Source organism: Pleurodeles waltl, chromosome 1_2 (assembly GCF_031143425.1).
Source record: "Pleurodeles waltl isolate 20211129_DDA chromosome 1_2, aPleWal1.hap1.20221129, whole genome shotgun sequence".
In the NCBI taxonomy this organism is placed as follows: domain Eukaryota; kingdom Metazoa; phylum Chordata; class Amphibia; order Caudata; family Salamandridae; genus Pleurodeles; species Pleurodeles waltl.
The window spans coordinates 1,281,461,408-1,281,749,765 of NC_090437.1; the positions used below are offsets into that span (position 1 = coordinate 1,281,461,408).

Below are 288,358 nucleotides of genomic sequence, written 5' to 3' on the forward strand. Positions count from 1 at the left end.
GATCCCATCTTTTGAGCATGTTGCTAGCTGTCATTTTGGAAGACCAACATCTAGCTATGCAGTTTACCAACTCCAGCTTTGTACTGTGAGCCTATCAGAGCCCTTTGGTCCACATCAATGTGTATGGGCTTTAAGATGGACACCGTACATTTATTTTCTAATGTTACCATTCTGAGAATGCACAGGAGGCCAAAAATTAGAAAAACTAAATGATCAATGTTTTTTAATTTAGCAAGGGAGCTAACAGAGTCCAAATCAAATTTACACTTCAAAACTGCACACACAGACACTGCAGTGGCAGGTCTGAGACATGATCACAGGGCTACTTATGTGGTTGGCACAACCAGTGCTGCAGGGCCACTAGTAGCATTTGATTTACAGGCCCTGGGCACCTCTAGTGCACTGTACTAGGGACTTACTAGTAAATCAAATATGCCAATCATGGATGAACCAATTACATACACATTTTGTATAGGAGCACTTGCACATTAGCACTGGTTAGCAGTGGTAAAGTGCCCAGAGTAACAAAAATAGCAAAAACAGAGTCCAGCACACATCTTCAACCTGGGAAACAGAGGCACAAAGTTAAGGCAGACCTCGGCAAGTATAAAAAGTCTAACAGCCTTCAACTCGATCACCCCCTTGCAGAACCTCTGCAACAAACTGACTTGAATCTCCACCATATACAGCAATGTCAACCCACAACCAGACCCGACAGACCTCACTAAACACCTCCCGATCTTATCCAACGAACCAATGCTACCCACATGCCCATCAACACCCTAGAAGAATCTGCACTCGCCATGAACTCCATCAAGACAGGGTTCGAATCGGGCCCCTGTCCCCCACCACTTCTACTCCAGACTGCAACTCTTCATTGTCATGCTCACATACATTCTGATTCTGAACACCTCCATCTCTTCCCACACCTTCCCTTGTGGTTAGAAACATGCGACAAACTGGCCTCTCATTAGTGAAGAAACCCTCTTCAAGGCTTACCAACTACAGACCAATCACCCTTCTATCATTCTCGGTCAAAGTCTTAGAGAAAATCAACAACAGACACCTCACCAAATACCTCAACAACCACCAACTCTTGGATGAAGACCAACTGTCTGAAGCTGAACACCGACAAGATTGAAATTGTGATCTTCAGGAAGAGCACATCACTATGGGGCTTCACCTGGTAGCCAACAGAATAGGACTGACACCCACCCACACCATAAACCTCAGGATCATTATCAACAGTACACTCGACATGACTACCCAAGTCAGTGTCATTACCACCTCATGCTTCCATGTCAAATCAAATAATATTTTTTTAAATACTTAAAATTCTATACAAATCTAAATTAATGTTAAACAATATAGCCATTAGTACATATTTACTATTTAATGTATTATAATTATATAGTAAATATGCACTACTTTTACAGTATTTTTTAATAAACCAAGATTTTTGCCTTTACAGCAATGGTCAAATTAATACAGTGCAAGGTATCACCATGGTGAATTCAGTGTCATGATATCAGACATTAGAAGAAACCAAAGCCTGCGTAGCAGTTGCTCACAAGGGCATATTATCTCCGCCACTTCCCCCAGACCCTCCTATGCTCACAAGGGCAGCCCCTGACTGCATAAGTGGGTTCCTTCACTCTGCAAACCTATCCATAGTCGAACACCATTCTGCAACTGTTGGTGGCAAGGGGGACATACAGGGGCAGGCAATATCATGCTTGGTCATAATGGTGGCAATCCCACTAGCGTATGCTCTACCCTCTATCCGCCCAATGTCCTCCATGATACCCAGCAGGGCCATGCGAGGAGAACACTCATTGGGCCTCTCCATAATCTCAGATAGTTTTGTGAAGATAGTGGAACAATTTTTGGCAGTGATGAGGCATGCCGATACTATGTGGAAAAAGTTACCCTCAATGGCTGTGCAGCTTGGGCAGGCTGAGGTAGGGAGGTCCTCTAATCTCCACAGCCAGCACTGGGTGTAATATGAGGTGTGGAAAAATTTAAGCTGCATCAGGCGCAAATGGGAAGAGATAACTAACTCACTAGGAGCCATCATGGCATCCCTTCAGTCTCTGTCATCCAATCCTTCCAATGTCAATTCTGTCACTTTGGAATTGGGAAACCAAGGAGTGGTAGATTCATGTGATACCATCCATCCCTAATGGCAGCGAGGGAATTTGGACTTCAGATGGACTGTGTTCTGCCAAATCCTGTAGCACTGAATGGTATTCAGCTAGTGTATGACGGAGCTGCAGATATGTATAAAATTGGGTCTTCTTGAGGTAAAATTGCTCCTGAGGATCCCAAAAGGACTTCATATTAGAGTCCTTCCAGACATTCCCAAAGTGGGAGATGCCAGAGACTCTACCCAGACCGCTCCGACAGTCTGCACGCACCTCATGTGTTGCTCAAGGTACCTGGGAGAGTTGAGCACAGTGGTGGAGGCTCCTGCCAGAGGGCCTTATGGTGACAGTGGGGGCCAAGAGAGTATTGGCAGCGGCAGCCGAGACTGCCTGACACAAAAGAGTTCCGGCCAGCGGCATCCTTGATTCACTGTGGGTGAGGCAGCCAACTGCAGCTGCTCCCTGCGATCCCTGGACAGGAAGGGCAGAGCGCAGGACTGCACGCACCCTGCTTGTTGCCCGGGCCCCATTCACCCCACCTTACTGAGGTGCTGTAAAAGGGGCTGGAGTGAGAGTGAAATTGAGCCAACAGGGCCATTCCTTCGGCAACGAAGAGGAGTTGTGGGCCCCACTGGGTGAATCGGAGTGAGCTAGTACTTGTTCTGGGGACACATTAACATTGGCTGATGCCCATCTGCCCCTCAGTCTCTCTGGCCAGCTCAAAGGTGTGTGGAAACTGTTGTATTGTGTGAATTGCATCCAGTAAAATTGAAGGAGTCGAGTGCGACTATCCCTGGCCTTGTGGTGCCCTGACACTGTTGACACTCAAGGGCTACAACCGGGGGGGGGCCCTATGTCCTTGCCCCATAGGCTGGGCGTCGAGGTGGACTGGTGGGGACCAAACATCATTTTGGATGATATTGGTCATCTGGCAGCCTGGAACTATACCTCCATGTAGGGGTCCTTATGGATGCCCCCTGCACTGCTGAATCATCTATATTAATGTGGCCCTTCACTCTCCACACGTGCATTGCTGGACAGAGCCCCTGATAATATTGAAGAGAGTCTGCAAAGACTGGGAAATATTGACCCTGACTTCAATAGAGTAAAAAGGTATTAAGTGGACATGATGACTGCACTAGAGGGGTGAGTGCCTTGGCAATACTATACCTCGCTGACTGGCTGAGAGGGTCATGACTACGGAGCTTTCATTGAGCGATATCACCCCTGAAGTATCTTCCATGCAGGAACAGCTATCATGTAGAGAGCAGAGTTAAAACTCTTGAACTGAGGGTAGAGGATGCAGAAAATAGAGCACAAATTGAATATAAATGCACCACAGGGTTGCAGAGCGTATAGAAGGTCCCAATGCGAAGATCACTGTATGTCTGGAGTCATGGCTTAGAGATGAAGTGGCCCTGGAGGGACTTCTCACTTCCACACCCTTGAGAGGGCCCACAAAGTGCCAGCACAACCCTCTCCTCCCCCGCTGGGGGCACCACCAATGTCGGTGTTGGCTACACTGTTGCACTTCAAGGATCGCGACCATCTCCTGTCCCAGGCTTAAATAAAGGAAATTAAAAATGTTGAGAACCAGAAAGTGATGATATTCACGGACTTTACTAGAAATGTTTGAAAACAGAGGGCTTTCTTCATAGATGGTAAAAAGCGCCTCCGTGAACTGGGGATTCCTTATGCCATGCTGTTTCTGGCTAGGCTCTGAGTCACTCATGGCGAAGAGAACCTGTTCTCTACTCCCCCCACCACAGCTTTGGGATTGGATTGACCATCTCCCCCAGAGCATGGGAGGCCCCTCCAGCAACAATACAACAGCTTTCCAACAGCCCCCTTGAAGGAGAACAATAAGTGGAGTGGGATTGCCCCCTTCTTGATCACAGGCTCAACAAGAACAGCAAAGAGTGGTGAAGGAGATGGTGACACTCTGCGGGATGGGTTCGCTCCCCCCTTTCATCTTTGCAGAGGACGATGAAAGGAACACGGAATCGGACGAGGCCTCTATTTCTACTCATGACTTAGAAGACCCCCTCCTGCATATTACGCCTGGCACATCCAATGACATTGATTGATGCAAAGCCGATCTGCTGCGAACTATGCTACCGGGATGAGAGTATGTCAGTGGTAACGTACAGGGCAAAAGTCTAGTTTACGTTGCTGCCTTAATGTAAGTGGGCCCTTGCATTCTGATCTCTGCCAGGGTGATGTGAAGTGCTGTGGGGAGGTGACCCGGCTGGCGCAAACCCCAAATGTTAGGTGTGTGTGTGATGATTGCACATATGTTGATTGAGCTGTGTATGGTTTGTATGGAGAGTTGTTCTCTTCTTGTTTTGGGGAAGGGGAATTGCGGGTTTTCTTTTTCAATGTTATGTTATGGGGTTGATGTTCAGAATTGCTTCTACTGGCCCTCCTATGCTTTCTGCTATGAAATATGGCCTATATGGAATTAATGGGTTTCTATTCAATTATGATTAGTGTTGCTATACTTCACTTCCATGACATCCACACTGACATATAATGTTATAAGCTGGAATGTCAGTGGCCTCAATAGCATGGCTAAAAGTATAATGTCCGTGTTTACTTGAAACGAAGGGACGCACATTTAGCGTTATTGCATGAAACACACCTTACCCTCACTGAAAGAGATGCCCTGAAAAAGAGATGGAGGAGTCAAATGTATGCCACAATATATTCTGCATTTGCCAGGGGGGTATTGCTGTGGATCCGTGTGGGGGTGCCCTTTCAGAAAACAATTGAGATTATAGATCCCAAAAGGAGGTTTGTGGCAGTGGAGGGCCGCCTGGTGTGCCGAGACTTAGCACTGGTAGGTGTCTATGCCATGAATACCGACAAGGGCAATTTCTTCACAAAATTGTCCAGGGTGTATACACCACACTTAACACAAACCATAATACTTGGGGGTGACTACAATAGTGTTGCGGACCCTGATATGGACTGCTGTTATCCCCCACTGGGTGACTGGCTGATCTGGCGCAAGTGTTTTTTTCCGGCTGGCAGCGGCGTTGGGGGCTGATGGGCTCCTGGCGGCAAAAGCACCCTAGAGAATGTATTTATTCCTTACTCTCGAATTGCATGAGCTGCATGTGTGCCTAGATACCTTCCTTATGTCCCTGAGGCCCATGCCACGCAGCCGTCCTTAATGTTGAATATTTATGCAGGACGGTCCTGGGACACAGTCCAGTATGACTTATATTGGATTGTATACCAAACTGGCGGCTACAAGTTGAAGCCCTGGAAGATCCTGTATTTCGGCACACTATAGGTGAGGCCAACCGGGAATACTTTTCAGATAATGCAAATACTGCTACTTCACCATTACTCAATGGTACACCTTTAAGGTGGTCATAAGAAGGTGTTGTATAGCTGAAGTAGTGGGGGTGCAGTTCACTCTAGTGCAGGAAATTGAATCTCAGGAAAGCGTCGTAAGGTAGACAAGCTCTGGCCACCCACAATCGCACCCATAATTGCACTCTTTGAGCACTGCCACCCACGCCTCCTGCCCGAACTATGCATACAGGAGTTGGCTTATGAGGCCTGAGTTCCTTGGGCTTAGCTGCCCATGCCAGGCCATTTCAAAGAAATAGGAGTGAGATTCATGAAGGACCATCATATTGGTCAGGAAGAGAAGGGTGTAGGATAAGTTCATTGCCTGGAGTTTTTGCTTGATGGAGTCAAAGCCTCTGCATTGTTTCTGGGACACATGGGTGTAGTCCAGGAAGATGAGGATACGGCCGGCTTGGGAGGGGATGGTTCTGTGTGTTTTCAGATTTTTCTGTGCATTTCTCTAGAAGTTTGGTTGAGGTAGATAAATAATGGATTGTGGAGCTGAGTTGCTGAACAGTGTGTTTGAGCTTGAAGCTGCGGACCTCCACAACACACACCCTGCCCACCACATTGCGTAGGTCTTGGCAGAGTAAGGCCAAATTCACCCCCACCTCACCAGCCCTAGTCTCAAGTGCCACATAGGTAGTCTGTATGGCTGAAGGATTGACACAACACCTACGACATCCAACGGGGTGAGGTCAGCAGGGAATCTGTAGTAGGACCAAGGTCCCCAGATGCAGGGGTGGTACATCTGTCTATTTTCATCTGTGCCTGAGTCGTGGACGGGCAACCCTTAGCTATAGTGAGGAGGCAGGCGCTGAGACTAAATCTGTTACTGTGTCCCTCAGCCCACTTAGACCACAGGATATAGTAGGCTGCATTAGCAGCCATTCGCCTTGCCACGCCCAGGGTTGAGGCCTTAGGGAAGAAGGAGAAAGCAGTGCTCGCAGAGAGTCTGGCAGCCCACCGCATCCAGGCTCCAGGAGACGTGCCGAGGATCAGGACATTCCACCTATACAGGTCATTGGGGAATCCAGGGCCAGTGTAGCTGCTGTTTGGGCCTCCCCAATCAGCAAGAGTGGTGGAGGTTCCTTCGGCACCAGCCCAGTGAGGCAAACAAGGTTGACTGCCGTGGCACAGGTCAGGGAGGCCAAAGGAGGTCCAGAACTCCAGGCACTGGGAGCATGGCAGATAGGGCAGTCTGTACGTGCCCAGGGAGCACCAGCAAGAACACAGGGGAGGGCCACTCTAACATGTCCCTGGCAGTTGCACACCAACTTTGTCTGCAACCCGAACACATGTCCTCTCCTCTCTTCTCCCCCCCAGGGTTAGGGGACCCTGGCAACAGTCAACCCCAATCAGGCACCACAACAGGATACAGGAGCGCCGCTGGATGCACTGTACCCCGACAGCCAGTAGTGCAGGCCTCAGGACCGTCCATTCACTTCCTTTGGGGCCGCAGCTGCCATTTTGTATTCCATGGCCGACAGAAAAAGTCTGGAGGGTTCACTGTACGGCAGTCCAGGGCAGATAGCAGTCAGGATCAACACCAATACAGGAGGTGGCACAGGAGTACTTAAAGGAGTGTCCACCGCCATTGGTGTTCAAGCCATGCCCCTATTTTTTCAATGTTTTAAACATTCATTTTTATTGATTTTATATTTAATTTATTTTAATTAAGTAATTAAATTAATTAATTACATAAATGTTAGACCTGGCAGCTTTTTGGCGTGTCTCCCCTGTCTTTTTGTCTTCTGATTTCCTGTTTTTATGGTTTACTGGACTCTGTTTTTGCTGGTTTCATGACTCTGCGCACTTTACCACTGATGATCAGTGCTTAAGTGCAAGTGCTCCCTAGGTAAATTGTACTGTTGATTGGTTTATCCATAAGTGGCATATTTGATTTATTGATAGGTCCCTGATAAAGTGCACCAGAGGTGCCAAGGGCCTGTAAATCAAATGCTACTAGCGGGCCTGCATCACTGATTGTGTCAGCAACATAAGTAGCCCAGTAAACGTGACTCAGACCTGCTACCTCAGTGTCTGTGTGTGCAGTTTTAAACTGCCAATTCGACCTGGCAAGTGTACCCACCTGCCAGGCCCAAACCCTCCCTTTTGGTACATGTAAGGCACCCCTAAGGTAGGCCCCAGGTAGCCCCATGGGCAGGGTGCAGTGTGTTCAAAAGGTAAGACATGTACTGGTGTGTTGTACATATCCTAACAGTGAAATACTGCCAAATTCGGGTTTCACTGTTGCAAGGCTTATTCCCCTCATAGGTTAACATGGGCGCTGCCTTTAAATAACTTTAAAGCGCAGATTCCCTTTGAGGGCAGTTAGAAATATGGAGTTCTCTGGAATCACAATTGAAAAATACATCTTTTAGTGAAGTTGGTTTTTAGATTGTGAGTTTGAAAATGCCACTTTTAGAAAGTAGGCATTTTCTTGCTTAAACCATTCTGTGACTCTGCCTGTTTGTGGATTCCCCGTCTGGGTTAGTTTGACAGTTGGGCTGTTGTGAATTCCCTCTAGACAGTGACACAAAGTGGTCTGAGGTGTAGCCTGCATATCCTGATGGGCCATCTGAGCTAGAGTGGAGGGAGGAGTGGTAGTTACACCTGAAAGGACTGTGCCTGCCCTCACAAAATGCAGTCTCCAACCCCCTGGAGTGCGTATGGGGCATGGCCTGGACAAGGAAGGATCTTGCAAACACTTTGCTTTGAAGTTTGCCAACTTTAAAGGCAGAAAGGGGTGTAAGAAAAAGACCCAAAACCCCAGACTTTTAGAAGCTTTCAGGAATCAAGAGGAACCTCTGCCAAGGAGAAGAGCTGAAGAGCGGGAGGAGGAGTGCTGTCCCTTTGCTGTGTTGCTTTGCTGGACTGGCCTTCAGTTAATGCTTCTGCCTGAAAAGAGTGCAAAAGGAGAACTTTGCCATGTGTCCTGCCTGAGAAAGTTCTCCAAGGGCTTGAAGTAGAGCTTGTCTCCTGTTGGAAGTCTCAGGGACGCCAAAGACTTCAGTTTCCTTGACCTGCAGCATTGGGAACTGCATGTTTTCTGCTGTTCAAGAGGAGAAACCACTGTAACGCCGCCAAAGAAGCCGCTGGCCTGCACCATGACCTGCCGACGCCGCATAGAGCTGTACTGCCCTGCTTCGCACCGTGACCCTGGTCTCACCGATGGCATCATTGGATGACTTGTCCGAGCCGTTGCTCGCACCACGACCTGTGGGCCTCGCACTCCGGCATTGCCTGCTCACACAGCAGCTTGGGCATCCCCAACGGCGCCGCTCCTGCTGACACCGGCTGCCTGCACATTGGCCTGTGGACAACGCTCGTGAGGGACACAAAGCACCGTCCCGTCCCGCACCACAGCCCTGGTCCACCGACGCCAGCATCATCAACTCTAGGGTCATCACCAGGCCTCCTGCCTGCACCCTGGCCAGCACTGTCCTGTCCCGCACCGCTGGCTTGGGCCTAGTGATGACAGCACTTCAGCAACGCCACTGCCTGCATCATGACCTGTGGGCACTGCACGTCGCATCGTCCTGCTTCACACCGCAGCCCCGACGCCATCCATGCCAGCGCTCCTGACTTCATCAGCCCGGAGTTCAATCTGCAAGGCATGTGACTTCAAGAGCCCAGCGACTCCCACACCAACCCCGGAACCGACACCACGACACCAGCGACACTATTCTCCAGAGCTCACCGCGAGGATCACAATGCCCTGCAATTCCAAAGGTACTGTTTATGGGTCTTCCCAAAACCGTGGCTGGCCTGAACTGTTGGTTTTGTTGATCACGACGCCATGATAGCCCCAGTTGGAGCTATTGACTTCAAAGAACTGTAATTTTCAGTAAATCTTGCAGAATTCATATATCTATAACTGTATGGTGGATTTTTATTGTATTTGGTCTTGTTATATGTAGATAAATAGTGGCTATTTTCCTAAAACTGGTGTGGTGTCCTTTTGTGGTGTTGTCATTTGTTACTGTGTGTTATATGCAAATGCTTTATACATTGCTTCTGAGATAAGCCTGACTGCTCGTGCCAAGCTACCAAGGGGGTGAGAAGTGGTTATCTGAGCAGGTATCTCCCTTATCCTGAGTAGAGTGAAGGTCCCTACATGGACAGGGTACACACCGACTGCCAACAAGAGACCCCATTTCTAACAATAAATAATACATTTTTTAAGGTGTTTTGATGGCCAAGCATGAACACAGTTGAGGAATTGTTTATACAGGGTTGTTCTGTTTGTTTCAATCCCAATGAATCCCTTATCACACCAGAAGCCCCGGTTACCCCAGTTGAGGTTCCAAATAAACTGTGGCATATTGACGCATTGATTTCCTGGGACCATGTAATATATTTCAACCTGAAATGAGGTATCTCTTGTGGGTCACAGATAACTTTTCTAGGTGGGGTGATTGAAAATGTGTTGGAGAAGGTCTACTACCAGAGTGATTGAGTTCTTGCAAGACACTTTTATTACAGAAGGGAATCCTTTGGTCATTATCACCAACAATTGTGCCTAGTTTACTCCTCAAATTATGAAGAGTTTTTCATGGAATTGGGTGTTCTTCATAAGCAAACAACTTTATACCATACCCAAGCTAATGGTATTGCAGAATGTACCAATCACATTTTGAAACATTGTATTGAGTGGGCTATTGCCAATAATATTAATATTGCTAAAGCACTTAAATCCATGATGTGGACATAGGAGTATTCCCATTCCATCACTAATGGCTCTCCTTTTTTGCTAATTACAGATAGACAGCGTATCTTCTTTATGCCCAGCATGAATGCAAGAGTTATTTAAGTGTAGCTTTGCTGATCCCAGATTACATTCTGATGTTATCCAAAGAATTAACAGTAAGCAAGCCAAGTATAAAAGGCGACCTAACGGTCAACCAGGTATAAGCATATTCAAGCCTGGTGATGTTAGTAGGATTAAACTATCAAAATGGTACACTACAGGAGCCTTTCAAATATCCTACCAAGCTCAGCATCCGCTGACCGTTAAAAATGCTGTTTGTTTGGAGGAAAGTACCAGAAACATAAATAAATATGTTTTGAAAATGCGATGCTTCACATCTACCACCATAATGCCGAAATAATCACCACAAATTATGTCATAACCATTGTTACCATAAGTACTTCTCAAAGAGGGAAAAGGCAGTGGCCTGCCACAATGTGTTGCTGTGTTGCTGTACTATTCCACAGATAATCAATTATAAAAATTTGAATCAGAGCTCTATTTTAATCACTATGCTATCCTTTCACCATTGTTTGAATGGTATTACAAGATGACTTTAATTCATTTTGTTAAAATGCTAAATTTCTCTCATAGTCATAACATTAATTCTGCTGCTGCTGTGGCTTTGTATTTTGTTCCCTTGGAGACACAACTCGTGCCTTGGGCAACACATTTCCATCAGAGTAATTTTTCAAAGCAGTACTGCTACATCCCCCTCAGGGGTCCAGTAAGAAGCCCAGATGTCCTTAGGGCCTTCTTAATTTTAGACATGGGTGTCATTGAATAAACATACGTGCTTACTATTTGAAAATTTTAGCACTCAAGGTACTAGTGAATACAAAAAAATGTAGAATTTACAGATATAGGAGCTCAATAACAATATTTGGTAGAAAAGACTTAGGGCCATATTTATACTTTTTGACGCAAAACTGCGCTATCGCAGTTTTGCGTCAAAAAAATTTGCGCCGTCTAACGACATTTGGATGCGCCATTCGGGCGTCAAATTTATACTTTGACGTACGGCGGCGCAACCAACAGGTGGGAGTCATTATTTCGTGACGCACACAGCGTCGGTCTGTCGTAAGGGAAACCCACGTAAAAGTGACGCAAATCACTGTGGGTCGATTTACGACAGCGCAATCGTGAAAACGCTGGTTTTTTTCACGCTATTGCGTGACATTTTTGCGCGAAAACTGCACTTACAGGAGAGGAGACCCAAAATGGATCCTAGATGCCCCAACAGACCCCAGGAGGATGAGAGCAGACCAGGAACCAGCCAGGAGGAAGCATACAGGAACCAGGACATGTTCAAGAAAAAAAGAAAGTGTCGCTTCAGTGCAGAGGAGCAGGAAATCCTGGTGAAAGAGGTGACGGAACACCAGCACCAACTTTTCATATCCTCAAAATTGCCACTCAGTAGGAGAGAGGCCATCTGGAAAGAAATTGTGGACAAGATAAACAGTGTGGCTGAAGAACGCCGGACAGTCACCGAGTGTAAGAAACGCTGGCATGACTGTAAACGTAGGACCAAAGAGAAAATGGCCAGGAACAGGAAGGCAGCAATGCAGACTGGAGGGGGGAGTCCAGCACAACAGGAGGCCCTGGACCACATGGAGGAGATGGTCGCAGCCGTCATCCCGGAGGAGATCGTCACAGGGATACAAGGACTGGACAGCGCAGACTACCACGACACTACGCACATGCAGGGTAAGTCGCATGGGGAATTACAATGCAATAATGGGGACTGTAAGCAGGGGGGGGGATACCTACTACACAATGCATGTAACTTAGCACATATATGAAGTGGCATGGGGAAAGGGGCACGGCAGGGGGGAATGGCCAGTACTGACCATAGCCGGGGCACGACAAAATACTGCCACCACTACAGTCCCACGGGGACATCCTGTAATTACAACAAGAGAGCCAAGGGAAACCAGTGACAGGTGGGAAGGACACTACCCTGAATCCACATCCAGGCACTTATTTTGCACAAACTATTCCCCATCAACTAGGTCCCTACCTGTAATGCAGTAGCAAATACAACAACTGCAACTTAACTGCCACCACAGTTGACAATAACACCTCTCATCTCTGGGCAGCTATAGTACCAAATGGCAGGAACCCCACCCTGGAACATACATACCTAAATTAGGGGGTGAGGATGACATCTGCAACTACTCCTAGAAATAAGACAAAGGTACCAGTACACTTAAATGCTGAATGTCCATAACTGACACATACATAAGCCTAAGTAAACAGCAATAGGAGCCACACAGCACTAACGACACACACATGCTGCATACGTCAGGGTCCCTCACGTGCCTGCCTAACAATGCTACATCACAAATGTCATACTGCTCAGACAACAACATTGACGAGGGGACACAGGCAACTGGTCAATGAAACACATCTGCACAGTCTAACCAAAAAATAGGACATTCATACGATAAACAGGCCAATCCAGTAAGACACACATGAGACCCCATCAGATAAAAACATCAACAATGTTTACATCCATACCACATCCTAACATTGACATACATAGGTCATGCCACCTAACATGTACAGATCATGCAATGTGAATAAAAAGTGTATGGTGCAGGGCCTGTGAGGCAAGTGTGCTGGCAGGGCAGTCACAACACCCACAGTCAGTCAAAGTGTAGCGTGGCAAGTGAAACGTATACTTTGCGCAATAGCCTCAGGCTGGAGGCCTTTGTGCATCTTACCCTGAATGTACTTATACTCATTTGCTCACATCTAAGTGCCTCAGAGCACTTTGCACTAAATGAATCTCATTGCCCTTCCTATCAGTTAATGTAGCAAATAGTCAGTCCTAAGGTGTTGGCAATTAGTCAAATCACCCTGTTTTGCCTACTTCTGCACTGGAGTTTGCCAGAACATATTCACTCTGTGCCCCAGTCAAGGATACCGTCTGGTTCGTTGATGATAGATGTGGTAGGGGTTAAGGTTTGCCATTCCTGCGTAGGGAAACCTTGTCATCACAATGACATATGTCTTTTAAATTCACTTCCTCGTCCCAAGACACGCATGGGGGAGTTTACAAACAGAAAATCACATCTAGATGCTGCCTGCCTTGCTGCTGATGCACAACCAGATCCCAGCCCATTCCTCTGATATGAGGGATGATGTCTCCCCTGTGATTCAGACAGCCAAGCTCCAAACTTAACATGCTGTGCTATATATAGAACAAGCAGAGGGAGAGTAGAAACTGTTAGGCACCATGATAGCTGTGTACCAATGTATTACTCTCCTGCGGACTATTTCAGTTCTAACTGTGTGTATTGTTTTGGTTATTGGTGCTCACACCTAAATTCCTACAAGTCAGTTGTACAATGAAACTTCATATCAAACAAATACTGTCTGTGTCATTTGTGTATGGGAACATACCGGAAAAGATAGAAATGTGTAGGACCTGAGTGACCACCACTTCCCTGAGAAGTCCCAAAGATGTCATGGGCTTGGACTTCTAAACATTCCTCTGTTGTGGGAGACCAGAGGCACTGCTAGTCTGTCTGAGCTAAATAGAATATCTGGGTGACAGAGTTATTTACAAGTGGGTCAAACTTAGTCCTCCACACCATTAGCTATCCTGCTGCCTAGAAAGCCAAGAATCACATGTAGGATAATGAGAGCCCACCCAAACAAATGTCCCTCCATAACAATAGTGAAACACCGAGGGAGGAGTAGGACAAAAAAATGCATATTCCGAAATAATTACAAATCAACACCTAGAGATGACCTGGCAGGCATGTCTGATAGCTCCATATCATACATGTGACACACAGGTGGGCCATAGGCCTACAACAATGCCCTATGACGGACAGCAGATACCAAGACAAAATCAGAGTACAAAGTTAAGGCATCCAAAGGCTTGTATCTTAGTGCAAAATGATCTCAACACAGACACACTAATTGTACCCTGTTTCTTTGCAGAGGAACACGGATCTCCTGCCGATATGCCTGTCCATGAGTTCCCTGATGACATGGATGACGAGACCATCAACCTCACACAAGAGACCATTGACATGGTCCTCGAAAGCCTCCAAACCCCCCCTTCAGTAACAAGGAGGAGCCAAGAAGAAGCAGCCACCACAGTAGAACCACCCGCCACCCCAATTGTAAGACCTGCCAGCTCCAACACAGCTGAGGACTCTGTCGACACTGGCACCAGCTTCGAAAGAACAGTCGTTGGGGTCCAGCGGGAGCTGGCCAAGGAGGTGCGGGTGGGGATGCAAACTATGGCAGCCAGCCTTGAGGGGGTGCGTTCGTGCATGCTGTCAACTGCTGATCAGGCAGCTGCAATGCAAGCCAGAACATCGCTGTTGGAGGAACTTTTAGTAACACAGAAGGCAATCTGCACAGCTGTCATCCAGTTGACCAAACAACTCCAACAGCAAGCCAGTCAGCGTGTGCACGAATGCAACATCGAACCCCTCAGGGCCGACCTGGCTGCCTACCATCGGGATGTGGCTGCCATTCTGAAAAACCAGCACGCCCTCCTTGCTGCAGTACTGCCCTTCATAACTGGACAGGGATCAGCCCCCGGGATGTCTGCCTCCATGTCTTCTGACACTGAGGTGTGTGTTGCCCCTTCACAACCAACAACAACAAGGACACACCAGGCAACACACACATCAGAAGAAGAAGACATGGAACAGATAACATTCACTCGCAAGAGTACCCGGAAGCCCTAGTCCCTGCACCATGCCCTACTCTGACCAAGGTCCTACGTTTTGACACATGCCAGCCTCACTCCAACTACCCTCAATGACTGTTCAGCAATCCACTGTTTAACTTGTCCACATTGGCTGTAAATGTTTCTCTCCTACCATTTGGCAATTCCTGTTCCTCTGCACCGTCTGTGACATCACCCCAGCATGTCAGGAGCATCATCCACACCCTGTAAATAGGATCACCATTTAAGAATGCACCAGAACGGACTCACCTAACATTGTTAATGGACTTTTTGCACTACTCCACCTAAAAATAAATATCACTTGCACACCTATTGTGTCTCTGTGTCATTTCACACTTCAACTGTGCAGTACATAACTCCAAAGTGGCTGTGTGGCAACCATGTCGAATCTCTATACTACTGTCCTGATTTCATGTATACTGAAACATCTGTGCAGTGGCCAGGATTGCATCATAGCTTTACTAGACTGAGGAAAATAACTGATGTAGGGACTAAGCACACACAATCATGCTGTGTTGGACAGAATGAGGCCCCATCCATAGCTATTCTAGACAACTAATGGTGGCTGAGAAATGTAGGCACCTTGCAATACTAAAACAAGAAATTATGCTGTAAAATGAAAGGAATGATAACCAAATTACACTGCATCAATCACCCTTACAGCGTATACTACCATGAAGGAAAGTCATGCTCAAGCAGTACACACATGATGTAGGTCAGCAATGACAGCAACAAGACAAGAGTGTGAACAAATACTCATCTACAAAGCTCTCCCTGAACTTCACAATGCTGTCCGACCTATCTATTTACCTACAAAATCAACTCTGGAAGCACTCTGTGAAGTAGGATAGGATAGGATACATACCAACCCCAAATCTTGATGATCTATGCACACTACCAATGGTGGCTCTCCCACATGGTGGATACTTACCAAGTTAGCACACGGGTAGCTGGCATGTTAAACCTCAATAGCCTGGGGATAGCGAGCATAGAACACAAACGTCATACTAAAACTTTCTGCTACACTGATGTCAAGGCCATGAAAAGGTAGCACCTAACGCATCAGGTAAAGGGTTAACAACATTTTTATTTCCAATAAGTAATAAAAGAGGCAACTAAGGGAAAGATAAACCTACACTAATCTAACCTGACTACTACTAACCCACAACTGTCCCTAACTAACCTAAGCTAAACTTACTCTACACATGTAACGAAACGATCTAAACATCAACCCCCCACCCACCATTATGAGACAAGACACATGCAGGACAACACTTACTAACCTACACACATACTACACTATCCTAAACAAACATATATTTTTTTTATTTTATTTTTTTATAGATTTTTTTTTTTTTTTTTTAAACAGGAATCCCAACATTGCCCCCCACCCACCCACCCACACAAAAAGATAAGATATAAAGAAGAAGGACCCCCCACCCTCTTACCTAACACTAACTAAGCTAATTTCCTACACTTATCCTATAACTAACCCCCCAAACCCAACTAACAGTATGAAATAGGAAAGAGGTGAGAGGTGAGGGGTAAAAGTTCTGGAGGGCAAAATGTCTACTGATTTGGCCTCCGTAGTGTTCGCCGGATGGAGCGCACCTTCTTCTTCACCTCAGCCATGTCCTCCGTCAGGGTGTCAACTTTTCCAATCAACCTGTCCAATTTCCTTGACAATGCGTGGAAGTCCGCTGGGTTGATCGGAGGGTCAGTGCAGGTCTGGGTGCCGGTGGAGGTGGATTGTGTTGGTGGAGTGGTGTGGGCACAGGACTGCCCTGCTCCCACCACACGGCTGGGTCCAGGTCTGGATGAGGATGCCTGGTCCCTTGCTGGGTCCACTTGGCCAGACCTGGTGGATGTAGTGGCGGGGGTTGTTGGGGGCACCGTTGGGGGAGCCTGTGGTGTGGCATACCACGCCCCGGAGGCCCGTTCCGAATTGTATCTGCGGGCCATCCTCCGATACCCACACTGCACCTGCAGGATGTGGCTGTACCTCATTGCCCGGCGCTCAAACTGGTTGCGAGCTGCGGCACTCAGGTTTGCAGCTGTGAAGAGAAAAGGCAAATATTGAGCATAGAATTTACAGTGAGTTGAATACCACAATGGGTAATTTGTCCATTACTAGCAATGTATTGGTTGAAGCAATTGTTACAACATAGTTCACGGGAAGGCTCAGAGGAAGTACATGTGAATCATGCATACTGAAGGGCATATCACATATAGCATATCCATGTCTCTACATGATGGATGACATCACCCTAAACTACTCATACAATTCATACCTAAGGCATTATACATTATGGCACCAGCTCGTCCGCATACTGACTTCACTACATATGTCATTCTATGTGATAAGAATCACACTCCTCACTCAATGGCATTTCGAAATAGTTGTGTGCTAAGATTGAACCCCTGGCCATGAATCATATGTCGACACTATGGGCCAGATGTAGGAATTGATGGGAAATCAACTAGCAAATTGCAAAGCTGAACGGTGTCTCTGACACCGTCTGCGAGTCACTATGGGGTCCCTAAATCCCACCTCATGAACATCAATGATGTGGGTTCCAACTTGCACCACCTTAGCAACTATGGGCACTCACGGGGATGGAGGCCTGCTGGGAACAGCAGAACTCCATAGACGTGACTGCTTTTAAATGAAGCAAGTTATTTTTCACCAAGTGTAGGCCCTTTATCTGAAAGGAAAATGAGCTGCGATTTGTTTAAATTCACAACAATTGATTTTTCGTAATTTACACAATAATTATTGCTCCCCTAGACCACTGGCTGTCTTGTGCAGGAGTATTCTGGTCCACTCACAAAGGTGAAGGTTCACAATGAGGACCCCTTCCAGTCAGCAAGTTGGTTAGCATCCACTTCAAGTGGATGATAACAGCTACTCACTTTGCAACCACGTACTCATTAGCAAATGGGATTGCCTACCACTGTGATTTGCAAGTAGGGCTGGTAAACTCCTTTATTTTTTTCATTTAGAAAAGCATTTTGCGAATATGTACATGACCACCAAAAACATTTCGGATTAGGAAACAGACGTTTGCAACTCACTAACATCAAATTATGCTATTTGCAATGTGTAGACATTTTGCTACATCTGGACCTAGGTACAAACTCAAGTCACAAAAGGTGTTAAGTACGTGTAACATACTGGTTGCTACAGTCCTAGGTACCCTGTTTCACAGTAACATCCCAGTCTTTGTGGGTGGTGTGGGAAGAACAAACAACAATCCCATGATCAATGCACAACCAGGAGTGTACAGAAAGTTCAACAAGCATGTGCCTTCACACACAACACCTATGAAGGGCTAGCAACACGTTGGAGTCAGCCCAACCTTGTCACATCCCAGGTCCACACATGTCAAAATGATATGACTTAGACCAACATAACATACTATTAGTGAGGCATGTTTTACAACACACACAGAGGAGGTAGAACACCCATTCACATGATTCAACAGAACACCTAGGCCATTGCACTCAAGTCACACACACTTCGAGGTCACCTTGTGGAAGTACATGCCCCCGGAAGATCCGACCTACAGTGTACACAGTCCATCCTCAACTAGGAAGAAGCACTTGTCATCGAAGCCATGTGCCTAAGCTATCTGGGAGACTGTCAGTCTGATATGCTGACTCAGTTAATGGCAAGTTCCTGACCAAGTCTAACATTGACCAGTGTATTCAAAATGAGTCATGCCATTCCCAATTGTCGCACTAATTGAATGACCTACTGCCCCTCAATCTGAGAGATGACTAGGTATTGCTTTACAGAAACATTATTCCAATTTGATATCACACCAAAACAACAAAGCCAATGAACGGCCAGCACATCAAATCATGAATTATCCTGAACACACAGTAATCCATCATGCTTCATTTCCAAACAATGTAAATAGCACTTAGGCAACACTCACTGTAGGTATCGGGGTCGTCAAAATGGGCCACCTCACCAACGGTGTACGGGGCTGGTCCACCTGTAAAGCATGAAAGGAAGATTATACTCAGACTGGGTGAACAGACAAATAATTTCTGTTACAATGACAGTGTGTGAATATTACATGGTAATGATACACTTTCACACATGCTCATCCTGCCTGGCTGACTTTGTATTCTAGATTATCATTGGATGAGTCTCCTGCTCCAGTGACACACCCTACTACACTCATGCAGTGGCCAGGAGAGTCATGTGTCGTCCAAGTTAATCCTCCATTAGTAGGCCCCAACAATCATGTGATCCATACATCTCAGCATGTGCATCCCAGAGAGAAACATTCCACAACTGGTTCCATGAGGACTGCATGACCACTCACAATCAAACAGGCTATGTGGACAGGTTCAACACACAGCAACCAGACACACATGTGACATATGTGTGGACAACATGACTAACTTCATGTGACGTGAAGGCAACACACATGTGTAGCATCATCATGTGTTTGCAATTTTCGGTCTAGCTATGGCGTCTACATATGTAGGTATGTTGTTTCTACATGACGTACTCACTGGCCATTATGACCAGTAGAGTACAAATAGAGCAGTTCACATGTTGCTTTTCAGACACAAATGCAACAGTACATTCCATGCAGCTACAGCCATCTGGTATGTGTTGCAAAAATGAGGCATCGGCCTGGTAGCATAGGTCTTCATACACATCCTGCAACAAATACACATTTGGACACATATGTATACCTTTGTAGCGCAGCATTTGCATCATTTTGTGACGCAGAGAGGGGGCTACTTAGCAAAATACAAATAGATGTTGCATTTTACTGCTGTTATTGGGTGTACATGTGTAGCAAAAATGGGGATTTATGTGTATACCCATGGGCCTAGGTTTCCCTAGCATAACACGCAGTCAGCTACTTATTTTGCAGATTGGCTACCAATCATCACATGTTCACGCACACATTCCTATTATTCCCATGTAATTGATTAGTACTCACCAACATAGCCACCAATCCGGAGTCCCAGGTGGTCCAGCAGGTCCTGTTCCCTGCTGATCAGATCTGCCCAGCGGTGCTTGAGTTGATGTATATTCCTCAGACTCCTGTAGACCCGGACCAGGTGATGGCGCACCTTCTCCCAACGGATTTTCCTCGCCTCCGTGTGATACCCCTGTATCACACGGCCCCCAGCCTCCAGCATCAGTGGGAGGAAATGGCTTACGAGCCATATGAAGCCCCCCAATTCGTCCTCACCCATCCTGGACAGGCGAGGCCTACCTGACATGATGAGAGGTGTAAAAAAGTACAAAAGAAAAATTAAAGAAAAAGTGGGAAATGGGGAAAGGTAGAGGTGTGAAAGAAAAAGAAGAAGGAGAAAAATAGCCCAACTAACCCCCCAAACTATGCTACCCACAACAGACTCCCACAGACAATACAAACTATCACAGGTATAGACAAAATAACACTAAACAGACTGAGACAATGTTAGACAACAATAAAAGATTGACACAAAGACAAAATACAAGGCACACAGGGCACTAAAGCAGTAAAACACAGGACAACACCTTTCACACAACCACACAGTCTAGATAACTCTGAGACTGCAAAGTGAAAGTGAAAGTCAACTCCCAGTACAGATTTGGTAAACAGGATATCCTATTACATCACTTCCTGCATAAAATGGCCGCCGTTTTTATTTTCGCGTAATGCGTCATATTTTCACGCATACACAGATGTGCGTCATATTTTTTTGACGCATTACAGTGCACATGATGCGGAGTGTAAAAATATGATATGAATATTAATATTTCAAATTGTACATGAGATGACCAACATATTGTCCATGTAGCGTCATTTTTACCACGCATACATCATGGGCGTCATTTTTTTTACACGTACAGTAGTGCACATGATGCGGAGTGAAAAAAAATGATATGAATATTAATATTTCAAATTGTACATGAGATGACCAATATATTGTGCATGTAGCATCAATTTCACCACGCATACATCATGGGCGTCGTTTTTTTTACACGTACAGTGGTGCACATGATGTGGAGTGAAAAAATATGATATGAATATTAATAATTAATACTGTACATGAAATGACCAACATATTGTGCATGTAGCGTCAATTTCACCACGCATACATCATGGGCGTCGTTTTTTTTACACGTACAGTGGTGCACATGATGCGGAGTGAAAAAATATGATATGAATATTAATAATTAATACTGTACATGAAATGACCAACATATTGTCCATGTAGCGTCATTTTTACCACGCATACATCATGGGCGTCATTTTTTTTACACGTACAGTGGTGCACATGATGCGGAGTGAAAAAATATGATATGAATATTAATAATTAATACTGTACATGAAATGACCAATATATTGTGCATGTAGCGTCAATTTCACGACGCATACATCATGGGCGTGGTTTTTTTTACACGTACAGTAGTGCACATGATGCAGAGTCAAAAATATTGTGGATGTAAATAACAATTTGAAGGTGAAATATCAAGACACTTTTGGATACATTTGTATCTGACTCTGCATTGTGTGCACTCATGTACGTGAACAAATTATGACGGCCATGCTGTATGCGTAGAATATGGAGCAAATTTATCCAAATGTCTTCATGTGTTTAGCTTTGGAAAGGTGATTTGTCATGGTAAAACGGTGCGATGTGAGACACATTTGTGTTTGTATATGACAAATGTCCGTACTTTTATGTATAGACGGCCTTCACACTGTGATGTTTGGGATACGTTAACTAATGTATTGACCATATTTGACAACATATTTGGTGTAATTGCTGATGGCTATTTTGAAATGATGTTTTTGATACCATTATGTATTCCGTCTCCAAAATGTCCCCACCTTTATGATGGGGATGCTTTTATCTGTAGTCCTAACAGGGAGTGGGAGAGTCACTTTCAGTTTTTATGGGGCTGACCATGTCCCATTATGATTTTGTGTTTCATATTTGTGTAGGACTTGTGACATGGAGGCCACACATGTGCCTTATGCATGTGTTTAGTTCACAAGTACATGATTCTTGTATGTTTTGGGGGTGGTAGAGGTGGAGTTAGGCCCCCAGCACCCTAGGATTTGACCATCCAGAATAGCTACTGTATCCATGGAGTATTTTTATCATATCCTGGCAAACCTGCAGCAGCGGGCGAATGTAAGGCCATATGGTATGAATGACTGTTGACCATTCATTCATCTCATTAGCCCATTTGACGTTTGCAGTAATGATGATTTGGAGCTAAGTTGCATACCATTTTCATATGACTAAGGGGGTCATTCTGACCGCAGCGGTCGGCGGTCGCCGCCCGCCAAGCGGTTCCCGCCGAAAGACCGCGGCGGTCATTCTGGCTTTCCCACTGGGCTGGCGGGCGACCGCCAAAAGTCCGCCCGCCAGCCCAGCGGGAAACACCCTTCCCACGAGGACGCCGGCTCAGAATGGAGCCGGCGGAGTGGGATGGTGCGACGGGTGCAGTTGCACCCGTCGCGAATTTCAGTGTCTGCAAAGCAGACACTGAAATTCTTTGTGGGGCCCTCTTACGGGGGCCCCTGCAGTGCCCATGCCATTGGCATGGGCACTGCAGGGGCCCCCAGGGGCCCCGCGGCACCCCCTACCGCCATCCTGTTCCTGGCGGGAGACCCGCCAGGAACAGGATGGCGGTAGGGGGTGTCAGAATCCCCATGGCGGCGGAGCGCGCTCCGCCGCCATGGCGGATTCTCAAGGGCAGCGGGAAGTCGTCGGTACACCGCCGACTTCACGTTTCTGGCCGCGGCTGAACCGCCGCGGTCAGAATGCCCATCGGTGCACCGCCAGCCTGTTGGCGGTACTACCGCCGACCTCCGCCATGGCGGTAATTACCGCCAGGGTCAGAATGACCCCCTAAGTTTGCAAGACTCTCAGCGTTCACGATGTGATAATGCGAAGATTGTTTTGCTTGTCTGTGTCCCTTTCTGCATAAACTGGTTTAGTGTCATGTTACAATCTTCCTGCTAGGTTCAAACTGGGACACAACTGTGATGGTCTACTTTCAAATATTAGGTTGGTTGTATGACATATGTGTACATGTGTGTGGGAATGTGGATCCAGTATGACCTGTCTGTGTGTATGTTGTCACTGTAACTTCAAGGTCTCCTCCTGAGTTAGTGGCAGCTGATGTTGTTGCAGTTGTGTATTGCTCACATCATACACTTGAGAGAAGCCATTGATGACATGTTCACGTACACATGGATGGTCCCACCCTGTCTCTGAACACGTGTGATGTGACTTTCAAATGATCTCCAATTTTGGGCTGGATGAGAGACTGTTTCAGTTGTTTGGATCCGGCATGTGTAATTGTCACATTTGTACTCTTGTTGGGCTCTGTGTATGGTAATGTAACATGTCACATCCTACCCTCTGTGCATACAGTTGTGATGTTTATTTTTGGTGTGATGAATTTTAATGGCATTCTTGATCAATGAGACGACATTCATCTTCAGCTATTGCAAACTAAAGGTGGTCAGAAATGAATAGGCCAAAGCATGATGTGGTGTTTGTGATCTGTGTTTATTTACAAGTGTGGAATACAAGTGATTATAATAACTTAAGTAAAAAAATTGTTCACAAGCTGTTGGCGCCTACGCACTCCTGCTGCGGTGTTAGGTTGTTCCCCCTCCTGTTGCAGGCCAGCATCCTCCTCATCATCATCCTCAGGCATGTCTGGGTCCGGTTCAAGGAGGGGAATGTTCCTTTGTACACAAATATTGTGTAATATGGCACAAGTGAGTATGATTTTGCATACCATCTCTGGGGAGTATAGTAGGCTTCCGCCAGTGATGTCAAGGCAGCGGAACCTTGACTTTAAGATCCCAAAGGTCCTCTCCACAATGCTGCGGGTCCTCTTGTGGGCGTCATTGTATGCCCGCTCAGCAGCAGTATTTGGGTTCCCATATGGTGTCATTAGCCAAGGCTGGATGCCATACCCCTGATCAGCTGAAAGAGAAACACAGAATGGTATCAATTAGATGTAGGAGGCACTGTTGTACGTATCTTTGATGGCAGTAGTTGTGTTGTGTTGTCTGTGACTATTTTGTGTACTAATGTGACAACCTATGGTTGTTGGTGGAAACTTTGGCATTGTTTTTTTTCCTTGGCTGAGCAAGTGTTTGTTGTCTAACTGTTTGTCAGCAGGATGTATTGGTTTCTCAAGTACAGTGTGCCCTCCCTTGCATTGTGACTTGTGACACAGGTGTCCGTGTGTCCTCACTGGGGGTGTGATGATAGTTCCATGCAGAGTTGAAACATGAAAGGGTATTAGAAACGTTCATATGAACATAGCCAGGCCATCCCATCCCTTAAAAGTTATGCATTGTATTAGTGTACAGGTTATTGTGAGACTTCCAATTTGCAAGGTGACATTTAGGCAACCACAGTCATGAATGTCTTCACACTAAGCTGTGGAGTAAATTCAAATGTGTGAGAGGTTCAATGGTGACTTGTGACACATGGCTAGTGATGTGAGTACCTCAGTGTGTTCCTGTCTAGGTGTTGCTATTGTGGTGTATGGGTTGTTTATCCTAGAGGGTTTCTGTGCAGTGAGTATATAAGTAGATTTTTGTCCTTACCAACAAGTAGTCCATTGCCATACCGTCCATCCTGGAAGTGTTGGTTGATGGTGCAGTGACGGAAGATGAATGCGTCATGTACACTCCCAGGATATTTAGCCACAATGTTGCTGATCAGTCCTTGGTGATCGACTATGGCCTGCACGTTGATGGAATGTGTGTGCTTCCTGTTGCGGTAGAGGTGTTCACTCGCAGCAGGTGGCACAAGGCGTACGTGTGTGCAGTCGATTGCACCAAGGACGTGCGGAAAGCCACTGATGGCGTAGAACCCCTGTTTTGTTTCCAGCTGCTTCTGCACTGTGTTAGGGAAGCAGATGTGGCGGGGTGTCAGTCCAATGATGGCATCCAGTACTTTAGGCAGGAATGCGGAGAAAGATGGTTGTGAGATTCCACCAACCAGGGCACCAGTTGTCTGAAACGAGCCACTTGCCAGCAGGTGAAGTACGGCAAGCAGCTTTGTTTCGGTTGGGATAGTGCGTGGAGTCACTAAAGTGGGGGCCAATTGCTGTTCAATATTTGTCAGCAGCTGCTGAATGGCCTGCCAGTTCAACCGGTACCTCTGGATGATGTCTCGTTCCCTGAGGCCATGCAGGGTTGTTCGTGGGCGGAATATCCTCTCCTGCCTTCTGCGCTGTCTTTGGGGTCCCTGCTGTTGTTGTTGTGGCTGCTGTTGTTGCTGCAGGGCTCTGCGTCTACGTGCACGTTGAAGAAAAAGCACCTCCATGTCTCCCTGTTGCTGCTCTGCTGCTCTGCTGCTCTGTTGTTTGTTCTGTGTGTTCTGATTAAGTACAGGTGTGTTTGCCCCATTTTAACGCCTGCCCTGACCCAGGCGTTAAAATTTCACGCTATTCGGGCTTTGCGCCTTTTTTTTGCGCCGCCTGCCGCGCGGGAGTGATTTTTGCCCTGGAGCATAAATACCACGCACCGCTATGTGCGTCTGTTTTTAGACGGGAACGCCTTCCTTGCATCTCATTAACGCAAGGAAGGCGTTCACGCAAAAAAATTACGCTATTTGCCCATACTTTGGCGCTAGACGCATCTAACGCCAAAGTATAAATATAGCGTTAGTTTTGCGCCGAATTTGCGTCGAAAAAAACGACGCTAATTCGGCGCAAACGGAGTATAAATATGCCCCTTAAAGTACACTTGTTAGACCATCCCACCTGTGCACAATTGATTAATTGTACGAGCTTCTATTTTGGCAAAGAAGTGTGCTTTCGCTAGCTGAGAAAGAATAACTGGGACCCGAAGCAAATCTAACAATCCTCAAGGTTTTACATGTTAGTAAATAAAACGGTCTTATGTTGTCGCCTAAATAAATGGTCACATTAGTTTGGGCATGAAGGAAGAGTATTCTAGCTTTAGTTGTAATCACTGCTACGGAATGGTCCCCCACTGTAGATGTTTACATTTGTGTACCTTTACCAGACTCAAATGCTGGGATCTAGGAGGATGAGGAGGCTGACACCAGGAGAACAGCGAGGTCACATAAGAAGTCTGCCAATATTTGTAAATAGTTAAGTGAAACAAAGCATTGAAAAGACATCTTTTGTTGACAGGGAGTCAATGTAGCTTCCTAAGCTCGTTAGAGATGGACAAATACATTTTTAAACCCAAATCAGTCGGGGTGGTGCATTCTGAAGCATCTGCACTCTATTCAGGAGATATTTCGGCAATCCTACAAGCAAAGAGTTTCAGTAACCCATCCTTGTTAGAATGAGTGCTTGTATCAGATCTTTCCAGGCTGACAAAGACAGAAAGGGAAGAATTTTTCTTACAATGCTCATTAGGAAAATATTTGTGGAACACGTGGTCTTGATATGCTCTACAAAGGACGGGTCAGAATGCACAATCACTCCCAAATTTTGAGCCTGCTACACATGAAAAAAAAACACTGTTTCCGTTTTGCTACTGTTGACAAGGAATGAATTGACGCTCATCTAGTTCGATAACTCCTGAAAACGTATCTGTCGGTTCAGGACAGCCTTCCTGGGATTATCATCTAGTCTGACAATCAGTATGCTCATACTCATGAAATTAAGGGCCTTATTATGAACTCGGTGGGATTTTTCGTCGAGTTCAGGCTGGTGGTCTAAACACAGACCGCCAGCCCGTTGAGGACCCCGCCGGCCCAATAAATAACATTATGCAGTGTTTCCGCCCGCCAGCCCAGCGGAATGCTGGGCCTGGACATTGCCTGGAGCCGTCGTCAATGTAGCAGTGCAGCGGGTGTAAATCGGGCAGTGACATGCGCGACGGGGCTGTGCACGGGGACCCCAGGTCACCCCTTCTGCCAGCCTTTCCCTGGCGGGGGAACACAGGTTCTTTATCTGCCCTGTCGGATAAGGAACTCTGCCATCGTCGGGCTGCCTAGTGGAGTTCCACCTGTGGCGGTCTCCATGTGAACATAATATGGCGGCCGGACCGCCATGCCGCTGGCGGTCATTTACGCCACCGCCGGCATGGCGGTCCAGACTGCCATGTTCATAATGACTGCCTAAATGATGAAGCATTCAATCAGACACACCAGGGGAGCCATGTAAAGATTAAAAAAGGTGCAACTCAGTACCGAGGAACTCCAGTCCGAATAAGCTTAAAGGCGCATCTGAAATTAGCTAGGACAAATGTTTGTGTATGGTGCTGTAGAAAGGATGAGAAACATGCAAGGGCTGTGTCAAATACCCCAGCTCTGTAGGAAGGCGGGATGGGGGTGGTATTGAAGGCTGTCAACAGATCTAACAGTATCAGGGCTACTAATCCACCACCAGCCACAATACCTCTTATATCTTCCTTGGCTTTAGCTAGTACAGCCTCCATAAAGAGGCATGCAGAAGCCTTACTGAGCATCATTTAATAACTCAAGACCTTATTCACAAAGGTAAATATACACTTTTGGTGTAGGTTTACTATTTGTTTGTTTTTCACAAACTACAATTGTAGTCTTATGTGTAGTATCTTTACGACTGCAGAGAACTCTGCATATAAAAAGATAAGACAGTTTTTGCAGTTGTAAACATATTACACGTAAAACTATAACCAAAAGTGTAAGTTTACCTTTGTGAATAAGGCCCACAGTTTTTCTTAAACTGTGGGTCATCACCTTGGCTGATATTTGGTGGGTCTTGAAAGCCAGAGAAATTTAAATGCCTTTAAATTATGTGCTTAACTTGTCATCTTTGCCAGTGATTCAAGACAAAAGTCAAATGCCAGGATCCTTTATTCTGTTTAATTTTCTTTCAATGACTACAAGGTGAAAAGAATTTATAAAGTAAATTATGTGACAATGTAGAATGCTGTTGTTAGAAATGGGGTCTCTAGTTGGCAGAGGTATACACCCATGTCCAAGTAGGGACCACAATCCTAGTAAGGGTAAGTCACACATATTCCAAATTATCTTGTGCCCACCCTCTGGTAGCTTGGCACTGAGCAGTCAGGCTTAACCTAGAAGGCTATGTGTAAAGTATTTGTGCAATAAATCATACAGTAATACAGGGAAAACACCACAAAAATACACCGCACAGGTTTAGAAAAATATATGATATGTATCTGGTTAAATTAAGGTCAAAACAATAAAGATTCAATAAGCACAAGGTGAGATATCACTTTTGAAAGTTTAAAAAGAGTCTTAAATCTTAGAAATCAACAGAAGTCTCTTGTTTGCACTAAGTACCTGGTTTACGTCAAAAATAACACGCACAGAGACTGCATAGGAGGAGAAGTGTGTAAAAATAGGGTGTGCGTAGGAATTTCCGGCAAGGCACAGATGATGTGTCATTTCTTTCCATGCTGCAAGGGGCTTTGCGTCGATTTCCGGCACGCATCTTGGTTCCTCACTGCGAAGCGGGGATCTTTTTGACACCCAGGGACGATGCGTGGAAATCCTGGACATGTGGGACGAAGTCACAGGCGTTGCGTCAACCCAGTATGGCGATGAGTCAAACTTTCCGTCACACGGCAGGCACTGCGTTGATTCTTCACTTGCGAAGTCGGGCTGCATTGTTCCGGTTCGGCTGTGCGGCGTTCCCGGCAATTGGTGCATCGGTTTTCGACGCACAAGGTGTTTCCTGAAGGGATGAAGTCCTTTTGGCCCTGAGACTTCAGAAAACAAGAGGCAAGCTCAATCCAAGCCCTTGGAGAGCACTTTTGGAGAAGCCAGAGTCCTTCTCAGCAAAGTCAGAGGCCCACAGAGCAGCAGGACAACAGCAGGGCAACAGTTCTTCTCAGCAAAGCAGTCCAGATGAGTCCTTTGGGCAGCCAGGTAGCTCCTCTGACATGGTGCAGGTGTAGGTCCAGAAGTGTCTCGTCTGGTGGGGTCAGAGACCCAGTTTATATACCCAAAAATGCCTTCGAAGTGGGGGAGACCTCAAAGGGTGGTTTTGAAGTGCACATGTTCCCCTTTCAGTTCAGTCTGTCTGCCAGGGTCCCAGTGGGGGTTTTACCAGGCTACTGTGTGAGGGCAGGCCACTGTCCTTTGAAATGTAAGTGTCAGGCCCTCCACCCTTCCAGCCCAGGAATACCCATCCAATATGCAGATGAATGCAGGTGTGACTGAGTGTCCTGTGTTTGTGGTTGTCTGGGTGAAATGCACACGGGAGCTGTCAACCAGCACAGACCGGATGGTGATTGGAGACAGGCTGTAAGGCACAGATGGTTTTAAGTGCAGAGAAATGCCCACTTTCTAAAAGTGGCAGTTCTAAAATAGTAATATAAAATTCAACCTCACCAATAAGAAGGGTTTTCTATTACCATTCTGGCCAAACTAAATATGACCTGTTTACCCCTTTCAGATCAGAATCTACCACTCAAAAAGTATAGGAGGGCGGTCCTAATGCTAGCCTATGAAAGGAGCAGGCCTCACATTAGTGGAAAACAAATTTAGGAGCTTTTCACTACCAGGACATATGTACATGTCCTGCCTTATACCTACATAGCACCCTGCCCTATGGTTTACCTAGGGTCTAACTTAGGGGTGACTTATATGTAGAAAAAGGGGAGTTTAAGGCTTGGCAAGTACTCTTAAATGCCAAGTCGAAGTGACAGTAAAACTGCACACACAGACCCTGCAATGGCAGTCCTGCCATTAAGGTTAAGGTTAAGGGGCTACATTGGCACAATCAGTGCTGCAGGCCCACTAATAGCATTTAATTTACAGGCCCTGGGGACATGTATTGCACTTTACTAGGGACTTATAAATCAATTAAATATGCCAATTGGGGGTGAACCAATGTTACCATGTTTAAGGGAGAAAGCATATGCACTTTAGCACTGGTTAGCAGTGGTGAAGTGTGCAGAGTCCTAAAACCAGCAAAAACAGTGTCAGAAAAGTGGAGGGGGGGGCAGGCAAAAAGTTGGGGGACGACCACCCTAAGGCTGTCAGGTTTAACAATCTTTAATAGCATGCATACAATCTGGAAGCTGGAGGAGCTCACTGTATTGACTTGTGCTGTCCTGGTAATTTTGTCATCTAGTATGATCCCCATGTTCCTTGCAAGGTCAATTGGTGTTTGGTCCTAGCTCTGATGGCCTCCTAAAGGAGTCCCATTGGGAGGTCTTGTTTCTGAAGACCAGCACTCCCACCTTGGACTTGCTGAGCTCCAGGCAGTTGGTTTGCATACGGTCTGTTACCACGGTCATGCAGTTGGTGAGTTGGTTCTGGCAGTGGTTCTCTTGTCCATCAGGGAGAGGATGAGTTGTTGATCATCAGCATAGGAGGTGATGGGGATGCCTTGGGATAGAATGATGTTGGCGAGTGGTGTTATTTAGACAGTGAACAGGGTGGGCCTAAGGGACGATCCTTGGGGGACTCTGCAGATCACATTCTTGGTCTCTGTTGTGAAGGGTGGCAATCTGACTCTTTGGGTTCTTCCTGTGAGGAAAGAGCAGATCTAGTTGAGTGTGGCTCTTTGGATGTCAATCTTGTGGAGTCTTCTGATGAGACTGCTGTAAAAGTCAGTGTCAAAGGCCTGGGACAGGTTGAGTAGGATAAAGGCCACTGTTTCTCCTCAGTCCAGGATGGGATGGATGTCCTCAGTGTCCACAATGAGAGCTGTTTCAGTTTTGTGGTTCTTTCCGAATCCGGATTGGGTGTTGCATTTCAGGTGTGAAAGTTCGAGATGGGTTGAGAGTTGTTTGCTGATGGCCTTCTCAATCAGTTTGGCTGGGTAGGGGAGCAGGGAGATGGGTTAAAAGTTGCTGAGTTGGTTCAGGATGGCTGATGATCCTGGAGGAAGGCATTGACTTCTGCCATGTTTCCAGTCATCTAGGAATGTGGTGGAGGTGATGGAAGGGCCTGGTGAAGAAAGCCACAGCACTGGCGCCTGATTTGATGTTTGCAGAGCCTGTTGCCATGTTTAAAGCTCATATTCAGCAAACAATTTTTATACCAAGATGGTAATCTCCAAAAGTTGGAGTTGCTTTTCTCAGTACAAAAAAAATAATTGGCCCTGACATGCTTCTCCCTGTCCTATGGGGCCTTTCTACAGTCACCCAGCCTGTGTCTTCCTTTTGGCATGACGGACAAAGGAATGGAAAAAGAGTACAGTCACCTTGTCCTTAATGGGGCGGGATGGTTATCACTGTGATCTGGTGGCCCTGAAAGTTTGCTAGACCATGGCTAGATAAGAGGATTAAACACGTGGAGGCAATGAACGCTTTGTCAGTGTAAATACAGTGCTTCTAAACAGAGAAGGTAAACTGCAAGTTTGGTGGGGCAGGAGCACCACTGATTTCAGGTGGCGTCCCTGCTCCATCAAACTTTAAATGAGGACCTAAAATGATTAGTTTATCACATTGCTATCAAGGAGGGATTATATGCACATGTATACACTATCACACTATTGTGAGGCAGTGTGGAATCCATCAGTAGGCAGAAGGGAAACCTCCTCATTATGTGACTTCAGTTGTGCACTGTATCCCTGCAGTCTATCTGTATATGTACCATAGTTGTAACCAGTATTCTATCCCAGGGTGCATCAAGAGACGTTTGTATATGAACTGGCACCCATAGTATATATCAACTGTGTCTCCCAATTATCAGTCTTCTGGCTTACTTATTAATGTAGCCTTGGAACTTTGTTTTTTAGCTACTTATCCAATTCCGGGAGCCCTCCATACCTTCCTAGAGACTCAACATTTGTACACAGGTTTAACCAAAAGTTTTGAAAGGGTAGCCACACTGCAATGAGAATATGGGGTTGCACTGTATATAGTTTCAATCTATGCATATGTTTCTTACTTAATATTCTTTTCTTCATGCTCTAGAAGACATCAAATTTACTCCTCATTTTTATTAGTTGAGCAAATAATAGCTGTGACAGCATCTTGACTGTTACATCTTCCTACAGTGAGATGAGTTCATATGATATAAGCGCAAATTCTGAACAAATTTGTAGTGGTCCGCTGGGATTATTGCAATACAATCTATACGGAGTCTCTTTCTTTGGTGCAAAAGGCAGTGTACACTCCAGAGCGATCACCTATGCACAACAGGTTTAAATGGTACATCCCCACTTGTCTCTTAAGAGCTGCGAGTTAGTTCCGCCTAGACATCTTTTTCGGCAGCAGCTGATCTAGGTGCGACAGCATTTATGTGCGAAAGCGGGTTTGTTAAAATGTATTAGTTAACTCAAACTTTTCTCTTTTGTATCTGATTCAACCATCAGCCTTGATTTGGTGTCCCCCTCCTCCTCGTCTCCCTCCTCCCTCCCTGTCTCGTCTACACTCACACCTGCATGCACTACCTCTACAGCCACTACGTCCCTCTCCAGCACACCCACCACCACACCCCGCTCACTGCAGTCACCACCCCCACTACCATTCACACGTCCCATGTCCTCTCCCAGTGTGTCTGTGACTCCCCCTCCGAAGATACACAAACGCAGGCACACACCCACCCAACAGCCATCCACCTCACGACAGCCTCCAGTGCATGCACCTTCACCCAAAGTCAGCAAACGAACACCTCCTACAACCACAACCTCTTCCTCCACTCCCAAACCCCCTCCAGCTACCTGTCCCAGTGTGTCAAAAAAACGTTTCCTGTCCAACCTTGACCTCTTTCCCACACCTCCCCCACCCCGTCCGTCTCATAGGTCCCGAACTAGCACCTCAGCCACAACATCTCCGGGACCAGTGGTGCCTGTAGTCACCGGAATCTGGAGTGCACCGGCCACCAGGGCAGCCAGTGTGGCACGGAGCCACAGCACAGACAGTCCCCCACCTGTGAAGCATCAGAAGTTGGCCAGTGCCCGGCGGGAGAGGGGGAAGACTCCAACCACCAAAGCCGCTCCCAGGGGTCCCGGTGGGAGTGTGGAGTCAGCTGTGACACCTTCCAAGGTGGGGAAGGGCCACAAGAAACCTGCCAAGTCTGGGAACAGCAGCACGGCGGAGAAGACCACCATCATCCCCGCTGCCCAGGAGGCCACCGCCAACACAAGCCCAGCTGCCCAGGAGGCCACCGCCAGCACCAGCCCAGCTGCCCAGGAGGCCACCGCCAGCACCAGCCCAGCTGCCCAGGAGGCCACCGCCAGCACAAGCCCCGCTGAGCCATTAAGGACCGCCAGCAAAAGCCCCACTGGGCCATGAAGGACCGCCAGCAAAAGCCCCGCTGGGCCATGAAGGACCGCCAGCAAAAGCCGCGCCGGGCCATGAAGTCCCGCCAGCAGCTGAGTCCCTGCAATGGAGACCGCCATCTCAAGCACCGCTGATTAGGGCACTGCCGTCTCAAGCACCGCTGAACAGGGCACCGCCGTCTCAAGCACCGCTGAACAGGGCACCGCTGCCTCAAGCACCGCTGGCCCATGAGAGCCAAGGGCACTGACACTACTGAGTCCGTCACGGGCAGAATGAAGCACTCTGGGCACCATGCCCCCTCCAGAACCAGTGGAGAGATCCATGCACTACCTCTGTCCTTAGCAGAATGAAGCACTCTGGGCACCAAGCCCCCTCCAGAACCAGTGGAGAGATCCATCCACTACCTCTGTCCTTAGCAGGATGAAGCACTCTGGGCACCATGCCCCCTCCGGAACCAGTGGAGAGATACATCCACTACCTCTGTCCTTAGCAGGATGAAGCACTCTGGGCACCAAGCCCCCTCCGGAACCAGTGGAGAGATACATCCACTACCTCTGTCCTTAGCAGGATGAAGCACTCTGGGCACCATGCCCCCTCCAGAACCAGTGGAGACTATTATACACTTGAGAGACTGTGGCTTTGCACTCCCCAGGATGGAACAGTGGGCAACCCACCCACTGTAGAGACTTGAGAGACTGTGGCTTTGCACTCCCCAGGATGGAACAGTGGGCAACCCACCCACTGTAGAGACTTGAGAGACTGTGGCTTTGCACTCCCCAGGATGGAACAGTGGGCATGTGGCCCCCTCATGGATTTGGCGTTGTGCACTCAAGCGGCTGAGGTGCCCCCCCCTTTCACTCCCCCTGAGGTGCCTGTTTAGTTGCTCTCTGATGCCCCTGCAGTGTTCTCTCCGTCATGGTCGGGGATCTTGTGTGGGCCTCGCCCATACCGTGTGGGCCCAGTGTTCCACGGACTTAATTGGAGCACTATCTGGACTACTATGCTTGGTATATATTTTGTAGATGGTGTATATATATATTTTTGCCTACTTGATTTTAATATATTACAATGGTTACACTCATTTTCTATTGTCTTTGCATTCTTCCGGGGGGGTTGGGGGTGTAACTGTGATGTATTAATATGCATTAGTGTGTGTGTTGTAGTGGGTGAGGGTGGGGGTGTTGCGTGTGAGTGTCCCTGTTTTTTCCCTCCCCCCTCGCCTGTGTCGTAGGTGCAGTACTCACCGTGGTCTTCGCCGCCGGCGTTCGTGCTCCTGGTAGAGGAGCAGGAAGACTATCGCAGGTAGAATTTGGAGTTCCGGGTCCATGGTGTCCTCGTTCCTCGTGGGGTGTGTAGAGGTGAGTGTTTTCCCTTCGGAATTCCTGTTTCCGCCATGTTTTTATCCGCGGTGAATCCGCCCCGGAAAAGGTGGCGGATTGTTGGGTTGTAATAGTGTGGGCGGTACATTGTCTCCCACCTGTCTGTTGGCGGTGACCGCCGCGCTGTTTGTTTGTACCGCCGTGGCGGTCGGAGTGTTAAAGTGGCTGTCTTTGTTGGCGGTTTCCGCCACTGTCGTAATTGCAAATCTTTTACCGCCGGCCTTTTGGCGGTCTTACCGCCGCTTTAACACCGTCCGCCAGGGTTGTAATGACCACCTCTGTGTTCTATGATATTGCTATTCAGTGCCAGAGTGTGTGTGTTCTGGCCCTAGATGGTTTTAGTAAAATTGGTTTTACCCAATTTGGCGATTTACCTTCAGTTTAAGGCCATGGTTAGGAGTCCAGAAAATGCACCAATAGCATGGGAGTTAAATGTCATATGTGGGCTGCAGAGTGTGTTTACACTGCCCACAAATACGACAAAGGTATATGGCTGCCACAAGCACCAAAGAGGTCTGGCTGTGTTGCAGTTTAAAGGCTTTGTGGTAGCACATGTTAAGGATAATTGCCATGTAAGAAAACGTATGTTTGTGTATTATTAAATCATCCCTATATTGTGCAGTGTAAGCTCATAATGCAGGATGCATAATATATAAAAAAGTGACAAAATATATATTTCAATAGTCATGTCCACTGTGCAGGTTCAGTTACAATTTCGAAAAAGCAAGCATAGTTGTGGTTTAGACATTTAGGCCCCTATTTATACTTTGTGGCGCAAACCTGGAGGCGTGGGGGGAACCGGAGCTTATGCGCCAAATTATGGCGCTACACTGTTTAAAGGCAAAAATATTGCCTCTTGCCAGTGTATAAACCATTTTCTGGCACACAAGCCCCATGGACATGGCTCCTGTCTTAGTAAAGACAGGAGCCATGGCCATTGGGGGCCAGCGCCGTTCAAGGGGCCCCAAGTCAGGGCCCCCGAGCGGCATTGGACCCAAAAAAATAAATACTCACCTGGACTTACCTTCGGATGGGTCCCCCTTCCGTGGGTGACCTCCTGGTGTGGGTAGGGGTAGGTGGGGGTGTCCCTGGGGACCGGGAAGGGCACCTGTGGGCTATTCCCATGTTCTCCGACCATGGAAATCTGCCTACAGGTCCCCTAATGCCTGCTCATACACAGGCGTTAAATAAATAGCGCCATTATTTAAGGCCCTCCTCCTCCCGTGCGTGATTTTTGCACAGGAGGATAATTAAGGCGCTAGGGCCTTTGAGGTATTTTTTGCCCCAGAACGCCTACCTTGCATCTCATTGACGCAAGGTAGTTTTCCGCAGGCAAAAAATGACGTTAACTCCAATATTTTGGCGCTAGACATGTCTAGCGCCAAAATATAAATATGGAGTTAGGTTTGCACCGGATTTGCGTAAAAACAAATGATGCAAATCCGGTGCAAACAGAGTATAAATATGCCCCTTATTGTGCATCTTCAAGTGGGAAAATGCTAGATAAATAATTGAATGTCATTCTCAACTTACTTTTCTAAATCTGATGTAAATGGGAAAATCATATTTCCCATAACTATAGCGCAAACGTAACTTTATATAAATATACTTGAGCTGCCTGGGCCAGAACTGACTTAAAACCAGTTCTACTACTAAGGTTTGGAATTCACACCTTGGAGAATCAACAAATATGGCTCCGATGTCAACAGCCTACCTCTGAGCCCAGGAATTACAAAGTGATGTTAACTACTGGCCACCTAAAGGGATTAGCCATCTGGGAGAGGTTAAGTATAGCTGGCAGAACAAAGAACAGCTGTATCATATCCCCTTTTGGCTTGTTCATCCAAAATGAGGATGACAAGTTCTACTCTAATTCTTTCCCAGAGCCCTTCAGAACTAGCAGGAAGCAGAAACAGTTGTGGCCCTATTAGGTGGGAGGATAGCTCAACTAAATAGGAGAGTAGGTAGGGAGCTGAATAGACGCCTGCATGGTGGCATTGGGATTGTGCCGTCATTAAACAAGAGCTCCTGGGACTTTTTGCAAAAGGATGTGGGCAAAAGAGCGAGAAAGTATCTGGGATTTGGTAAGGAAAATTTAGCAACCGCTAGCTTTTGCACTCAATCAGATTGGCACCTCACCACAGCCTCCTGGGAACATTCCTGGACCTGGGAAGATGTCACCTAAAGAAGAAGACCCTACTGGAAAAGAGAAGAATCCTGAGTCTTGAAAGAAAAGGATGCAAGGACTGCTGACTCCTGCTGAAATGCAGGGACTGGAACAGCTCGAACAAGGGTCAAGTGTTTGGCTTCCTGCTTGCATTCTTCAGAGGCATAAAAAGCTGAAGCACTCCTGTCTCCAAGAGGACCCAGCTGACTACAGTGTACTAGATCATGCAGGAGCCCTGGCTGGAAAGAGACCTATTGCCTCAAAGCCTACCATGGGGACCTGGGGGCTAAAGAACTGACCATTAGAATCTTCTCCTGTAGTTGGAGATAGGTGGATCTTAGTCATTTTGTTTGGAGGACTGAGACAAGATGCTGAGGCTTACCCAAGGAGGTTGCACCCAAAGTGGCAAATCAGGGTCAGTTGGACCTTGCAGCAATGGTGTCCAGCCTTCTAGATCACTGCAAAGCTAGATTTTCCTGCATTTTTCTGCTGGAGGATTTTGAGAAACAAAAACAAAAACCACAAAGTATACAGGGAAACATTGAACCAGGGGAGGCAACAAATCCATCCAACCTGTGAAATTACATTGTGGCAACGAAATCCAGCTCTGAGCATTTGGTGTCAAAATAAATAAATTCAGCTGGAGCTTGATGACGACTTATCTAGTTTGGAGGAACCATTGCTGGCCACAGCTTTGGACCATGCCCTGCCAAAGAATTTAGACTTCCATTTCCAAGATTAACTTAGAAGGTAGAAACTTTGACCAGGATAACCCGCTTGATATATTCAGCCACTCCTCCATCACGGTTGTATTGAAATTACGTCTAGGTCCCCGTCAATTGGGTACTGTTATTTTTCAATATTGCTTTACTTTTTCTAACCACTTTAAAACTTTACATATTCCTATTCCTATTCCTATTTCTGGTTCCTCTTATCATCCAGTTTTAACGGTTGTGATATCTTTTTCCTCTATTTTTCCTAAATGGCATTGAAAAATTTAGTGTTGGTTTCTTGATTTTAAAATTAAACTTACACATTTCTCTGGGGATTGCCTGGTGCTTGTGCCATCGTGACAAAGGGTTCAGCAGAGATTCCCTGACAAATGGGTTTATTAATTTAGTAGGACCTGCCCAATCCCAAAATAATAACCACATTTCTGATAACACTGGATAAAGTAGGGAGTTCAAGTGAGAAGAGGAAGGTAGAGTCAGGAAATTGTCTGAATAAAGTATACTCAACAGCGATTTCACGGGGTCTACTAGAGGTGGGGGTGGAGGTGCAGACTGATCCAGATGAGAAGAGTCCAAACAATGACAGGAGAGGAAATGAGAGGAGGAAGGGTTGCAGGCTGTGGGAAGAGCAGGTGGCAAAGAAAGAGAGATTTGGGGCTGCTTGGAAACATGGGACCAAAGAAGATGATTGGTCAGAATCAGAACATCTATTGAGAATGTTAGGATTTCTAAACAGATCAGTCAGCTGTATAAATTTCTTCTTTATGGTTTATCACTAACCTCCTAGACATACCTGAAGGGCAACAACAGTGTTTGTATGTTTTCTTGGTCTATGACTGTCAGCCTAGTCCTTTATCAAAGGCTTTTCTCCAGCCTAGAAAATCAACAAGTATAGAATTAAGATGAATGCAATTGCACATTTATTTGTTTTCAGTTCACATGGAATACTTTAATTTGCTCATTTCTGCAATGCCAATTCCAGACCGCTCGGGGTCTTCGGCCCGTATTGCAAAAGTGAGTGAGGCCTCCCATTTATTTGCAGTGCTGCATATTGCCCCCCTGCATCCTCACACAGCACACCACAGCGGCAATGGCAGCGAGCAAAACAATCTCTATTCGCGAAGGCAGGCAAAGTTTTCCACCTCTGCAGACACAGACTTAAGCTTTTTTTGTCCTGCCCGACCCCTAAGACATGAGGCTGCTTGGGCTTGGCTCACAGCAAACCAGCAAGGAATAAAACTGAACGGTGGTAGGACTGTGGTGAGACAGCTGGCAGCCCTAACCCTCAGTGGGACCACACAGGGCTCTGTTTAAACACCCACTTTCAGAAAAAAAAACTCAGAAGAAATCTGTGTGAAATATGAAGCTAGTAGCTTTGCAGCTTCTAGTCCATCTATGCAAACTGAGATTACAAAGTTCTATGAATCAGAATCTTGTTTTTGGCTCCTGTAACTTTTACCTGCATTGCCAAAATGTTTTGGGTATCGCCTCTTCGGTGTTCTTGTGCAAGGATACCTAGGTCCTGCCCCAATCACACCACACGTAAGAATTCAAGGTTGAACATACCGCCTTTGTTACATGCATCCTTTTCAGCATTTTATTCCTTTGACAATACAAGGTAAAAATATTAACGACCTGATATGAGTTTGTGACTTCACACCACCTCCTTTTTTACACCTTTATTGTAATGTCTCAAATCACAGTTTAAAATATGTTGAAGCCCATATTCAGGCTAGGCATGGAAAAAGGCAACACCACTCTCCAAGATGATGCGTTGCTAATCTTATTCTGTTTTAAGCTTACATCATAAAAAAACTGCACTGCAGCAATGCCTACTGAACAAAAGCTATTTGTGAATTCAAACATTTGCTTCTCGGTGTCCGAGGTGTGCTTTAGTGTCTATCAATAACATTGTCACAAAGTATGAAAACACATCACTTGACTGTGAACGAGCTAAAATATAATCTAGAAAAGTTATCACTTCTGGAGTATTTGTTTTTTTTCACTTTTGTTATTAGACCATTACATTTTTACCCTCTATCGACCTACCATGAATTGCTGTTCTAGCATGCCAATTTCAAGCGCCATCTGCAAGCAGAGCAGAAGGCAGAACAGAAGAAGCACATTCATTTCAACGAGCTGCTGAAGTCATAAAATGGTCGTGAAAGTGCATTACGGAAACATAGTCAGCAGCAGTCCTCCATCACCCATGAGGTTTCTCTAGTAACAGTTGATTGTTTTTGCAGAGGGGAGCAATGTCCTATAGAGTATGATTTAAATGTTCTGGTGGAGAACCTTGATCTGAAAAGTAAACATTAAGTTAACAAGTAAGACAGTACTGTCGGTAACAGGCACTGATTTTATGAGTCAAAAGAAAGAAAATGGCTGGTGCAACAGGGTATGCGGTTTCCTGACGGGTGAAAGCACATACCAGGGCATTACTACACATGTAGGGCTCTACAACCAGTCAGGAATTTCTGCACTCTCAAACCCAGACTCCATACCTGGCTGGAACATTTAACCAACTAACAAAACAGTACCACATCTGGCAAATGATGGCTTTCAGGGTCTAGCTGACACTATCCAGTGTCTAGCCAACACCATTACCTGTTTCTTAATGTGGCATCCACCTATGTTTCAATGCTGCCCTGGGGGCTGTCTGATCTCCCACTCAATAGCATAGGGGACACATGGCTCAGGAGTCTTTTCAGAAAGCATGCATGCATTCTGACATGCACACTTTATTAAGTGATGTTGTGATGTTGGATAGTGAGTTATGGAACTACGGAAACGCTGTGCACCTTGCCATCCAACAATCATAGTATGTTCATTTATTGATATGGAATCGTTTGTCAGGTTGATATCATGTGGTTCAAAAATGTCCAGGATGTTTCCCTATTAAATGTAGGTCGGTGTAAATTTGAGATTTTATTTTATAAAAGCTGCCCTACATCTGCATGTTTTGTTACACATATCACTGGTTGTGGCGGTAATTAAACTCCGGTTTCCAAAATTCACTAATATAATTTCTGCCCACTGACCCTTACATTTTACCTATGAAGTTGATCCTGTTCCACATTTTTTGTAACACCACCTAGTTCATCGCCATGAAAACATATATAATTGATGTCACACTTTGATTGCCTGTTGCCTTTGACTATTGGGCAAGTGTAATTTTTCATCGCTAGATATCTTTCACAACATACTTCTTAGCTAATTTTATTCTTGCTATAGAACCTTCATCCAACTGTCTTCAAGTTTCTTCTTTTGGTGTAAATTGGACCTCAAATGTTTTCGACTTGTGTAGTCACCCCATGCTCTTGTACAGTTAAAAGATTCCCTAATAATCCTAGCAGGGTGAGTTGCCGTCACATACACATTATTTAGTTCCTCTCTGGAGTCCTCAATAATCGTGCATGTTAGACTATAGATAATGTTGTGATGAAGAAAAAAAGTTGTGTAGAATCAAACTACAGAAACTCTCCATTTCAAATCTTGACATACAAAGTCCTACCATTGCAAACTCTGAGGGGCAGGGCACTCCCTCCCACTCCTTCCTCTCTCTTCCCCTCTCTTGCTTTTTCTTTCTAAATCTCTTGTCCATTTTCTCTGCCATGCTCTCTCAGCACAGCTTCTCTTTATAACCTCTTATAGCCCTGTCATGGCCTACCTATATACAGTATTCCATAGAACAATTCTGATTATCAGCCCTATATAAAAATAAAATCGCTATAATAGCTATTACATTCACCAATAATCAGTGTCCCTGGTAGTAGGCACTCAGCACATATGCCATTTCAGGCTTTTGACATTTAATATCGTTCCAAAACTTCACAATGAAGTCTTGACCCATTTTGGGGTTTACAAAATCCCTTCATGTCTCTCGGTGACCTTCAGTGCCTCATGCATGCTTGCAGCCGACAATCTTCTATTGATATTCCTGTATTTACACCTCAGCAAGTTCCAAAAAGTAGTCCGCAAATCTCGGTTGAAGAATGCATATATGAGTGGGTTGATCAGCGAGTTGGTGTAGCCTAGCCAGAGTAAAGTCCTCTCCAGGCTCAGTGGGAGACAGCTCTGCTCAGTACCACAGATAAAAGGCCGGGCAGTGGACAACACGAAGAAGGGCAGCCAGCAAAAGGTGAAGGCGCCAACTATAATGCCGAGAGTTCTTGCCGCCTTCTGTTCTCGCTTAAAGATGGATATGTTCTTCCGATCCTGGCGCAGCAGCTTGGACAAGGTGGCACATTCTTCTACAGCTTTGCTTTTCTTGGAGTTCCTGTGAGCTCGGATCTTCTCTTCCAAGCAGTATATCCCTTCCTGTTCGACTAGCCGAGGTATGTTGATGAACTTGTGCTTGGCAGCGCTTATTTTCGCTGCTTTGAAGATCCTCTGATACATGATGAGCATCACTGTCATGGGGATGTAAAAGGCAACAGCAGTGGAGTAGACTGTGTAGCCAAAGTCCTGGCTGATCAGACACACTCTTTCAACTGTGACGTTTTGGGCCCAGCCGAAAAGTGGAGGAAGCGTAATGGAAGCGGAGAGAAGCCAAACAATGAACACCATCTTTGCCATCAGTTTTCCATTTTGTCTTGCAGGATAAGTCAACGGGCGTGTTATCCCAAGGTATCTGTAAAGACAAGTTATTAGGGAGTTAAAACTTACAGAAATAAAACAAAATAGACATATAACAGATGTCATGGTTAATTATTGAATTAGGTAGCTCTATTTGATTTATTATTCTGCAATTTGTTTGCTGGCATATAATCTTCAGGCATGCCACAATGGTTGAAATATTGCAAGAACAAGACTTATAAAATATCAGAAGGTTTTCGTTGTCTTTCCTGGGAAACATTCAGATTGAATTGTATACATCTTACTAAATCTTTTAATTTATATTAAATCATTGATCTTGTCACATTAGTATATGTTTTGCATGACATTTGTAGTACTGACCATGGTTGGCAAGTCTCCATGTACAGTAAAATTTGATTTTCCCATGAGGATCACTCTTTTTTTCAGGATCAGATTTTCCTATAAATCAGGTATCACCACCCTTTTCATTATTAAGATCTACTTTTTTAATTTTTATTTTTTAACACAGACTTTATTGCATTTTCCATTTTTTAGTTACATAAGGATGCGCTGCTTGTGATTGAATACAGGTGGTAATAGCGTCACAGAACATGGCCTGATCCAAGCAGTAACATAATTTAAAATATACAGTATTGTCCTGAATAGATACAAAATACATACAAAAACACAGCAGTAAACCTGCTAACCCAACCTCCCTCCTAACAACAGCCTAACAGATATGTATATTCTTTATAGGGACATGGGGAGTTCTACCGCATGAGGAATAAAATAGCTGCAGGGAACCCAACTAGTACTTTAAGTGATCTATTCATGTAGGATGTACCAATTACAAAGTAGTCAGAAAATGCTACATGGGGCATTAGCACAGGTAAAGGCACATCACCCACAAGGTGTAAGGTTACAGGTTCTCTGGTGGGGCATTGGTCCAGGTCTAATGTCAGTGGATAAGTCTTGTGATGTCCTAGTGAGTGCTATCTTCCTCACTGTCCTGTATGTTAAGTTTTTCTCCTATAGTGGCCCATTCTAGAGCTATCGGCCGTTTGCGGTGTCCCCTGTACTCCTCTCAGCGGATTGCCGCACTCTCCGCCAATTCCCACTTTGCCACCTCCTCTCTCCATTGGTGTATCGAGGGGAGACTCGAAGATTTCCAGTGGTGTGTCAATAAACATTTGGCCAGTTTTAGTGACATGTCCGTGAAGCGGGAGGATACCTTGTCTGATTTGAGAGTGGGTTACAAGCCCAATATACAATGTGCGCCAGTGATACCTCCCCAATAGACTTAATAATGTTGATCCAACCTCGGCCCAGTAAGTCACTAAGAGAGGGCATGACCACAACATGTGAACCAGGTCTGCACTCAGTACATGACACCGTGGGTAGGACGCTGAGGCCAATGGGAAGGTCAAAATCAATCTATGTGGTGTGAGGTAGGCTCTGAGGAATATACAGAATTGAATGATTTGTTTTGGGTATTGTAAGAGGAAGGACCATTCTACATCTGTGAATGCCCTATTAATGTCCATCTCCCATATATGCTCAAGAGAGTCTAAAGGGATGCCAGAGTGTGCTCTAAGTCCTTTACATAACCATTTGATCAGGTGTCTTCCATGTCCCATAGTGTAGAGTGTCTGTAGTAGTTCATGCATTATAGACGTGTTTCCGTCAGGGGCCCAACAGAAGTATAAATAACAGGTTATAATAGCATGTGTTAAAAAGGGAGTGCGCGGCAGACCATGTGCCTGTGTAAACTCGAGGTAGAACATTAATACTTAGTCTGTGAATAGAGAGCCCACAGTCAATTCTATCCCTTGATTCCAAGAACGCAGCATCCTAGTTATGAGGGTACCTAAAGAAATAGGGAGACCACACAGCGGTATGCTTGGAGCATTTGGGGTGGGTGAGTGCGTGTATTTCATGGCACGCTTCCAATACGAGGGGGCTATTTTCAACAATAATGGACCACCTGGAGGTGAAGTGGGATCCGGACAGAGTAATCTATGCAGCCTTTCACTTTGGAACACGCAGGGAGTGTATCCAAACTCTTCCAAATTATAGCCTGCTATCCAATATGCCAGCCATAGTAATTGACCCGCTATACAATAGGATAATTTCCAACTGGGCATGTATCGGACCATGGGTCGATGTATTTATGTGGAGAATCGGGGTAGGTGACAGTGCTGGCCTAATTAGGCAGGCCAAGAGGTTGCCTGATCGAGCCGCCTCGATATGTATCTTATTAAGATATGCTCTATAGTAAATGACTCTTAAGATGTTCTAGCAATTCGGCATATGTTATACGCACTTCTCAAAGCCAAGAAGCATCTTCTGGGTGAGGGACAGCTGCTCTTTCCAAGGGGCCCAAGCTATTCTCTACTTGTGTGAGGTTGCGCAGGACCCCCTGACTCCGACTAGGGCCTTTATAGAGACACCTAGTATTACTGCCTTGAAGGCCTCTCATTCGATGAATGTAGAAGAGGCGGTGTTAGCATTATCCATGAAGTATGTGGTAATGGCTGTTGTTAATGTATCACAGTAGCACTGGCTGAAGTTGCCATGTGGGGATTGGTGCCGGGACCTTGCCCCACGTCAGTGTTATTTCCAATGGGTTATTGTCGGACAATGTCTTGCCCAAATACGTAGCATGGGATATCTAGGATTGGAGGATGGAGGTACAAAGGAATCGGTCAAGATGGGAATGTAATGCATGTGGGCAAGAGTTGAATGAGTATTCTCTTATTCCCACATTGCGACCAAGCCAAACGTCAACAAGGTCCCAGCCCTCTGCCCACTGTAGTAGAGCCTCAGCTTGTCGGGTCAGGTTCGCACTTTGCAATGTGGGGTGGGAACAGTCAAATAGCATGTCCATCACTGCGTTGCAATCTCCCCCCCCAGCACCCACGGAAGATGTGCCCAGTCCGCCTATGCCTTAGACAGATGAGAGAGAAACACACCTTGGTCCGAATTGGGCCCGTAAATACAACCTAGCACTATCAATGTTCCATCTAAGCAGCCTCGCAAGAGGACATTACTGCCCTGCATGTCTATTTTGGTTTCTTGGTATAGGTAGGGAACACACGCGCACTCAAATTGCCGCTCCTCTAGCATAAGCAGAATAGGAAGTATGGAACAATTGTACACTCCATTTGCTACGTAGTTTTTGTGCTCCTAATAATGTGAGATGTGTTTCCTGAAGGTAAGTGATATGTATTTTTCTCCTATTCAATTGCGCTAATACTCAATGGCACTTGTGTAATGAGCCTAGCCCATGAACATTACAGGTGAGTATATTGTAAGCATAAGGAACAGTAGTCATAGCTATAAACGGATTAGTACATTCCTTTCCTAGCCAATACCAGCATCTCCCATTAGTAATAAAATCACTGTCAGGCATAAACTTTAACTGTAACTCCCCTAGTACACGGTCCAGCGAGCAAAGACCGTTCAACCAAACTATTAGAGCAAACGTAACAGAATGTACAAAACAAAACGTATGCATTTGCTTAGGGAGGTGCAACCCGTAAACGGTGTTGCTTAGGACACTTTTTATGTAGTTAAAAAGGTGCCTTGACCCAGACTATTGCCAATGCAGCATTGGAAGCACATAACATCTATATTTAGGCATTTCACAGTATAATCTTATCTGGTACCCATTAAATGTGACTATCATTATAAAACAAGAGTGTATTAGTAACATCTATTTGAGAATTTCTCTTTACGGACATCTTTCTGGTGGTATCAGCAAGGCATTCATAACAGTACGGGTAGGTAGCTCCCAAGCGATCAGCTATGGCCTTGTGACAAGACAAGGACTGCGACAGGCATTCCTACAGGTATGTAGTGCTACAAGTCGTTCGCTGTTTGTGGTGTTATTGATTGGAAAAGAGCCACATTGCCATCAGTATCTGAGTCTAAAGTGCGACCTCCAGAAGTGCTAGTACTGTGGCGGCGGGGCGCGGATCGTAAGGCCGCCGCCAAAAGCAGGGCTTCCTTGTGACTTGCCTTGGCCTGTCGAGGGGACGGTGTAGATCACACCAGAGATCCAGTAGTTTCCTTTCCCCCAGACACCCACCCTTTGTGGATCCGGTATGTTGTGGTCTGTCCATTCATGTGCAGCCTCCGGAGTATCAAAAAAGTCAGAGCATTCTTTATGGATTATTTTAAGTTTCGCTGGGAAGATCAGTGCATAGGTGAGACTGGCCCTACGGAGATGATTCTTCACTTCTGTGAACAAAGCACGACGACATTGTACAGCCACAGTGTAATCCGGGAAGAGGGAGATCCTTGTGTTGTCAACAATAGGCTGTGTTTGCTTTCTGGCCACCTGGAGCAACTGATCCCGGTCTCTATAGTTTAGGATTTTTGCCACAATGGGTCTCGGTGGTGCTCCTGGTACAGGTTTCCTTGTTGGCACCCGATGCGTCCTCTCCTTAGTAAAAAAGGCCGAAAGCCCAGTTGGGAGCCAATCTTCTATGAACAGTATTGGACGGGTGCCCCCAGTGCCCTCTGACATGCCAACAATGCAGACATTATTAGGGCAAGCCCTTCCTTCTGCATCCTCAGCACGCTCCTGCAGCTACTCCACTTGTTAACGGAGCTGTGACACTATTGCAGATTGTTCTGCTGGGCCCGGCACAAGGGTCATTAGCGCTCTTTCAGTTGGCTGGACTCTGTCTGTCAACTTACGGTGGTCGTCTTTTATGATGCCTATATCTGTGGTAAGGGTACCAAGTTGTAGTTCCACTGCGGTTCTATATTCACGAATCACCTGTAAAATTAGATCCAATTTATCCACAGGAGATATCTGGTCTGTGGGTGGTATCATGTCTGTGGGCATCCAGGTGGAGGAACAATCTGAGGGAGGAGTGTGAGGGTGAGACATTTTATCCCGGCCTGGCATTTTAGTTTTTATACATCCCATTGTGAACGTTTTATGGCGTGATTTCTGGAAAGCGGTGCTGCCTCTGTAGATTGGCAACTGTACTGGTGGGTTTAATGACAACACAGGGCACAGCGAGTGAAGACAGAGACCTGATTTGTGTATCTAGGTGCCAGGGTCCACAGCTGATGTCCAGATTGTCAAGCAATCAGGGTCCAAGGCATATGTCTAGGTTATCAAGTGAGCATGGGCCAAGTGAATACACAATAGGGTGAGGCCACTAACGCGTTTGAATAGCTGACATGGGTGTCCAAGCTGAGCCACAGTTCATGTCGGAGGTATTCTGGAGCTTGCATTCCCAGGGCCCTACATGCTCACTGGGTCCCAGGGCCCCTGGGGATGGGCCAAGGGCACCTCATCTTTATTTGTGCCAGGACTGGGATTCACCGGGCTTTCGCGAGGGCGCAGTTGTCGCCAAAGCTGATCACAACTGCCTAACGTCCTGCCCCAGTTTGCCCAGTCACCTTCAGCGCCAGACGGTCTCAGTCTCAATGGGTGCTGCAGGGGAGACACGCACACAGGAGACCAAGGGTCGGCAGGCTCAACTCTGTAGTATGCGCCCCCTCGATCCTCTTGGTTTCAATTCCCACCAAGTCTCTTTCTACAGCATCAACAGTCTCCAGGCTCTACCAGCTCCCTTGGCTCAGATACCGGCTGATCCATCTCGGCAGTCGCTCCACGCCCCACGTGGTTGAGCGCTCATTTCTCCTGTTCCGAGTGGGGCAGCGTGTTATGGCATTCGGTGCCTTGTAGCCACTAGTCACTTTGAGTGTGCCTGGGGAGGCAGAGTGCAGGAGATTCTGCCAGATTTTTTAAAATTTAGAGGTACGGGCCCAGAGCTGCCGATTCAAGCGTCCGCCATCTTGGGATGGTAGTCACGCCCCCCCTTATTAAGATCTAATTATATTCCATGTAAATCTTCCTGAGCAGAGATCACCTCAGTGCACGAGGCAGGCTTGCAACCAGGAATGTAAAAAAGCTTTATCAATCTGTAACATTTCTGCACAGGTAATCCATAGCAGCCATAACTACAATCCCCTGGCATCAAAGTAATAATATTAGTACTAAGGGCCTGATTTCGATATTGGCAGACCTTTGTGACAGAGTAACCCGTCAGCCAATATCTAAATCAGGCCCTAAGTCTTTCAAGTCAGGATAACTCAGATACCAGCTTTAAATATTTCTTGAACGCTCGGCAATTTTTATCAAAATATGAGGTTGAGGTCGACAATTACACAGATTTTAGTCTTGAATACGTGCTTTGTAATTTTGTTACACAAGCTTTGAATTTTGTAGGCTGAGTTGCACATAGCAGAGCTATTTATAGGTAGGGGAGAGCTACCAGTATAACACAAGCTACGCGTCTGAAAAGCCTGCAATAGATGCACTTGCCATAAAGGAGGCACTCACATTAAATCAAGCAATGCACATCATATTTTTAGTACAGAATAGTAAGAAGCTTGCACCTTCTGCAAAGGATCTGTCGACACTGACAGTATTAATAATTTTTACTTAGACTACAAATGGTGTGCTAATACTAAGTAACATGTCTGAAATTATATATGGTAGGTCAATGCCATGGAGGTTATTGGGTTGTATTCCATTGCATTAAGCACTTACACCTGAATAGGGACACAGAGCACAAAACTAACTTTCAGAAAAACCTCACTTCATGTTTGTCATTGTTTGACAGTGCAATCCTAAAACTAACAGCATGTTGATGACTTAGCAGCGATCATAGTGTTACTTTCTTCCATACACAGTTCTCAGCAATTGAGATACACCACTATAAATTAATAATAGAACAGAGAAAAAAACTCATGCAAAAATTAACACAGATGGAACTGTCAACATTTTTATTATATAAGAGAACCACCTGATAATGGATTTAATAATTGATGAAAGCTTGACAGCCGGGACTGGAGGCATCTGTGATGTTGTCATTGTGCCAGGATCCAATTTAGTTATGAAGCATTTTCAGAATAAAGCAGAAGGGTCTTTATGGCCTTCCTGAAGGCAAAGTGACTGGACATCACATTATTGAGTGACAAAGTGTCGCCCTGCAACGATATTGAGTGCAGAATAATGACTACCGCTATATTGTTAAGGTAATTATACATAGGTAAATATAGATGTGTTACTTGTAGGCTAGCACATTTGTATCTTCAATAAATACATACTGTCACAGTCTAGGGTTGTGGAGTTAAGGATAGTGAACCAATACTAACTCACATGCACTGTCAATGGCATATAACGTTAGTCAATATTCTGCACTTGAGGTGGTTGCAGGCTGAAAATAAAAACTGAATATTGTGGTAAAACACTGAGATGGGATAAGGCAAAAACCTGCATTGGTAAGGCGTTCCATGAGGCAGAGGCTGTAGGTAGAGGCAATAACTTAAACATCCAGACCTCCTTATTGTTTCTTAAAATGATACACTCAGATGAAGATCTTCAGTCTTGAGTAGGGAGGCAGGGTCCCATTTCCTATCATACCACTAAATAACCAGAATTCAAAAACATCTTTTGAACAAAACCTGAAGCCAGTGGCTGGTTATTTTATATTATATGAGAAGAATTTAGGGGCTTTGAAATGAAAAATACCTAAAGCTGGAGATCGTAGATCGATTGTAGATGGGCTGTGGCAAGGACAAAGGATGCACATATTATCAATAAAGAGAAATGGCTATAGGGTGTTTATGCAGTCTGATTTCCTTATTATATGTGCAGGATAAGAAACCTGCTACTGTAGAAACCCTGGATAATATGATGATGCTCAAGAGGTACTGGACACAACGGAGAGCCAGAGCACAAGTCATAACTTCGAGGTAGCTTGGTTAGGTAGGAGAATTGTATATAATAAAAAAGTTAAATGGTAGACACACAAGCCAGAATATGTGCACCATTTTATTGTGGTGAATGCTGAGTTTAAAAAGACCACCCAGTGTACAGAAAAATCAAGTTTCTTTGCCAGGTTTTGTATTGCTGATAATCATCACCAATAGATATTCTATAATATTTTTTTGATGATGTCAAATTGGGTTGTGAGATCCATTGTGACATGATTCATTGGATGAATAACTTTAATCAAACTGTTAGGAAAAGAGTTGAATTATGTTTGAACTAAAACCAAGAAAAAGCACCTTGCGGATGTGGGAGGAACCACAACTCCTAGTAGTAAGCTTGCCTACCCCAGGGTCATTGTGGACTGCTTACTACACAGCGTACAGCTGTAAGTGTTGTCATTTGGAAAATCTTGGCAACAGAAATGTCTCCCTCTCAGTGCTGGTGATCGGGTGTGAACAGGCCAGATTGCCTTAATTTTTACTCTCTTCCACATACCTGCAAAGGAGAACAGCATTTTACTCATCTACTTAGAATAATGCAAACTAGGGGCACAGGCCTGTCTCCACTACTCAGAAAACTCTATCCCTCCGAGGTACCCTGACTGCAAAACACATTCACATCCAGCCCTGTTCCCGTGGCCCTTTGATGCATGGAGGGAGAGGGCATGTCTAACCATCTGTCGCGTGGGCTCTCATTATCCTAAATGAGACTACTGGATTTCTAGGCAGCAGGATCGATAACGGTGTGGGGGACTGAGTCTGACCCACGTGTAAGGAACTCTGTCACCCTAAATCCGGTTGTTGCTCCGGCTAACTAGCAGTGCCTCATTTCTCCCACGGGGAAGAAATGATTGGGCAGCCGAGCGCATGACATCTTTGGAACTTCTCAGGGAAGTCGTGATCACTCAGATCCAAACCAACTCTCTCATTCACAATATGGTCTCATATACAAATGACAAAGACAGTATAAGTTTTATATAATGTTTTAATAAAACGACTGTATTTTAGATATTAAGGCATGAGCCGCAATAACCAGAACAATACAACATAGTAGGATTGATATAGTAACCAGGAGAGTAAAACATAGAAATAAAGCTATCATAATTCCTAACCGTTTCTACTCTCCCTCTGCTTGTTCTATTTAGAGCACAGCATGTTAAGCTTTCAGCTTGCCTTTCTGTATTACTAGGGAGACGGATACACTCATACCTGAGCAAAGGCCTGTGATCTTGGTTCAGCATCTGCAACGAGGCAGTCAGCGTCAAGTTGTGGTTCCCTGGTCGGAATCTCCCTCTTGCATGTATTGGGACAAGGAAGTGATTTTATAACTAACATGTCATCGTGATCACAAAATGTTCCTACGCAGGAATGGCAAGTCTAGACTCCTACCACGTCTATCGGCAATGTACCAAACTGTATCTTTGACTAAAGCACAGAGTGAATATGTTATGAAGAACTCCAGTGCTGAAGTAGGCAAAACAGTGTGATATGAATAAAAAACAACACCGTAGAACTGGCTATTCTGTAAAATAACAGTACGAAGCCTAATAGAAAGCATTTAGAGCAAAGTGCACAGAGGCTCTAAGCTGTTAGCAAATGAATAAAATATATTTAGGGCAAAGTGCACAGAGGCCTAAAGCCTGAAGCTAATGCGCAAAATATACGTAAAACTGACCACACTACACCCTCCCCTTGTCGGTAGCAAGTGGTTCCAACAACATAAAAAAAAAACATGACCTAAATTTAAACCCAAAATTTCGACAAGATGAGAAGACAACAAAGTCATAAATTTAGGAAACATGTGACGATAGAGCGAATTGCAATATAGTGTCAATTTAGTCGGGAGAGAGAGAAAAAAAAATCCAATTGTCAAACAGAAGCAATAGAACGTAGAAGCTCCTCTACTTCGAGATATGTGAATATCGGAAGATCCACGCCACAAAGTACCATGGAGCAGGTGTGTTCCAAAGCCCCAAAACCATTCAGGGCGGCACCCCGTGTAGTGCCACGGAAAGAGACAAAACCATCTTCCTCCAGGAAGGGAATCTCATAATCCGCTTCACGAAGCAAACGCAACCGCAGTGCACAAGTCTGGGAATGAGCCCTAATCGGGAACATCAACAGATCAAGATCAACCACTGGAGAGCGCTGCAGTGAGAGACAGAAAGCCAGTGCATGTTCAAACGAGCACCAAAGGCATCGAAACACGGGTTGCACACAATCCAAAACCGGTCGGAACGACAAAGACCAGTCACACTCCAAATGAGCCAGGAGTGTTGCTCCAAAACGCTGCATCATGCGTTCACGACACAGCTGCGCTGACGGGAGCAGCAATACAGGATCTCGTTGCGGCGGGACAGCCATTGCGAAAAAATAGCAACAATAGCAAAACTCCAGCCAATAAAGCCAAAGTAATTGGGAAACCCCCAAAAATGCTTCCGAAAATAGAGTGTATAGCCGAAGGTATCAAACCGAATACGGAAGAGAAGGTGTGAACGAAACCAACACCAACGGCTTTGAAAAAATGAGCAATACCAGCAGTGCTAGATGCATTAAATATACGTCCCACAAGTTCACCGAAGTGACTCGGAAAGTTAGTATTCAAAAGGGACTGTATCTCCGCCGATGACCTTGCCACTTGAAGTGCGTAGGTCTCGCTAGCAGATGTAAGGGCCACATGCTTTTGAAACAATAAAGCTTTTAGCCGACTCAACTTGTCGAAATCAACCTTGGAAGTAGCAATATGAGGCCAGATGTCCGCTACCTCCCTAATTTGAGTGGGGGGAAACAACACATTCCCGCAGCACGTAACGGCCTTGTTGACAACGACGATGTAAACTATTCCGGCACGCATGCCACATCAGCGTTCGCTGTTAAGAACAATGTAACTGCAGTTAGAAAGCACCTGGAAAGTGTTTTTAATAACCGGGACTGGAACTCCCTTCAGATAACAAGCTAAGTTAGCAATCGAAGCGTTACACGCCCCGTGCAAGGACAGCTGTTTACAAACCATTGAATGGCTGACAGAAGCTTCGCATTCGCTGCCGCTAAGAAAAACCTCCTTCAAACCATTAACACATCTGTACTGAAAGGGAAGGTCCCACACCTCGTGTATGTAACTGTCTCCCAATAGTTCATATCTACCCACCGGAATGTGCTTCAAACACGAAGTAAATTGCAAAGTAGAGATAGGCAAATTAATAACCCCATGGATCAACCATTCAGCAGACGGAATCTCAGCTACCGTGAAAGGCAGTTTCTCTAATTTTTCAATATTTAACATAACATATGTCGCTTCCTTTTTAGCCATCAGTTGTTGTTGACGAGTCAAATTAAAAGAGATAAAGATCTCTCTGGCACGAACATGCTGCCATGGAACGCAACCCGCCTTCAAGGTCTGAAGAGTCCAACCCAGCTGCATGATGGACCGCGTCTGACTCTGCCCATGATATAAAGAAGACATGTCCGATTTAATAATGTCAATGGCAGAGGAAACAATGCTGTCAATCGTGTAAACACGTTCAGAAAGGGTATGCATGCCATTATCAACAACAGACAAGGTCTGCATCAGATTTTCTTGATCAATCTGCCTCAACCGGGCTGCAGCCTCTTGTTGTGAAAGCTTCCAAATCTCATTATAAACCTCATATAAGAACCTTTTCTTCCGTGGTACTCTGGGACCTGACAAAAAATCTTGTAAATCAGTATTATTAGACAGTAACATGAGATGTGACTTAACTGCATCCAGCGTGGAGGACTTCAACCATTGCTGACAAAGCTTCCCCACACTGTATGTAGTTATAATATCAGCATGTTCTGGTGAAACGTAACGAGGGTCTGCCCTACTAGTCCTGAACCCCCCTGAAGAGGTGACAAAACGTTGATGACACATATTAGTGTCTACAGGCCATAATAACCACCCGCCTGGATGTAACGATGAAGTGTTAAGTGTACCATTCTGGACCCAATGTGTAAAGTCACTGAAAGTAGCATTCACATAGTGCTGCCACATAATACGTTTTTGAACTCCCTTGTGGAGGAGTCGAGCAATGTTCCCATTGCACATAATTAAACATGGACTTAGGGCTACTAGCTTTATGAATAAAGTGGTGTCCATAATAGTTGTAACAAAACATGTCACCATGATTATCTCTAAACTGGTAAGCATCTTCATCGTCATAGACAGTATAATATTGCAAATCCGATAGCATAGAATCTACTGTCTTCACATCCCAATCATCAGAAACAATGCCAGGTATAACAATATCATTCATTGATAATTTGAGGACATACGGTATTTGAATCAATTCAGTGGGACCATATATATCAAACATTACTTTATCCCACACAATTCCATCCGGAACTGGTATAGCAGAAATGTTCACTGTGGACAAGTCTCTTCGAACCATATGAGACAAAAAATGTGGTTTCAACACAGTCTCCACGTGCTCAATGTCAGATCGATCAGGAAGAAAATGACCATGTATTATCAGAAAAAAAGTAACCACAAATCCCAACCATAATAATATAGTCATCACGGCCAAAAATAGCCAAAAATAGTTCCAAGGAAAAACAAAATATGTTCGTTTAAGCCATCCCAGCAGCCGTTGTGGACCGTGGACAGAAGACATCGAAGACGAGGAGCCGGACCCATCATTATCAGCGTCGTTGAAGCAGCCAGAAGTAGTTCTAGCAAAAGGTGCAACTCTGAACGAAGAAGCAGACGGAGGCTCTCGCCGTGGCACGCTATAAACCACATGTTCAGAAACGTCAGTAGAACGTACAGCAATTTGATCACAAGATTCCATATTAATCGCCGTCGGTGGAACGATCGCAAGATCATCATCCACCCTCCCCAAGCTCGGAGAGGAAACAGTGTCGGTGAAAATCACCTGCATCGGGACCTCATCCCCAGTAGTGAGAGGGATTCCGGAACTACTGGGTGTCCCTCTTGGTCTGCTGTGCAGAATCGGCCACATGTTGTAACTTGACATTATCAATGGAAACAAAGCGATTTCCTTTGGCCCCTCGCAGCGGCGGTAAAATCACAGTTCTCGTGCCGCTTACCCCTAACACAGGGACAGGTTCTCGATAAGAAGGACCAAATTCTTTTTTAACTGCGACCTTTTCACGCACCAGATCCCCAATCCTGGGTATCCAACCAGTAGGTGTCACTGGCTCATCCTTAATTCCAGAGGAGGCAGCACTCGCAGAAGAGTTATCTTCACGAAATTGTTGTAAATCCTGCAAAACAGTGACACGATCATTTATGTCAAAGGGCGTATCTGCCGCCTCCACACCAGGACCATCTAGATCAGGAACATACATTCGTGTTCCGAACAGGCACTCATATGAAGTACGACCCCCCAGTGACCTTCTAGGCAAGTTATTAAGTGCTCTCTGTACTCCATACAGGTGGGCTAGCCAACTACGACCCGTACCTATAACCCTGGCTGTTAAGGATTGCTTTAAATCACGATTTAAACGCTCCAAGACAGAATTTCCCTCGGGATGAAATGGAGACGAGAATTGGAGTTGGACCCCCAACGAAGCCATGGTGTCCCAGAATGCCTTAGAGGTAAAAGCAGGGCCCTGGTCCGAATGAAAAGCCGCAACTGCAAATGTATCGACAAAGATACGCAAATCTTTAATAACAGTCCGAGCGTCAGCCGAGCGCTGTGGCCATACCCATACAAATCTGGAGCACGAATCTACCGCAACCAATATATATTTGTATGCACTATCTGGTGTCAGCGGACCACAATGATCCAAGTACACACACTGTAATGGTTTGTTTGAAATCAGAAGGGGCGTCTGCTGCGGGCGTCTAGCCGACGATGTCTTAATTTGTTGACAAATGTCACAACAAAGGACATACTGTTTCGTCTCTTTATAGAGACCAGGCCACCAGTAACGAGCCTGTAAAACTGAAATTGTGGCAGCCACCCCTGCATGTGCAGAAGCCACCCTCTCATGTGCTGCAGAAATCAATCGAGGTCTCTCAATTTTATTGGGAATTTCACGTACACCAATGCCTGGAATTGTAACAGTAGCATGTAGCGCACCATTCAAGCAGTAACTATATTTAGAAGGAAATCCTTTAGGAAAAGGCGTGCCATCAGCCGTAGCCTTTATGGCAGCTGAAATTTCTGTGTCTGGTTTTGAACTCGAACGAGTCACTGCGGCTACTGTGGCGACAGCCACTGCCGATTTCGCGGCTTCATCAGCCAAAGTATTCCCAGCAACGTGTATTCCAACGCGCTGGTGTCCAAGTGTATGCACAACATGGACAGTAGGAAGCGTTTCCTTTAGATCCGCAACCTTACCCCACAACATTTTATGCTTAATGGTGTTGCCTTTAGAATCTCTGAACCCATTCATCTTCCAATAGTGTAAATATTCATTGAAAGACTGCACACAGTAGTAGGAGTCACAGACCAGCAAGGTTAAAAGTGCCGGATCCGCGTGCTCCAACGCTAACAATAGAGCTTTGAGCTCAGCCAGCTGTGCCGTGCAATCTCCCAAGGTTTTAGTATAAGTATGTCGGGGGCAGAACACTTCCCCCTCCATAGTGCCGCTCACCACCGCACATGCAGCAGAATATTGTTGTTTAGTCCCAACCGCCGGTTGCGCAGAGCCATCAGTATACATGACCACTTCATATTGGTCAATAGGCAATGTACCAGCAGGAACAGGGTATTCTATTTCGTATTGAAGAAATTCTTGAGTCTGCAGTTTAGGGTCAAATACATAATCTACATCAGTGGCTGTCAAAGACGTAGCCCATTGTATCCATCGCGGGTGTAGAGCCTTCGAATTAGGAACACTCGCTTTTGTAACAGCCTCTAAGGCCGGAACCGGGGAAACGACAACAATGCGTTGACCCTGGGCCAGCGGTCTTTCTTTAATAACAGCCATTTGTACTGCAGTGAGAATTTTCTCAGTTTGTGCAAAACGTTGCTCTGCAGCAGAATACAAGTGAGATTTGTATGCAATCGGGACAGTCTCCCCTTCATTAAAGGTGACATAAGTAAACCCAACAGCCCCAGGTATTACCCTGATCACTAAATGTGTCTTATTGTCCCGAGTGTGTAAGTGTTTAACTGCTAAAAGATCACTCTGTAATTCTCGCAGTCTGTGTGTATGTTCAATCGTCCAAAGTTTACTCGAAAAACTCGGGCGAATCAACTCGTATAATGGTTTTATACGCGTTGCATACTCAGGAATGTAAGTTCTGCCAAAATTCAGAAACCCCAACAATGACTGGAGCTTCCGAACCGTATTAGGAGGCTGCAATAAAGCACATTTCTCCAAAAAATGTGGCGCTAAGCTCTTGCCCTCACTCTACAACTCATATCCCAGGAAAATGACGCTGAGGAAAGCAATCTTTGATTTCTTAAAATTGAACTTATAGCCAATATCAGCAAATCCCACAACAATGCGCGATACAACCCTTAGATGTTGCAGAATCTCATCATCTGTCAGATATATGTCATCAACATAGGATAATGCTTCAGGGTCGAACTCATGCAGCATTTCAGTTACACGAGCCGAAAACAGTCCTGAGCTATTCTTATACCCCTGAGGCAAACGACAAAAATTTTTCTGAGAGCCAAACGCAGTGAAACAGGTATAGTCCCGACTCTCGGGCGCTATATTCTGGCAGAAAAATCAATTCGAGATATCCAATGTTGTCTTGTATTTTTTACGCACTATATTATTCATAAGCGCTGCGCTATGTGAATTCTGTAGTGCATATGTGCGTGTATGACTATTCAAATGTCGGTAATTCACCACTATCCTATATGAATGGTCCGGTTTAGCAACCGGAAACAAGGGATTATTCATCGGCGAGACACAGGGCTCAATAACACCCTGATACTCCAATTCAGTAAGAATTTTCCTAACCGATGCCCTAGCCTCAAATTTGATAGGATATTGCGGTTGTGGCTGAGGTTCGCCCTTTATCGGTATTACATGATAAGGTGATTGTCTGTCCCACCCCACGTTATTTCTATACAAGGCGGGAGCCTGTGCTAGAGCCCATGATTTACTATAGGACTCCGCGAGTTCTCTCGGAACAAGTGGTGAGAAGGAAGGTGTAATAGCCTCCTCCCCAACTGGACAGTCGCGAACAAAGTCAGGTGGCCAATCTTGTTCGGCCAACAGAACATCATATGATTTTACCACATGGTCCCAAAAAATGGCGTTTATAACACGGTCAATGTCCCCTTCCAATCGCAGAGTTACTTCATATACTCTATCAGGATCAGAGACTCGCATATCCGCCGTCTCGACTTGTATGAAGTCATCAGTTGCTTTCACCTCCAGATGCTCTAGAAGACTCCGGCGAACTATTGTGACCTCTGCCGCGCTGTCTAACAGTGCTAACGCCCATGTCTTGTTCGTCAAGAGAACTCACTTCTTGAGCGGCATGTCTAACTGAGACAGCTGCCACTTTCTTCTTTTTGAATTGCTGTTTCTGTTGCAGCGGTTCCTCTTCTTGTTTAATAGAAACCTCCGCTGAGCGTTGTGAATCCTGTCTCGGTTTCACGTACTCCGTCCTCCGCTCTGACCGCCCACCTCTCTCACTTCTCTTTTCCGAGGAGTCCTGAAAGGAACGAGATTGGCGTGTATCAGTATATTGATATCTATCAGGCGTCTTCAAAGTATCCCTATTCCTGAGATTATACTTATTCTGTGGGGTCTCCGGTTCCGGGGACTGCCCATCATCCTTCTTAGGTGTTTGCTGTTTCTTTTCCCAGCGCTTTTTCGAACCCTCAGGTTGTTGCTGTTTAGCATGATCTTTATTATTTTTACCCTGTAACTGGGGTTTTTGTGGTCTAGCCCCTAGGCTATCACGACCAATACTAGAATATGTTTCAGCTATTATTCTCGGAAGTTCCCGCTCCTGTTGAAGCAGCGGAACATCCCGAAGACGCATACGCACGGCTAGTGCTACTGCCTCTCCTTTGAGATTACTCAAAATAATAGAAGAAACTGTGGCAAAATTGCCCAGCAACTGCATGCCCAAATCCAAGGCAGGGGCAGCCCCATATTCTTCCTGTATCTGCTTAAGTACGTCTGGTAAATTAGCTAATGTCGGTGTACCGTGTGCCGTAGTATAGAGCGCGGCAAACACCGTGCCCCAGGTATTACAAAGGTCCACCGGAGGAACCATCCCGTACGGCAAACACATCGTCAAAATTCTATGTTTATCCTGAGGTCCCGTATGGGGAAATACTGCTTCCAGCGTATTAATTTTTTGCGCCAGCCAAAACGGAGTATCCTCTCGTTTAGCCGGTGCTTTACCCATAACTGAGTGTACAGTGGCCGGATTAAGACCCGGAACCACCGCCTGTGGGTGCGCTGGAGCAGCACGCGCTGCATTCGTATTTAATGTCTGCATCACAAACTGAACTAATCGTCTATATGTAGCCGTTAATTCTGTATATAAACGACGAACTTCAACCACTGCCAATTGAGCAAAAACAGGATGTGGTGTATATGCAGCCAATAAAGGCCAGGTAGGACCATCATTACTCAGTGGACCTAACCTTACTTGTGCTATTGTGTGTGGGAGGGCGCCATCAAGCCAATTATGGTGTTCTTGATAAGATAGAGGTATTTCTAAATAAGCGTAAGCCCTGTATTGTCCAGGGGCATTCGCAACTGTGTATTCGTGAAAAGTATTTGTTCCCCCATCCACTGCTGGAAAAGCGACCCAAGAATAAAAAAGTTACGCTCTATAGGCTGCATGGGCGTCCACCACAAAAGTGACTGGAGCCCCCTGGACTGTCAGTCCATGTGTCAATAGATGTCCCGTGAGCGGATGTCGCATATTAATTGCTATGTTCACTACATTAGGATTCGCCATTTCATAAAAAACGGCTGCAGGTCAGAGAAGGCACACCAATATCGGGATTTTTTCCTTTCAAAGTTCAAGCTTGAACAACCGACCACTAAGCAATAGGATGTACCCAACCTGTGGTGGCGGAAACCCTCAGCCCCACGGACGTCTCCGCATACGGAACCGAGGAGTCAAAATATATACGAGACCGAGAGTCAGTCGGACCCAAACATTAGAGCCAGACCAAACGTTGGCGGCGCCATGTCGCGTGGGCTCTCATTATCCTAAATGAGACTACTGGATTTCTAGGCAGCAGGATCGATAACGGTGTGGGGGACTGAGTCTGACCCACGTGTAAGGAACTCTGTCACCCTAAATCCGGTTGTTGCTCCGGCTAACTAGCAGTGCCTCATTTCTCCCACGGGGAAGAAATGATTGGGCAGCCGAGCGCATGACATCTTTGGAACTTCTCAGGGAAGTCGTGGTCACTCAGATCCAAACCAACTCTCTCATTCACAATATGGTCTCATATACAAATGACAAAGACAGTATAAGTTTTATATAATGTTTTAATAAAACGACTGTATTTTAGATATTAAGGCGTGAGCCGCAATAACCAGAACAATACAACATAGTAGGATTGATATAGTAACCAGGAGAGTAAAACATAGAAATAAAGCTATCATAATTCCTAACCGTTTCTACTCTCCCTCTTCTTGTTCTATTTAGAGCACAGCATGTTAAGCTTTCAGCTTGCCTTTCTGTATCACTAGGGAGACGGATACACTCATACCTGAGCAAAGGCCTGTGATCTTGGTTCAGCATCTGCAACGAGGCAGTCAGCGTCAAGTTGTGGTTCCCTGGTCGGAATCTCCCTCTTGCATGTATTGGGACAAGGAAGTGATTTTATAACTAACATGTCATCGTGATCACAAAATGTTCCTACGCAGGAATGGCAAGTCTAGACTCCTACCACGTCTATCGGCAATGTACCAGACTGTATCCTTGACTAAAGCACAGAGTGAATATGTTATGAAGAACTCCAGTGCTGAAGTAGGCAAAACAGTGTGATATGAATAAAAAACAACACCGTAGAACTGGCTATTCTGTAAAATAACAGTACGAAGCCTAATAGAAAGCATTTAGAGCAAAGTGCACAGAGGCTCTAAGCTGTTAGCAAATGAATAAAATATATTTAGGGCAAAGTGCACAGAGGCCTAAAGCCTGAAGCTAATGCGCAAAATATACGTAAAACTGACCACACTACAATCTCAGACTTGTTTCATGGCTACGTTGTCCTTACGTTTGAGAACTGCCGCCAGAACTTCAACCTACCTGCAACTGAGATATACTACTATAACCAACTTAAACAATGGGAATCTCATCCCATGATTGGACAAGCAGCCACAAGTGACCTGCTTCCGCTAGAGAAATTTGTATATAAACAGGAGGGATCAAAGCGGACAATTTCCTTCTTATACTCTCTCTTAGCCTCCTCGAGAGCACTCCCTACACCGAGGCACAGGAAGCTTTGGAACCAAATTCTGGGGACACCTATTATCACAGAGCCATGGTGGAACCAAACAAGAGACACCACGGAATTCAATCGATCATTGGGTCTACGAGAAGCCCACTATAAAGTACTCTATGACTAGTACTTGCACCCAGCCAAGCTCCACAAGAGGTTTCCTGACATTTCTGACAGATGCTGGAGAGGATATGGATTATTGACCAATTTCCGCCACATGTGGTGGAACTGTACCATGATCTGGCTTTACTGGTCTGAAATACTTGCCCAGATGAGAGACATCTTGGGGTATCTCCTACCGCAAACGCCTGAATTTACACTACTGGGCCTGCGGGTTGAATCCCTCAAACACCAAATAGCTGGGGACAGATCTACTGTGTGGCTCTGTTTGGGAGCCGCCATAATGGCTCTAGCTGCAGCCTGGAAAAAAAATACCAACCCCCTCATTATCACAATGGCATGCTCGCCTTTGGATGGGTATCACCATGGAACGCCTGACAGATAAAATCACGGATACATGTAAAGGCTTTGAATTCATATGGGGCCCGCTAGTACGATACCTCTCCATAGGACTTTCTTTATTCTCTTGCCCCACACATACGAGAGTCCTCCATCTATTCTAGACCTGAGACCTCCCTCCTACTGCTTTTCTCCACAGCCCATACCTGTCAACACACTGTATAAAGCAAAACACAACCACAACCCTACCCATTGTAAACGACTAGTACATGCTCATACTAGACACGCATCCCCTTTTGCTTACTCATTAATTCCTTTTTTGTTGTTTCTCTTCTCTTTTTTCAGATAATTTGACTGTTGGAATTGTTATAGACTTGTTTTAATTGTACCCCTCCCCTCTTTTTCTCTTTTTATCTGGTTAATTGTCTGGGGAGTCAGGTGGGGTGGCTTATAGTACAGGTCATGCTTCGTTTATAGAAGGATATGGCATTACAAATGATTTGCTAAATGTTTAAGGCCACCTTCTACATATGCAATCTCCATGCAATACTGAGTTGTACAATAGCTCAACTTAGACCAAAGTCTTCCTGGAAGATCACACTGCAGTGCTCTTTGTTAATGTCAAAAGATCAATAAAAACTGTTTGAGGAAAAAAAAAACATTCACATCTGTTGGAGGGATAACACTCGAAAGGCTGGTCTCTAGTCATGGAAGTTGCAGAGTGGGAAAAAACAAGAAATTTCTGGTCAATCCAATTACAATCAAAGAAATAAAAGAATGCTACATTGGATACGGCCATTGGTGATGAATGCCCATTTTTAAATAATTCAAACACAAAAGTAACTAAAAACAAAAGTAACTATGTAATTTAGAGGTGTGTGATAATGACATCCATCACAAAATGGCAGTGGTCCCTTCCGTCCATGCACGTCTGCGCTCACCTGTCCAATGTAGAGATCAGAGATGTCAGCCTTATCGATTGCAGTGCATTTGCCAGCCCGACCTTGGGAACATTGCATGTGCCTGCAGAATTCACCAGAGATTGGGGTGGACAGTTTAGGGTTGATGGTACACTATCAATTTCTGTGGTGTGTCCTTCCTGACAAACATTGTAATCTGGCAAAGAACTGCACCAGTGCCTCTGACATACTTGGAAAAAACCTGACAAATCATAAGGGATGCTTTTTTATGTGGGACTTAGAAATGAGACCCTAAATTGAAAGGTACATATTCTGGGCCTACATGGTCTCGAGGGGCCAGTGACAGAAAGCACAAAGAACAGTCTCATAGGATGTTGGTAGATATAGGCAGGGTCACTTTGTGGAGACCTAGGGGTTGAGGTCATGGAGAGTTTCAAGTCAAAGGAGAGGAATGAAGGGAAAGAGGTATGTAGACATTAACATCAGTCAAGAGTGGCAAATTAAGGCGGGCAGAACCATGGTCTGTCATGGGGCTCAGAACACCAACTACCACAGAGGTTTTCACCACCAACAACTCTCCCATAGAGGCAAGACAAATTGGCCACCCACAGTGTAGCTAATGTATTTCTTGAAAGTGCTGGTCTGCAGGGCATCCAAGAAAATTTAAAGGAGGCTCTTGGAATGTAACTAACAAAAACATGCACATCCCGAACGCTACATGTTTGAAACAAATTATCCAACAGTTAATGCTACAGTCCAAACACACTACACTCAGGTGATTATTAATGCAATTACCCACCTGCTTAGTTTATAGCACAAACCCACCTATAATTAGTTTTGTACTTGCATTGCCTACTAGGGAAAGTACTAATGCTTTGCCTTGTGGGTGGTGATTCAGCAAAAGCTACAACTGAAATAGAGTAGATTCTGTCCAAATGTACTATGCCAGACATAGTACACTGATGCTCAAGATGCTGCACACTCAGACATACATGTCAAAACCTGTAATCATAAGAGGTGAGCTCCTGAGAAGAACAAAGGGCTGGTTTGCAGTATGGGAACATAACAGCTGTAAGAGGCATTTTTATTATTGTAGAAAACAGTTAATGGAAGAGTTTCAGAAGTAAGTTTCCACAAACCATCAGGACACAGTAAAAAGGTTGGTTTGCTATAGACATAATCATGTTTGCAGTGTGAAAAACGCCTGGCAACATCACCAAGTTCTGATTTCTTCTGATGCACATTCAAAGCTGAGATGAAGATTATCAGCAATACACAGGTGGCGCACAGAGTTTGATGGATCTAGAAGGCTGAGTCATCAACACAATATATTGTGGTTGAATTGCTAGAATATAGTCGAAAAAAGTTTGTGATGCACAACCATTGTGTCACAAATATAGTTGACTCAAATACAGAAGGTAAGAATGTTGGTTTTTAGGGTACATAATATATATATTTTTAAATAATGATACATGTTAGTAAATATAGAATTGTAAGGAAGTAGTCTTATAATAATACTAGGTGTGTTAGAAATGGGGTCTTTGGTTGTCAGTCAGGTTACCCCCTGCCCAAGCAAGAACCCTCACTCTAGTCAGGGTAAAAGAGAATCACCATCAGTTAACCCCCGCTCACCTCCTTGGTAGCTTGGCACGAGCATGCAGGCTTAACTTCAGAAGCAAGGTGTAAAGTATTTGTACCAACACACACAGTAACTCAGTAAACCCACCACTACAAAATGACACAACACAGGTTTAGAAAAATAGGTAATATTTATCTGAACAAAACAAGACCAAAACGACAAAAATCCAACATACACAAGTCAAGTTATGAATTTAAAAAGAAAAAAAGTCTTAAATTCTTTAGAAAACAGTGAGAACGTTATCCTACAAAAGTACCTGGGTGCCATCAAAAGAAAGCCGCACGGGCGAGTGTGCATCGGAAAAGGTCAGCGATGCGTCGATTTCTCACTTGCAAGCGAGAATGTGCGTCGTTCCTCCTCCGGTCGGGTCGGCGTGCGTCATGTCTTCTCTTCCCCAAGAGAGCGATGCGTCGATCCGGATGGGCACCTTGGGTCCGAGCAGGCTTTGCGTTGATTTTCCGCGCCCAGCACTGTTGTGTCAAAATCCGGTTGCATGGTGTCAAGAAACTGCGCTGTGTGGGAGCTTGCATCGTTAACAGCAGCTGCTGCAGGTGGAGTGTCGATGATATCCGCGAGGCCGGCGGTGCGTCATTTTTCAGCCGCAAGGCAGGTGGTGCGTCGAAAGTTTCCCCGCACAGCGGTTTTTGCATGGATTTCTGTCCTTTTCCACCAGCTGCACCTTTCAAGGGCCCAAAGACAGGTTAGGCCTTGCAACAGTGAAAAACGAATTTAGCAGTATTTCACTGTTAGGACATGTGAAACACTTAGGTACATGTCCTACCTTTAACATACATTACACCCTGCCCATGGGGCTATCTATGGTCTATCTTAGGGCCTGTAAATCAAAACTACTAGTAGGCCTGAAGCACTGGTTGTGCCACCCACATTAGTAGCCCTGTAAATATGGCTCAGACCTGCCACTGCAGTGTCTGTGAGTGCAGTTTTAAACTTCCAATTCGACTTGGCAAGTGTACCCACTTGCCAGGCCCAAACCTTCTCTTTTTCTACATGTAAGGCACCCCTAAAGTAGGCCCTAGGTAGCCACATGGGCAGGGTGCAGGGTATGTCAAAGGTAGGACATGTACTGATGTGTTTTACATGTCTTGACAGTGAAATACTGCCAAATTTGGTTTTCACTGTTGCAAGGCCTATCTCTCTCTTGTAGGTTAGCATGGGGACTGCCTATAAATATCTTTTAAGTGCAGTTTCCCATTGGGAGCAGTTAGAAGTATGGAGTTTGGGGTCTATGAACTCACAATTTAAAAATACACCTTTTGGTAAAGTTGATTTTTAGATTGTCAGTTTGAAAATGCTACTTTTAGGAAGTGGGCATTTTCTTACTTAACCATTCTGTGCCTCTGCCTGCTTGTGTATTCCATGTCTGGGTCAGACTCACAGTTGGGCTGTTGTGAATTACTTCTTGGCAGTGGCACAAAGGGAGCTGGGGGTAGCTTGCATATCCTGACACTTACACCTGAAAGGGCTGTGCCTGTCCTCACACAATGCAGTCTCAAACCCCCGGGTGTGGGTCTAAGGCCAGGCCTGAGCATGGCAGGATCTTGTTGACAACAGAGACTTTTCTTTGAAGTTTGCCCACTTCAAAGGCAGAATGGGGTATATGTAGTGGACCCAAAACCCCAGACTTTTAGAACACTTCTGGATCTAGAGGAACCTGAGCTGGAGGAGGAGTACTGCCACTTTGCTATGCGGGCTTTGCTGGGTTGGCCTGCAGTTGCTGCTTCTGCCTTCGAGAGGGCTAAGACTTGACTTCGCTGTGTATCCTGCTTGTGAAGTTTCTCCAAGGGCTTGGACTGAGCTTGCCCCTGTTCTGAAGTCTCAGGGCCATCAAAAGTCTTCCTCTGCCAGCACCTGGACTCTCTTGCTGAGACTTATACCCTGCCAAGTGGTGCCTAATCCAGTCCCTGGGCCTTTGAAAGGGGAAGCTGGTAAAAAACCAAGAAAAACCAAATGCATTGACTTTTGGATGACCCCCGGACTGATGCCGCTGCCGGATCCCAGAACGGCATCTACAACTGAAGCCGGGGTCTCCGCTGGAGTGCAACGACTGCGACCAACCACGCAGGCCTGACGCCGCTGCATTCTTGCTGAAGTCCACGACTCTGTTAGTAAAAAACATTTTTTTTGTAGCTTCAATGTTTCCATTTCTGCTATAGCTTTGATCCCTTGATCTTATTCTTACTATTTGTGGACCGTGGGGCAATGCACAACACACCAGTGTGCAACAACCATAAGACCTTCTAACATGCAGATCCCAAAAAATCCAGATCAGGAGATGTGTTATATTATGTTGGATGTATAGCTCTTCATGCTGCTCTCAAGCCGTATAAAAGTACGAGAGGTGGAAAGGACGGAACAATAGAGAGTGAAATGAGGTGGAAGTCTTGTGAATGAAATTTTGTTCTCCAAGGTATCCGGTCAGTAAGGAGGAAGGAGAACTGAAAAATAGCCTGCAGGAGAAGAACGCAGGGAGCAGCAGCAGGTTGAAGGTATACATCATTGGGGTCAGGCAGAGAATTTGGCATGGTAGAATGTTACAACAATGCCACGGAGAGCCAGGTACCCATGTCCAGAGTCACGTTCGCTCACAGACTACAAACATTGAATTGTGTATACACTACCACTCAACGCAGATGCAGTTAGACAGCACATAAGCTGTCCCACTCCCATTTATTTCACTGTTTTCTTCCTTCCACTTTTTTGTTCTTTTCCTTGATTTTTGCACCAGAATATAAGAATTCTGTTTTCCAGCTTCACACTGAAAGACAATCACAAAGGCCACTAGCAGATAGTCACGTCATCAACTACCTTACTCCCATTTTTCCAAAAGATGATAAGTAGCATAGCTATTAAAATAGTAGTACAGGGTTTCTATACTATCTATAGTGAGACTAGGCCTATACGGCAATTGGTCAAGATAGCAAGGCTATGAGGATTAAGACCTCATTTAGAATTTAGAGCAGTGGTTAGTTTGTGCTGGTGGTGGGCACCAGAACTTATTTTTGGGGGACCAGGACTTATTTTCCATAATCAGACTTAGACCTAGAGGGAAATATACTAATGCAGTAAATAAACAAAAATGTACATTACAGGTAAACAATGACAACAGGATAATGCATGGATGATTAACCAATAAGAGTGAGATAAAGAGGCAGGAATTGGATGATGATGGAAGAAAGAGGCATGTGGTTGAATCAAAACCATGCAGCCTTGGTGTTCAGAAGTCCCAGTGCTAGCGACAGGCTCCTAAAACATATTGGCTCCCTGCAACTTATTTAATGTATGTTTTTATTTATGCAAATTGTGGACTGGTTTGTAGGAAACTGAAAGTCCTCCAATTTGTGGAGTAAACACTAAATATGGACTATAATCCACTCACAGACTTTACTCCACCATAGAGATATTCCTGTGGGCTAAACTTAGTCAGTAGATTCTACTCTGTGTTTAGAGGTTTCATCACATACTGGAAGATTTTCAGTTCCCTCAAAATCCAAAGGATGCCATAAGTCTCAGTGCAGAAGCATGCCTCATATGGTATAAGGATTCCCAATGACACTATGGAAGATATCAGCCAATTAGCAACTATCTAGAAACTCAAGCATCGTGCAGAATTTTGGACCTTTTGTCAGTACTAAATACCATTTGTGTTGTTAGACCTCTGAAGTTTACCTGTTTAGAGCTTTCTCTACACTCTACAGAGCATTTAGGGCCATATGAACCAAAGCATTTTTCCTTTGACACAGAATGGTAAAACCCTTTGATACATCTGGCCCCTAGAGTTGTGTGACTCATGTACACTGCACATTTGACCAAAAGGGGAGGATGCAAAACTTTAATTCAGCCTATTAGCCATGTCACCTCTGTAGTGTGGCATTTTATGCATGTGTTATGCAATGTGAACCCAGCTTGCTTCAATCGTTTATAAGTGCATAGTAGGAGATGTTTTAGTAGGGCTTGGGAAGGCTCTCATAGTTTTTAATCATTGTTATAAATCAATTTATGAAGAGAAAAAATGTAATTTAACGTCCTTTCAGGAATATAGAAATATAGGAGTTAATTCAAAGATCTGCACACAAGCATCTGAGACAGATTCATTTGAAGAACAAAGGCAGCTAGGAGAAGCCCTAGAATGGGTCACCTTCTAAATTTATGAACTTCAAGTAAAATACAGATCCACAATTTACAATCAACCAGTGATGTAGCTTTACAAATTGTCTGCATTTTGTATTGTTTTGCTCACTAGTACTGGAATTGGATTCTTTGAAATTATGGAACTTTTATTATTCAAAAATATCTCTGGGATAACTTTAGATTCCCAGGAGTTCTCACAAGTGGTGTGCATGCATAATACATATTTGTTTATCGTATACCATTCTTCTGATGTTAATCCCTTACCTAAAGTTGATTTGCAATTGCTAATCTTTTTTCTCTCTTTACTTTAGGTTTCTCCCAATCTCATCTTAAACTCTACCTCACATTTATCTCTACATCTATTTCACCTCTTTAGTAATGTTCTTCTCATTACCTGTCTGTTCTTCTCCTGCCCGCACACATTTTTCTTGGTCTGCAGAGTCAAAAGTCACCTTGTAGCTAGACAAGGACAGACACAGAAAGAGGAGATGAGGGACAAGGCAGGAGAGGAAAATTAGGGACACAATTATGAGGTTTCTCCCTACAGAAAGCTGAAAATCCTACAGGCCGAAACTTGTTTTGAACTATTACAGCGAGAATGCAAGTTGTTAAGGGAGATTTTATTTGTGATTGAGTATAGCTGGCAATTGAGTAACAAGGAGAGGCCCTATGAATATGTATTTTATTTTAATATTATGCACTAGTCCACAGACCATCCACGAGTCTCTTTTACAGTGTCTTTCCTATAATGGAGGAACCAGTTAACCAGACACTGAATCCGACATAGAAAAATGTTGTCACAAAACAAAGAAATCTAGACCCAAGCGCAAGAACGAAATGGTGCTATCAATAGTTATTCAAGCTTTCTTTTTATACTCTTTGAGTGGCGCTTGCCTCCATTTTAGAAATTTTAATGTATAATTCAATATGTTTGCATGAGGGCTTGAATTAGCTGAAAATGGGTAGTAAATTTAAAGCTGTTCTCAACAGGTCGCCCCAAAATATGTCTTGCCCCCGAGCCCCAAAATATTGAAGATGGCAGTGGCTTCCCTTCCTCTTATACTCCCATGCCAGCTGCTCACTTTTCTGATGCCTTCTGTCTTTAGGTGTTTGGGGTTATCCTAGGAGAGCAGTGAAACTGGAAAGGTCCACACTCAGTTAAACATATGTATCTGTTTGTCATGCCAGCTCCGGTAACCCTCTGTGAGCCCAGGGACTGCATTGTACCAGTGACAATTCCAATGACTGCCGTGGTGTCAGATATATCAAATAACAAACACACACGTACAGCTTTGCCAGGATATTGAATAATCCGTCCTGAAGTTTTCATTGTTTAAATAATAATACTTTCATTTGTTTGTGAAGTGGACTGGAAATCACTACCAGAAGGTTCATTGTTTGCAGTCGCGTGCCAGCTGTGCTTTTGTGCTAAACTGGTAGCAATTTCCTTTGCTGTGCAGCTGCAATCCATGGACACCATCTACAAACATTGAAACGTTGTTAAAGTTTTGTTAAGTTTACAAACTTAGGGCCAGAAAGTTGCTGTGCTGTGTTGAGTCATCTGTAGAGAGCAGAACCGCATCATGTCTTCAGAGAAACTGTGCAGTTCTACTCCCTTAATCAGATGGCACACTTTGTGCTGCCTGGCACCAACGCAGGCACCAGTGTGCCATGGTGCAATGGTGTCTGTCTTGTTGTCAGGATAGTTGAAAGGGTAGCCTGCACAAAAAGGATCCTTGAGGCTATTTCATTTGTATGCAGAATGCAGCACACATGTTAAGAGGAAGTAGCGAGGAGAAATAAAGATAATTCTCCTTGTCACACCAGCCTCAGAGAGGTGCACCATTTTTGTGCATATCCTTGTATACAAGTCTTTGTAGATATGGGTTTGCATCAAAATCCATGGGCGGATACATGGAAACACCAATGCACCACCCACTGAATGCCTCCCTGAAGCAAAATACGCCTTCAGTCTGCTTCTCCCCGCTCACTTCAGTGCCCCAGTTTCTTGCCACAATCTTTCTTTCGCCTCTCCCTCACCAGTGTTTATATCAGCTCTCAATCTCTACTTTTTGGCCCCTTAACTCTTTCCCGGTACCCCCTCAATCTCTCTCCCTCTGCCCTATCATTAATTTTCTTTGCCTCACTCAATCTTTCTCTTTACCTCTTCCCCAGTCTCTCCCTCTCTGCTGTCCCTCAGTCACCTTTTCACTGTCCTGCCCTCTCAACCAGCTTGACCCTCTCTCATCCAGGCCTACTCAACCCTGGTAAGGGTGCCTGCTTGCTTTTACTGTGGAGCACCTTTGGTTCACAAATCGTCTGTTTCCAGAACTAGGGTCCCGATCAATTCTCCATCTAAGAACTGCTAGTTGGCAAGTTAGTAAGGCGACTGTCTAGCCAGCAATGGATCTGCCTATTTGTGAAGCCAACACAATCTTAGTTCTCTTGTCACTCAGGTGAACTTCAGACAAGGAGTGAAAAGACAATAAGTGTGTACCCGCAACTGATAGATGGATGTGTGTGGATGTGTTCCTTGAGAAAGGGCAGCATGCCGTAACTCACAGTGAAATCAGCTAATGGCTGAAGTGGGCTGACGCATTGTGGGTTGGATAAAAATGTGAATGACACAATGACAGACAAATGGCTGAAGTGTGCCTGAAAACCCCTATAAGTAACCTACATATAATTTTAGTAAAATCAAAAGCTCCTAAAGAAAGATAGAAAGAGAATGAAAATGAAGAGGGAAAGGCAAGAAAAGAGAAAGAAAGAAAGAAAGAAAGAAAGAAAGAAAGAAAGAAAGAAAGAGAGAAAGAAAGAAAGAAAGGAAGAAAAAGTAGAAAACAATGCTACAAGTGCTGTCATTTAAATACAATAAAGGCAAATTTACTGGGCAAAGTTTTCAAAAAAACATTGGTGAAATTGAGTCCAGAATAAATGTGTTCTTAAGAATTTTCCACCTATGATTTTACATGTATAATATTAAGGCTTTTGGTTTGTGTTCTGCATGCATAGTAAAAAGAGGCTAACTTAATATAGAACAGTTTCAAATAGATGCAGTTTGTTATGCTGTGAAATACCACCAGTCAGATAAACAAAGGTTCACTTCAAATGAAACTCGCAACAGAACTAGCAGGATACAGCAACTGGTAAAGCGCGGAATGTGGCTTGTGCTCACATCTGGTATAAAGCGTCCTGCTTTCACCTCAGGCTCATAACACAAAGGCAACACTAAAGTAATTATGAAGTAACAACAAACACACTGGCACTAAATACGCCTTACGTGCAGATGTGGTCATTATGAGAGTGCAAATTGTAGTCACTCGAAGTGAAGCTAAGCAGGCTGACCCGTTGCCTCATGCTGTATGATGCAGTGGGTGAATGACACAACAACACACCCATGGATGAAGAGAGGTGGCTGAAAGCCCCTTTAAATATATTTTACATTTAATTGTAGTAAAACCACCAGGTCTTGGCTAACGCCAGACCAACACAAAAAAGAGACATGCACTACTTTTGCTGCTATCTGTGCTATGGGTATTTTGGGTTCAGATCATTACATTCCGGTGGTAGAATCCAGATGCACATGTGTTATGAAGATGAAATGCATTTTTTCATTGGTTTTCCTTTAGTTCCAGCATCTTCTGTTGGCCTCTGTTGACCCAGCCCCTTTATTTGGCAAGCCCAATGGACAGACAGAGTTGTTTTAATGGAAATCAGTATCCAACAGCTGTGCCTGTGCTAAATAGTATCAATCCCTAGCATCTAAGGCCTGCATATCTGGCTGCTCCTGGCAATGGCCTGCTGTCCCTGGTGATCACCAGTCTCACTTGAGGCCTCTAATGAATACTTAAAACTTAGGAGAGGGGATTCCTTTCACAAGCTTTTCCTCTTTTGTCTTTTGGGTGGTTTAATACAGTGGTTCTTCCCAATTGATCTATTTGTAATGCTTTTGATTTGGAAATTGTTAATGTTCATCAGATCTGTTCCCATTTTCAGACATTTAGGCCCTCATTCCAACCCTGGCGGTCATAGACCGCCAGGGTGGATGATGACGGAAGCACCGCCAACAGGCTGGCGGTGCTTCAATCATCATTTCGACCGCGGCTGTACAGCCGCGGTCGCCCCGCCGGGTCCGGCGGTTTCCCGCAGGATTAACCTCGGCTGGGAGAATCCTCCATGCCGGCTTCTGACCCCCTTCCCGCCAGCCTGTTTCTGGCGGTTTTTACCGCCAGGAACAGGATGGCGGGAAGGGTTTCCTGGGGCCCCTGGGGGCCCCTGCACTGCCCATGCCAATGGCATGGGCAGTGCAGGGGCCCCCTAACAGGGCTCCATGAAGCTTTTCACTGTCTGCTTAGCAGACAGTGAAAAGCGCGACGGGTGCAACTGCACCCGTCGCACACCTGCAACACCGCCGGCTCCATTCGTAGCCGGCTTCAGTGTTGCAGGCCTCTTTCCCGCTGGGCCGGCGGGCTCTATATTGGCTAGCGCCCGCCGGCCCGGCGGGAAAGTCAGAATGGCCCCAGCGGTCTTTCGACCGCGGAGCGGCCATATGGCGGTTCCCGCCAGGCGGGCGGCGACCACCGTCCGCCGGGGTCGGAATGACCCCCTTAGTGATATCTTACTTAACAAGTGCTGGCATAGCCAATATATCTGAATTTTAACCATGTGCAAAGCAAAGCAACATTAGCAGATTAGAGCAAAATGCAGGGGGGGCAGCAGAAGAGGAATAGAGGAAAATGATTTTTAACGATGTCCCTCTTGCAATTCAATGCAAGCATTCACGTGGAGGCGGAAGACTACAGTCAAACACCCAAAAGCATTAAGTGAGAAAAAGAATACACCACTGGGCTGAACCAAGTGTCATTAACAAAGTCTCAAGTCAGTGGTTGAAAATGCTGACCAAAGAAAGTCAATGGTTACCAGCAGCAGTCTCTATGTATATTGGTAGAAATAACTCTGGTCTGATAGTTGCACTCTCCAAACCCAGACCTACAGATGCTATTTTTATATCTAGAGGTGGGCATTAAGTTGGTTATTATTTGAGTAAGATGAATGGTGCTTCTTATTCCATGCATCTCACAACATTTCTGCTAAATTCACATTTTGAGTTCAGCTCATGCTACAGAAAGGGTAATGTAGAAGCTCAGCTGAAGCACGTTACACAACTAGCTTCTTTTATACCTTGACTATGCCAGTGTCTTTCTCAAAGGAACATCGTTTAAACAAGTGGGACTAGCTTCCACCTCACCTCCACACAAGACACACTGGTTATATATATACTAGCAACTGTTTGTTTTGCGCTTGTAAACAGACAATGGGGTCGGCGGGAGCACCGCCAACAGGCTGGCGGTGCCCCGCAGGGCATTCTGACCGCGGCGGTTTGGCCGCGGTCAGAACAGGAAAACCGGCGGTGTCCCGCCGGTTTTGCGCTGCCCTGGGAATCCCCCAAGCTGCGCCGCCATGGGGGATTCCGACCCCCATACCGCCATCCTGTTCCTGGCGGTTCCGCCTGCCAGGAACAGGGTGGCGGTGAGGGGTGTCATGGGGCCCCTGGGGGCCCCTGCGGTGCCCATGCCAATGGCATGGGCACTGCAGGGGCCCCCGTAAGAGGGCCCCACTTTGTATTTCAGTGTCTGCTTTGCAGACACTGAAATACGCGACGGGTGCCACTGCATTTTGCCCGCCGGGGTCAGAATGACCCCCAATGTCTTTTACATATTATTTTGATCACAATATGTGTGCATGCATCCCAACACACAAGCAACCTTCTTGGAATGGGTTTTCTTTATTACACAGACAACTTCACATTTGCTGGACATGTTTCTACATTTGTACACATGCAGCATGATGCATGTGTTCATATGAGAATGTGAATGCCGAAAGCATTGGCAATGCTAATAGTTTGACCTTTTAGAGCCTTGACCTAGAGCGGATTGGAGGTGTCTTCTTGGTTGGTGGTAGGAAATGAGACTGTTCAGGTGGAACCTGAGTTGTGTAGTGCATTGAATGTGTGTGTGTGAGGATTTGAAATTGAGCACATTTGTGTATAAGGTTTCAGTGGAGTTCCCTGAGGTATGGTGTGATGTGAGTTCTGTGTGGGAGGTTGAGGATGAGTCAGCTGCTGAGTTCTGGATGGTTTGTAGTCTTTCTAGTAAACTGCTTGGTCATCCCAGGGTAGAGTGTGTTCTGATCTTACAACTTGCTCGTGACTAGGGTTTGACTGTTTTTTTAGTGTTGCTTGGGAGCTATTTGAAGATCTTACTCTTCAGAGTGTCGATGCAGGATGCACTTACAGAGATTACAAGATTCCTGGCATGGTTTATGGGTGTGAGTCCGAGTTCGGCCAGCCACCAGCTGGAGTCCCATGGGGAAGTATTCTTGCAGAAGAGCATTACTTCTATCTTGCCGGTGTTGAATTTGAGACAGTGGCTTTCATCCAGTTAGCAACTGCAGTCATGCAGTTGGTGAACTTGTTTCATTGGGTTGAGGTTCTTTACCGAGAGCGAGAGTATGAGTTGCCTGTCCTTGGCATAAGAGAGGATGTTGATGTGTGTAAAGTAATGATGTTGACCCGAGAGATCATGTATGCTCTAAAGAGAGTGGAGCTGAGCGATGAACCTTGAGGCACTCCGCAGATGAGTTTACAGGTTTCAGAGAAGTAAAGTGCCAAACCGACAGCTTGTGTTCAATCCGTTAAGAAGGGGCAGATCCACTGGAAAGCAGGTCCTTGGATGCCAAACTCGTGCAGGCACCTGATGAGCATGGGGTGTGAGACTGTATAAAATGCTGCAAAGAAGTCCAGGAGAATGAGGGCTGCCGCGTCCCCTCTGTCAAGGATCGTGCAGATGTTGTCTGTAGCAGTGATGCGTGCTGCTTCTGTACTGTGGATGGGCCTGAACCCGGAAAGCATGGAGTCAAAGAGCTGGTGGTTGTTGAGGTGGTCAATAAGGCACTAGTTGATAAGATTCACTAAACTGTGATAGAAAATACCTGCACCTAATTAGGAATTAATGTGTACAAATACCTTTGCAATGAGGTAGAGCAAATAAAAACCAGTCTGTGACTCAAACGATCGATACGCTGCCAACTTTCAATAGGATGTAATAAAGCTTCAGGGAGTAGACAAGAGTAATTGGAGCAGAACAAATCATGCACAGGAAATGTAGAGGTCTGGGAACGTGATCAAAACCTTAATGACAAAGACGTTACTGAAGGAATTCATTAAAGTGCAATGGGTAGCAAACGGCGAACGACCTAACTGCATTAAAGGAAGTGACGTAGCGTAACCTCTGACCAACAAGGCAGTGACATCATACTACTTTTGACCCCGATAATATTACAAGAAATTATAAAATCATATAATGGATACAAGAAATAACTTAAAAATCTTTCACTAGCAGGAGCGAAGGAGAGGTAGAAAGCCAGAGGGGCATGGATGTCCCATTTCAAGTGACGCCTAAATGACACATTGCTGACTGTGAGTGATGGACGGACTGCTTGGCCATGAGCTCCTTACTGGCACCAAGAGACACACCGAGTAGGGTGACCAGACGTCCCGGATTTCCCGGGACAGTCCCGGTTTTTAGAGGACTGTCCCGGTGTCCGACCCTTCTCTTAATTTCAAACAAATGTCCTGGTTTTTGGGACAAAGGTCAGATTATCTAGGGAAGCATAAATTCAAGGTATGCTCTCCTTTAACAGACGCCTACAAAGTATGCAATAATGAAAGTAATTTATATGTTACTATCAGGCAACACAGTCCCCTGTCTGCTCCCAGCAGAGAGAGGGAGTGGGGAGCAGAGAGAGGTGGGTGGGGGCGGGTTGCGGGGGTAGGGTGGGAGGTCAAGCCACAGCTAATTTTATATGTGTTGTCTTGTATATATTTATATATATATATATATATATATATATATATATATATATATATATATATATATATATATATGTGTGTGTGTAAACACATATGTATAGACACAAATTCTGAAAGCTATACAAAAACACGGGACAGGCCAGTTATAAAAGTGAGTGTAAAGTTGTTAGTCCTTCTTTTATGTCTAACCTGTCCCGGTTTTTGCTCCTCAAAATCTGGCCACCCTAACACAGAGCCCAAATAAATCTCTACTGCCCTGGAGCTACAGCATCAGGAGTGCATGCGGTGCTGGGTAAATCGTAGGGGGGAAAACAGTAACCCACGAAGTCCCTAACGGTTGCACGAGACTTGTGTGTTACAAAATGTCATTTAATTTGTAGCTTGCACTTCATAAACGACACTTTGAGAACAGACTTCCAGCTGGTGTTGCTTTCTCCAACCTGTTGCTAAGGAACAGACTCGCTTTGCCTCTAGAAGTGCGCAGTTTCCATCGCTTTGCCAGCGAGCAGCAGAGATGAGCTGAATTGCAAACTCAGAGTGGATGTCGAAATGTGGCTAGAAGCAATTAGCGTTGCAGGATCATGCTATGTACATTAACAAAACAATAAGCGACAATGCAGGACAACACACCATAATAAAGAACTCTCCAGTGTGTAAGAATATCCCCTGTACTGAAGCAGACGACGAGTGTTCATCCAAGCACGAGATGTAATGTGCGCAGTTTGTTTACTGATATAAACATATAGCGAAACAGATGCGGTTATTTCTTAAGTGTGGCTCTCAAAATAGTTGAAGAAATTAAAAGTCATATACAAGCTATGTAAAGGTTATGACACTGTGGTGTGTTTGTGTGTGGGTGTGTGTGTGTGTGTGTGTGCATCTAGTGTGAAGGGGTAGGTCCAAAGCACCACCGCCTCTTCTTAAACAAATTAAAAAAACAAAATACTTTCTTTCAAAACACAGCCCTGTATCCTTTAGGTAAAACGGAGCTGCATTATAAAAAAAGTTTGCTTTATTAAAAAGCAGTCACGGATGTGGCAGTCTGCTGACCCCAGTAGTCCACCATCCCGGTGATAGCCTCCAGTCCCACTCAGTCGGAATTTGCAAACTACCTCATTAATATGCATGACGTATATTGGATTTCTACCATCTACAATTTGAAGTTCTAAGAACAGACCTATTAGTACACAGGCCAGCTCTTACAATTCTTTAAAGGTCGCAATAACACTAGCCGCAATGTCTGACCAGTAAGTAGTACACATGGCATTAAATGAACCACTGAAAGAAGTTTTACATTTACAAAAATTGTAATTTGATATCTTCGTGAGTCCTTGTGCGCATCTTAAGTGGCAATGTGGATGGGATAATAAAGAAACTAATTGTGTATGAGAGGGAAGTATCCAGTACCTTGGTATTTTTGAATGATACTTTTGAAGAGAAGAGTTTACTTCTATGATCTTGAGTAGTAATGGAGTGCAAATGAAGGGACTACGGAATACGTTCATTAGGCCTAGGAGGTCTTCACTACGTAATCAGGAGATCGATGGGTTTCTGGGGGTGTAGCGGGGCCATTTCCCATCATTTATTTATTAGCAGTTTGATGGAGAGTGAATCCCACCCACCAGAAGAACACAGCGCTTTACAAAGACACTGATATGTAATATGAAGTAATAAGATGAGGATTAAAATGTTCAGTACAGGTAACAGATTATTAAAGGGGGGTTGACCGTCAGGTATTTTAGGGTTAAGAGAAAATGGGAAAGCCCAAGTATGAGATGACTAAAGCGATCTGAGCCACTGTCACAAATATCTTAGAAACTGTTCACAAATAACTAAGAAACTGTATGCTCGCTGAAATGTAAGTACTTAAATAGTACCACCAATATTAGTAGATTACCCACAATAACACTTTCCTGTGTTTTTTCTGATTAGTATAATACCATATTTGGAAATGGTGTTGGACAAGAAGGGCTTTCTTGAGAATGACGTGGGAAGGGGTCGTTCTTAAACCTCAAGGATTTAGGGGAAATATTTAATAGATGAAATTCAAGTAAGGGTGGCAGCATACATGAAAGAAATTTGGTTGTTTTTTGACTGGGGTGCAAACCTTAGTCAAACAGTAATGCAACCACAATCCTAGTCAGGGTAAGTGCCATGCAAACCCTAAATTGACCTCTACTCAGCCTCTGGTAGCTTGGCACAGGGGAGCCAGGCTTAACTTAGAGGCAGTGTGTAAAGTATTTGTGCAACACGTTAAACAGTAAAACAGTGACAATACAACACAAAAAGATTCCACACCGGTTTCGAACGATAATCAGAATTTAACAAACAAATCAAGACCAAAACGACAAAAATCAAATAAATAGAACTTGAGTTATGAATTTTTAGAGAATAAATTGTAAAATAGTGCTCAGAAGCATGAAGCGCAAACCGGGGATATCTGATCCTGCTGGACCTGGACAAAGTCAGAAGTTCAGGCTGATTGCTGGTACCCGGGGACCCAGATGGGCCTGCTGAACCAAAGTACCCTAAATCCTGGTTGCGGAGCACTGCGTCATTTCCGAACCACGCAGTAGAGTCAATGCGTCAGTTCTTTTCCATGCAGCAGCGACAATGCATCAGTTCCAAGATGTGGCAGGGCTGAGGTTCCAGTTCCAGATGCGTCGATGTCAAGGAACCAGGCGCCAGGGCTTGCAATGCAAAGACCGGTGTTGAGGATGTGTTGTGCAGTTGAGGCAATGCATAGGTTACAAAGAATGCACAGACTTCGATGCGGAGTTTCAGCATGGTTGTCCAGGCGGCTATCAACAGAGATGCGAGGACCTTGCACCGGGAAAAACGCTGCAGTGTCAGGTCTGAAGACGATGTGCTGATTCCAAGATGCAAGGAGCAGCAGCATTGCGAGTCTGGGTGTGTCGGTTCCGACCCATGCAGTGGCGTGATGTGTCATTTCTGTTTTGTATGTAGCCCTTTTTGTGTGGACAGTACACAGCCTATTCAGGTGTAAGTGAGGCTGTCATGCTCCTCCCTAACATTCTGCCCAGGATGGCCCATCAGCACACGGATGACCCATGAGTCACACCTAAGCTCTCTTTGTGTGTTGTTGTCTAGGGGGAATACACAAAGCCCAGCTGTCCCCCACCCCCAGACATGTGATCGGAGACAGGCAGAAGGTACCAAATGGCTAAGGCAAGAAAATGGCAACTTTCTCAAAGTGGCATTTTCACAATCACAATTTAAAATCCGACTTCACTGTAAGTTAAGATTTTAAATTGTGATTCCAGAGACACCAAACTCCATCTCTTCCAGATTGTAAATTACACATAAAATGAAATAAGGTAATCCCGATGTTAACCTATGAGAGAGATAGGCCTTGTAGTGGTGGAAAAGAACTGCAGACATTTTTATCACCGGGACACGTAAAACTTAAAAGTGCGTACCCAACATTTTAAATACACTGCATCCTGTCATGGGGGGGTGTCTAGGGCCTCCTTTAGGGGCGACATACGCATCATTAAGGAAGGTTTGGGCCTGCCAAAATCTTTTCTTTGCCAGGTCGACATTGCAGTTTAGAACTGCACACCCAGGCTCTGCAGTGGCAGGCCTGAGACATGTTTAAAGTGCTACTTAAGTGTTTGGCACAATCAGTGCTGGAAGGCGCGATAGTTGCATTTAATTTACAGGGCCTGGGCAAATGTATTGCACTCTACTAGGGACTTGTAAGTAAATTAAATATGCCAATTGGGGATGTGTCAATGTTACCACGTTTTAGGGAAGAGCGCAAGCACTTTAGCACTGGTCAGCAGTGGTAAAGTTCACAGAATCCTAAGGCCAGAAAAAACCAAAGTCAGTAGAAACAGGAGGTCTGAAGGCAAAAAGTCAGGGAGAAACCACATTAAGGTCTAACAATCAGCCTTCTGATGTTGTGACCCTTCAAATAGCCAATCAGAACCAGATGCTTCTAGTGCAGTAGTTCCCAAACTTTTGACACCTGAGGACCTCAACTAAATCACTACTGGAACCCTAGGACCCCGAGCAATTTGTAAAATTTATATTTCAAACATTAAAACAGTAATGCGCAAAAATACAAACAAGTACACACCAAACAAATACTCAAATTACTAAATATATGATTATTTCATATTGAAAAATTATGCAAAAATCGAAACAAAGTAATGAGCAGGTTGGCTCTGCATCTCGACGACTAACTTATCAATGTTTGTTTTTATTTAGGAAAGCTGCATCCTCAGGTCAGATTCTACATTTCCCAAGCAATTTCTGTTTTTATTTTTTACGTACATAAGATCTGAGAAAGCTTTTTCACATAAAATGTGGTGGGGAAAGGAAGTAAATACTTAAGAGCCTGTAATCTCTCCATAGCCTCTCTGTCACATGTAAATAATATGTTTTAAAGCACATCCCATACCAGTGTAGGATGGTGGAGCAATTTACAGGGGACTACAAGGTGTAGGATTCACATGTCATCCACACTGGTTGGTATTTTCTAAGAGAGCTTGGTCTGAAGAAGCACAAAGTCAGGATTCAAAACATAAGACAGTGGTTAGCTTTGACCTTAATAATAGAATTCATTTCTATGCGAGCAAACCTTTTTAGCAACATAAGGAAAATGAAAGACTGGGTAAAAACATAACTTTCTAATGTGTGCCATGTATTTAGCATAGAGCTCTTTGATGGCAGTTCATAGCCCACTGTGCTAGATTAAGATTTTAATTTATGAACTGCACAGTAACAAAATAATCTCTGTGAGAAAAGCAGTTACCCACTGTGCTATGCACATAAGATACTGTTCTTTGCATGATACACGTTCTTTGCAGCAGGCGTATTAACCATCTGCGCTAGCTTAAATTAGTCAAAATTGCCACTAGACAAAACTCTCATCTCTGTCCATAAGGTACATTAATCACCAGAGTTATCTTGACACTTTTATTTTTGTCAGAAAGCTGCTGGATGTGCAAGGAACTTTGCAGTGCTTTTAAAACTGCTGCACAAAGGAAGTAATACATATAAAAACATGCACTTGTTTCTGTCAGAGGCTCCAGATGGAGAAGTGTCTTCCTGCTGGCCTAGGCCTGCATCCTGGGAATGTGCCATGGACCTCTAGAGGGGGCCGCGGACCACAGGTTGGGATCCGTTGTTCTAGCGCACTTGGCTAAGAGGGCACACATTAACTAACAAGAGGAGGAGAAACATTAGAACCTTATTGCCATGGATGCAGTGGACAGAAATTGATGGAACTAAGGGGTCTAATGTCTTGAAGACATGCCCAGGTGAGGTACAAGATCTAGTTAAAAATCAGCCACGTAAGTCTCCTGTGGTACCAATGAGATACTCATTCCCAGAAATTCTCCATAAAATGAGAGCCTATATGGCAAGAATGAGACACCTACCATGGCTTCTTCAGGGCCTGGTAAGATAACTCAGCAGCCAAAGAAGCATAATTATGGGGTCCATAAATGTTCATGTATTGACTTGCTTATTACCAGTTTCTAAGCAAAGGACATGCAGAGCTTACATGTCTCTAAAAATGTGAGTTCTCACAGAAAAAACCTCATCGAACCAAGGTGGGAAAGTTCTGTCCTTAAAGCAGTGACTGCTTCAAACACTTTTTTGCACTCACCTAAAAACTACCTTTGTGCAGCCATTATAAATCACCATAGTGGTCTTGCTTCGAAGGCTGGTCCCTCAACAGACTTTCAACTATTGTGCTTCAAAATTAAGTGACAGTATAAAATAGTTCAGGTCCACACATGAACCAATTGTGGTATTAATTATTTATTGTAAGTATTACAAGTGCAATAACATGCCCCAGCGAACTCTGAGTCCAGCTTCCAACTGCCTAGTATTTCATAACCAACATTCTTAGATTCTTTAGATCATAAGCGTCTATGGAGTAGAAGATTCTAAGGCTTAAAGCAATACCACATATCTATCACTTTTTCCAAATTAAAGCAATACCACACATATCCCCCCGTATACAGATCTACTATATAAAAAAAAAAGAAAAAATATATATATATATAGATAGGTAGATAGGTACATAGATAGATAAACAACCTACAAAATCAGGAAATAAAATAAATACAAACTACAATACAAATATACTACATATTTTCTTGTTACCCTATATTACACATAAGCCTTCAAGAAACCTGGCTTCTATATCAACCTTTCACTTTTTCTAAGGCTCCCAGGTCCATGAGTTTGCACATTGACAGTTTTTCTCAGAGTTTACCACAACATCACACTAGAGAAACATTATTCTGTTCAGTTCCAAATCCCGTTATCCTACAACTTCACTGCATTTCAAAATAATTCAACAACCTTTAGAGGAGCTGAAAATCTAAAGATTTTGCCACCCAGATGGGGTTTCTTTACTCATACTAAATCATCCACACTAACTTTGGTCTGACACGTAGAGTGTTTATGATCAAATAACCTTTTACTCCTCAAACCCTTTTCATACTGTTTTACTACTCACTTTTCTCAGATGAGCCACCCACACATTTATTATTCATCCCGAATAGACACATAAGGGAATTGGGTTTCTGCCTTTAAATAATTTGAAAGGTACCTTCCCCGTGACAAAATGTGGCTTCAACCAACACATTTCTGCCCTTCCCTCCAGTCAATTTTTGGCAATTTGGCCATTTAAATGAATGTTTCTAGAACCATGATAAACCTTACGACCACACCGTTTGATTCAGGGTGGTAAAGTGAACACCTTCCAGGTAGAAATTCCTCCATTTCACCTAGTTTTACCCTGTTGTCATTGAGGATGTACTCTGGTATTCCTTCCCTTGAAGATACCTCTTTTAAGAAAGCTACCACGCTATGTGTCTCTATACGTGAGATATGTGAGTTTCTGACCACTGTGAAAACATATCTATCAAAACTGACCACTTCTGCTGGACGCTGGTCCCAAAATGCCTAGAACGATTTCTTGCCAAGCTTTTTTCAGAAACTCTCTCATCACCATAGGCTGCACTATAGTTTTGCAGGTCTTATCACTTGACACTCCCTGATCAACTTTTCAAGTTGGATATCGAGACCAGGCCACCAGAAGTGTAGTCTAATTCTCTCTTTGGTTTTGCATTTTCCTTGATGGTCTTGATGTGCTAACTGAATTAAGTTGTCTCTAATACATTTAGGGGGTAACAGTCTTATCCCTCTCCACAACAATCCATGTTGTACTGACAATGCATTCTTTACATTCCAATGCTTTAGAACTTCAACACTCACTCCTTGTTTAGAAAACCACTAATTCTCAATCAAATCAATGATTTCCTGTGGACCTGTATCACATTTGACTAAGTCCTTCCACTCCTATTCATTTAAAATGCCTTCAGTCACCTCACAACCATTGTACTCTTTAAGATCCCATGCATCCTGCTCCTCTCCATCATCTTCTGAATCTGTGACCAAGTGTGAAAGTCTGCCAATCTATATTCAGTACATGGGATACATTCAACTTTGAAATTATACTCTTGTAATGAAATTATCCACCTGCATATTCGACTTGATATGGCATTCAACTCCTTTTTCTCAAACACATCTTTGAGTAGTTTATGATCAGGTTTTACTACAAAATTCATGCCCCATAAACATTTTTAAGTTTCTTGATGGGCCAGAATATACACAGAGCTTCTCTGTCAATAACTGAGTATGTACGATCAGGGCCTATCAGGCTTCAGGAGATAAACATGATAGTTCTTTCTTTATCACCATGACCCTGTCATAATACTGCACCCAACCCTTTTGAGCTGGCATTCATTACTAAAACAGAGCCTTGTGATGTATTAAAACTCTGCAATGAAGGGGCATTCTTTTTGCCTTCGAATTCAAGTGTGCACTCAGGTGTCCACACATACATCACCCGCTTTTTGAACAACATTCTCAAACTATTGGTGTGGCTGCCAAAACACGGAATACATTTATTATAATATTCCACCATTCTAAAAAGTTTACTAAGTCATCCTTGTTTTCAGGATTGGGGAGTTTCTGAGAGGTCTTCACAAGATTTTCATTGGGCCTTTCTACTGCAGTCGTTAACTTTTGTCCTAAGAGGAGAATTTATTCACAATTACCTTTACATTTGGTCTCCTTCAAAGTGAGTCTCATCTCTCAAAATGTCTCCAGGACTGATCTCAAGTTAAGATCATGATTGGCTTTAGTCACAACAAAAGTCAATTCATCATCTTAGTAGATGTTTATTCCATAGATTTCCCTCAATACATCTTTGATTGCTCTTTGAAATACTGAGGCTGCCAATAGTACACCCTTGTAAATGTAAACACACTAAAGGGAGTAATGAACAAAGATAAGTTTGTGGAGTACTCCTCAAATCTGATCTGATGATAGGCAGACCTTAGTTCTAAAGTTGAAAAAAACACAGCGCCCTCCAGTTGGGTCAACATCTCTGTAATAATAGAAAGGGGAAACCACTCCACTACCACACACTTGTTTAATCTCCTTAAGTCCACACACAACCTCACATCACCTGACGCTTTGCAAGCTTGTACTACTTGATTAACCCATTCAGTGGCTTCCAACTTCTCAATGATACCTGCTTCAGTCAACATGTCAATCTCATCTTCCATGGTTTGTCTTAAAGCAAGCGGGGATCCCCTCACTTTGCTTACATTGGGAGTGGCAACCAAGTTATTTTCTGTATAAACATCTGAAAATTAATTCGGCAAAAGACATTATGAACTTGTCATTGCATGTATCTTTTTCTAAATCTGATTCTGGAAACTCGTCACTTTTGTTTACTAAAGTGTTATGGTGCTGGACAGAGTCGAAGGAACACAGTACACTATCTTTCAACACAATAGGTGGCTTACTATTGGGATCTAACATTACATTTAGATCACATTGGTGAACTCAGCTAATAATGCTATCTCCTTTGGTGGAGATGTGAATCTTTCCAGCAGTAAATCAACCATTGTATTTAACTTCCCCCATGAAGTATCCATTACAGTTTAATGGGTTGACCCCCCCTATAAGCTAGAGGCCGTATGTCTGGTTTAAACACCTTGACCTTGTTCAGGAGTTTTCCTAAATACAATTTCCTAGATACTATTGACTGTTTTGCACCAGAATCAAACAGCATTTCTACTTTTCTTGCTCTGTTGTCCCACTTGTAAATTAATCTCACCACAGTGTAGCTCATCATGCTTGCATTCATCTTCTTCTTTTACCTCTTTCACCTTCTTTATTTTATCCTGAGACCTACAACACTTCCCAAAATACTCAAGTTTTCCACAGATATGGCACTTAACTGACCAGGTAGGACAAGTTTAATAATTGGCTAAACAGCCTGGTGCACCACAGCGTAAACAGTTACTGTTGATTTTTTTTGTAATTCTTACATTTCTCCTTTTGGCTATACTTTGTACTTTTTCCCTGGAGAATTCACCAATGTCTTTCTTTATAACATCTACACAAGCTAGTGAGAGTTCTAGTCTTTTAGCTATTAACAAGCCTTCCTCCAATATGGTGGCGTGTTTCTGACACAATTCGTCTCTGACTTTTTCAATACTGCAACCCAACATGAATTGGTCACGAATGCACTCATCGAGAGAACCTTCAAATTTGCACAAAGCCCTCAACATGCGTAACTCATTAATGTAATTCTCAACATATTGATGGTGTTGTTGTACTCTCCTACCAAAATAATACCGCTTTATTATTGTGCTAATTTTTGGTAAGTGATTGGTGTCTATTCAATACACACTTCAGACTCATTCAAACACTCTGCTTCGCTTTCTCCAATTTCAGCCAGGTGTTCAAAAACCATCTGTCCTTCTGGATCTACAAAATGAAGTAATAAGGAGGCACTAAGAGTTGTGCAACACACTCTGGTGTAATTTGAAAATACTTTCTTCCATTTTCACCATTTGATTACAGGCTCTCCTGGAGAACATAGGAAAAAGGGTTGAGGAGTCTTATTTTGCATTAAGATACTGTTACTTTACTGCTTGCAATTTGTGATTCTCACTCAGTAACTTAGTATCAAATTTCCCCACTTAAATAGGAAGCATACACCAATGCACAGCCATTCTGATAAGTAAAGTTACTCCTTAATACTATTAATACTATTAATTTGACTTCAAACTTGTCAGTCTAAATGAGAAGCTGCAAAAGTGTTAAGTAAATACATTAATGAAACAGTCAGTACTTGTTTTTCTTTTCCTTGTCCATAAATAAGAACCTGCAAAAAGTTAATTAAATACGTAATTAAAACAATAAAACAAAATCAGTACTTTTGTTTCTTGCCCTTGTATCCGATGTGATATCTCAGATTACCAGCTTCTTCCTCATTACAAAAATGAAATGGTTCCAAAGTCAGTCCCACCTACTGGTCCTTCGGGGCAGCCTGAAACCGATGCAAAGGCAGCATGCGTGCCACGGAATCAGCCAGATCCTCGCTGCAGCTTTCCTGACAGTATAGCACGTGCTGCAACACAATGAGGGAGACAAAGACACGCGCTGCCCAATGACTATATGGCTAATAGTAAGGGTGAAGCATGGACAGTTAACTTGCCAAAGTTGACTGAAGTAGTCAAAAATATGAGCTAGTCCTCAGCTGGCCTTCCTCCAAAGCCAGTGTTCACCTCAAAAGTAATTTTTTGTTGTGTTTGTTTTTTGCCAGATCTCCCCTCTTCTCTTGGTATAGGTTTTGATACGTTCTGTTTATCCACACTGAGCCGTAAACTTCCTGGTTGTCGCCAATATGAAATAGTTCAGGTAGGCACATGAATGATGTGTTGCATGAATTATTAATTATACATATTACAAGCACAATAAAATGTCAAGCCACCTCTGAGTCCAGATTCCAAATGCCTAGTATTTCATAATCTTAGATTCTTAACGTCATAAATTCCTATGGAGTGGAAGATAAGATATAAAGCAATACACAGACAGCCTTTAAAATACAGTCTGTCCACAGCATTTCTAATATTCCACAAATGATGTATGCCACATCACAAATCATACGTTTACTTAGTTCGTTACTGAGCCTGCTTGACTTCCTTTGTGCATATTTCAAACTACTACATTCCTTCTGAAGCCCCACTTGATTAAATTCATAAATGATGTGTCCTCTGTAAACACTAATTTGGGCAGGCGGAAGCAGACACATTAAGAGGAAATGAATCATAAAAACATCTCGAGTTAAACAAGATAAATGCAACTGTCCAGCCATGCTGCAATATTTTAGAGAACTGCCCCAGAAATGTAACATCACAAACCCAACCATGTTTTCTCGTGAAAATCTATAATCACAGCAATAAGGTTCAAATGTATTTTAGGGACCAAAATATCTTCTCTTCTATCCACCCAAAACGAAAATCATTACTGGCGTCTTTGAAACAGTCAGATATTTTAACATTGAGTTATAGACCTAATCTTGGCCAGGGGTTTCATAAGGGGAGTATTATGCCTTAAGCCCCACACTCTCGAGGGCCTGCCCTCCCTCAGCTATATTTACTTATAGTTGTTTGATTGCAAGCATGCGTGCTATCTTTAGAAATGATGAGGCTGATTGTGTGGTCAGGAGACTAGATGGCGTGGATGCCATGTTTTCTCTTTCTCTGTAGTACATTTTCTTAATACTGAGAAATATGTATGGCTTATCACACCTGGCCAAAGCTTCCAGAGGGCCCAGCATTAAGTTTTGGCTCCAGATCTCATACCAACTTCTCACAAACCTGATTTTGTCACATATCAGAAGGGTGACTTTCATCTACTCTTGTTTTTTTAGCCAACTTCAGAATGGAAATAGGAAGTAAAAAAAATATTTTCTCCTTTGAGTATAGACAGCCACCTTTACTGATAAAAACATGAAAGACTGAAAGCCACCAGGTGGGCAGAAGACTGCTGCAATACTATAGAATTACTGGTGGATAACTGAAAAATGGGGATTTTTAACTGATGGGTTCTGAGTGATATCAAACATGTAATAAGAGTTAAACTTGAGTTGTTTATGATGTCACTTAGAGTCCCAAATTCATTACGTTTGTGAGCATCTTTTCACTAACCTGTTAGGAGCTGCACATGAAGCAAGCACATATGATCAATTTACTATACTTGCAAGAACTCCCCAAGCATATATGGCAGACCTTCGGATCAGCTTGGATTTACCCATCAACATGGGTTTCATGAGTTTCCACAGACTCGTGGCCGCCAGGAGAGCCGCCAGGTTTACCCACCTCCCTTGAGCAGGAAGATACCCCAGAGACACAAAAAAAGCCACCTCTCTGGGGTCTCTTGAGGCAGGGGGAGGCAGCAGAACATTGGGAAATAGTGATGCAATAAGAGTGGAATAAACACATTTGTATTTTCACTCTGCTTATGTCATGACAGTGACTAACTACATTGGAAATTCAGTGTTCACTCTCACTGATAGCCATACATAACAGCACTTGGAGTCCAGTTTAACAATTTAACAATTTCATCAGAGCGAGGATTTTTGAGGTCTCCAAAAAGCTGTGCCCAAGGGTAAATCATCAATGATTATCCATTATCAAAATGTTGAATGTGACTATGTAGCTGCATGAAGTTGTGCATACAATTCTCACCCAATGTTGCAGAGTGGCTATCTGCTGTAGATCTAGTGCATAGACTGAACACGGCACTTCCACAGGATGAGGCTGAAAAGGGAGACAGCAGCTGTACTCATGCACGTGACACAGAAGTGAACTTGAGAGTGAACCTGCATGACAGCTTACAGAGTGGGCATAGGCAAACATGTAGCAAAACACATAAAGAAAGTCAGTAAAAGGAGGGCCTGATATTAAGGTAAAAATAACAACAGTTAGCAGGCAATTCTATGCAGTACCCCAACTGGCAGGAAAACATAATAGTGAGGTTCCTGCTGTGACTACATAAACTATAACAAACCACAAATTGTGTCTGAAAAAACTTGAAATCATTGGAGATGGACATTGTGAGACCTGTCAGCATTAGGGTGGTCTTCCTCAAACTGTTTGCCTTCACCCTCCTATTTTCCTAAATTCGTTTCTGCTGGCCTTAGGACTCGGTGCACTTTACCACTGCTAACCAGTCCTAAAGTGCTTGCGGTCACTCCCTAAAACATGGTAAAACTAGCTTAAACCTGATTGGCATATTTCATTTACTGATAAGTCCCTAGTAAAGTGGTTTAATATATATCCAGGGCCTGTAAATTTGATGGGACTAGTGGGCCTGCATGATTTATTGTGCCATCCACACAAGTAGGCATATAAAACATGTCCTAGGCCTGCGATTGCAGCCTGAAAGCAGTTTTCAACTTCCAATTCGACTTGGCAAAACAACCCCCTTGCCTAGCCTTAAACTCCCTTTTATTGGATATGAATCACCCCTAAGTTAGCCCTAGGCAGCCCATAGGGCAGGGTGCATTTTAAATAAAAGGTTAGGCATGTGCCTTTAAGTTTTACATGTCCTGGTAGTAAAACACTCCTACATTTGTTATTTACTACTGTGAGGACTACCTCTGTAATAGGATAACAATGGGTTGCCTTATTACGCTTAATAAGTGCTACCTTTTGATTAGGAGCAGGTGGGAAACTGATGTTTGATGTCTAAGAAATTGGTATTTAAATTCCTCCTTAATTATAAAGTCGGATTATAAGTTTACATTTTGAAAATGCCACTTTTAGAAAGTTTGCATTTTCCTGCCCTTGTTATTTTGTGCCTGCAGCCTGTTCCTGGGTCACATGACCAAAGTGGTCATTGTGAGTCTGGCGGTCCTGGGACCGTCAGACCCGCGATGGAGGTCGGACCACCGCGCAAGCAGTGGTCTGACCTCCATATAATGACCGTGGCGGAGCCATCACGGTCCGACCGCCGGCACTGCCAGGTTTTTGCCAGCCTGGCAGTCTTGGCGGTCGCAATCCACCAGGGCAGCACTGCAAGCAGTGCTGCCCTGGGGATTATGAGTCCCCATTCTGCCAGCCTTTGCATGGCGGTCAAACCGCCAGACTCGCGATGGAGGTCGAACCGTCACTCAAGCTGTGGTCTGACCTCCATATAATGACCGTGGCGGAGCCGTCACGGTTCAACTGCCGGCACTGCCAGGTTGCTGCCTGTCGACAGCCGGGCAGTCTTAGTGGTCGGAATCCACCAGGGCAGCGCTGCAAGCAGTGCTGCCTGGGGATTATGAGTCCCCTTTCCGCCAGCCTTTGTATGGTGGTCGGTTGGTGGAAAGGGAGTGCTGGGTGTGCCGGGTGCCCCATGGGGGCCCTTGCACTGCTCATGCACTTGGCATGGGCAGTGCAGGGGCCCCCATGGACAGCCCAGTTATGCTTTTCACTGCTCGAATTACAGCAGTGAAAAGTGCGACGGGTGCTGTCACACCCGATGCACCACCACATTGCTGCCGGCTCAATTATGAGCCGGTGTCAAAGTTAAGGCACTGTTCTCCACTGGGCCAGCGGGCGGAAACACTGCTTCCGCCCAACCGCCCAGCGGGGAACCCTTAATAGGGCCGCGCTGGTCAACTCTTAATAGGGGCGGAAGACCGGCGTGGTGGTCTTCCATGCAATGAGTTTGGCAGCGGTGTCCCATAATGAGGGCCTAAGTGTAGTTGCCAGTTGCACTTTGTTTATTTCTCCCAGACCACACCATAGAGGAATCAGGTGTGCATGGATGGGCCATCACTGGCAGGATGTAATTCAATAGGATGTGCCCTGCCTTTACACATAGGACTTCACACAACCTCATTGTTGAAGCAGCCAGTGGGGAGCCCACCAGGGGAGGCAGGAAAATCCAAGCACTCCAAAGGAAATTCTCTAGAAACATCTCCTACTTCAAAGGAAGCACAAGGTATAAACATAGGGCCCTCACACCCACTCTTCAGTTCACTTTCTGTTCTGTTCTGGAGCTGTGGAAGGGCTCTCAGAGGACTGCCTGTTGCTGTGGCCTGCAATGTACTTCAGAAGACTGATCTGTTGCACCTGAATGACTGTTCTCCTGCCTGAACCCTGCCTTGAACCCTTAGAGGCCGGTCCTTCTTGAGCACTGTTCCATCTCTTGAACCCAGGACTACAAGAGTGACTCTAAGAGCTAATTGGTTGGCCTCTTGATCAGAGCCCCAAAGACAGAAATTGTTTCAAAATATCCTGAACCCACACCTGGACCCAGCCTGAGTGAGACCTGAGCCTCCCATTTGTGCCTCTCCAGTCCTAGACCCTTGGAAGTGGTGCTAAGTTTGCCGAGATAGATAGACAAAATCCAAAACTTGGGACTTAAAACATTTTTGCCTAATAAGTGCCCTGAGAACCAAGAAGAGACTGGGACCTACCTGTTTGTAGATCTGCCTAGGGTGCATCCTTGGTTGGCATGACTTTGCAGTAGCTCCGGCTACATTCAGCCCCGCAGTAGCTTATCCTGCTCAGCAGTCCTTCACAGAAGGATATCTGACTTCCTGGAGCCCTCATCAGTGACAATCTTTGTCCCACTGGAAACATTTGAGTTCCAAAAAAGAGACAAAGGGCCTCATTTTTGACATTGGTGGTAAATACCGCCTACCGCCGCTGTGACAGTCGCCAACAGACCACCATGGTGGCTACCATCCGTATGCCATATTATGAGCACTGCCTGACTTCCGCCACAATAAGAGCGGAAATCCGTCAGTGCTCATGCTGGCGGACGGTGGTAAGCTGGCGCTGCTAACACCAGCACCGCCCCGCCAGCAGAACACTGCCAGCTGTACTTTGACCAGAAATACGGCCTGGCGGTGTTCTGCTGGCGGGGCGCTGCTGGTGGGAGCAGCGCCCCTTTCCGTTCCCTGCCAGACAACCTCCTCACCGGACAAGGTAAGTTGGGCGTCCGACAGGAAAGGGGGTGGGAGGATGGGGGTGTTGTGTGTGTGTGTTTCTGAGTGTGTGAGTGCGTGTGTGAATGCGTCTGTGAGTGTTGTGTTGTGTGTGTGGTTGTATGCTTGTGACTGAGTGCGTGTCTGCATGTCAGTGTGATTGTGTAAGAATGTGTGTGAGTATGTCTGAAAGCATGCGTGTATGAATGCGTGTCTGCAGTGTGTGTATGAATGCGTGTCTGCAGTGTGTATGAATGCGTGTATGGCAGTGTTAGTGAATAGGTGTATGAGTGGTACGTGTGGGTGTCTGTGTGCGTTTATGCGGGGAGGGGGATGTGGGGCACTGTGACTGTGGTGGGGGGAGGGGGTGATGTGTGCGTGTGGCTGTGGGGGTCGGTTGTGTGGTGTGTGTCTACAGGTGTGTGCATGTATGGGGTAGGGTGTGTGTCTGTATCAGTGGGGGTGGGGGATGTGTCTGTATATCGGAGGGGGTGGGGGAGTGTTTGTGTATCAGAGGAGGTGGGGGGTGAGTGAGTGCATCGGAGGGAGGTGGGGGTGTTAGTTTATGTATCGGGCCAGGGGGGGTTACTGTGTGTATGGGGGGTGAGTTTGGATGGAGGGAGGCATCAGGTGAGTGGGGGTGGGGGAGCCGCCTACCAGTGACAGGGAAGGAATTCCCTGTCACCGGTAGGGCCTACCGCCATGGTTTTCATGGCGTTGCTAACGCCACAGAAACCATGGCGGTAGGCCAGCACATAATGCCAGGGGAGGTACTCTGTCGGCCGTCATGGCGGTATGAGTGGAGAAGTGGCGGGTTGGCTGCAGCCAACCTGACAATCTCATATTATGGCGGTTAGTACAACCAGCCTGTTTGTGGTACTACCGCCATATTAACCCTGACCGCCAGTGTCATAATGAGGGCCCAAGTCCAAAAGTAGAAACCTTCACTGCAACTGGGCCCAATCCACTTCTTGTATCTGCCCCGCTCTCCATTGTGGTCGGCCATATTTTTCGACTTTGACCCGGTCTCGCAAGACAAGATATCAGCAGTTGGCGTTTTGATCTTTTAAGTGCTTTTACCTTAAACTTTAAAAATTCAGAACTCTGGTTCTACTGATTGGATTTTTGTAGTTATGCTGTCAAATAACTTATCAAGATGAACTCTACAGTCCTAGATTTGTGTGGGCATTTTCTTGTGGTCTGTTTTCACTATATCACTGTTCGTGTGCTGCATACATTTTTAACACATTGCCTCTAACTTCAGCTCATTTATTTTTGTCCCAAGCTACCGGAGGGTTAAGCACAGGTTAGTTTAGTGACTTTGGTAGTTCACCCTGACAGGGACTATTGCTGTTGCTTAAGCAGGGTTAACACCCCGATCAACCAACAACCCAATTTCTCACTGTCATGAAATCACCTAAAACCGCAAACTGTATTTGAATAATTTAATAAGCCACAGAGATAGTTATGAAGTCACCTAGAACTACAAACTGAGTTTGAATGATCTTGTAATCCAAGACATAATTATGAATTCAGGTGAAACCACACACTTTGTATCAATGGTCTAGTAAGCCATATAATATGTGGTTAGCAGGCATTCTGGTGGATAGATGGATTAATAAAGTGATAAGCAGGCGGACAGAGACAGGTAGCTTGACAGACAGGTCACGCAGCTCATACATGGTGCGATTCAGGATAACACTGGTAATTAGTCACATCAAACATATATGGGAAGCTAGTATTCTCTTCGGTATTGGATAGCAACATGTATTCATTACATATCAACTAAAGAACAATCATCTGATAAAATCACACATTAAGATACATTTTACAATACTTTACAGCTTCCCTGACAAATGCTGCAGAATATCTGAAAATTCTGTGAAACCAACCTAAGCTTCAGAACAGGGTTTACTCTATGTGTGCAAGCCTCTTCTATCTGCTCATAATACTCCCAGCCTCTCGAGCTTATAATACAGTCTGTTCAAAAGGCTCTCCATCCTTATGCCCATGATGCAGTCCATTTGTTTCATTTAGCTCCAAGCAATTGTAAAAAAGATGTCCCCTTCTGCCTCTCCCTTTCATCAGGCTTGCTTGAGGTGAGCAATCAACCAAGGTGCTCTTTGCTGCAGCAATCACTGTGATGAAGAGGAGTGTGGCTCATAGTTTCAGGGCAGCGAACTGACTTATCAGTGTGCAGTGAATATGTGCTCTACACCCAGAGGCATCAGGCAACAGACGCATGTGTAGCGCTTAGGGAATAATTGATGCTAAGTAAAGACAAAAATAGAATAATGTACAGAAAAATGCAATATACATATGCTCTGAAAGCATGCATTTGAAGCTGAGCTTTGCCCAGTTCAGTGGCATTACAGGCACGCAACAGCAGTTTTTGATTTGCAGTATAGTGACAGTACCCTGAAGCCGGCCTCGGATGTCTTGTACCATCTAAGGTTTATTTAATGATTTATTCAGTTCAATCTAGGGACCCTTTACAACGCGGCAAGTGTAGAGCCCCTAGATTTATACTGCATGCGTCAGTAACTTGGTATGATGGGGAGGTGGGCAAATACCTCTGATCTCTATCTCTGGTTATAAATAATGATGTTGAATAACACAGTGGAAATGTGTGCTTTTGCACCGATTCCTGTATGTTTTCCCCATTTTCACCTGGAGTTTCCTCCAGGACATTTTGCCACACCCGTAGTGTTCCCAGATTATATGTAATCCTGATGGGTCTAGTTACACCCATGACCAGACGCACTGGGATTACTGGGGCACGCTTAATGAGTCCATTAGTAGGCGCCCCTTACATTACACTCAAACAGAATTATATTTTACTACAATGTGTTTTGGAGAAAACACATAGCCCTTAACACCCCTACTTCTTGAGTCTCTACTATTCACCAACAAATGGGCACTCTTTCACTATTGGTTGTAATAGTTATTTTATTCAATATAGTTATAATTGAGAACATTTTGCAAGATCTATACCGCACAATCATAGGGTATGGAAAAATGTATAGAATTGTGATACAACCACGGATAGAGTAACTCTACAGTATTACTACCTTTCAGCCATTAGATGGTGATCATCATGCCCCTGTGGTGCCCTGCCTTTATACCTGCATAGGACAATATACAGATATGGACCTGGCATTTCCAGCTCCATGTTACATTTCAGTCCGCTCCACCCTCCTGATGCATCATGGTACGTATAGTCTTTTCTGTCTCGAAACCCTGCCCGATCATGTCTTGTTGGGGGTGATCTACTCTCTGTCTGTCTTCACTCCTGGACCATATGGCCTTTTTTACCTTTTTATACCTGTCTTCTGGACTTTTCACTCTCTTGGCGCAGACCCATACTCCGTTCATGGCTTTCCTGTCTTATGCCTGTTGGTTTTTCTGGTCTTCCCCTTTCCAAGACCCAGTTCATTGGTGGTTCCCATATTCCTTGCACCTGGCTCTCTCCCTGCACCTGTGCCCTTCCCCTGCATATGTGCTCCTTCCCTGAGAATCCTGCAATTTCTGCCTGCTGAGCCCAGTGAGCAGCAGCTCAAAACTGACCTTGCTGCTGAATCTTCTTGTGCTCTGTTTGACCCTGAAGGTTTGCCTTATGATTTCTGTTTCAATTGTTATTTGATTCCATGTTCCTGTTCTGAAAAGTTATTTGGGTCTGTTGCCTGTCTCTTGTTCTCCCTGCCTTTCTGTTCTTGTGTCCTGACTGCACACTTCCTGACCTGTCTTGTATATTTATAGTCATTGTCTTGTATTCCATGTTCCTGTACTAACTGCAGACTCCTGTGCTGATCCTAGTTAGTGTGCAGATTTCCAGTATATTCACAGTTTTCTGTATTCAAGTCCTGTCCTTGACCCTTACTCAGGCCAGTGTTTTTCCATGTGCTCACTTGATGCTTCTGTGCACCTTCCACTGTTCTCCTTTATTTTCTTGTGCTGGTATATTATTATCATCCTGATTCTCATTGCTTTTAATGGTGCCTCTTAGACTCCAAGGCTTGTGCCTTTGGAAGAGAACCACCTGGCAGTCATTCTCCATATGAGCTGCAGGATGTCTCCCTGGAGCCTGTGAGCTTAATCTGCTCCTTGCCTTTTAGTGAGGTATTTTCCACCTCACAGAGAGATCCCTTCCAAGGAGCAGACAAACTTATTTATGATAGTTTGCCTATATTTTCCCATTGTTTTCCTTCCTGTTGTTTGCACTTGCGCTGTCCTCACTGCTTCCCCTGCAGACCTCCAGTTCCATATTCACTGTCTGTTTTAATCGTTGTGTCCTGCTTTCCTCCCCGACTTCAGGTATTCTCGTGTTCATATGTAAAAACTTTTTTAATGCTGCTTTTAAAATACTGCATACTTACATTTCATCGTATATTTCAGCAGAGTTTATCTGGGTGCTTATGAGTTCACTGGCTCTTCCCTAACTCCATTTCAGAAGCCATATCGTCAAACAACTGATTCTGCCAGAGCTGAGTCTGATGTATGACCAAACATACCCTGCCCCACTGGACTGTTTACTGGAGGTTCTGTCATGTGACTGACTGTTCCATTCACAGGGCAATGATGCTGCTGAAAGCCAGTCATCTTTCAGAGGTAATGCTATTAGGTCACTCTAGTTCCGTCAAGTTGTCCAGTGTCATCAGTGACAACTCCTGTCAGCACTCTGTCTTTTGAGACTTAATGGTATGTCACTATGGGGGTCATTCTGACCTTGGCGGTCCATGACCGCCATGGCGGAGGGCGGCGGAAGCACCGCCAACAGGCTGGCGGTGCTTCCTGGGCGATTCTGACCGCGGCGGTAAAGCCGCGGTCAGAAAAGGGGAGCCAGCGGTTTCCCGCCGGTTTCCCGCTGGCCCAGGGAATCCGCCATGGCGGCGCTGCTTGCAGCACCGCCATGGGGATTCCGACCGCCTTCCCGCCAGCCTGTTTCTGGCGGTGTCCACCGCCAGAACCAGGATGGCGGGAACGGGTGCCGTGGGGCCCCTGGGGGCCCCTGCACTGCCCATGCCACTGGAATGGGCAGTGCAGGGGCCCCCTAACAGGGCCCCACAAAGATTTTCACTGTCTGCTGTGCAGACAGTGAAAATCGCGATGGGTGCCACTGCACCCGTCGCACCCCTTCAACTCCGCCGGCTCCATTCCGAGCCGGCTTCATTGTTGAAGGGGCTGTCCCGCTGGGCCGGCCGGCGGTCTTCTGGCGGTCGCCCGCCGGCCCAGCGGGAAAGCCGGAATGGCTGCCGCGGTCTTTTGACCGCAGAGCGGTCTTTCGCCGGGAACCGCTTGGCGGGCGGCGACCGCCGTGGTCAGAATGACCGCCTATATGTCATTGCGATCTTCTTTCATAATTAAGAGGTCCAAAGCAAATGTAAGTAAGGTGTATTCAAGGTTATTTTTCCAGTGCTGCCAGCCATTAGCAGCATTCTATCCAACCATTCTGTGAATGGCTTCATAAAATAACATTCTTCCTAATATTCTTGAGTCTGACATCACTGGGAATTCCATATTCTATGTAAACTCATGATGTACCCTATGATCCCGTCTTAATGAAAAACAACACAGTAAACAACAAAACTATTTAAATTTCACATCTATGTACAAAACAAAATTGGAGATTTGCCAACTTTCAATGAATCTCAAATGAAAAAGGACATTTGTGACTTCATTTTCCTAACTGATAATCATTGACTCTCAAAAGTTCTTCTCAATTTGACATCCAGCCTTTTCAGTTTATTATTATAATTTGAATACGTTTCATTGTCGGTGCCATCCCTTCCTTTTTACACTATACTTTCACTACCACTCTTTTTATCTCCACACACAATCAGTTCCATGGCGTTCCATCCTTAACTTTGACATGTTTTTTACCCACATTAATCACTTCCATAGGTTCTGAGAATTTTGTTTCTCTTTTCTGTATGATCCATGGGTACTTAACTTGTACCTTTTGACCAACACATTTTTAGATACAATTCACACAGTTTTGAATCATACCGTGACTTGTATTTTCCTTGCAACCTCTTGATATTCCCTTCAACATCACTACTATCACACTTGCTACTCACATCTACATCTACATCTACACATCTACACCACCTGCCACCATCATGGTCTTGGGTTTGCTACTTCTTGCTAATCCAAATGGATTATGTTTTGTGATATCACCGGTGGCCCTTCTATACGGCCACACTGTCTGATTTACATGTTCAATCGCTGAATAGTCTAATGATGTTGTTAACACTTTTGGATTGTAAATCACAGTTTTTATGCAGTGTTGTGATATGCTAAATATTTCTTCATGTCAGTAGAACACAATTTGGTACCAATGTATGAGACCAGATCCTCCTGATAACTCTCACTCATACAACTTCTTTCTATGAATGCTAACACCTTCTTGGATGTCATTTTTCCTGCGTATTCTAATTCGAACCATGTTGGTCAATAATCTACTATTACCAAAATACATTTATTCTGCATCCCAAACTTCTATATTGGACCAAGTATATCAGTGGCAACTTTGACCCTAGCCCTCAAAGAAAATTTCACCAGCTGTAAGGGGCTGAGCATTTGTTTTATGTACTTTAGAACTACTGGCACATAAGCAACATTCTTCAGAAGAGGAATAGAGAGATAATGAAAACTAAGAGGTTATCACATTAGTGAAATGGGGGCAATCAGGGTGGCCAGTTCTCTCAAAGGTTCTGAGAGATACTATTGTGTAAAGGATGAGTTAGATGAAGATGTGAGGGGTTTGAGTAGAGATAGTAAATTGATACCGCAAGTGGCATTGAGCACATTAATAGTTTTGGTTCATCAGGATCACATGGGAAGAAACAGAAGCAAGAATAGGTTGCAAGAGGTATTCAGGTGGCCAGGCATAAATAGCGACATTGAGGGCGAAGTTAAAGATGCTGAGGCTTCAACACTGATCCATAAGGAGTCACAGGAATTAGTGCAGGAGTCATGAGGTTCCATAACACCCTGATGCCATCCCAGTGGCACTCTCCTTGTTGAGCTGTGACACAACTTTACACCACCTAGGAGCATGTGACCTTGTTATTCTTATTTCTCATAGCAGATTTGGTGCTTCAGAATCTTCCCTAAATCCTCAGGGCATGAATTCTCTAATCTCTCCACTGAGCCTGTTGGCAACCATGACTGACTGTACTCTTTTTTGCTCACACAGAAGACAAATCAGTTTAGTCTTATAATTTTTAACAAAAATGAGACTGAATCAAAATGTAAGCAAGCACAGTGTCAACTTGTCATCCTTCCTGGTGCTGGATTCCTTCAAGGATGAATTGATTTCTACGTGGAAGGCCAGAAACCTTCAGCCATTTCTGTTAGTCTCCAACACTCTCCAGATCTCTCCAACATCATCCCTAATTTGAACACTGTCTTAATCCTCCTTGCATTATAGAAGACAATCCTTATCCTTCCTGGAAGGACAGACCACGTATCATCCTAACTATATCCATATTATGGTCCAACCCATGGGTCCTTCAAACCTTAGTATCAGTTCAGCCAATATGTTTTCAAATTCACCCCAAACAATGTTAACCGCTGATAACTGTGTGCACATGCATCCAAACAAGGAGATATGTATGCATTGTCCATTCACTGCCCATCTTTATTGACAAAGAATGAGGGTACCTACACTGTAGTAGCCCCTTCAACTCGTTTGTAGTTTTGCATCCCCAGGTACTTAACTGACAAAGGAGCTTTGGATGAAGCACCATCTGAGGCTTTGATTTAAAAGTTTTAGAACAAGTCTATAACTTTCAATGATGATAAAGTATTTGTCTCTAGTGCCCAATGGCTCAGTCTGTGCTTGTGATTCTGGCCTCCCTAAAAGCAAATGTTTGGCCCCAGACAGGAACATGAAGGCAAAATGTAATAGAAAGTATGAAATGAAAGTCTACCACTTCTGTGGTCTCCCACCTAGGCAGGCTACCAGCAGCACCATTCTGGCGAGCTACACATTTCACCTTTACTAGAGTGTGCTGGACCTACCAGCTGCTCAACGATGTTAAAGAGGGGGGGGGGGCATTTATGCTCCATGCTAGCAAAAAAAATAAACAGCAGCAAAAAGCAAATGATGAGCAAGCAGGACCGACCCTATATCCTGGCACACCTCGATATTAGTCTGTGATGTCAAGAGATAGGGGGTACAAACTCCTTTAATTGTGAAACTGATTTAATCAGGCCTTGATTAATTAATGCCAGTCACCCTCGCTTTAAAGGTTATGTAAATGTGATTAGCACAGGGTACAGTTTAAATGCATATGCAAATTATATATAGGTAAGTATTAATTCCCGGTACTTTAACCTTTATATATATATATATATATATATATCTCTTCAAAGTGCATAGATGTGGAGCTAAGGCTAGTAAATCTATATTTACCTAATTTACCTATATGCCTCCACAACCCTCATATTACCTAGGGTTCTTGCACAGCCTAGGCAGATTAATACACAGGCAGGGCTTCTGGAAACCTGAAATGGGATAAAAGAGAACACTAACTCATACACCAAAACATCTTCCATCTTCTCACAATGCAGACTTGAGGAACACATCTACATCCAGCTAGCAAATCAGTCAATAGACTTCCTAGACCAACCACATCTAAAATAGACATAAACTTAATTATGTTTTTCCCTCACTTTCTCTTTCTTTTTCTCTCCCTCTCACCATCTCTTCACCCACTTAATTTCATGTAAAATCACACCTGTCCCCTGGGGGGACATCACACTCAAAGCTACACAATCTCAGCAAACAAGAAGGCATAGTTAAAGGAAAGAAATACAGAGGCAGATTTCTGTTTTAACTCCTCTGCAGGTATGAATCTCTTTTGCTGTGCGGTTTGGTACACTAATTTCAACATTTATCTTGCTATAAAAACATGATTGCAGTTGGCAACATACAAGAACAGCGCTCAGTCCTGGCTCTGAGCAATAAATAGATTTACTGAAGCTGCTAATCCTGCTAAGTGGCTCATGACTAATCACTTCAAGAGATCTCAGTATCCATTACATATTGAAAATTGAAAAACCTATCCAAGAAACAATGTTTGCATGGAGGAGCAATGTTTTAAGAATTCAAATGGAAGAAATACAGTCGAAAAATCGAGACATACTGTAAAACATATTCCTAGTACAGGCTTCTCCAACGAGTAGATTGTAAGCTACTGGTAGCTCTCCAGCTACCTGTGAGCAGCTCTGTTGTGTGTTGTCCAGCCTACTGAACTGGAAGCTTTTGCTTGATTGCTTGGTTGAAATAATATATGCATACTAAAACTGAAAAATGTGTATTTGAGATGAAAATATACAGATTTTCAGAGTTCATAAGCTGATGCTTGGTGAAAAAGTGGTTGGATTTCCAAAATAAAGCTAATATTTGAATGATAAATCATGCGGCGTTGGGGAGACTAATTACTATTGGTATTATCATGGGCCCAGTGTCATTGCAGCTATGATTGCTGTGCTTTTTCCTGATAGAGGCATTACACATTGACAAAGTATTTTTATATTACTCCTGGCAACCGCACCTGATGCACTAAGGTGATCACTGGTGGTACTCTTACATATGGTGGCCACTAATACAATCTTGTCTGCTGTGGTCATTATTACATCTATATTAATATTAGTAGCTCGCAGTGATTTTCAAGGAACACAAGTAGCTCTTACCGCAGAAAATGCTGGCGACCCTTGTCCTAATATATGAAAATCACCATTCATCTCCATGTAAGAGTAAACTTGATTCAAAAGTGAGTTTATATAAGGCATGTCACAAGTGTGATCTGACATATTTTACTTTATGGGCCATATAGTAGGGAAACCCCTGTCTACATACTCGGCTCCTCTTGTAGGTATCACAGTAAGAGAGTTGGTTACACCCAGGGACCAGAGGAAATGCTCTCCTCCCTTTCTGAACATGCTCAGAAGCCTTGACTGTGCAAGTATTTCAAGCCTATAATAATTGGAATGTGAGTTAGCTGAGATGTGAAAACAAGTGAATTGTGAACTAAATGTATTACTTTGCGCTGTAAGAGAACTGATTTATTATAATGTCAGAGTGTGGACCACTGCCTTTGAGAACTTTCTTTCACCTTAAAATGAGGACATTTAGGCCCAGATTTATGGAGATTTGGCATAGTGCAGCACAGAAGGTCAGCTTGCTGTGCTGCCCCGCGTCAAAGTGAAAGGGCAGGAAAGCGCAGTATCTATGGAATGCAGTATGCAGCACGCATAGAAAGAGGAAAAAACAAGGAAAAAAAAGACATTTCTCATCGTTACATCTCCTCTGGGGAGGTGTAACATTTTGACCCATCTCCAGGTTGACAGGGCCTTGTATAGGCCTTGTATATGTGGGGATGCATCAAGCTCCATGGATGTTGCATGGGAACACCCACCGCAACACCCACAGAACGCCTCTCTAATGCAGAGTAAGGCAATGCAGCGATTTGCACTGCCTTGCCTTACTCCATACCTAAGAGGCCATTCAAATCCAAAAAAAGTGGCTTTGCATGGCCTCATGGATATGAATAAAAGGTTTGCTCCGCCATTGCATCACAAAAAGTGATGCAACAGCGGCACAAGGGGATCATAAATATGCCCCTTAGTGTAATCTAATCAAGGAAGAGGGACAATCTTAGAATGAGATATGTAGTTAATTGTCCAACTGGGTAAGAGTTTGAAAAAAACAAATGCCATGGATTACCTTAGAGCAGGAAGCAGACGTAATCTTTCACAAACAGATCACTTTAATGACGATCAGTGCCAATAGAACATTGAATTATTTGATACTATATCACCATATGATAAAAGTGTAAATTGGTTCCTATATGGATAAAACCTAGTTTTTTTCCTAAATCATTTAAAAGATAGTTTAGAGTACTGAAATAAGAACAATTAATTTTATTTATTTAGTTAAATTCCTGCACAAATACGTATTAGCATCATTTGCATACATCAAGTTTAGAAAGAACCACTAGCAAATAGCAAGTAGATTAAAGTCTGTGAAATGGCAAAGGAATAGCAAGATATGAAACAGGGGAGTACAATTTTGAATAGTAAGAAAGCTGATTGTCGGGTGCCTATTCAACCCGGAGACAACAAGAACATGGACTGCAATTTTCAAGTGTTTGTTAGATTTGAAGTGTTTGACATTTTGAGAGAGGAAAGGTAGAAATTGGCAGATGATACCAACCTTTCAATGTGTGCTAAAGGAGTTGGTGTGGGTTTGAGAGTGAAATCCAGGGACAACACTCTGGGAGAGAGAGGGAGAGGGAGTAAAGCCATCAAGTGTTAGTGAATATATTGTAAGGTCAATTTTATGTGGGATAGTGTAAAAAAGGAGGACCCTTTTATTTTGCTAATTATTCATCTCAGGTGCCTTTTCAGAAGGGTGCCAAAGGTAGAGATGTCACCTCTTGTCAATTCTTTCAGGTCTATTATGTGTCATAAGAATATTGTTGATTGGCGGGGCCTGTTTTATGAAGGATTAGATTCAGGTGCTCTAGGTGCAGGCTTGAGCAGGTGCAAACATCAAGCCCTGGGGAGCATCACAGGTCATTGCATTTATACTTCTGAAGCAATTTCCCATCCTTGCCAAGGACAATGGCGATTTGAGGGGACTCCTAAATGACCTTTACAACAGACACTGACTTATTTTTGTCAAGGATATAAGTCTGGTTTACACTTCTGTGTAGTATCAATTGAAGAGTTGATCAGTTACATACATCCTAATGGAAGCCCTAGAACATTTGCAAGAATCACATGGGGACAGTGCTTCTTCACCTTACAAGGGTTCTGCTACCACTGCCTATGGACCTTTAGCTACCTACAGACCCTACTCCCTTGTGTCCTTCTCCCTTTTTAAAATCATGCATACTAAAAGGACTGTAAAATGGGCAGGTAGCAAAGAGGGTCAGAGACTTTAGAAGTGTTTGAGAAGCAACAATTGCTGCATGCAAGTTGGTATATCAACTACTGATCTGGTCAGAAAATGCCTAAAGTAATACAACATAGTGAAGTCTACCTCCCCTGGACAGAAAACTCAACTTACCTCTCAGCCCTCACTCCTCCTTTCACTAAGTGCTTTAAGAGAGATTCAGCTAACAAAGACATAAACAGGATATATCCATTCATCTAAGCTACTCCATTGAGAGGTCATAAAGTTGTAACAATAACTAGAAGCAACGAGATCACAACTGCACATAAGTAGGTATGGCATTTAACCGAGCTGTGCATCACGGACACACCAGTAGGTTAAAGTTCCATGCAATAGTGCAATATAATCTCATTTGCCTTTCAGTTCTAGTTTCTCACCTGACTTGAATCACTACTGAATGGTTAGGTCTCTTCAATAAAATCCTTGGGTGCAACACTGAGTATTAACTAAAGTGGGAGTGCTGAGAAATCTACTCAAGCCATAATAGAAGGCATCAGATCTATAATTTAACACAAAACAAATGTAATACTTATAATTACTTTGCGTAATTTGAAAGGCGGCCTGTAGAAAGAGTGCTGAGTGATAGGTGCTGAAGGTAGTAGTTACAATCAACAAACAGAAAGAACCCTGGGAGTTAATAGGTGGCTGTTTAATATTGTGCTTAAAGTCAACAAGCAGGAAATGTACTGGAAATTAGTCACTGGTAACCTAAGCTTGCAATCAGTTTATAAGCATCACGCATTTTCATTTGACAATCGAAGACAAGTATAGGGCTAGTCTTGAATTGTGATTTTATTAGCTGTGTCTTGTATCCACTTATGTTCACCAAAATAAACATACAAAAACCCAAAACATCTACCAATGTCTGTCACTGCTGGTGGCTATTGCATGAATACCTGGGATACTGGGAAGTCAGTGGCCACACAGCCCACTTCCTCACATGCAGGTGGTATATGCCAGATTGTTAGGAGCCTGTCACTTACCTTTCCTGGAAGGTTTGCCACCATTTTCATGAATATCTTCCATGGTATTAAATCCACCAGATATGGTGGTGATACAAACACCGTAGATTATAAGAACTTTTCAATACCATTTCTGGTAGAGACCCTTGTGGAGTCAGAGAAGTGTGCGTTGATGGCTTGCTCACCATCTACAGTACACTAAATGGGGCAGAAATACTACTGGAACTGGAGGGGCAAGCAGGCAATCTGCTATTTTGGAAAGATTCTTCATTAGCCCTTTTTTTAAAGAAAAAGGGGGCTGCAGCTCTACTTCTTCACACTGCTTCTCAGGGTACCTTACTCAAAGATACTGCAAAAGCGTATTAGTGTCTAGAATAAAGACACAGCTAATCCCCTTAATATACACAATTCAAAAACTTTTATAAGTTCTTGGATGAAATGAAAGAGAATATAGCAACATAGGCATTTACGTAAATGGAGTCATTGTTTATATATGTTTCAGAATGCTCCACTCCTTCTGTGGACATTTTGCCCTGTATGTGGTCAGACGTTGCCTGATGTGTTTGTGGACACCTCTATGATTGCTTATGTGAAATCCCTAGTCTTGAGTGGTGTTTGATCCCTTTGACTTTTCAGCATCAAACCCTTTAAATCTACCACTTGATTGCAGGAACTAAAACAGCATTGAAATTTCACCAGTGAGAGTGCAGGTGAGGCCAGGCATGAAACCCAGTGGAAACCTTCATCGGTGGCTCACTGGTTTAAGATGTAATTGAACAGTACATTGTATTGTACTGTAGCACTTCCATAGAAATGCCAATGAAACTTCACTTGCTTTCTGCATGGAAGAGAAAGTAACTAGTTGGCTGTGCAAGGTTGATAGTGAGATGGTGAGAGGTCTCTGCTTTAACTCTATTTCATTTACAGTTACTCAGCTATACAGGTTTCATAGAGATGTCTTTGTGGGACATTTTGTAGCATCAGAGGTAAGTATGTGGCCTCATGCACAACATAAAGATGTGTTAGGGGTAGAGTTGCATTTGGATCTAGGTACCATATTTACTACAACCATCCCCATTTTATATCTAATGATGCTATTAAAATAAACTATGCTTGTGAATATGCTTTATAAGTATAGGAAGCTGGCTCTCTACACAGTGCACTAAAATGAAGTACACTGTGCAGAGTACAGTGGATCCCCAAAGGTTTGCAGTGGCAGAAAAAGATAGTGCCTTTTTTGTGGTAGTGTGCGCAAGCAGCTAGGCTTATCAAGGAGTCGTGTTAAGCATTTGTTGTACTCACAGAGGAAATAATTGAGACACACACTCAAAGAATAAATCCGAGACCAATTTAGAAAACTAACAGTTGCTTTTATATATGCTTTGAACCAAAGAACTTTGTTATAAGGTAAGCAGTTTCTAAAATAAAAATACTTTGCTGTTTCAAAAAAAATTGAATGTGCAGTTTTCAGTGTCTTCAATTTTAGCCTATGGAAGGAAAACAAAATTGCGGTTTCTCAGGTAAGTACACAACTTATAACCCCAGTCTTTAGGGTTTCAGGCTAGCATTGGGCAAGGTTCAGGTTGGTATCAAGTGTGCACCCACAGCAAAACAGGGGCGACTGGGTGCCAAGGTCGAATTCGGAGTTGATGCCCAATGTTAGTCAATGGAGACTGGAGGGGACTAAAGACGTGCTGCTCCCAGGTAAGTATAGGCAGTGTCAGAGGTTGGTCTCCGGGGGTTGAGGCAAGCACTGAGGGGCCACAAGGCAGCACCAAAGTTACACCCTCAGCAGCATGGAGGCGGCTGGTTGCAGTGTGCCAACACAGCGTTGGACGCACAATGCTATCCAATGGAGTGCTGCTTACGTGTGAGTTGAGTGGGGTCAGGGGTGGATCGTCTGGGGTTGAAGCAAGGACAAGGGGGGCCACAAGGCAGCACCAAACTTACACCCTCAGCGGCAGAGGGGCAGCCAGGTGCAGAGTGCCAACACAGCCTCAGGCTCCCAATGTTAGTCAATGCAGGAGATCACTTTCAGAAACGGGCTACAAGCTCTGAGTAGGGGGCCAGGAGAGGTCAACCCACAGCTGCCCAGGTAAGTTAAGATGCGCAGGTCGCGGTAAGGGGGAGCCCTCGGATTTAGGCTGCAGGGTCAGCCCATGATGGACTCTGGGTCAGACGTGCTGGGGAACCTTCACTGGACTGGTGGGCCACTTGGACCCGGGCCATGGGCGTCAGGTGCAGAGGTGATTCCAGGCGGTGGTTTCACCGTTCCTCAGGCAGACTTCTCTCTTCTTTGGAGATTTTCCTTTTGGTCAAGTCCACTGTCCACTGGAGTTCTTGTTCTTTATTGAAAGCAGGCAGTCCTCTCAAGACTTTGGAGGTCGCAGGGCTGGAGAACAGTCATCTTCTGTGCGCAGGTTTCTTTGAACTCTGCAGACAGGCCTGTAGGGCTGGGACCAAGTCACTTGGTGTCTTCAGTCTTCTCTGCTGAGCAACTTGTTTTGTCCGGCTCTTCTTAGGTCAACAGGAATCTGCGTTCCAGTGTTTTGGGAGTGCCACCTAAATACTGAATTTAGGGGTGTTGCAGGGAGTGCCAGGTGGTAGCCAATGGCAAACCACCTTTAGGGTGACTACTCCTTTCTTATGACCACTTGGATAGCAGGCATAGCCTTAACCCTATTGGCCCAATTCCTTCCCACACAAGATGGAGGAATTCAAAAAGTAGAGTCCACTTCAGCTTGTCCACTATAGGGGTGGGACTGGCAAAGATGTGGGCACTCTTCCTTATTTAACAATTTTTCCCACCTGTGCTGAGACCAAAAGTGGAGTCCCCGCCCTAGAATGTCCATCCTGCCTGGGAGAGGAGCTAACACCTTTGCCCAGTGCAGGCTTTGTCTCTGGGCCTTGAGAGCACTGGCTGTCACTGTGAGGGTCCAGAAATGTGTCTGTGGTGGCTGAATTGGTCAGGTCCAGTCAGTCAACACACTAGTAGCTGGTATGTTTTCAGGCGGCGCATCTAAAGTGCCCTCCTTGTGCATTTTTTTATAAATCCATCACTGTGGGTCAGTGAGGGTTTATTAGTCTGAAATGTCTAATAACAAACATCCCAGGATTCAGGGAAACCATCATGTAGCTGGGGAACTCATAATGACCAATGTCCAGCATATGTATTTAAAATGGCTTCCCTGTAAACTTACTTTGTCTGAGAATCGACAAAGACATAGAAGGGACATATCTGCTAATGCAGATATGCCCCTACATGTAATATAATACACCCTGCCCTAGGGCTGTAAGGCCTGCTAGAGGGGCGACTTACATATATTGCACACAGTGTGTAGAGCACAGGGCACACGGGTTGTATGCCATGTCGTGTTTTCAATTTGGGGAGCACCTTGTCTACAGTCTGCAAAGACAGTCTGCATAAGGTTGGTGCTGGGTCCTTCTGAGTGGCACAAATTGTGCTGCAGCTCTGAGAGGCCCTCTCCAGTACCCATGCCCTAGGCACCAGGTGACCCATTTACTAGGGGCTTGTATGGGGCTGAAGGGCCTCGTCACATGGGATCAAGTGCCCAGGTGTCTTTGTTTTAGGGAAGGAACACTGGCACTGGGGCCCTGGTTAGTAGGACCCAGAGCACTTGAGTCGAAGTTGCATCTAAAACCAGGCAAAAAGTGTGTGTGTAGAGGGGGAGTACTGCAAACAGAACCCAGCTCCCTGCAATAAACAAGAGTGGATGTCTAGCCAAGTGTGTACGGAGGTGGCAGCCTGTATTCCAAGGCAAGTCACCCACATGGGTCTATGGTGTCCCCTCAGAAGCAGCAATGCTACAACCCAAGGAAGTCCCCAGAAATCACAGTAGTTGCTCAGGATTATGGGGTCTATCCAGTAGAACGATGACCCAACTGAAGGACTTCGGTAGGCTGTGATGTATGTTTTTTACATTTTCCACAAATGCCTTGGATCTGGAGACAATTTGCAGAATATGAAAGGACACTGCATTTTACAGCCTAATGTACTGAAAGGTAGAGCTTGTAAATCCATTTACATATGGTATGAATGTATTTATTTGTGCTTCTGATTCCAGTGTCCTGGGCTTTATCCGCTATTGTCCTGATATTTAAAAAAAGGCAGCAAAATCGACCCTAGGTGTAAAAGCATATTTCACTAATTGACTCGATGGCTACAGCGGTGGCAGGAGTGCTCACCACTTTTGACTTGGGCAAAAGAAAGCGGAATCTTATGTGACGTACACTATGGTTTCAGGGAAGGTCTAGGTCCAGGGAGGAAAGTCTGAATCTGCACCTTAAAACTGGAAAGTATAATTTCATCAAAGGTTGCCCACCATACCTGCCTTTAATAGACCTCAGAAGTGCTGTCAATCGGGTAGTCCGTCGGACATTTTGCAAACATTTAGCTGACCTGGGGTTGACCTTCTTATTCTGCATGTATTGGCATTACTTCACTCCAATCCGTCTGCAAAAATCTGATAGGGGAGTTGCAGAGAAGTAACTGGTCCTGTCAACTTGGAGAGGGAAGTTATTCAAGGTTACATTCTCACCTCCCTATTATTTATCTTATATATTGCCAATATGAGTTCTGTTTTAGTAAGTTGTGGACAGGACGTGCTGATCATAGGTCTTAGGCCACTGCCTGCTTTATTTACGTGACGATGTTGTTATCCTAGCGTGAACCCCCAAAAGTTTAAAAACTCTGGTAAACGTTTTCACCAGCTTTATGGATGACCTCAGGCTCTACACAAGCTTAACTAAATCATATCCCATGTAATGTGGTCTAAATGCCTCTAGGATGTGTTCCGTTAATAATAATGTTTTCAGCAGCATCCATCAATTTCTCTATCTAGGGGAAGCATTTAATAATCTGTCAAGCTGGACCCCCTGGTTGGCTGTGATGGGTGGAATGCTTAAATTAATTTCAGCTACTGGCACTTTGCTCGGGCTGGTTCCCAATCCATCGTTTTTTTGCCCACCATGACACCCAGCCATGTGCAGATCAAGTTTTGACCCAGCTCCCCAGTCCAGCCTGAACTGCCAGGCCAGATCCGCCCTGGGCCAGAAACAAGAATTCCGGGACCGGTTTCAGGGTAATCACTCCTCATCAGCCAGGCTAGCTTGAATTTGCTTTTATCGACATTGCAACGTTGTGCACTTTACTACTGCTGACCAGTGCTAGAGTGCTAAAGCGTTTGTGCTCGCTCCCTAAAACATGATGAATTGGCCTATACCTGATTGGAACATTTTATTTACTTGTAAGTCTCTATGATATGCTACTACATTCACTCTGGGCATACAAATTAAATGCAACTTGTGGACCTGCAGCACTCAGTGGGCCACCCACTAAAGTATCACCCTAAAACTTGTTTCAGGCTGTCACAAAAGCTGCAGCATGTAGTGCAGTTTGAATCTGCCATTTCAATCTGGCAAAATAAACCATATGCCAGGCCTAAACCTTCTATTCTAACACATATAAGGCACCCCTAATGTGCATCCAAAAGGCTCGTAGGGCAGTGTGCATTCTATGTAAAAAGAAGGACATGTCATGTCCTGTTTAGACTCAAATATGTTGTAATTTAAAATCATCCTTAATAGTATAGTCAGACTTTAAGTCACAGTTCTGAAAATGCTCCATTAAGAAAGTTGGCCTTTTCTTGTTCTGAACATTTGAGCCTTCTGCCAGTGTCCTGGTCACATGGCTGTTGATGGCTCCGATGGGCTTTGTGTATTCTTCACAGACAGTGACACAATGGGGAACTAGATGTGAGCAGGGTGGCTGGGGATGGAGCTGTTTCCTACCCCACTTGCACTTCAAACGGCTTGCCTCTAGCACAAACAAAGGAACCTGGGGCCAGATGTAGGAAACTTTTGCGAGTCGCAAATGGGTCGCAGTGCTATTTGCGACCTCGCAAAAAGCGAAATGGTATGTACTAATGCCATTTCGGAGTTCCAAATAGCGATGCAACCCATTACCTACTCGCCAAAATGGCGACCTGATTTTGCGACTCGCAATTACAAAGTCGCAAATTGCGAGTCGCAAACCGAATGCACAAGGCAGTCGCAAAAAGGCCGTTTTACACACCCAGATTAGCACTGATTCTGAACAGGTGGTAACCAGAACCAAAGTATAAAAGGAGGCCTAGAAGCCATCTGGCTTTCTCACAACGGCTGCACTATACATGATTGCATGGAGGAGGAGAGTCCAGGCTGCCCAGCAAAGGAGGAGGAGGCAGAGACAGGAGAGGATATACTGAACCAGGCAGACACTATTTCAACAAACTGAGGATGAGATTTATGATAAATACAGACTGAGCAGTGCAGTTATCCTAGAGATCATGGAACTGCTGAAACCTCAGCTTGAATGCCAGACAATGCATGGCTGCGCCATCCCCACACATGTGCAAGTGCTATGCTCACTGCACCTCTTGGCCTCAGGTAGCTATCAGGGTGTGATTGCAGTGGCAGGTGGGATATCCCAAAGTGCCCTCTCAAGATTCTTCAGATGTTTCCTAGATGCCATACTCGCAAACATGTCCAAATATATATACCTTCTCAGGAATGAGGCGGAAGATCGTTGCTACTTGTGCCATCCTACACAACGTTGCCACCAGACGTGGTCTATATCTCACCCCTGATGACACAGATTCGGAGGATGAGGAGCAAGAGCTACCACACCGACAGCCTGGGGATGGAAGCATCGCAATGGAGGGCAGACAGAGACGGAACCACTTTGCAACCCACTACTTTGGCAGGTACGTGGCAACCGTGACAACACTCACTAATGTAAGACACACATAGCCCAATTGTGTAGTACAACAAATTATCCCTTTAATTTCAGGAATATAATGAAGAAAATATAGTCAACTAAACTGCATGAAGAAAGCAAAAAGTAAAGTCTGACACATTTAGTTCATGTGCCTCAGTCACAACACAGATTGGTAGCTCACAGCCTCCTGCGACTACGGCCACCATGGCTCAATCCAGGTTGGTCCCCTGATCCTTGCCGGGCACTGCTACTCCGCAGGATTCGTGCATCAGTGGCAGATACACTGCTGACACTGGAGATCTCCTCGCTATCCTGAGGGGTATCGCCAATGCCCCTTGCTGCCTGGCTGGTCTCTAGCAGGTCCACGGCACGGCTGATGCGCCCAAGTCCTCTTGCCACATCAACTGCAAAATGGCCAAGTTCAACCTGCAGCTTTACTGTGCACCTTGACAGGCAGGTTGTTGTGGTTGCAACGTGCCCAATTGAAACACTCAGTCTGTCCAAACGGGCAGCAGTGTTGCGCTCCCTGCACCTTGCATGTGCCCTATCTGCCACCATTTCCCTGACCAAGTTGTTTATGGAACTGGTAAGGTTTGCCATGTTTGTGTTCATAGCAGAGAACTGGTTGTCTGCATTGGCAAAACCCTGGGAGAGTGTGTGCTGCAGTCTGTTCAGGTTCCTATTCATCACCAACATGTGTCTGTTTTGCAGCCGGTGACTTTGCAGTAAGGATGACTCCAGTCCCAACAATTATTCCTCTGTGACATCCTCCTCACTCGCTGACTGCATTGGGCGTTGCCGTCTCCGCACAGAGCCAGCTGACCTATGTGGTCGACTCTCCCTCATCATTGGCCCCGGTGTCACGTTGGCTGCCTCAAAACCCAGATCAGGCTCATCCATGTCCTCTGGTGCATATTGGACGGGTGGTGTTGTCATGCACTCCCCTGCAGTTTCTGTGGCTGCCTCGTCTTGTGTGTGTGTGGCTGGTTCATCTCCCTGCACAGTAAGGCTGTTGGTGGGTCCTTGTGGGAGACCTGTGGGATACAGGGGATACACTGTCGGTGCCTCACATATGTTTGATGTCTCAGAATAAATATTTCTCAATATTTGGACTACTGTACTACATTGCCCATAATGCACTGTTCTATAGGTTGCAATATAGGAATGGCGCTAATCAGGAGGTGCATTCCTATGTGTACTGTGGTTGTGTGCATGGTGCATAGAGTGGTGTAAATAAGTTAATTTTCGTACTTACTTTTGAATGTTCCTGGAGCTGAACTGTCAAGGTCTCCAATTCCGAGTACTGCCTCCCACTCCAGGGTGGTCTCCACCATGGTCTCTATGGCTGTACGGGGTGGTACTGTAGATGGGCCTCCTCCAGTGCCATGCATCTCCCTCATATGCTCAGCCACCCTTTCCTTGGTCCTGGACCGGAGATAGTACCACCTTTTTGCGGACCTCATCTATTGTGCGGTGGCTGACTCCAATGGCATAATCTTGCTGAGCATGTCCAGCCTGATTTTTTTCTTTTGGGTGTCAGGGACACTCATTGCTGCCTTTCCAAACAATACATCATGGTGCAGGCAGCACTCCTCTGTTAGCACCTCCAGCTCCTTCTCTGAAAACTTCAGTTTTCTTTTCCTGCCAGCACTGGGAGTCTCCTGGTCCTGAGATGCCATTGTTGAAGGAGCTCCTCTCAGCTGGGTGTGACTCTGCTGTTTGGGCTGGGTAGGCTCCTCCCTGTTCCATGGGGGTACTTCCTGGTTCTGATGTCATCACTCAGAACCAGGAAGTGGGTTTTTCACTATTTTATTTGCACCTTCGAGCAATTTGCGAGTCAGTCGCAATTTGCGACTCCGGACCACACCCTTGTGAACTCGCAAATAGCGATTTCTTAAATTGCTAGGACGCAAATTGCGGTGCGACTCCGCACCGAATCACTATTTGGTATATCGATTTTTACGTGCATTTCGTTTTACGAGTCGGAAATAGCGATTCACAAGGAGTCGCTATTTCCGACTCGCAAATTTTTTTGTTCCTACATCTGGCCCCTGATACTAGCCTTTTGTTAACCCAGATTTTTTTTTAGCCCTGACCGGGCAAGAGAAAAACTTTCCTAAACTAGATATCGTCTAGATAGGGTTTCCCTTCCCACACACAAAGGCTGGCACCGGGTATAAATGATAGACCCTCAGAGGAACTCTTCAGTACACTCCTGGACCTGTGGAAATATTCAGAAGGACTGCCCTTCCCTCATGGGACAGCCCTGCTACTACCAGGGGACTCCCTGCTGCTTGAAGGGGAGCTGGACCATCTCCTTGAACCCGGCACCACCAGAAGTGACTCCAAGAGCTGGTTAACTAGCCTTCTGTGTAAGCTGCAGGGACATACCAAGCTCCTGAGGCCTTGAACTGTGCTGCAAGCCTCTGGTGGATTGAGTCCTAAGCCCCCAAGTGGTGCCCACCCAGGTTATGAACCCTTGATAGTGGTGTAGGTGGTACTTTTTGAAAGGTTAGAACATTTTTCCACAAAAACATCCTAGAGAACTGACAGAAGACCACGACCTATCTGCCAGCTGATCTACCAAAGATGCATCACTGGTCAACCTGACTTCACCCTACCTCCCGCTACTTTCTTCTCCGCAGCAGTGAATCCTGTTCAACAGTACCTCCCGGCAACTGTATTGGGCCTTCTGGAGCTTTTTTTGGCTACAGCCTGCAGCTTCAACCCACTGGAGATTTCTGACTTCCAAAAAGTCTAAGTCCAAATGTAAAAATCTTCACTGGGCTCAATGATGACTGGTTCCCCATTGATGACAACAAACTAGCTCAATGATGTTTTAAATTTTGTGTTAATCTTTGGTTGTTTATATAGCTTTTATGATTATATTTTTCCAATAGAATAAAGATCTTATCAATTGATTGATTAGTATGAATTTATTATACCATTTAAAACTATAAAAAATAGTTTTGTTGGGGTTTTTTGCAGGTGCATTTTGTTTTGTTTATTTTTACATTTGGGCTATATAAAAGTTTTAAAACAACTTGCACTCAATGCACACCAGTAGCAATTAGCGGATCCAACAGTGCATCCTAATTGCCTAACTCTGTAGGGCGACAGATGTTCAAATTCTAAAGTCCCCATGATCATGCACTCCAAAGACAAATAATCAGAATTTCCATGATCTAATCTTTTCTGAGATAACTGCATCTGAAAATACACACAGCATAGGTGTCCTGGCAAATTGGCAGGCAGAAAATATACAATCTGCGCTCAATGGGAGACTTGGATCAAAATAAAAAAAACATCCCTCCTACGCTCTGCAAAGGGAGTTGGACACAGAAAGAACCTTTCAATAATTATAACTACCATAAAACAGGAATTACTTCCTTCATGTGTCACACGCTGAGACCATGAAAATTTGCTCATTTACACAGAAAGGGATTAATTAAGGATGATGTGTCTGAAAAGAGAAATATACCGGCTCTAGGTGGACATTCCATTTTCTCAGCATGGATGGCTTTTAATTTCTCCCTTTGTTTTGCCACAACAATTATTAAAGCGTGATGTGCCAATCCCACATGTGCAGAATGCAGAAAGGAAAAAATCCACACGAACAAAAAGCCCTTTATCAGAAGCTTAAATGGCAATTACAAAATGCGACATGTGTGGCAACAATTTAATGAGTACAGACAACTTCATTTTCCCTTTTTCTGTTACGCTTTAGCTATGTTACAGCATTTTTTTCAATAAGTTATGGACCTAGGAAACCTGCTGAAAGCTGTAACTAATAGCTTCCAGAGGTAGTCACCAAAGTTCTTCTGCTATGATTATATTTTTTTCGGTCCTGCCTATGAATAGGTTTGTCTGTCCCCTAGCAAACAAATCCTTTGTATCTAATACAGACTAACAGTTCTATTCTCGTATGTGAGTAATTTACACATGTATGTTTACTCTTACACTTTTGAGTTACTTCCCTACTTTTAGCTATTCATAAAATCAAAGTGCAAAGTTACTCAAAAGCATAGACATCTTCTCTCCCTGAAAAAGGGGGTGGAACCACATTTATGAGTGTAAGGGCCAAGAAGAAATAGAAGTAAGTCCAGCATCTGAGATAACAGTATCTGTAAATACCCACAGCATAGATGTGCTACGGAACTTTCAGATGTCAGCCAAAACAACAAGCATTTGCAATGCAATGGGTCTCGTGTTTGCTCAAGTTAGAGCTATTGGCACTGTAAATTTCTAACTGGACTTTTCTTGGCAAATACATTGAAAATGAAAATTAAAACAGTTGACATAAGCAAGCCGATCCAAAGCACCGCAGCCGCCATGAGCATAAGCACTAAGGAGAGACACAAAAGGAAAAAGAAGTTTGCTCGCAGTCAAACATATAGGCAAATGTGCAATTATCCATGTACAGGGTCGGTGTCAAAAGTGGTAACAAAACCGCCTCAAGAAGGGACAAACGTAAAGCTTTTATCAATTATTACAAAGGATTTTTGAAAGGCAAGCCCATGAACGCGTGCAGTGGGCGTGGTTAAAAGCCCACAATACTTACAACAGTTCACTGCGCTTGCGCGCTCAACCTAAACACAGCCAGAAAAGACCCTAAACAGTCGTAAATGTACTCCAGCGCAGACCTGAAGTTAGTCTACAATCACACATGGCTCACCACTGGCACTGCAAGACCCTCTAGTATAAACTAATTGAGGCAGGAACTTAAAATAAAACTCTATAAGAAACAATGTTACATTAAATGAAATTATCTAAAATAGTTACAAATATAAATAAATATAATTTAATTTTAGAAAATCTAAAAATAAAACATTTATTATTTCATTACAACATACTTTAACAACCTTTTTTGAATTTATAAATTAGTGTAAGATTCATTTTTAGCAAAACATAATTTACTTTTAATTAATTATATGCATTGCTTATAATATTCATTTATGCATGATGACAAAATGTCCCATAGCACTCACCTCCGCTGCCGTTGACTCAGCGGGAAGCCATCTATAAATGAATTTTAAACGATTCTCTGTCCATCTTGGAATTGGTTTCTTACACTCTAAGAAAAATCATTCCAAAGTGGCAATCACACAAGTGCATCTTTCTAACATAGTTACACCTTCAAAAATGTTGCAGATTCTGGAATGTAAAGGGTCAGCCCTAGCTAAGAATATGGAGGAGTGTAGCTTGGTCACTACGATTGGGGGGGGGGGTGAGCTTCAATTTTTCCAACAAATACGACAAGCAGGGCCCGAGACGGGCTAAAGGGGCAGTGAAAAGGGGGACAAGTGTGGACTGGCAGGGGTAGTAAGTGAGAGAAAACACAATAGTTTCTAAAATAACCATCATTTTTTAATTTAAGGCTTTCGAAGCAGAACAGGAGAGAGTGCATGTGCGTTTTTATCTGCATTTATGTAAACATTCCTGGTGAAAACACGTCACCATACTTGACTGAAAGCACCTGTACCCAACTATCAGCTAGAATAATACATTTATAAGGGGTGGGTGTACACCACAAACACCCCCCTGAAGCCTCGTCCCTGAGAATATGAGTAACAGAATAGGGACTATCAAAGTGATAGCTATGAAGTAACTCTGGGATATCTAGCTTGAAATGTCTGGTCCTTAAGGAGGGCTGGGTTAATCTGAGATAGTGCTGACAATGGTTATCTCCTTTCATTAATTTGACTCACGTGAAGATCTAGATAAAACTACCTTTGTAAGTGAATATATTACCCTTAATCCGTGAGCTGTTTTATTCCAAGTCATGAATAAGCCACCATGTCACAAGAGGCTCAGAAGATGCCCCAAGGCTGAAAAGAGAGAGCTGTGTGTCTAGCATCAAGCATGAATGAGGATGTCTTCATGTCACACCCACTTCTGGCACCTGTGTTCTCACCATCTTCCCATTTTTGATTTAAAAACTGGGAGTTCATAAGTCTGATTGTGTTGGGAGTTTGTTAGGTCTAACCACAAAGATTACTTTATGCTTGATCCTATTCCTTTGTCATAGCTCTCAACTATCCCCCAACATGTAAGTTGAACCCACATCAAGAGAATAAAAGGAATGGAGAAGAGGAATGGTAGATTGGGCAGCCAACCATATAAAAAACTTCTCTCTTAAAACCTCTTGATCAAACAGGACAAAGTTTTGGGCTAAAGATGTATGATCATAGTGCTTGCAGAATGCATGTGCAGTTATTCTAAATATCTCTTTGATAGGTAAACGCCCATGGAATGCCGCAAAAACACTGCCTAGTTTCTGGTCAATTGTTTACTGATGTTGAAGGCAAGGATCTCACCGTTTAAGAAATAGCCATAGGATATTCAGGAGCTAAACCCATGTGCAAGCCCCCCTTCTAGGTTCCCTGTTAACTTTATGGGGAGATACCAGGGTCGGAAATTATTATTACAGCTGTAATCTCCCTGTGAGTTAGTGTGGATCACAAGCTGGGGAATACACCGCTGGATACAGAATTACAGAGTGCTCTAATGCATGTTTTCCCAGATTCCCCATAGTGTTGAAATTTAGCAATATTAATAAATATCTGCAGGGAGGGAGGGAGGCAGTACAGAAGATGGCTCTTGAGTAGGAGGGCATCTGGAAGGTAAGGAGGATATGCCCTTGCTATAGGTAATATTTTTTCCTTCCCCAAACATGTAGTAGGTAGCAAGCAGGGGACACACTGTGTCTCGCCTTACAGCCCCTGACCCTCTCCAGCAGTGGTGTTACCAGGTATAAGCAGCATCAAATAAAACTAGTTGTTTCCAGATCAAGTAATTTTGGGTAGAGAAACACAGGACCACTCATAGTTGCCTGGAGCAGTATCTCCCTCAACACCTTAACCCCCTGGAAAATGGGAGCCAAAGAGTGCAAACTAACCGATACATTGCCGACCACCTCTTAGGAAATAGAGGTCCCCATTTAAGTGAAATTCGGTTGCTTCTTTAATATAGAGAAAGGGGTGCCATAAATGCCACCATGTCTTTGGGAAAATCTGCATGATACAAATTTACATTAGGCTTGCAGCTTGTTTATGTGTTTGGCCAATACAATGTGATAAGGAACAAAGTTTTAGATAAATTAAGCGTCATGACAGAATAAACCATCAACTCAAAGTGCTTGTGTTTTATGAATGATAGAACAAGGTTGAAATCCCAGCCAGCAGAAGATCTAATCAGAGGGACATACTTTGAGGTAAAAAAACATTTTCTGGGATCATTAATGTTGGTTCCAAATATTATGGAGTTCCTAACATGTGTCCAGTCACATTTCTGACTATTCCATGTTCTGGAGAATGGTAGGAAGTAATTTGTTGAGCAGGGGATTGATGCCCTTGTATGTGGACTAAAGTAGTGGCAACATATAGACACTTGTTTTTGTATTTGAGTCCTGGGGTGGACTAATTTACTCACAGTCGCATGCACATCAGTGTTACCATAGGAGAAGGTATTAGTTAATGATGGCTACTTTTCCGAAACCGTGCACTTACAGGAAAACCTGAATGGCCTCCATCTAAAGGTGGTATATGATGTCTGAGATGTCTGTGAATTGTATCTGTTGTGGTCAGGCTGACGTCATTAGAATGTTTGGACTGTTGTAATTCCCAAAGTCTTCAAAAGCAAAGAAATGTGAGAACATTGTACTGTTAGAACAAGGATCTGTCCCACTTTTAAGTATCCACAGTGCCTTTATTTTGCGTTCTGATGCATGAAAAAAACGTCCATGTCTGATTTACCACAGAAGGTGGAGTTGATGACTGTCTTGTTGAGATCCTGCAGGTGGGACACCTGCTCAGGCTAACTGCACTTCAGTAACTACCCTCAGCAATGTGGCAAACCAGGATGAACATGTCCCAGGAGCTAGCACACCACCACTGTTCCGCTGCAAGCTTGCAGAGCTGTGGCGGCTAGGTGCCCCCTCTCCTTTCTGACATTGAAGAGGGTCATGCTGTTTGCAGTGTTTATCCTGGCCACCTAGAGCCTGACCACTTTTGTGGAAGGTCTTTTAAAGAAAGAAAGATCACCTTTATTAGGCTAAAGTAAACATCAATTATGAAAATAAGGGACTAATTGACCGGATTCCACAGTGAGTCGTTTATCTGTATTATATTGTGACCAAAACCTGCTGATGCTGTGTCATGATGAGAAATCCCACTAGACGATTTGTTGCACAAGTGAATCACATCAGAGGTGTCAGCAGAAATAGGTGGACTGAGACAGGCTTGGAATTAACTGACAGTAATGCCACAAGGCGTACCTTATAGGGGTTTCTTGACATTCAGGATAACTCCTGTGCAGGAGGTCTTCAAAGCAAGAAGTCTTTGTAACCACTGATCTACAAAGGAGTCAAACTCCAGGAAGTGGTTGACAGTCTCCTTATTGGATGTCACTCATTCTTGGTAAGGACATTTCCTAAAAGTGCCTTATGAACATAAACCTTTTTGACAAAGAACACATAGGAAAGTTCACAGAGAACTCAGGATCAAAGACGGTCTATAGAAAAAGCATCTGTGTTTACATAGCAAATTCTCTGTAAGTTTCTTCTAACTGGCAGCCATTGATGTAAGGATAGAAATGAACCTATTGGAGCCACAGAAAGTTAGTTATGGAGCTATACATTTTGAAATATTTGGAAGGGCGCTTTTTAGGCTGTTGAACTGCATTGTTTACTAGTCATGTTAGTAACCCGTGGTAAGGCAGTGGAACTTCCTGATGGAAAGAACTATTACTGGGACCTTGACCAGAGTTAGCCTGAGAGTGCTAGGACAACATAATTGATACTTAAGAAGGGCATTTGCCTCGTTTTATGGCTTGTTCATACTTTGACTCACCCTGGACATGTTTGGGGAGTAGGACATAGCAGGAACAATCATATCAATAGAATAAGGTTGTAAACATTGCATTGAGAATAGCCTTTCTAAGTGTGTAGTTCTCTAGCCATTTGATGTCCATATCCCTTTGTCTTTGAAAGGATTAGGTATTTTCTTTCAGGAAGGCTGCCTTCACAAAAGAGTGAGCTGTGATCTCTGGAAGCAAGGTAGTTACTGTGAAAGTACTCAAAGATCTGGGGTTTCAAAGGAACTTGCTCTGAAGGGGATGGCCAGATGAACTCCAGAGCAAGATGCTCTAAATCTTCAGCAGAGGGGTTGGTGTCTCTGTGGAAAGTGCCTGACACTCTATTGCCAGCCCTCAAAAGAACCAGCATCATTAGTGTTTTGGTGTCTGCCTGGGTTCTTGGACAGAGGTGAATTAGAAGCTGGGCCAATTGGGTTGCCTTCCATGATCCTAACCAGGGATCAAAATAGGGAACATAGTTAGACAGCAATGGTACAGGGGGACAATGCTCTGTTGCTAGGCAAGAAAGCACAAGTATATTCACCGTAGATATGGGCAAGTGTGCTGGAGTAATTTTGAAGGAAACTAGTCAAATGCTGCTGGAGGCTGCATCCCTAGCTGCCACACCAAGAATATTTCTTAAGGTATCTAGAACACCAGAATGTTTTATAAAAGGTAGCAAACATAACTCCCTCTACTCCAGCATTATTGTTAGCATGGTCCATAGAAATAATCTTAAACATCTTCTAGAGAATCAACTTTTACCAATGTTGGTATGGCCTGTACTGAGGTTTCCTGGCGAAGATGGGCTACTGACGCTGAGGAAGTGGTAGAAAGCTCCTGCTCCAAGGGGTTGGGGAAAGAGCTTGTGAACCTTCCAGGAACCAGTGAGTGAAGAAGGTAGGAACACATAGAACAAGGTCTGTAAAACAGCCCTGACAGAGATGGCAACCCCAGACTTGAATGCTCAGCTTGGAGCTTGGTCCCAGATGGCACCTGGTGCCTCTTTTGCTTCCTTCTATGGGCCTGCGTTGTGAGGCAGTATTTAGGCTTCACATGAGAGTATCCTATTTTCCTTCTTGCATACAGGGCTTTTCCTTATTGACCTAGAAATGTTCGTATTCTGCACTGGCTACTGCAGCAGCAAAGAAATCCTGACTGCTCAGAAAGACAAGGAATCAGGAGAAGGAAGGGTCTTACAAGTCTGTGACTGATGAGGATGGATGAACACAGGAATACACTAGCTCGACTCCGAAATATAAACCCCCAGGTCACTAGAAGGGGAAGAGACATATGGCCTGATTTAGAGTTTTGTGGACAGGCAAATCATCACAAAAGGGGTGGATATTCTGTACATCTTATTACGGTTTACAGTTTACATTCTAATGCGCTTCTGCAAAACACCCCATCTCCAGTTTCTGTTCTTCATACCTACTGGAATCTTTCCACTGGTACTCCCATCTTGCTGATATGCTCATTCTTAATGCGAACCACAATCAAGACTTCTCTCAAGGAATGCCTCATCTTACAAAGGCATCCAAATCTGCGTCTCCTGCTGTTGGATCTTCTCAGTAAATATGTAAACATTGTACACAACCAGAAGTAGAGATGTACTCACGCGCACCTCCATGCCCAGCTGGCAAGCCAGATTACACCTAGCAAATCCAAAGCTGCAACAAAGTCCTGGTAGTAAAATAAAGATTTGCCCCAGAGTGTCCTTAGGCTTCTGGATGATAAACATCTGATCCCCAGGGGCGTAGCTTGGTCAGTAAGATTGGAGGGTTGTGTGCTTCAGAATTTCCGAGAGTCAGGGTAGCATTTAATGTTTAAATACATTATAGGACAAGCAGGCACATGGGAGGGGCCTAAGGGGCAGTTGAAAGGGAGAGGAATGTGGGTTGGTACGAGAACTAGTAGAGAAAACACAATAATTTGTAAAATATTCAATATTCTGAGGACTTTCAAAACAGAGAGAGGGAGATGGTGTGTGTGCATTTTTGTCTGAGTGTATGTAAAAATCCCTGGTGAAATCCGATTGACATCTCACAATACCCAACTGAAAGCACCTGTACCCAACTATGCATCAGAAAATACATTTAAAAGGGGATGTAACACCCCAAAAACCCTCCTTGAAGCTATGACCCTGCTGATCCCCGACCTTTTACAAGAAGAAAGACTATATAAAATCATGAGAACATTGAGACAGATGTTTGACTCACTGGGAGAATGCCTGTCATCCTTAGTAGATTCCGATTCGAGGACAGATAAGAAACAAAGCAATACTAGTGAAGGAATTATGCCTAAAAAGAATTGGTATACACAAAAATTGATAGGAATTAACACCAGATTGAATAACGTAATAAGGCATTTAAAAGGGGTTCAAAGTCAATGCAATTGGAATTAAAAACACAGCATAATACAAAGAAAATTTTAGGAAAACAAAACATCAATAATGGGCATTTACTCATGGCTCTAAGGAACTCTGGTGATTAATTAGATCTCTAGGAACAATCAGAATTAGAGCAAAATAACATCACTGCTGATACCTGGACACAATATATGTTTGATCTATACTATGACCAACAAGCAGACAAAGACGTTCAAATGGATTTTTACCACACATGTTACAGAATTACAGACAAAGGGGGTTATTACAACTTTGGAGGAGGTGTTAATCCGTCCCAAAAGTGACGGTAAAGTGATGGATATACCACCAGCAGTATTATGAGTTCCATAGGATATAATGGACTCGTAATACGGCTGGTGGTAAATCCGTCACTTTTCCGTCACTTTTGGGACGGATTAACACCTCCTCCAAAGTTGTAATAACCCCCAAAATGATCAAATGTGCTGTAGATGGATTCAGAGCATCCAGCGCCCCGGGGCTAAATGGCATAAAAATTACCTTGAGTTTTGTAATCAATAATGAAGGCAAATACTATCTCAGAGACATCGAGGGGGGGATCTGACATTCGATTTATAAAAAAAGGAACTTATAGGACCCACAAAACTACAGAGCAATAGCTTTACTGGACATATATATTAATACATTTGCTCACAGACGCCTCACCGAACTTGAGGACTAGTTAGGAGGCACTAATACATCCTTACATCAAACTAGGATGAGACAGGGATGTGAGGCCCTTGACAGCATTAGGGCCATGGATCTGACTGCACAGAAAGTGGTTGCTTAAGAAGTACCATTATATATGCATGCTATCATGATTTTAGTGCCGCCTTTGACAGAGTAAACAGAACTCTCCTCTGGGGGAAATTAACAGTGTGGAGCACACCACCAACCTTATTAAAAGCAATTGGACTCTTGAATACCTATACATGAGTTAGAATAAAATTTGAGAATGGATCAGTCAGAAAAGCTATATAAATTGTGGCCTCTTATTCAACTTTTACAAAGCTGATCTGACATAAAAATTTACAAAGGCAAGAGCCTTCTCTCCCAAACTAAGCAACACACAAATGGCAGCACTTCAATGAGCTGATGACTTGTGCGTTTAGACCACTGGACTTAAGTCCTCGCCTAATGTCCTAAGTGAACACTTACAATGGCCGTCAAATAAAAGTGAAAAAAGACATGATTCTGATATTTGGAAAAAGTTACTATATCAGGAGCTGGAAGATCGGAGGGAAATGTCATGACCAAGCAGACTCATATCAATACCTGGGTGTTTGGTAAACCACACCTTGGGTCACATTTGTCAAATTAAAGCCATAAAATACAGGGTCAGGTACTTACAATAATAACTTAGGTGCTAGTGCACTAAATTAAAGACTGGAAGGACCGTTTCGGAGGTATTTAAAGCAAAAATGTCATCTGGTCATTACATATGGATCACCAGCTTACAGGGTAAAACTACATAAGGATCCGGAACAGACACTATGGGGGTTATTACAACTTTGGAGGAGGTGTTAATCCGTCCCAAAAGTGACGGTAAAGTGACGGATATACCACCAGCCATATTACGAGTCCATTATATCCTATGGAACTCGTAATACGACTGGTGGTATATCAGTCACTTTACCGTCACTTTTGGGACTGATTAACACCTCCTCCAAAGTTGTAATAACCCCCTTAGCGTCGTAATCAGAAATGTTTTTGGCCTATCAAACAGCACTCCTGTATGCCACCTGAGACTAGAAGTTGGTCTCGTGAAAATTAGCTAGATTTTGTGCGAGTTATGAACATTAAAAAACTAATTTGGAAGGAGCTATGAAACCTACCTAATATCCACTCTGCAAACACCCTTTTGAACCTAAATTCAATTTTCAGCATACTGGGACTGACAGACGAATGATGAAATAACATGGACTATAGCTTATTCAAAACAAAGGACCAACATTTAACAATCACATCCTCATCTGGGGACAATTTAATTATGGGAGCTTTGTAAACTGAAAAGGGGAAAAGACTTTGGGCCTGATTAAGATTTCAGCGGATGGGTTACTCAGTCACAGGATTATATTTTGGCAGACAGGATATCTGTCACCGTTGTGGAGGAGCAACCAGTCTGCTAAAATCTAACCCAGGCCCTTGCTGCCATTACTTTCCCAATTATCACCCAAGATTTGTTTGAAAATTAATCTCAAACCAGCAATGTTGCACAGGCTTCGGATACAGGGCAGTATATCTAATACACAGAATGTGCTCATGCCCAGTCCCGCTGACCCTATACAGGCAACTCCACTGACCATGGTAAATATGCCCGGGAATCCTCACCATTAATGAAACAAGAGGTGCATGATTGTTGGGCTATGATGCTCGATTAACATGCAAACTAGTATTTCTGGGCCTATCAGTAAATTAACTTGCAAATGCTAACATATTGTTGCATGTGTTTAATTGCCAATTGATTTAAAAGTAATGCAGACTGCGAGATATTATTATCCCTCAGATTCATCAAGTCCAAAAGTATGTGCTAGAACCAAGGGATTTGGAATCTATCCTTCACAAAGATGATTGATTTGAAGCCAGATAGCATTGATGATTGTGAATGGTCCTTCCTCAGATTCTCATCCTTGCTTTCAAGTTACATTAAGTACACGTCAACATTTAATGAGTATGCTACTTTGATTGTTCTGTATTGGTTATAACTGACTACACAATACACAATTGGATTTGACTGTGGGCTTTGCCTTAGCTGTTCCAGAAGCTGCTAAAATGTGCTTTGTTTGCCCAGCGAGGGTAACCTGCAGACGTGTTGAAGAGGGTCTTTCACCTGGCACTTCTCACAGACTGAAGAGGTGCCCCGTGCCATGTCCAGCTTCTAAACCCTGTACCTATTTCTTGAGTCTTCTCAAAAGGAAATTCAAACAGCTTCTCAGGCATGGTGTCTACTTTGCTCTCTGCGCCAAACCAGCAGTTCTTCCGAGACCTCGCCTAGTGGTCACACAAGTGCATGCAGGTCACCCGCTGAATGCTGCTGAGGGCACAGCATGGACACGTCAAATACGGAGAAAAAAGAACCATAACAGAAAGAATCCTATGACAACATCCTCGATATTTCTCCTCTCAGAGAACAGCCCGGGGCCCCAGGCCTCACACTTGTTGGGGCCCTACTCTCCAGTTACAAGTTAGTTTTAAACAAGTAAACAGATGGCCTGGCCAGTTCTTTGTTGATGAAGCTTAGAAAGAACACCCCTATATGGCAGCAAAAGCTGTGTTTTCTCTTTCCATAGCCACTGCCCTTTTTTCAGTAGAAACTGCTCCTTACAAAATAGAGGGCCAAAAGGTTGTGGCCCCTGGCACCACAAAAGCTTCTGATATGCCTAAGAATAGCTGAATGTAAAAGAAGGTGGTTCCCTATCACACCAATTAGTAAAAAGCAAATTGAAAATCCTGCATGCCTACACAGGGGAAGCATGAGCTATGCCAGCCATGCAAACCGCTTTGCTGGCAGCACGGGGCAGTTTCAGGTGTAGCCATCATGTCAGTGGCATAACAAAACTTGAGTGCCCCCCTTGCAAACTACATGGAGGGGCCTCCTTCAGATTCACTCAGGAACTGTCCAGCCAGAGCACTGTGCTGAGGGGACCCCCTGAAGCTTCCCCCCCTCCCTCACTGTGCGGGCTGCGGGGCCTTTGTTACGCCACTGCATCATGTCGCAGAGTATCTACAGTTTCTAAATAAGAGAAACGCTTGACATAGCAACACCTAACGTTAAGCAAAATAATAGGGTTCAAGAAAATATCATAAAAACATTCAACAAATAAATACAAATTTCGATCAGATATGGAAGATGTCCATGTCCAATGTTCTAGACTATTTATCATCTGATATAAATAAATGTCTAAATAACACACAAACACGGGCAAGAGGATCCAGGTAATCTGGGACAAATGCATAGGTAACACATTAACTGTTGTAGACTACCAAAACAAGGTCAGTGATAGAAAAGTGAAAAGAACTTTGGCAGGCTTCTGTTACAAAATGAAGCAACCATGTAGCGCATAGACAACCTTTGACTTCATCAAGTTGCTTGGGTTAGAATTCATAGATTCACTGGCACCGCAGCAATGGAATTCGCCGAACAACTGTACTAAGTTAGGAGTTAGGTGATATCACACCATTCCATCATAATCTGTAATAAAAAGTGTTAAAAATGACATTTATTCAAATAAGTACATTGCAGCATGCCAGTGCAAATGTGATCCTCCTACAATAGAATGTGCGAACCCTGAATCATTGTACCAAGAATACATACATGTGCAGGCGAGGTGCAAGCACTTTTTCAGCACAGATTCCACTAATTACAGTGCTCTGGTCTGGTGACATACTTTAATCTTTCCTCCAGCTGAGATCAGCTAGGGTGACCACCTCACTCTAGATGATTCCAGATACTGTCTCCAGTCCTGAGCTTTCCACCTACAAACCACTGATTTCAGGTGTGTTAATTGTTGTATCCTGGCAACCCAGTGTAGAATCACCATAGCTACTTCTGCTTTGTGCCAGGATTCCAGGCAGTTGGAGGCTGGACGCTGGCAGAGAGGGCTGCACTGGTGTACTGACAGGGGTTGTATCGTAACTGCATAATAAACGCTTGAAGTTACTGTGCACCCAATTCTTTCCAAAATTAATCTAATCTGATTGATAGGATATTTTGAGTGTAAACTTGCCTATAGAGAAGAAGCACGTGTGTATATTGTTAAACAAGGGAAAGCCCTTCTGGGGTGAAGGGAACAAAAAGCCCTGAGGATTATTTTAAACCCTAATCATCCTGATCAAGTGTTGTTAACTAAGGACAATGAGAAAGATAAGTGGAGTGCAAAATTTCCAGGATTGTTTACAGACAAATTAGGGTGTTTACGTAAATGTGAGCATCGCATAGTTTTAAAGTCAAGGAGTATACCCAAGGTACATAAAGTGAGGAATGTACCGTTTGCGTTGAGATCACAGTTGAAAGGAGAATTAGACAGGTTATGTAAAGCCCAGGTTATTGAACGTATAGCATCATCAGAATGGCTTGGTCCCATCGTTCTAGCACGCAAACCAAATGGCAAATTGCGAATGTGCACTGATTTGAGGGATCTCAACAAAAGTATTTGAGTGGATCGACACCCGTTACCACATATAAGTGAGTTATTATCCAGTGTAAAGATTGCTAATTATTTTTCTTCAATAGATTTGTCGAATGCTTCTCATCAAATTTGTTTACATTCTGAGTCCAAACATCTTACATCATTCATTACTCCCGAGGGGGCATTTCAATGTGTACGCATGCCATTTGGTTTGGCATTCGCATCATCAGTTTTTCAAAGGAACAACATCTAAAAAAGCATATGTGGTATTTCAAGATGATATTTTGGTATGGGGTGCAGATATGTCGGATCATGATGCCGTATTATATGAGGTGTTATAGAAACTGCAGGATGCTGGGCTTACTATTAGTGTTGAAAAATGTAAGTCTGGGGTAAAACAAATAGATTATTTGGGGGACACGTTATCAGGAGAAGGAGTGAAGCCTAAGAAGAAATTATTGGATGCTATAGAAAAGGCACCGCCTCCAGCTGACAAGGAACAGTTACGTTCTTTTCTGGGACTGGCAGAATATTATTCAAAGTTTGTGCGACAATTTGCAGAAAAGATTCATGTATTGAGAGATCTCATGAAAATATCGGTTAAATTTGTTTAGTCACAAGAATGTCAGCAAACGTTTGAGTACATAAAACATGAAATTGTGAATGCTGTAGCACTAAAACCATTTGATCCTCGTGATAAGACAATTATTGTGGTTGATGCTAGTGTGCATGGTTTGGGAGCAGTTCTCATGCAGAGGACTTACGTACCATACTACTAAAGGGGCAAGTAAGGCTACACCTAGAATAGCTAAGTGGTTATACCGGTTGCAGGAGTACAACTTTGAGCTGGTGTATATGCCTGGGATTAATAATGCGCATGCAGACTGTTTATCACGGCTTCCTTTACAAAAATATATAGATGATAATGACATCCAGGATGGTGAAGAGTGGTTGGTGGCCAGTATAAATTAATCGAGTGGGGGGTGCCATTGATATAGAAGATTGGAAGCAGGCCATAAAGGATGATGAAATCTTCAGCACAATTTGTCAACATTTGTGAAACAATGTCAAAGCATACAAAAAGGAAAAAAAAAAATGTTTTGTGAATATAATAGGATTTGGTCTGAATTGTCCGTAATAGATGGAATTCTATGGAGAGGTGAGAGGTTAGTAGTGCCTATGAAATTGAGGAATAGATTGTTCGAAATACTTCATGAGGGTCATGGACGAATGTCTGGCATGAAGATGTGGATTTTTGGTGGCCAGGAATGGACAGATAGAGAGAAGTGTACATAATTGTGTTACATGTATGTTCAGCAACAAGTCTCATGTATCTGAGGAATCTCCCATATCGTATATTAAATTGCCGGAAAAAACATGGCAAAGAGTGGCCATGGATATTTGTGGACCGTTTTTTGCCAAAGGAATTGAGAATAAGTATGCTGTTGTATTAGTGGACTATTTTTCTAAATGGCCAGAAGTAGTTTTTCTGAAGGAGGTAAAGGTTAGTAACATTATAGGGTTTTGTGGGGAAGTTTTTCATAGGGAGGGTTATCCAGAGTGTGTGGTGACAGATAATGGTCCGCAGTTTATTGCTGAGCAATTTAAAAAGTATGTTAAGGATGCAGGGGTGAGTCAGTACACAACTGCCGTGTATAATCACAGGGAAAATGGTCTTGTCGAAAGATTCAACCGTGTGTTGAAGGAGTGTGTTCAATTGGCTGATGAGCAGGGTTATGATTGCAAGAAAGCTGTCAAAGAAATGATTTTGGGTTATCGAAATACACCTCACTTTGTCACTAAAGAGACACCTTTTTTTATTGAAGGGAAGGACTGCAGGTACCAAACTAACACCTGCATGGATGTATAAATCTGTTGTAAAAGAAAAATAGAAAGAGAGGATATCATGGTTAATGTAGGGGAATATCAAAGCAAGTATGTGAAAAGGCACAATGACCGTGTGAGGAACAGAGTTCACAAGTTTAAAAGTGGTGATTGGGTAAGAACGTTTTTAATGTATGGTCAAAGACACAGATTATCGAAATGGTCTAAGCCGAAACAAGTTAAGGAAGTGATAGGTAACAATGCATTGATGGGAAGAAATGGAATGTACGTAAATTAACACAGTGTAACAAACTGGAACATAATATTGGTTGTGGTGAAAAGTCAAAAATTGATGTTGATAATACGAAAAGAAAAGAACAAATTAATACCAAACCTGTGTGGTTAAAAGATTTTATTTGTAAAGTTATGTTCATATTTACATAGCAATGTGAAGTTCTTGTTGTATCATTTTTGTTAGTGATATATATATATATATCTTTGGTGTTTTATCATAAAGGAGGGAGATGTGTTGTATCCTGGCAACCCAGTGTGGAATCACCATAGCTACTTCTGCTTTGTGCCAGGATTCCAGCCTCCACAGAGAGGGCTGCACTGGTGTACTGACAGGGGTTGTATCGTAACTGCATAATAAACGCTTGAAGTTACTGTGGACCCAATTCTTTCCAAAATTAATCTAATTGGTTCAGTTGAAGCAAAACAAGGCTACAACAGGCAGAACTCATCAGGTCATCATACAACAAAGTTCAGGACTCTACAGAGTGTCCCTAATGACATGGAGCAAGGCAGCCACCTTGGATCATCTATCTATAAACTCTAGATGCTCTGCCCCAGGGTGAGTATGGTCTCAGACTCCACCAAAGTCATGATATACAGATATTCAATACTAGGCACAGTATAGTGTCTCTTCCTATGACTGTAAGAAGTTTAAAACAATACTACTCCTTTAAGAATTGTATTTTAAAAGTCGAAATTGAACTGTTCTTTGGCAGTTCTTTCTGCCCCTAGTGCTTTCCAAGTATAATTTGTGCAGGTGAAAATGAAATAAATAAAAGGGCCCTTGGAAGAAATAGATGGAAGTGTTATTTTGAAAGTATTCATCTCCCCAAAACAAAAAAAAACTATTTGATACACCCCTAAGTAGGCTGACAGGGACAGCTTCATATACCTCACAGAGCTCATATAGTCCACATGGTGGAGCAATGAATGAGCTCAGCCATTCACCAAATTCATCAGCCATTCACTGATTGTAACTGTCTTCATACATATTTCGATGGTGTAGCAGCGAAATGAGTCCAGGTAGGAAAAGAAGTCATCCTTTGCTTCCATGTATTTTGTTATTTGTGTAAATACGTCTATGGATCCACCTTTATCTACTCTTTCATTTCGATGCTCAGACAAGATAAAACATGATAATCAATCAATCACATATTTGTAAAGCGCAGCTAATCACCCAATAGGGAATCCAGGCACTAGCAGATCCCAGCTCATTTGAATAGCCAGGTCTTGGGGCTCTTCAGAATTACGGAAGTGAGGTGATGGTCCGGAGTTGCATGGGGAGGCTGTTCCAGGTCTTTGTTGCGATGTGGTAGAAGAAACGTTCTCCACTTCTGCTTCAGTAGATGTGGGGAATATGGGCAAGAGAAGGGGAGGCAGAGCAAAGTCTTCTAGATGGTTGGTGGAAGTTCAGACGGTGGTTAATATAGGTGGGTCATTGGTTGTGTAGAGCTTTGTGTGTGAATGTCAACAGCTTGAACTGGCATCTCTTCTGTATAGGGAGGCAGTGAAGTTGCCTGAGGTAGAGTGATGTGGGCTCGTCAGGGAAGGTTGAGCATGACTCTGGCTGCAGCGTTGAACATGAGTCTGGCTTCAGCATTCTGAATGGTCTGAAGTTTCTGTAGGAGGTGTGTGGCGATTTCTAAGTAGAGAGCATTGCTGTAGTCCCATTGGCTGTTGATGAGAGCTTGTGTCACAGTGAGTTTGGTGTGCAGGGGTAGCCACTTGAAGATCTTACATAGCATGCGCAGAGTGAGGAAGCAGGCAGATAAGACAGTGTTGATCTGTGATTTCATGGTGAGTTTGTTAATGATGATTCCAAGGTCTCTGGCATGTCTGGAGTGTGTAGGTGATGGTCCTAGGTTTGGCGGTCACCAGGAGTCGTTCCATTGGTTGCTGTGTTGCCAATGATGAGTACTCCTGCCTTGTCCGTGTTCAGCTGCAGGCAACTGTTCTTCATCCAGTCTGCAAAGCTTACAATGCATCTCTGAAAGTTGGCCCTGGTGGTGTCAGTGAGTGAGAGGATGAGTTGGGTGTTGTCAGCGTAGGAGATTAAGTTGAGGCTGTGGGATCTGAAGATGTTAGCCAGTGGGGTCATACATGCATTGAAGAGTGTGGGGCTGAGCCCCTGGGGATACCACAGGGAACTTCTCAAGTTCGGGAATGAAAGTTGGGACGCGGATCCTCTGTCTTCTGCCAGAGAGGAAAGAGGCGATCCATCTGACAGCGTTCACTTGGATATTGAGATGCTAGATTCTTTTGATAAGTGTGTGGTGGGATATAGTGTCAAAGACTGCTGAGAGGTCGATCAGGACCAGAGATATGGTTTCTCCACGGTCAAGGTGGGTTCGGATGTTGTCTGTGGTTGCGTTCAGGGCAGTCTTGTGCTGTGATTGCTGCGGAGGCCGAATTGGGAGGTGTCAAGTAGCTGGTTCTGCTCCAAGTGTGTTATGAGTTGTTTCTTGATTAACTTTTCCAGTACCTTGGCTGGGAATAGGAGCATGAGATTGGCTGTTAGGTTCTGCTATTTCATGTATCGTTTTAACAGTACTTACGATTCAGAGGAGCCGATGGCATGAAACAGTGATGGATGGAAGACTGGCCTCTAGGGGATAAAGTTCCAGACAGGCCAGTGGTTCTGAAAGGCCAGTAGGTGGGGCAGGATCAGTCACATGCCAGATGCACCTCTGTACATTTCATAAAGGCACAGTTCAATGTCTGCTTTGGTGAGTTATGAACAATTACATTTTGCTGCATTCTCGTCTCTAGCAACATGGCCATTTAACCCCTTCTGTGCCCAGGACGTAATGGTTACGTCCTGAGGCACAGTGCTGCTGTGCCCAGGACGTAACCATTACGTCCTGTGCACAGAGCCCAGAGGGAGCACTCTCGCTCCCTCTGTGGGGTTCCCCCCCACCCCCCCAAGTCAGGGATGGAAGGGGAAGCCCTTCCCCTCCCACCCCCGACCCCCCCCAACCCCCCCTGTGACGTCAGCGCGCGAGCGCGCGCTGATTAGTCACAGGGTCTCCCCCATCGCGCTGGAAGCAGAGCTTCCAGCGCGATTGAAAAAGAAATGCTTTTGCATTTCTTTTTCAATCCCATGGGGGAGGCCCCGAGAGGCTTCAAAGGGAAGGAAATGTATTTCCTTCCCTTTGAAGTCTCTCACAGGTTTCAAAAGCCGGATTGCTTGCAATCCGGCTTTTGAAACCCCACTAGACACCAGGGATTTTTTTTTTTTTCTTGAAATTGGCAAAAGGGAGCGACCCCTTGGGCAAGGGTCGCTCCCAGGGGGGCATTTTTTTAGGAAGGCCTTTTCTGCCCCCCCTGGGGGCAGATTGGCCTATTATTAGGCCGATCTGCCCCCAGGGGGGGCAGAAACCTCTAGGCACCAGGGACCATTTTTTTTTTTTTTTTGTGATGAATTCTTTTTTTTTAGGTGGGGAGCGATCCCTTAGGCAAGGGTCGCTCCCCTACGGGGCAATATATATTTAGGCCATTTCTGCCCCCCTTGGGGGCAGATTGGCCTATTTTGATAAGGCCAATCTGCCCCCAAGGGGGGCAGAAACCATTAGACACCAGGGAGTTTGTTTTTGCGCGCGAATGTCACGCAACAAAGCGACCCCTTTGGCAAGGGTCGCTCCCAGGGGGGGCAATTTTTTGGGAAGGCCTTTTCTGCCCCCCCTGGGGGCAGATCGGCCTATTATTAGGCCGATCTGCCCCCAGGGGGGGAAGAAACCTCTAGGCGCCAGGGCAAATTTTTTTTTTGTGTTTTTTTTTTTTGTTCTTATTTTTTTTTTTAGAGATGGGGAGCGACCCATCAGGCAAGGGTCGCTCCCCTGGGGGGCAAATTGTATTTAGACCATTTCTGCCCCCCTGGGGGCAGATTGGCCGATTTTAGGTCAATCTGCCCCCAAGGGTGCAGAAACCACTAGGCACCGGGGATTTGTTTTTTGGCGCCAATGTCACGCAGGGGGAGCGACCCCGTAGGCAAGGGTCGCTCCCGGGGGGGGGGTGGGGGGGCAAATTTATTTTAGGCCATTTCTGCCCCCCCGGGGGACAGATCGGCCTATTTTTAGGCCGAACTGCCACCGGGGGGGGGGGCAGAACACTCTAGGCGCCAGGGCAATTTTTTTTGTGTGTTTTTTTTTTGTTGTTTCTTTTTTTAGAGATGGGGAGCGACCCATCAGGCAAGTGTCGCTCCCCTGGGGGGGCAAATTGTATTTAGACCATTTCTGCCCCCCTGGGGGCAGATTGGCCAATTTTAGGTCAATCTGCCCCCTAGGGGGCAGAAACCACTAGGCACCGGGGATTTGTTTTTTGGCGCCAATGTCACGCAGGGGGAGCGACCCCGTAGGCAAGGGTCGCTCCCGGGGGGGGGGGGGGGGGTTGGGGGGGCAAATTTATTTTAGGCCATTTCTGCCCCCCCGGGGGACAGATCGGCCTATTTTTAGGCCGAACTGCCCCCGGGGGGGGGGCAGAACACTCTAGGCGCCAGGGCAATTTTTTTTGTGTGTTTTTTTTTTTTTGTTGTTTCTTTTTTTAGAGATGGGGAGCGACCCATCAGGCAAGGGTCGCTCCCCTGGGGGGGCAAATTGTATTTAGACCATTTCTGCCCCCCTGGGGGCAGATTGGCCAATTTTAGGTCAATCTGCCCCCTAGGGGGCAGAAACCACTAGGCACCGGGGATTTGTTTTTTGGCGCCAATGTCACGCAGGGGGAGCGACCCCGTAGGCAAGGGTCGCTCCCGGGGGGGGGGGTGGAGGTTGGGGGGGCAAATTTATTTTAGGCCATTTCTGCCCCCCCGGGGGACAGATCGGCCTATTATTAGGCCGAACTGCCCCCGGGGGTGGGGCAGAACACTCTAGGCGCCAGGGCAATTTTTTTTTTGTGTTTTTTTTTTTTTTGTTTCTTTTTTTAGAGATGGGGAGCGACCCATCAGGCAAGGGTCGCTCCCCTGGGGGGGCAAATTGTATTTAGACCATTTCTGCCCCCCTGGGGGCAGATTGGCTAATTTTAGGTCAATCTGCCCCCAAGGGGGCAGAAACCACTAGGCACCGGGGATTTGTTTTTTGGCGCCAATGTCACGCAGGGGGAGCGACCCCGTAGGCAAGGGTCGCTCCCGGGGGGGGGGTGGGGGTTGGGGGGGCAAATTTATTTTAGGCCATTTCTGCCCCACCGGGGGACAGATCCGCCTATTATTAGGCCGAACTGCCCCCGGGGGGGGGCAGAACACTCTAGGCGCCAGGGCAATTTTTTTTTTGTGTTTTTTTTTTTTTTTGTTTCTTTTTTTAGAGATGGGGAGCGACCCATCAGGCAAGGGTCGCTCCCCTGGGGGGGCAAATTGTATTTAGACCATTTCTGCCCCCCTGGGGGCAGATTGGCTAATTTTAGGTCAATCTGCCCCCAAGGGGGCAGAAACCACTAGGCACCGGGGATTTGTTTTTTGGCGCCAATGTCACGCAGGGGGAGCGACCCCGTAGGCAAGGGTCGCTCCCGGGGGGGGGGTGGGGGTTGGGGGGGCAAATTTATTTTAGGCCATTTCTGCCCCCCCGGGGGACAGATCGGCCTATTATTAGGCCGAACTGCCCCCCGGGGGGGGGGCAGAACACTCTAGGCACCAGGGCAATTTTTTTTTTGTGTGTTTTTTTTTTTGTTGTTTCTTTTTTTAGAGATGGGGAGCGACCCATCAGGCAAGGGTCGCTCCCCTGGGGGGGCAAATTGTATTTAGACCATTTCTGCCCCCCTGGGGGCAGATTGGCTAATTTTAGGTCAATCTGCCCCCAAGGGGGCAGAAACCACTAGGCACCGGGGATTTGTTTTTTGGCGCCAATGTCACGCAGGGGGAGCGACCCCGTGGGCAAGGGTCGCTCCCGGGGGGGGGATGGGGGTTGGGGGGGCAAATTTATTTTAGGCCATTTCTGCCCCCCCGGGGGACAGATCGGCCTATTATTAGGCCGAACTGCCCCCGGGGGGGGGGGGGGCAGAACACTCTAGGCACCAGGGCAATTTTTTTTTTGTGTTTTTTTTTTTTTGTTGTTTCTTTTTTTAGAGATGGGGAGCGACCCATCAGGCAGGGGTCGCTCCCCTGGGGGGGGCAAATTGTATTTAGACCATTTCTGCCCCCATGGGGGCAGATTGGCCAATTTTAGGTCAATCTGCCCCCAAGGGGGCAGAAACCACTAGGCACCGGGGATTTGTTTTTTGGCGCCAATGTCACGCAGGGGGAGCGACCCCGTAGGGAAGGGTCGCTCCCGGGGGGGGGGGATGGGGGTTGGGGGGGCAAATTTATTTTAGGCCATTTCTGCCCCCCCGGGGGACAGATCGGCCTATTATTAGGCCGAACTGCCCCTGGGGGGGGGCAGAACACTCTAGGCACCAGGGCAATTTTTTTTTGTGTTTTTATTTTTTTGTTGTTTCTTTTTTTAGAGATGGGGAGCGACCCATCAGGCAAGGGTCGCTCCCCTGGGGGGGCAAATTGTATTTAGACCATTTCTGCCCCCCTGGGGGCAGATTGGCTGAGTTTAGGTCAACCTGCCCCCAAGGGGGCAGAAACCACTAGGCACCGGGGATTTGTTTTTTGGTGCCAATGTCACGCAGGGGGAGCGACCCCGTAGGCAAGGGTCGCTCCCGGCGGGGGAGGGTGGGGGTTGGGGGGGCAAATTTATTTTAGGGCATTTCTGCCCCCCCCCCCCTGGTGCCGGCTGAGCTACAGGCCAAACACCACAGGTAGGCACCTTGCAAAAAACACCTCTGTTTTCTGTGAAAAAATATGTTGTGTCCACGTTGTGTTTTGGGCCATTTCCTTTTGTGGGCGCTAGGCCTACCCACAGAAGTGATGTACCATTTTTATCGAGAGACTTAGGGGAACGCTGGGTGGAAGGAAATTTGTGGCTCCTCTCAGATTCCAGAACTTTCTGTCACCGAAATGAGAGGAAAAAGTGTTTTTTGGGCCAAATTTTGATGTTTGCAAAGGATTCTGGGTAACATAACCTGGTCAGAGCCCCGCAAGTCACCCCATCTTGGATTCCCCTGGGTTTCTAGTTTTCAAAAATGCACGGGTTTGCTAGGTTTCCTCAGGTGTCGGCTGAGCTACAGGCCAAAATCCACAGGTAGGCACTGCTTTTTATAAAAAAATGTGATGTGTCCACGTTGTGTTTTGGGCCCTTTCCTTTCGTGGGCGCTAGTCCTACCCACACAAGTGAGGTATCATTTTTATCGGGAGACTTGGGGGAACGCTGGGTAGAAGGAAATTTGTGGCTCCTCTCAGATTCCAGAACTTTCTGCCACAGAAATGTGAGTAACATGTGTTTTTTTAGCCAAATTTTGAGGTTTGAAAAGGATTCTGGGTAACAGAACCTGGTCCGAGCCCCGCAAGTCACCCCTCCTTGGATTCCCCTAGGTCTCTAGTTTTCAGAAATGCACAGGTTTGGTAGGTTTCCCTAGGTGCCGGCTGAGCTAGAGGCCAAAATCTACAGGTAGGCACTTCGCAAAAAACACCTCTGTTTTTTTCCAAAATTTAGGATGTGTCCACGTTGCGCTTTGGGGTGTTTCCTGTCGCCGGCGCTAGGCCTACCCACGCAAGTGAGGTATAATTTTTATCGGGAGACTTGGGGGAACGCTGGGTGGAAGGAAATTTGTAGCTCCTCTCAGATTCCAGAACTTTCTGCCACAGAAATGTGAGGGACATGTGTTTTTTTAGCCAAATTTTGAGGTTTGCAAAGGATTCTGGGTAACAGAACCTGGTGCGAGCCCCGCAAGTCACCCCTCCTTGGATTCCCCTAGGTCTCTAGTTTTCAGAAATGCACAGGTTTGGTAGGTTTCCCTAGGTGCCGGCTGAGCTAGAGGCCAAAATCTACAGGTAGGCACTTCGCAAAAAACACCTCTGTTTTTTTCCAAAATTTAGGATGTGTCCACGTTGCGCTTTGGGGTGTTTCCTGTCGCCGGCGCTAGGCCTACCCACGCAAGTGAGGTATCATTTTTATCGGGAGACTTGGGGGAACCTGGGTAGAAGGAAATTTGTGGCTCCTCTCAGATTCCAGAACTTTCTGCCACAGAAATGTGAGTAACATGTGTATTTTTAGCCAAATTTTGAGGTTTGCAAAGGATTCTGGGTAACAGAACCTGGTCCGAGCCCCGCAAGTCACCCCTCCTTGGATTCCCCTAGGTCTCTAGTTTTCAGAAATGCACAGGTTTGGTAGGTTTCCCTAGGTGCCGGCTGAGCTAGAGGCCAAAATCTACAGGTAGGCACTTTGCAAAAAACACCTCTGTTTTTTTCCAAAATTTAGGATGTGTCCACGTTGCGCTTTGGGGTGTTTCCTGTCGCCGGCGCTAGGCCTACCCACGCAAGTGAGGTATCATTTTTATCGGGAGACTTGGGGGAACACTGGGTGGAAGGAAATTTGTAGCTCCTCTCAGATTCCAGAACTTTCTGCCACAGAAATGTGAGGGACATGTGTTTTTTTAGCCAAATTTTGAGGTTTGCAAAGGATTCTGGGTAACAGAACCTGGTCCGAGCCACACAAGTCACCCCTCCTTGGATTCCCCTAGGTCTCTAGTTTTCAGAAATGTACAGGTTTGGTAGGTTTCCCTAGGTGGCGGCTGAGCTAGAGGCCAAAATCTACAGGTAGTCACTTTGCTAAAAACAGCTCTGTTTTCTGTGATGTGTCCACGTTGTGTTTTGGGGCATATCCTGTCGCGGGCGCTAGGCCTACCCACACAAGTGAGGTATCATTTTTATCGGGAGACGTGGGGGAACGCTGGGTGGAAGGAAATTTGTGGCTCCTCTCAGATTCCAGAACTTTCTGCCACAGAAATGTGAGGAACATGTGTTTTTTTAGCCAAATTTTGAGGTTTGCAAAGGATTCTGGGTAACAGAACCTGGTCCGAGCCACACAAGTCACCCCTCCTTGGATTCCCCTAGGTCTCTAGTTTTCAGAAATGTACAGGTTTGGTAGGTTTCCCTAGGTGCCGGCTGAGCTAGAGGCCAAAATCTACAGGTAGTCACTTTGCTAAAAACAGCTCTGTTTTCTGTGATATGTCCACGTTGTGTTTTGGGGCATATCCTGTCGCGGGCGCTAGGCCTACCCACACAAGTGAGGTATCATTTTTATCGGGAGACGTGGGGGAACGCTGGGTGGAAGGAAATTTGTGGCTCCTCTCAGATTCCAGAACTTTCTGCCACAGAAATGTGAGGAACATGTGTTTTTTTAGCCAAATTTTGAGATTTGCAAAGGATTCTGGGTAACAGAACCTGGTCCGAGCCCCGCAAGTCACCCCTCCTTGGATTCCCCTAGGTCTCTAGTTTTCAGAAATGCACAGGTTTGGTAGGTTTCCCTAGGTGGCGGCTGAGCTAGAGGCCAAAATCTACAGGTAGTCACTTTGCTAAAAACAGCTCTGTTTTCTGTGATATGTCCACGTTGTGTTTTGGGGCATATCCTGTCGCGGGCGCTAGGCCTACCCACACAAGTGAGGTATCATTTTTATCGGGAGACGTGGGGGAACGCTGGGTGGAAGGAAATTTGTGGCTCCTCTCAGATTCCAGAACTTTCTGCCACAGAAATGTGAGGAACATGTGTTTTTTTAGCCAAATTTTGAGATTTGCAAAGGATTCTGGGTAACAGAACCTGGTCCGAGCCCCGCAAGTCACCCCTCCTTGGATTCCCCTAGGTCTCTAGTTTTCAGAAATGCACAGGTTTGGTAGGTTTCCCTAGATGGCGGCTGAGCTAGAGGCCAAAATCTACAGGTAGTCACTTTGCTAAAAACAGCTCTGTTTTCTGTGATATGTCCACGTTGTGTTTTGGGGCATATCCTGTCGCGGGCGCTAGGCCTACCCACACAAGTGAGGTATCATTTTTATCGGGAGACATGGGGGAACGCTGGGTGGAAGGAAATTTGTGGCTCCTCTCAGATTCCAGAACTTTCTGCCACAGAAATGTGAGGAACATGTGTTTTTTTAGCCAAATTTTGAGGTTTGCAAAGGATTCTGGGTAATAGAACCTGGTCCGAGCCCCGCAAGTCACCCCTCCTTGGATTCCCCTAGGTCTCTAGTTTTCAGAAATGCACAGGTTTGGTAGGTTTCCCTAGGTGGCGGCTGAGCTAGAGGCCAAAATCTACAGGTAGTCACTTTGCTAAAAACAGCTCTGTTTTCTGTGATATGTCCACGTTGTGTTTTGGGGCATATCCTGTCGCGGGCGCTAGGCCTACCCACACAAGTGAGGTATCATTTTTATCGGGAGACGTGGGGGAACGCTGGGTGGAAGGAAATTTGTGGCTCCTCTCAGATTCCAGAACTTTCTGCCACAGAAATGTGAGGAACATGTGTTTTTTTAGCCAAATTTTGAGGTTTGCAAAGGATTCTGGGTAACAGAACCTGGTCCGAGCCCCGCAAGTCACCCCTCCTTGGATTCCCCTAGGTCTCTAGTTTTCAGAAATGCACAGGTTTGGTAGGTTTCCCTAGGTGGCGGCTGAGCTAGAGGCCAAAATCTACAGGTAGTCACTTTGCTAAAAACAGCTCTGTTTTCTGTGATATGTCCACGTTGTGTTTTGGGGTATATCCTGTCGCGGGCGCTAGGCCTACCCACACAAGTGAGGTATCATTTTTATCGGGAGACGTGGGGGAACGCTGGGTGGAAGGAAATTTGTGGCTCCTCTCAGATTCCAGAACTTTCTGCCACAGAAATGTGAGGAACATGTGTTTTTTTAGCCAGATTTTGAGGTTTGCAAAGGATTCTGGGTAACAGAACCTGGTCCGAGCCACACAAGTCACCCCTCCTTGGATTCCCCTAGGTCTCTAGTTTTCAGAAATGCACAGGTTTGGTAGGTTTCCCTAGGTGGCGGCTGAGCTAGAGGCCAAAAGCTACAGGTAGTCACTTTGCTAAAAACAGCTCTGTTTTCTGTGATGTGTCCACGTTGTGTTTTGGGGCATATCCTGTCGCGGGTGCTAGGCCTACCCACACAAGTGAGGTATCATTTTTATCGGGAGACGTGGGGGAACGCTGGGTGGAAGGAAATTTGTGGCTCCTCTCAGATTCCAGAACTTTCTGCCACAGAAATGTGAGGAACATGTGTTTTTTTAGCCAAATTTTGAGGTTTGCAAAGGATTCTGGGTAACAGAACCTGGTCCGAGCCACACAAGTCACCCCTCCTTGGATTCCCCTAGGTCTCTAGTTTTCAGAAATGTACAGGTTTGGTAGGTTTCCCTAGGTGGCGGCTGAGCTAGAGGCCAAAATCTACAGGTAGTCACTTTGATAAAAACAGCTCTGTTTTCTGTGATGTGTCCACGTTGTGTTTTGGGGCATATCCTGTCGCGGGTGCTAGGCCTACCCACACAAGTGAGGTACCATTTTTATCGGGAGACTTGGGGGAACATAGATTAGCAAAACAAGTACTATTGCCCCTTGTCTTTCTCTACATTTTTTCCTTCCAAATATAGGAGTGTGTGTAAAAAAGACATCTATTTGAGAAATTCCCTGTAATTCACGTGCTACTATGGTCACCCCGGAATTCAGAGATGTGCAAATAACCACTGCTCCTCAACACCTTATCTTGTGCCCTTTTTGGAAATGCAAAGGTTTTCTTGATAGCAATTTTTTACTCCTTATATTTCAGCAAATGAATTGCTGTATACCCGGTATAGAATGAAAACGCACTGCAGGGTGCAGCTCATTTATTGGCTCTGGGTTCCTCGGGTTCTTGATGAACCTACAAGCCCTATATATCCCCGCAACCAGAGGAGTCCAGCAGACGTAACGGTATATTGCTTTCGATAATCTGACATTTCAGGGAAAAGTTACAGAGTAAAACGTAGAGAAAAATTGATGTTTTTTTCACCTCAATTTCAATATTTTTCTTTTTCAGCTGTTATTTTCTGTAGGAAACCCTTGTAGGATCTACACAAATGACCCCTTGCTGAATTCAGAATTTTGTCTACTTTTCAGAAATGTTTAGGTTTCTGGGATCCAGCATTGGTTTCATGACCATTCCTGTCACTGACTGGAAGGAGGCTGAAAGCACAAAAAATTGCACAAATGGGGTATGCCCCAGTAAAATGCCAAAATTGTGTTGAAAAATTGGGTTTTCTGATTCAAGTCTGCCTGTTCCTGAAAGCTGGGAAGCTGCTGAGTTTAGCACCGCAAACCCTTTGTTGATGCCATTTTCAGGGGAAAAACCACAAGCCTTCTTCTGCAGCCACTTTTTCCAATTTTTTTGAAAAAAACGAAATTTTCACTGTATTTTGGCCAATTTCTTGGCCTCCTTCAAGGGAACCCACAAAGTCTGGGTACCTCTAGAATCCCTAGGATGTTGGAAAAAAAGGACACAAATTTGGCTTGGTTAGCTTATGTGGACAAAAAGTTATGAGGGCCTAAGCGCGAACTGCCCCAAATAGGCAAAAAAAGGCCCGGCACAGGAGGGGGAAAAGGCCTGGCAGCGAAGGGGTTAAGAGACTATTTATTGCATCCTAGTACCATCTTTTGTATGGCTTGGCGCTTCAGTACATGTCAACAATAGGCTTGATGTAGCGTCAGCCTTCTATGCGCAACAACAGCTTGCATCCGCTTATTAGTTGCACTTCTATTTGCACAATGTGATCACCACTGGAACCTCTTCTCCTACCAGCTCTATGTAGCCTACACACATCCCTTGACAGTGCCAATCCCTTTTGCTCTATGCAGTGAAAAAGTATTCACCAGGCTCCACTAATGTACAACACTGGCGCATATTTGGTAGCAGCAGAGCAGTGGGACATTTATACGGCACTCAAGAGAAACGTAAGCATCCTTACATTCCGACACCCGAACATGATTGCCCGTGTGTGGGAAACAAGCACTGGACACTGCCACGAATTTGGTACTCAAGTTTCTAAAGAGCTTCTGAACATATTTTTTTCCAATTTCGATTGAATGCACTTTCTACATAGACAAATATTTTGCTACAAACTCATGCAAACCTTTTGCTAAAAATCATAAAAACCTTTAATTTATCTCAGCACAACACCTGCAAAACCATGTTTCCTTATTTTAACTACTTTCCTAACAATGTCTATGTTTAAATGCTGCTTTAACTATATCAGTTTAAAAAAAAGACAATAAAACCGTTTAAAGCACGTGCTTTTGTTATAACAATAGCACGAGGCACCAACCCACGCTCACTGCCGCCTTAGATGTTAATGCCTTCACACGCAAGTCTTTACATACATATTATAAAGCTGTGGCTTTGTCAATGCTTGATTTCTTTGTAGTGTCACGGCGTTAAACTGAAGGTCACTGCTGCTACAAGGTCGCAGGAAGCACGTCGCGCGTCTGTGACTTGAGCTCTAGACTCGGTTGGATGAACAGTGAGCATCCCACCTCGCGCTCACTTTCCGCCCCCCGGACGCCTGGCCATGCCATGTCTGCAGCTCGACACATCACGACGTAGCTCCAATCAGAGCCCATTAAAAGCCGCTCTTTAGAAGGCCAGCTGTGTTATAGCCACTGCTGCAACACACCGTCAGGCCGTCCATCCCCACAGGGCCACCATTTTCTGTTTCAGAGTCGGACATCAAACAAGGATCTTCCGCCTCGCAGCACAGAGCACTTAAGATCTGGGGAGCCCGGCTGCTGGGCTCCTGTAAACACTCTCCTATTGAGAGCCATAAATCTTTAATTGGATCACAGCCAAAGCAAGAAAAGAGGGAATCCCATTCCACGGGGGACGCTTCAACGTGCAGCGCTCATCACTTCGACTTGATTGTATGGTGAACATATAAAGTGAATCAGGGATGAGACAGTTTTATTGAGTGATTTATAATGCATGTATTTTTTACCCATTACTGTAAACTCACAGGATTCACAACTAATCATACCAGCAGTTTCCTTATGTGGTGCTTGATGTTCGAGGGCCATGTTCTTTTAATGTTTGGCAAGAGGCGCTTTATTTATTCTCAAGAGTCGGACAAAAGGTCTCGCCCCCAAGCTATTGATGTCTAGTTACTTGTCAATCTCAGTATGGAATTTTTCCTCTTCAATTGCATACTGTCATTTCATTGGACGAGGTGTAACACAGACCCCCTGCAGTTCCGAAGGCGCAGAGGGCCCTCGATCTCCAGGAAACACATTCACTATAAAGCCTTTGGATGTCTGTGAGATACCAGGAGTCTCGGTGGCCCCTCATCACATTCTGCAGGAGACGGACTGGGGGGCAAGGGGCAACATTTTGTATGAAGCCACTGGCAGAAGAATGAGCCTACATAGGGGGGGAGTACCATTTCAGGAGCCTGTAAAGCCTTGATGCCTGACAAGGCTAGAGCAGAGCAAACACCTACCCCAAATAAGAACATTCTGTTACAAGGAACAGAGGGCCCTAACCAGTAATATAATAAAAAATACACTGGGGACAAAAAACAACGCCCAGGTAATGTTCAATCAACTGGTAAAACCACATTCAATAAAGAATGCAATAAAAGTAGGTGCGTAGAGGTACCAATCTCTACAGACCACACTAAACCAGTTTTAAACCAAACACAGGCAAAGTTGAGGGACACAACAAAAAATCAGGGAATCCAGGTCACACCCCAATCATTTGCAACACTTATACACCCCTACGAGAATCACATATGGGTAATGGTGTTACAGTGTTATATGTCGACGACGTTTCGATCCGCTTAGGAATATGGAACCATCATCAGGACCAAACAATGCTCACTTAAGATAAATTGACACATATTAATGTACAGCACCTGTGGAGTATAAAGAAAAAGGGGAGAAGAAAAGGGAAAGGAAAAAGGAGAGGGGCAAAGAAGAGAAAAATAAAGGAAAAAATCAATCATGGAAGAGCACAGCACAAGCGTTTCTCTTTCCTCATGGTCCACCAGTCTGATTTGGGGTCACCCCCATTCCGGGAGCAGACAGCATAAGATAAAAATGCAGCACTTATGTAACCCCTGAACGTGGCTACTGTGTAGAAGCTGATGGCTACACTTTGCCGGCAATGCATCATTCTCTGAGGCACCATCCACCCCCAAGAGATGGAGGCATGGAGCGACAAGATTTTTAAAAAAGAGGGTCACAAACATGGACTTCAAATTTCCAGATGCTGTGCACAAAGAAGAGCAGAAGAGGTACAAGATCTACCGACAAAGAAATGGAGCTGCAAAAGAATGATGAATAGACATAGAAGACAGACTACTAATAACTATGGCAGCTGTTTCAGTGGACAATCACTTTTAGTAGCCTGAAACTTTTGCGTTGCCACTTAGTAGTTATTAACAGTGAAATGCAGTCCAGGGGCCATATCATGACGGGTCGAGCACATGTTTTTTGTGTACGAGAGGTCTAAAGTTTAAACATATTACTCTGAATTTCTCAGAGTTAACGAGTGAACTACACGCAGAACAATCTGGAAACAGAGAGAGGCTTACTGTTTCCGACTTGTCCTGTTTAGGAGTAGGATTATCAGAGCACTGAAGAGCTTGTTGCTGTCTGTGTTGCCACATTACCCTAATGCCTAGTAAGGAGCTTTTTTTCAATAGTTCTTGCAATATATAATTGCTAACTGTTATAAGCAAATGTCTCATTTTGTGAGTGAGGGTGTGCACAGCAATGGCTAGACGCCACACTCAGAACCTAGCAGAGGAATGCTAGGTCACTCATGGCTCATGGTCTTTTAGGGAGTGGATCCAACAGGGCCCAAAGAAGGATAAAGGGACATGTTTTACTCTAAAATATAAATTAACTAATAAGTTCTACAGTCTCACAAAACAATACAAGTCCCATTCCTTTTGGTAGCTAGGCTAAGCTTCAATTCTCTTAAACAAGGGCAGGTCCTATGTTCCGGTCCAAGGTGAAGGTAATGGCCACAGATCAGCTCTATAGGTCCTCACAATGAAGAACGTTCATAATAAAAAATTGTCTAAGAGAGAACAGGTGCAGTTCAGAGCCCCACATAGTACGCAAAGTCTTTTCTTTTACTGTTGAGTGTCATAGGATATTGAAAGTCAACCTGTCCTTAACAAGAATATAGAGGTCCTCTCTGCTGCAGAAAATGTCCTTTAAGAATGTTCAAACCCAGTTTTTCATAGACGTATGCCACCAAATTACAAAGGCTCTTATTACAAGTGGCTAACTAAATTGTGATCCATACTCAAACACCTGTTTCCTCAAGGGTCGCAATGATAAGAGCTGAGATGTTTCTCGTGCTCTATAATTACCAGGTAGAACAAAGCCTGCAACCCTCATTAAATTCTTGCAGGTGAAAGTTGTAATTATTAAATTGGGGAAAAATGCCCAGTTAATACTGGAATATGTGGATTTTGTTGAGGTAGCACCAAAAATCTAATGTTGAGGCCACAATTTGTATAAATTAACACCCGATAAATTAGGAATTCGATAAATTAAGAACACATCAGTGCTAGTTTTTATTGGTTGAGATAATTGTTGAATCAAATACAGAGCAACGTGTAATGAGGACCAAAGTCTGCTAGATTCATGCGGATGCAGTAATCAATATAGGAAAAATGTATCACCTAAATAACCCTAAAAGTGTGAAAGCTAAAAACTAGCAAAATCTGGGGTTAAACACATAGGGGGTCATTCTAACCCTGGCGGTCGGCGACCGCCAGGGCTAAAATGACGGAAGCACCGCTAACAGGCTGGCGGTGCTTCCTTGGCCATTCTGACCGCGGCGGTAAAGCCGCGGTCAGAAAAGGGCAACCGGCGGTTTCCCCCTGGCTCAGGGAATCCTCCATGGCGGCGCTGCTTGCAGCGCCGCAATGGGGATTCCGACCCCCTTACCGCCATCCTGTTCCTGGCGGTTTTCACCGCCAGGAACAGGATGGCGGTAACGGGTGTCGTGGGGCCCCTGCAGTGCCCATGCCGCTGGCATGGGCACTGCAGGGGCCCCCTAACAGGGCCCCACTAAGATTTTCAGTGTCTGCAAAGCAGACACTGAAAATCGCGACGGGTGCCACTGCACCCGTCGCACCCCTTCGACTCCGCCGGCTCCATTCGGAGCCGGCATCCTCTTAGAAGGGGGTTTCCCGCTGGGCCGGCGGGCGGCCTTCTGGCGGTCGCCCGCCGGCCCAGCGGGAAAGCCAGAATGGCCGCCGCGGTCTTTTGACCGCGGTGCGGTCATTCGGCGGTTCCCGCTTGGCGGGCGGCGACCGCCGCCCGCCAATGTAGGAATGACCCCCATAATCATTCAATAGTATTTTGGAATAACGTCCGTGAAAACGGTTTATTTTGTGGCAACATCATCATGCCTTAGAGACTGTCCACAAAGGACCTTGATCAAATTCTTGGCTTTCCCAAGAGTGAAGAAGACTGGTGTGCTTTTGAAGACTAGGGGGGTCATTACAACCCTGGCGGACGGTGTTAAAGCGGCGGTAAGACCGCCAACAGGCTGGCGGTCTTATTTTCGGAATTATGACCATGGTGGTTACCGCTATGGTCATCCGCCGCTTCTCCGTCCCGCCGGCCAGGGTTGAGACGACCGCTGGGCTGGAGACCTGGGTCTCCAGCCCGGCGGCCGTGACAATACCGCCGCCGGAATTTTGACCCGCCTTACCGCCGTGGATTTCCAGCGGTAGGAACCGCCATGAAATCCATGGCGGTAAGCACTATCAGTGCCAGGGAATTCCTTCCCTGGCACTGATAGGGGTCTCCCCCAACCCCCACCCGACTCCCTCCCCTACACCCCCCACCACCCCTGCCACCCCCCAAAGGTGGCAGGACCCCCCTCCCCACCCCGACATTACCTTACACACACACACCCGACACGCACGCAGGCACCACCAACACACATACACGCACACACACCGACACACATGCTAACATCCACACAAACAGTCAGACACGTACACCCACATTCACGCACACATCCACACAGACATACCTACAGACATACACGCACTCATTCCCAAAACACGCAACACCCCCGCAAGCATACACGCACTCACCCCCCCACATACACAGACACACACCCCCATGCACCCACACAACACCCCCCCACCCTCCTCCCCTAACGGACGATCGACTTACCTGTTCCGTCAATCTGCCGGGAGGGGACGAGAGCCATGGGGGCAGCTCCGCCGACACCACACCGCCAACAGGACACCGCCGCGCAGAATCACAGGACGTGATTAGCTAGGTGGTGTTCTGTTGGCGTGGCGGTGGCGGTGGAGCAACCTCCACTTCCCCGCCGCCCGTCAGTATGGCTGTTGGCGGCTCTCCGTCAGAAAAACAACGGAGGGCAGCCAACGGTCATAATACGCCGAGCGGCAAACCGCCACTACTGGCGGTCTTCCGCACGGCGGTCTTGTTAAAAGACCGCCGAGGTTGTAATGACCACCTGGGTCTGTAGGAAACAGGGGCTTTAAAAAATCCTCATTTAAATTGGGAAGAAAGTATGGAGCTTATTAGTAGTGAGTTGTAGATGATGTCTGAAGGGTGTAGGAGAAGCTCTACAGGCACTCAGTTAAAGTGAGGGAAAAGCTTGATAAGAGACAAGACACTGTCAGAGTTCCCTGGCCTCTGAACAGCTTATAGAGAGTAACACCGCTTAGAAAAAAAGTCCAAATAGGAGCAGGCACTGAAGCACAATGCAAGATCTTTGGATCACCTTTGCAATAGATATCAATCAGTTCTGCTGGTAGTTCTTGGAACAGCACAACTTCCTAAGCTATGTAACAAGTTGTTTGACTCATAATTTATTTCAGGCAAGCTCAATGTACTTTTAAGTATTCTCTAACAGAGTTTACTGCTGAACCTGTCCTAGAACCTATGCGGTCCCTGGCATTCTGTAATTCAGGTATAGCACAAAGATTCAGTGGCTCAAGGTTTCTAGGAGCACTTTTCTTTTCCCTATGATAAATGAAGTCTTGAACTCTTGTGCCTTGAGTGACGAGGCACAATTCCTACCAAGCAGAGAAGTCATTACCTTTGGCTATATTCGTGCTTCTAGTTCCCGTGGTCACTAATCATGGTGCAAGCTAACAGCCCCTCCTCTGAGAGGGGGGAGCTCTTGTGGATGTTTTAGAGGTATAATCAACCTACTGTGATGAGCTCAGTGGGGTGAAGGGTCAGAGGGCATATCAAGGTAGAAAGCAATGTCAAATGAATTAAACCTAACTACAGGATGTGCTTGTAAATTTATTGGTGGATCCCTGGGTCAGGATTAAAAACCAAGACAGACGAGGTGTAATCGAGACCTGTCTGTTCATATTTCAAAAAAGTTTTCCACACTGATACACCCTCTGACCCCTCGCCCCACCAAGCCCATCACTATAGGTTGAATGAACCTCTAAAACATCTGCAAGAGCTCCTCCCTCTTAAAGGAGGCGGTGTTAGCCCGCACTGTGATTAGTGATCACGGGGCGAGGAGGTTCCCTATGATGAAGCATGCCACCTACAAATAGGTGAGGGAATTCGTCCTGTAAAAAGGGTGCTCCCTCTGTCATTAGGCCACAAGACTTTGGGGGTTATTACAACTTTGAAGGTGGTGTTAATCCATCCCAAAAGTGACGGTAAAGTGACGGATGTACCACCAGCCGTATTCCGAGTCCATTATATCCTATGGAACTCGTAATACGGCTGGTGGTATATCCGTCACTTTACCGTCACTTTTAGGACGGATTAACACCTCCTCCAAAGTTGTAATAACCCCCTTGTCTGTCCCTTTGTTTCTTCCTTCTTTTCGCTCTCTTTCTTCTTAGATTGCTGTTGTTAGAGACCTGGGGGTTTTATGGTGATAGATAGAAACGAAGAGAAACCAGGTCACCTTGCACAAACCCAAGCTTCCACTTGAGTACATTGTGTGATCCTCGATAATTATATTTTTCACAGTCACCTTTTTCTTCATCACCACATGAGAGCACCTCAAAATACATCAGTTCAGGATTTTGCTGCACACAAAGGACTATAATGTTATTAAATCCATAGTAACATCATCACCATGTGTAGTGGGCAAAAGACAACTGACTTTCCTCTTGGTTCACTAATAGCACTGTCATGAGGACGAGGGTCATGAATATTTCTAACTTAATGATTAGAATCACTTCAAACAATTCTCACTCAATGCAAAAGTATAATTTAAAATACTAAATTAAAACGTGTTGCAGCTACCACATAATAAAGAAATACATGATACTGGAATCTCTGAGCCACACAACAAAAGACCCCTCTTCTGGCTGAAAGTCAGTGCTGCTTATGGCGGCCCTGCAGGAGATAGGAACCACCAAAATTAGAAAACAAATGGTTTTAAAGCGAGTGTGCTCTGATTGGCACATTTTAAAAAATGAGGTTTTGCATTAATTTAATGCCCCAAAGCGCTGCAGGTGAGAAACACGGCTGACCCAGCCTTCAACAACAAAACAAGCACAGGCAATGCCAATAGGTCTGGTTTTGAAAGAATGCTATGTGGTAATGTGATGCATTACAAGTAAATATTGAGGAAATAGAAACATATTTGTTTGGAAGCATAGAATTGTAGGATAATAATAGTGTAGATTTAAAGGCCAGCTACTGACAGTTACACTGTGAAGCCAGAACTAAAGATCAATGTAGGTTAATGACCTCCCACCTCATATCTGTGATGCTGCCAGACTAAAACAGTATAAATGATCTTCTAATCTAAGACACTTCAATAGCATTCAAATATTATGTGTGTGCCCCTGAAAGGTCAAGCTTAGGTAGCTGGATAAACAAAATGATCACACCTGCCTGGAGAGCAAGCACTTTTTTGTGGAAGCACACAACTTCTGCCCAGTCAAAGTACGTACTCCTGGCTCTCAACATGTGGGTGGAGCAAAAGCCCCTCCGAAGTGATGCTCACATAATTGTCTGACGACAGCTGCACTGTCGTGCCCGGCCATAACCAGCCCCCACCAGCAATTAAAATAAACACCATCCTGAAGCCCACTAAGAAAACGGCCGGTGCCTGGTACAGCCTGTCCAGGCCTAATAGTGACAAAGCAGGAATATTTCACTGATCCTGGGGATAGATCAGAGAACATACAGCCCTTTCCTTGAGGCAGTCTTCAATAAAGCATGGAGTTTTGGAAATGGGAAAAGTGTAGATTCTTAAAGTATGTGTCGATGATGTGGCCCACATTTTGGGATTAGAACTATAATGTTGTATATAAACTACCAAATTACTAGCCCTATAGTATTCTCCTAAACCGAGACACCCTCCTACTTTTACAGCAGAGAAAGAAAATGCAAAATACTACAAGTGTTGTTTTCTGGACTTGACAAATTCCATATCCTACAAAAATGATAATGTATCTATAAGGGTAGCTGGAAAAAGGGTTCATCTATCTGTGAAAAATCGTTTTTGTCTTTGAAAAGCAAATGACCCACCCAGAGATGAACAGGACCAACTCTGCTTTGAGCCCGCACCAAGTCGGTCTGATAGTAGAAGATCTCCACACAGAGACCATCATTTAAATCCCTGTTGAGTGAAACCCTGTGATTTTGATTCCAAGTCAGATACAGCTAGCAGTAGTACACAAACAATTTTATTTAAGCTGGACAAAGGTAACAAACCTAAAACAGCACTATTTCATTCAAGTACTGTTTGGAAATGCATTATCTATTCGATTGCACTCAGCTCCTGCTAAGTCACAGTTCAATATATAAAGGAAAGTTTGCCATTGCCAGTAGGCACACATGCTTGCCCTTGTGCTTTCATACCTTCCTCGAAAATCTGCAAAGAAAATACATCTTGCATATGTGATGATGAATGGGTCTTAGGTTTAACAGCAAACCTCTTAGTCTAGAAAACAGGTCTTTGGCCAACGCCCAATTGAGAATTACAAAGGACCTACTTAGATAAGATGGCAACTGCTTAGTGCTATATGAGACTGACGGATGTGCAGTGAGGGACACAGATATCTCACTAGTGGTGGCAGAAGACCAGACATCACAGACACACAGATTGGAGTCAGCTGAGGAGGAAGTGTCACTGCTTTGTGAAAACTTCAATTTAAAAATAAACTATAACCATATTAAAATGATTAAAAACATTCAACAATCATGAACGTCACCCGAAATGACTGACATACGGGGAAACATATATTCCTAAAATGAAAAAAACAAAATTTTAAATCTTTTTTAGACGATAATAAACAGCTTTTCCAGAGGAGGGGAATAGCTATGTTTAAACTCACTAAAGGGAGGGATCATTCATCGCGTTTGTTCTAGTCTAAAATCCATGAACTCTCTCTGCTTGGCTATCAAGAAACATGCAAGATCACTTCATGATGGGCAGGGGTAGGAGTCAGAGAAGGTATAACAGTAATACGTAAATTCCACTTCACCTAACAATAGGTATTCACACACTGAGACGAACAAGTCCACTACCCCCAAAATCCAAGGCCTTGCAGACTCACACTTTAGAAGCTTAATCCCTGCGGAGTGGCATAGGATTCTTATTTTAGTATGACTGAAGATATGGAAGAGAACTGTCGGACGTAGGGCCAGATTTAGAGTTTGGCAGATCGGTTTACTCTGTCACAAACGTGACGGTTATCCCATCCACCATATTACGATTTCATATTATCCTATGGAAATCATAATACGGAGGACTGGATATCCGTCACATTTGTGACGGAGTAACCCGTCTGTCAAACTCTAAATCAGGCCCTACATACTCTCTTACCAGAACCGTCCACGGATAAGTAAACGTTTTCCCATGGATCTCCTTTTGGGCAACTTGGCTAACATGCTAGATGATGGTGTAGTCAATGGTTTATCTCCTACCTGATGTGGGATACAATAGCCACATTGGAAATGTTTTTAAAGATACTGAATGCAAGTTAAATATCACACTAGCGAAAATGTATCAGATGAACATCATTAAATGTTTGGGGGTGAACAGAGGAGAAAATAGACTAAAAATGAAGCTACTGCTTAATAGTGTTTGAAGATATTGTTCATACAATGCCCACCATGTATTCGATAACTCTAAATTGGTTCAAGGGAAGCTTTAAGAAGATGTAAAGTGAGTTAAAAGCAGAAGACGGTGAAGAAAAAGGCTGAAATGGAATTTGCAACCCTCAGATCAACTCAAACTCTAGTCCCTGGTCATATGTTTCCAAGAAGGTTGTCTGAAGCAGCACTCTGACTTGCTGGGAGGCGCCTCTTCCATGATGTTGGAGTAGCTTAGAAGGTGTCCATATGAGGAAGAGTGAATACAAACAATCCATCTGGGAGGTTTATGCTATACTCCCACAATGAACTGGTCACTACATAAGCAAACAAAATAATTCTCAAAGGTATCCTTAAGCTGCCTTTTGGTTACGTGGCCTGAGGGTAAAGTTTTGAAACTTCATTTGGAGGTCAGCACTGATGATGCTAAACAGGGTTGAAATTATCTGTATGTTTGTTTTTACACTGGTTCATTATGAGTTGAAAGCGCGGTCTTCTCACTCCATGGGCTTTACCACTCCATTCTACCTATACCTAAATGGTATAGCAAAATAGAGCAATGAACATGGTAGTCAAATGGCAAGGGGTGAAAACATATTGGCCCTCATTACGATCCTGGCGGTTGGTGTTAAAGTGGCGGTAATACCGCCAACAGGCCAGCGGTAACTATCACCAAATTATGACCATGGCGGACAGATCTCTGATAGACAGCCAATGTACCACACCGACCGCCACAGTGGAAACAACAGCCACCACGGCGGTAGCCACCTACAGCCAGGCGGAAGTCAATATTCCACCCACCCTATTAAGACACAGGAAACCGCCACCTTTTCCGGGGCGGCACCACCAACATCAAAAGCCTGGCGGAAACTGAGCTCAGAAGGAAAAAGGACTCACCATTGGAGACACAGGAAACAACCACACCGCCATGGAACCTGAAATGCATGTCTTTCCCATGACCTTTTACGTTCTACTCCACCACTAACACCAACGCCGGCGAAGACGACGACAGTGAGTACAGCCACCTGGCACACAAGGGGAGGGGAGGAAAACGACAGTGACACACACACGCACAATTCCCCCTCACCCCATACACACAACCAGCGGCATTACAAAAACAATTTTACCCCATAACTCGGATGAATAATGCAAGGACAAAACGATTACGCAAAAGTGAATGTAATGAGATCAACACAGCATGAAAAATAAGTTAGGCAAGATAATAGATATATACATATGTACAGAAAAAGGGACAGAGCCCAGTCCACAACTTGCGTAGGCCACATGGCCACAGGCCAAAGTCCAAGGCCACACATGTCACCTGCTTCAACACGGAGACAACACTGCAGGGGCATCAGTTGGTAAATAGGCAGCCACCTCAGGGGGAAGGGGGGGGCACCTCAGCCAGGACATGTAACAAGACCACTGGTTCTGGAGGGGGCAACATGCCCTGTGCCTGGTCCTGTGGAGTGCAAGGTCACAGTCTCTCATGTGGGTGTCTTACCCACTGGTTCTGGAGGGGGCAACGTGCCCTGTGCTTGATCCTAGTGACTGATGGGCATGTGGGTGTCATACCCACTGGTTCTGGAGTGGACAGGCCGCACAGCAGCCCATGGAGGCAGGATTACATACCATCCGCCGGCGGTGACGGCTGCATAGTGGTGGTGCCGCTGGTGGGGGGAGGCTCCTGCCCATCCCCTGCAACCTCAGACTGCTGGACAGTGGTGGTGCTGCTGGTGGAGGGAGACTCCTGCCCATCCCCTGCAACCTCGTACGGCTGCACAATGGTGGTGCTGCTGGGGGGGGGAGGCTCCTGCCCATCCCCTGCAACCTCAGACGACTGCACAACCATGCTTGGTGGTGGGGGCTCCATCACAGTTCCTGGCCCAGGCCCCTTGGTCTTCCTGCCTGCTGGTGCAGGCTCCTTAGTCTTCCAGCCTGCTGGGGTAGGCTCCTTGGTCTTCCAGCCTGCTGGGACAGGCTCCTTTCCCTTCTTGCCTGCTGGGGAAAGGCTCCTTGGTCTTCCTTGCTGCTGGGGCAGGCTCCTTTGCCTTCTTGCCTGCTGGGGCAGGCTCCTTGGTCTTCCTTGCTGCTGGGGCAGGCTCCTTCCCCTTTAGGCTGGCTGGTGCAGGCTCCTTCCCCTTTAGGACATGTGGCCTGGATCCCTTTCCACCAGAAGTGGGTGTTGTGACGACTGGGCCGTGGACTGCATGGCTGAGGTGCTTGGCTGGGTTCTTCCTACCATGGCCATACGTGCAGGGGGGGAGGGATAGGGAAGAGGTCAATGGTGGATTAGGGATATTGGGGCGGGAAGAGGGAGAAAGAATGGAGTGGAGGATGAGGGAGTGGTTGTTGGAGGTGTTTGCCTGCTGGATTTGGGTGCAGGTGCATGGGCTGTGTGCTGTTGTGAGCTGGATGGCTGTTGGATTTCTGAGAGTCTGCGTTTGTGGACTTTAGGAGGGGGGGACAGACACAGTGGGAGAGGACACAGGGGACGTGTGCATGGCTGTTGTGGAGGTGTCTGTCTGTGAGGTGTGTGTTCTGCTTGGTGTGGTAGTGCTGGTAGTGGATGATGATGTAGTGCATCCAGGTGTGAGTGTGGACGGAACTGGGTGGGAGGTGGAGGAGAAGGACGGGGGAGACAGTGGAAATATTGGATGTTGGTGTGTCTGCAACTGGATGGTGTTTGTGTGAGTGCCTGTGTGATGAAGTGTGGTGTTTGTGTTTGCCTGTGACACTCTTGGGTGTTGTCTTGTGTGCATGCTCATCTGGCTGTGTGCTTGGGATAGGTATGGGTTGAGGGGAATAGGACTGGACAGTGGAAGTTGGGAGGAGGGACGGTAGGAACAGGGACAATGGCTGCCATCAGAGAGGAGGCCAGAGCCCGAATCGATGTCTGTTGGGCCGCAAATCCAGTGTGAATGCCCTCCAAGAATGCATTAGATTGTTGCATCTGGGCTGACAGTCCCTGGATGGCATTCACAATGGTTGACTGTCCTACAGAGATGGATTTCAGGAGGTCAATAGCCTCCTCACTCAGGGCAGCAGGGCTCATTGGGGCAGGGCCTGAGGTGCCTGGGGCGAAGGAGATGCCCACCCTCCTGGGTGAGCGGACATGAGCAACTCAATGGGGGGCTGCTGGGAGGGCGGTGCTGGTACGAGGGTGGCAGCTGTAACTGGAGCTGGGGTGGTGACAGATGTGTCCGCCACTACCAGGGAGCTTCTATCGGAGGAGGTATCTGTGTCTGAACTGTCCCCTCCAGTCTCCGCCGTGGTGCTCCCCTCACCCTCTGTCCCACTGGTGCCCTTAACGTCGGTGGACTCTGACTTCTGGGTCCTGTGGGATGCAGCTCCCTCAGTCGCCGGTGCCTCTGCTCCTCCGCCAGATGATGCTAATGCACATAAGGACAGGATGACAAAACAAAAACGGGGGAGAAGAAATAAAGGATACACTTGGTCAATGGCTGCACCAACACCACAGTTGGCGTACACAGCACACTCACACACAGAGAACAGCCCTACGCAATATGCCATTGCACTACCAGAGAAATTGTTAGTGGCCAAGGCATGGGGAGGGGCACACACCGCCAAATGCAGCACACCTGGGACCCACGCAGCCCTGACCAGTAGTGGATACCTAGGAGCTAGGTGGCAAGATTTTCCCTTCTGGACCCTAACCACCACGGGACCTACGCTGCAATGTCAGGCCAGGCCTAGGGGCACCCACTGACATACATCCCCCACCCGGATACCACCCTACCATGCGTAAGTTGTAATCATGGGCACTGTACTCGCCCCCTTGTGGATGCTGTGATTCTCTCAAGCGCCCATCCAGTTCAGGATAGGCCACCGCCAGTATGCAGGCCATCAGGGGGGTCAGGGTTCAACAGGCACCCCAGTCCTCGTTGGGAGGCCAACCCTAGCTGGGCCTCCGCCATCTTCTGTGCCCAGCATCTCAGGTCCTCCCACTGTTTCCGACAGTGGGTGCTCCGTGTGCCATAGACCCCCAGGGTCCGCACGTCCATGTCGACGACACGCCATATACCCTTCTTTTGATGGGCGCTGACCTGCAGAGGCAATAGAGACAGAAAAAAAAAAGTAGACAAACAGCCCTGCCTGTCAAAAATATGGCCCACCATACCTGTTTCCATCTCCATTTATACACACATGGCCCAGCACATAACCTGTACGCCGCCCAAAGGATATCCACCCACCCCCTTACACAAGGCCTTCACACACAACTCCATGCCACATGCATCGTGTCCACAGTGTACTCACCTGTTCGTCTGGAGGCCCATACACCAGTCCGTACTGGGATAGGACCCCCTCCACCAGTCTCTCCAACTCCTCCGAAGTGAAGGCTGGGGCCCTTTCTCCGGTCACAAGGGCCATGGTAGGTTCCAGACACAGGTCACAGCAGCACATGCAGTGTAGGTTCTCTCCTGTGGAAGGTCAGGTAGCAAGTGAGGAATCAGATAGAAAATGATGGTTATGTCCACGGCAGTGCATACCGTCACCGCCAGCATAGATCACCATTGGCCACTGTACCCAATAGGGCCCAATTATAACCAATGAGGAGTTGCACGGCGGTTCCCGACCGCCTCCCGCTACGGCGCACAACGTCAGCGGAATTACCTCACTTCCACCTGTCCCTACACACAGGATAGGCAGATGCCATTTCAGGGGGGGGAGCCCTGGAATAATGCTGCGTCACAAGAGATATTAGGACATACTGGACAAATCACAATGACCCATTAGAAGTTTACAGGATGCAACGTTTTGTTTTAACACCATTGTTCAGTTTGTGACTGGCTCCTCACTCTTTTGTCCCTTAGATTGCTACCGCTGCGGATGGAGATGGAGACATACCCCGTGTACAGACCCCTGGTGGACTTGGCAACACTAGAGGAGGGGCACATTATCCTCACCTTTAGACTGGACAGGGCCGCAATCACAGAGCTGTGTGCCCAATTGGAGCCTGACCTCATATCTGGTATCCGTCACACCACTGGGATCCCCCCTCTTGTACAAGTGCTATCAGTTCTCCATTTCCGGGCAACTGGTTCTTTCCAAGTGACAGTGGGCTTGGCAGCAGGAATGTCACAGCCAATGTTCTCAATAGTGCAGACAATAGTGTTGTCTGCCCTGATTAAACACATATGCAGCTACATTGGTTTCCCACAGGTTGAAGATTTGGCCACAGTGAAGGTCGAGTTCTATGCAATGGGACATATCCCCAACATAATTTGGGCGATTGATGGAACACATATTGCATTTGTTTCCCCCCTGCCAGAATCAACAGGTGTTCAGGAATCGTAAGAGTTTCCACTCTATGAATGTACAGATGGTGTGCCTTGCAGACCAGTATATCTCCCACGTCAATACTAAGTATCCTGGGTCGGTGCATGATGCCTTTGTCCTGAGGAATAGCAGCATCCCAAATGTGATGGCCCGGCTACAGAGGCACAGGGTGTGGCTAATAGGTGAGCCCTGGTCCCCACCAAGTATATGTTGGTGTATTGGTATGGTGTGGGCCATAAGGGATGTTGTGTGGCTAAATGTTGTCCCTCAATATTTCAGGTGACTCTGGTTACCCCAACCTATCATGGCTACTGATCCCTGTGAGGAATGCCGGGACAAGGGCAGAAGAACGTTATACTGAGGCCCACGGGCGAACCAGAAGGATAATTGAAAGGACCTTTGGCCTCCTGAAGGCCAGGTTCCGGTGACTCCATCTAACAGGTGGATCCATGTGCTACTCACCAAAGAAGGTCTGCCAGATAGTGGTGGCATGCTGCATGTTGAATAACCTGGCCCTCAGAAGCCATGTCCCATTCCTGCAGGAGGAGGAGGCTGGAGATGCCCGTGTGGCAGCTGTGGACCCTGTGGACAGTGAGGATGAGGAGGCAGAGGATGAGGATGAGGACAACAGAACATCTGTGATCAGACAATACTTCCAATGACACACAGGTAGGACAGTATTACTTCACATTTCAATGACATTTGTTTGAATTTGTGTGGCAATGGCATGCTGATATTTCCCACTTCTATGCCCACTTACTGTTCCCTCTGGCAATTCATTTTGCAGATGTTGGTGACCTCGCATATACTCCTGGTGTGATCACTGAAGCCAGCTACAGGTCATTATTCTATGCTCATTTTCTGTACAGTTGATTTGCAATGTTTGTACCTGTTTCAATGACTACAAATGTGTAATACATGACATACTCCAAACTTCTTTTTTTCCAAGGGTGTTTATTGAAGTGCTAAAATATTGAGGGGGAAGTCCAATGGGATGGGGTGATGATGGAGGAAAGTCCAGGGTATTGTTCCAGTCTGTTTGTAACACAGATTCATTGTCCAAGGGGACATAGGAAGGGAAGCAATGGCAGTTCAAGGTGGACAGGGTGGGACACAAGGGTGACAATCAGGAGAGTCTAATTTCCTGGTGGGGTCTTGGCAAGTGTCTCTGGCTTCTGTCTGGATTGCAGGAAACGTTTGCGGGGTAGTTTTCCTTCTGCAGGGGGAGGGGTGTTGGTGGCCTGTGAGTCCCGTGGTGGGGCCTCTTGGCCACTAGGGGCAGCGGAGGTGGAAAGCTGTTCAGATATCTGGCTAGTGGCAGGGGCCCGCTGGTGTGGGGCTGCCTCCCTCATAATATTGGCCAAGTCTGACAGCACCCCTGCTATGGAGATCAGGGTATTGTTGATGGCCTGCAAGTCCTCCCTGATCCCTTGGTACTGTCCCTCCTGCAGCTGCCTGTTCTCCTGCACATTGTCCAGGATCTGGCCCACCGTCTCCTGGGAATGTTGGTAGGCTCCCAGGATCTCTGCAAATGCCTCCTGAAAAGTCGGTTCCCTGGGACTGTTCTCTCCCTGGCGCACAGCACTCCTCCCAGTTTCCCTGTTGGCCTGTGCCTCTGTCCCCTGAAACGTGTGCCCACTGCCAATGACCACAGGTCCCTGATTGTCTTGGGTATGGGGTGTGGCCTGGGGTCCCTGTAGAGGTGGACACACTGCTGATTGACATGTCCTGGGTACGCTGGGTGGGTTCTGTGGTGGTGTTTCCTGATGGGGGAGGCTCGGTGGTGGTGTGTGACTGGGCCTGGGTAACCGGCTGTCCAGATGTCCCTGATGGGCGAGGTAGGTCATCAAGATCCTGAAGACCAGAGTTGCTGTCATCACTGTGGGCCTCTTCACTTGGGGGACTGGATAGTGCTGGCACCTCCTCTCTGCTGACATTGGCTGGGGTACCTGTGGGGATGTAAATGGTGTGTTATGGTTTCTGTGCCTGACATATTGTGCATCTGTGGCTTGCCCTCTTTGGTCGGATTTGACCTGACATCTTTGACTTGTGTACGTTGGTGTATGGTGGGATAGTTAGTTCTCTATAGTGTGCATGCTTTAGTGATGGGTGTCCATGCAGGGCTGTAAGTGGTGTCCATGCATTGTTAGAACATGCAGGGCTTGGCATTGGGATGAGTGAGATGTGATGTTGGGGTGTGTGGGAAGTGGTGGAGTTGATGGGGAGTGATGGGGAGTGTGGGGGTATGTGATGGCATTCAGGTATGGGGGTAGTAGTAGTAGAGAGTGGACTTACCAGAGTCCAGTCCACCTCCTACTCCAGCCAGGCCCTCAGGATGCAGGTTTGCCAAGACTTGCTCCTCCTGTGCTGTTAGTTGTGGTGGAGGAGGTGGGGGTCCACCGCCAGTCCTCTGTACAGCAAGCTGGTGCTTTGCTGCAATGTAACGTACCTTCCTCCGTAGGTCGTTCCACATCTTCCTCATGTCAGCCCTAGTTCCTGGGTGCTGTCCCACGGCGTTGACCCTGTCCACGATTCCCCGCCATAGCTCCAACTTCCTAGCTATCGATATCTGCTGCACCTGTGCTCCAAATAACTGTGGCTCTATCCTGATAATTTCCTCCACCATGACTCTTAGCTCCTCCTCTGTGAAACGGGGGTGTCTTTGTGGTGCCATGGGTGTTCAGTGAGGTGTGTTGGTGAGGGTGTGTTGGGTAATGTGTTGGGGTGTGTGATGTGGAGTGCATGAGTGGTGTATAGGTGTGAGTAGTGCGTGGCTCTAGTTGTGTCAGTGGTCTTGGTGTCTCTCAGCTGGTCATGGTTTGAAATGGTAAAGGGTTGTGGGTAATGTGGTTGTGTGTTTTATAGTGGTGTGGGTGTGTGTGTGTGGTGTGTGTATGGGTGTCAGGTGTGTGTTATTTGAATTGACCAATGTAGTGTTGTTTGTTTGTGTGTGTCCATTTTGAGCGCAGCGGTATGTATCGCCAATGGTTTACCATCGTTGAATGTCAGCGGTGGTGATTCGTGGGTCATAATGTGGTGGGCGTAGTTCTGTTAGCATAACGGTGTGGGTTTTGATACCGCCAGTTTATCACTGGCCTTTAGTGTGGCAGATTTGTGAGTGTGGCTGAATTCTGTCGGATTGGTGTATGTGTGTCATTACATGGTGAACGGATGTCCGCGGCGGCAGTGGTAAGTTGGCGGCCGTCAGCGTGGCCGTAAGTGGGATTTACCTATGTCATAATGAGGGCCATTGTTTGCTGAAGTCCATTTAGCACACAACTATAAAGAGAGCATTTACCAGTGCACACAAAACACATTAGATGAAAACTACACAGTATAGAGAAAAAGTGGAGGAAAGGTTTTATCTGAAACCATTTTTCTCATTCTAGACAGCACAGTTGAAGAAGACTGGACAGTGTCCAGGTACCTGGCTCTCTCATGCTGAGTCGAAGGATACAGGTCCAGGGATTGCAACGAGGTTTCTCATTTTTCTCTATCCACAGCTTGGACACAGGGATAAAGGCCAAATAAGCAGGCCTTAAAACATTCAGAAATATCAAGCAGCAATTTGTTGGTCCTCTTGGGTCTCACATATACAACTTCAAACTCTTTAGGAATTTGTAAGTCTACTGGCAGGCACCAAGAGCATAGCTGCAGAAAGAGTGCCTCACTGGTCCCACATGTAGGTAGGAGAGCTGAATGGTCCAACTCTGTTCAACAAGGTGCTGTCCAATAGGCACTCCAGTACAGTGGACAATCTTTCGCTTGGTTTGTCAAGAAGGAGAACAGGACCTCCAAAATTAGCCTTATGCTCAATGAGTCTTAGCAATGCGATAGAGGGCTTATTGGTAGGTTTCGATTGGTGCAGATTTTCTAAACCTAAAATACACAGAGGATAATCTCACCATAAACAAATGTACTGGCCTTTTTTATTTCAGAGGAGCATTGCAATTTAGCGAGATTTGTACACTGATCATCAAACTCCCCAAGTGCAGCTTCTTATTTGAAAGTTCAAACTTAGGGTCGGCAATCTGTGTCACTTTGTTATAGTAAGTTCAGCGTATCGAAGAAATCCATTGTGCAGAACAGGAAGAGAAGAAGGGTTCATTTGTATGTTCAGAGCCAGCTGGAACAGTTTGCTCCTTTTACCAAATTTCACTTCATGAACTGCATGCTCCTCTATGATTCTGTAACCCACTTGGAACATGGATGTTATCTACTCAGTGCGCAGTCCCACGTTCTACAACCTTTTTTTTCCCAGAGCTCCATTTTAAGAAGTTTACAAAGTTCTCCTAACATAATGGCATTGATGACATAAATTTTTTTAATTTTCTAGCATTAGAACTGTGAGGGGCAATGTGGTATGCAGTGGTATTTTAACACCATTGGAATACACTTGTGAAGCTGTATCTACCAGTAGAGCTAAGTTCCTTGAGGAACCACCCTATGCGAATGAGTTCTCCCTGTGACACTGCCTTCTATCGCCCACGATCAGGCCAGACGTTTGCTGGTCTTAGCAGTAGTTGTATTCAAGGTATACAAGGAATAGTTGCTGTGAGATCTTAGTGGGTGCAAATAGCCCAGGGTTTCCACCAAAATGTTAGGAAAGGAGCCATTAAACCTCACTAGAAAGGGAGGTGCAATCCTGCCGCCCTACTCAACAGTGGTTTTAGTGGCCTGCAGATGAATGTGTTACCGTTCAGCAATCTCTTGATCTTAATATCAGAAAGCATAACAAACAGGTTTAAGTATAGCCCTATGGACCTAATGTACTAAGGGCAGTTTGCAAACCAGGATGTGTTAATTGCACACGTACTAGTTTGAAAATGTCTCTTCATTTTGTGATGTACTAATCAGTTTCATTGCATAATGTACAGGTGTAAAGAGCTGAAAAACGTCCTGTCTCAGGAATGGTAATGGGGTAGGTCGTATTTTGTAATGCTCTAAAAATGGCTGCAAAAGCAGCGATACAGGCCTGTGGAGGTCAGAAGACCTCCATTCCAGCATTTCAATTTCCAGCATGTTGATTCATTTTTTAAAAGCAGCCCACGCCCCTTCTAGGAAACTGACACGGCTTTTTAAAAAAGATGTTGACAAGAAGTGAAGCATACATTGGTCCCCTGGATCCCTGTTTGCTCTCTGAAAAGCCATTCAGCCCTTTTGCGACCAATTAGCAAAGCCAGCTGGAGGTTGGTAACTGATCAATGACTGATACTACAATATCACGCCAATTCCTATTTGCGATTCAGAAAGGGTAGCAAACCCCCTTTGCAAGAATGAATTACTTTTCAAACTTTATTTTACAGTCACAAACCATGTGTTTAAATGATTTGCAGTTTTTTTGCCCACAAAATACCTTTATACAGAGATTTCTATATTTCTTTCAAGGAAACTAATAAATCCATGTATGGTAAACAGCTAACATAACTTTTTATGTTACCAGGGATGTATTCAATGTCATACCAAAGTATATGTAAATATAGGAAGATATCCATGACCATGGTATGTGAACAATATCTCAACAACAAATGTTTTCTACTGAAGAATAACACTGAAACACCACAAGAAGCACACATTTGTATTTGTATTAGTATTTAAAAAGCACATTCCGACTGTAGCATCGAAGTGCTGAGAGATGAGTGAAGCAAGTGGTTCCTGTAGCGTCGCGCGTTAGGAGCTCCCGTGCGGCTACGGCAATAAACACGCTTGGAGCCAGGTGTGCGTTTACTCCGTTTATTAATCCGTCCCAATCCCCGACTGCCTTTCCCGCTCTTCCCCTCCTCCCTTTATGCCCTCCCCCTCCCGTCACTGGTGCAGACCACCTTGCCCTCGTTCAGTAGGGGTCTCCCTCCGGACCCCCCTCTCCTACTTGCTCTCTATGGTGTTGACCACATCCGTTGTCAACACTACATCCCTCCCCAACGGGGAAGAGATGAAGATTTTAAACATTTTATTAAACTAACGAAACGTTAGCTGAGACAGCTCAAAATCTCTAACTTTGTAAGTATGTACGACTCTGGTCATAACAGTATGAAACAGTGATCAGTCACATGCGAAGTCCGCATACCGCCGTGAAGGCCTAGGATTGTGCCGTAGTGAGTATCTCTTTGCGCCCGACCGCCCTGATGTCTGTGTTTCTTCTCTGCTTGGTTCGGACGCTTCTGCTTCAGTTGCTTGTGCTTGTCTTTGTTCTGTTGTTGGTCTGTTTCTTGGTTGTTCTTGACCTAGTCCTGGTCCATCTGGGGTGATGCTCCTATCGTTTAGTTCTATGTCTGACTCGGTTGGGTGTCTGTGGTGCTAGACGCTTGAAGAAAACTACGTTCCTGGTTACTTGTTCTTGGCCTCTCTGGGCTGTCACCATCGTGCCTTTTATGGTGACCACCGTCCATGGTTTAACTTCGAAGGGTAGTCGGAACTTGCTGGCTGGATGGCGGTCTTTCACTAGCACCGTGTCTCCCACTTGCAACGTTGTGTGCTTGGCTCCTCGTTTTTGGGAGGCATACTTGTTCGTGGCATTCCTCCTAGTTGTTGATTTGCTGGCTGGTTGTGTGCTTGCTGCCCAGGAGGGGTGATGTGGGATGGCATCTACTACTGTCCTGCCGAAACAGAGCCGGCTGGGCGTGACTCCTGTGGTGGCATGTGGTGTTACTCTGTACTCCCTCAGGAACACATATATTGCTCTCTCAATGTCTATGGCTTCTGCCACGGCTATTCGGATAACTTTATTGAGTGTCCTCACGAACCTCTCTACCTCGCCGTTCGCTTGTGGCCACCGCGGGGTGATGCGTCTGTGTTTTGTGTTTGTGGATTCCAGGAACTGTGCCCACTCGCGGCTATTGAACGGGGGTCCGTTGTCTGTGCGAATTTCACTGAAGAAACCGTGAGTGGCCATGATTTTTTCTACTTTGGGAATGACTGCTTGTGCTGACGTTGATTTTACTACTTCCACCTCTGGATACCGTGAAAAATCATCTATCATAATGAGCATGTGCGACCCGTCTGGTAGGTGGCCAAAATCGGCACTCACTCTCTGCCATGGTGCCGTCGGGTCTTGTTCAGTTATGATGGGCGCAGGGGGATCTGGGTTCCCACTGGCTTGGCAGGCCATGCACTTTTGGACTGTGTCTTCCACTAGTTTGTCTAAACCTGGAAACCAAACTTTGTTCCTGATGCGGGTTTTTGATTTGACAACCCCTTGATGTGCTTCGTGTGCCAACGATACTACTCTGTCGGTGAGGCTGGTTGGTATGACTAGACAGAGTCCCCTGAGCAGGCAGCCTTCGTTGCTTACTGACAGTTCTTGGCGCACGTTGAATAGTGCGTGCAAACAAGCTTGGGCTTGTTGCGTGCGGAATGAGTCTGGTCTTTGGAGGGCTCTCCATTCTCCTGAGCGGGTTGCCGCTATGGCCAGTTGCAGACACTCGTCTTGCTTGGTTGCTTCCACTACCTCTTGGAGCGGTATGGGTGCTGGTCGTGCTCTTTCTACTATCAGCCTCACATATTCTTCTGTGTCTTTGGCTTCCTCTATTTCTTTCGGGGTGGCTGGGCGGGCGTGCCTGGATAGGAAATCCGCTGGGTTCTTCATTCCGGGCTGATATGTGAGCGCGAAGTCATACTCTTGTAGTTGCAGGATCCACTTTTCAATTCGCGGGGGTGGTTTGGATGACGACCCTTTGAACAGTGGAAGTAGTGGTTTGTGGTCTGTCACTATTGAAAATGGCTTTCCATAAAGGTACAGGTGGAAGTGTCGGCATCCCCAGTGGATGGCGATGGCTTCCCTTTCGATTTGGGAGTACCTTTGTTCCGTGGGTGTGAGCGTGCGGCTTGCGAACGCGATGGGGGCCCATTCGCCACAGTCTTGTTGTTGTCCCAGCACTGCTCCTAGCCCTGTGGGGCTTGCGTCTACTACGAGTTGTGACTGACGTCGGGGGTCGAAGAATGCCAAAGTGGTGTCCGCTGAGAGCGCTTCTTTGGTGGCCTGGAACGCAGTCTCTTGCTCGTTCTCCCACACCCACGGGTGTGCGGATTGTGTGAGCTTTCTCAGGGGCGCTGTGATGTCGGCCAGATTTTTCATGAATCTCCCACAATATGTAACCATTCCCAAAAAACTCCTTACCCCTGTGACTGTCGTTGGTGCTGGGGCGTCTTGGATGTCTTTGACCTTCTGTGGGTCCGGTCCGACTCCTTGCTTTGAGAATCGGTATCCGAAGAAGGAGATTTCTTCTTTGAGGAACTCACACTTGTCTCTGTGGAGTGTCAACCCTTTGGTCTGAAGTCTCACGAAAACAGCTCGTAGTCGTTTCATGTGCATTTCGATGGTCGGGGCATGGACTAAAATGTCGTCACTGACGTTTAACACACCTGGGAGGCCATGTAGGACATCCTTGATTACTTGCTGGAAAATTTCTGCGGCACTGGATATGCCAAAGTTCAGTCTTTTGTAGCGCCATAGGCCGTTGTGTGTGGAAAATGTGGTGATGGGCCTCGAGTCGGGGTGCAGCATGATCTGGTGGTATCCCGATCGGAGGTCCATTTTTGAGAACCAACAGGACCCTGTCAATTCGCTCAGGATGTCATCGATTGTGGAGGTGAGGTGGCGCTCTCGTTTTATTGCGAGATTTGGTACACGCATGTCCACACAAATTCTGACCGCGTCGGGTTGTTTGGCCTTCTTTGCGACCACGATCGGGGACACCCATGGTGTTGGCCCTGTGACCCTTTCGATGATTCCTGCGTGTTCCAGCATGTGAAGCTCTTGTTCCACCTTGGGGCGGAGGTGGAAGGCAACTCGGCGGTGTCTTAGTGCTGTTGGGGTGACCGATTCGTCAATGTGGAGTCGTAGAGGGGGCTCTTTGAGGCACCCAATTCCGTCAAAAAGGGTCTGGAATTCTTTTGTGAGTTGGAGTAATGTATGTGCATGTATGCTGAAAGCAAAATGTACCAGTTCTAGGTCCTGGGCCGTTTGGCAACCCAGGAGGAACCCTGTTCCGTCTTTTGATACATATATTTTCGTAGGTTTAGTGGCGTCGTCATGGCTGACCTCAGTGGTAAATGTCCCTGCTATGTGTAGCGGTTGGCTGTGTCCGAACGCGAACACTTGGACGTTTGTGGGTCTTAGCGGTGGCCGTGGTTTGGGTAGGGTGTCGTACACATCTGAGGCCATTAGGTTTATTGATGCTCCGGTATCCACCAATGCTGGTACTTGCATGCCTTGGAGTGTAATTGTGCATGTGGGGAGACGCCGGCCTTTTATGGTGTGTATAATGTGTACCACGTGCGATTCGTTGTCGGTGTCGCTCTCTGAGTCGGAGTCCCAGGTGGTGTTCACCATTTTAATTGTGGTTTTAGGGGCTGCCGGGTGCTGTTTTGGAGTTGACCTGCACACTTTCGCGAAATGATTCATCTTCCCACACGCACTGCACATTTTCCCCCATGCTGGGCAGGTCGTTGGGTGTGGCGCTAGTCCTCCGCACCATTTGCACTTCCTGCTTTTGGGTTTGTCTTTGTATGTTTCTTTTCGTCGCGTGGACTCCTTTGTCACCGCATTTGCTGTTTCCACGTTCGGTTGGGCTGTTGAGGGCTGTTCCATATGTGCTGCGCGAGCTCGTGCTAGCTCTTGTGATCGTCCTAGCGTTAGTATGTCTTTCATCGTCATATTGGGCTGTTGTAATATGCGTTCTCTGAGTTTTGATGAGGAGCAGCCTTGGATGAACTGGGCTCTGACTTCGTCATTTTCATCAGGCAGTGTGCAGGTGCTCGCTAGCTCTTTTAGTCTGGTGTAGAACACGTCCACTGACTCATCAGTAATCTGTCGAGCCTGGCGCAAAAGAAACCTTTCGTAGTCTGCGTTTGCATACGGTTCGAAATGTGCCGTGATTGCTGCCTTTAGAGTGTCGTACGTGCGAGGTGTGGCCTCGGTGACGGTCTTGAAGATTTTATGAATGTCCGCTCCTCCTATATGGAGAAGGAGTGGTCTTTTCCTTTCTGCCTGTATGCCCAGAGCTTCGAAGTACGTTTCTAGGCGTTCCACCCAGACTCTCCATTTCGCTGCTTGGGTGGGAGGGGCACCTGTGACTTGAAATGGCTCTATGGGTGGTATTCCGGCCATGCTGGCTAGCGGGGTGTTGCAGGGGTTGTTATGCACTGCCTGCTTTCTCTTTTGACTTTTCCGCCAGTGTCCTTTTTGTACTGCCAGTGTGAAAGTTTTTTTTTTTTTTTTTTTCTTTTTTTTTTCTGCTCGTTTCTGACTTGTTCTGGTTTTTTTTTTGCAGAGCTGCGCAGCGGGCGTTTGGGGTTTATTGTTGCTGGAGGGCTTCCAGACACGTGCGCGGTGATTTATAGTGCAGAGTTGTGCAGCGGAGCGGTCGAGCGTCGCTCTGAGCGTCTCACCTGGTGTGCTGCCTGTTCACCGATTACGCTCTGGGGCCTGCAAGAGGACGTTTCTGCGGTCGGCGCATGGCTTGTTGCGGTCTGTGGAATGCGCGTCCTTCCGAGCGGCAACTCGCGTCAGTGTTGGCGTCATGCAGCGCCGAGCCGACGCGTCTGTGTGACTTCAGAGGGCTCTTTGATCGCCGAAACCCAGCGGGGGAGAGGTTTCTCACGGCGGTGAGCGTTTTTTTCTTGACCGCCGTCTCGGAGAACGGAGATCTTGGTGTGGACCAATTTCTTCTAGGTGTCGTGGCAGGTGGGTATCGTTACTACCCTCGTCGCCAATTGTAGCGTCGCGCGTTAGGAGCTCCCGTGCGGCTACGGCAATAAACACGCTTGGAGCCAGGTGTGCGTTTACTCCGTTTATTAATCCGTCCCAATCCCCGACTGCCTTTCCCGCTCTTCCCCTCCTCCCTTTATGCCCTCCCCCTCCCGTCACTGGTGCAGACCACCTTGCCCTCGTTCAGTAGGGGTCTCCCTCCGGACCCCCCTCTCCTACTTGCTCTCTATGGTGTTGACCACATCCGTTGTCAACACTACATCTCCCTAAGCAGTCCATGGATCAGCAGGACAGGCAAATGAAACCCGCCCTAGCTAGAAAAGAGCCAGTATTTTAGCTGCTTCCGAAAAGGCAGGTGTGTGTCTTCTTTCCTGATTGGCAGCGGGAGAGTATTCCAGAGTTTCGCTGTCACCACCGAAAAGGCTCTGTCTCCCATTCTGGATTTTTGACATCGGGGAACTGAAATTAAATAGAGACTGGATGATCTAAGTGGGCGAGTAGGCGCATGCTGCTGCAGGGATGAACAAAGGTATTTACAGCCTTCTGAGTGAAGAGCCTTGTGTGTAAGGCAGATTGTCTCAAAGATAATGCGCTTTTCCACAGGTAGCCAGTGCAGCTGCCTCAGAGTGTTACTGGCAGATGCTGAGCATGGGAGATCCAATACAAGGCGAGCTGCGGCATTCTGAATCAATTGTAGTCTATAGAGAGACCCTTTGAAAATGCTTAGCATCAGGGCATTGCAGTAATCCAGTTTGGAGGTGACTATGGTCAGAATCACCAAAATTCTAAGTTCTAAGATACCCTGCGGTTTTAGTACTATGTGCAAACGAATGTGATAACATGATATAGTTTACCACAATACAATGTATAATGGTATACAGAGTCCTAATACAGTATATTTGCAACATATTTTCTCCATTTGATTATTATATATAAATTTTTATGCATGCCTACATTTTTTAGGTCGAGCCTGCAGGCAGCGCGCATGCAACAATCATGGCAACAATCTTTTGTATCTAAGAAAAAAACTCGACAAAAAGGGGCTTTTAGCCCACCCATCACTTACCATTTGCTAGCACCATTATGACTCTTGTTTGCTATCTTCTAATTCGGCAGCCTGTGGGATGCCATCACTTCCATGTCGCTGTGTGGAGCATGGCCAAAGTACAGATTAATTTAATTTAATTAGTGTCCCTCTGTCCCTCACTGCGATTGAGGTACTGCTTCTTTTTGTTTTGTATTTATAAGTAGCACAAACTCGATTATGTGACGCTTTACTTGTTTAAAGTAGGCAACAATGTGATTTCAGGGATGGTTTCCTTCTAAGCCCTGCAGACGCGATGCATAACTATAAAGCTGTCTGTTCGAAGAGCGGTTTCGGGTAAAGTTTGTATTTTTTTCATGGCATGAATACTTCCTCGTAAATCACATGTAACTCTTGAGGTCACGAGGAATGTTCTGCCACCCTATCACTTCAAGCCAACACATAGGTTTCAAGCAGCACAGGACACATCAAAAATGTTACAGCCTTGTTTCTAATTCTGGCAGACTTGTTTATAGTTCAGGTCCATATTCCCGTTCAATTAATGCATGCTTTAACTTTTACTATAGTTCTTCTTTCAAACCTTTGATCTTACACTGAAAATGCTTAGGAGAAAACATATAAAATTAACTAACTTTTTTCCCCACAGGACGTACATTTGCTACTGTAGACGAAACCCTTTATCTGAGAATCATGTGCGAGGTTTTTGTTTCTTCAGAAACTGCTGCTGTCACCAATTATAGCTTTCCTGGAAATAAAAAAAACTATTTTAAGATAAACTGGCCCACACAAAATTGTCACTCTGAGTAACCCACATTAACTCTGTTTTATTGTGGTGCCTTCCTATTTCAGCCCCTCCTCGGTGCTCCTCCTCAAGTAACTAAGGCAATTTGATTATTTTATTAAAACAATAGTGAAATCCAAAGTTCCATCACTTACTCTTCGACCTCAGTGACGTACCAGGAAGTGATGTCGCTTTGGCAGTGATCCCAGGTTTTCATATATTTATCCAGCCGGTTGCTACTGAGAACTAGAGTTTAGGGGTTATAGCGTACTATAAAACAGTTTGCTAAATTTATACTTATTTGCATTCGTTATATTAGTTAAATCATAGGGCTTCAAAATGAGGAACATTCGAGTCAATGCACTGTAAAAGGCCATATTTGTAGACCACATTACACAGCTTGTTAGCGCTTCAATAACCTTTAATGAAAATGGCAATATATGTTTTAAAGTAACAAAAAAGCAAACAAGGCCAAAATAACTGCATGGTTAGGCAAGAGGTTGCACACACACTCGATGCCATATTTTCCACCAGCAACAACATCACCGTCGACAACACCTCCACGCTTCACTGGACTGACCACCGCTGCATTAGTTTCACCATCACCACACCGACCATCCGCCTAAACACACTCCAAGGCCCAAGCAGAAAATGAAACTAGATTACAGAGGAACAGCTCACCAACACTGTCAGCAAGTCTTCACCACCCCTCACCATGGACGCTAACACCTCAGCATGGAACTTCCACCAATGGATCCCTGAATGTGCCAACACCCTAGCACCTCTCCATAAGACCCCAGCTAAACACCAGCTCAAGAAGACCAGCTGCTTCTCCCCTGCACTCCAAGCACACCTGCAGACGGCTGGAGAAAAGATGGAGAAACAGCAAGTCGCAGGAAGACTTTGAAGCCTTCAAAGCTGCCATCAAATCCCACCACCACCTCATCAGAGCCACCAGGAAAGCCACTCTGCAGGACCGCATCAGCGCGATTGCTCACAACACCAAAGAGCTCTTTACCGTGGTCAAAGAGTTCACCAAACCCCAATCAGAAAAGGCAAACATCCCTCCATCTCAAGACCCCTAAGACAGACTAGCCAACTTCTTCCACTGAAAAATCAAAGACATATACAATAGCTTTGGACCTCAAGACCCTCCGAGCCCTCCAACAATCCCCCAGCTCCGAACCATCCCAGATGCTTCACCGCTGGACCACCCTCAACACAAACGACACCCGCTCCATCATGAGCAGTATCCACTCCGGACCCCCTGCGGACCCCTGTTCTCACCACATTTTCAACAAAGCCAACACCTCCATCACACCCGAGCTCTGCCACACCCTCACCTGCTCCATAGATACAGCTACCTTCCCCGAGGACTAGAAGCACACCGAGATCTGCCCACTCCTGAAAAAACCCACAGCTGACCCCCTGGATCTCAAGAACTACCACCCCCCCCCCATTTCTCTGCTGCCTTTCCCAGCCAAGGTCATTGAAAAGGCCATCAACACACAGTTCCGTAAGCACATCGAGGACAACAACATCCTGGACATCTCCCAATCTGGTTTCAGGAGCAACCACAGCACGGAGACTGCCCTCCTCATCGCCACAGATGACATCTGCTTGCTCCTCGACTGCAGCCATACAGCAGCACTCATCCTACTGGACCTATCGGCTGCCTTCGACACGGTTTCGCACCTCACTCTCTGCCCCAGACTCTACGCAGCCAGCATCCGTGGAAAGGCCCTCCAATGCATACACTCCTTCCTGTCTGGCAGAACACAGAGAGTCAGACTCCTGCCTTACCTGTCAGAACCTATGGAGATCAGCTGCGGAGCTCCACAGGGCTCCTCCATGAGCCCCACACTCTTCAACATATACATGGCCTGCTCGCATCCATCGTCAGAAACCACGGGCTGAACATCGCGTCCTATGCCGACGACACCCAGCTGATCATCTCACTCCCGAAAACCCCACAACTGCCAAGAATAATTTCCACAACAGGATGGAAGCCGTCGCCACCTGGATGAAGGGCAGCTGCCTCAAGCTCAACTCTGACAAGACTGAGATCCTCATCCTGGGACCCTCCAAACCAGCCTGGGATGACTTCTGGTGCCCAGCCACCCTCGGTTTCATCCTTGATTCATCGCTCACCGTGACCCGCCAAGTCACCCCAGTCACCATCCTCCTGTTTTCACACATTCCGACTTCTCCATAAGATCTATAAATGGATCTGCCGCAGAACCATAACCCAGGCCCTGGTTACCAGCAGACCCGACTTTGGCAACGTCCTCTACGGCGGCACCACCCAGAAGAACATGAAGAAGCTACAGCACATCCAAAACGCCTCCGCCAGACTCATCCTGGAAGTTCCCTGCTGCAAACAAATCACCAATCACATAAGAGACCTCCACTGGCTTCCTATCGAGAAAAGAATTAACTTCAAACTCCTCGTCCACGCATACAAGGCCCTGCACAACCTAGGAATCACCTACTTCAACCACCGCATCACCTTCTAACTCCCCCACCAGACCTCTCTGCTCCTCTTAACAGGCACTAGCCACCATATCCCACATACGGAAGACCTCACCGGGAGGAAGATTCTTTGTCTACTTCGCAGCAAAGACCTGGAACACCCTGCCCCTCCACCTCAGGCAGTCGCCATTGTTACCGCAATCAGGAAGGACCTTAAAACTTGGCTGTTCAACTGAAGCTCAGAGGACAAACTCCCTCAGTGCCTTGAGACCCTTACAGGGGAGTAGTTGCGCTCTATCAATCCCGATTTTGATTTTTTTGATTGTTTGATGTGCTTATAGCGCCAACATTCACCCCGCAGTGCAGGACGCTCACTTGTGGGCTGCTGTACTTTCCCCTGGTGGGACCACCAAACGTAGGGAGCACCTGGCTTGACGATCACAGCTGCTGCAGGGGGGGAGGAGCCTCCTGGTGGGCTTATAGTGCTGACATTCACCCTGCGGCGCAGAAAGCTCGCTTGTGGGCTGTTGTACTTTTCCCTGGTGGGACCACCGGTCCCAGAGAACACCTGGCCTGACGATCACAGCTGCTGCAGGGGGGAGGCAGAGGCTCCTGATGTGCTTATAGCGCCGACATTCACCCCGCAGCGCAAGACATGCCCTGGCAAATCCCAGGCCAAAACAAAGGCAGGCCCATCCTGCGCCCATCAGCGACCGTAAGAGACTGGGCTGGCCCACCCCTCTTGGCTTTTGCTTGAAGTTTACTCAGGTGACTTAGAGATTAAATTGGGTGCTACTGAGATGGGTTAAAAAAAAGATTGGTAACAACTCAGCAGTGGGGGACACAATTGCCACAACTGACTCATTTTTGCTGCGGGCGCCAGGAATAGATCTAACGGAGAGGATGCTCTCCATGGAAGGGACAAGAGGGCCTTGCCCCTCACCAACAGATGGGTTGCTAGTCTGAGCTCTTTCAACACTGTTGAGTCACGTGGGTTGCCCACATGTCTTGAAGTGAAGGAGTATGTTAATGAGGGCAAAGGCACCCCCGCTGATAGCTCCTTATTAAGTGACCCCCCCCAGTAAAAAGAAGAGGGTGAAGAAACATAGATAAAGAATTTTCCAGCCAATAAAAGAGTATATGCAGATTTAGTAGATTCACAAGGCGCACTTATATGCGATGAAATATGCCAGGGGTTGAGAGAATGGTATAACATCGTTTAACCACCTTTTATGATCGCTTGAACATAATTGAAGTCAATATGTCAAGTTTAGCTAAGTACAGGAAGGTCCCCCTGCCTGTTTCAGTATCTCAGCCGTCACAATGAAACTGTATCAACTCTGAGGAGGGGCCCACGCTGTTACAGTATCCTTTTCCTCACACAAGAGTATGATGTGCGTCAAACAACCCTCTACTTTGTGATTATCCTGGGTGACTTTAATGTCCATTTGTACCCCCAACTCTGTTTTAACTATGATGAAGTTAGTTATGATCAGGGTATTAATACCCACTTTGAGCAGTCAGCATAAGGGGAGGCATTGGAAGAGATTTTAGCTGCTAGGAATTTGCACTGCATTGACCAGGTGATTGAGGGCAATGCCGTCCCATTGTTTACAGGAAGTGGTAGTCAGGCAGTTATTGACTTTATTTTTGTATCAGCTCCGTTGGTCTATCAAGTTCTGCAGATGAAGAATGAATAGAATCACTTTAGTGATCACAATTCCCTTTTCTTAGAAATGGAATGGGGGCTGGCAGAAGGGGTTGTTTTTGGTTTGGGCCAGAGGAATTTCGAAATCGCCTCTAGGGGCCAGGCACTGAGGCAAGTAGAGTAAGTGGTCCTGGAATCCTTTATGGAAAATCTTTTAGTGACGAAGAAGATATCAATGTTTGGTTGGGTAAGGGCACTCAAGAGGATGAGGTAGTGAATGATTTCAATAAGCTGGTAAGGAAAAAACTTACAATCATGGCGAAAGTGAGTAACTTGGAGGGTGAAAAAATTATTTGGTTAAAAATTACTCAGAAGCCCATAAAAATCTGAGAATAGCCTTAAAACAAAATCCAAAGGATAGGACTAGGATAAAGGTGTGCTAGGAAGGCCTATGCATTAGTAAGAGAAGCTCGAACAAAGGAAATTAGAAATCAGGCTTGGAATGATCTCCTGCAGATAAGTGTTCTAAACAACAGTGCTAAGTTCTGGGAGATAGTGAACATGCCAGTGTTCATAGGGGCCGGGACTGAAGTCACGGGCTGTACTATCCCACCTGACATTTGGGTCAGGTATTATCAGCCCATGTATGGTAATACTGTGGCAGAGGGTCTTAATTCAATCCAGGTATCCCTTAGGGAAATGTTTTCTTTATTGATTGAGGAAAAGGAGGTCTATGATTCGATTGTATCCATGTCAAGTAACAACGCACCTGGTCCGGATGGGGTCCCTGCAGATCAATCAATCATGGATTTGTAAAGCACAGCTAACTACCCATAGGATGTCAAGGCACAGATTTCTATAAGGCAGACCCTTAATTTTGGGTAAAAATACTTACCAGGGTATTTAATGTTATTGGGTCTACTTGCCTCATACCATCCTGTTCTGGTTTGACTATGGTCCCAATTTTTTAAAAGGGCTCGAGAGCTGAACCCCCAATGTTATCATCCAATTTCGCTGATAGACTCTACAGTGAACATCCTGGGCAAGGTGGTCCTAGCGAGATTGAACAAGTGGTTGGAGCACAATCTCGTCCTATCTAGCCTTCAATATGGGTTTAGGACAGGTAAAGGGACCATTGACCAATGCTTTAATCTTCAACTGATTATTGGGAAATATACACTAGCCAAGAGTGGTAAATTATTTTTGGCATTTATGGACCTCACATCTGCTTTCGATAGAGTGAACAGATCGAAACTCTGGGGGAAGATTAGAAATCTAGGTATTGACATAAATACAGTAAATTTCTTAATGGAGCTTCATCAGACTTTATGGGCATCTGTCAGCTATAACACTGATGGTAGTCTTACAGATCCAGGGAGAGTCCAAAGAGGGGTGAGCAAAGGGTGCATTTTAGCCCCTCTACTGTTTACCCTTTATATTAACAATTTGGAGCCCACTTAAGTGCTGCATGTGAGGACATTCCCTGGGCTGCCCCCCACCTCCTCCCCGCACTCCTGTATGCAGATGATGTGGTGTTGATGGCGAGGACACCAGTGGGTCTTCAGCGATTGCTGGACGCGTTTATTAGTTTTATGGGGGGTTTGGATCTGAGCACGAATTATTCTGAGTCACACGCTATGGTGGTGTGGCAAGGAAAGAAAGTGCAAATACATGTGTTTTTTAGTTGTACGGAACTGACTAGAGTAACCATCTTCCCTTATTTGGGGGTTCTTTTTGCTGAGCAGGGGTCCTGGGTACCACAAAGGAAGGTCAAGAGAAACACCTTATCCAGAGCTGTTGGGGCTAATTTTGATTTTGCAAAAGAGGCTGGGGCGAAGCCAGTTCAGGCCCTGGTGAGTGTGTACAAAGCTAAATGGATTCCAATGGCGACCTATGGGTGTGATGTCCTGGGGTCACAAGAATAGCATAGAACTACAGATAGTGGAAAATGGTTTTGTGTGCAGACTTTTAGCAATTCCCCAGGGAGTCCCCTAACACATGTTACATGAAGAAATTGGTATGGGTTACAGTATGGGTTACATTGTGGATCAGGTGGCTCTGGCCCCTGTAAAGAGATGGATCAGGATATGGGTAAATCCTGATTTAGAACTCAAAGAAGCAGTGATTGAGGACTGTTTGTCTTTAGAAGGAGCAAACCGCAGTCTGTGGCTCAGTTATATTAAGACCATTCTGTGTATCCTGGGACGTCCAAAGCTTTTTGAGAACCCAATGGCCATTGTCAAGGAAGACCTAATGGGCTTTAAAAAAGTTTTTTTTCAAACACAAAGTGGCAGAGAGAAAGAGACAAGAGAAAGTATGAAACCGTCAGTGAGGGCACACATGCTGATAAAAAATTGCACCTCCAAAGAGCCTTATCTCACGATGGCCCTTAATGCGCGACATCAGTTTCTGTTAACAAGGTTTAGGTTTATATGAATATTCTGGCTTCTGGCCTTGCCTAATGGTTGCTGCAGAGTAGAGGAGTTGGGCTAGTGTTCGCCACAGGATAGTTTACATTTTATATTTTTCTGTGGTCATTACGGTCCCTTAAGACAAGGGTTTATAGTTCCACTGCTAAAAGGGAAACTATTTGTGCAAGTTAAACCTGCACTGATATATTTGCAAATGCTCTCGAGCCCACTGGTCATGGAGTGGCAAGTTTCTTGTCAGGAGCTCTCAGATTTAGGAAAAAGCAGTAGGGCTAAAAATGTTTTTTTTCTTTATGTGAAAATGGTTTGAATGTGCATGATAAATGCTAGATTGATTCATTCTTTGTAAATTTGTATTCATTTTAGTGTACTATTTTTAGGGATTTATGTTAATGTATAACTGTGGTATTTTAATGTTTTTATGATTTTTATATTGTTGGGTCTTCTTCTTCTTCCTTCTATTTTATCTTCTGTCAATAAAATTAGAAGTAATGGAATGAGTGTGGACTATTGGGAAGGGCGTGTGTTCAGAGGAGCACAGTGAAAACGGCCCTTTTCCGGGTGTTTTGTGATAAACTGAGCTTACCCTAAAACATGGTGCAGGTGTATCTATTTGTTTGGTGTTTTATAAAGCGTGTAGTCCGCCTGGCTGGGCTTCGATGCGCTGCTCAGAAGAATGGTTTACAATTCATAACAAAGACGAGGCCATTATAAATGTCTGAATTATGGATTTCGTAAGGATGGATTAGACACTGGTCTGGAAACAAAACAAACGATGGCTTTGCTAACAGTCCTTTTGTCTTGAAGATCGTCAAGCAAAGTTGCAAATGCTGAACATTTATAGGCACTGCATTCACAGACGGACTTTTGAAGATTAGGGTCAAATGATTATTATCTTGCAAGATTTACTAAGAAACGCCTTTCATAATTTAGAACACAGACAAATCGCAATCTACGAAGTTTGAGAACGGAAGATCCAGGACAAAGGAATTTTTAATCTTTGATGACAACTCTCGTTCAGAAGCTCAAATGCAATAAAAGACAGACACGCGGCTGCAGTAAGTTAAACTGCTGAGAGGATTACTTTTCAAGTAATCTTTCTTTTTTTATCAGGGAACAAGAAGAACTGGGCAGGTTGTTAAATAAAGGGAAATACATTTTCTAAATTATTTCAGTATTTTTGAAAGGTTATTATTAAAGCCAACATCTATAGTTTGAGCAATGTTCATCTTCCTGTCTGTTCACAATGCATCATGAAATATGCCTTTTTTTAAAAAGGGCACTGCTATTAGTTCTAAACAAACAGGCTCGCACATTCTGCATGTCTCCAGCTAAGTCACATAGCTTAATTAGAACATGCTAAATTTTATGTGGCAGCAACTGGAATATGAGCGATCATTTATTCACAATAACAAACAAGCATTTGCAATGCAACGGGTCTCGCATTTGCTCGAGTTAGAGCTATTAGCGTTGTTAACTCCTAGCCGGACTTTTCTTGCCACACAAATGAAAAGAAAAAAAACGCAGCGCTATCGCACTGCGTGGAAAATAAACAGTTAAAGTAGTCCGGAGACCATGCTGAAAACACCAAGCCTTTTATGGTTTTAGTAGTTTACCGGTGCTGTGTAGGAGGGCTAAACTCCGGAAAAGGCATGCCCTTTCACAAATGAAAGCAAGCGGATATTAAAAGGCAAGCCCACGAACCAATGAAAGTGACAGACGTGACATAGGTGTGGTTAGAAGCCCAAAGAGAGATTACAGCATGGGACGGAGCGCTTTGCGCTCGCCCATAAGAATGATTTAAAAAAAGTGTATAATGTTATACAAACGCCTAATGGAACCTAGAATGGACCTGCAGTATTTGAGATGTTAAAATCAAACAGATACAGCACATTTTTTGAAGCTGCTGGGTGTGCTGAAAGCATTCACTGCTGCCTGCAGCAGAAGAGCGACAGCCACAATTGTCACACGAAGGGTGTGTAAAAGCTCGAGACAGGATCTTGCTTGTCAATATAGGATGGCCATTTTGGGATCAGGTTGTCCCGATATATAGAGCAAAAAAAGCAGTTATTTGGCCGTCTCACAGTTAGGTTCACACTTCTTACACATGTAAAATGAAAATCGAAAAAGTTTGCTCTCCGTATGCAAGGCATGCATGAAGTAAAGCACTGAATGTGTGATAATTGACTGTATGTTTTCAGGTGCACAACAAGCCCTCATGTATTGCAATGCAAGCACTCTAAGATGAAGGACTGATTGATACACCAAAAAGCCAACAGACTGAGGCGACGAGTAATACATCTCTTGGAAGAGCTGAAGCCCACTCTAAGCATAATGTCAAGAACTGGTAACAATGTGTCATCAAGACAGCTGCCCTGCCAGCCAGACATAACCATTTAAAAATACTGTGCATAGAGGGGCCCTCAACGAGTGGGGAACTGTGAAAGGAAGGGAGGGGAAGCGTATGAAGCCCAAGAATTAACCCCTTGCATGCCGCGGACGAGCTGGTCTTGTCCAGGCACATGGTTGCCGTGTGCCTGGGACGAGACCAGCTCGTCCTGCACCCGGTCCACAGGGGGAGCGCTAGCGCTCCTCCCGTGGGTCTCCCTACCACACACCCCAGTCGGGGATGGAAGGGGAATTTAATTAGGCCGATCTGCCCCAGGGGCAGAAACCACTAGACACCAGGGAGTTTTTTTTTTTATTATACCGACACATAAGGGGTGCGGCCACTTGAGTAAGGGCTGCTCCCCAGGGGGGCAATTTATTTTTAGGCCATTTCTGCCCCCCCTGTGGGCAGATCGGCCTAATATAATTAGGCTGATGGGGGCAGAAAACCCCTAGACACCAAGGATATATATATTTTTTTATATGTGGGGAGCGACCCCTTAGGCAAGGGCCGCTCTCCGGGGGGGGGGGCAAAATATTTTTGGGCCATTGCTGCCCCCCCTTCGGGGGCAGAAAACCCCTAGACACCAGGGATATATATATATATATTTTTAATATGTGGGGAGCGACCCCTTAGGCAAGGCTCGCTCCCCGGGGGGCAAAATTATGTTTAGGCCATTTCTGCCCCCCTGGGGACAGAAACCCCAAGACACCAGGGAATTTTTTTTTATACTTACGCATAAGGGGAGCGGCCCCCTGGGCAAGAGGGGGGAAATATTTTAGGGTCATTTCTGCCCCCCCAGGGGAGCAAGAAAACGCCTAGACACCAGGGATAAAAAACAAATTTGTTCATTTATTGTTTTTTATATGTGGGGAACAATCCCTTAGGCAAGGGTCGCTCCCCGGGGGGCCAAATTATTTTTAGCCCATTTCTGCCCTCCCTGAGGGCAGAAGCCACAAGACACCAGGGATTTTTTTGCTGCTTACGCATAAGGAGAGTGGCCCCTTGGGCAAGGGCCGCTCCCCGGGGGGGGCAAAATATTTTTGGGCCATTTCTGCCCCCGGGGGGGGCAGACAAACCCTAGACACCAGGGATACATTTTTTTTTTTTTTTTTTTTTTTTTTATATGTGGGAAGCGACCCCTTAGGCAAGGGTCACTCCCCGGGCAGGGGGCAAATTATTATTAGGCCATTTCTGCCCCCGGGGGGGGGCAAAAGCCACTGGACACCAGGGATTTTTTTTTTATACTAACGCATTAGGGGAGCGGCCTCTTGGGCAAGGGCGGCTCCCCAGGGGGGGCAAAATATTTTTAGGCCTTTTCTGCCCCGCCGGAGGCAGATCTCTGACTACACTGGGGGCAGAAACCTCTAGACACCAGGGATATATATATTTTTTATTTACTGTATGTTTTTATGTATGGGGAGCGACCCCTTAGGCAAGGGTCACTCCACCGGGGGGGGGCAAATTGTATTTATGCCATTTCTGCCCCCCTTGGGGGCAGATCGGCCTAATTATATTAGGCCGATTTTGGTAGGCCAATCTGCCCCCATGGGGGGCAGAAACCACTAGACACCAGGGATTGGTATGTGTGTGTATGTGTGTGTTTTGTTTGGGGGGGCAGCCCTTTGGGCAGGGCAAGGGTCGCTCCCCATGGGGGCACATTACTGTTGGCACTGGCCTATATTTGGAAGGCCCAGGGCAGAAAGCTCACCAGAGACCAGGGAAGATTTCTTTTCAAAATAAGAGGGTGGGGGTATGGCCATACCCCCACTCCAAATAAATGTGGCCAAAGTTGTTCTAGATCCACACCCACATATGAAAACTAAACATCTGGTTGATTCCAGGGTGGTGTGCTTCACATGCATCCCGCACCATTTTCTTACCCACAATGCCCTGCAAACCTCCAACTTTGCTGGAAATCACACATTTTCCCCACATTTTTGTGATGGAACCTTCTGGAATCTGCAGGAATCCACAAAATTCCTACCACCCAACATTGTCTCATCTATACCGATTTTTTCAAACTACCCTTTTGGGCCCACTGTGGTTCCCCCTCAATTTCGACATGTTTTTAGCTCTTCCCTTTCACAGGGACTTGGCCCACCTACACAAGTGAGGTATAATTTTTACCAGGAGACTGAGGGGAACATTGCATGGTAGGAAATTTGTCCCGGTGCGGTGATCCCACACACAAATGTGGGGAAAAAGTGTTTTTTTAGCTAAATTTGAGGTTTGCTGAGGATTTTTGGTAAGAAAACATTGAGGGATCCACGCAAGTCACACCTCCCTGGACTCCCTTGGGTGTCTAGTTTTCAGAAATGTGTGGGTTTGCTAGGTTTTCCTAGAAAGCAGCTGAGCCCAGGACCAAAAACGCAGGTGGCCCCCTGCAAAAACAGGTAGTTTTGTATTTGATAATTTGGAAGTGTCCAGATACTGTTTTGGGGCATTTCCTTTGCGAGCACTAGGCCTAACCATACAAGTGAGGTACCATTTTTATCAGGAGATTTGGGGGAACGCTGGGTGGAAGGAACTTTGTGGCTCCTCTCAGATTCCAGAACTTTCTGTCACCGAAATGAGAGAAAAAAGTGTTTTTGGGCCACATTTTGAGGTTTGCAAAGGTTTCTGGGAAACAGAACCTGGAGAGAGCCCCACAAGTCACCCCATATTCAATTCTACTAGGTGTCTAGTTTCCTTTAATGCGCAGGTTTGGTAGGTTTCCCTAGGTTCTGGCTGAGCTAGAGGTCAAAATCCACAGCTAGGCACTTTGCAAAAAACAGCTCTGTTTTCTTTGGTGAAATGTGATGTGTCCACGTTGTATTTTGGGGCATTTCCTGTTGCGGGCGCTAGGCCTACCCACACAAATGAAGTATCATTTTTTTGGGAGACTTAAAGGAACGCTGGGTGAAAGGAAATTTGTGGCTAATCTCAGATTCCAGAACTTTCTGTCACCGAAATTTGAGGAAAAAGTGGTTTTGGGCCAAATTTTGAGGTTTGCAAAGGATTCTGGGTAACAGAACATGGTGAAAGCCCCACAAGTTACTCCATCTTGGATTCCTCTAGGTGTTTAGTTTTCAAATATGCACAGGTTTGGTAGGTTTCCCTAGGTGCCGGCTGAGCTAGAGGCCAAAATCCACAGCTAGGGACTTTGCAAAAAACAGCTCTGTTTTGTTTAGGAAAATGTGATGTGTCCACGTTGTGTTTTGGGGCATTTGCTGTCGCGGGCGCTAGGCCTACCCACACAAGTGAGGTACCATTTTTATCAGGAGACTTGGGGGAATGCTGGGTGGAAGAAAATTCGTGGCTCCTCTCAGATTCCAGAACTTTCAGTCACCGAAATGAGAGGAAAAAGTGTTTTTATGGCCAAATTTTAAGGTTTGCAAAGGATTCTGGGTACCAGAACCTGGTCAGAGCCCCACAAGTCACTCCATCTTGGATTCCCCTAGGTGTCTAGTTTAAAAAAATGCAGAGGTTTGGTAGGTTTCCCTAGGTGCCGGCTGAGCTAGAGGCCACAATCTACAGCTAGGCACTTTGCAAAAAACATGTCAGATTTCAATATAAAAATGTGATGTGTCTATGTTGTGTTTCCTGTCGCGAGCATTAGGCCTACCCATGCAAGTGAGGTACCATTTTTATCGGGAGACGTGGGGGAACACAGAATAGCAAAACAAGTGTTATTGCCCCTAGTCTTTCTCTACTTTTTTTCCTTCCAAATGTAAGACAGTGTGTAAAAAAGACGTCTATTTGAGAAATGCCCTATAATTCACATGCTAGTATGGGCACGGTGGAATTCAGAGATGTCCAAATAACCACAGCTTCTAAACACCTTATCTTATGCCCATTTTGGAAATGCAAAGGTTTTCTTGATACCTATTTTTCACTCTTTATGTTTCAGCAAATGAATTGCTGTATACCCTGAATAGAATAAAATCCCACTGCAAGGTGCAGCTCATTTATTGGCTCTGGGTACTTAGGGTTCTTGATGAACCTACACGTCCTATATATCATTGCAATCAGTAGAGTCCAGCAAACGTAACGGTATATTGCTTTCGAAAGTATGACATCGCAGGAAAAAGTTACAGAGTAAAACATGGAGAAAAATTGCAGTTTTTTTCACCTCAATTTCAATATTTTTTTTATGTCAGCTGTTATTTTCTGTAGGAAACCCTTGTAGGATCTACACAAATTACCCATTGCTGTTTAGTATTTTGTCTACTTTTCAGAAATGTTTAGCTTTCTGGAATCCAACATTGGTTTCACACCCATTTCTGTCACTAACTGAAAGCACACAAAATCGTAAAAATGGGGTATGTCCCAGTTAAATGCCAAAATTGTATTGAAAAATTGGGTTTTCTGATTCAAGTCTGCCTTTTCTTGAAAGCTGGGAAGACGGTGATTTTAGCACTGTAAACCCTTTGTTGATGCCATTTTCAGGGGAAAAACCACAAGCCTTCTTCTGCAGCCCATTTTTACCATTAAAAAAAAAAACGAAATTTGCGCTGTATTTTAGCTAATTTTTTGGTCTCCTTCAGGGGAACCCACAAACTCTGGGTACCTCTAGAATCCCTAGGATGTTGGAAAAAAAGGACTCAAATTTGGCGTAGGTAGCTTATGTGGACAAAAAGTTATGAGGGCCTAAGCGCAAACTGCCCTAAATAGCAAAAAGTAGGCCTGGCACCTGAGGGGGAAAAGGCCTGGCAGCGAAGGGGTTAAACAGGCTTTAAAGGGAAAAATAGATTGTTGCTAATGATGCTTGAGAATGTGATGCAGTTAAGACAGTGCACTTCATTCTGCAGTAAGACAGAATAACGGGTTCATGCACCTGCTGTAGATGCCTGTTTTCTGTCTGCAGGCTATAGATTTGTAAGTAAGCATGCTATTGCAGCCTTCTCAACAAGCTACTGAGTTTGGTAATAAATCAGCCTAAATTTAAATAGACATCTACTTCAGTAATATGCACGGTACTCAATTGTAATTAACCACAGGTATTTTTTTTTATTTTGACTTCAGAAGTCGGGACTAAGCTTCACAGTCAGCAGCAGTGATTACTGAAACCCAGTTGATACTCCAGCTGAGGCAGAGGGTAAAGTGCCGCGAGGCAGCATAGTGCCATCTCCGTCACAATTTAGAGTGCCACTAGGTGAATGTGGCATGTACGGCGAACCACAAAGAAGATGACGCGGGGTGGACGAGCGCAGGTGCATTAAAAAACATATGATGTGTAAGCAAGCGGAATCACTGACATGGAAACAGAAACTTCAGCATTCCCAGGCTGAATTCACCTAGAACCAGCTGCAAGTGAAAGGCGGACAGACTGTTTGAGACCCCCTCCCTTTCAGTGAAGGTGGCAACCAGGACTCCCTTTCAAAGCGGCCACAGACTCCCCCTGCAGGTAGAAAGTGAGACTGCACCCACCTGTACGGGGATGCCTGTGGGGTCCTGTGAAGCCCAAGGTGCCCCTTTCAAGGGGGGGGGGGGGGGGGGGGGGGGGGGGGCGGCGGACTGTGCAGCTGTTGATGGCCACTTTGCCTCTGCACACATGTCTCTAATAGGGTGTGGTAACAGAGTCAAATCATTACATCATTTGCATGGGGCCGCGTCCTCGGGCATGTAAGAAAACACCCCTTGAGAGATCATTCGCATGCATTTAACAACAGCATGCTCTGCATTACAGAAGGAGTCCAGGAAGCATCTGTGGCCCCTTCTGTGATACTAAAGTTCCCCAGGGGCACTAAAAGTAGGCACGTACACTCCATGGGTCCCCAGGGCAGTTTCTATAATATGCCCCCTGGTCTCCACCGAGGGCAGTCTTTGTAATACAGAAGCTGGTGCAAATAAAAAATGGTCGAAGCTCACCTTGTGTAAAAGGTGTGCATTTTCTAATTTCCTGAATGATTGCACTCATGTTTAATATTTTCAGTGTTTTGTTTTGCATTTTGACAGGCCAAATGCTGTTTTTTAAACTCCGAATTGAAAACGTCGGTTTTGCACTTGCCTTTCAGTGCAGATGTAATTTTGTGCACCGGTTGGTTGGTGCAAATAGTGGTACAAAGTGTACTTAATCAGTGTAAAATTTCTCAACATCAAAGCAGCCAATGTAATACGACAACAATTTTGCAGATAGTCAAGTGCTGGTGAAATATCTTTGTCATGCCCTTCTGGCTCCTTTCCTCTAATGGTAGCCCTAGTGTGTCACTGACATGTTTAGCCCCCAAGCTACAGTTAAGATAATTATTGGATGTACAGGGCTATCCTCAGGAAAGCCTGAGTTAGGAAGCACTCTGTGGCCCTCACCCCATTCAGTTCTGATGTTGTAAGTTCTTTAAAGTAAGATCCACTAACCAGGAGGGGACACTGCATTATCACTAAGTGGACAGGCATGATATAGGGAGAAGTTTAAATATTTATACATGCCCCAAGTGCAAAGACTGTTTCCAGGGATATAACAGACTAATAGGAAATCGAAGACGTAAAGATGAATTGAAACTTCCAAAATAAATCTATTTCGTTCAAGAAGCTTCCCAATTACTATTACACAGGCATGATGTGCTTACCGATATAATATCGAAGACTAACCTAAGTGCCATATTTCAACTCATTTCTGACTGTGTATCATATTTTTGTATTCACATCCAAAGAACCATAGCACTGTGGGGACCGGTCTTACCGCAGACCTTAGGCCCGAACCATGATGAGAAGATGGAGAAAAGCAAACAAGAGCCTACTTAAAGTACCAATGTCCTCAGATCGTGGTATCCTCTAAATACAAAACTTCTCCAAGGAGAAATTAGGGTCAGTAACAGCCTCAACCTAATGCAATGAGATAAGAAAAATATAGTGCCAAACCAGACTTCTATAAATTCAAAATAATCAGAATATCTGAGGTTTTAAACTGTTTGGGTACCACTTCTGGGGACAAGTAAGCTTGGAATAAATAAATCCGGGATTTTTAAAGTGCTGCAAATCACCTGTGAGAGTCTTAAGGAGCTGAATTGAGTGATTAAGTGATTTGTCTAGAACTACAAGATATTGAGCCAAAGCCGAGACTCGACCTGGTACCCACCAGCACTGCAGGCAGCAGCTCAGGCTGTTACGCCACATCCTCTCCCCAAAAGTAATATCATAAGAACTGTTGATTGTGCTCCACACAGAAGGACCTTTTACACCTCACACTTCTGAAAGACTTTGAATTGACGTAGGGCCTGATTTAGAGTTTGGCAAAGGGGTTACTCTGACGCAAAAGTGACGGATATCCCATCCCCCGAAATGTAAATCCCATCGGATGTAATGGAATTTATATGTAGACAGACGGGATATCTGTCACCCTAATGACAGACTAACACCTCCGCCAAACTCTAAATCAGGTCTTTAATCTCTACCTTAGTTCCTGAGAAGCTGGTGGTAAAGTTAGAGTATGGTACTCAGTCTAACATTCACTTGGCCAAATGTGGCACAGTGATTCCTCCTCAGGAGCTTGCTTTTGAAGAGCTGAGTTTCTGGAGGAATTCAAGGTGCGTCAAGCAGGCAAACTTTTTTTAGCAAGGTTATTTTATATGACAGGGCTGTTTATCCTGTGTATGGGAACATGCTGGTAGTGCAATTTTATCTGAAGAGGGCGGGGCAAGGTGTGAATAAATTAAACTGTACTGTTATTTGGGGGAGGTCTATCAGTTCTCTTGCTTTTTCTCCATTTTTTCACTACTTTTCGGACCCTGGACAAACACTGCAGGGATATATAAAGAACTGCACTACAAGGAAAATGTTTTAAAATTCAGAACTGACATGATACAGAGGGTTTTGATGTAATATAAAGGTGCATTTAGCCATGGATACGTTTGAGTGTATTTTTGCTCCATGTACAATTAAAAATGATGTGAAATGTTCATAAACGAGAGAACTAGATGAAAATATCTGCAATCAATTTAGCACCCACTATTGTAGGAAGGCATCATTTTGTATATAATCAAGGCCATTCAATGGATTGATGCTGCTGCTTTTTTTGACTCTGTACACTGCGACACTGCGAATCAGGCCCTAGTGCATGTGCTCTAACCCCTAAAATGTAGTCAAACTCAGAAACTGCATGTTTAACTTTTCTATAAGGCCACAGTATATGTTGTCGAAATACACCCATTACACCTAAATTAAATGTTACCCTGTGGACTGCAGCCTTATTGTGCCATAAGAATACACGGTTTCAGGCCTACTAGTATAGCCTGACTGCTACAGTATAAGCTTGCAGTCCTATCTGTCAAAATTACCCATTCTGAGAGGGAAAAACCTCCCTTTTATGTGTTAATAAGCCACCACTGTGTAGGTCTTCTAGACCGCATGTTAGTTAGTGTCCATGGTTTTTAACAGTGAGACATGTTAAAATGAGAACTGTAAAGCTACCATGGCCTTAACATGACAAGGCCCCAATTGCGATTTTCCCTTTGGAAGGTTCTGGCTGTCCCATAAGGACAACTGGAGTACAGCTTAAAATGTTAAGTTAGACATCTTGGGTTTGGGTCAGCTAGAAGAAGAGTTTAACCATTATGTTTAATGTTTATTTAAAACCTAATTAAATTGTGAAGCTGGATTTTTTATAAATATTTAGGTAAGGCGACTCTGAAGAAGGTTGCCATTTCTCTGCCTGAAGCGTCTAGCGGCTACTTTGCATGAGCTCTCTAGCCATTGCCCAGCTAGTACTTGCCCTTAATGAGGAGTGAACACTGCTCTCAGAGTAGGAACAATGGTGTGGGGAGGTGATTTTCGTCGTGCAGGAAGACCAGTTAGGATGAAGCCTGGGAATCAATTAACTTGTAAGGGGGCTTGCCTTTTCACAAGTAAATGTGAGGTGAGTCTTGGAGAAGAGAAGGCAATCCTTTGTTTCACCCGCTAGGCTGGTGCCAAACCCAGTGGGAGGGGAGCTACCACTTGAATAGGGCTTGAGTGACCATAGAGGAGGGGACTGCTCATTTCCCTAGCCACAGCTTTGGCCAGTCACACAGTTCTCTGCACAAGGGAAGAATAGTTCTCAAATTTTGGATTTTGGGAGTAAGGTGCACTATGGGATAATTCACAGTAGGGTAAACAGAAACTGCTACCAAAGGGGATAGGGTTGCCCTTTGGAACAATTACCCCATTGGTAAGAAGGGCCCAGAAGTCCCAACCATCCACTAGCTGGGACCAACCATAAATGTGGCACCCCTAAACACCCTCCTTAGAACACTCTCTGGGCCTGAGGAATAACATAAAAAAATACTTCACTTGCTATTTGAGACCTGTGATGAGACCGAAGGACTACACCTGCTCTCACATGTAGACAGGACCAAAAAAGAAAGAGGTAAACTCCAAGGGTCAGTTGGCTGACCTGCTGTATGGCTACAGGGCCACAACAAGCTGCAAGATGCACTTTCTCTGATGTACCTAGCTGGCCAGTAGTAACTGGACCTGGACTGCACCCTGCTGGTTGCCTATAGTGGAATGAGTCTTGTCCCCAAAGTCCTGAGGTCCTGGGACTCTTGGCTGTGTCTAACAGGATTTCTCCTAACAACTCTGAAAGTTGTGACTTAGAATATTTGTGGACTTCTAGTCCTCCAGTGGACCAGGACGAACCACCCAGATCCATTACAGGTTTCTCCCACTTGGAACTTCTCTGCAGCAGCAAATCCGTTTCAGCAGGCCCTCGGGTAGAAGGTACCTGGCGTTGTGGAACACATTGTCAAATGTGACGGATATCCTGTCCACTGTATTACAATTCCCATAGGACATAATGGGACCATAATACAGCAGACAGTTTGTGACTGAATAGTCCCTTCCACCAAGATTTAAATTATGCCCTAAATCCGCGCCTAGAAATCTTGACCAGACGAAGGTGCCAACAGTATCAAGCAACGTAAGGATCTCCCTGGGTGAGAGATTTGAATTTTCCCATCCAGAAATTATTCTCACCAAAACCAACGGCTTCAGCTGGACCTCGTCCAATGGCAAAACTACTGAAAGTAAGCATCCACGGATCCAGCCTGCACCTTTGCCCCACTAGAGGATTTTGACTTCCATGTCAAAGACTAATTCCCAAGGTAAACTTGGTAACTGAGAGAAACCTAGTTGGGACATGTGACCTGCGCTCCATTGCGGTCAGCCAGAAATTAGGCTTAGGTCCCAGTCTAGTGCAACCTTAGACTATCATTGATGGTCAGCACTTTTTGTGTGCTATTATAGCCTTAGAACCCGCCGTAACAGGCTCTACCGGCTATTAAAGGCCCGCTCCCGCTTTAAATGCCTGAGCCAAAGGCGAGGGCATTTAACAAGGGAAAGAGCCTTTAATAGCCGGTAGAGCCCGCTACGTCGGGTTCTAAGGCTATTAGAACATTCTGCCACTCAGGGCAGAATGTTCTATTAAAAAAAACAAATTGCTCACAGAGCCGGAGGGGATTAAAATCCCCTTGGGCTCCGTGAGGCTTTGTTCACCGCTGTTGCTGTGAACAAAGCGAACATTGGAATGTTGGCGCTGCGGGCTTTTACCGGCCAGTAAAAGCCCGCAGCACTCCATTGTTTTCAATGGAGTTGCCAACGTTCGAATGTTCTAATTTTCCTTAAATCGTCTAAAATTCAGATCTCCAGACCCTTTATTGGATTTTTGTCATTATAGTGTCATCTTGTTTATCCGATATTACTCTATTTTCTAAATTAGATTGGGATTTTTATTGGCTGTGTTTTTTTTTACTTTTTACCTGTTTTGGTACTTCTAAATCCTTTACACATTTTCTTTACGTTCGGCCTCTCTGCTCTGTGGCATAACTTCAATGAGGTGATCTCAGGCTTTGACTGGACCTAACAGGTTAGTGACTTTACTTCCATCCACCCCAATTAATAATTCCCTTTCTTACATATATCTTGAGAGTTAGGGACTAAAATCAATCATGATGTTGCATACAGCTCTTTCTAAGAGCAGAGAGGTGACTCATTGAGTCAGAAAACTGAGTTATACCTTGAAAAAGGTTTTGGTAAATGTTGCATCACTGAGACTTTTTCATTCTCAGGTGAGTCATGATTTATTTTTCAGCAAGGGAAATGCCTAGGTAAAATACTCCCGAAGCACAGTGTTGCCACAGGACTCGTCACCAGTCAAATCATGATTAAAGGTCAACTCATGTTTTGCACTTCAATTCTAAAGTAATGAAGAGAAAAAACACAACATGACCCAAATATGTCTAATGTATCAGATGGTGGTTTAAATAAAATGTGAAAACACTCAACAACGAAAGTCCTGTATTAGAAATTCAGTTCTTATAACCTGTTGGGACATATGCGATGAAAAGTATATAAGTACAGGAAAGAATAAACATTTGACTTTACGAAAAATTATTTTGTACTTTAGTCTTTAAATTGCATCGTAAAAGATAGAAGCAAATTAATGTACACAGAGGTGGCTCCGCAATAACTCAAAATAATTCAAATTGAAATCTCAATAAAAGAATAATTTAAAATGAATCTCCCACGACTACATAAATGATAAAGATGGGCTAATTCCCAAATTGCAAACCAAAAGCAGGTGTGCTGCCCAGAATAGCATTTTTTTTTTGGTAAGATATGGATTTGCTATGCAAACCGCTTCCCTTTAAAAATCTGGTTTTGGACTGAAAGCTTTCTAAAACAAAATGATGCTTCATGTGATTTCTTTTGCACAGCAACTAGATGGTAATATATAGTTCACGGTATATATCACAATCAGACTATACTAATTTATATTACACGGTGGCGATTAGGACCGGGTTTTCATAGGAAATGGATGTTGTTGTTCTCTAATAACTTTGGTGCAGTTTAACAAACCTTCACAAAACCTTCCACAGAAAGGTTTAAGCCAACGCAGCGCCTAGAAAAGGTTAAGCCTTCTTTGAACCAATCAATAATTCAAACATTTGTAGAGCATGGCACCTGTGAGGCTCTCCAGGCACTGGAGATGTATGCTGCTGTGTGGAGGAATGATCATTTGAACCTCCAAGTCTTTAGTTCTCTTCTGAATCACTGGAGCGATTGTGCAGTCCTGGGGTGCAGGGAGAGGTTGTTTCAAGCTTGGCTTCCAGGCGCGAGAAGCAACATCCTCTACTGTTGGCTCGATGGATCCATGGGGTGTCTGAGAGGGAGAGGGAAGCTAATCGGAGGTGTCTGGTTGGTTAGTGGAAGGTCAGGTGTTTGTTGATGTATGCTGGTCCTTCATTGTGCAGGGCCTTCTAGGCATGGGTAAGCATCGTGGACTGGCATATTTTCGGAATTGGGAGTCAGTGTAGTTTTTTGAGGTGGGGTGTAATGTGGGTCCTTCCGAGGAGGTTGAGTACGAGTCTTGCTGCTGTGTTCTGTATTCTCCTGAATCTCTTCAGGAGCCGTGCTGTGATTCCTACGTAGAGCATGTTTCCGTAGTCCAGTCTGCTGGTAATGACCGTGACTGTCCTTCTGGTGTCTGCTGGGAGTCACCTGAAGATCTTGCAGAGCATGTGAAGGGTGTGGAAGCATGCATATGAGACTGTGTCGACTTGTTTCTTCAGGGATAGCTTGTTATCCAGGATGATGCCGTGGTTGCAGACGTGGTCTGTTGGAGCGAGGGGGTGTACCAAGCTCTGCATGCCACCATGTGTCAGCCCATGGCGAGGTGTTGTTCCCAAAGATGAGGACTTCCTTTATTTTGGTGTTGCGTTTGAGACAGTTGTCCTCTATCCACTCCGCTATGTTCATCATGCATCTGTGGAAGTTAGCTTTTGTGGTGGAGGAATCTTCAGAAAATAAGAGGATGAGCTGTGTGGAGTCGGCGTAGAAGATGATGTTTAGTCCATATGATCTGACGTTGACAGCCAAGGAGGTCATGTAGGTGTCGAAAAGGGACAGGCTGTTTCAGGGTGATTCATCAAGTGGGCACAGGAAAAGGAAAGGTCCCAAAACGCATTTTCATTATGCAATTTTCTGTAGGAAAATTGAACAGCACTACAGCCAAAATAGATGAACGGAATTACACCAAATTTGACAGAAAGCTCGATTTTTTCCTAGAAAGCATATTTTTCGTTATTTCATGTGAATCATTTCGGTATTTTTTTCAGAAATCAAAGTTCAAAATGTAGGTATACATAGAGATGCTGTAGTACCGCAAAACCAACATAGCGATCTGATTGGCTGCTGTCAATATTCACAAAGATGTTGCTGCAGCCATTTTAGGACTCCTGGACTCAGTCCTGTTACCTAAAAAGAGGCAAAACAAAAAGAAAAATATAGGGGGCAGGGTAGTGACACTATGACAGCTTAGGCCTGGTGGAGGGGTCCCAGAAAACAAAATTTTCTTTAGCGGTATCACAGTAGAACTACAGTATTCTTTTTTTTAAAGGACAGGCTGCCTCCCTTTTCAATTACAAGACTCCTAGGGAGCCACCAGGTCACAAGGATTGGTAAATTGTTGCTTTTTGGGGATGTTATAGTCTCAGAACCCCATCCCCAAGGCCTGCGCCATATTTATTTTGGGAAGAGATGTGGGTTCCCCCTCCTCAAGCCAATTGACCTCATCCCCTAGGGCCTGACATAAAGAGTGTGCCTGTGACCCCATCCCCTGGGGCACTATTGTACCCTGCTCCTGCCGGGCGGAAGCAAGGAAAACAGGATTGCTCCTGCCCGGCAGAAACAGAAGGAAAAGCAGAACCGGGGGGGGAATGATAAGAAATACAATGCAGCCACTCCCTTCATGGGTGCTGGCAGGGGAGCCTGGGAGGCAGCTGAGCCCTTGCCCTCCACCCCTGCAGCTTCCTATGTGAGTAGATGTGGGTGCCCCAGGTGAGATCAGGGCACCAACAAAAAAAAAGGAAAATGGCACAAGAGTGGGCTCTCCTCGCTGCCATTTAACAAAAAGATAGACTGTGGGGGGGGGGGCCTGGGTGGAGCTAGGGAACCCAGACTATAAAATAAAGTTGCAGTCTTGTCTCTTCATTACTGAAATGCTGAGGCCTCTCATAGAATATTCAGTGATCCCTCCTAGGAGCACTCTATAATGCTCCTTGACATGGTGCTCCAAGAAGGGGCAGGGGCACCACCAACAATTTAAGTTTTGTGGGGGCTGCAAGGAAGCAGCAGCCCACCTGGAAATCTGAAAAAAAGGTCTCCTGGGTCAAATAATGCATGACTCCAGGAGAGTTTACTGTTATTTTTAAACTACTCCAAGTCGGGACTGTATGCTCTTTTACAGGACTACAGGGACTCCTTGTGGTTAGTTCAATGACTGTATTTTGTGGCCTGAAGTGTGCTAAAGAAAGACTCAAACACACATTTATGCTTGTTTGGAATAAAGTAGCTTTATTTTAAATATTTTTGTGACAATAATTATTATGCATTGCAATGTGTGTATTTATAAGTATTACTGTAAAATATGGATATGGTTAAATTATTGTGGTGACTTTTTGACAAAGCCAATAGGTCTGCTTTGTCTAGGTTGATGTGCTGCCCGCTTACTAAAGCCAATAGGCCAGCTTTTTATATTTTAGTGTTTTGATCCTTTGACAAACCAATAGGTCTGCCTTACTTAAAATTACATTTCTTTATATTGTTACTTTAGGTTACAAAAAATAAGAAATTCACATAAAAAGGTTAAAGTGAGGTTATATTTAGGTCTGACATGACTCTAAGTCATGCACTCACCGCTCACTTACGACCTCACATAGTACATCACTCAAGACATGTTCTATGACATCACTGGTAACATCACTATACTGTATGTGTGTGGACATATTAATAGCACTCTCTAGGCAAGTATATGTGTATGTGTCTATATATAGTTAGGACCATGTTTCCATTAAAAAAGCATTTTTTGACTTGCCTGTATCTTTGGCGCCATTTGCCGAATCTTCACACAAGTTACCCAAAGAAATGTTCCAGAGAATCTTGCTGTACTTGGGAACTTTCGGGGTGATCCCTCAAGAGGGGGTCGAGAAAAGGGGTTGTGGGCAAATAATTGCATTTCCCATTATAATTCCTATAGGGATTTTGAACATGACTACAGAACCGAACTGCTGGAGGAATTACATATTTGGCAGAAAGGTAGCTTTTGGTCCAGAAAGAAGCCTTTTTGTTGTTTGGTGTAAATTCGTTCAGTAGTTGTTGAGATATTTTTTTTAAAAAGCAATATAGATATCCATAGGCGCAAAGGCTTTGTGAATACTCCCGATCTCATGCAGAGACTGACTGGCTGCCAACACTTCAACCAGGAAGTGTTGGCAGTCATCTTGGGACAGTGCTTCAACTGAGTCCCAGAAAAAAAGATAAAACAAAGAGAAGAGGACACTTTTACCCCTTAGCTCTGGTGCTGGGTTCTCAGTGGGACCCCACCAGGGCAAAAAGGATTGACGCAAATTTGTGGTAAACATTATAAAAAAACAAGTGCGGTCTCCCCCACTTGTTTTACTAAAGTTCCGGATGGGCCATATTTCGGGGCATATAAAAAATAATGGACGGGGCACTCAGGGTCCACCTCCTGGGCTTATTTATGCCCTGGGGACTGCTACCTCCCTGTGACTTAAATCAAATAGTATGTGGGGGGGCCGCCCCTTGCCAGGTGTACCAGTATGAAAGATACTCATGTTGCTTCCATGAATGATCTACAGTGCTTTTCCAGTGTGGCATCTCTGGAGGAAGGATCGCGCATACTTTGTGAAAAAAAGGACAATACATTCTGTAGAAGGTGAGTTAAAATGCATGTCATTATTTTTGCTGTGCCTGCAAATATTAGGAAAAGGCTGAAGACTTTTACCAAAACAGGTCATTTAGGAACATTTGCTAAAAGTAACAGTTTACGTAGGTTGAATCACGGATTTAACAGTCCAATATTTTATTAATGATTGCATGGGCTGTAGGCTTTTTGACACTGGTAATCTCATGCTTTGCCCTTTAAATCACATGCATTTCACATCATCCTTGGGACCAGTTGAATATGGATATATTGTAGCTTTTGTGTGGTCCTTCTGAATCAATCCATGAGATAAATCGTATTTCTCATGGATTATTTTTAAAAAAACATTGAATTTGGCTTCCTACAGTAATTTCAACAGGAGGTTTTTTTTAATGTTGCAATTTCTTTTAAAAGGGGATTTTTCTCTATACATTGTGGTAGGTAATCGCAATCTGTTCACTACTTCCATGTACTTTACGTATGAAGGAGACTGGTTGGAGCGCTATTTTTGCATTGCGCTCTGACACACTTCTCGCTTTGTGATACTTGTGAGTAACAAAGCCTTAGTTCAATGTGAGCCATTTAGGATCTCATTATGACTTTGGCGAGAGGGTGGCGGAGGCCGCCCGCCAGACTTTGCGTTGCTGTCCCTCTGCGGGCCCTATTACAAGTTTCCTGCTGGGCCGGTGGGAGAAACAGCGTTTCCGCCCGCAGGCCCAGCGTGAAACCCACCCCCACATTGACGCCGGCTCGTAATCAAGTCAGAGATAATGTTGCGGTGCGTCGGGTGCCATAATTCAGGCAGTGAAAAGCACAACGGGATTATCCATGGGGTCCCGTGCACTGCCCATGCCAAGTAAAGGGCCCCCCGGAGGGGCCCCCAATGCCCACGTTCCGCCAGCCTTTGCATGGCGGTCTGACTGCCATGCAAAGGCTGGCGAAAGGGCACTTGTAATCCGGAGGGCACCGCTGCTTACAGCGCTGCCCTGGCAGATTACGACCGCAGAGACCACAAGCTGTCAACTGGCGGCATCCTGGCAGTGCCGTTAATCGGACCGTCGTGGCTCCGCCACGACCGCGAGTGTGGCAGTCTTAAGACTGCCACACTCGGAACAGTAGGATGGAAGGACATATGTTATCAACTCTAAGATGCAATTTCAACAAGATGGAAAGACCACACCAGGGTTTTGTCAGGCTACACTCAACAACGACTGACACACTTCTCAAACTCTACTGTAGCTTCATTATGTAAATGGTGGCCTGCACAGCTTGGCATGGATTTTGCGAATGATGACTGGCATCACATTATGGACACCCTACATAGAGCACTGAGGGAAGCAAGACTTAATTTTAGTTACTATAAGATTTTACACCAATGTCACTGGTCCCCTGACAGGCTTTACAGGGCACACGTGACACAAGATTTCACCTACTGCAGGTGCTCAACGTCCCTCAGTGACATTGTATGCATAGTATGGGACTGTGCAATGCTTTGCTTTCAATTGGAAGAAGATGTGGGATTCCTAGATATTTCCCTCCAACTGATCGGCAGAGTAGCAATCCTCCACAACACAAACACCTACCCTCTCTGCCCCATCAAGTGCATAGATGGTTTGCGACTGCCCTAGCGGTGGTCAAAGTGGGGATCTTACATCACTGGAAATGTCCTACCACTGCAATGTACTTGGTAAAAATATGTAAGGAGCAGGCCCTTCTGAAAAGATAATTCACAATTTGGATACCATGTGCAACAATTCGAGGATGCGTGGGGTCCATTCCTGACATAGATGGGACCAGACCCAAATCAAACCATTTTGACTAGCTTATCCACTGTTGAATCACATTGTTCCAGATGTTTGCAGTTCAGTAACTCTACTGTAACCTTGGCGCCTATAAAGTTTGCTGTTGGGGGTGAACCTAATTTAGGAGTATAAACAGAGGGACTTTGTTTCCCATGATACATGGACTGCTTGAATATCACTACTTCTTACATGTAATGCTTAAATATTTTGGACTATGAGATTTGTGAAATTATACTTCCTTAACCCAGAGTTTCACCTTTCCCTATCCCCTCACTCCTGATACCCTTCTCCCTCTCCTTCTCTTCTTTCACTACAAAGGTCTGTGTGTTTGATATTGAGCAGCCAACCGATCTGTACCTGTAATCTGGTTTGTTTCAAACTCCTAATAAAGAACTGAAGCATAAAAAAACAATGCAGGCCAAAACATTCAACGCCACTGAAGGGGAAAAATGAGAAAATATGAATCGATAAAAAAATAAATACACAGATGGAAAAAATGAGTGAAATTAAAATGTACTCTTTCGATATAATTCTCCTATGACACAATTATTTACTATGTTTTGTTAAGGGTTTTTAAATAACCACCAGAATGAGAGGGTGTTTATCCAGAATATTGGAAACACAAAAATCATGGGACAGAATATCATGTTAAAAATATTGAGTGTAAGTAGTTTGCTAGGAGAGAAGAATCTGCTGTGGGGTTCCTTAATATAGGAGTAATGATGGCTTGCTTAAAGGACTGAGGATTTTCCATCACTTACTAAGAAGCTATTGGTGAGGACTGGTGACAATGCTGGGGGGCTGAGATTGGTGACTTTTGTGCTGGCGCTGTCCCATGACGGAGAGCCCTTCTTGAAGGATGTCAGGAAGATCACTTTCCATGACATGTACAAATTATTGTTCTGTGCATTCTTCGGAGGGAGAGGAGATAAGATGACAAAACAAATTATTGTGCGGTGCAATCTTTGGAAGAAGGGGAGCTAGATGACACACCACCAATGTGTGCTCAATTGAATCAATGATTTGGGCACTCACAAAGTCATTTTGTTGGTGAAGGAACATATGCGTTTACCATAGAAGTCAGATGAGGTTGTGAGTAGGTCTTCCATGATGATGCAAAAAAGTTATTTGGTAGAGTGAGTTGGAGGATTTGGCAATATTGGACCGGTAGAATTCCTTCTTTGCTCTTGCACCTGTAGATCTGTAGACTCTTGCATAGAAACAGCACGCTCTACAATCTGAGGGGAATTTAGTTTTAAACCACCATCTTTCTAAATATCTGTCTTTTTTTCTCATTTAGCACAAGGAGTCAGGATATTTGTGATCAGGTTTTATGCAACAGTGGTTCCTAACAGAGGAAGGAGCAGGAGAGTTGAGGGCCTGGGTTAACTTTTGGATCATTTGGCTAAGGACAATTAAGACACACAAGAAGAAGAATATGTTCTGTATAATAAACAATGTGCGGTAGGTCGTGTACACAGAAAGATGACAAGGATGAGATATCAGTAAGTTATAAAGGGAAACAAAGGGCAAGTGTTTGTTACTGAAAAAAATAATAAAATGTAAAGTAGTTGCACAAACAGAGTTTACTGAGCCTAGATAAAGGAAACAGCTCTGCTGACATATAGGAATATCATTTAATTAATTCCCAGTAGGCTACATCTGTTCATAGAGACTTTGAGTATCCTGAGAGCCTTGAGGTGGAGTAAATCCCCTACATGTTTAGGCCCATGTCTGAAAAGCCCTACAAATCTGTTCAGATGAAAGTGTTCTTCATAGAGTACAGTAAAGAGGAAACATGCTCACGTTCTAGCAAATTCAGACTGATAAATACACAGATTTCCACTACAAAATCAACTCTTTATTCAATTACTAGACACAATATAATATACTGAATATAAGAACTCAGACAAGCATTGAGTGAGAATAAGGTTCTATCCACCCATCCAGTCTGTGAAGATTTTGTCCTAGAAAAGAGATGAAGGGCCTGATTTTAAAAAAATTGCCAGGCTGGAATTCTGTCTGCCATAATGACAAATTTCTAACTCTGCCATGGTTGAGTGAGGAAGACCTGCCATTTTTAGAGCTCTTTACCCAGCCAGCTATGGTTTCTGCATTAAAGGGGCTGAATCTAAGCTACCCAATGCACACTGGCAATTGGTTGGTGCAGGTGAAGGAGTTTCTGCAGTGAAACATCTTCAACCCGCCTAGCAATGATAGATTCAGATATGCCACATGAACAGCAGACTGCCAATACACCTAATTATACATTTGATTCACAGTTACCACCATTCTACAAGTCAAGCCATTTGTCAAAAGGTATCCACGTCCACCTACTACCCTTATCCGACCTCCTGTGCTTTGGTCAGTCAGATGTCTTTTAGCTAACGTTTGTTGTTTGAAAGTGCTATGGAAACATCTAACTACATTGTCACATTTTATGTTATTCCCTTGACTGACAGTGACTTTCACAGGAGCTCATATTAACTCTAGCAAATTCATCTCCACTTTATTGTTTTATTTTAGCTCTTTGGGGCAAGCTTGGTTTGAACCATGCCTTTTTTAACTGCATTGCTTGTTTGAGTTGGTAATGGTTGCAGCATCAAGCACCTCCCTCACAGTACCATTCTGCCTGGACCACAGTAATAAAGTGTGAGATAAAGACATATTTAAGAAGTCTTTGAAAGGTCCCACTGACTAGATTGCTTTGGGGGCTTAAAGATTTGAAATGTACATGTCTTTGAATACTTTATCCTTACAGGCAGCCTGGGAAGTATCTTGCACTTAACAATGTGCATCTTCAAATCTCATTTAAAATCTAGTCCTCTTTAATTCTCAAAGCCATCCCCAAATCCAATCACAGACCAATGCCTCTCAAAATGACATCCATACCCACTCTAATTCTCTCTTCTAACCCACCTTTTATCAAAATATATTTGAGTCCACAGTCTAATCCATCACAATGTTTGGTCACTTGCATTGGTGAGTATTTAATTGATGAGTCTAGTAGCTTGACCCCTTCCCATTGTCAAAGCTGTAATTAAACTTTTATTCCTGTTGCATGGTCCATCTGAGCTTGAAAGCTTTCTGTCAGCATAGACCCTGTAACAGTGCAGTGGTCTGTAACCTGAATCTCATCTTACTTAAGTGTTTGTTTTAGTTTTTAGTGCATGGAATCAAATCAGCAATTGGAATAAAGATCTGGAAATACAGTACCCAAAATGACAAAGTCTAAAGTACCATAGCAAGCCATCTATTCATTTAGATAGCACTTCACATGCTGATAGCATAGCTGGCATGGTGATGCATGCTGTACAGACTTACCCTAACCCATCTCTGTCATCATGTCATAAGGACGCTCGCACTCCGACGAGACTGCTAAATTTGGGGCGGCAGTGTAGACGACTGTGTCACTCCCACACCAGTTGGCAACTGTCGGCCCAACCCTCCCGGCTCACAGCAGCACCTCACCAAAACCTAAACGGTAAAAGTGATTTGTGGCAGCCTTACATGGAACTCTGAAAAACACTCAGGGAAGTTTTGGTGGAAACAAGCCTTACCCTTTTCTCTCCTCATACAAGTCTCTTCCACACATGTAGACAAGAGAAGAGATGCAGGACACTTTTCAATACATTTTTGAAAATACTGCAATCTATGACATAATGCATGAGCTGCAATGATTAGGATAATGAGGAATAACAAAATCAGGATTGTGAAAATTAGAGATGTAAATATAAGCAACCCCAAAATATTGTCATGACATGAGTATACAATTCCAACCTAAAAGCCTAATCTCTAGGTCCTGAGCGAGAACATGGCTATATAAGCCAAATCTGTCCATACAGTGTCCATGAAAAGCACACTCCCACACCCCATTACTTTGGTGCAAGATCAGCCCACCAGTCTCCAGATCAGGATCTGTGGAGACACAAAGGCTAAGGTCGGCAAATGGAAATTCTGTCTGTAACCCCCTCTAATGTCAGTGACAAAGTCACCAAGTGGGCTATGTGGCTATGCCATGTATGACACCCTGAGCAAGCCTGTGTTTTTAGGCAACAACTCGGCACATGCTGGGACCTAGAAAGCCATACAATGAGTAAAGCAAAACTACAAGTACTAGAAGGGAAAGTCACACTGGTTAAAATAATAGGACTGAAGGTGTCATATGGGATATTGTGGAATATGGGGATACTGATGTCCTATGTGATAATCATTTGACGAAGAGGAGTAGGAATGGATCTTCGTGAAATGCAAATCAGCATCACCCTTGAAAGGCAGGCTGCACTTAGAAGTAGTCATCACATGCTAAGAACACCTCTTAAAGGCCAGAAAGGCTGAGTGAAAAGCAATCATAAAGTTGATTCAGTTGCAGTCATATGTCAGACCAGAAACTCTGAAAGATCGTAGGGCTCTGAACACTCCGTAACATTTCAGGAACACCACTGAAAGGCTAACTAGGACGGAGAAGTCAGTCACATGTCAGTCTGCATTTAAAAGACTCATAGATTTGGGACAAAGTAAGAACGCAAGCTTCCTGAAATGTGACCGACTCAGACCCAGTTTTAGATGATACAAAATCCACTAAACAAAAATTGTGGCAACTGAGATATCAGTTATTGGAAATCTTTAAAAAACTGAATTACATAAAAATACATTGTATTCCTACTTTAAGAAAGCAAAGTTGAGTGCAGACCATGTGGGTTTAGTAAGTTTACTAAATTAAATTACCTGCTGGTCTAGTGGCAAAATGTAATTTTTATAAGTATAATGTTAGCAGTGAACTCTCAGTAACATACATTATTTACAATTTCTTCCATCAACCCCTGCAGATCTCGACATTCAGTACTGTCCTTATATATTAAATGCATTGCAAGAGCTAAAAAAGTCCATGAAGCCCTCCACTGTAACCTTTTTGTTCCTCAAAATGTGCTCCATTTACCATCAATCTCTAGTCTATCGTACCTACTAATTTCCTACCTCGGTTTTACAGTCATTTTCCAATCTCAGGGATAACCTCTGTGTTCATAGTATTTCTTCTGTGAAGCAAGAATGAAGGCTTGCTGGGGCAGACACTGATCACTTTGTCTTCACATATTTCACTGGTTTGTCTACTATTCAAAGATCATATTTACATTTGTCTGGCATGGTTTTCCTTTGTTGCTCTTCTTTCCATCAAACACAGGTTCGTTTATTTGCCATCCCTGATGAAACAGGGTTCCTGGGCTCTCACTGAGTCGCCTGACCTGCTCAACAGTAAGAGACTAACAGTATTGTTAACTTAACAACCTCTTATGGTAAAATGTATGTACTCTGCTTCATATGTTTGCCAAGCTGCAACAGAACTCCTGCTAAAAGATCCTTCTGCAGGTCCTCTGTGCCCCCCCACCACCACCAGTATTTGACTACTTTATTGTGAATAATGAACACAAATATTTATTTAACAATTCAGTTCCTTGCTGTTCTATCTGCGTATCCCTTTACTGTCACTGGTATCATAATTCCACCTTGTAGATCCTCCTTACTCTGCCAATCATAAAAAGGTGCAGCAATGGTGGTGGTCATGCTTCTGATTAAATAATAATACATATTACATCTGGCTGCTTCTATTGCACAAAACGCAGTGGTTTCAAGGCATGTATTGAGGCATACAATGCAATGGTATTTTATGTATATGATAACAATCGGTCAAATAAAAAATTTATCCAAGGAGAGGCAGAGTCTCAATCTGATTTCCTTACCTCTGCCTACACTAATTGTAATATCATAACACTCAGCAGTCAGGCAGTCAATTGTAGCTCATACAGGCTGCATAATAACCCTGGCCCCATGACCATCCAACACTGGAGCCAACAAATGGTGGCACTACTCCTCTGCTATCTACCACGACCTCAACAACGCACATCGGCTGCTGGGCATCCCCCAGCACCTACAGGAACACCCACCCAACCTCGATGTTGACACCAAATACACTGCTGCTGTGCACCCCCCTTTCTCATGTCCCCATTGCGATTTCACATGACGAGCCCACACAGCAGGCCACTCCCTCGACCCTATTTTTCCTGCAATAACAGGATCACCACCACCCACAAGACCACGCTCACTTGGTCCGAACACAACATCACACATTTCAAGATACTCCCCCACCAAGCCACCAACCAGAATAATCTAAAGCACCAACAAGACTCTGAGGCAAAATATGCAAAAAAAACTGGACGAAGACCCTACAGGAACACCAATCCAACCTCAATGCTGACACCAAGCTCTACGATAAATGGCTCACCAACTGCGCCAACCACAACACTCCCACCAGAAACAAGACCTCCCAAAACAACAAACGACCCAGCTGGTACACAAATGACCTGAGGAAATCCAAGTGCCACTGGAAACAATTTTGGGATAATGGAGACTCAACAAAAACACCACTGCAAGAACCATATACAATGCTACCCTCAACCTCTACCACCAACAACTATGAGATGCAAAGAAAAAAGCCCTAACTCTTAGATTTGAAGCCAGCCCTAGCAGCGCCAAAGAACTCTTCAACATCATCAAGGAGTACTTCAACCACGCAGCTGCCAACAACCAAGCATTCTACGATGACCGCTCAAACTTCTTTGAACGGAAGATTGCCGAGATCTACAACACATTCGACCCACAGCATACCAGTACCAACGCCCATCAGGACACCTCCATCATTGTCAAACAGCAGCTAAGCAACTGGAAGCCCCTCTCAAATGAAGACACCGCCACCCTGATGAATACCATCCACTCAGGGGCCCCCTCCGACCCATGCTTCCACTTCATATACAACCTTGGAAGAAACATCATCCTCCTTGTGCTCACCGCTATCATCAACACCTCCATAACTACCGCCACCTTCCTGTCTTGCTCGAAAAATGCAAAAGTCAGTGCCCTGTTCAAGAAACCAACAGCAAACCCCAACACCCTCAGTAGCTCCAGACTCGCCTTTCTCCTGCCTTTTCCAGGTAAAGTCATGGATAAAGCCATCAATACCCAACTTGCAGACCACCTAAAACTCTATCAACTCGTAGATACTTCTCAAGCTGGCTTTCGCACCAACCACAGCACAGAAACAGCCCGTAGTGTGCACACCAATGACATCAGAAGCATCCTCGACTGAGAAGAAACAGCCGCACTCATCCTCTTTGTCCTTTCTGCAGCTTTCAAAATGATCTCCCACAACTCATTCATCAGGAAGCATCAGCACTTGGGCATCTTCAGATTGGCCCTTAAGTGGATATTCTTTCTTCCCCCTGTACAGAACTCAATGAGATTGACTTACCACCTACACCTCAAAATACAAGAAACTCATCTGCGGAGTCCCTCAATGTTCGTCGCTCAGCTCAACACTCTTCAACGTCTATATGCCACCCCTCGCAGACATTGTCAGAGCCCACAGCATCAACATAGTAGCCTAGGCCGATGATACACAGCTCATCCTGTCCCTTGATGACTCATCCAACACTGCCAAAGCAAACTTTGCCAACTGCATGAGCAACATTGCTGCTTGAATGAATAATAACTGCCTACAACTCAATACAGACAAAACCGAAGTCCTTATCTTTGGCAACAACTACACCCCCTGGGAAGCTTTTTGGTGACCCTCTGAACTTGGCCCTCCACCCATCCCTACGGACTATGCTAAGAACCTCGGAAACATCCTGGACACCACCTCTCCATGAGCAGAGAGATCAGTGCCATTGTCTCATCCTGCTTCCACACCCAGCGAATGCTACGCAATATTTTCAAGTGGATCCCACTCAACACCAGATCAACAGTCACCCAGACACATATCACAAGCAGATTTCACTACGGAAACGCCCTCTACATCAGAATCCCACCCTATGTTCTACACCGACTCCACACCACCTAGAATGCTGCTGTCACACTCATCCTGAACATCCCGCAAAATAACCATATCCCTCCACTCCTTAACAATCTCCACTGGCTCCCAATCCAGGAAGCATGTAAGTTCAAGGTACGCACTCACACCTACATAGCTCTCTACAACACTGGCCCAGAGTACCTCAAACACTGACTCAACTTCTACCAACCCACCAGACACCTTTGATGTGCATCACATGTAAAAGCACACCTCTCTCATATCAAGAAGGCCAGAAGCAGAGGACGCTCCTTCTCATACCTCACAGCCAAGACCTGGAACAAACTCCCACAACAACTCAGAACCTCACCCTCCCTCATGAACACCCGAAGGAACCTCAAGACATGGCTCTTCCAGATGAAACAGGCATGATCTCCTCCTCCCCCCTAAGGCCTGCCCCACTCAGCACCTGGATACCCTCATGGGTGATTATCCATGCTCTACAAATCTGCATAACATAACAATATACCACCCATCACAAATTGAACAGGTATGGAATAACAGAAGCAAAGTGCCACATGCTGCTGGCCAAAGGAGGACTTTAATTTAGAACACCACTGCAGATCCCAACAACTTGCTTGTTATGACTCCTTCTTGACATCTAACATTACAATAACATATGTGATGATATTATCAAAGTCTATCCCAGTAGAGCCCTCCAAGTAGATCCCTCTCGAGTTTCTCCCTCCAACCTATGCCTCCTGTGGATCATAAACTTTAAACAATAAGTCTCCATGGACCCCCAGTACAGCTATGTGAACCATGATTATAAAAAATACCATATAGGGACCTGCAGAGCTGCTCAAAGCTGCCAACTTACTAGAAATCATGAGCTGCTTACCTGGCTCTCAAACTTCTTTATCCATCACACTGCTAAATGCTGCGTCCCAAAACATGATAACCGCGCTTTGGTGGGCATTACGCATGACATGGAAACACTTCCACATAGCATCGAAACAAACACAACACATTTCCAACCACAGAGTGATACCCATGTGAGCAAGTGCTTCAGTGCCCCACATAGGGGTATTAAATTTGAGAAAACAATACAATACCTAATTCGTCTCCGAGAACAGAATTACATTTAAATAATACCTCTTTCAAAGCACTCTGCAGAGCTTCCTTCTGGCGCTTTATTTACTCAGCACCTTCTTAATGAAGAGAAAGGAAGCATTACCTTTCTGAGCATTCTAAATGCAATCAGAGCCCGGTGTTAGCTGAACTTGGAAGACAAAAGCTTACAGAAATGTGATTGTAAAGATGAACTGTGTTATTTAACAAAGCACAGCGTCTTTTTCCTACAAACCCTTTACTTTACAGTTTCCTCTATTTTTTCACTAAGCATTTCGTTACTGTTCTAAATAAGCATTTCCCTATTCTCAAAATAAGGCACCCTTTGCATTCCAAAGGCACAAAAACAAACGTGTATTACAACAAAACATAATGAAAAATATATCTAACGTTGCTCTATATATCGCCATCTCTAAGTGCAGATGACATTTAAAAACCAAGGAAAGTTCGGTCTTAAGCGTTACTATGTTACTAATTGTATCTTCCGTTTATATGTTTTTTTCCTTGTGAGTCATCTTTCCGTGTGACTTCCTGGCCCTCCGAAATAACAAATTATTTCGCTTTACGATTTCTAACATATTGGAGAGCCATCAGGCGCACCGCACATATGCCTTAGAATGCTGCATAAAACACTGTGGGGGAAAGGAATTAGAACAGAGCTTTTCACCATCGTGTCAGATGAAGAGAACTAAAAAATATTCCAAAATGACCTGTAAAAATAAAAGCCAGACTACCGGGAACGAGGTGCGCAGAATAAAACTCTACTTGACTTCAGAACCCACGTCCATGTCCTGGCCTTCTTCCACCCGGATACTTACTGGAGCCCCAGTAGTCTCACCTGACCTAATTAAGAGTAAAAGACGAGCAAGTATGCCTTCTCAAGCTTTGCATACCTGATATCAGTGCTTAGTTTGTGCTTCTTGTTTCCGGTGCGGAGCACTGGCACTTATTTTTTAGGGCCGGGGCTTATTGTTCTGCCTCACGCATTTGCTGCGAGCAAAGGACACATATGGGAAAGACGGAGGAAGGGAAAAACGAAAAAGCGTCATAAAGGGAGAAAGCAGAAAGCTGAAAGAGTGAGCTGAAGGGGCAGGGAGTGGCTTTATTTGGATTGAAGAGGCCCGAGATGGTTCAAGGATTAGGCCGCCTCGGTATTTCGGGTTCACACAGTTAATTGCAGCAGCCGCGCTTTTAAGAGGAGGGCTTTGGGCACCGGCACCTTTTTATTTACAAATTAAGCACTGCCTGATATCAACCAATATGTTGACAAATCAGAATTCCTTATCATTTCTGTTTTTCACGAAGGACCTAAAAATGCATTTCAAAGCACACCTCATTCAACACCAGTAACAAAACCCCACTTCTTTCGCCCACCTGGGCCAAAAACAAATATATCTCTTCTGCTTGACACCCCCTACTCACCAGGGTTCTGCACTATCTGAGGTTGTTGCCTGTCCCACTACAATGTACATCATTCTGCTGCTTCTCGTCCAGAAGTGAGTTATGTATGTTACAAGACATTCAGGATGAAAGCAGACACCAGGTGAGGGGGTAAGAACTGGAAACAAGCCTTTGATGAAGGGGGAATAACTACAGAAAACAATGGATGAAGGAAAATGGAAGGCAAGAAAGCATTTTATAAGTGCCACTGCACAGGAGCTGGTAGGTTAAGAATGTCAATCCGAGGATACGTGGATATAGCTCACTGAATAGAAACTTTTTTTGCTTCAGGTTACCTAAAGAGAAGAGGGGGCTTAGGTTGTCTCAAATAATGACTTAATAGTAAGTAAACAATATTGCATATTTGTGATGAAAGAGGTTCAATATAAGGGTGTAGTGGGGGCTCTGTGTTGGATAAAGGCGTCTATAACGAGGAATGCGGTTACAAATATCCCAATATGAAGTATCCTCAAACAATAAAGTGTCAGCAGTAGGTGAACTACATTGTGAAAACCTCTGTAATGAGGGCCTTTTATGTCAAAAATGCACTTCAACCCCCTCACCAACCGAACAATGGCCCCAACACTAATTAATACGAACCACTAACCTTAGTCTTAAACTGACCTGAAGCCTATCCTTCAGTCCAACCCTTAATCAAACCATCATTCTATCCCTGACCCCTGCTATGCTTTTCCTCCCTCCCCCACCGATCAGCTTCCAAATTACCTTCATGTCTTTGACCGTATAACAATAACAAACATCTTTCCAATGCTATTTTTAAGACAGCATCCTACATATATTGTATGTTTTAGATCTACTGGTCTTCTCCGTAGCTAATGGTGCATCTTAATTTAAGTTTCTTCATATCCCAGCAGAGGGAGATTTGTCATCAGAAAAACTGAGATTTCACTAACAAAGACCGCATCTGCCATCTCATTCTATCCATGGACTTTAGTGGGACGTATACAATCTATAGAGCAATGACCCCTATTGAAAAGATATGTCTTCCTGAGAAGACACAATTTTTTTGGTTGAGTCGACCCAATATCCCCCTCGAAGACAATGCCTAACACACAGCTGCACACATGGGACTTTTGTAGTTCAGATTGAAGTCATACACTAACGAATGGATGTGCACATGTGACTCTACAATGGTTTGAGTAGGCACATGCATCCTGTGTTTTTGAGGACCTATAGAGCCATGAGTACAACTGCGGCTGGCTAAGCCAGAATTTACCTTCACTTATTAACTATGCTACTTATGCAAAAGCAACTGCTGAAAGTATTATTCATTGATTGGCAAGTACCTTTAACGCCACGTATAGCAGACACCGGTATTGCGCCTCGGATATTGAAGATTTGAAACACGCCTGTAGTAACCGAGTAGAAGGCAGCACATAAGAAGTCTGAAACATAGTTTATTGCAGAGTAAGAAAGCGGACCACCCCACAAACAACGCTTCATCCTCCAAACTATTTGCTGTAATTCCAAACATCATGACCCCAAGGTTCCAGATCCCAGCCAAGGTAAGAACATGAAGCTGGTGCAGCTGGATTTGAAACTACTCACACCAGAAGTCACCCCTGGACCAGGAGAAAGAGCAGAGGCACCAGGCGATTTGAAGTGGTGACATCTCCCCTCTTGATCAGCTGCCCTCAGACATACGCATCGCTACGTCTCTCAGGCTTCACAGACTCATGCTTAAAACATACTCATTTTAGCACTACTCATACCTCCAACACTATTACTCCCACTCAATTGCGGATCAAAACAGCCATGCTATGCCTGCCCCCCACACTGTGAGGACCTGGCTGATTACAACTTCCTCCTCTCTGCGGAGGACACCATCTAAACTCTCCCTACATGAATGCTCATGTGCCTGGATCACATTGGTCATACACTCTTTTAGGAAATGCTGGTTCTTGCTATAACTATACCTGCTGCACTGTTGAAACTTGTATTTCTTCATCGCATCTGGGCCAGGGCCAGTCAATATAACTTCGACCGGCTCTCCCTGGCTGACAGCTCTCTGGAACAGCTAGAGGCTGTGAATTAAATTGGTTCCCTGCATTCACTTCTGAATGTAAACTACTATATAAAGGTACAACGCTTGCTGACAATTTCAGTGAGATAGTGAGATAGCTCAGCTCCAATTCAGGGCCAGTATCTCAGTGAATCTGACGGTCAGTCATGCTTCTGAAAGGATTAATTTATTCATGAATCCATACATTTGGGATTCGATCAGCGTCTATTATATTGAGAAAAGAAAAGTTAAATGTATATCATATTGAGTAAATGTGTGAGTGAGTGAGTGAGTGAGTGACTGAGTGAATGAGTGAGTGAGTGAGTGAATGAGTGAGTGCGTGAAAACATGCAGAGAAAAGCACCACACCAATGGTCTTTAAGCACTTTCTATCTTATGTGTATTTTACAGTGTTGGTGCCAGACTGGGAGTAATAGAAACAGCTTTCATATTTTTATCTATTACCTACTTCTCTGATGAGCAGCAGCACACATATCTGTACAAGAATTAGTCATCCACTGATAGTCAGTGTTATGGAACTCTGATGAGAGGCAGTGCACCTGCATATGCTCCTTTATCTATGGAGAAATTATAGCATCCATGATTGACGTTTCTGATGAGTGGCAGGGTTCCTCCATGTACACCTATATCTATGAAGGAACAAGGGCATGTATTATTACCCGGGGTTATAGACCTCTCTCATGAGCAACAGTGTCTCTGCGTGTACACCTATATCTATGAAGAAACAAGGGCATGCATTATTACCCAGGGTTATAGACCTCTCTCATGAGCAACAGTGCCCCTGTGTGTACACCTATATCTATGAAGAAACAAGGGCATGCATTATTACCCAGGGTTATAGACCTCTCTCATGAGCGACAGTGCCCCTGTGTGTACACCTATACCTATGAAGAAACAAGGGCATGCATTATTATCCATGGTTACAGAAATCTCTGATGAGCATCAATGTCCCTGTTTGTAAACCTATATCTATGAAGAAACAAGGGCATGCATTATTACCCGGAGTTATACACCTCTCTGGTGATCAGCAGTGTCCCTGTGTGTTCCACTATATCTATGAAGGAACAAGGGCATGCATTATTACCCGAGCTTATAGACCTCTCTCATGAGCGACAGTGCCCCTGTGTGTACACCTATATCTATGAGAAAACAAGGGCATGCATTATTACCCAAGATTATAGACGTCTTTGATGAGTGGCAGTGTCCATGCGTGTACACCTAACTCTATGAAGGAACAAGGGCATGCATTAGTACCCGTGTTATAGACCTCTATGATGAGCAACAGTGTCCCTGCGTGTACACCTATATCTATAAAGGAACAAGGACATGCATTATTACCCGGGGTTATAGACCTCTCTGATAAGCACCAGTGTCCCTGCGCGTATGCCTATATCTATGAAGGAACAAGGGTATGCATTACTACCAGTGATTATAGACCGCTCTGATGAGCTGCAGTTACACTTATATCTATGAAGGTGCAAGGGCTCTCATTATTACCCAGGTTTATAGACCCCTCTGATAGGTGGCAGTGTCCATGCATGTACACCTATATCTATGAAGGAACAAGGGCATGCATTATTACCTGGGGTTTCGACCTCTCTGATGAGCGGCAGCGTCCATGTGTGTACACCTATATCTATGAGGGGATGAGGGCATGCATTATTACCCAGGGTTATAGACCCCTCTGGTCGGCGGTAGTGTCCCTGCACCTATATCTATGAAGGAACAAGGGCATGCATTATTACCCGGGGTTTCGACCTCTCTGATAGGCGACAGTGTCCATGCTTGTACACCTATATCTATGAAGGAATGAGGGCATGCATTATTACCCGGGGTTATAGACCCCTCTGACCAGCGATAGTGTTCCTGCATGTACACCTATATCTATGAAGTAACAAGGCCATGCGTTATTACCCGGGGTTTTGATGTCTCTGATGAGTGGCAGTGTCCATGCATTTACACCTATAACTATGAGGGAATGAGGGCATGCATTATTACCCAGAGTTATAGACCCCTCTGACCGGCGGTAGTGTTCCTGCATGTACACCTATACTATGAAGGAACAAGGCCATGCATTATTACCCGGGGTTTCGACCTCTCTGATAGGTGGCAGTGTCCATGCGTGTACACCTATATCTATGAAGGAATGAGGGCATGCATTATTACCCAGCCCTGTGCGTGGGAGGGAAATTACCTGCAAGAAAGTGTGAAAGAAGCATGCGCTGCCAGTGCCGCATATCACCTCTGTGGATGCAACACTGCAGGAGTAAGAATATGTGCCTGTGTCACATTATTAATGGCAGTGGTGGTAGTTGTGGGACAACTAGTAGTTGAAGCAGCAGTAGTACCAGTAGGACTGTAGCAACAACAGGACTGGTAGTAATGGTACCAGCATTAGTAGTTATAGCACCAGCAATAGTACTGGAAAAAGCAGAAGGACCCTGAGTACCAGTGGGATAGCACTACCAGCGGTAACAACACGACTAGTGGTAATGGTTTCAGTACTAGTAGGATATAGCAGTCGTAGTAATAGTAGTACTGGGTTAGTGGGAGTGATAATAATGCAAATAGAAGTAGTAGCAGTGATAGCAATAGTAACAGTAGAAGGAAAGAGACAAGTAATGGTAGAAGATGTGAGTTTAACAGTACTAGGAATACTTAATATCAATAACTGTTGTAGCAGTAACAAGTATATGGTAGAAACATAACCATACTAGTTGTAGTACTAGTGGCATTAATAGTCTGATGACTCTGTGGACTGACATATCCACCGCGAGGAGCTATGTTTCACCCCAAAGTCACAGGCTCGAATCCCAGCAGGTCCACTCAGCATTTAATCCTCACAAGGTTGATAAAGTGAGTGTCATTTAGTTGGTTAAAAATAAACATCTGTTACCTGTCAACAGCGCGAAGAGCCCCCCTCGATACCTGTAGTAGTAACAGTAGTAGTAATAAAAATGGTGTCATGATGGAAATCTTGGGGCCTGACTACAAAGCTTTTCAATGATTTACTTTTGGAGCACTCGTGACTCTTGGAGTACTTCTGACTACTGCTGTGTTTTGAATCCAGGAGTAATTCGAGAGTGCTACGCTAGTAAGTTGCACCTATTTGCAGAAAAACCTCTGTGAATTATTCCATAAATGTCCTGTTTGCATACGGTATGTAATACTGGACTATTACTCCAACCAGCCTGGTTCTGCAAGCTTGATGTGACTTACGTCTGTAGCTTCTACAGAGGACGAGGGATCTTTGGTACTACTGCTAGCATTCCAATTAGAAGTAGGAGGATGGTTACTAGAAACAGAGGTAGTCATGTGTGTTTCATTAATATGAGTAATTATACTACTGTCGAACGCAGATCTATAAATTCCGCAAAATAATGTTGTTGTAAGTAGTGATGCAGGGGTAAAAACATCAACATTACTTCAATGTTACAAGGGATCTTGTCAAGGTCAATTCTGTTATAATTTTATAACACCCATATGGGCTTTATACTTATAAATAAGGGCTGGGAGAGAGTGTGATGAGAAGGGAATTAAAGTTTGAGACTTGGAAAAAAAAAAATTTGATAGGAGTTTTTGAGAATTATACAAAACAAAGTATCCCTCCCGTTTAAATAATATGTGTTGTTAAATGTCTCGTCCACGCCTTAACGCTCTGATGTCATGGGATCCCTACGTGACTTTTGCAGTCTCCCTGTGTAAGGTGATGCGTTATAATTTTAATAATGCACATAAGGAAAGTACACATTTACGCCATTAAATAATGGGCAATGATAATATGAGACATGTCTCGTGATCACATTTTTCTCCAGAACATACAGGAGAACACCCGGCAACAGTGATGGCTTCAGGGCGGTGCGACCGGTGCCATCGCACCGGGCGCCAGGGCCGAGGGGGCGCCTTTGGAATGGCAGACTGAGGAGAGATAAGGGCAGCCTGCAGAGATCTTGTAGCGCGGTGCATTCTTCAGGGGACAGTCACAACAGCCAGCTGAGTCTGGTGATTACTATCCTTGGTGGAGGGATCTGTGATTTGTCTAGTGATGGTTTTGATTCATATTAAAGTAGCACAGAGAGCAATTAATGCTCCTGCTGCCAACAACATGTAGCATGCATATCACAGAGTTGTTTTTTTTGGAGATAGCTCAATTGGTTAATGGTTACCACAGAGGTTATTCTGCTAATTGCACTTCATATGCCTCAGTCAGCTATGAACCGGCATCAAGGTGCTGCATGGAAACTGCAAGGCATAGGTTTAGTGCCTGTTTGCTTTTTTTAAGCTTTCATCATTCAAATGTTTTTTAAAATACGGATTCCTTTGGGTAGAAATAATTTATTAGTATTGACAACCACAAAACACTGAGTTACGTTTTACATCCTAAGTTTGGGGGGCAGATTTACTAACACTTAGCACTAAATTTGCATCACAACAAAGGCACAAACGAAGTACAAAGTGCTGTTTGGAGTTTACTTCCATCCCAAATTATGAATTGTGTTTGCAAAGTAGGCCTGTAGTAATGTGAAGTACGACTATGATTTATTTTGCCCTACTTTGTGTCAAGGGGACGTACCAGGAGCCACACATGGATGTTTCAATTCAACCACCCACGAATTTAGATGCAAGACCTATCTACTATCATGGGTAGAATGTGATTTACATCACGAAATGACACCTCCTCGAGGCAGTCGCAACTGCTCAGCACACACACAAAGTGGTAAAGTGTTAAACCTTGTCAAAGCCTGGATTTGTGTGCTGGAGAGATAGCCTTCCAGTACAAAACCGAAGTGACCATTCCAGTACAAAGCCTAATCTTGACATCACATAGTCACCCTTGCCCCACACTGCCAGGGTGTGTGCCCTGGCGGAAGGCAGCCGAAGCTAAGCCAACACTAGTGCAAGGAGCCACAGTGCCATGTCTTAGTAGAGATAGCGCTGTGGGGCTCTCGCTTTTTCACACAATTCTTCGTAAATACATTGAATACTGCATTGCGCTGGATGAAAACTTAGTAAATCTGCCCCAAAATGTGTTTCATATAATGCCTGCCGGCATGCATGAAGTGTGACTCCTAGACCCTGTGGCCCTCATTGTCTTATGTAAGGTTTCCTAAACATTTATTTACTCATTCATTCAGTGTCTCTGTCTAATGTGTGTGTAACGTAAAGTGCTCCGATACACTACACTGGTATGCATAGCTCTATGAAAGAAATTCAATAAATGTGGAAAAGGAGGGATAAGATGATGGAAGGAAATCCGTGGAGAAGGATGTCCCCAGGGGCAGAGGAGTGCCACCAACCCTAAAGCAAGCTCTGCCTGGCAACAGCAAAGGACCTTGACGACCGAGGGACCTTTGCTTAGAGTGGACAAGCCTTTGGGTTGAGTAAATTAAGGATATACTCCCAATTAACACTTCTGAATTTCTTTCCTCCTCCACCCCTCCATTACTCCAGTCAATCTAACTAACAAACTCTCATATCCGCGGCTCAAATTAACTCATAATAATACTAAAACTGTACTCATTATTTCCTGATACTAATCCATCACTAATTCTTGTTGGGTTCCAGAGTAGCGTGCTACTCATCGAAAAGCGCTTCGATGCCTCGTCAGGGGTAGTAGGCGCTATATAAATACAATTACAATACAATACAGAGTAGCTCACTGAACTAAGGCCCTGCTGCTGAGCCCTGGGTGTTATCCACGCATCACAGGTTTGAATGCTGGGTGACTCGTCTTCAGATGGCTAAACCGAATACCTTGGTCTTGGAGAGTAGTGACATCTTTTACTTACGATAATACAAAACTGTGGTTGCCAGTTATGCAGAAAAAAAATATTCCCATGAAAGTTGTAATGTGTTTATATGATGTGTGAAAGCCTCTGATTAACAAGGGATTAAAGTAAAATGATATATTTTGAGAGAATGTTGAGAGGTGGGTAAAGACAGAGGGCGAGTGTAGTGTGTTTTACAAGAAGGATGTGGATTCACGTTGAAATGTGCAGGTTGTAAAATGACAGAAGAGTGCTTTGGCACAACAGGCAGAAACCTATACTGATTTAAATCAACAAAAACAGCAGTGTGCCCCTTGTAAGTATCCTTCTTGAGACACTTATCTGCACCCCCAGCTCATATTTTCTAAAACCCAATTTTATATCCCTGGTTTATTCGTCTTAGGTAAGTAAAAGTGAGATTTATAGCAACTATGCCGTCCAAAGTGAGTGGATTTGTGCTCAGGTCTTCACACAGTGTATATCCCTGGATACAAAACCGGCAGCTACTTCGAAATACACGCAGCCCCGTTTCAGTAGAAAGCCTTGTTCACGGAGCTCCTTCCAAGCCCCACGCTGCCCCAAATGTCCCCACCGGGACCCCTTTATCTAGGGGCAGCACTGCCTCCTGTGGTGCTGCAGGGATGCCCTGGGGTGGAATGAATGCCAGGGACGGAGCGAGCCACCGGTTTGGCAGTAAAGGACTGCCCTGTGCCACTACGCCTGCTGCACTTGTGATGGACACGCTAACGACAGCCACGCCCCTGCTCCCACCATCCCTTCAAGCAGCAGGAGTGGCGAGGGCATGTTCTATCTTCCTGGAGCCAAAAGTACGCATCGATTGTTTAGCAAGATCCTCCCCTACCTTTTAAAAAAAAAAAATGAATCGAAATTGGCAGAACTGCTGGTCTTTATTACAACACCCCTTGTGCCCCGACCCTCTGCACCTCTAACTCGGAAGAGAGAACGGCCTTGCTTCACTCTTGACCCCCGACAGTGACGCATCTTTGGCACTTCGAAAGCGCGTGCGCCGCCTCAATTTAAGGTTAGTCAAAAGACGGGCATCAAATTGTGCGTTTTTCATTTTTGGTACAACAACGGTACTTCTAACCGTCTGTGAATCACGCAATGAAGCAATTTTATCAAACTTATTTATTACGAAGTGCTAGGAAGATGAACGTAGTGATACTTATCTGCCTAGAGAAGAAGAGAAGAGGCTGATATGCGGATTGAACCCAATGTATGTGTGTACTGCAACGCACGCTCCATCCCTCTATCTTACCAGCTGCATACTGCTCCGCGGCCCCCCAGGCAGCTCCCCCCCACGCACACACCTCCTCCCCCACGTGTCACTGCAGTGGGATAATATTTTCACTTCAGAGATAAACATGCAGGACACATCTTCCAATCTGTTGGTCCACTCAGTAGACATTATAAAACGTGTGCCAAGAATGTTAGATGTTAGAAGTTCTGCTACACACTTTGTAAAGCGCATAGACACCCCAGAAGACTAGTCTGTGCAAAAAAAGCAAAATGTTTATTAAAGCTACTCTGTCAGCCTCTGGTCACTGGCTCATTGGCTGCCTTGCACACTTAGTCATGCATGCCTGTGAATGATGAAGGGATGAATGAATGGACTTGTGTAGCACATCACTGTCTAGTCACCACCTCTAGGCATCTCCTGGTTGACCACAAAGAGCTCTCACCTGTCCACGCTGATCACACACAGGGTCATAATGGAGGCGGTGCAGCACATTACGTCCATGGCGATGAAGACGTTGCAGAAGACCTTGCCGAAGAGCCACTCGCCCCCCACTAGGTCGGTGATGATGACGAAAGGCATGACTGCCAAAGCTACGGACAGGTCAGCTGCGGCCAGCGACACCACCAAGTAGTTGGAGGGCTGCCGCAGCTTCTTGACGATGCAGACCGAGATGATGACCAGCCCGTTGCCGGCGATGGTCAACAGCGTGAGGATGGAGAGAACGACTCCAATAACGATCTTCTCCACCTCACCGTAGAGTAGGCTCTCCTCGCCGCACTCAGTGGTGGTGTTGGTGGCGTTGGCGAGCGCAGAGTCCAGCTCCACCTGGGTTGAGGGGGCCTCAGTCATGAATGAGGAGGGCAGAAGGTCTGGCGTGGCACAGAGCTGCTCCGGCTTGTCCAGCGAGAGGTGGTTCTCCAAAAATTGGCTTGGGTGGACCTGTATCAGCATCTTCCTGAGCGAAGAGATGGAGAACCAGAGCCCAACTCACCCAGCTCTGCGTGGAGACTCCTGCGAAGAAGAGATGTGCTAATCAGACAGGGGCAGCAGAACCCTTCCTTTCCCAGCAGCAGCATGTTCCCTAAGCATGTGCCTTCTCAGAGATAACGAAATATAAGCATTCAAAGAACACCACGCTGCTCAGCCAAACTAATCCCCAATAAACTGTGCCAGGGGTTATTACGAAGGAACGGCATAGAGCCATTCCATCAGATAAAAAATATCTCTCATCGCAGCCAGGCATCTTGGGACTTCCTGCACTAGTTGCCAGACTTAACAGCAATCACTGCTTATAGCCTACAGTCTCCTTTTGATCTAAGTTAAACTACTGCTAGGAGAGGGGAAAATAAATTCATGAAAATGAAGTGGAACATTAAATATTATGATGATAAAGTGGAACAGCCGGGGCTAGGAAATTCTTTTATAGAGCTTGGAGGGGCTGGGCACTCTCTGCAGCCCCTTTAGGTACCATTATTTATTTATTTCACTGAATCACCAGTTCTTTCAACGTTATGACAGTATCTGGAAGCCCTGCTCACTAACGATTTATAAAGACAGGATTGTATATCCATGTGCCTCGGCTCCTTTATCTGAGAAAATAGGAAACCCCACATAGAGGCTAACCCCCAAATCTGAGTCATACACAAACTGGAACGGACATTCTTATTTAAATAGGCATTTGGATGAGCTAGCTCGGTTCTTTGAAGTGGGCTAAATTTGCTACGTTCTACACTTCAGAAATTACCCAGAACCCAGGCTTCATTCCCGGGCAAATTGTGTGATCCTGTTTAAAACACTCTATCACGCTACACTCCAGCGCCTAAACCTGCCACAGAATTTAGAGCATCTGCAGGTTAGTCAATGCCCTGATTTTTAATTCCTTCTGTTTAAACACATACATTCGGTGGATGACTCTAGAGTGTGAAACGCAATACGGTGCAAACTGCACAGACAAAACCATGCAACTACTACAAGTACAACCCTCATGTCCTTCTCACTCACGTTAAGTAGTTTGCTTTGCGTGCGGGGCACTGGCGAGTTACCTCTGCCTTTTCTGCAGCCTCGCAATGGGCACGGAATGCTTTCTGCGGCTCCGCTCGGAAGAACCATCATTTCCTGGACATCTGGCAGGCTTCCTCCAGACCGCAGAAGGTGAGGGTGGTCCCCGGCTTAGCCTGACAGTAGGAGTGCTCGGTTCGCACGGGCAGCCCTCCCACGTGACGCACAGGTCGTGGAGCGGTGCGCCGGCGCGCGCGCGGAGCGGGGACCCGGGGAAGAGTGCGCGCGCCGCCTCGGAGCGCCACTGCAGCAGTCGCGCGTGGCAGCTCGCGCACAACAAACATCCCCTGCTGCCAGCTTCCCCTTCTCCTCCTCAGCCCCGACCTGGCGGACCCCGGGAGGCGAGCGGGGTGCGCCGACGTCAGCTCAGCCCTCTGCGCGCGAGGGCCAATGGAAAGTGCGCGCAGGAAGGAGCCCGCGCGTGGTGGCAGCAGCCCACGCCGGACCCAACTCCTCGGAGGGCTCCCCCACTCACCGTCCGTTCTGCTCCGGCCAGAGCAAGCACCCTGTTGTGGATGCGTACTTATTTTTCCATTCCCAGGCATGTAGCTTGAGAACACTTCTTAGGCGCAAACACTTGAGGTGTCCTAATTTTGCTTCCAAGCAATTGGTGCTTTCTTTCCCTATAAACACTTGCACGACCCATCCTGTGGTAAAATAGGAAACTCTGTCTGATGACAACGCAAATATTTGCATTAACCTGGATATTGCAAAGCAGTTTTTGGTTTATATCTATCTGCGATTTAATTAAAATGTTTAACTCTGGCTGATCCAGATACTCGGGGCTTCCAGCTGTTACTGGGTTTATAGTTTTGTCTGAGGACGGGGCGATCAGGGGCCGCATCATGAACAGCCGCGCTGGTTCATCCTAGAGGCGAAAGGCTTATTTATAGGTTTCCACGGTCTGAAGTGCGTAACCCGATACTACTAGGAATTAGAACAAGATTTTCAGACGGCACATCTGGAAAACAGTGAGGAGCTTTGTCTCTTTTCGTTTCAAATGAGCGGTCTCTGAAAATCATGCACTGCTTGGAGGGGTGTTGGATTAAATGGATGCACTCTTTAGGTAGAGCAAGCTCATAACAAGCATTAGCAATGCAACAGGTGTTACATTTGCTCGAGTTAGAGCTATTAGCATTGTAAACTCCTAACCTGACTTTTCTTGCCACACAAATTGCAAGAAAAAAAACACAGCGCAACCGCGCAGAAATTGAAAATTGAAAAACTGAGCACGATTGCGCTATGTAAACCCCAGCGCAATCGCGCTGCGTGGAAAATAAAATGATCAAGTAGTCCGGAAACCATGCTGAAAACATCGAGCCTCAAATGGTTTCAGTAGTTTACCGGCACTGTGTAGGTGGGCTAAACACCAGAAAAGGCATGACGTATGCATACATTTCACAAATGAAAGCAAACAGATTTTAAAAGGCAACCCCACGAACCAATGAAAGTGACTGACGTGACATGGGCGTGGTTAGAAGCCCAAAGAGAGATTACAGCATGGGACGGAGCGATTTGTGCTCACCCATAAAAACAGGCACTCCCCTCTGAGCCATTGCACCTGTTCATGATAGGGTCCCACATCTTGTTATACTCTTAGCTGTTGCACACTCTCCCCCCACACTGAGCCCTTTTGTGGCTGTTTGAGGTAGTTTATGCTTAGGCCGCCATAGTTTTTTGTTCACATAAAGTATCCAAGGCAAATGTGTGCTCCTTTTTCCCAGCATCCTCAGGGTTCTAAATGTACTCAGGGTTTGTGGATTCTCCTGGAGGGAACCGAGAAAATAGTCAAAATCTAGCTACTCTGGATAAAAGTGCCTTTTTTCCATAAAAACAGCATCAATGCATGGTTGGTTATGCTAAAGTCGCCATCTTCCCAGCTTTCAGGAAAATGTGGAACTGAACTAAAAAAAACAATTTTGTACTACAGATTTGGCATTTTTCAAAGCTGTAGCTGTTTTTTCTATTTATGTGCTTTCAACCTACTACCAGTTTGTGGTGGAAACCAGTGTGAAACTCATGGTGGATCCAGGAAAGCTATATATTTGTGAAAACTAGATAATTTTCAAAATTCAGCAAGGGATCATATGTGTAGATCCCTTAAGGTTTCCCCAATGAAACTAAGGCGGTCATTACAACATTGGCGGTAAAAGCCACTTACCGCCGTGCAGAAGACCGCCAACACACCGCCGCGGCCGCGTAATTCCGCCACAGCTATTATGACCCACATTTCGGAATCCGCCAAAATTCAGACACCCACACAAGTCCGCCACACCAAAGGTCAGTGATAAACTGGCGAAAACAAAGCCTCCACTGTCACGCCAACAGAAAAACGCCCACACTATCACGACACACGAATCCACGCGGCGGTCTTTCAACCGTGGTATTCCATTGGCGGTACACACCGCCGCGCTCAAAATACACACACTCTTACAAAACACAGCCACATTGGACAATTCGAAATACACACACGTGATACACATACACACACCACTCCCACACACCCATTACAATATAAAACACACACCCACATCACCCACAAACCCCTACGACAAAAAATTCTGAAAGAAGGCCAGAGAGAGACAGCACCAGCAAGAACAACAGCATCCACAGGCACACAACACCATCACCCACATAACTTCCACGCACCTCACACAACACACCACTACATATCAGCACACTTATCAACACACAATCCACCCCACACATCACCTACACTACCCTGTGGCACGGCAAAGACACCCCAGGCTCTCGGAGGAGGAGCTCAGGGTCATGGTGGAGGAAATCGTCCGGGTAGAGCCACAGCTATTCGGATCACAGGTGCAGCACACCTCAATAGCAAGGAAGATGGAGCTATGGCGAAGAATAGTGGACAGGGTCAACGCAGTGGGACAGCACCCAAGAAATCAGGAGGACATCTGGAAGAGGTGGAACGACCTACTGGGGAAGGTGCATTCCGTGGTCTCAAGACACCACCAGGCGGTTCAGCGGACTGGCGGCTGACCCCCGCCTCCTCCCCAACAACTAACAACATGGGAGGAGCAGGTCTTGGCGATTCTGCATCCTGAGGGCCTCGCAGGAGTAGGTGGAGGAATGGACTCTGGTAAGACAAATCTTAATTATTACATCCCCCACCCTACCTGCATGCCAGCTCATACCCCCACCCTCACCCTCACCCCCAGCACCCAAACTCCTCACATATGTCCCAACATCACAAACCACCCATCCCAACACCAAGCCCTGTCTGCAACAACAAATCATGGACACCCATCACTAAAGCATGCCCACTGCACATACCCATACAACCCCCTAAACCATCATCACACAAGGTCCCACACAGGAATGCAAGCACTGGGGTACACGGTCACCCGCCCATTGCACACCATGACACACACAGATGTAATAACCATCCTTTTATAACCCTGCAGGACCCCTACCCAACGTCACCGGACAGGAGGGTCCACACATGTCCACACCACCAACAGAAGAGGCCCACAGTGATGACAACAGCTCTTTCCAACTGGATCTAGATGACCAGCCCGGCCCATCGGGGACCTCAGGACAGTCGGTTCCCCTCACCCAGTCACAGGCCACCACAGACCTTCCCCCCTCTGGAAACACCAGCACAGCACCCACCCAGCGGGCCCATACCTCTGTCCCCAGGACACATCAATCAGCTGTGTGTCCACCACTACAGGGAACCCAGGATAACCCACCACCACAAAAACAACAGGGACCTCGGGGCAGTGGGCACACAGTCCAGGGGACGGAGGCCCAGGAACACAGGGGAACTGGGAGGGCTGCTGTGCGACAGGGGGCGGACAGGCCAAGGGAACCCACTCTCCACGAGGCCCTCTCCTCCATCATGGGAGCCTACCACCACTCCCAGGAGACGATGGCAACAGTACTGGCCAAGTTTCAGGAGACCCAGCGCCTGTAGGAGGAACAGTATATGGGCTTCAGGGAGGAACTCAGAACCATCAGCTCCACCCCAGGCACCATCGTAGGGGTGCTGAAGGAAGTACTCAACACCAGGAGGGACACTGTGGCACTACAAGGGGCCCCTGACACTAGCATGGACGATGAACTGCCCACCACCTCCGGCGGCGCTAGAGGACAGGACACCCCGCCACAGGACCACCACACCAGCACCCCACCCCCTGCAAAGAGAGAACCACCCCGCAAACGGTCCCTGAGATCCAGGACAAAGACAGAGCACGATGCCAAGACCCCCGCCAAGAAATGAGACCACCCTGATTGTCATCCTACTGTCCCACTTTGTCACCCTGTCCATACTTAAACTGCCCCAGCTCCACTTTCAATGCCCATATGGGCAATGCACCTGTGAGACTAATAGACTGGACTCTGCCATGGACATTCCTCCGCCATCACCCCTCACCATTTCACTACCCCCTCCAATATTGAGCACTTAAATAAACACACTTAAAGCACAAAACAATCTGGAGTCTGTGATTTCGAAATAGTGTATTAGCAATTACAGTGACAAAATGCTCTTTCAGTTGTAATGTCAACATACCTATGTCACACAGCTCTAGTCCATGAGGAATCTAAGCAGATGTCACACAGTGGGACCCACATCTGTGAAATCGTAAGGGAAAGTGACAACTCAGTGACCATACACTGGGTGAAAACGACAGACAGTAGAGAGGTAGTAGTGTTAAAGTACATGTAGTAGGCGGGTCTGTACTCTTACCTGTGTCTCACTGGAAATATTGCTGGATCACCGAGTCCCTGTTGTTCATGTCTTCTTCCTCTGCTTCCTCGTCTTCACTGTCCACAGGCTCCAAAGCTGCCACAACACCGCCATCTGGACCATCCTCCTGCAGAAAAGGCACCTGTTGTCGCAAAGCCAAGTTGTGAAGCATACAGCAGGCCACGATGTTCTGGCACACCTTCTTTGGTGAGTAGAATAGGGATCCACCTGTCATATGGAGGCACCTGAACCTGGCCTTCAGGAGGCCGAAGGTCCGCTCGATCACCCTCCTAGTTCACCCATGGGCCTCATTGTAGCGTTCCTCTGCCCTTGTCCTGGGATTCCTCACTGGGGTCAGTAGCCATGACAGGTTGGGGTAACCAGAGTCACCTGCAAATGGTGAGGGACAACTTTCAGACACGCACTACCCTGGAGGGATATCCCCAGACCCAGACAACCATTCCCACTGACTTGCTTCGAGGTGCTCACCTAATAGCCACATACGGTGCCTCTGGAGTTGACCCATCACATAAGGGATGCTGCTATTCTGCAGGATGTAGGCGTCATGCACTGAGCCAGGGAACATGGCATTCACATGGGAGATGTACTGGTCTGCCAAACATACCATCTGTGCATTCATCGAATGATAACTCTTCCGGTTTCTGTACACCTGTTCACTCCTGTGGGGGGGGACCAAAGCCACATGGGTCCCATCAATGGCACCTATGATGTTGGGGATGTGTCCCAGGGCATAGAAATCACCTTTCACTGTAGGCAAATCCTCCACCTGAGGAAAAACGATGTAGCTCCGCATGTGTTTCAGAAGGGCAGACAACACTCTGGACAATACGTTGGAAAACATAGGCTGGGACATCCCTGATGCTATGGCCACTGTTGTTTGAAAAGACTCACTTGCAAGGAAATGGAGCACTGACAGCACCTGCACTTGAAGGGGGATTCCTGTGGGATGGCGGATTGCTGACATCAGGTCTGGCTCCAACTGGGTACACAGTTTCTGGATTGTGGCACGGTCAATCCTGTATGTGATTATGACATGTCGCTCCTCCATTGTCGACAGGTCCACCAACGGTCGGTACACCGGAGGATGCCGCCATCTCCTCACATGTCCCAGCAGACGGTGCCTATGAAGGACAACAGCGAGCACAGAGTCAAACAACTCAGAGGTACGTACCCACAGTTTACCCAGAACACCAATCATACACAAAAGGTGGCCTGTATGGGTGTTGAGTCTAGGCCTCGGTATGTGTGACGCAGTTGGAAATAAAGCCATGTGGGCCCCTGAAATGGCGGCTGCCTGACCTCTAAAGTGGGACAATGGGATGTGAGGTAACTGCGCTGGCGTTGTACACCGTCGCGGTAGGCGGTCGCAGACCGCGGCGCAATGCTGCATTGGTTAACATTGGACCCTATGGGTCCCAGGAGCCAATGACGATGTACGCCGGCGGTGACGGTACGCGCTGCCGCGGACGTGACCGCCATTTTCTATCTGTTCAATCACTCGATACCTGATCTTCGACAGGAGAGGAACTACACTGCAAGTGCTGCTGTGACCTCGGTCTGGAAGAGACAATGGCTCGAGTGTCTGGAGAAAGGGCCCCTGCCTTCACATCGGAGGAGTTGTAGAAGCTCGTGGATGGGGTCCTCCCCCAGTACACGCTACTCTACGGTCCTCCAGACAAACAGGTATGTGCACAGGGAGCATGCTGTATGGGATATGCCTGTGTGGAGAGGGCTGGATGTAAGAAGGAAGGGGGGAGAGTGCTGCGTGCATGAAAGACGGTGAATGCATATGCCACATGGCAAGGGTAGGGATGGGGGCCAATCACTTTGACGGTGCAGTTGGTGATAACTTCTCTTTTTTCCCCTGTACATTTCATGTAGGTCAGCGCCCACCAGAAAAAAAGATATTTGACGTGCCATCGCCAAGGACGTCCGGACCCTGGGGGTCTACCACAGACGGAGCACCCACTGCTGTAAAAGATGGGAGGACATTCGCCGCTGGAGCAAGAACATGGCGGAGGCTCAGCTGGGGATGGCCTCCCAACGTGGGAGGGGTGCCCGTCGCACCATGACCCCCCTGATGTTCAGGATCCTGGCAGTGGCCTACCCGGAGTTGGATGGGCGCTTGAGGGCATCACAGCCGCCACAAGGGGGCGAGTACACTCTCATTCTGCTGACTTTGCGCGCAGTGGAGGTGTCTGGGTGGGGGAGGTGGGCTGTGGGTTTCTCTAGGCCAGGGCGAGTTCCGTAGACAAGGCCCCTCCGTAAGGCAGGCCATGTGTCACCCCACCCCACCTCTGTACAGTGACAACTACACCTAGTCATACCCCTGTGTCATCTATGTGTGCAGATGTCGTCCATAGCCTTGTAGGCCATTTCCCAGGAATTGAACAGTGGACCCCAAGAGCGCTGCGTAGTGCAGGGGGCTTCTGTGTCTGTCGTGTCCGCCGACGGTAGCGGTAATGCATGCACTCAACCTGTCTTTCTTCTGTCGTCCCCCCCCTTTTTTGGTCTCCCTGTTCTTGTGTGCATTAGCATCATCAGGCGGAGGAGCAGTGGCACCGGAGCACGAGGGAGCTGCATCCCACATGGCCCTGGAGGGCGAGACTACGGACTCAGAGTTCACCAGTGGGACGGAGGGCGAGGGGAGCTCCACGGCGGGGACAGGAGCTGACACCAGCGGCACGAACTCGTCCTCTGATGGGAGCTCCCTTGTGGTGGCGACAACATCTGTGCCCCCCGCATCTACAGGTACAGCCGCCACCCCCACTACCAGCACCGCCCTCCCAGCAGCCCCTCAGCCTTTGCCCCGTGCCCTCGCACCCAGGAGGGTGGGCATCACCTTTGCCCCAGGCACCTCAGGCCCTGCCCCAGTCACTCCTGCTGCCCTCAGTGAGGAGGCCATTGACCTCCTCAGGTCCCTCACTGTTGGGCAGTCTACCATTTTGAATGCCATCCAGGGTGTAGAGAGGCAGTTGCAACAAACAAATGCATTCCTGGAGGGCATTCATTCTGGTCAGGCGGCCCTTCAGCGAGCTTTTCAGACTCTGGCCTCAGCACTGATGGCAGCCATTGTCCCCGTCTCTAGCCTCCCCCCTCCAACTTCCTCCACCCAGACCCAATCCCCTGTACCTCAGCCTATCCCAAGCACACCTACAGACCAGCATGCGCACATGTCAACACACAAGGGAAGCTCTGGCAAACATAAGCACCACACATCCCACAGGCACTCACGCAAGCATCACACACATGCAGACACACCAACATCCACTGCCTCCACTGTGTCCCCCTCCTCCTCGTCTCCCTCCTCCCTCCCAGTCTCGTCTACACTCACACCTGCATGCACTACCTCTACAGCCACTACGTCCCTCTCCAGCACACCCACCACCACACCCCGCTCACGTGCAGTCACCACCCCCACTACCATTCACACATCCCCTGTGTCCTCTCCCAGTGTGTCTGTGACGCCCCCTCCCAAGATACACAAACGCAGGCACACACCCACCCAACAGCCATCCACCTCACAACAGCCTCCAGCGCATGCACCTTCACCCAAAGTCAGCAAACGTACACCTCCTACAACCACCACCTCTTCCTCCACTCCCAAACCCCCTCCAGCTACCCGTCCCAGTGTGTCCAAAAAACTTTTCCTGTCCACCCTTGACTTCTTTCCCACACCTCCCCCACCCCATCCGTCTCCTAGGTCCCAAACTAGCACCTCAGCCACAACATCTCCGGGACCAGTGGTGCCTGTAGTCACCGGAATCTGGAGTGCACCGGCCACCAGGGCAGCCAGTGTGGCACGGAGCCACAGCACAGACAGTCCCCCACCTGTGAAGCATCAGAAGTTGGCCAGTGCCCGGCGGGAGAGGGGGAAGACTCCAGCCACCAAAGCCGCTCCCAGGGGTCCCGGTGGGAGTGTGGAGTCAGCTTTGACACCTTCCAAGGTGGGGAAGGGCCACAAGAAACCCGGCAAGTCTGGGAAGAGCAGCACGGCGGAGAAGACCGCCATCATCCCCGATGCCCAGGAGCCCACCTCCAGCACAAGCCCAGCTGCCCAGGACAGGACCGCCAGCACTAGCCCACCTGCCCAGGAGGGGCCCGCCAGCACCAGCCCACCTGCCCAGGAGGCCACTGCCAGCACCAGCCCAGGAGGCCACCGCCAGCACCAGCCCACCTGCCCAGGAGGCCACCGCCAGCACCAGCCCAGCTGCCCAGGACGCCAGCACCAGCCCACCTGCCGAGGAGGCCACCGCCAGCACCAGCCCACCTGCCCAGGAGGCCACCGCCAGCACTAGCCCTGCTGGGCCATTAAGGACCGCCAGCAAAAGCCCTGCTGGGCCATGAAGGACCGCCAGCACTAGCCCACCTGCCCAGGAGGGGCCCGCCAGCACCAGCCCACCTGCCCAGGAGGCCACTGCCAGCCCAGCTGCCCAGGAGGCCACCACCAGCACCAGCCCACCTGCCCAGGAGGCCACCGCCAGCACCAGCGTAGCTGCCCAGGACGCCAGCACCAGCCCACCTGCCCAGGAGGCCACCGCCAGCACTAGCCCTGCTGGGCCATTAAGGACCGCCAGCAAAAGCCCTGCTGGGCCATGAAGGACCGCCAGCACTAACCCCGCTGGGCCATGAAGGACCGCCAGCACTAGCCCCGCTGGGCCATGAAGGACCGCCAGCAAAAGCCCCGCTGGGCCATGAAGGACCGCCAGCAGCTGAGACCCTGCAATGGAGACCGCCATCTCAAGCACCGCTGAACAGGGCACCGCTAACTCAAGCACCGCTGAACAGGGCACCGCCGTCTCAAGCACCGCTGCACAGGGCACCGCCGTCTCAAGCACCGCTGAACAGGGCACCGCCAACTCAAGCACCGCTGAACAGGGCACCGCTTCACAGGGCACCGCTGCTCAGGGCACCGCCGTCTCAAGCACCGCTGAACAGGGCACCGCCGTCTCAAGCACCGCTGAACAGGGCACGGCCGTCTCAAGCACCGCTGCACAGGGCACCGCCATCTCAAGCACCGCTGCACAGGGCACCGCCATCTCAAGCACCGCTGAACAGGGCACCGCCGTCTCAAGCACCGCTGAACAGGGCACCGCCATCTCAACCGCCGTCTCAAGCACCGCTGCACAGGGCACTGCCATCTCAAGCACCGCTGAACAGGGCACCGCCGTCTCAAACACCGCTGCACAGGGCACCGCCGTCTCAAGCACCGCTGAACAGGGCACCGCCAACTCAAGCACCGCTGAACAGGGCACCGCTTCACAGGGCACCGCTGCACAGGGCACCGCCGTCTCAAGCACCGCTGAACAGGGCACCGCCGTCTCAAGCACCGCTGAACAGGGCACGGCCGTCTCAAGCACCGCTGCACAGGGCACCGCCATCTCAAGCACCGCTGCACAGGGCACCGCCATCTCAAGCACCGCTGAACAGGGCACCGCCGTCTCAAGCACCGCTGAACAGGGCACCGCCGTCTCAACCGCCGTCTCAAGCACCGCTGCACAGGGCACTGCCATCTCAAGCACCGCTGAACAGGGCACCGCCGTCTCAAACACCGCTGAACAGGGCACCGACATCTCAAGCACCGCTGAACAGGGCACCGCCATCTCAACCACCGCTGGCCCATGAGTGGCAAGGGCACTGACGCAACTGAGTCCGTCACGGGGTGAATGATACACTCTGGGCACCATGCCCCCTTCAGAACCAGTGGAGACTGTCATCCACTACCTCTGTCCTTAGCAGGATGAAGCACTCTGGGCACCATGCCCCCTCCAGAACCAGTGGAGACTGTCATCCACTACCTCTGTCCTTAGCAGGATGAAGCACTCTGGGCACCATGCCCCCTCCAGAGCCAGTGGAGTCTGTTATCCACTTGTGAGACTGTGGCTTTGCACTCCCCAGGATATGGCAGTGGGCAACCCACCAACTGTAGAGACTTGAGAGACTGTGGCTTTGCACTTCCCAGGATTGAACAGTGGGCAAACCACCCACTGTAGAGACTTGAGAGACTGTGGCTTTGCACTCCCCAGGATTGAACAGTGGGCAACCCACCCCCTGTAGAGACTTGAGAGACTGTGGCTTTGCACTCCCCAGGATGTGACAGTGGGCAACCCACCCACTGTAGAGACTTGAGAGACTGTGGCTTTGCACTCCCCAGGATATTGCAGTGGGCAACCCACCCACTGTAGAGACTTGAGGGACTGTGGCTTTGCACTCCCCAGGATTGAACAGTGGGCAAACCACCCACTGTAGAGACTTGAGAGACTGTGGTTTTGCACTCCCCAGGATTGAACAGTGGGCAACCCACCCACTGTAGAGACTTGAGAGACTGTGGCTTTGCACTCCCCATGATTGAACAGTGGGCAACCCACCCACTGTAGAGACTTGAGAGACTGTGGCTTTGCACTCCCCAGGATTGAACAGTAGGCAACCCACCCACTGTAGAGACTTGAGAGACTGTGGCTTTGCACTCCCCAGGATGGAACAGTGGGCATGTGGCCCCCTCGTGGATTTGGTGTTGTGCACTCAACCGGCTGAGGTGCCCCCCCTTTCCCTCCCCCTGAGGTGCCTGTTTAGTTGCTCTATGATGCCCCTGCAGTGTTCTCTCTGTCATGGTTGGGGATCTTGTGTGGGCCTCGCCCATACCGTGTGGTCCCAGTGTTCCACTGACTTTCTTAGAGCACTACCTGGACTACTATGCTTGGTATATATTATGTACATGGTGTATATATATATTTCTGCCTACTTGCTTTTAATATATTACAATGGTTACACTCATTTTCTGTTGTCTTTGCATTCTTCCAGGGGGTTTGGGGGGTGGAACTGTGATGTATTGATATGCATTAGTGTGTGTGTTGTAGTGGGTGAGGGTGGGGGTGTTGCGTGTGTATCCCTTTTTTTTGCCTCCCCTGTGTCGTAGGTGCAGTACTCACCGTGGTCTTCGCCGCCGGCGTTCGTGCTCCTGGTAGAGGAGCAGGAAGACTATTGCAGGTAGAATTTGGAGTTCCGGGTCCATGGCGTCCTCGTTCCTCGTGGGGTGTGTAAAGGTGAGCGTTTTCCCTTCGGGATTCCTGTTTCCGCCGTGTTTTTATCCACGGTGAATCCGCCCCGGAAAAGGTGGCGGATTGGCCTGTCATAATAGTGTGGGCGTACATTGTCTCCCGCCTGTCTGTTGGCGGTGACCGCCGCACTGTTTGTTTGTACCGCCGTGGCGGTCGGAGTGTTAAAGTGGCTGTCTTTGTTGGCGGTTTCCGCCACGGTCGTAATTGCAAATTTTTTACCGCCGGCCTGTTGGCGGTTTTACCGCCGCTTTAACACCGACCGCCAGGGTTGTAATGACCACCTAAGTGTTGAAATAAAAAAAAATATTGAAAACATGTAGGAAAAAAACAGCTATCTGTGACAATTATTTAATCTGTAGTTTTTTGTCACAATGGTTGATTTATAAAAGCAATGTGCCATTACTTTTGCTAGAACCTTCTGGTTTTTGGGATGTATAGGGTTTGTAGGTTCTGCGAGACCCCGAGGTACCCATAGCCACCAACTGACCTGCACTGTACAATGGTTTCTCATTGTGTACTGAGTACCTACCAATTCATATGGTGAAACATGTAGAGTGAAAAATAGGTATCAAGGTAACATATGTATTTCTGAAATGGGCACAAATATGGATTTTAGGAGCACGGGTTATTTGTATAACTCTGAATTTGTGGGTACCCGTAGGAGAACATGTTTTAGATGTTATTTTTCACAATTTCTTATTTCTTCCACACTGGCTTTCATTTGGAAGGCACAAATGCAGCGAAATCCTTTGGTAATAATAAATATCCCACTATTTTATTTTTCCACATGTCTTCTGATAAAAATGGTACCTCACTTGTGCAGGTAGGCCTAGTGCTGGTGACAGGAAACCACTCGAAACACAACATAAATACATCACATTTTCCAATCAAAACGGACCCTTTTGTTTCCAAAGTGGGTAGCTGTGGGTTTTGGGCCCCAGCTCAGGAGACACCTAGGGTAATCTATCAAACCTGTACATTTATAAAAAAAATAGACACCTAGGAGAATCCAGGATGGGGTGACGTGTGGCTCATACTAGGTTGTTTTACCCAGAATCCCTTGGAAACCTCAAACTTTGACTAAAAAACAAATTTTCCTCTGAATTCTGTAATGGAAATTTCTGGAATCTGTAGGAAGCCACAAACTTCTTTCAACCCAGCATTCCCCTAAGTCTTTCAGTAAAGATGGTACCTTACTTGTGTGGGTAGGCCTAGTGCCAATAACCGGAAACAGCCCAAAACGCAACATGGATACATCACATTTTTTTTACTCAAAACTGACCCATTTTTTGCAAAGTGGGTAGCTGTAGATTTTGGGCCCTAGCTCAGCGGCACATAGTGAAACCTAGCAAACCTGCACATGTTTAAAATCTAGACACCTATGGGAATTAAGCATTGGGTGACTTGCATGGATCCCATGAGTTTTTTTTCACCTACGATGCCCTGCAACTCTCGAACTTTGCCTGAAATCACACATATTCCTTACATTTCTGTGATGGAAACTTCCATAACCTGCAGGAATCCACCACATTTCTACCACCCAGCATTACCCCATTTGTGCAGATAGAAACGCAGCCCCACTTCTGCGGCAGGGCTTAGTGCTCGCAATAGGAGCGGATCAAAGCTAGTTTAATGGGAGGTCCTGTTGCTTACAATAGTCCTACCCACACAAGCAGTGCAGCGTTTGTATTGGCACAAGTACAGCAATGCTGGGTTGTAGGAAATATTTGGATTCCTACAGATTCCAGAAGTTTCCATCACAAAAATGTAAGGAAGATGCATTATTTCAGGCAAAGTTTGAGGTTTGCAGGGCATTGTGGGTAATGGAATTCACACAAGGCACACTACGCTGGAATCCCCTGATTTTCTAATTTTGTAAAAATGCTGAGCACTAGAGGGGCCTTAAAGTGCTTTGCACTGGGGAGGTGGTGCAGGTGCAGGTGTTGGCATTGGCCAATACCTGCACTTATAGGGTTATGGAGACAGTGGCAGCTCAACCACAGGAGACGCTGTGGAGACAGGTGTGTTTACAGTGGTGCTGGAACAATATTCAGAGTGAAGTGCTGCCCTCAGTGTTACAGCATCCTGGTCATAGTGTCTGAAAAATTCAAGCATCGAACAAAGACCAAGGCCCTTGTTTGGGTGGCCCAAACTCTTGGGTCGGAAAACCGCCACTCTGGTTTTCTGCCCGTTAGCCCTATTATGCGTTTCCTGCTCGGCCAGCGGGAAACTCACCTCAACATTGACGCCGGCTCTTAATCGATCTGGCAGCAATGTTGCAGTGCGTCAGGTGCGAAATCACCCGTCGTGCTTTTCACTGCCCGTAATTCAGGCAGTGAAAAACACGATGGGACTGTCCATGAGGTCCTTGCGCTGCCCCCATGGGGTCCCCAGCACCTGGTCTCAGCTGCCTTTGCATACACCGCCATGCAAAAGCGGGCAGTGAGGGGAGTCATTATCCCCAGGGCAGTGCTGCCCTGGCGGATTTAGACCGCTGGCAGCGCCAGGCTGTCGACTGGTGGTAACCTGGCGGTGCCATTGGTCGGACCGTGGTGGCTCCACCAGGGTCATAATGTGGAGGCTGAACCGCTGCTTTGGTTGCAGTCTGACCGCCACCGGGAGTCTGGGGGTCCCAAGACCACCAGACTTGTAATGAGCACCCAAGTGTTGCAAATGAGCCACGCCCATTCTGCAGGAGAAATGTAAAGGTGTGGTATGAAAATGGTGGTGCAGTTTGGAGCACATTGTCGTATATATGTTATTAAGGCATGAGGTGCTAGAGTACTGCTATAGACACACATTTTTCATTGAAATAGCCACTACATTTGCACAGAAATGCTACTTTACTAATGAAACAACAGTGTGTGGAAATCGGGTTTCAGTGAATAGTTATAATTTGCACATAACATCAGTGGCGTAACACAGGCCCCTGCAGCCACCGCGGTGTGGGGGGTCCCCAAGCTCCAGGGTGCCCCCTCAGCACAGCATCTGGCATCAATGAGTCTGGAGGGAGGTCTCCTCCATGTTCTTTGCAGGGAGGCCCCCTCCAGTTTCGTTACACCACTGCATAACATCCTACAGCCTTTTCTGTCACACTGCCTGTATCACAGCAAAATGGTCACTTAGTTCACTTTGCAAAATCCTCTCACTTTGTAGTCAGAGAATAAAAAGAAAACACCAATCTCCATGTTAAAGGAATAACCAGCAGCTTGAAGTGTGATCTATGTCTTGGCAAGCACAAAAAAGTGACAAGATAAAGACAAAATTTAAAGGCATCCATATTGCTCATTCACTTTCCAGCATGGCATTTTTGGGAGTGCTGCAGCACTCCCTTTAACCCTACTTCCAGCGCCTATGTGTGTTTACCATTTATAGGTGGGTGTTTACCCAGGCGCACTGGAGACAAGACTCGTGCAACTGAGAATAGCCCTGATGCACAGAGAAAGTGCCTGAACAGCTGTGCGCGTGAAGTGGGTCGGGTTCACAGGCATCACTGGAGAAGTGAAGTGGATAAGCTGCTTGAGGGTTATTACACTCCTCTGTGAAGAGCAGAAATGCGGAAGCCGTACTGTGTGCTGTGTTTAAATCATTGCTGGCAAAAATATATGCATGGAGCAGGGTTAATAAGCAAGTTTCTCAGAATTACAGCCATGTGCACAGCAGCAAGGATAAGCTATCAGTGCAGGGGCTCATTTATGTCTTTGTGAGTGGATTTGGGAGACATACCTGCTCCAAACCTCATGCATGGACCAGGCATGGGAAAGATAAACCTTACCGCAATCACCTATGTAGACAAGTGATAGAGAAGGCAGGTGGATACAGCCATGTGTCCAGTCCAGGATTAGGGAGACACTGCTGGTCACAGCCATGTTACAGTCTATGAGTAGGGAGACTATTCAAGTCATGGCTGTAACACAGACCACTGCAGTTCCTGAGGCTCAGAGGGACCCCATTCTTCCCAAAGCCAATGAATATCTATGAGATGTTGGCATTCAGGGGCCCCTCCTCACATTTTGCACCATTTGGCTTACCCAATGCTCTAGATCACAGCCATGTGCACAGTTCAGGAGCGGGGAGACACTGTTGGTCACAGCCATGTGTACGGACCACGCCTAGGGAGACAGTCCTGGCCACAGCCACATGGACAGATCACAGGTAGGGAGACACTGCTGGTCACAGGCATTTTGCATATTTTGCTGCTAGATTAGAGGTACATCTTTAAAGATATGTTTGTAGCCAAGGGAAAGGGATGGTCCACACTGTTGACAATCATTTGTATGGACTAGTGGCAGAAAGAGGCACCTGGTCTCAGACGTGTAGGACATGGCACCTAGTTACAGCCATATGTACCACCAGGAGCAGGGAAAACACACCCTTTCACAGCAATGTGTATGGATCAGTGAAGTTGCTCCACCATGTGTATTGAGCAGGAGTAGGAAAGACACCTGGTCACATGTTTTAATGGAACAGTGAAACCGAGTACAGCTGGGTACAGTTAGGTGTATAGAAACTTGACAGAGAAGACACACCTAGCCTCAGCCATGTGTATACACCAGGAATGGAGAGGCACTCCTGATCACAGACAACGCTATTTCATAGGGGAGTCACATTTGAAGCCCTAGGCTTTTATTTCACAATCTATTGAAAAATAGGAGTTGCACTCTTCTTTCATGGCAAACCAATTGGACTTGCAACCTTAAAACAATTTGAAGGGGCAAAGCACAGAGCTAGAACATGGTGTCCAGATGAAATGATATAAAATACCCAAATACATCAATAAACTCTGATGAGCAGAGCCCACAGCCATGTGTATTGACCAGTAATGGTGAAACAGTTATATGCATAGGCCAAAGATAGATAAGAGGCTTCTGTTCACAGAAATCTTTAAAGGGAAGATAAAGGTGTGGTCGACCTGGTGGCAGCCATACATACGGACCAGTGGAAGTGAAACCATCTGGTTACAGCTCTATTTAAGGACCAGATATAGGGAAAGTGCACCTGGCTAAAACTGGAACAGGATTAAGGAAGATATGCTTAGATAAAGATATGTGTAACAACAAGAAATAGAGAAATGCATCTGGATACTTCTATATGTGTAGAAAGGAAATAAGGAAGGCACATCTGGTCACAGCCATGTGTATGGACCAGTAACAGAAAAGTTACTTGGTCACAGACATGCATAATGACCACAGACGTAAAGACACACATGTTAATAGGGGTGCCCAAGGACCAGAGATAGATACGGTGCACTTGGATAAAGCTGTTTGTTAAGAACAGTAATGTGGATGCCACACCAAGTCACAATCGTGATTACCACTACTTAGGGGGACAGAGGACTGTTGCATAGATAGTATGGATTATGTGCTGTTTGAGGATCCACAACCACAAAATACTGTTTATTTAGAACTCAAAATAAAATAAAATATATACGCCTAGCCCCCTGATATACCTCCATGAACAAATTGTTTTCCAGAGATTTTCATTTTTGATTTGTGTTTTTGGATCATTTGGTAAGTAATTTAGCTTGGGTAGACATTACTGAACCCGGCCAATTTTGTCTGGACAACATTTTAAAAAATGGCGGATGTGTTTCAATGATGATGTAATATTTCAGGAACCATGAAACCTATATGCTTCATTTTGGTGTCAAAACATAAGTTTTGGGGTTGTCGCGTAGGCTCTCATTATTCTAATGAGACTACTGGATTTTGAGCGGCACAATCGCCCGCGGTGTGGGAGACTGAGTCTGACCCACTGCAGGTGACATCTGTCGCTCCAATCCGGCTTTTGCTCCGGCCAACTAGCTGTGCCTCATCCCTACCCAAGGGAAGGGATGGCTGGGCAGCCGAGCGCATGACATAATTGGTTTCTCAGGGAAGCCGTGCTCACTCAGGTCTCAGCGGTTTCTCTCAGTTACCTTAGTCTCATATATAAATGACAAACAGAGGCAGTATATGTTTCAATAATGATTTTAATAAAACAACTGCATCTTAGACAGCAAAGCATGAGCTGCAATAACCAGGACTTCACAGCATGACAGTATTAAAATTGTGACGAGGAGAGTGAAGCATAGAAATAACGCTATCATATTGTCACTATGCTCAATAGATTAACTCCTAGCTAGGCTATGATAGGGCACAGCATGTTAAGCTCTCATTCTGCCCTTCAGGTTCCCCTGGGAAGACATCATCCCCCATTCCTGAACAAAGGCCTGCGGTCTGCGTTAGCATCTGTAGCGAAGCATTCGGCAATCAGCATACAGTCGTGGTTCTGTGGCTGGAATCTCCCTCTAACGTGTAAGGGACAAGGAAGTGTTTTTATAACAACACAGCTGATGTTCTGGAAAATGTCCCTACATAAGGATGTGTGTTTTCTACAAATGTCGGAGACTAAACTTATGCCACGATCACCGGTAATGTACCGTGCTGTAGTCTTGGAAGAAGCACAGAGTGAGCAAGAATGTCTTGTTTGAGAACAGAGTGCTGGCCTAGACAAAAACAGTTAGATAAACAGAAAATAAAACAAGACCGTAAAAGTGGCTATTGTAACAATAAAATAAAGCCGAATAAAATATATCTAGGTTAGAGCGCACAGTGGCTTGGCTTAGTGTGTTAAAATAACGTGCATGGAGCTATAGCTAAAATGGCTACACAACACGGTCAAGTAGTCTTAGAGACACAGAAAATAACTTCTCAGAGCAACTCTTCCACCATTTTCCAAAATAGCAGCTACAATAGAGGAAGGAGAGAGATATATAAAAATGAAACAAATAATAATGGTTTTTAGTCCTTTTATGTATACACCAAACAGTGTTTATGATCTGAATATGAAAAAAAATGTTAATCACTCCTGTTTTAGACATGTTTTCATAGTTCACTTTATTTGTTTAGGCAATCGCTCGTGGTACATTTGCAGAATGTTGAACATTTGAGAAGAGCGTATCGACAGGGACATCTTTTTGTAGCACAGGTTTTGCAAGTACATGTACGTGTAAGTTCTGTGGGTAGAGGCTTTACAAATTTTGCAGGTTTTAGCACCCCATCAATATCTTCTCAACCAAATTCATGCAGATCTTTCTCTACATATGCATGATCCAAAACATTTACACATCTTCTGATCAAGTAGAATGCTCTTAATGTGTCCACACACAGAATACGAGGTTGGTGGAAGGTCACTTAGGACTGATCTCTTGAACTCACTGTACTGAAGATTGTCAAATGTGTGACAGTCAGAACGAATTTTCTATACACGCACAATGTATTTTTCTACATCTTTAAAGTCACATTCTTCTTCTGTCTCAGCAAACAGGTACAGATGGCCACGGGGCAGGCCCCTGCATTGCCCATGCAGTTGGCATGGGCAGTGCAGGGCTCCCCCTGCCCAGCACCGTCAAAATGTTCACTGTCTGCATTGCAGACAGTAAACATTGCGAGGGTGCTGGTATACTCTGCGGGCTACAGCATTGCCGCCGGCTCATTTATGAGCTGGAAAGAATGCTGTAGCCTGTTTCCCGCTAGAACGGCGGGCGGAAACCGAGGTTTCCGCCGGCTGGCCTAACAGGAAACTCCTAATAGGTCCAGAGGGGGTAGTCACCACGAAGGTGGCGGCCACCCTGTCGGGAGTTTGACAGACAGGCTTTCCCTTCCGCCAAACTCAAAATGAGGCCCTAAGTGTCTTTTCTCGCCTGTTCCATCACCTATCCACAACTCTGACAATCCTTGACTTATGAACATTGCAACAAATCTAAGTAGTACAACAATAACATCTGTGTCATTTGACAGTACAATTATTCAATTGGAATCCTTTCAAACAGCCCACTCAACATGTGGCACAACAGGAAGGTCAGCTTCCTCCAATTTGCTGTTAAGTTCTTGCACAATCTGGCTTTACCTTTTGAATATATCTTTGCAGGTACCAACTCCTCATTGACAATCATTTCACTTCCAATAATTGGAAATTCAGTGTTAACTGAAGTATCAGCAATGTTTTGAGGAGTTAACATCTCTAAGTTCATCTTGTTCGATGTTGATGACCACAATTAATCAAGTTGCACAGGTATAGGTGTCAAATGTTTGATGCAGGCAAGGTCAATTGTTCCACTTCTAGACATTTGTCTGATTTTCTCACATTCTTTGACAGATAGTTCAAGATAACTGTCAAATACAATGTGCAGTTCTTGCAAGGTGCACATTGACTTTGATATCTGTAGAACAGTCCAAACGACCTCTCCGAATTTTTGCATGCATGAAATCTTGACCATTCGCAATTGTGACATATAGTCCACAACAACAGCATTTTTCAATGAGGACACCTATTTGAATTGAAATTCTTCAGGTGAAAGTTTTTTTCGAACTCTTGAATAAGTTTGTGCTTTACATTAAAGCGTGGATTTCTAGCTTTAGTGATGATATCAAACAGCTTTTTATCTTTAAATACAAACCTGTCCTGCTTCAGTTCTGCATATGGTTTCGATCCATTTTGAAGGACATCTAGTTGACGTCTTTATATCGTTATCCACATATTGTTTCGGCACTGTTAGAAATGGGATCTCTAGTTGGCAGAGGTATATACCCTTGTCTAAGTAGGGTCCACAATCCTAGTCAGGGTAAGTCACACACAGTCTAAATTATCCTGTGCCCACCCTCAGGTAGCTTGGCACTGAGCAGCCAGGCTTAACTAGAAAGCAATGTGTAAATTATTTGTGCAGTAAATCAGACAGTAACACACTAAAAACATCACAAAAGTACACCACGCAGGCTTAGAAACAGAGAGAATATTCATCTGAATAAAATACTGTTGAAACAATGAAAATCCAATGTACGCAAGCAAAGTTATACATTTTTAAAGATTAAATCCAACTAAAGCCCCTAGAAAACACAATAGCTCCAACTGGGGCTATCACAGCATCATTGATGGAGTAGTTCCCAAAAATCCCACACCACTGGGGCCAGTCATGGATTCACACGGACCCCCAGGTACAGTACCTTTTGAAAACGAAGAAAAAGGGCATTGCACGGAGTCAGAAAGAGACGTAGGTGGAGTTGGTGTGGCATCAGTCCCTTACGGTGTCCGAGGAGAGAGGCGCCTGTTCCGCGATTCGAGGCCATTGGAGATGCGGCATCGACTCTATCCAGATGCAGGGGGATATGATGCGGTGGCGTCCGCGATGTGACGATTCATGCAACATGGCAGTGTCACTGGTTCCGGTTCGTCAGGACGTGATGTGTCAACTTCGCAGTGTCACAATGACCCTGCATGAAGTCAGAGGAGTTGTGGTGATGTCAGTCTTGCCTTGCAGGCTGAAGATGTTACGTTCAGCGTGATCCATGGAGTGGGAGCAGGCTGCGGCGTCGCTGAAGTCGGTGTACTAGCAAAAAGCTAGCAGTGGTGATCTTTGTAGCCCCTGAGACCCCAGAACAGGAGGTAAGTTTAATCCAAGCCCTTGGAGAGCACTTTGGGGGGAAGGCAGAGTCCTTCCAGCATAGTCAGAGGCCAGAAGGGCAACAGAAGGGCAGCAGTCCTTTGCAGCAAAGCAGTCCAGAGAGTCCTTTGGGCAGCCAGGCAGGTCTTCTGATAGAGTTCAGGTGTAGGTCCAGCACTGTCTGAGTTGGGGGGGCAGAGATCCAGTTCATATACCCAAAAATGCCTTTGAAGTATGGGAGACTTTTAAGAGTGCTTTTGAAGTGTGCAAGTGTCAGGCCCTCCGGCCTTCCAGCCCAGTAAGACCCATTCAATATGCAGATGAGTGCAGGTGTGACTGAGTGTTCTGTGTTTATGGTTGTCTGGGTAAAATGCACAAGGGAGCTGTCAACCAGCCCAGCCCAGATGCTGATTGGAGACATGCTGTAAGGCTCAAATGGTTTTTAAGTGCAGAGAAATGCTCATTTTCCACAAGTGGCATTTCTAAAATAGTAACATAAAATCCAACCTCACCAATAAGCAAGATTTTCTATTACCAATCTGGCCATACTAAATATGACCTGATTACCCCTTTCAGATCAGAATCTACCACTCAAAAAGTATATAACGGCAGACCTAACGCTAGTCTATGAAAGGAGCAAGCCTCACAGTAGTGGAAAACAGATGTAGGAATTTTTCACTACCAGAACATATAAAACACATCTGTACATGTCCTGCCTTTTACCTACATAGCACCCTGCCCTATGGGATACCTAGGGCCTAAGTTAGGGTTGATGTATATCTAGACAAAGGGGAGTTTAAGGCTTGGCAAGTACTTTTAAATGCCAAGTCGAAGTGGCAGTGAAACTGCACACACAGGTGAAACTGCACACACAGGCCTTGCAATGGCGGGCCTGAGGTATGGTTAAGGGGCTACTTAGCTGGGTGGCACAAACAGTGCTGCAGGCCTACTAGTAGCATTTAATTTACAGGCCCTGGGCACATGTAGTGCACTTTACTAGGGACTTATAAGTAAATAAAATATGCCAATTGGGGATGAACCAATGTTACAATGTTTAAGGGAGAGAGCATAGGCACTTTAGCACTGGTTAGCAGTGGTAAAGTGTGCAGAGACCTAAAACTAGCAAAAACTGTGTCAGAAAAGTGGAGGGGAGGCAGGCAAAAATTTGGGGGATGACCACCATAAGGCTGTCAGGTCTAACAGTCATGAAGTTGTGTAGCCACACAGGCTCATTCATTTCATAGGGGTTTCCTTGCTGCTGCGTGAAATGAAAAAGGCATGTTTATTAAAACGTTCCCTGCCTTTCCCACAAGTTCCTGGTGAGGAACAGTTTCACGATGATCCATTAATTCTCTCTAAAAACATTGCAAATAGAAAGGACTACAGTGCAAACTAGCTGCTATTAGCAACATATTCACTTTAATATGTCTGGCCAACAATTCCCATGGAGCTTTTCTGCGATCTCTGGATCGTCTGTTCGAGTTTCTTATTTGGAGCCACAACATTGAACCTTCTCTCCTTCTCTTTCACCACAAAATGTCTCTGGATGAGTTTTCTTTAAAGATATGGTTTTTTCACCTCTAGCTTCTTCATTCTTTCCAAATACCTGAGGCCCATATCTTCAGGTAGTTTATGCAACTGAATTTGTGAAACACAGTAATCAGTGACTTAACAATCCTCACATGCAGCTCACAATCACTGTCCGATCAGCATATACCAACTTTTTCACTAGAGCTATCGTGTGTAAAACATTTCTCCAGTACTTGCAAAGTTCAGATTTTTCTTCACATTCTTTGACAAACTCTACAAACTTGGTTTTCAGGTTTTCTGATTTTGAACTGAATGTATTGAACATTGCCTGGATTTTCATTATATCTTTTGAATGACATGCATCCTGTGCCTTTTTCACTTCTGAGATAAGATATGCAAAAGCTAATTTGTCATTCTTATTCCTGAAAGCATTCCAATGCAATGTTTCTATAGCCTCAGATTTGATGAGCATACCTTGTAACAAACAAACATAATGAGTTCCGCTCAATACTGACTGGATAGTTTTGCTTCTAAAGATTTCAGCCTCAAGTGCGTTGTCTATGCTGCATCTACTGAGATAACTTCCTGCACACTGCAACACAACATTTGTCATGTGGAAAACACCCATCATTGGATAAACATTATCAAATTCTACTGGATTGCTCATAAAAATGTCAGCTACAATACGGAAAACACCTTTATCGCAGAAACTTGGCAGGATAGTCTGGTCGTCAAGCTGAGCACGCACATTTTGGAAATTTTTTAGAGCTGTGTATACTGTTGCATAGCTTGTGACTGGAGGCGGTAAAACCCAACCTTCTTCTGGGAGATCAGAGCATGAATTCCATCCCACAGAGGAACTGGCTTTTCTTCATCCTTTAGCCTGCACTGAATAAGTGATATGATAAATTCAGTTAAATCAGCTTTGCGGACCGCAGCATCAGGTAGAAGAAGATCCATGTCCTCACCAACATTGAAACTTTCTGGTACACCGGGACATGTTGATGGCTTGTAGTGACTTTGAACACGTTGGCAAGGCAGTTGGGTTATAAGTTTGCAGCTTTTTTTTTTATGCCTACAGTTGACACAGCTTTTTTTCCAGCAGCTACTTCATTGGTACAGTCTTGGAAAAGCACCATGACAGTATCATGTGTGCTGGATGTTCAAGACTAAGGAGAGCTGTCTTCAAAATCAAAATTATCAAGAGCAGCAATTGTAAATCCTTTCCTAGTAAAGTGACTTGGGAGTGGTGTGCTGTTGGATTCACAAGATTTTACAACATGAGATGCTAACAAGTTCCTACTCCAGACAATTTCATTATAACTTATTGATACACCAATCTTATTCATTGGAGTGATTAGCTCTGTACTTTTACACTTGTCATAGATTGCGTAGGCAGTCATGATGTGTAACGGAGTTTTCTTTTCGCCGTGGCGTAATCTGTAAAACATGTTTTGGAAAAAAACAGTACATTTGCAAAGCATGAGCCTGTCTGTTCGTGGGATTGTCTTCAAACTCTTCGCTTATATCTTGAAAGCTATCATCAATGTTGTCAGCTTCTGTTCTGAACTCAAAAACTTTAGTTTGTAATAGTGTTGCTTTGCTGATACTAAACAATGATGTTAAAAATGTTAAGACAACATCAGGCATTCTTGTTGACTCCCACGATTTGCAGTGCTCTGGGGTATCACTAAATTTGTTATAAAGTCCAAAATCTCAATCTTTCTGGACATTTCTTAGAATGGTTCCTGCTGAATTTGCTGTATCCTGTGATCCTATTTTGACAGCAAGAACTTCACGAGTCACATCAGCTGATAAGACCATAAGTGGCTCATTCGTTTTGTTAGACTAACAAAAATTAATTCTGTCATTGTACATTCTCACTAGAAAAAATTAATTTCATCATAATGGACCAATGCAGTTTCATCAATGTTGACCATTATTTCTCTGATCTCACTGAGTGTGAACCCGTAGCCAGCACTCAAGAGTGGCTTTAAAACTTCTTTTGCTTTTTCAAAGAGTGCAAACTTAACTGAAGGCTGACAGTTACATTGATGCTGGGAACTCATTGTACATTAATATATTTGAATGTATCTATGCAGTTTGGGTGGGCATACCAATCTGCTGCAAATGCATTCACTTTGCTATTTAGATCAGCTACTCGACTGAAAACATCATCTTGGAAGAAACGAGCTGCAGATAAAAACATGTTTGCCCTTTGAGACTCACATACTCTGTACTTTGTTCTTTAGTCACTCCCTTTAGCCCTTGTTCTGGCTAACCCACAGATAACACATTGAAGATCCTCTGCTTTCTGGTCAGTTGTTGGAGGTAGACATGGGTTAGCCAATAATCTTCTAAGTCGCTGGGCATTGGGTTTGGCTGTCGTTGCTTTCTCAGAAGACTCGGATTACTGTTGTGATTCACTGGTTTCTGCTACTTTTTGAAAAAAATTCCAGGCTTTTCCATTGTGTATGACTTATAGCACTTATTGTTACAATGATAAAATATTTGATCCACTTCGCCCATCAGTTTCAATCTTTTGTAAACTTCATCTTGCGGTATTTCTGCAGCATCTAGGACTCTCTTCTGTCCAGCCTCACCTGATGTTAGCTTTTCGTCTGGATTAGTTTGTCATATGACACATGTTTCTTTGTTGAAGGAGTTCTCAGATTTTGTAGTTAGAAACACTCTGTCAGGAGGTAAAGATCCTCTGCTACCACCTGTTTCGCTCATGTTTACGAATTTGAATCAATGGAAAACCTGGAACAAAAACAATATTAAAATAAATTACCCTTATAATGGCTAAAACACCTAATTATAGAGCCGACATGTTGAAAAATGGCAGAAGGGTTGCTCTGAGGAGTTCCTTTCTGTTTCTAAAAGAATACTTGACCCCCAAAACCTATGTTTTGACACCAAAATGAAGTATATAGGTCTCATGGTTCCTGAAATATAATATCATCACTGCAACACATCCGCCATTTTAAAAAATGACGTCCAGAAAAAATCCTGGATTAGCAATGTCTACCCAAGCTGAATTAATTCTCTAATGATACAAATACCCAAATCAAAATCTCTGGACAACATTTTCTTTTACAGAGGTATATCAAGGGACCAGGACTAGTAGGCGTAAGCCTAATTTTGGTTATTAGATTTCAAAGTCACATAGATTGTTTCCTATATAGTCATGGAAGGCAGCATCAGTGAATATGCCCTAGTCCAGTGGTTCTTAACCTTCTAACTTCTGAGCACCCTCACTTAATACTTACTGGAACCCGGGACCCCACGGAATCAGAATTGTAATCCGTGGAGCTCCCCTCCCCATTAAGCCACGGACCACGCCAGGGAGCCAGAAAATGAAAAATAAAACGATAGTTAAACTATCATTTTACTTTTCATCTGCTTTCTCAGCCAGCAGTACAGGGAGGGGCGGGGCTGGGTAATGGAAGGTGGAAAGGGGTGGAGGGGGATGGAGGGAAGAGTGTACCTAAGTGCGCATGTGTGTTTGGACAGACGTCTGAGGCCAGTCAAACACACATGTGAGATTAGGTTTCTCCAGCCCGGCTGTGTTTAACAGCTGGACTGGAAAAATTGCACAGGGCTGTGTCGAGGGGCATTCAAATCAGGTTTTGCATGAAAAAATCATTAAGAAATTGCTTCAAACTGCCCAGACCTGGAGAGCATTAGACAAATGGGAAGGCAGATGAGTAAAGAAGAGAGACAAAAGGAAAAGGGATACTGCAAATGTGCAGCAGGATAAAGATCCAGTGAAAAGTTTACCAATGGTAATTATTTCAAGGGGAAATGTTTTTCATGTCCCTTGGAGCAGAAGTGACATTCTATCATTTACAAATGATTATCCAAAATTTGAGCGAGACGCCAGTAGAGTGGTATCAGCAGACAGACAGGTTTGTGAAACTCGCAAAGGGCCTGCGGGAAGTCTTGAACATATTACTAGAGATAGTGGTTCCAGCTGATCTGTGGATTGAGTGTAAGAGGAGTGTAGATTGGCCAACAAGTGAACTGGAGAGAGACAAGAATACATGTGCACCATCTACAGAGGTAATAAAATATTACTATAAGGTGATTACATTTTTGAAAACAAGAATTTCGCCCAAGAATATTGATTGGCAGAGAATTGACCGGAGCAGGAAGCGAAATAGTTAATACAAGTGTATTATTAGAGATTGTTGCAGGCGTTCAAGCATTACAGTGGTACAGAGACAATTGAAGTGAAAGATATGCTCAGTTTTGTGTTGAGATTCGTGGAAGGGTTGAGACCTGAAATTAGCCAGATGATTAAAAGTCACTTGATTTGCTGGCAAGCAAAGCCGGTCGATGAGGTGTTGCAGTATGGAAAATACTATAGTGATGAGACTGAGTTGAAGCAAAAAAGTTGAAAGAGACAGCAATGGTGATGCAGATTAAAGCAGCTCAAACTGAAGTGCAAGGCAACTTTTCGCAGCAGTTGCTGCAGCAGCAGCAGGGGAACATGATTTTTCAGCCCCAGATGAGAGGTAGAGGTCGTGGAGGAAATTTGACTGATGATCCAGACTTAGGTACTTTAGGGGTTCAGAATGATGTGCAGGGAATGCAGAAATTATTGCCATGTCACGCTTGCGAAGCCATTGGACATTGGAAACAGGAGTGTCCAATGATGGTGCAGGAAGGTGTCGTTCAGCAGAGCAATGACATCAACTCATTCCAGAACGTGTGAGGACCGAGAATGAGAGGTCCTAATCCAAATTTTCAGAATATCGTGAATCAAGTGCAGAATTTTCAGCCTATGCAGGAGGCGCAAATACTACGTGTACAAATGACACAGTTGCAGCCGATGCAACAGCAGGTTCCCATGGTACCTAGACATCAAATTCAAATACGTCAAGCCCCGATGGAACAGCAACAGATGATGCTTTCTCAACAGGTCAAAGGTCAGAGGCTGAACCAAAGTAGTAACACAGTGCGCCAATTCCTGGTACATAGTGAAACTGGAATAAATGATGATTGGACGAGTGACAGTTCAGATGAGGAGTCGTGTGTGCTTGCAACTTCCTTAGAAGATCAAAGAGGTCCCTATGTGAAGGGAAAGGTTATGGGTCACAGTGTTGAAGTAAGCCTCAGCAAGGACTACTAGTGCAAGGGGTTCACCCTTCTCTGCACAAAGTCCTCAGACCATATAGGAAGAAGTTGGCACAGAAACTGAAATAAAAGACAAAGTTTATTAAACCTCATGAGGTGGTACTACAGTTCAAACAGCACCTTTCGGTAATGTTTGAAGTAACACACTGAACTGAGAGAGCATGGTCCTTTTATACCCACGCAGAGGCTTAAAGGAGGTGGCACAATTATAGAAGCAAGACTTTCATACATGTAAGGTCATGTGGAAATGCACAGTCGACAGGTAGGAGGGGCTAACAGTTTTCAAGGACTAACAGCTGCAGACCTTACTGGGCATGTGCGAAAGTGGGAGATGCTAAATATAACTTGTCACTAGGCAGATTTTCAAGAGTAGTTAACAGAAAGTTAGGACAGAGCACATGGTGAGCACATGGCAGCATGTGGCAGAGAAAATGGCTGCCATGAATACAAAATGGATTCCGCGAAATGTTCACAATAGTTACTAAATACAAGATGTCTTCTGCTCATGCTTAATCTAATCACTGCTAAACTACAACAGACGACCCTTTCAGCATTAGCTGAAGACATTCGTCTTTCTGGGATAATCTAAATATTCATCTTGTATATTTATGCTCATCATTTCGACTATTTCCTTATCTAACATGTGTTGTGCTTTCATTTCTGTAATATTTCTTTTGGTAGGCATACAAGCAGTAATACACATGGAGCAGAACATTGGACCACACTGAATAGAGATACAGCATGTGAAAAATATTGCAATCATTACACAAAGGATAGTCAGTAGTTTCCAGCCCCAGGTGGAAACAAGAGCCCAAACCATCCAGAAAAAGTCCAAGGGCCGTATTTATACTTGTTGGCGCACAACTGCGCCAACGCAGTTGTGCGTCAAAAAATGTAACGCCGGCTAACGCCATTCCAAAGCGCCATGCGGGCGCCTTATTTATGGAATGACGTTAGCCGGCGGAGCTGCCTGGTGTGCGTAAAAAAAAAATGACTTACACCAGGCAGCGCCGGCGTAGGGGAAAATGGAGCTTGTGCGTCAAAAAATGGGGCAAGTCAGGCTGAGGCAAAATGTTCGCCTCAACCCGATTTGCGCCATTGTTTTTGACTCCCAACCCCCATTGAAATGACTCCTGTCTTAGCAAAGACAGGAGTCATGCCCCCTTGCCCAATGGCCATGCCCAGGGGACTTATGTCCCCTGGGCATGGTCATTGGGCATAGTGGCATGTAGGGGGGCACAAATCAGGCCCCCCTATGCCACCCAAAAAAAAAATATATACTTACCTGAACTTACCTTAAGTTTCCTGGGATGGGTCCCTCCATCCTTTGGCGTCCTCCTGGGGTGGGCAAGGGTGGCAGGGGGTGTCCCTGGGGGCATGGGAGGGCACCTCTGGGCTCCTTCCGAGCCCACAGGTCCCTTAACGCCTGCCCTGACCAGGCGTTAAAAAATGACGCTAAAGCGGCTGGACGTCATTTTTTTTGACCCGCCCACTCCCGGGCGTAATTTTTGCCCGGGAGTGTAAATACGGCGCACATGCCTCAGAGTCATTTTTTAGAAGGGAACGCCTACCTTGCATATCATTAACGCAAGGAAGGTGTCCACACCAAAAAATGACGCAAACTCCAAGATCTTTGGCGCTAGACGGGTCTAACGCCAAAGTATAAATATGGAGTTAGTTTTGCGTCGGATTTGCGTTAAAAAAAACGACGCAAATCCGGCGCAAACAGAGTATAAATATGCCCCCAAGTACCAGTCTCTGTGTGGATTTCTGCAGCAATTTTATGCAATTTAGATATTGCATCATAAACTGAAGGTGAGTGATCTGGAATAAAAACACAGCAACTACTACCGATGATGCGACATGCACCACCTCGGTCAGCTAATATCACATCTAGTACCATATGATTTTGGAGCGCTACAATCTCACAATTTGGAGCTCCTCAGTAATATTCCCAAGTGCCAGAGCTGCCTGATTGGTAACAGCTTCCACAACCCTAGTCAATCGTCTCACTTTCCTACTGTTTAACGCAGCACCCACAAAGGAGAACAACCCTAAATTAAAATCAACATATTGTTGCAGGCTAGTATCCGTTTGGTCTACCTCATTTGTACTTATTGCCCTTTTATATCTATTTTTAATGATGTCATTGAACAGTTTAAAATCTCGGTGATATGATGCAGGGGCCAAAAACACAGGGGGTAATAGAAAAGATACATAACACACACCTGACCACCCAACAGGTAGTTGGTAATATCCATAGTTACCACAAACAAAATATGTATTATGTGAAGCTGTAAAACTACTATTATTTACACCCTCAATATTTAAAATCAAGGTACAATCGCTTATCCTTACTGGAATTCGCCCAATGCTACGTATACATAAATCTGCTTTAGTTTTTGTAACAGAAATAACAAATTGTTCTTTCTTGTCAGAGTCTTTTATATTTGTGAAGACATATATACTCTTCCCATTCCCATTTAGTTCCTTTGGCTTGGGGATACCCATCTTTGTCTTGGTAGCATACTTTATTAAGGCAAAAAAGAAGTCCGCCCTCCGTACATTTTCCAGATGCAAACAAAAGCGTATACCAAGCTTGACAAGAACCATTGTGTGAAAAATCAAGAGGAATGAAAGGTGTTCCTCCTTTCTTTTGATGCACAGGTATCATTCCACATACCCAACAGTTAGTAGTATTTGTAGCATTATGAGTATGATGCAACATCTGAATGAAAGTATTATTGAAGTACGATTGATGGTGCTTCTGCTCCTGATAGGGAAGCGTAAAGTAATAGTGATCTCCTCTGATACTGGAGTAGTGGCAACAAAAAACTCACGAGCAGGAGCCTTCTTTTCAAAAAACCAAGTGATTATTGGTATAATCACCAAAACAACAACAAACCCCATAGTACTAATGATCAGTTTGTTATTCATTTTAGCAACAGTGATAATCGACCCTTTCAGAAATGAATTAAAAACAATCGTTGGAGCTCTTATCCCTGGGCAGCCGCTGATTTCTTCACCACAGGCCAAGACGGGTGTCACTACTCTAATGCATGGGTGATCCCCCCCCAATGCCACATTGGCTCTCCGTTTCACTAACCCAGGGCGGTAGCTCAACTAGTTTTTGTCAAAAAAAATTCAGATTCTTTCCTCGGTCTCAAATTATATCTCGACACTCAGAAGTCGTATGGTCCGGGAAGACCTCTGCAGATTCGTCAGGTGACATAGCACGGCCTTTCTCCGTAGTCAAAATCTCTCGATGATCGGTCAGCACAGCAGGTTCCACCAAAGTAGGTAGCACTCTCTTGCAGTGAGTACTATGGACCCAATTCTTTTGGTTCGTCACTCGAACTGCTGTCCTTGTTGCAAGGAGCACCTGTTCTGGGCCTCGCCACCTTGGTTCCAAGCTGCTTGATCTTTCAAAGGACTTAATCATCACCTGGTCACCAGGTCGGAGTTCATGGCCTTCACCTGTAGATCTGTCAGGAAGTGCTTCTCGAACCTGTTGATGAATAGAAACCAAATTGTCAGTTAACTGTGCCAAATAATCATTCATCAGGACACAAGGTACATCATATACAGAATTTGGCTTAGGAACTCCCCAAATGTTCATTGGCCTCCCAAAAACCACTTCATAAGGACTAAGGCCGATTCGAGAGTGTGGCACTGACCTAATAGACAACAATGCCAACAGTAATGCATCCGGCCAAGTTAAGGATGTGGAATCCTGTATCTTCGCTAACTTCAGCTTCAAAGTAGCATTATACCTTTCCACCAACCCTGCTGATTGTGGGTGGAAAACCGCATGGAACTTCTGTTTGATCCCTAATCCTTTCAGGACATACTTAATAACTTCCCCAACAAAATGAGGTCCGTTATCATTCCATAAAAGTCTGCAAACACCAAACCTAGGGAAAAATTCTTTCAAAAGCACCTTTGCTGTGGTAATGGCAGTATTATCCTTTGTGGGGTATGCCTCTATCCATTTACTGAAGGCACATACCACCACCAAGACATACTTTAAATTGTTGCGCGTTCAAGCTGAATATAATCCATTTGTAGAACTTCAAAAGGTGCAGTGGGTGTAGCAAACCCTCCCGCAGGAGTACGTGTCCCTTTTCCAGGATTGTATTGTAAACAGATCAAACAAGACTGTACTACTCTCTTAGCTGTACTGGAAATTTCTGGATGCTCCCAAACTTGCGTAAGCAACTTTGTTATTGTTGAAGCTCCAACATGTGCCAGCCCATGTGCCATCTGAACCATAGGTTGTACAAAAGCTATAGGCAATTTCCATTTATCCATCTGCTTATTCTGCCAACAGCCCTCATCATACAATTCTCCTTCTTCAGACCATTGCTCACGTTCTTTCACAGAAGCAGATTTCTGTATATCTAATATGTCTTGTCTAGCATTATGCCAACGTTCAGCTTGTGACTTCACTACATACATAGAAGTAGTACTTCGCTGCATCGCAGTCTCACATGCTACGCGGTCCGCAAGAGCATTACCTTGCCTTATCTTATCAGTCACTTTCTTGTGTGCACTACATTTCACAATAGCTAGTTTCTTTGGATATTGCAATGCAGTCAAGAGGTTATGCACTAATTCTCCGTGCATTATCTGTATTCCGTGAGATGTGAGAAAGCCTCTCTCCTTCCAAAGCAAACCAAAATCATGAGCCACTCCAAAAGCATAGCGGCTGTCTGTACAAATGTTCATACATAAGTCAGTACTAAGCTCACATGCTCGTGTCAAAGCTATTAGTTCAGCTGCTTGAGCTGACTTCTGTGGTATACGAGCTGTCTCCACTACCGTGTGTATTGTGGTGATTGCATATGCAGCTGAGGTCGTACCGTCTGGCAACTTCAAACAAGACCCATCAACCCACAGTTCCCCATCTACATCTGGAAGGGGCGTATCTTGTAAATCAATATGACCTTTTGTCTGTTCTTCGGTAAGGAATATACAATCATGTGTTTCTTGTGACTGAGGCTGAGTCACCGGATATGGCAACAAAGTGGCTGGATTTAGTGTTGCACATCTCTTCAGTGTAATGTGAGGAGCCAGCAATGTCAATTGATATCCTGCATGCGAGCGCTAGTTAAATATTGTGTCTTTGTTTGATTTAAAAGAGCATCAACCGCATGGGGTACTAACACCAACAGCTTATGTGACAAAACTATCCCTTCACTCTAACGTATTGACACAGCTGTTGCGGCAACCGAACGAAAACACCCAGGCAACGCTCGAGCGACAGGGTCAAGTACTGCTGAAAAATATGCACAGGGACGTTGCTTATCGCCATGTGTCTGTACTAAAACTGACAATGCACATCCATCTTTCTCATGTGCGTAAAGTGCAAAAGGCTTCATGTAATCTGGAGTACCTAACACTGGTGCTGAACAAAGGGCGTGTCGTAGCTGCCTGAAAGCAGTCTTACATTCATCTGTCCATGGGAGGGGCATTGGAGTATCTTTAGTCAAAAGTGCTAGCAAAGGTTTGACAATGTGTGAAAACCCTAATATCCGTTGCCTACAAAAAGAAGTAAGACCAAGGAATGCACGTACATCTTTCTGAGTAGAGGGTACTGGTGTGTCTAAAATTGCTTGAATACGATCTGATGTAAGTGCACGGCCCTCCTTAGACAAAAGGTGACCTAAATAGGTTGCCTTTGGTCTACAATATTGCAATTTCTTTCGTGACACTTTATGATGGTGTGAAGCAAGAAAAGAAAGTAAGGACAAAGTGCACTTTTCACATTGCTCAGGGGTATCAGCCGCTAACAAAATATCATCGACATATTGTATGAGAGCCACACCTTCAGGCAAAACAAAAGAATCAAGTTGTCGTTTTAACGCTTAACTATAAATACTTGGACTCTCATTATAGCCTTGAGGAACTCTGCAAAATCTATATGATCGTTTATTCAAAGTAAAACCAAACAAATATCGGCAGTCAGGATGAATAGGGATCGAAAAGAAAGCATTCTTCAAGTCTATCACAGAGAACGTAGTTGCTGTCGGGGAAACCAAAGTAAGAAGTGTTGTGATGTCAGATACCACAGGATATTGTGGTATCACAATCTTATTGACTTCTCGTAAATCAATAATGAATCGGTAAATCCTGGTATCAGTATCCTTTTTCAGAATAGGAAGAATCGGACTGTTACAAACATTATACAGAACTTCCTCAACAACTCCAACTGCAATAAGATCATGCACAATTCGTGTGAGTGCTTCTTCGCCCTCCTGTGAAATTTTGTATTGAGGCAAACGTGGCAATACAGCTCCCTCCTTGACACTAATATGTACTGGTGGAATAATCATTTGTCCCACATCAGTATCTGAAGTAGCCCCCAAAGTACTAGGGAGTGAAGCTAATGCAATATCCTCTTTAACAAGACAAACTCTTTCCATCACAGGATGATTAACATGTAAAATAACACGCACCCCTTCAGGAGAGCATCGTATTGTAGCCCTGAAATACTTGAGCATATCAAGACCCACAATATTGTCTGGTTTATTTGGAGAAAGCAAAAATTGACATGGAGCAGTACATTTATCAACATGGAATGCAAGTGGTTGTGGCTAGGGGAAGGTGTTCCATCGAAACCTATCGATGTAATGGTTAAGCCAGACAGGGGAGCCCTTGGAATCAATTGTTTAGACAAGGCGCTACGAGTAGCTCCTGTATCAACCAGTATCTGATCAGTAGAACCCAAAACATGTGCTGTAACATAGGGACCCCTCTGATCTACTGGAACTTCAACTGATTCCTTACCCCATCCTAGGCAATCCTATGCATAAGCAGAATCTTGGAAATCAGGCTGCACATGGTTAGACATCTGGTATTGGTTCCGTCTATCAAAAGTGTTAAACCCATCCTGCCCTCGTACATTAGCATCAAACCTAGCATTCGTGCTTCTTCTAGGTCCTGAATATCCTGAGCGATTTCTCATTTGTCTCGACCACGTGAACACTGCTGAACACGTAGTGCTGGACAATCGGCAACCCAATGCCCAAATTTCTTACAATACGCACACTGATCAACAGACAAATTCGAACGAGTCTAAGAAGAACCATAAGATCCACGTCCACCTCTATCACTACCTCTAAAAGGCGGACCATAAGCTTGAGCCAACATAACCTTCGTCTTTAATTCTTTAATCTTTTTATCCTCGCTACCTTTTGCTTCTAATTCCTGACGTTCATAATACTGAGCCATAGTCAAAAGAGAAACCGGAGTAAAGGTAGTCCATGACCTTTCACTAGCTTTTAGACGACTAGCAATTCCTGGTAACAGATTTGCGACATATTTATCGACAAACAAATGTCTGCCCGTATCATCTGACAATAACTGGCCGCTAAAATCATGAAATGCTTCTTCAAAGCGTGTAAAGAAATCAGAGACCGATTCATCTGCCTTTTGCTTTCAAGACGCTAAAACAGTCCAATCTATCTTTTTAGGGGGAATAATCTTTTTTAACTTAACTAATATGGCTGCAGGAAGATCTAGAATCAACTGATATGGCTTTTTCGCAGGTTCCCTATCCCCGTCCATCTGTTCTAATTCTTTCCATGACGCCCCAAAAACTACACGATCATCAATTTTACGAACAGTTCTCCACATATCTGGCAGTAATATCAATCCAAAAAATAAATCAATGTCAGCCAAAGTCATAGTACAAGAACTAATTGCTCCCTCAACTTCCTCATAAAAGGCGGCTGTATTTTTCTGCGGGCCAGGTAATGCTGTTTTAAGTGCCATTACATCTGCCCTATTCCAAGGAGTATACACCCAATTATCAATAAAATAACCCTTAGCATCAACAGAAGTTTTATCATCACTTGTACCCAATCCTTTAGGAGGAACATACAAAGGCGTGGCCTACCGGATTGGTTTCGCGTGAACTATCATAGTCTTATCTGTTCCGAAGATGGAAGCTTGCACCCCGCCGGTCTGAGATGTCCGTGCAACTATGTCCACAGCCCTTTCCTCCTCTTGCAAACGGACTGCCACAGCACATAATTTCACCAAATGCCTGATTGCATCAGCCACCTGGGAGAAAACAAAAAGACCATCACGTATTTGCTTATGATCAGCTGCTACATCATCGGGCTCTAACTCATCAGAATATTTCCGATATAGTTCAATAACTTCTGAGCCAAATGCCTCAGTAAAATATAGCTGCTCCTTTTCCGTCCACCCTTTCATGTTGTCTAAAAGTTCAGAAGCAGAGACAACACTACGAATTGTTTTACGAGCAATAGATCTAAGCTCAGACGCACGGTCAGCAGGCAACATAGAGCGACTGTCTCGCATCTTCTGTTGCTCCGAACTGGAGACCTTAGCTAACTCATGAGGGGCAGAAGGAACGACATACGGAGGTGGAGGGCGATCTAGTAACAAAAAATCATCATGTGGTTTATTAAGGATAGGATAGAGAGGTTGCCTAATGGTGTATTGGCCAGTTACCTGTAATTTACGTTCTTTCTCTTCTAGCTCCTTTAAGTCATTTATTTATTTATTTCTCATTTCCAATGCTTTAACATATACGTTCTTCCGCTGCTCTTTCTCAAGCAAGGCTTGCTCACGCTTCACTCGTCCACGCACTTCTTTCTCCCACATTCGTACACAGTCAAACATATCTTGCCTAGACTTTCGCTTACACATACATTGTTCCACATACTCAATCATGCATAGGCCAACGTAACTCAGGATCCACACGAGTGTATTTATTCCATAATGTGCTGTACATTATAGAAGAAAGACCATGTTTAACATACATATCTCTATTGGGCGTCCCCTCTGGGGGTGCCGGTTGCGATTCTTCCAGTCTCAAATTGGTACCATTACAAAAGCAACACATCCTACGAAGTGCGCTAAAAACAGGCATGCCAAAAATAGTGCAGAATATGCAATATTATAATCAAAGTAGCACTTAAGGTGCCGTTCAAATGCAATTAAATTGGAGAAAATTCTCCTCATTACCTGCCTATATAAATTGCAATTTATATATCAATTCAAAGGACACAAATTGACTAGTCACCCAAAACACGAGAGCCACAGTAAGTAGTGCTAAACTTCATTACCAAACAAAGGCATCAAAACCCACAGCATGTGCCGTAAAACGGCTCTTACCAATCACAGGGTGTCCAGGTTCCAACTGCCAATTTCTAAAATCGACCAAATGGTCACTGCATGACGAATGAACAAAAAGGATCTCAGTCGAGGACCGGCGCCACCTGGATGGTCAAATCAGAAAGAAGGGGAAAACGCGTGGTTGCCAAGACTCGGGTCTCCTCAGGCATTGATCGTCCGCAGCAAGATCCCAATCCTTCGTCGAGACCAATCCGTTGGGCGTCCGAGTCGCCGATGAGTCCCTGTTTGGGCGCCAATTTGTTGAAGTAAGCCTCAGCAAGGCCTACTAGTGCAAGGGGTTCACCCTTCTCTGCACAAAGTCCTCAGACCATATAGGAAGAAGTTGGCACAGAAACTGAAATAAAAGACTTAGGGGGTCATTTTGACCTCAGCGGTCTTTTTTGAAGACCGCCGAGGGACCGCCGTGCGGAAGACCGCCATTGATGGCGGTTTGCCGCTCGGCCTATTATGACCGTTGGCAGCTCTCCATCCTTTTACACATGGAGAGCTGCCAACAGCCATACTGGAGGGAGGCGGGGAAGTGGAGGTTGCTCCACCTCCACTGCCACGCCAACAGAACACCGCCCAGCGAATCACATCGTGTGATTCGCCATGGCGGTGTTCTGTTGGCGGTGTGGTGTCGGCGGAGCTGCCCCATGGCTCCCGTCCCCTCCCGGAGGATCGTCGGACCAGGTAAGTCGATCGTCCGTGAGGGGAGGGGGGGTGTTGTGTGGGTGCATGGGGGTGTGAGTGCGTGTATGGCTGCGGGATATTGTGTGTATGGGAATGACTGCGTGTATGTCTGTGGGTATGTTTGTATGGATGTGTGCGTGTATGTTTGAATGTGGGTGTGCATGTATGACTGTGTGTGTGGATGTAGGCATGTATGTTGGCGTGTGTGCGTGTAAGTATGTAGGTGGTGCCTGCGTGCGTGTCGTGTGGGTATGGGTGAAGTGATGTTGGGGGCCGGGGTGGGGAGGGGGGCACTGATAGTGCTTACCGCCATGGATTTCATGGCGGTTCAAACCGCTGGAAATCCACGGCGGTAAGCCGGGTTCAAATACCGCTGGCGGTATAGTGACGGCCGCCGGGCTGGAGACCCAGGTGTCCAGCCCGGCAGTCGTCTCCGCCCTGGCGGGCGGAACGGAGAACCGTCAGATGACCATGGCGGTAACTGCCATGGTCATAATTCCACAGAGTAAGACCGCCAGCCTGTTGGCGGTCTTACCGCCGGTTCTGCGCCTTCCGCCAGGGTTGTAATGACCCCCAAAGTTTATTAAACCTCATGAGGTGGTACTACAGTTCAAACAGCACCCTTCGGTAATGTTTGAAGTAGCACACTGAACTGAGAGAGCATGGTCCTTTTATACCCACGCAGGGGCTAAAAGGAGGTGGTACAATTATAGAAGCAAGACTTGCATACATGTAAGGTCATGTGGAAATGCACAGTCGACAGGTAGGAGGGGCTAACAGTTTTCAAGGACTAACAGCTGCAGACCTTACTGGGCATGTGCGAAAGTGGGAGATGCTAAATATAACTTGTCACTAAGCAGATTTTCAAGAGTAGTTAACAGAAAGGTAGGACAGAGCACATGGTGAGCACATGGCAGCATGTGGCAGAGAAAATGGCTGCCATGAATACAAAATAGATTCAGCGAAATGTTCACAATAGTTACTAAATACAAGATGTCTTCTGCTCATGCTTAATCTAATTGCTGCTAAACTACAACAACAGAGTTTCATTTGTGGTTGACACAGGAGCTACACAGGAGTTCCAAATTTGCCCCTTTCAGGTAGAACAGCTCAGGTTGTGGGAGTAGCGAACCAGTATTTGACAAACCTGATTACAGATCCAGTTAAATTTGAGTTTGGCAACTTTCAGGGACTGCATAAATTTGTAGTCTGCGATTCAAGTCCTGTTTCCCTACTGGGAAGAGACTTGCTGTGTAAAATGAAGTGCTCGATAACTTGTTCCAATGAGGGAATTGAGGTCCAAACGAATTGTGATGATGAAGATGACCAAGCCCAAGGGACAGAGTGTGAAACTACAAATGAGGATACCCTCTGATTGAATGTTTCCCAATGTTCACAGTGAAAGAGCTTTATCCTGATTTGCAGGAAACGGTTACGGAGAAGGTGTGGGATTTGACAGTAAAAGAAGTAGGTCTGATAAAGGGAGTTGAGCCAGTTAAAGTTACTGTGAAACTGAATGCAGTTTTTCCTCAACTTCCGCAGTACCACATGCCGCAACATGTCCTTATGAAGGTTGCGCAGATAATTGAAGACTTTGTAAAGCAAGGGGTTTTGAAGGAAGTATTGAGCAGTCCATGTAATTCACTGATAATGGGTTTGCAAAAGCCTTGTGGGAAAGTTCGAATTGTCCAGGATTTGAGAAAAATAAATTAGATTGTAGACAAATGATGTCCTGTGGTACCAAATCCAGCTGTGATAATGTTTCAGATTCCATTTGATGCTGAGTGGTTCACTGTCATTGATTTGTCACAAGCTTTTTTTTCTGTGCCTCTTCATGAGCATAGCCAATTTCTCTTTTGTTTCAAATTTCTGGATCAAGTTTATTGCTGGTGCAGAATTCCTCAGGGGTTTTCAGAATCACCTTCCATAGTCAATTAGATCTTGAAAAAGAATTTGGAGTTGTTGGAATTGCCTTTCCAATCGACTTTGGTGCAGTACATTGATGACTTGCTGATTGAGTCCAAAACAAGGGACGAGTGCAAGTATGATACAATTGCCCTGTTAAATAATTTGGGAAAGAATAGTCACCAAGTGTCTCCGCTTAAATTGCAATATTGTCAAAAAGTAGTGAAATATTTGGGTCACCCGATCGAGAAAGTATCAAGAAAGATATCCAGAGAAAGGTTTACAGCCATATTGCAGATAACCCCCCCTGACCACACAGAGAGATGTTAGGATGTTTTTAGGGATGTTAGGTTATTGTCGGCAATGGATTCCAAATTGTTTTGTCATTTGGAGACCATTGCAGAAGCTGACTCATAAGGAGGTCACTGATGCTATAGTATTAGACCAGGTTGGAAGGAAAGCGTTCACTGAATTGAGAGAGAGTCTGTGCAAGGCTCCAGCATTGGGTATTCCTGATTACACAAACCCTTTCACATTGTTTTGTCATGAGCTTGATGTATGTTCTTGACACAGGTCCATGGAGGTGTAAACCGCCCAGTAGCATATTTTTCAGCTACTTTGGACCCAGTTGCAGCAGCCTTAACAGAGTGTTTGCGCGCAGTTGCAGCAGTTGGTCAAAGCTTTACACAGTGTGAAGGCATTGTGATAGGACATCCCCTGACTGTAATGGCCCCTCACTCTATTGAGATTCTACTTAGACGGATGGAAACCCTATGTTTTGACTGGTGCGAGGTTGACCAGATATGAAACGAGTATTCTAGGGTCACCAAATGTGTCACTGAAAAGGTGTACAGTGCTGAACCCGGCAACCTTACTTCCAAATGATAATGTCAAAATTGAAAAAATTTAAGATGTTGAGCATGATTGTGTTGAAGTAACTAACTTGTGCACAAAACCGAGACCCAACATTAGAGACACCCGTTTGGAGGAAAATGGCCAAATTATCTTTGTTGATGGTTCTTCTCTGAGAGACAATGCAGGGACACTTAGAGCAGGATATGCAGTGCGCAAAATGACTGGTATTTTGGAAGCTTCTTGGCTTCGAGTGTATTCAGCCCAAGTAGCGGAACTGGTAGCCCTCACTAGAGCGTGCCATGTTTCTGCTCAGCTGAAAGTTACAATATATACGGATAGCCAATATGGATTTGGAGTAGTCCATGATTTTGGGCAGTTGTGGTCGCAGAGAGGTTTCATGACCTCTTCTGGTTCACCAATGAGAAATGGTGAAAAGATTAAAGAATTGTTACATGCTATTCAAATGCCTGAAAAGATTGCCGTGGTGAAATGCAGTGCACAGCTGAAGTTGCAGAACTTTGTATCATTGGCAAATGAATATGCGGATCAAGTCATAAGGTTTTGCGCATTGAAATGTATATCATTCAAAGACAAGTGGGAATTGCTATCTGAGGAAGATGAAACCTATGCATTGAAAGTAATTGACACCTTGGAGGAACTGAAAATGTTACAAAATAATGCTGACAGGGAGGAAAAACTTTCATGGAGCAAATTGAAACGCGGGCAAAGACCAGATGAATTGTGGGTTTCAGAAGAGGGTCAATTGGTTTTGCCAAATAGCCTGTTGTCTCAAATGGCGAGGTACTATCATGGTCAAGCACATATTGGGAGGGATGCAATGATTCGATTGTTCAAAAATGATTGGTTTAACTCAAAGTTTAGACAAGTTGCTGAAGCAGTTTGCCATTGTTGTGTCATTTGCCAACAGTTGAACGCAGGGAAAGGGACAGTGGTTAATTTGGGCCACATTAGAAGAGCGGGAGGTCTATTTAGCAGACTGCAGATGGATTTTATTGAGATGCCTGTGTGTGGAGGTTTGAGATACGTGTTGGTGACTGTTTGCATATTTAGGCACTGGTTTGGAGGTTACCCTACACTAAGGAATGATAGTCTCATAGTAGCGAAACTACTGCTTAGGGAACTGACACAGCGTTTCGGGTTCCCGATCTCTTTAGAATCAGATAGGGGAAGTCACTTCAACAACAAAGTAATTAAATTACTGTGTGCAGCATTGAACATTGAGCAGAAGTTGCATTGTAGTTACCGCCTGGAAGCAACAGGGCTAGTGGAACAGATGAATGGTACCTTAAAGTCAAGAGTTGCAAAGATGTGTGTGTCCACGAATTTGAAATGGCCTGACGCATTGCCTTTAGTGTTGATGTCAATGAGAAACACATCTGACAAGAAGACAAGATTGTCGCTGAATGAAATCCTTATGGGCCGAGCCATGAGGTTGCCAGCGGTGCCTGCAAAAGAACTTGTCAACATTACAGATGATATGGTGTTGGACTACTCCAAAGGTGTGGCAGATGTGGTTCGCTCTTTCTCTCAGCGGGTGGAAGCCACCACACTGCCACAGATCCATGACCCAGGGCACAACCTGAGAGCTGGAGACTGGGTTGTGGTCAGAAACACGTGAGGAACACGTGTTTGGAGCCTCGTTGGAAGGGACTGTATCAGGTAGTTCTAAGGACTACCACAGCTGTGAAGTGCGCTGGAATTCCGAACAGAATTCATGTGCGTCACACAAAGAAAGTGGCATGTCCACTGGATCATGAGGAAGAAGATTTGTTGAGAGTACCAACAACAGTGAAACAAGTCTCAAGGCCGGAAGGAGAACAAAGTGGAACTGAGACCGGATCTGATCCTGTTGAGGACGGCTCGGTCACTCCAGTGAGAGATGAAGGAGAAGACCTCAAGGAGGGTGACAGAGAGCCTATCTCAATTGAGGCAGCAGGAGCACCTAGTCAGAGGAGGGCTTTCCCAGAAGCAGGGTATTTTGAGAGACAAACAGAGCAATTGCCAGACCCAGAGCGGAAAGGAGTTGAGGTAGATCAAAGCCATTGTGATCTGACTCCTCCTGAACCGATTGCTGGTCTGTCAAGACAAAACACAGCAGAACAAGGAGAAGGTTCAAATTCGACCCTGAAGAGAACACTGACAAAAGGTCCACTGAAAGGAGATAAGTGGCCCGAGTCGCAAGTAGAAAGAGGCAAAGAAGTGGTTGTTGAGGCAACAATCGAGGATAGATACAACAAGAAGAGAAGATCTAAGTGAAGGAGAATTGAATGGTGATCGAAAGTTGAAAAGAAAGAGAATAGCAAGTCGAAGATGCACAGATCCTGTTTTAATAGAGACATTCCGGGTCAGTATTTTGGCACATGAAGGAAGCTGATGAACTGAACTGTTGAAACAATCTGAGAGAAATTTTTGAGAAAAAGAGACTGTTGAAAGTAACCGAAAGAGACACTGATAACCTGATTTGACTTTTGAAACCTGATTTTGACAAGCTGCTTGCCGATTTTGACAAGGGATCTTGGAAGTGAGACTGAAAACTGTAAATAACTGCTGAAAGAAGAATCGTCTATTTTTTATTTTTGAGGCATGTTTTTCTAAAGTTTCTTCTGCTTTCTGATCTTTGATGCTGAATCCCGATGCCTTGCTGACTGACTGATGTCCTGAGAATGAAGACTGACTCTGCTTGCTGATCCACATTGAGGATAGTTATTGTTAATTAGACTGTTGACTATCATGTGTATTTGCTTTTCCTTTTTAGGTACCAACTGCACTGTTTTGATACAGCCATAGTTAGATGTTTTTCCAAATTTGTGTTACTAAATTATTTTGGATAAAGTCCAACATGCTGATGCGAATCTGATGTTAGTTAAGGATCCTTACTAATTACATTTTGCTAATAGGGAATAATGCTTGATGAATTTCTCTGCTGAATTTGAATGTACGTAATTACTGTGACTACAGTTGACTTTGCTATTAATTTGCACCATAACCTTGGAATGTGTTGTAGTTCAAGCTTTGATTAGATTACGTCTCTTCCGCCGCTTTGGACAGCCAGTATTGTTCCTGTATGTGTTTCATTTGATTTTGAGATTAATCTACATGACCTTAGCATTGTTAATATAGGGAAATAAATATTCAAACTTTTACTAAAAGGTGTGGTTATTCATGACTGAAAGGTCATGGTGCATGACAATTCCTGACCCCATTGATTATTAATGTTATTGATGGCTGTTGATTATTGATATTGTGTATTGATTATTGATTATGTACTGTAGCTATGGTAAAAACATCTTAATCTTAATTGTGAGTCAAAAGGTTCATCGACCTATTCGCGTCCACCTGTAAATTTACTTATTAAGGGCAGACGTGCTAGCAGTGGTGTACAGGTTTTGTTTCCCTAAACAGCCATGTGGAGTTGGCAAGAACTGGGCATGTGTGACTAGTGTGAGTCACATCAAGTACGTGTGTACAATTGTACCACCATCAGCAGTACAGATCAGCATAGGTGTAGTTTGCCCCATGGTGTCCCACTGTTGTTGCATGTATAGGTGAGGGCATGGCATGGCAGCAGATGATGATGATGTTGTTACATTGTGTAACTGTTGTGCTGGCATTGACTTATTGCACTGTGTCTCTCTCTCCCATCCTTCTTCCCTCCCTCTCCTCCTCTGTTTGCATCAGCATCATCTGGCACGGGACCCAGGAGGCTGACTCCAGCAGAGCCGAGGGGACCAGTGGTACAGATGGTGAGGAAGTACCACAGGGAAAACAGGACTGACCACACCATCTTCAGATTCCTCTTCCGATGCCAGCTCCCTGGCAGTGACTGACCCATCTGGGATGACTCCAGTTACATCCTTGTCCGCCACCCCCCTTTCCAGCACCACCCTGCCTGTAGCTCCCCACCCAGTTGCCCGTGCCCGCTCACCCAGGAGGGTGGGCATCTACTTCGCCGCAGGCACCTTTACCACCGCCCCAGTCAGCCCTGCTGCCCTCAGTGAGGAGGCTATTGACCTCCTGAGGTCCATCTCTGCGGGGCAGTCACCCATCGTGAATGCCATCCAGGGACTGGCATAACAGAAGCTGCAGTCCACTGCATTCCTGGAAGGCATTCACGGTGCAGTGGCTGGCCTGCAGAGATCGTTTCAGGCTCTGTCCTCCTCATTCACTGCAGCCAGTGTCCCTGTTTCTGCCATCCCCCCTTCCAGCTCCCTGTTCTGATTCCCCCATCTCTCTCCCCTCACACATCCAAGGCACATTTTCTGACCACATGCATCCACATCAAAAGACACGGTACGCAAGGACAAACAAAAGCACCACAAACTCCACCACTGCCATGCACACACACAACATTCAGATGCTGACATGACAACATCCACTCCCTGCACTGACTCCCCCACCACCACCACCAGCACAACACCACTCACACCTGCAGTCACCACCTCATCAGTCCCAGATACTGCCACATTTGTACTCACTGTCACCGTCACCACATCAGACCCGCACACATGCACCCCATACACCGCCTGCACACTCAGCACAACTATCAACACCCCCACATGCAGGACACCCACCCTATCTGCCCACACCACCACAACATATGTACACACATCCCCCCTGCCATCTCCCTGCATCTCCTCCCCCCTCCCATCACATCTAAACCCCCACAGTCACCCACCCAACAGTCATGCAGCACACACATGGCATCCAAGCACGCACCTGCACCCAAATCACCTCCACATACTCACCTCTCAACCACTCCCTCTACCTCCACTCTCATTCCTTGCCCCTAAGAAATTTTTCCTATGAGAATATTCCCTGTTCTCCACCAGTGAACTTGTCCCTGACCCACCAAGCGCCCTGTTACCCTCCCCACACACCTGCCTTCCACCTCCCAGTCCTCCCCTGGTCGTTGCCCTGTCCTTCCGCGCCTAAGACTTCCACCCCATCAAGTCAACTGTCACCCCCCCCAAGGCCACACCCAAAACCACTCCACCAGTTTTAAAGGCCAAGCCCAAACCTCCCCCCTTCCAAGCCTAAGGACGGCTCCTCCAATCCCAAACCTAAGGACCCCCCTCCAAACCAAAACCACCCCCCACAACTCCCTCACACCTGAGGTGCCTGCATGCATTTCAAATGTGCCTATCACACTTTTCCTTTTAAACTTGTCACTTATTTGAATGATACCTACATGGGATATATATTTTTGGGAGATGCTATTCTATGATTGTTAAACCTGCACCAGAGACACACAGTTGGCAAAATAATAATCACTAATAGTACAATAAACACCTGACACAACCTTCATTCAAACAGACAGTAGACATGTGCACACAGTACAATTAAAAAAGCAGATGTACCTGAATTATTTCAATACTTTGACTCTCATCATTGAAAATTACCAAAATGATGGACAAAAGTAACTGGGGACCGGTGAGAGTGTTTTAAGGCCAGACACATGGCAGAAATGTGCTATGTAAATATTCCTGCTATAAGGTAACATATTTCTCCGGTCCCTGATGAACCGGTACTCTCAGAATGTAGTCCATAAGATCTTCGTTACCTGGGGTACAGGTTCTCTGTGAAAAGCCTGAGAGATCAGCGTGACATGGGATACCTTTTTAACCTGAGACAGCTCTGAGGCTGAAAATATGAGAACACTGATTTTTTCCTGAGTCTGTAAGATATGTGTATTCTTAGGGATAGATTTTCTGCATGGAGCCTGAAACTGTATCAATACTTGAGAAAATGAAATAGTGTCTTGATTTATAACCTCAAAATATTTATGCTTTGTGTGACCTTGGCTACAGCCCTGGCCTCCAAAGTCAGAGCTTTTGAGATCTGTCTTGACCCCAACAAGCTCTAACACTCACCCCTCCCACCTAGAGGTAAAAAGCTGGGGACTGATGCTGTATAGGTTACTAACACTAATCCCCAGCTGTTAAGGACCATCCAGTACCCTGTATGTTTGCTGTAAATTCACTGTGTAAATGGCAGTACAGAGCCTGTGTTATCACATGTAGCCTGAGTGCACTAACAAAGAGCAAGCCAATTCAATGCAACAACGCACAGCCTGGCACATCAGTGCAACCTAGAGGCGTCGAGTACTTTAGTTCCAATAAGTAATTACATTATGTTGTTTTACAAATAAGCAAACAACCCTACCTAACACGATTCAGAGCATTATGTATGTTTACAAAAAGTTAATTTGACCTAAAACGTTCCAGAATCATTATTTGCCCAAATCAATGAAATAAAACAAAATCGTAGAATATATGGGACTCCAGTGGTCTTTCGATTGGTTAGCGACAGCTTTATCTGAGTGCCAGAGCTCATGTGATTACGAAAATAATTAGAAAGCAGCAGATAGAGAAGGGCTTTAGCCACACTCTTCTGTTGATCGTCTTAATGTGCATTTGATTGGCCACCAGCTGTGTAATGCAGCCTGTGAAGTAGTTCCATTGTGTGTAACTGCTAGAGACACTGCTAACAGTGAACATGTGTCAAACACAGCAGGAATGTGATTGGCTTTGCCCAACAACCTCACAAATAAGAGTAGAAGAGATCTTTACATTGTAAACTCTCTGACAAAAGCAATCCAAAGTAGTTTTACGTTGGGAACTCTCTGATAATTAAAATAGGAAGGGTTTTATGTTGTAAGCTCTGTGACAAACACCATAGTAAGGGGTTTACATGATTTAACGGTGATAGATGTTCTTACATAAATCTCTAGTTCTGGAGGGGGTTCAGAGGTCGTAATTCCATTGTATGTGCTTTTAGCTTTATGTTTTTGGCTGTGGGTGAATTGAGGTATATTTTCTTTTTAAAAGTCAAAGGACTGACTGAACACTGATTCAGTAAATAATATGTTGTGCTCTCTCAGAGTAAGTTCTGCCTTCTTACCCTAGTAGTAAGTGCTAAAGAATTGTACCCATTGAGAAAAATAGTCTTAAAGAAGTTGCCGGTAACAATAATTATAAACATACTTGTAGAACACTCCTAAAATTAGGGTAAATATCAGAAGAAAAAATATAACTCTCAAAATTATATTATGGAGCTGTTTTAAACAAATATTCACCTGAAAACATTTACTGTATATACAGTAGAGCTCGAACTCATAAAAATTCACAGAAGCAAATGTTCAGCACCTTGATTCTCTTAATACCGCAGGGTGCTTGAACAAAAATGCGATAGGTAGGAGAGGATTTGGACAAAAGATTACGATTTAACAGAAAGATGTAACTATAAACAATTCGTCCAAGAGTACGCGTTTCCTAAGGAAATTTACCAAGAAAAAAACACTTGAGAGAGCTTTCCAAAACAGTTAAAAAACTTTCTAGTCTCAATTCGTGCAGCACAACGTCTCCTAGCCAGCTTTTATGTGATAAGTTAGCCAGTTAATTCAAGAATGAAATAGATGTAGAGTATGGAGAATTGGATGCCAGCGTCAATTTAAATCTCAGTGCATCAGTAGATGAATTACTAGTCCATGGCGAGATAGAGTTGGAAGAGTTCCCTCTTCTTACGGAAGAAGGAGTGTTGGAGTTCATTGCTTGCACCAAATCAGGGCCCACTTCAGACCCCTGTCCCCCAAGAATTTTTCATGATATGGCAGAGACATTGGTAGACCCTCTCACCGCTCTACTGAATATTATTATTAGTTCTGGTCCTCTTCCTTCTGAATGGAAAAAGGTGTCCATTCTTCCCCTGCTAAAGCAACCAACCCTCAACTCCAATGAGGAAAAAACTACAGTCCAATTGCTCATTTGCCAATGTCTGCAAACATTTTAGAAAAACATCTCAACGTCATTCTATCAAAATATTTAAATGAGAATGAGATCCTTCATGAGCACCCAACACGAATTCAGAAAAAATCACAGTACAGAATCAGCCCTGATAGCCCTGTTCATTTTGCTTTTGTTGCCCCAAGTGGGAAGGGTATGCCCAGACGTGGGTCCCGCGCTCACTATGCCACCAGATTCAAGCTAGCCTGGCTGAAGAGGGGTGATACTCCAAAACCAGTCCCAGGATGCTTGTTTCTGGTCCAGGGAGGACCTGGCCTGGCAGTTCGGGCTGGACTGTGCCCATGAGGAACAGTGTCAAGACTGATTTGCATATGGCTGGGGCCAAACTGGAATGGCGTGGTGAGCAAAACTGATGGATTAAACCCAGATCTGTGACTGGGAGAGAATGTTTGATTTGGTCTACATTCCGTTCATCTACGGTTCTTTTCACTTTCTAAAAGTAGTATTTCTAAAGTAGTAATATAAAATCCAACCTCACCAGTCAGCAGGATTTTGTATTACCATTCTGGCCATACTAAATATGACCTATTTACCCCTTTCTAATCAGAATCTACCACTTAAACTGTTTATGAGGTTAGCCCTAATGTTAGCCTATGAAAGGAGGAGGCCTCAAAGCAGTGGAAAACACATTTTGGAGGTTTCCACTACCAGGACATATAAAGCACACAGATATGTCCTGCCTTTTAACTACAAAGCACTCTGCCCTCTTGGTTACCTAGGGCCAACCTTAGGGGTGACCTATATGTAGAAAAAGATGAGTTTAAGGCTTAGCAAGTACTTTTAAATGCCAAGTCGCAGTGGCAGTGAAACTGCACACACAGGCCTTGCAATGGCAGGCCTGAGACATGGTTAAGGGGTTACTTACGTGAATGACACACCCAGTGCTGCAGGCCCACTAGTAGCATTCAATCTACAGGCCCTGGGCACATGTGGTGCACTTTACTAGGGACTTACAAGTAGATCAAATATGCCAATTGGGTATGAACCAATCTTACCATTTTTAAGGGAGAGAGCATATGCACTTTAGCACTGGTGCGCAGAGTCCTAAAACCAGCAAAAAACAGTGTCAAAAAGTGGACACAGGCAGGGAAAAAGTTGGGGGTCTCCACCCTAAGGCAGTCAGGTCTAACAGTGTGCTTGACTTACCAAGTAACATCACTTACATAGAGGAACATTTTTGTCTGTCAAAAAGGTTGGGAAGAGAATTTCTCCAGCTAAACTGTGAGTTACAGGTATAAGTTCTGCTGTTCTTTGGACTACTGAGGATGGCACAATAATTTACATGACTAAGTGATACCTTGTTCTGGGGACCCATGCTCTCCAGTGTGCCTGCCATGTCCCCTTCCAACCCACCCGTCTAACTGCTTCATCTCACTATTAACTTCTGTAGAACCCTTAGTCATTTTTAGGCATTTGTTCACCTACCCTTTACTTTAATCAATGCATAGAATCAACTTTTATTTTACGGCTCTAAACGTAAATTCCTATTGGTCTGTAATACATATTTTATATCTTTAATAATTTGAATGGCATTACACAGGGTTTTGTACCATTTATCAACTTTTGAATGGTTTAAGCACTGACCAGGCCCTCAAAGCATGCACTTCTAGATTCTTATTTTATTTTTATCCTTGACCGGCCAGGTGCTGTGAGAGATTGGCTACACCGTGATAAGCCTTCCACCTCTCTTTCCCACACAGGCCACTGATTCCATACTGTGATTCTACACGAAAATTATATAAAAGGATTTTGGAAGGTGTCTTATCTACCAAAACCCAAAGATCTCAACCTGCTAAAGCCGAATAGCAAAATGTTGGTACAAAGCCAAGCAATACATTATGAAATAATTGTCTCCTTCCTAACAAAACAACATCAAGAAAGATATGGAGCCTGAAGTAGATGTTGATTAATAAACTTGTTATTGGAAAACAAACAACACCTGCTTTCAGAAGACCAGTGTCAACCAAGGTCCAGCGTTAAATTCTACTGTGGCTGATGCATAAAAATGTTTGTTAGAAAAAAGTAAATGATGTATTGATTTGAAGGTGAACAGAAATATTTGTAGGTATATATAGGCTTCGCCCTGGCTTGCTAAGAACCTGTGTTGAAGTCCACCTTGGAGGTAAAAGGTATAAAGGCAGAAAATGTTTATATAATGAATAACAAAGGGGCATAATTTTTTTAGTCTATCGTTAGTTACCTGTGGGGAAAAAAAACCTCAATTCCTCACAATTCTTTTGACAGCAATTTCTTTGTAAGACAGTAAATGCATTGCAGTATATCGATGGTACCACAGTCCTTAAACTGTTGAGGGTTCCTATTAAATGTCTGAATATATTGGGCAGTTATGTGATTTAAAAATTGGTAGACCAAAAGTATAATTGGATAAGTTAACTTTGGACAATTTCTACTTAAAACAGTTAAGCTGATACATGTATGAAGGTATGCCTTATGTAATTCTCACTGACATGAGATCTTTGCCATTTGACCTCAGAAAAAACACTACTATTTATGATATATGGAATAAAATGACCCCTGCTTTGCATTATAAGTATATTGCAAGTTACTGTGAAATTCCATTACCATACAGAGAAATGAGTATGGTGGCCGAGTTCCTTTATGAGGCTATGGTACTCCAGGCAATCAGACAGTGGACAAAGGGTTGGTCTGGCAAATCAGAGCAGTTGGGTGGTTTTTGGCTGTTTGTGGCCCTGTTTAATGGTCTGCTGGACCGGTCTGTTTGTTGAATTCCATGATATTACTACAAATATTGCTTGCAACAAGCTCAAATCCATGCGGTCTTCCATACCATATCTTGCAATACCCCTGTACCCTTGTACATTGAATCTTCAGAACTTGAAAAATTAACTACTTTACAAACATGGGCCGCTTATATAGGCTATCTGGGACACTTTTTCTGTTACCTAATTCACTAATGGGGGCTTGATTTATTTTGGTCACCGGGCCTATTTTCTATCCCAGCCTGACCCTGGGGGAAGATGTCATCTGGCTGGAGAGAGCATTACTTACTTCCCGGGGCCTTTGCCAAGATTCAAGGAGGGTCTGGGAAATTGATCCAGGCTGCAATACTGCCTGTCTTTACCAGCAGGAATTCCTGACCAGTAAAATCAAATCTGGTGTTCTTAAACCGAGGAAATTTGAGATGTGGGAGATATGCCCCCCTGTAAGGAAATGCCTCCTTGGCATGGTTACCCCCTAGCTTTTTGCCTTTGCTGATGCTAAGTTATGATTTGAAAGTGTGCTGGGACCCTGCTAACCAGGCCCCAGCACCAGTGTTCTTTCCCTAAACTGTATCTTTGTCTCCACAATTGGCACATCCCTGGCACTCAGGTAAGTCCCTTGTAACTGATACCCCTGGTACCAAGGGCCCTGATGCCAGGGAGGGTCTCTAAGGGCTGCAGCAGGTCTTATGCCACCCTAGGGACCCCTCACTCAGCACATGCACACTGCTTCACAGCTTGTGTGTGCTGGTGGGGAGAAAATGTCTAAGTCGACATGGCACTCCCCTCAGAGTGCCATGCCAACCTCACACTGCCTGTGGCATAAGTAAGTCACCCCTCTAGCAGGCCTTACAGCCCTAAGGCAGGGTGCACTATACCACAGGTGAGGGCATATGTACATGAGCATTATGCCCCTACAGTGTCTAAGCAAAACCTTAGACATTGTAAGTGCATGGTAGCCATAAGAGTATATGGTCTGGGAGTTTGTCAAATACGAACTCCACAGTTCCATAATGGCTACACTGAAAACTAGGAAGTTTGGTATCAAACTTCTCAGCACAATAAATGCACACTGATGCCAGTGTGCAATTTATTGTAAAATACACCCAGAGGGCATCTTAGAGATGCCCCCTGAAAACATACCCGACTTCTAGTGTAGGCTGACCAGTTCCTGCCAGCCTACCACACACCAGACATGGTGCTGGCCACATGGGGAGAGTGCCTTTGTCACTGTGGCCAGGAACAAAGCCTGTACTGGGTGGAGGTGCTTCTCACCTCCCCCTGCAGGAACTGTAACACCTGGCGGTGAGCCTCAAAGGCTCACCCCTTTTGTTACAGCGCCCCAGGGCATCCCAGCTAGTGGAGATGCCCGCCCCTCCGGCCACTGCCCCCACTTTTGGCGGCAAAGCTGGAGGAGATAATGAAAAAAACAAGGAGGAGTCACCCACCAGTCAGGACAGCCCCTAAGGTGTCCTGAGCTGAGGTGACCCCTGCCTTGAGAAATCCTCCGTCTTGAGTTTGGAGGATTCCCCCAATAGGATTAGGGATGTGCCCCCCTCCCCACAGGGAGGAGGCACAAAGAGGGTGTAGCCACCCTCAAGGACAGTAGCCATTGGCTACTGCCCTCCCAGACCTAAACACACCCCTAAATTCAGTATTTAGGGGCTCCCCAGATCCCAGGAATTCAGATTCCTGCAACCTGAAGAAAGAAGAAGGACTTCTGGCCTACAAGCCTGCAGAGAAGGAGGAAGACGACAAATGATTTGGCCCCAGCCCTACCGGCCTGTCTCCAACTTCGAAAACCTGCTCCAGCGACGCATCCGACAGGGACCAGCGACCTCTGAAGCCTCAGAGGACTGCCCTGGACTACAGGACCAAGAAACTCCAGTGAACAGCAGCCCTGTTCAAAACCTGCAACTTCTTTGCAACTAAGAAGCAACTTCCAAAGACTTCACGTTTCCCGCCGGAAGCGTGAGACTTCACACTCTGCACCCGACGCCCCCGGCTCGACCTGCAGAAAACCAACACCTCAGGGAGGACTCCCCGGCAACTGCGAGCCCGTGAGTAACCAGAGACGACCCCCCTGAACCCCCACAGGGACGCCTGCAGAGAGAATCCAGAGGCACCCCCTGACCGCAACTGCCTGTAAGAAGGGACCCGACGCCTGGAACCAACACTACACCTGCAGCCCCCAGGACCTGAAGGAACCGAACTTCAGTGCAAGAGCGACCCCCAGGCGACCCTCTGCTTAGCCCAGGTGGTGGCTGTCCTGAGAAGCCCCCCCCCTGTGCCTGCCTGCAACGCTAGAGTGACCCCCGGGTCCCTCCATTGTTTTCAATCTAACACCCGACGCCTGCTTTGCTCACTGCACCTGGCCGCCCCTGTGCCGCTGAGGGTGTACTTTGTGTGCCTTCTCGTGACCCCCCTGGTGCTCTACAAAACCCCCCTGGTCTGCCCCCCGAGGACGCAAGTACTTACCTGCTGGCAAACCGGAACCAGAGCACCCCTGTTCCCCATAGGCGCCTATGTGTTTTGGGCACCTCTTTTACCTCTGCACCTGGCCGGCCCTGAGCTGCTGGTGTGGTAACTTTGGGGTTGCCTTGAACCCCCAATGGTGGGTTATGCCCCAAACCTGAGACTTGTAAGTGTTTTACTTACCTTAAAAACTAACCTTTACTTACCTCCCCCAGGAACTGTTGATTTTTGCACTGTGTCCACTTTGAAAATAGCTTATTGCCATTTTTACAAAGACTGTACATGATATTGTTTTCATTCAAAGTTCTTAAAGTATCTAAGTGAAGTACCTTACATTTAAAGTATTAACTGTAAATCTTGAACCTGTGGTTCTTAAAATAAACTAAGAAAATATATTTTTTCAGTATAAAAACCCATTGGCCTGGAGTAAGTCTTTGAGTGTGTGTTCCTCATTTATTGCCTGTGTGTGTACAACAAATGCTTAACACTACCCTCTGATAAACCTACTGCTCAACCACACTACCACAATATAGAGCATTAGAATTATCTACTTTTGCCACTATCTTACCTCTAAGGGGAACCCTTGGACTCTGTGCACACTATTTCTTACTTTGAAATCGTATATACAGAGCCAACTTCCTACACCCCCCTTGCAGAGCATAATTCTATATGGAAAATACTATGAGCTTGGAAATTCATTTTCATTAGCATAAAGAACAACACATGCAATATTGTCAGTTCAGACATTTTCCATGCAAGGAGGAAACACCAATGGGGGCTCAAATATCAGATGTAGGTATGATTTTAATCTAATGTGCTTCCCTTGGAGATTTGTTGACATTCTGTGAGATACAGGTGTCAATTGTACACCCTAACAATCGCTATCTGTATTGTCAGACATTCTGAGGGTGTATTGGATGCCAGCAAAAGCATATAAAGTTGAATCCTAATTACGCAATATGTTCATACCATGAAGACTTACACAGGCCTTTGTTCTCTGACTACACAGTAGAAAATTAATGGCTGAAAAAGATCAAGAATTTTATAAGTTTACTTTCATTTGGATTTTACATGCTAACTCTTTGCTGAAAAGCTGGCAAACCAGAATTATACGGAAATTATGTCTTCAGTATTGGAATCTTGCTCAGTATGCTGACTTTATGTGACATGGTTTCCTCAGCCTCGCTGCTGGACATTTTTCAATGCAGTGGGATTTCACACTGCAGCAGGTGCAGATGTAGCACAAAAACACAAAAGCAGGAACATGGATATGTTAATAAAATAAATAAAAACAGGTCATGGGATGCACCCAATAAGTGAGATTAAAAAAAAGAGGCAAGTACATGGATTTTTGGAAAATATCTGTGACATTCTGGGCACCATTTTGAATGAGTAAACTCTGCCGAGGGCAACCAGGCCCCTGGGTAAGATACCTCTAGAATGGAGAGTTGTAATTACACAAAGTCTATGAAGCAAGGACATTTATGAGGTGTGGATGTTTATTTATAGGGCGTCTCAGATTGTTGAATAATGTAGAAAGAAGTGGTGTCTAACTTAGAGGTAGTTTCTCCTACAGTGGCATTGTACACATAGGTCTAAGGTTGTATGCCATTGTGCCTATCTCCAGTGTGTACTAGATTTTACCAAACAATGGAATGTTAACCATAGGGCCTGACAAAAGGTGTCTCTTCAATGGCAAATGCATAATTGTCAACCTCTTGCATTAAAATTGAGGGTCATGTGAAGTATTTAAGAGGGTAATCTCAATGAGGTGATTAGAAAATAGCTCACAGATGAACTACTTGAAGTCCACAAACACGATAGGACATGTAATAATGACTTGATGATGTCATCAGTGATATTGTCAAAAATGCCATTTAAGATGTCATCAGTGATGTCATTAATGATGTTATATAACTTAGGGCCACATGTAGCAAAGTCCGATATTGCGACTCGGAAATTGCAAGTCGGTGCGACTCGCAATTTCCGAGTCGCAATATCGGATGCAGAACGGTGTCTCAGAAACCGTCTGCGACTCGCTATGGGGTCGCAAAGACCCACCTCATTAATAATAATGAGGTGGGTCGCATTTTGCGACCCCATAGCGAGTCCCTGCGCTCACAGGGATGGTGGCCTGCTGAAGTCAGCAGACCTCCATGTCTGTGACTGATTTTTAAATAAAGCAGTTTTTTTTTTCATTTTGCAGCCCGTTTTCCTTAAAGGAAAATGAGTTGCAAAATGAAAAAAATTACGAAACCATTTGGTTTCGTTTTTTCAGTGTAGGCAGTGGTCCATTGGACCACTGCCTGCTCTGAAAAAACCTTTTTGCCTACATTCACAAAGGGGAAGGGGTCCCCTGGGGTCCCCTTCCCTTTTGCGAATGAGTTACCACCAGTGTGACACTGGTGGTAACTGCGAGTTACTTCGCGACCGCATTCGCGGTCACAAAGCAATTCTGCATTGCGATGCAAGTCGCAAATAGGAAGGGAACACCCCTTCCTATTTGTGAATGAGCATCACGTTAGGCTGTTTGCATGGTGCAAACTGCGATTTTCGCAGTTTGCATCATGCAAACGGCTTCCTACATCTGGCCCTTAATGAGTAATGTAATATATGAGGAGTAAAGCAGGGTTTGGTGAGGACACAAGTTATAGTTAGCTGAGTGGTTTATTCAATTTTACATTTTAGTTTATGTGTCATTTCAAAAGCTAACTATAATGCTACTTTTACCTTTCTTTTTTTTAATGAATTGCTGTGTCTTTTAATGTAAAATAAGATCCTATTACCATACCCGACTATACCTTCACTTTAACCGTTGGCCTTTTCAGTGAACATTTGGATTTGTTTGATCATATTAACCCTACTCACCTGCTTAGCACAACTTTTGGCCGTGTGCAGTAGGGGGTTGTAAGCAGGCCCTATCCTCCAGCCAGGCCCTACACCCAACCACACCACAGACAGCCAACCATCCACTATGCATGGCCTCACCAACCCAATATGGGCAGCCAAACATCAAAAAAAGAGCTGAGCAGTGTGGAGAGAACCTCAGAAGCCAAATAACTTATAGTCGTACAACATCATGTAGTTGATCTTGTTTCAGTTCATAAAGAAATACCCTGTTTGAAAGGTTATCAGATACAACCTCTGAACCCAGTAACTTAGGTTAGTTGTTTCACTAGTCCAAGTGGTTTCATCTTGCTGTTTTTACAATATTCAAACCCTTTTTAAGGTGGGGAAAAATCCAAAAGCCTTCTTTAAGGCTTATGTGTCATTCAAAAAGGCATGATTAGTTAGATACATTCACATGCAACACGTGAACACTACATTTACTGTTTCTGAAAATAATTATATGGATCTTGAGTTTTGTTTCCTGTTCATTCACTTTTTTTAGATACATTTTGGGGTTTGATTTTCTTACTATTCCTTTATAGCAATATAACAGCAATTGTATTTTTCGGTGTTGGCACATTTTGAGATATTATATTAGAACATTATTTCCTGTAATCTTAGATAGTGAATTTGCATTAAGAATGAGTAAGAACACATTTTCTAATTTCCAAGATAAACATTCCCTTGGTGTGATTTTTCATCACTGTATTCTATCCAGCCAACAGTATTCTTCCGGAAAACTGTATAATGAGCTGAAGTAATGTTGAAAAAGGGTGCATGTTTTAGACCATTGTCTTTAAAACATAAACACCGATGCACAATATAACAAGCATTTACAATGCAACGGGTGTCGCGTTTGCTCATGTTAGAGCTGATCGCGTTGTAAACTCCTAACCCGACTTTTCACCTATCGGGCAAAAGTGCATTTATGTACATAACCTGAAAAAGTTAAATTAACTATGTAAAGCGCGCGAGATCGCGCTCGTAAATTAGGGAAAATGAAGTCCACGAGCCTGATGGAAAACAGCGAGCCTCGCATGTTTTCTGTACTTGGTTGCTGCGCTCGAGGAGGGCTAGCCACCGGTAAAGGCATGAGGTATGCGTGCCTTCGACTAATGAAAGCAAGTGGATTTTATTAGGCAAGGCCACGAACCAATAAAAAACGCTGACGAGACATTGACAGGGCTCCGAGCCCTTTTCTAAATACTAAAGCGTCTCGTTGCGATACGCATGTGCGAGCACATGCACCGCAGGCTCGACCCTAAAAACAAATAAACCCGGGGCGTGGTCTGGCCAGGAGCGTGATGGTCGCCTGCTAAAGAAGCTCCGCGCGCCGGGCGGCAAAAGTAATGGCGGCAGACCTGACGGAGCAGCAGAGACACCTTGCCCGACCTTCCCCACCTTCCCTGAGGCAGTGGCGGCATCCTGGCCACAAATCCATGCCTGGTGGGATGAGTGGCAGCAACCAATGCCTCTGCAGCCGTAAACCCGAACCTGGTCCAATACAGCAACACGGAGCCACAGGCTCGATTTCAATGGGAGAGTGGTCTGGTCATAAACGCGCAGGCTGCCCACTGAGGAAAGTCCACTCATGGCTGGTAAAAGGAATGCCAGAGGAACTGACGGAGTAGCAGGGATACCTTGACCAGCTCCCCAACATCCCTTACGATAGCGGCAACGTCCCAGCGACAAACCCATGCCTGGAGGGACGAGCAGCAGCATCGAGTACAGCAAGGCGGTCTACGCTACACGACCCAGCCAAGTGTGCTGCAGCAGCATGCGCTGTGACATTGGGGACTGCCATTCAGCACCCAGGCCTGAGACAGAACAGGGAGCACCACTGCCCAAGTGGACTATACAAGGTGCAGATTCCTAAGGCCTGTCTCCCACACAAGCGCACAGCTTGGCCCACGGGACCTAATACAACCCTCCACCCAACCCCAATCGATGGAAACCCCCTGGAAGAGAGCAAAAACCCACCCTGCATATCTACAGTCCACTCGTCTATGCATGGGACTAAACCAATACCCCCCACGCTCAGCGGGGCTCAAAAAGTGCTTCAATAATGTTTAGAAGTGAGTCTGTGGTGGGACCCAAGAAGCAAACCCACAAAAGAAAGTATTGACATGAATAGGAAGACAAAACTAATGTCTCACCCAGGCTGCACCATGGAAGTGCCATAAACTACCTGCTGACACCTGGACAATTCGGCGGAGGACCTCCTTAGCGACACTCTACCCCACATCAGCCCAATAAGTGGTGAACGGCCCACTGCCACAAGTGATCCCTAAGGACAGACAGCCACTTACTTGCCCCGCGCCCCCAGACCTAGGACAAAGACAGCAAGTGACCTGGATCCCTTTGATACATTGTAACCACAGTGCCCACCACCAACGTCTCCCAGCTTTGTATTAGGGGCTTAACTACCCACCCTCTTACCAAACAACAGTTCATCTAACCTCTTGAGGATCCGAGACATTCCCCCGAACCTTGGGACAAGACTCCGCACCATCATCTGACAGCCTTCACACAACTACACCAACCACCTGATGGTGGGCGACTGATCACAGAGTCCCTGACCCCCCTTCTTAACTCAAAGACCTACCTTCAGTGGAAACAGGAACTCAAGCACACAATGCCGACGGACAAACCCACTGTCAAGTCTGCCTGCTAGTTACTATTCTCTGAAGCCCTCACCCACCAAAGGCCCTTGTCCTTCCAGCACCCACCACCTGTTTCTGAAGTACCAAATTCCAACACAGTAGTCAAACTGGATGCCACAATGGAACGCATCCTACAGGATACCACAGCAGTGGGTAAACGCTTGGAAGGCTTGGATACTAAAATATAAGAACTAGCTACAGAATCCCGCTCCATCCACCTCAATCGCTGGGTTTCAGGATAGGATAACGGGAATGGATCACCACCTCTCAGTGGTGGAGGACAAACTCAATACGATGCCAGTCAAGGAACAAGAATTGCACTACCTCAGAAACAAACTAACAGATCTCAAAGACAGAAGTCGCAGGGACAATGTTCGCTTCTTTGGGTTTCCCAAAAGAGTAGAAGGCACGGATGTAAGAGCCTTCCTCAGACATAGTCTTCCTACCCTTACCAGCCTCACATTCTGTGGCCCTCTGGAGCTCTAAAGGGCAGACAGGATGCATGCAAGGATCATTCTGGAAAACTGTGTCCAATCGTAGCCTGCTTCCTTCTACACAAACAGGTAGGACAATTACTGCCCACAGTCACAGGCCGCATGACTATGAGGACAATGAGCTTAGGAAACTAGACATCAAATTCTCTTTGAACCCGCCCGAATGTGGATCACTAAGGATTGCAGATCAAGAGACTTTTTTGAACCAAAAGAATTATGCCAATTCCTGGGTGATCTCCTCTCCCAACTGATGGACCACTCCCCACCAGACACCCAGACTGACCCACAATCGCAAGGGGCATCCTCCACTCCCCCTGCTTCCGGAGGCCAATGGAGCGCAGGTAAAAACCAGAAATGAGGCAGAATCACAGAATGACTTCCTAGATCTCAGGAAGGCAGAGGAGATACAGCTCACCAGGCGTTGGCAAACCTCACCCAGGACCAGGGCAGAGACAAGTCTATATCTACACTGAAACCCTCATTTGCATAGCACTGAACTTCATCCCTTAACAGACAAGCCACGCCTGCCCTGCTGTGACTAATGCCACAGGGGCATCTTTGCGACATCCCTCAGTGGACAGATGATTATATCACTACTGCAGACACTAAACCGATGTATGCAAACTTATGTTAAACAAACCCTCCCATATGTCCCCTCCTTCAAGGAAGCTAAAGGGGATCATCCACAACATTATCAGCCATGCTTTTTTCTTCGGTTTCATCATGGGGTCTTACCCCAATGTCCCCCATTACAGCCATAACCCTTCTTGCTGCTCTCCCGCTTATCATAGCCATATCACGGCCAGCGGCCTGCCCTACCGCTGGTATATATGATATATGATATTGATAGACAATACTAATAGTCCACTATTATTGACTGTTAATGTTCTTATGTTGAAGTTCTTGTTCCCATGGCTCTGGGGAACACCGACATATGCTGATATGCAGATCTGCAATGTTGAGCTCCGACACCACAAAGGGGTTTATGCACTCATTGTGTAACCGCTCGCACACACCCACTGGTTTACAACCTCACAGCTACTCCGGGCCTCCTCTTCACCCCCTTCACAAGCTTACATGCAGACCCACTAACCTACACACAGCCGATTACCCCCATGAGAATGTCACAGACCCCGCAAGTACACACAATGGGCGACATCTCAGTAATGCCCCTGACCACACCATCCCCGTATGAATATGGTATCCGCTACTACCACCCGCCTGAGCACCTTTCAACACCCCAACACCCACATGAGGATGACTACCCCACCTACCCTGAACTCCTGCACATACCCGCCCTGCAGCGGACTGCGCAGACATACAACCAGCTTGGGTCTCGCTACTTTTCTCATACACCGTTCTCCCTACCCCTACACATAAAGAACTGTTGCCATATTCAAGCCTGCGCTGCAGCACCTTGGAAGGGCCACAAGGGCTGCTGCCCTTTGAGACCAGGCACCCAGCTACGCATTTACCCAAGCACAGGGACACACACATCCCACAACGTCCACGCCATTTCCCACCTACAACATGACATTGTTCCAACCCTCCCCGCATACTGAGCCACCCCATTCCTGTCAGTTGCCTAGGCCGGAAGTGACACAGGAGGCCCCACCCAACAATCCAGTTAGAACGCTCAATTAACCTCAACTTTCCATAGCGCACCCTCATTGTCACTAAGGGACCAATGATCTTCCCAGGTGTATAGATGTCCCGAGCGCCCAAGGCCAGAAGGGTTACAAATACTACAGACACACCATTATGCCACACAACACCTGTCAACACACATGCATAGGTAAAATCCACATTGGTTGGCACTAGCCGCTAATCATACCCTCTGCTCCCACTGACCCCTCGCCCCTCCTCCCCTCTCCACCCCCCATGACCAAGGGGTCCCTCACGTGCAATCCCCTTGCCCTACATTCCTAATCCCCTTCATTATCACACCAACCTATCACTTGAGACCCACCTCCCCCCCAGATCTACCCTGTCATCCGTCTGTGATGACTCACGCAGAAACCACAACATTATCCACGCTGAATGCGATCTCCTGGAACGTCAATGGCCTCACACACTATATCAAACAAAAGAAAATATTGGCTTACCTTAAATCCCAGAGAGTAGAAATTGCTCTATTGCAGGAAACCCATCCCTCCCACACCGAACCTGAGAAGTTACTCCACGACTGGGTGAGATGGGCGAAATACAGCAGCAGCCGGACAACCCAGACCCTGGTTTGTCCAGGAAATGTTGTGTCACAGTCCTCATACGGAAGACATTACCCTTCAGCGTCCATTAAACATGGATGGACCTGAACGGCCGATATGCTTTTGCTAAAGTCTGAATCGCCGACCTTGTTCTGTGTATTGGCTCCATTTACGTCCCTGTAGGGACCAAACGCTCCTTCTTTCTACAGCTCAACTGTCTCCTCACTGAAATCACAGCCACACACTTACTTCTGGAGGGATCTTGGAACCTGGCATGCAACTCTATTCTCAACCACACCAGCTCCTAGACCACTGCAATGCGTCCGACAGGGCACTCATGAGCGACATTATCAGACCACGGCCTAATGGACCACTGGCACCTCACTTACCCAATGGTTAGGGAATACACTTTCCTGTCACTGGTTCATGGCACCCAATCCTGAATAGACTACTTCCTGTTCTCCCAGAGGACTGTAGCCCATGTTAGGGCCTCCCGAATCCTACAAGCTGCACTTTCTGACCATTCCCCCATCCTTCTCACCCTTGACCTAGGACTTACAACCGCAGGGAGAAAACCGTGGCGATTGAGCATTTCATGTTACTGCATTCCACAGGGCAAAGCCCAACTCTGCGCCCACGTTGCTACCTATCTAGAAAAGAACAGAGACTCTGTCCCTTTCTGCAGAGTCCTGTGGGCCGCAGTCAAGGAGACAATCCATGTCCAACTTATGAGAGATGCAGCTATAGCAAACGACCAAAGTCGCACTCAGCAGACATACCTAGAGGGTGTGATAGCGACCCTTATGCGCCACTACACCGCCAACCCCACCCCCACCACTCGCCACCGACTCAAGAAGGCCAAAATGGACTTCAATTTCCTTTTTACCTCCAAAGTGGAGTACAATCTCCAAAGAATTAAGGGTCATCACTAGGAACACGGAGAAAAGGATGGCTGCCTTTTGGCAGCACAGCTGCACCAACAGGAAGCAGTAGTAGCTGTTATAGCTATCCGATCCTTGACTGGGGTTATCTTCACCCACCCCCAGGACATTGTCAATGAATTTGCTGACTTTTATCAGTCCCTCTACACCCCTGAAACCGCAGAAGACACTGCACGCCTTTCTGCCTTCCTGTAGGACATACCCCTACCCAGACTCAACTAAGACGGAAGGAGCTTAATGGAGCTTAAAGGAGGGCGAAATTAGCAAGGAAGAGATTGCCCAAGCCATTTCTTAACTTCCCCACCATAAAGCACCAGGGGAAGATGGATTCCCTGCAGGATATGAGGCCTTCCAAGACACAGCAGAGACTGACCCAATTTCTAACAAGGCTACCATTGTAGTCCTCCCCAAACCAGGGAAAGACCTCCTGCTCTTTGGGAGCTCCAGGCCCATCTCTGTACTAAATAAGGATATTAAAATCCTGACAAGAGTTCTGGTGGCCCGACTACATAAAGTCATGCCATCCATTATACACCAAACGCAAGTGGGTTTTGTGCCTGCCGATCATCCAGAAACCATCTCCACACTCTGGTGCATACCTATGGTCGTCAAGAGACGTACAAAAGGAAGCCCTCACTCCGTCTTTGGACACTGAGAAAGTGTCCGATAGGATCAAATGGTGGTACTTGTTCGAGAATCTGCAACGTTTCGGCCTGGGCGACGACTTCATAGCCAAGGTCAGCTGGCTCTACGACTCACCCACAGCACAGGTGAACTGCAGAGGCTTTGTATCAAACCCATTCTCCATCAGGTATGGGACCCGCCAAGGCTGCCCTCTATTGCCACTACTGTCCCTCTTGGCTATGGAACCATTGACAGCCACCATCTGCCACACCCCGAATATATTGGGAGTCCCCCTCCCAGGAGGCACATTAACTGTCCATCTCTATTCGGATGAAGTCCTACTTACACTCACAGATTTACCACAATCGATTCCTAGTCTGCAGAATGTCCTCGCCAACTCTGCAGCTTTATCAGGCTATAAAGTAAACTGGGACAAGAGTGAGGCATTAATCATTTCTCATGTAACCAGAAACACTGCCATAGCAGAACTATCTGTCCGATGGACGCCTTCCTGCCTTAAATGTCTAGGGATAACTATCAATAGAGGACTAGACCGCATATTTGAGGACATTTATGGCCCATTATTAATGCACACAAAACAGGACCTTGCCAAATGGTCTCAATGAGGCCTCTAGGCAGAGTACAAACAGTACATATGGTGATGCTGCCCTGCTTTACATATGTCCTGGGCATGCTGCCCCTACTGATTCCCCTACCATCCTTGCGTTCCATAGACAAGAAGATCTGTTCCTTCCTTTGGGTATTCTTCTGCCCCCATCTGACCAGGGCCAAACTGATGGCCCACTGCTCATGTGGTGGCCCAGGCCTCCCCTCAGTAGAGGCTTATGCACTATCCTTACACCTTTCCGAATCTCGTACATGCTTCCTGGGATGAAAGATCCCCCACAATGGGTCCAAACAGAAAGGACACTACTGCATTGTCCCCAGGGGTTGTACCCCATCTATGGAGACGGAACAACCAGGACAAAACCCACCAATCCTATGGAGCAAGCCATGATGAAATTCTGGAGACAAGCCCATCACCTGCTCAGAATAAATGCCCATATCCACAAACAGGCACCACTATGAGGCAATACCAGAATACGTATCGGAGGTAAGATTCTTGACTGGAGAGAATGGTGCACGGCTGATATCACCCAACTAGGCCAGATAATAGCCGATGGAAACCTTAAATCCTTCCTCGTTTTATGCGATGAATATAATCTCCCCCTGCAACAAGCCTGGAGACATACCCAACTTCATCATTGCTTTGCCAATTGTATGGGACAATGCCGTGGTCCCTACAATCCTCGCTGGCAGCCTCCTATCTTAGAACCTGGGACCACTTCTGTGGGGTAATGTATGGCCTCCATGACCTCCAGTCCGACAATTCTACTCTTCGCCCCTCCTGACAGCCTCTGAACCTTCTGGCATCTAAAGCCACAAACAGAAAGACTGGGCAGGACTCCTAGAAGCCCATGATCACAGAGCAAAGGAAGCCCGGATGAAATTCTGCCTTTTTATAACACTCCATAACTGGTACTGAACATCCGTTAAATTTAAAGCGGTGGGCCTCCTGCCCCACACATGCTTTTGGCACTGCTCTCATGTTCACTGTGACCTCTTACATATTTTATGCGACTGTCCCTCCATCACACTGCGAATGCTACGGAAGACCCTACCCCTCCAGAACCCACTACCCTGCCTCTCCTGATTTGATGCACTCCCAAACCTGTCTCCTTCACACAGCCCTTGCCACAGTCAAACTTTGCATACTCAGACATTGGTGCTCCCTCACACACCCCTCACATGATAAATGGCTTACGGCCATGTATCAAACCGCATCATTCAAACACATTATGTATAGTCTGCAAGACAAAGCTGATATATTTCTTCAAACCTTAACACCTTTTCTACAAGAAGATGCAGAATCACCAATCCCCATGCCACTGCCAATCTCCCAACTCCCCTCCTGGTCTCCACCTATTCTCCCCCCTCGGTCACTCACTCACTCATACACACTCACACACCCCCACCATTTCCTCTACCCACCTCATCATGAGCACTATATCCCCTGCCCAGCATATCATACTCCTTACTTCCCACACACGTCACGCCCCTGCCCTCATTCTCCCCCACCCCGCACACTCCTCTCCGCTCCATCCCTTTGTGACTGGGGGCGCAAATATTTTTTTCAGAGCAGGCAGTGGTTCCACTGACCACTCTAAAAAAATGCAAAGACCCCCGCAGGCAACCATCCCTGTGAGTGCCAGCCATTCCCAATGGGTCACAAATTGCGACCTGCCTCATGAATATTTATGAGGCATTTCCTTTGGGACCCATTTGGGAATCGCAAACAGTGTCTCTGACACTGTTATACATCAGTGTTTGCGACTTGCAATTTGCGAGTCACAAAAAAATGCAAATTAAGAGTCGCAAATACTGAGGGTCGTACATCTGGCCCTTCATCTCTGTTAATAATGATAGTAGATCTGCTAAAAAGATCGAAAATAATAGTAGAGCCAACACACATTTCTGTCCCAATCCATTTTTGATTGGAATTTTACATGCCAGCGTTCCCTCCATACCTACTTCTATTTGTGCCTAGTTCCCTCTATGTATCCGAAGAAGGCCTTTTGGGATTTCTAATTTTCCTAGCATTTTCCACAATTCACAGTCCACCAGATCAAATGCAGCACGAAAGCCAACAAAGCAGCAGTATTATGTAGTTGCTTGATAGACTTCTGTGCTAATGACCACAGACTAAAACAAGGATGTATGGTGGACTGCTCCTATTTGAAGCCTCCCCGTTCAACCATGAGTATGTCTTCTGTCTCAGTACATCCTTTCATTAAACCCCAAAAAAATTGGGACATTCATTTTTCTCCCACACCTTACAGGATTATCAATCTATAGTTCTGAACGGCAGCCACATCATCTTTTTAAATATGGGCTGTACAACTGCTTTCTTCCACCTTACAAGAAAACCCGCTGTTTTTTAATATTTTTGAGACACCAAAAATAAGCCCTATCCCACAATCAATATTTGTTTTAATTATAATAGCAGGTAAGTTATCTTTTCCGGCTGCTCCCATGAGTTTTAGGGCCATATGTATGAACACTATTTCCCATAGACACAGAATGGGTAAAACCCTTTGATACATTTGGCCCTTAGTGACAATTGTTTCCTTTATAGTCACAATTGAGAACTGGACTACTATCTCCTTATCTATTAAAAAAGATTTCCATGCGGGGCATCAGCATAGCCCTTTAAGTACATTTTCTCTATTTACTCATGTTTCTTCCCTGACCAAACACCACATCTTACCTAACACCTTTCAAATTCCCATGTTAGACAGGCTACCAAATAATGTTGATGTTGTTTGTTGCTATCACATCAATAATGCCTTTCCAATATTTATAACGTGATTTGTTTTATTTAGCATCACTTCATGTGTTCTTTTCACAGATTTAAGGAGTCTGTCTGACACTCATACTTAAAATTGTCTCATATTTGAAATTACTACATCTTTTCAGTTTCCTTATTTTACTTTTTAGGCGCTTACATTCTCCATCAAACCAGGATTGCTTCTTCCTTATTTTAGCCTACATTTTCCTTTTTAGGTTGCCTGCAACAGTTTAACTCTTCTTCTAGTCTCTGCATTATCAACCTAATGGTATCATCATGCCACCTTATGAAATTGTCGTATATACGTCTCATTTTTTAATTAAATTTTAATTTTGATGAAAATTGGGCATTTTGGGAATACCAAATTTAATGGAAGAATCTTTTCTCTTGCATAGTAACCCCACCCGCAAATATTAGTTAAAAGCAATATCAACATGCCCCAAGATGGTTGGCTTGATTTATTTGATGAAGCATATTTATTTACTTGTAAGAAACCATATAATGGCTAGGAATCTTTGGAGACCTAAGCCCCTTCGAAACATAAAACTCCATAAGCCTGGGTAATGGATTTAGAAATTTCAAAGCACAGTAGTTTCCTTAGGCTACCTATATCCCATGAGAATACTAAAAGGCTATTCACATTAGCTGAAACCTAATCTATATCTTTTATATTGCCTATTATCCCCTCCATTCCAGGAATGGATCTCAAGCAGTTGCATCAATTTGCCTCACTATAAGTAAAGTTACACCAATCATAGTCTTCTGTGGGAATTTTTACCTTAAGGGTTAATTTGCTTCCATTATCCACTTGCCTTAAGCTCTGTTTCTTTAAAGATTCTGAGTAAAACAATTACACTTGGGTTCTACCCAATCCAGAGGCGTAGCTTGGGGAGGTGGAGGGTATTTGGGGTGCTATAACCACTACTTAAAATATTTCCTCATAAATAGTTGGTTACAGGTGCTTTTATTCGGATATGATGAGCTGTCTGTCGGATGTCAGCAGGAATTTCTGCATACACCCAGACAAAAACACACACGCTCTCCCTCTCTGTTTTGAAAGTCTTCAAAAATATTGGTTGTTTTACAAAATATTGGGGGTCATTTTGACCTCGGTGGTCTTTTCACAAGACCGCCGAGGGACCACTGTTCTGAAGACCGCCAGTGGTGGCGGTTTTCCGCTCTGCGTATTATGACTGCTAGCAGCCCTCCGTCCTTTTCTGGACAGAGAGTCGCCAGCAGCCATACTGGTGGGTGGCGGGGAAGTGGAGGTTGCCCCACCTCCACTGCCCCGTCAACAGAACACCGCCCACCGAATCACGTTCTGTGATTCGGCGTGGTGGTGTTCTGTTGACAGAGTGCTGGCGGCGGAGCAGGCCCCATGGATCCCGTCCCCTCCCGGAACATCAACGGACAAGGTAAGTTGATTGTCCGTTAGGGGAGGGGGGTGGGTGGGTGTTGTGTGATGTGTGCGTCCATGGGGGTGTGCGTGTGAGTATGTAGAGGGTGTGTGTGAGTGCGGGTATGCATGCGGGGTGTGTAGTGTGAATGGAAATGTGTGCGTGTCTGTATGGATGTCTGTATGCCTGTATGTCTGAATGTGGGTGTGTGTGTATGACTGTGTGTGTGTTGGCATGTTTGTTCGTGTGTGTGCGGGAATGTGTGTTGGTGGTGTCTGCATGCGTGTGGTGTGTGTGTCTGTGTTGTGATGTCGGGGTAGGGATGGGAAGGGGGGTCCTGCCACCTTTGGGGGGCTGGCAGGGGGGTGTGGGGTGTCGGGGACGGACTCGGGTGGGGATGGGGTGTGGGGGAGACCCCTATCAGTGCCAGGGAAGGAATTCCCTGGCACTGATAGTGCTTACCGCCATGGATTTAATGGCGGTTCCAAACCCCATAAAATCCATGGCGGTGAGCTGGGTCATGATACCGCCGACGGTCTTGTGACGGCCGCAAGGCTGGAGACCCAAGTCTCCAGACCAGCTTTCGTCTCTGCCTTGGCGGTCTGATCGGAGAAGTGGCGGATGACCATGGCGGTAACCGCCATGGTCATAATTCCACATTTTTTACCGTCAGCCTGTTGGCGGTAAAACCGCCACTTCTCCATCAACCGCCAGGGTCGGAATGCCCCCCATTGTCTTTTCTCTCTTAGTACCCCTACCAATCAGCAATCCTCTCCCTTTTCACTGCTCCTTGGGCCCCTCTCATGCATCCTGCTTGCCTTATAATGCACTTAAACACTATGGCCCTCATTGTGGCATTGGCGGTAAGTCCTGCTTACCGCCATGATGACTGCCGCCAAAATACCGCCGCCGTGGCAGTTTACCGCTACCCATATTATGACACACACATAGCAATCCGTCACTATACAGACACACACACACAAGTCCACCAGCCCAAAGGTCAGTGATAAAATGGCAGTAGTAATACCCACACCATTACACCAACAGAACTATGACCACAGCATTATGACCCACAAATCACCACGGCGGACATTCAATGCCTCTAAATCATTGGCGGTACATTCCGCCACACTCAAAATCCACACAACCTAACAAAACAACACCACATTGGACATTGTGAATAACGCACACCTGACACCCAAACACACACCACACCCACACCACCATAAA

At 45.4% G+C, this 288,358-nt stretch overlaps 1 protein-coding gene across 2 annotated transcripts; it reads right to left on the reverse strand.

Moving 5' to 3' along the window:
* Positions 1–38,326: 38,326 nt before the first annotated feature.
* On the reverse strand, positions 38,327–219,577 carry LOC138250270 (5-hydroxytryptamine receptor 7-like). 2 transcript variants are annotated; one of them, XM_069204976.1, is made up of 3 exons: positions 218,961–219,375; positions 217,361–217,929; positions 38,327–42,066 (listed from the first exon to the last, which is right to left on the reverse strand). In XM_069204976.1, the coding sequence occupies exons 2-3, from the start codon at positions 217,867–217,869 to the stop codon at positions 41,295–41,297; spliced, it is 1,281 nt and encodes a 426-aa protein (XP_069061077.1). In that variant the 5' UTR covers positions 217,870–217,929; positions 218,961–219,375; the 3' UTR covers positions 38,327–41,294. The 2 variants fall into 2 exon arrangements, with proteins under 2 accessions (XP_069061077.1, XP_069061066.1); XM_069204965.1 differs by having other exon boundaries at positions 39,010–42,066; positions 218,920–219,577.
* Between the last annotated feature and the right edge of the window lie 68,781 nt (positions 219,578–288,358).

Bases quoted from the DNA above. Each gene is read 5' to 3' on its own strand.
- LOC138250270 (XM_069204976.1), bottom strand. From the start codon at position 217,869: ATGCTGATACAGGTCCACCCAAGCCAATTTTTGGAGAACCACCTCTCG. The intron at 42,067-217,360 runs GTGAGAGCTCTT...TTGTCTTTACAG, and splicing joins TGTGTGATCAGCGTGGACAG to ATACCTTGGGATAACACGCC.